Genomic DNA, 262,486 nt, shown 5'->3' with positions numbered 1-262,486 from the left:
AATATGTTACTTACAGCCCGAATAAATATTGAAACTTTTAAACCTTAAAATTAATCGTGAACTTCAGATAATCGACCTGGAAAGTTCATAGATCTCGAACATTACATTTAATAACATTTAATGTAAATTGTTATCATTTGGATAAATATGTTAGTTACAGCCCGAATAAATATTGAAACTTTTAAACCTTACACTCCAGCAATGTACTCATTATGAAAAAAAAAAAAACCTCGACAATTTTCATGTCACTTAAGTGCTAAAGACAAATAATTATTTATATGAATGGTATTTTGTGATAAAATATTACACAGCAATAAAGGATGTGATAGCAAAGTTTGAGTAAATAACTGTTATTACTTTTAAAAGCTACCTTTTCACATTTATCTGCAATCAACAACCTTTCATAAAATATGAACGTCGTACGACGATACAATGATGATACTATTCTACCTGGCGATGTTCTGTATATTCGTGTAAGTGCGAAAAATATTTTAAAACAAACTAAATAAACAGAACTTCATTATGATAATATGAAATGGTTAATTAACATCACGTGTATACTGACGTAAGTGTGTCAGGGAACATTACAGAGAAAAAGTACAGTTTTAATTTTATCAGCACCAACTGTTTTTAAATATTAGTTCTTAACATATTTGATTATCTCTCAAATGCCTGAATACCTAAGCAGTTTGTGAGGTGAATTTGTGATAAATGTGCTTAGTGAATATTTAATTATCTATGTATGGAGAAGTTGCACTGAAATAATGAAAACAAAATTACTCGTCAAACGAGATTTAGAATCATGCAGTACTAGTGGAATCAGATATGTAAATAAAATGATACTCATAATAATTCCTAAGACTAAATAATAAAAGTGGCGTTTTATTAACAATTCCCCACACTTCCCATACAAAACGTTAGTTACACGAAAAAAAGTCCTAAAGTTTTCATTTACATTTACATTCTACGATACACTGAACTTACACCTTAATATTTCATTTGAACAATAAATTCGTTGAACAAATAAACCAGGTTAACAATAACATTCAATAGTTGCACTATATATTCTTGAATTTTGTTTAAATATATAGTCTATGATTAGAAAAATAGCTGCCTTGAACAGATGTTGGCTTCCCACGCAAGCGACCAAGTCCGACTAAATCAGTATTTCTTATTTTTACCACCAGGGCGAGCATTTACACTTGCTTTGGTCGTGGCCGTTTCTGTCACATTTGGTGGATTCAAGCGCAACTAAAAATAGATTAAATAAATTACTTAATATTATATAAAAATCATCTAAAAATCAAATTTAAAAACGCTTTATTGTAGATTGAAATTATTAGTTTAATTGATTAAACAAGCTTTATCATATTAAAGAAACGAATAATTTAAACAAAATGATCATTACATATCATCCTATTTTTATTATAACTTTTTTTTTGTAATTCAGTTATCAGCTTTCATCAAACAACTGTTCAAAACATGTTGTAGCAAAAGCACACATTTTTTTATTTTATCAACAAGATAGTTTATGCAACAAAACTTAAATATATGTTGATGTATATATATATATTTCATATTAAGAATTTATGATATTATGAAATTGGTTTGCAGGAAATGTAATTCATCTCATCATCAGAGCAACAGACTACTCACTTTCTGTATTCTTACAAAAATTAGCACTTAGATATTTTTTATCGGGATATATTATTAATTTCCGCTTACTCACAAAAATTGCAATACGTTTAGACTTACCATAATGCGCCTTTTTTCTGCACATGCATACTCGGTTTCATCTACATCATTATAGCAATCTGAGTGATAATTTTTAGGGACGCCTTTCCCCCCAAACTCGCACAGTTTATCCAATGGCCGAGCCTTAACGAACATCTTTTCCATTCCCGTTGGCTTCTCCTGGGGGCAGTAGAACACTTTAGGGGTTTTGCTATCAAAAACTATACTCTTACGCATCATATCGGCACACACGATAGTGAACAACTGAAAAAAAAAAAAAAAAATCTAAAGGTAAATGAAGCAAGCTTACAGTTATCATAAATAAAATATTTATAAAATTTACAATAATAGAAAAATTACAATTAAATGTAGTGCGACATCATGCACTGTTTACTTTATTAACCCCCTCCCATACACATATTTTTGCATAACACTTTATTTACATATGCAATGTGAGTAAATCGTTTTTTTACAAAGAGTTATTAATATCATGGTTTGTGTGCAAGATAAGTGAAAAAAGAAAGGATATCTCACAATTTTAAAGGGATGTCTTAATGAGTGCCATATAGTAGGGACGCCATTACATTTCTTTTCCTATTCAAAGACATTTTTAACCTAGTTTATCAGTCATAAAAGAATAGGTATAACTAGTAAAACTGAAGAAAGAACGTGAAACGTTTGGTTTTCCTTGTGTTCTGACAATAAAACTTACTGAAGATGGTCAACTGGTTTCAGAAATCTTCTAGTCGTAGCTTGATTCCCGTAGAAAGTCACCCACTGGTACAGCGGTAAGTCTACGGATTTATAACGTTAACTCAGAGATTCGATTCCCCTTGGTGGACTCAACAGATAGCCCTATGTAGCTTTGTTATAAGAAAAACGCACACCCATAGAAGGTTTTATTAATATTGTGTTTTTATTGTTGTTAAGCACAAATCTACACAACGGGATATTTATGTTCTGCCCACCACGGGTATCGAAACCCGAATTTTAGCATTGTAAGCCTACAGAGGTACAGCTAAGCCATTTCCATCCCAAAATTCTGTACTTCCAACATGATGGGTAAGTGTCTTTCTAAGACGATAATATAATATTGGGCATCACACAGAGTCCACTCATCTTTCTTGGCCAGTACAAATAATGAATTGACACTCAATTTAGTTTCTTTGAGATAAAATAAAATTTCAAATCATTTTCTTTAATTTTGTTAGTTTTCAAAAACTTATAATAAGGTACTCAAGAGCTAACTGCGCTAGCTGTCCATAGATTTTAAATAATATGTTAAAAGGAAGGTGTCGACTCAACAGCACCGATCACCATAGGAACTCACAGAAATATTTTCAAGGGCAAAACATGTATGGAGGGAATCAGCTTTTACAGTATAAATGAACATAATAAATAAAAAATATATGTCATATGTGAATAAATACAAACACAAGTTTATAGTTTTCATAACAAATTACTAAAGTATTTAGTTTAACTACGATGTTAAATTTATATTATAACACGTGTGCAATTATTTGTGAAACGTAAGGGTAGACAAATGACCTCTCTTTCTCCTTTCTACGGACGCTCATGTCCATTTAGCCATCGCTTTTTAACGTACTCACAGCCCAATAGTGCAAAACACATATTTTTTTTTGTGTAGTAACAAAATGTTAACGACAGACCCAAAGTCCGGCACGCTAACAAGTAGGCCACATTCTGTCATGTAATATTCATCTTTCGACATATGTGAACCAGTTGCATACAAAAATCCTCAATTTATGTAAACAACCGAATAAGGTGTATTCCAGTATCTTGTGAATGTTATACCAACTTGAGTCCAAAATGTTATTGTGTAGACAAAAGTTGGTCCAACCAATGCTGAGTGGGATCTTGACAAATTGGCAATGTATATTTTGGACTCTATCACTGTGTTATTCCATATGGTAAAATTAGTTCACGCTGGGTTTCAAGCTAAAATATGATGCAATGAAAGGCTGAAGCAAATTTATTGAAGTAAGCCACTGAATAACTATTTTCAACTGTACATAAAGTTACAATAACCTCTTTGGACCTATACTGCTAGTTTGCAAACATAGTTTATTACACTGTAAAAAACTATCAAAGGATAAGTGAAATTTATGATAGTCTAACTATGCCAAGGCAACAACAATATTATTATACGAAAATCATTCATCTGATCATTCATTATGTGATGTAACATACAAATTATTGGTCATTCAGTCTACATTTGTAAATAAACAATTGACAGATAAGTTTTTCTATCTTTACATAAAGTATTATAACCACGAAAAATAAGGGCTGAATATGAGTAACATATGGACTTATCCAAGTGTTTGAACAACTATAACATTTGTATGAAAGCTGTTCCACGTCTGGTAAACGATATTTATAGCTACTTTTTAACAGTTCGGTATCATTGGTCGGTGTATATTTGTTCACTGCCTCTCCACATGAAACATCGAAATGTCTTCTCTGAGGACTAGCCATGGCTCATGATCTTTAATGGAGTAATTTAAACTATGTAATTCACTTCAAAGTGACACTTGTCACAAGACTGTGTTTGAACTATACCTAGCACAGACTTGACGGTTACTCATTTGTAATTTAGGTCACGACTGATCACCAAATGGCTGAGTTTATTGCATTGAATAGAGGGAATAATTTAACTTGTGTCATTAGAATGCTTATGCTTGGTAATATTATCAAATCCGATTACCCTTGAATTGTCTTAAGTAGAGCACACAGCCTGAGGTTTTCAATTATTAAATGCTTGAACTCTTTTGTCTGTGTATAAGTCTGCTTGGTGGCTCAGTACTGACCACAGCGCAGATAGCATATTTTGTAACCTTGCGCTTAAAAAACAAACAAAAACAAATATGAAGTGCCTTTGATTATAGAACGTTTATCAACATAAAGGTCTTGCACCTGACGTTACAAAACTCACTATTTTATCAACACCACCACATTGAACATCAAACAATCCCTTCTAGCAGTTTATGTTAATACAATTTCGGGAAGATTTATATACTGGACATTTTCAATAATTTTGCTGTACTCCTCGGCACATCATTCCAAATTATGCAAATAATCATCTTGTTCATAGAATTTATTTTCATCAAGTGAATTCGTTCTTTTCAAATTTATCAACACCAGTAAGTAGGCTTTGATTACAAAACAAAGCACGATAAAATTAACATTACTGTATTTAAGTTTTGAATTAAAAATAAATCATAATAGAAAAACTTCAAGTTGAATATAATAATGGTGTGACAAAAAGGCATCAAAAGGTTTTTAGAATAATTTTCCATATAAGTTTAACGTCCAATAAGCACAAGGGAACAAAATATATAGAGTAAGTCTTTGTTAAAGACAAAAATGGAACATTAATTCTGGGCCAGATATCTTTATATATCATATTTTTAAGAGTTAAGTCATAAATTCCATAATAAAGAGTAGCCCACGAGTTGGCGGTGGGTGGTAATGACTAATTGCTTTCCCTCTGGTCTTACACTGCTAAATTAGGGATGGCTAGCGCAGATAGTCCACGTGTAACTTTGTGCGAAATTCAAAACAAACAAAAACTCGTTTAAACTGATATTTCGTGATCTATGAAGAAAAAAAAGGTGGCTCGTTAAATAATCTTATGTAGAAACTAAAGTAAGCGAGAGAAACTGGTTCTAGAGAAACATATCATATGTCAACAATGTCATGATTTTCGTAATTGTTCCAACTCCAAATTTCCTTATGAACGCCTTACTGCTTTCTCTCTCTAAAAGAAAAAACAACAACAAATGTCTTTCGTATTTATACAATTAACTGAAAATATGCGATACATTTATTTGCGTGCTTCTTACTTTACTTTTGATATTTTACGTTTCTATATCCTGGATATCATCAGTAGAACTGTGCTCAGAGATATCTGAAAACAGGTTTTGTAACAGTTTTGTTTGTTGCTAGGAGAACCTGTTGCTTACAGATTATTTTATTTATTAATACTGTGTTTGAATAATTGTGGAATAATGCAGCATAATACAACAGAAAACTAATACATTTTCCACTTTCGTAATAAAATAAAATTTCCAGTAACTATGAACTAAGCTGATGCACAAACCTGTTTAAAGCATTATGTTTGTTTGTTTATTTTGGAATTTCGCACAAAGCCACTCGAGGGCTATCCGTGCTAGCCGTTCCTAATTTAGTAGTGTAAGACTAGAGGGAAGGCAGCTAGTCATCACCACCCACCGCCAACTCTTGGGCTACTCTTTTACCAACGAATAGTGGGATTAACCGTCACATTATAACGCCCCCAAGGCTAAAAGGGCGAGCATGTTTAGCGCGACCGGGAAACACAATATTTTGTTTCTTTTCCAACAGCACCTACCGCCAATTCGTATCTGATCGAAAAGTGAGTTCTGACCGCCATTATCACTCAGCACCCGAAAATCTTAAAGTGCGAAACGAATTTTTACGAGAACCAAACACGAACCGTGAAATCCGTTGATTCCCTCACAGGGTAGTCTAACTATAAAGCGACGCTCAGATTAAAAACTGAGTGAATGACGAACTAAAATTACAACATTCCATTCATTAGATGGACGTTTTGTGTTATTAAATATTAGCGTGTTATTATTTTTAAGGGGAAGGAAAAAGGTATCTATAACAACAAGAGTTTCTTGAGTAATTAAACACCATGGAGTTATAATGAATTAATGGGCAGTACATTTTTAATATAACTAACAAGCTAAAATTACACAGATACTGACAAGACTTAGTATATGTTTTGTATTTATGGCAAAATTGCTAATACTATTTGCTCTTGTCCCTAATTTTGGGCTCCTGATCAGACTGAAAGCAGATAACCAGCAACACTCTACTACTTACCACCCACGCTAAGGAATTATCTATCACTCTTATGACATTTTAACAGCTGACATTTGGATCAATATTTTGTTGTATCTCACGAATCCAAATGCGGCTTACCAGCTCTATCAGACTGCCAACTCACCTCCCACTCGTTATGAAATAAACTTATATATACATCTAAATTGTAAACATTTTGTATTTCATATGGTTAGAAGTTGGTGCACACAACCTACAAATGAATAGCTTTAAGGTTGTACTGGAAGAAGGAAGAAGCTGTAACAAATACAGGAAGCGACCTCTCATACTATTCAATATTCTCTTAATTTTCTCCGAATTAGTGAGTTATTCAAACGTTTTCACTTTGAATTATGCCCAGAAACTGAACATAGCTGCTTTTAAATAACAAATTTAGTGACGATTGAGTCTTTGACAAATAAATTAATCACTAGAATCGGATGGTGACGACTGTTGCATTTCTTTTATCATTGCTTTCAATAATAACTCACATGCCTGTTAATATATGAACAATTATAGATAAGGACGACAAGATAATATATATATATTACTGCATTATAAGCTGTTTATGATGAAACTTGTTAACAGACATGTTTTTCAATTGTGATGCATGGACTTCGATTAAATGCTAAAAATATGAACGATAAGTGGGAACAGTTTATTTGTAATCTAATAAAACTCGTTATTACAAATACACGGTAAAAAATCGACTATTATAAGTGGTTACCCATCATAAAAATTGTCATTCCTGGATATAAAATGAAATGTTTTGTTTTATTCGTCGTTTCTAATTAATCGACTATTTGGTACCCTTAATGTAGCTATACAAAGGTACTAAATATAAAAATTAGAATACTGCTGTCACACATATACGCACATACACACAAACATATATACAAGGTATATACTTACAAGCAAGAGAGCGCTGGTGATTGTACCCCATCGACCTGTTGAAAGAAAAATATTAATATATCGTCCAGGATTGAGTCCTTACCTCTAGTATAGGTAAAATAAACAATTAAATCTAAAATTAAATGGAATACTTTTTTCTTAATTTCTCTGTGCAAGAAATGAAAACAAACAAGAACTAGACTACACGAAAAGCTTCTTTGTAAGTGCAACTGCAAAAGTCAATAAGCCTTGATACATTATCATAATTAAAGCATAAGAGCAGTGGTTCGTCAATATGTTAATAAACATTAATAAATATTATGAAGTATCCACCTTGGAGAAAATTTTCTGATCTATCTCACTATGAAATTTTTCAAAAATTTAGCGTGTCATTGAATCTGTGTTTAGCCTACAGGAAGTTATCTTAATAATATTAATGAGGATGTGTTTATCGTGCATCTACTTATCGGTTTATTTATTTGTCCATCCACCAATTACTTTTTGTCCTTAGTTTTGTCTTTGCATTTACATACTTGTTCTTAAGTCTATTCTTTTTATGCTTAACAATTAAATATTAGGATATTAACTAATCGAATCCCTAGTTTATAAAACGGCGTTGTAGTTTCATATAATTTTTCAAAAGTTAATAAAATTTCGTTTAAACATGTTAATACTGCTGTTTTTTTAGATACAGACTACTATGTTTTCAAGTTTAAAGAAAGTCTATCTTGTCTGCGTATTGTAAAGTAAAACATTATCAATACCACGTATTTTGTACTTATTTTAATACTGTTGTCTCTGTTATTCATAATGATGAATTTATTTTAATAAATTCATTTAATTTATTTGCGTCTACGTATGGAATTATTAAGCTCATTATCTAGATTAACATAAATACATCAAATCGAGAGGTGATTTTTTGTTTCTTAATAAATACTTTTTCAAGTAATTAATATTTTATTAACAGATGGATGTAATAGCACCTACGCATTTTCGAAAGCTGCAAGATTCGTATTGCAGTAATGACAAATAATTCAGTGCGTGAATCTATTTGCAATATGATAATTATGTGCTAAATAATTAATTAATTAATGTTATTTGCTCAAAACAGTTTTAGTTTAAAATGTATGTATTGAGTAAATATTGTATCCAAGCTTACAAAGTAAGAACCAAGCTAAAAAATCTAAAAACGTACGTCTTATTTACACGCGTATTTTATTTTCACTTTGACCCATTTCTTAAACTTTCGTACTCGTTAGTGTTACAACGATTTTCACTATGTACGTGATTTTCATTTCTTTAAAAACAAAAAGTATACATGAAACTTCTCTAAAGTAACGTTACCAAGCAGTTTTTGCGTTTACAAACCAAATCCATCTATTTAGTTCAGTAATTTCTGCTTCACTGATTTTTGAAAGTTAAATGGTGTTTTGTCTCTGTTAGGCCTAGATATTTTAACCGTGCTATGAGTTCCTACAAGTGTATTAAATATCTACAGGGCGTATTAAAGTATGACATAAATACAAATTGTATAGATGTGCACAACTAGCTACACGAACACACTTTCGTATACTTAGACAACGTTAAATGTACGTAAGTACTCACCCATCTTGATAAAGTTTATGCTTTGTATAACGGTTATAAGTAACTGTTAAATGATTTCTTGAGGCACTAACGACTACGTTCTCTTGCGAAAAAAGGCAGTTTCACAAGGTTTCCATCTAAGGTATAGCAGCTTGGAATCTCAGGGACGTACTTGAGGTAGGAGTGTTATAAACGCCCAGGGGTATAGTGTGTCCTTTTACTGGATTAAGCGCGTGGGCGCTCAACCCCTGCAAAGCAGGTTCACTAACATTGTGGGTTGTAAAAACACACACACATATACAGTTATAAATCATGAAAAATGACGGAAGACTGTATTATTTTATGTTTTTGTGTTTGAAACTCAAATAATACTGTCAAATTGCAGTAATAGTCTTACAGTCATCAAATGGAAAAGTTATAAATACCATAAATATTATTAGATTAACACTCCTACGAAAAGTGGGGCCTAATAGGCCCCAGAGCAACTTGAAAGGTTATTAATATTAGGCTAATAATTTTGTATTTAAATGAAATTGCCATTTAAATCCATTAATGAATGGATTAACGAGATTCCCACTGTCCCTATCCACTATCTAGCGAAACCACAGCCAGGGGAACGGGCTTGGAGAAATCAGGACTAGAAACGTCTTTTCGTAGGAGTGTTAAATTAAAGTAGTAGTATTCTATTGTGACACGATAAAGAAGATAGTTTTTGTCTTGCAGTGTTTCCGTGACTGTACTCTCATCATGGAAAGTAATGTTTTCAATGCAATCACTATTGATTATTTGACAGACGAACAATAATTACACTAAACCAATTTAAAACTTTAGAAAAACATCAGCAAGTAAAAGACATAATTCAAAGTAATGGAAAGTAAGTATGTTAATGGATGTTTGTTTAAATGTACGTAACATACTGTTAAATCTGCATTGCAAAATTTCCGCCTATCCACTGAAGTCGTAAAATATTTTTTAACGTAAGAATTAACAATCTGCGTATGTAAACACTAGTGTATCGTATATATATATATACTGTTGTGTAGGCTGAAATTTATAGAAACTTTCCTCGTACCTATCAATGTGACTAATCTCGATGCTCCAAGAGACAATGTATATTATTGGTTTGCTACAGTTGGTATACTATAAATCTCGGAAGCTATAACGCGTATTAATCGTGAACTTCAGATAATCGACCTGGAAAGTTCATAGATCTCGAACATTACAAGCTATTTAACTTAAGCGGATTCACAGCAGACATTAATATTTTGACGAAGACATTATATTACTTCAGCGGTGAAGAACTCGACGTGTGATCAACTAAAAAGTCAGATCTAGCTGGCTTCCTGTTAAGTGGATTGATCTGCATCAACTCAATATTAATTTGCTCATCGTTAACCCTCGATGAGATACCATGAAACTTCCAGACCAGATAGAAGACTATATTATTTGTAAGTTTATAAAACTCTTGTAGATAAATCATTATTTGCAATCGCTGCTATTGTAAATTGTATTATTGTTTGTATATTAAAACCTGTTTGCTTTAAAAAGAAAACTGTGTGTATCAGTCTTGTTGCCAAGTCTTATAAATTTGATATATATCGATATTTATATAACTTTTAGATATAAATTACAACTTAACTCAGTTTTAGACTACTTAAAATTGCAATATGTAGCATGTATGTATAAAATAGGTTACTGTAAAGAAACGTAAAAAACAGTGCTATGGGAGGTCTCTAGGAAAGTAGATCATCATGTAGATCAGTGGTGCACAAAGTCCGGCTCGCGACGAGTCGCCGAGTGGCCCGCGATGTCCAACGGGAAAGTCAAATATGGAGAGTTTGTGCCTGCGCGAAGATTAAGCGCTATAAAAGAATATGCATTAGATTAGATACTAGATGGTTCCATATTTGTGTCGAGCAGTAAAGAAAATTTAATAAACAAATCTCATTAATACATAGGCATTTAATTATTGGCGCAGTGACGTAATATTTCCGTAATTACTAAATCTCACGCGTTCCAATTGTTCTTCGAGATTTACTTACGAGCCCTATTTTGATATTATTTTGCAACAAAAATGCCAGCTAATCGTAAAAGAAAAGTTGACGACGAAAACCGGCAGTTTCATGATGACTGGACTGCGCAATACTGTTTTGTTCAACAACAGAAGAACGTGATTTGTCTGCTGTGTCATTCGACAGTAGCAGTGATGAAGGTATCCAATATAAAGCATCATTATGAGTCGAAGCATAAAGATTCCACAACGTTGTCGGTGATGAACGAACAGCTCGAATTGAATCTCTGCAGCAGTCGCTGAATCACCAGTAGAACGTTTTCTCAAAGCAGTCAGCAGATTTAGGTGCAGCATGTGAGGTCAGTTACGATATTTCGTTGATGATAGCGAAATCTGGCCGACTGTTCACTGATGGTGATTTTGTCAAGCAATGTATGATTACTGCATCGGAAAAGTCGTGTCCAGAAACAGTTCACAAGTTCACAAGCTACAGATGGTGGCTTTGAATTGTATGACAGTTCAACGAAGAATTTCACACTTTTCAGCAGACGTGACAAGGCAGCTTACAAATAAATCAGCCAACTTTATCTACTTTTCTTTAGCGGCAGACGAGTCGACTGACATCAGTTCAACAGCACAGCTACTAGTGTTTGTTCGTGGTGTGTCGTCATCGTTTGATATCACAGAGGAAATAATCGGCATGGGTTCCATGAAGGGTCAGACAATAGGGTCTGCTCTATTCGAGGAGACAGTACGACTGTGTAGTAGTGTTTCATTGGATTTCACGAAACTGGTAAGTGTGACAACTGATGGAGCACCAGCCATGATCGGAGAAAGTAGCGGGCTGGTAGCACTGTTGATGAAGCATTGAGGAAAGCAGAACAGACAGTTGGTGAAGTTGCACTGTATTATTCACCAACAGAACCTGTGCAGTAAAGAACTTGGTTTTCAGGCACTGATGGCATTAGTGACGAAAACCATTAATTTCATCAAATCACGAATCACGAGGGCTCAATCACCGTCAGTTTCGAAGTTTTCTTGAAGAAATTGATTCAGACTATAGTGACCTTGTGTATCACTGTGAAGTACTCTGGCTGAGTCGAGGGAAGTGCTCAGAAGATTCTGGGAGTTATTTGATGAGGTGCTAGAATTCCTCAGAAGCAAGAACAAACACACAGAAGTGATTTCCATGACTGATCCAGCATGGCAAGCTGATTTGACCTTTCTGGTCGACATGACACAACACTTGAATGATCTGAATTTGAAGTTGCAAGGCAAATATCAGCTTGTCTGTCAGCTTGCAAATCACGTCTCAGCTTTCAGGACAAAGTTGCAGTTGTTCCAGCAGCAAGCAGCATCAGGCAACTTCGTGCACTTTCCCACTTTTCAGTCACAGCTACAGAAGAATCAGGACATTAACACACAAGTTTATGTTGGGAAGCTAGATACCTTGATTCAATCCTTCAACTCACGGTTTCATGACTTTGACTAATGCAGATTGTTGATGAAACTTTTTGCTGATCCGTTCAGTATGTTAGTGGATGACTTGTCAGCAGAATATCATCTCGAACTTACTGATCTCCAGGCATCTGATGAACTGCGTGCTACTTACCGAGAAAACAGTTTGCTTGACTTCTACAAAACGTTGCCTGATACATTTGCTAATCTGAAAGAAAACGCACTTGTCCACACCAGCATGTTTGGCAGCACGTACTGCTGCGAACAGGCTTTCTCGCATATGAAACTAAACAAAAGAACACTCACAATCAGCTGACTGATGATCATCTGGAAGCAGTCTTGCGTCTTTCAATGTCAAACATCAAGCCGGACATTTCTAAGCTCGTAGCTGACATGCAGCACCATCCATCGCACTGACTTTGTGACAGTTGAGGTATCACAACATTTCTTAGTATAATGTGCAAACTCTTTGATGTAATCGTTATTTGTGTGTTCTTAAATGTGATGTCCATCTTGTGTGAAACAACTGTGGGACGATTTTAATCTTCACTTTTTTGTGGCCCTCAACGGTTACGAGAAATCTGTTTGTAGCTCCTGACTAAAAACGTTTGTGCACCACTAACGTAGATTAAACAATGAAAGCCTGTCGAATATCAATTATGTTTTCATCTTTCCCGCATGTTGTGTGATACCTTAAAATACAATTTTTCGAGATATTTTATAAAATAAAAATATCCTTATCCGTAATATTTTTATTTTTGTAGCAAATTTTTTACTGTTTACATTTCTAGAAATTTTCAATGTTGTTCATCTACGAATAAGATTAACCAAAGTCCCTAGGTCGCTAAGACGGCCCATTCAATCTGAAAAGTGTAATCAGATTAACAGCAGTAGCAAGTTTCGTGCTACTTTGAAGGCTTTGTTTGTTTGTTTGTTTTTGAATTTCGCACAAAGCTACTCGAGGGCTATCTGTGCTAGCCGTCCCTAATTTAGCAGTGTAAGACTAGAGGGAAGGCAGCTAGTCATCACCACCCACCGCCAACTCTTGGGCTACTCTTTTACCAACGAATAGTGGGATTGACCGTCACATTATAACGCCCCCACGGCTGGGAGGGCGAGCATGTTTGTCGCGACTCGGGCGCGAACCCGCGACCCTCAGAGTACGAAGCGCACGCCTTAACGCGCTAGGCCATGCCAGGCCCCACTTTGAAGGCAACTGTATAAATAGTTTTCTCATACGCATCACACGACCGCCATTTACGTTAACAAAAGCTAATAAACTAAGTATCATCGTTTCCAAGTTTATGTATTTACTATATGTACTAATTATCAGTTGTAATAAGTTTTCCTAGTTTTGTGACCATTTCTTGTTTCTTTTAATATTTATAAATCTGAATCTTCCTGCACACTTTACTTTCCCAGCAGTTCATCACATCGGGAAAGTTGTTCATCAGGAGACAGCATATTTAAATTATAACATTGTAAAATATGCATATAGGGAACAAATACAAATACAGGGAACGTAATATTTCCTGTTGTATACTCAGTATCCAAGTGAAACTTGTGGTTTATGTTTATGAGAAGTGTGAAGTTCGTGCCTAATATAAAAATGTCATAAACATCATGCCATCCCAATAATTCTCTTTACTAACGTCAGGTTCCCTTAAAAACATCGGATTTTTATAATTTTTAAAGCTGTCCTGTTAAAGAACAAAATTATAAGTTTATTAAGTTAAAGCATTGGTGAAGTGCACTACAAACAGTAACTGTCAATTTTGTATCGTGTTAAATACTTTCTTATGCAGTTAATCCCGTATAGCTCACCTTATTCATTAGATCGTTTGTATTCACAAGTTCTGTATATTATGGTTAACAAACATGTCTTTATGTATCTATGTTTTATTAACTTTAATAATAATATCCAATCTACTATAGAATAATATATGAAGTGTTTCTTACGTGTTTATTACAAACAATATTAGGTATCTAGGTATACCGTAATACGGATTCACGTTGCGACTCCTGAACTTTTTATAACATTTACCGTTAAATGTGATCACTAGTTTGAACTAGTACATATTAAATGGTGAACAGTGCACCCATCAATACATATCAAAACAAAGAAAGAAGACAAAACTTTCCTAATTGTAAACTGTAAACATGATATAAAGTGTGATTATATAGACGGCTTGATAAGTGTTACCAAACTAATCGGGCCCGGCATGGCCAGGTTGTTAAGGCACTCCACTCGTAATCCGAGGGTCGCAGGTTCGAATCCCCGACACACTAAACATGCTCGCCCTTTCAGTCGTGAGGGCGTTATAATGTTATAATCAATCCCACTATTCGTTGGTAAAAGAGTAGCCCAAGAGTTGGCGGTGGGTGGTGATGACTCGCTGCCTTCCCTCTAGTCTTACACTGCTAAATTAGGGACGGTTAGCGTAAATAGCCCTCGTATAGCTTTGTGCGAAATTCAAAAACAAACAAACAATAGATCAAGTTAAGAAACCTTTAATAAAACGAATGTATATGTTGCTATAGGCCTACTTGAACTAACAAAATTTTTCTTACCGAAACCACTTCTGACAGGAGAATCGAAAAGCATTTATTCATTCTTGTTTGTTTGTTTTGGAATTTCGCACAAAGCTACTCGAGGGCTATCTGTGCTAGCTCTCCCTAATTTAGCAGTGTAAGACTAGAGGGAAGGCAGCTAGTCATCACCACCCACCGCCAACTCTTGGGCTACTCTTTTACCAACGAATAGTGGGATTGACCGTCACATTATACACCCCCACGGCTGGGAGGGCGAGCATGTTTAGCGCGACGCGGGCGCGAACCCGCGACCCTCGGATTACGAGTCGCACGCCTTACGCGCTTGGCCATGCCAGGCCTATATTTATTCATTCATGTCGTGTTTGTCTCGTTCATGGAACGTGGGCGCTGAGATTTATTTGCATTTGTAGAGACAGGAAATAGGCTGTCTCAGACTCTTTGATTTCACGTAACGCGCTTGGTCTAATTGTCTGGAATTGTTTCTCAAGTTTAGGAAACAATTCAAGCGAGTCAGATAATGAATAAGTTATCTACTTGATTAATGAGTAATTAGTGCATGATGTAGTTCAGTGACAGGCCAGCTAATCTGACAATATCAATTTGGTAGTTTGGAATATCGAGTTCGTTTTCGGTGAAGTGTTGGAGATACGAAATTAGGAACGGAGTTTGTATTATACGGTTACTTCGAGTAGGTTTTAGCACTGAACAGTATGTAGCAACGAAAAGTGTTTTCTCACTTTAATATATGTTTGCGGTCCAAATAACAGATGTTTGCTCAATTTTGATCAACTTGTTATAAACTAGAATTTGATCATCAGCTACAAATTACTTATAATTTTAGTTTGAAAACTGCAATTTAGCGATATAGCGGGAAAAAAGAATTTAGCAAAGCAACATTAAACCACCTGCTGTGTTTACCACGGGTGATGGCCCGGCATGGCCTAGCGCGTAAGGCGAGCGACTCGTAATCCGAGGGTCCCGGGTTCGTGCCCGCGTCGCGCTAAACATGCTCGCCCTCCCAGCCGTGGGGGTGTATAATGTGACGGTCAATCCCACTATTCGTTGGTAAAAGAGTAGCCCAAGAGTTGGCGGTGGGTGGTGATGACTAGCTGCCTTCCCTCTAGTCTTACACTGCTAAATTAGGGACGGCTAGCACAGATAGCCCTCGAGTAGCTTTGTGCGAAATTCCCAAACAAACAAAAAACAAACCACGGGTGATCTGATCCCGGATTTTAACAATGCCGAAGTTCGTAAACTTACCATTTCCCCACTGTGTAACAAATAAAATACCGAAGAAGTACATTAAGAATTGTGTGTGTGTAATATATAACAGAGAAAAAATGTTCTGAGATGAACTTATTTATATAAGTGAAGAACTGTGGACTATATTCACAAAGACGGCCCGGCATGGCCAGGTGGTTAAAGCACTCAACTCCTAATCTGAGGGTGGTGGGCTCGAATCCCCGTCGCACCAAACATGCTCGCCCTTTCAGCCGTGAGGGCATTATAATGTTACGGTCCAATCCCACTATTCGTTGGTAAAAGAGTAGCCCAAGAGTTGGCGGTGGGTGGTGATGACTAGCTGCTTTCCCTCTAGTCTTACACTGCTAAATTAGGGACGGTTAGCACAGATAGCCCTCGAGTAGCTTTGTGCGAAATTCCAAAACAAACAAACCCTCGAGTAGCTTTGTGCGATATTCAAAAACCAAAAAAATATTCACAAAGTAAATATTAATAACAGTGGTACCTTTAAGGTTTTCATGTACTAAACTTTATATTCAGTTTTATGAAGAGTTTGACAAGAGAAAAATTACGAACACATTACCTAAGATTTTAACTCGCCTAATCCTTGGGAAAGTACCAATAATTAACGAAGAAATGTGCTATTCACGCGTAAACTACTCAATAATTAAAGGGGTAGATGTTATAGTTAGATTGTTTTCCATTTAACTAAATAAATTTAATACAATTAGAGCATCCTTAAGGTTCACTGATTATGTCTGACTTTACTTGAAGAGAGAAATATTTTATCAGCTGTGACCTCTCTCCCTCACCACGTGGTTTGGCAGTAAGCTTGTGGGCTTATAACGTTAAACATCGGGTTCGATACTTTGGGTGAATACAGAACAAATAGTTAATTGTGTAGTTCAGAGCTTAGAGATAACTAGAGCAAATTATCAACTCCAGATACTCAAAAATAAGCATCTCTCCTGTTAGTGTGCATATCATTTCTACGTCTCAGGGGCATGCTTCTGATCAGCCATCAGGTGGGCTATGATAAATATTTGATATATTACTCAATCGCTCCAGCGAAGAACTTTTTGTTATCGAAGGGTAGATTACATCACACACAAACTTATCCAAGAAAGTCTCAATGGTGTGCAATACTTCTTCTCGGCCAACCCATGACGTCATGACTAATTGCAGATAGTTTGGTCCATGGTGTTTCGTGTTACATATCGATAGTAAACACAAAACGAAACTATTGATACTCTGTCTTTTCTAACTATTTTGATAACTTTGTCATTTCATATCGTACAATCGGGAAGTACATATACAACTGTGTTCTTTCAGTGCATACCATCTTAATGTGTGATAATCTAATCTAGATCTATACATTTGTGCACAGCTAGAAAACAGATATCTGTAATGACCGTCCTAAGCCTGAACTCACAGATTAGCGGCAAGGCAGCTAACTGGTCAACAAGAACACTGTCAGTTCGTGGACTACCCTTGTCAGGCCCAACTGTGGGATACGACAGACACAATACATTCACGATTTACAAAATGTAGAGCACAATTATTTCTGCTTTAAAGTGACGTAAAGCATGGATCCACAGCCCAGCAGGCCATGGCCGGGCCGCTGCTGAACAGAATGAATCTCAGAATATTACTTCTGAACTTTCTCGTGCAGTGGCTTTTAACCCATAGCTCGCAAACCCCTAGGTGTTCGTGAGCAACCAACGAAGGTCCGAAACAGTAAAAATTGACCCCCTCCCCGATGCCTCATAAGTTTGGGAGTTTATAATGCTAAAAATAGTTTCAATACCTGCAGTGGGCAAAGAACAGATATCCCACTGTCTTTTTGTATGGTCAATCAAAATATTGAATTTCTCAGAAAACAGAAATTATATTATTTTTCTTAAATGACAATAATCTTACATCAGCGCCATTTCTATACACTGTACAAGTTTAGCTTTCGAAGATAGGCAAATTCGAGTACAGCAGTATGAACTTAGTTCAAGTTGTCCACGAGAATAAAATGGTTGTTAACTACTGTTTCGGTGGTTGCCAATACCATTATAATTTTTTTTATTTGAATAAACTTGAAATGTTAATTTAGGTTTCAGATATTTTCACCCAGTGCATGTGTGCACAAGATGTGTGATAATACTTTTATAAAGCTTGCATGTTTGTTTAGTGTTAAACATAAAGCTAGACAAGCTATCTATGCTATGCCATCGCAGGTACAGATACCCGACTTTTAGCATCACGAGCACCCATTTACCACTTAACCACCGAGGGTCAAATTTTCCTATTCAAAGTATTAATCCTTACTCAATAGCACAATGATATGTCTCTAGAGTTACAATGCTAGAAACCGGGTTTCGATACCCGTGATGGGCACATCACAAATACTTTCGTGTAACCTTGTGCTTAATTTGAAACGAACCAACTTCAGTATTAAGCCTTCATTTTAAAATTAAAACGAAATGTATTATTACATGTTTCTTATAAAAATGCCATGTTTTTAAAAATTAATTCTGATACAATTAATTTCGAATGTTGAAATTCAAATTCATTTAGAAGGATGGTATAAAAGCATGATGGAATAGAAGTTTAAATAATATTTTTTTTCTACATATTTAACCACGCAGGTTTTCAAGAAAGTATAACGAACTTCATACATGAATTCATTTATAACAATTTATTTCGTATTTTTCAGTCTTGATCTCCAAGACAGAATCAGGAGACCAGACTTACATATTCAAGTTTTCTTTTTAAAGAGAAAAAATAATCAAAATAATATATAGGAAGATTAACTTAATTACGTATAACAATAAAAGTGAATTCAACAAAAACATTTCGGTACAAAAGCAAGGTAGAAACAAGCAATTAAAATAACTGTAAATATTTCCCATAATAAAAGTCCATCATTCAACCTTTGTATCAGATCTCAATAACACTTTTACGTTTAGTGCTTTTACAAAAAAAGCAACAAAAATGGATAAAGCTAGCCATTGATTCACGATCACACAGAATTAACCTATAAAGCACCATCTGAGGAATGTTAAATAGCTTTACTTCATTTATTTTGACTGTTTTTGTAAATATTAAACAAAGATATTTTATTCTTTGGATTTACAGTAAATATGAAGCAGGAAATTGGAACTTAACATTGCTTGGCCATTTAAATTAAACAATAGGATTGACTGGCATTTTTAATAAGATATCAAAAGAGCAAATACACCAACTACTAGACGACACTGTGTTCAGCTTTCAATGGAACTACATAAAAGAAAATTTGCCTACAGTGACGGAATAAATAAGCTCTCTTTGAAATACGAGCTTCTTCAAAGGATTCGTAAGCTAACAATTTAGTCAGAATAAATTTCAGCAATTGTAAACAATGAGATGATCGTGTAAATACCTAACCTATATAAAGCCCAGTGTGTGTTATATCACGCATTATTTCTCCAAACAGGAGTCCTTAAAGCCAAAATGCATCTACGATTTTAGTTACGAGGATGCAAGGGAAGTGCCTTGAAACCTTATACACTCTGTAGCCACTTTATTATGTACACCTGCTCTTTAACACAAGTAGCCAAACAATGAATGATGTGGCTGCAACTCAACATATAAAGCATACAGAACAAACATTGGAATGGGGAAGATGTGTGCTCTAAGTGACTTTGACTTTGAAACAATTGTTGGTGCCAGATGTGGTGATTCCAATATTTCAAACTGCTAAGCTCTTATGATCTTTTATGCACTACAGTCTTTAGTTTACAGAGAATGGTGCAAAAAATATCTAGTGAGTGACAGTTTTGTGGGCTAAGATACCTTATTAATGAGAGAGGTGAGAGGAAAATGGCCAGACTTGTTCAAGCTGACAGGAAAATGACAAATAACCACTCTTTACAACAGTTGCTTACAAAAGGACATCTCTGAATGCATAACACATCGAACCTTGAAGGGGATGGGTTACAGCAGCAGAAGACCATATCCGGTTCCACTCCTGTCAGCTATGAACAGGAAGATGAGGTTACAGTGACCATAGGATCACCAAAACTGAATGACTAAAGATTGGAAAAACATTGCCTGGTCTGATGAATCTTGATTTATGCTGCAACATGCAGATGGTAGGGTCAGAATTTGGCATAAAAAGTGTAAATTCATGGATTCATACTGCTGTGTGTCAGCAGTACAGGCTGCTGCTAGTGATTTAATGGTGCAGGGAATGTTTTCTTGATACATGTTACACCTGTAGTACCAAATGAGCATCACTTGAATGCCACAGTTGACCTCAGCATTGTTGCTGATCATGTGCATCTCTTTATAACTATGAAATATACCATTTTTGACAGACTATATGCTAGTTATACAATAAACGTGAGCTATATATTGCCACCATGCAAAGATACTCATATAAAACTAGTGAAATAATACTTAAATACTTGTGACTGAGCCAATATTACAAAAACAATGCAGATGATTGTCTTTAAAATAATTGCAGTGTCCTGTACTGAATTACATCTAAGCTATTTTGTAGTAACCCATGAGTTAGAGGTGGAACTATCAACAAATGTATCATTAACCAACTGAAAGTTCACGAATTCACTAACAGTAAAGTAGCAAAGTTATACACATTTAAACATTATCTAAATTTGTGTGTGTGTGTGTGTGTATGTATGTATGTATACTTAGAAGACCTTTATCAACATAACAGAATGACATAATCAACAGGTACATATCCAGTTATCTGTTTTATGAGGAACTTACTGTATACATGATCATAAGGTAACAGTTCTATGTGAAAGTGAAAACAAGATCTTAGATGTGTTAAGTTCCATCTCATCATTTAACAGCACTATTTTGTAAAATTTTATTTCAACTACACATTGCTATTTTCAGCACTGACAACTACACATCATGACCTTTAACATGAAGTTAAAGAGGGCTGATGGCAGAAATATAAAATAAGCTACATGAAAAAGGTTCAAGATGTTAAAAAGTCTGAATCTGAAGCTTCATCATCAACATTAGAAAAATTCTGAAAACACACCAACAAACATGAGGTGAAGTAGCTTTTCTTCACTTGGTCACAAGTTTTAAAAAACATGTATTTTAAATCCTAAGATATTTGTAAATAGAACTTTTTCTTTTTTTACAAAAACCCATCTTAAAATATTTATGCTTACAATAAAATTGCTTTAAAAATAACTTGTCAAAATATAAGAAATACAAAATTTGTTATAAAACCTTTGAGTATAATGCAATATTCTTGAATAACGACTTCAACATTTAACAGTTTTATCAATATTTCCATCTTTAAAGGCATGTCATCAGACCTCAGCAATTTACAAAAAAAGTTAAACTACACATTCAAAAAATTTATTCTGGTAGAAAGTTTAGTAAGTAGGAATTAATATAACATTAGTACAAATGTTATGTATGTAATACATACACACAGATATATACATATAAGACCAAGTTTAATAAAAACATCTATGCACATCTGTATGTTTAACCAAAACATTTCCAGATAAAATAAATTTCAGCCATTCTCTGATCAGATGAGTTTGATTCAGATATTTCAGTTCATATTTTTATTAAAATTATAGTGATGACTTCATACATTATTACTTCAGAACTCTTACTTGTTACTGTAACAAGAACTGGATTTCCAACAAATCTGTTTTCATGTACTAAAGAAATTCATGCTTGCTTCTCTCTTTAACTACAAACACTATACAAAAGATAAGTATACCCTCTAAAAAGTCAATGTTGTTTGAAAAAATACTATACACACAAACTTATGAATGAGTTCCAAGAGCTGAATTTAAAACATATATAAGAATTTTTTAAAACAAAAGTTTAACTTACAAAAATAGTTTTAAAAAATTGTAAAAATCCTTTCAAAAGCTAATACACTTGCACTTGATTAGGACGTCCTTTAAATTTGTCATAATAGCTCTTAGCTAAAGATATGGCTAATTGAACTATAAATATAAAGAAATGTCTAACAAAGTTTAAGGAAGGATACAAAAAATATCCATAAAGAATTCTTTAAAACTCTAAGTCAATTTGTTAAAAACAATTATGACAGACTTTAAATCTGTAATTTCATATACTTTTTAAACTATCAATACTCCTACAATCGTGCTAAACAAGTATTTACTGCATTTCAAGCACAAATTTTAGTTAATAAGAAACTAAATAATTCAGTAAACTTGGTAAATACTACAAGGCTAAGAACTAGACTACATATTTAAAAGATCTCAACTTAGATTCAATCTACTTTAAACACGTATACAAACAAACAATTTTACTGATTTCAAGAAATCATGTTATATCCCACCTCCTGCATCACATACATAATATCAACTTCATCTTTAAAGGCACAGCATCTCATTATGACAAGTTTTAACTCTTTTCACTACCACATTTATAGATAAACAACTCTTCAAGTGCCAGTTTATTTTTAGGTAGTATATATACGTTTTAATGTTTTCTTGTTTCTCTGAAACTTGAAAGTGGTAAATTTAGAAAGTTTGAAGGGAAAACTTGTTCTTTCTTCACAGTGATACAAAATTCCAAATTTTACACAGAAGTGGTCCAGATGAGGAGATATATGCACATGGCAGTGAAAGAATTAAACAAATTAACACACTGAATTTATTTTTTTTTCTTACTGGTATTTCATTTTACGATTCCATATAACATCTTATTCATCTAGAATTCTTTATGCAAAATCTGTCTTATCTCTAATAAGATATTCAGCAATATTCACAATTCCTTCATAGCATAAAGATCCTCGACTTAATTTTTAGTGACGGAATTTCAGACATCTTCTGGGCAAGTATACAAGAAACAAAATATTATAATTTTATATCTAATTCTATCAAAATTGTCACAAAAGTTCTTAAAGGTACAACAATTATCATTAATTTTAAACAATATTAAATTTTCAATACTTTATATGTATAACATACATATTTGCCTTACTGCTTTACTTTCTTATAAACTCTGTTAATTTTATGTAAAGTGGCTCCTGTGAAAAAACTAAATAAAATAAATAAAAAAAAATTAACATTTGCTACATCATTCACTTTACAGGAAATGCCATAACAAATCAAAATTTAAATTACAGATATTATAAGTCTTTATATTTTTAGAAATACATCTAATCAAGAGACACAATGAATATAAATTGCAGAATCTTAAAAAGGAAATAAACTTTGTGAAATATGAACATTATTTTAGTGGCATAAAAATAACAAATGCAAGGTTTTTCCATAAATGTTACTCAATACACAAAAACAGAATTGAAACCAAGTTTTGGTACCTATTATGGGTAGAGTCCAGACAGCCAAGTTGTGTAGCATAATTTATAATTAAGATATTAACTTATACTTTCTAAAATAAAACATAAGCATCTTTTGAGCAGATTTAAAATATACAGTAAAAATATGAGATAAGGAACCTGGTGGTTAAGGCACTTGATTTACAACCTCCAGGTTTGAATCCCTGTCACTGAACATGCTCACCTTTTAATGTTGTTGTCAGGACCAGACATCCAAGTATAAAAATTCTTGGCTAACAAAAGAAACCCAAGCAGCCAACCCCATCTCCAGATGAGATTAAGGTTAAATGAAGAAGTAGTAGGAAATTAGTTAGGTATATTAAAAAAAGTAAAAATATAAAGTAAAATATATAATTAAGTAAAAGACAACTTTATTCATTACCTTTTATGATTTACCATAAGCACTACCTACAACACAAGTAGTACTTAAATACAAACATCATATCTTAAGAGCAATATAAAAGACTTTGGGAACTATTTGATTTCAATATCAAATATATAATTTCTATCAATCTTGTACATGCAATAAATATTCAGATTTGAAGTATACGAATTCCTATACAAATGCCTGATGTAATGCAGTCAGTTTTCCATTATGAAATAGTTGTCAGGAGTCATGATGATTTTGTTCAACATTTATAAGTATATACTGTTCTATTTTTCTCATTTATCAAGGTTAGTTTTACATACTGCAATGCTAACAGGTAAAACAAATGTCAGATTTCTAGCTTATTCACATCAAATCCCAAACACACTTCTTTTATGTGCCTCACCTTAAAACCATACAAACTGTAAAACCACTGTTATTAGAATGATGTCTCTATGAAGATGTCTATGCATCAAGAATATATTATACATCTATAAGTATGTGTTAGCAAATATGAGATTTTCTATTCATTTACATGTTAGGGATTACTGGTGACATACAGTACCAATAATAATTATGGAAATGGAGGATAAAGCAAGTATACAATGCAAATTACATATGACATGATTATAGAATTCAAAACATGTGGTGAATATAATGGTTCCTGGGAAGAAAAAAACACTCAACAAGTGTACAGAAATGAAAGTTTTTAGCTGAAGAAGGATACTCTGATGGGTAAGCCATAGCCCAACTTCACATTTCACCCACCATTACATGCAAGAACCTGAAGAAGGAAAGCAAAAGTAGCAGTGTTGAGACTATATGTGGTCAACAAAGAAAATCAAAAGTTTTGCAAAAATGAGGAAATATTCCTTACTATAAATTCTTTGTAATGATCCAGTAAAGATATTTTGAAAATCTTTGCTGCAAGCTCAGGTGTTAACATTTCTTCAAGAATTCATTAGCCCAAAATGGGCTATCAATGGGCATGTTGCCAATCAGTAACCTTTACTGAGTGTACCAACAAAGCAAAAAACATAAATGGGCAACACAAGTGAAACAATGGGATGATCAAACCTTGAAAAAATTACTTTTTACAGACTGCAAGGTTCAGCTGTTAGACAATAATTAATGGCAATGTGTTTGAAGACAAACTGGGGGGTATAACATTCACGGTGCAGCAGTTACTGAATGAGGATGGATGAATACAACTTTGGAACTGTATTTAAGCCAAGGGTGTCAGAGGCTTACATAAAATAAAAGGTATTCTGGCTGCTGACAGACAGAGGATGGTTGTGATCCCTCACACAATTACCTCAAGAACACATCTTTGGGATTATGTGTATATTGTATAAAGGAAACAGCAATTAAACAACTTGAATGAGTTGTGGAAAGTGTTACACACTCTCACTAATAATACATATACGAGAATGAAAGTACAATGTCAAGCTCTTAATAAATATTAAGAAATATTAACATTCTGAAAAACGTGCTCATTTTTATGTAAATATTTTATATTAAAATGCATATTTGCTAAATATAATTTGCATTATGTATACGTATATCCACTGTCCTCTTTTTCCATATTTATTTCCAATACTGTATTTTATCTTGCACTTTTTTTTTTTGTTGTTTCAATACAACTAGGACACAAACCAAAATAACAAAAATAGCTGCTAGAACAAATATTAATTTAAAAAAATAAATAAACAACCTCATTTCAATAGATACATCAGCAAGTCATATATCTGTTCCTGTTTATTTACAAAACTTTAAAAACTGCTTCAACTGTAAGTGAATTTTTAGTGGTCAATAAGCAAGTTGAAAGCAAGTGTGTATGTGAAATTAAACTGGTATTTATGTTGGAGTGCTGGTCAATAATTAAGTGAAATACTGATCTGTATGTTACTCTACAACTAAACTATACAGAGTAAAATTATATCAAACCATGGATGACAAAATGGCATATTATGATATTCTTTATATAAGAAAATTTGTCTAGGGCTAAAGACAATTGATGAAGTGTTTTATCCAATAGCAAGGGTAAAAATAAGTGATCAAAGTCTAGAAACTATTTACCTTAAGTCATTTATTGTCATTCCAGTTTAAATACTGTTTACACTTCTTAGCACTATAACCATCCTCCCACCCAACCTTTACCCTGTTGGTGTCACTGGTTTATTATTCAAGTCAGAATTCAAGCAACTACAGCCTCCAGTTAGACTTTTTATCATTAGAGTAAACAGTTTACACCTCAGATCTAAGCAATAACTACTGATTAATTTTGATTAATCAGCTACTAAATCAACCAAAATATATGATTGTTTTCTACATCAGTTTGGTCAACCCAAATTTTCTATCACACAAAGAAAAATGCATTTTTCTTATAGCAGAGCCACATCAGGCAGTCTGCTGAGTCCACCAAAGGGAATCAAACCCCTGATCTTAGCATTGTAAATCTGTAAACTTACCACTGTACCAACAAAAAGGCATGCACGGCTTGGCAGACTGCTATTATTTTTCTTTTCAGAACAGCCTAGAATACAGCCATTGCTACTGAAGATGGCAAAAGGCAATGACTGGTCTCATATGAAATGTATGTTTTGACATGGAACAATCTATTATATGGTTGAATTATTCATTATTTCAACATGTCCAATACCAAGGGACCACTATGATGACCTTGGGAAGCATGTTAAGGTGTCAGCTACAGTTACAATGTGTCATTGCTCATTTGCATCCTTCTACAAGACCATAAATTTCCTCCACATGACACAAACAGTTGTTATGATGGTAACATGAAAAAACTGAATGTCCCTCTAACTTCCTTTGAAATTTTCTTGTAAGGAGGATGAAAATAAAATTTCTCTTTCAGAATATACATTGCTGGTTTAATTGGGCCTAATTCAAAAGATTTGTTTTTTATATATATTTTATTATGGATGTAATTTTCTCAATTTCCTTTCTGTTTTGGTTTCCTGTAATTGCAAAATAAATCCCAATGATGATTTAAGCCATCATTTTACTTTTGATACAGTATTCCAGCATTAATCAACAAATATTTATCAATAAGATGGGTAACACCATGAGAACATTTTGGAAAGGAAAATTTTAGATAAGAGGTAATTTGTCACTTTTCACTCTTAAATGAAACTATTCTAATCTACATGTTACTTGACTGGTCAACTTCTAACATAAATATTATAGGAAACTATTCTGGTCTATACATCACTGTACAAGTGGAAAAAAAAAAGGTGTAAGATATTATAAATTGTAAAGATCTATACGTTATTTTATTAATAAACAACTGTACAAATAACAGAAAATTATACTAATCCTACAGTTACTTCACTGGACAAAAGTAGCATACAAGCTCTATCAAACTCTACTGGTCAATAAGAAATGTAGAAACTATAGATATTTATATTGCTATGCTTGCCAACAGTTAATATACAAGCTCTATGAAATTACACTGATTTCTGTCTTACTTCACTGGTCAGTGAGTAATGTAAAAAAAAATAAAAAATATATATACTGTCACATACATTATTTTGGTGGACAACAAAGAAGATACATATTACACAAAATCATACACATAATAAACAGCATATTACTTTTCTGTTCTGAAATTGTAAAGAAATGCAAAAAATAGTCCCAATTTAATTATGGAACATATAAACAAGCAGATTGTGTGTAAATTGAAATCTTGTTCCTTCCCTCTTAAAATTAGATACCACAATAAAGAAATTAAAACTTGATAAAAAGGGGAAAAAAATTAAATTATAAGAACTGCTAGTTTAAAAACAATTGTTCCAAAACAAATTGCATGGTAAAAAAAAACACTAAAACAAAGAGCTGGGTTCAATAACAAGAAATGAGCATAGCATGTCTTACCAAAGACAAAGTTTATGGAAGAGTGCTGGGAATTTGTATTACATTTACAAAAAGCATAAGTAGAAGAAAGATAAATCTGTAAAATCATACACAGACTGGATATCATGAAGATGTTTAATAAGAAGTAGGAATTTCAAGAAGTGAAGATTACATAAACCTCTGGTCCAGCCACAGGAATATACATCTGAGCCACTATTTGTAGTTGTGTACTTTAGAATCCCAGTCTTCAGAGCTTCTTTCAAGTGGTTCATATCCATTTGAAAGTAATTATCAGCAAAAGGATCAAACTTTTTGAGAAAAGTGTTGTTTTTAAGGGGGTTGACTGGAGTAGATACTGGCTTATATTTACTTGATTCTTTGAGAATCTTATCAAGTGGTATTGTCCAAATTGAGAGCCATTTGTGTCACTAGGAGATTGAGAATGGTTTAAAGATGAAATTGACATGTTAGTTCTTCATGTGAAATATCAAATTCATTAAAAAAAAATTTTTTTTCCTTATCCAAAGATGTAGAGGTGTTTCCACTGGCTACCAAAGAGGAAGATAAATCTATCTGGTGACCTTGAAATGTTTGGGGAGAAAGTGACGAGGAAAGTAATAACTCATCTCTCTTGCTACTCATTGGGCCTACACAATTATCACTTCCATGCTGAAAATTTGAAGGTTGACTTCTTACAAAAGGATTTCTTACTACATTACCTGGTAATGTATATCCACTGTCTAGACTTAGAGCTTTCAATTTAGTAAGTGAATTTCCCACAGTACTGTTATGCCCAGAAGGCCCTATTCTTGAAACAGCACTTGTCTGATTTTCTTTTGTAAACCTAGTACCCAATTCAAAACTGTTGGAAGATTTAAAAGATAACTGATTATTTGTCTTTGTTTCTGCATACTGACTGTTGTTTTCAGGAAATTGTGTATATGGAGATGTACTGTAAGTAAAAAACATTGGTCCTCTGTTAGGAATTGGTATTGGTGGACTGACTAAATGATTGGAGTTGGACTTAAAAGTATCTTTTTCAGAATTATCTTTTGAAAATGAATTCCAATGGTCTTCTGATATGTCCTTAAAGTAATGTAAAGAGTTTTTTCTGGGTGATGACAAAACTGGCATTGCAGAGTTTTGATGAGAAAGATCAGAAAAAACAGAGGAATAAACATTAAAACTTGGTTCAGATGACCGTGCAGGAAGCTTTGGATGTGGTGTTGGTGATTCACATGCAAAAGGATTTGACACTCTTCTCAGAGGATAAGACAAATCACTTATGGAAGATTTGAAAGGATTACTGACAACTGGAGAACAACTGGAGACTTTGGAAGACAAGGAGCATGAAGGCACGGTCCCAGACACACTAATTAACTGCTCAATAGGATTTCCATAAACTCTAGTCACTTGACCTTCTGTCAGTGAATCAGAGTTAAATAAAATTGTCTCATGTGATGTTTCAGTGCTATCCTCAATTAAGTCTTTAAGAACCTTTTTGGGAGGATTTTTAAGTTCGTGAAAAAAGTCTTTCTTTTGAACAAAAGGCCGATCTTTTCCAAGAGGATCAAGCTCTGCAAAAAAAGACACATCTGTTAACTTAAAAGGTTTAGGAGGAGGATCAGCAATGACAAAAGTGCCTGTAGCAGTGTTAGAGTTTTCCTGATTAACAAATTTTGCAAAAGAGCTATCTAGTTGAGATGTTTCTTCAGATGAAAGACTTCTTTCATTAATGTCAGAATCAAATACGCTTGGTATGAAATCAATCTGAGAGAATGCTGCATATTTGTCAGCTTCACTTTTCTGTTCAGCTTGAGCCACAGAAAGTGCTGAGTACATGGGAGACGTATGCAGCAAGGGTGGTGGAATATCTACATCACTGGCTAAAGAAGTTATTCTTTTTTGCTGACCTAGGCTATTTAAGTGTGAAATGTTTAGCTCATCTTCTGTCTTACTAGCAAGGAAATCCACCTGCAGATAAGTAAAGTTTAGTTAATTCAATACAAATAAAAAAGAAATTATTTACAGTCCATCAAAAAACAAATCTAAATTAACCCTGAAGAATTGGCATAAAATAAGATAGAAAGTTGTTAAATTTATTTCTAAGTTTAAAATAATTCCTACAAACGTTTTGTCAAATAAAAATGGTTTTAACAGCTGAAATTATCCAATTTAATTATTAAAATAATTACTCTTATTCTTTAAAATGTTTTTTGTAAAAGATTTTCTTTTGCTACAAACAAAAGACCATAATTTTTCTGTCAATTTTCATATATATATATATATATATCCTTAAAATTCCAAAATTACACATACATACAAAAACAAAAAATTCCTAATGTAGTGTCAATCTTAATATTTGTACACAAACTTCAAATAAAAATATCGTGAAAAACAAAAAAATAGTGGCATTCAGTTTTGTCATCAAACAACATACAAAATATGATAAAGATGCATACTTTTTTTGGAGTTAGAATAAATTTCAAAGTAAATGGATCATTTTCTGGTACGTCTTCTACTGAATCATAAGCTGCAGAAACAGCTGCTATACTGTTATCCATCTGCTGAATACCCTGGTGACAAAAATTTATACATAAAGTAGAATATATCATATTTAACATACATGTTCAAGCAGCTTATAAAACCACAGCAGCTTTATAGAACAAAAATAAATAAACTCAAATGATACAAATAAAATTAAGTTAGAGAAGTTTTGTGAGAATGAGAGCTAACATTCAGTGATACTGACTTAGTTATATATTATATATATGTTTGTGTTCAATATCAAGATACACAGTAGTGTGGTCCTGCAATCAGAACAATCTGCAGGACAAACCTTATTATTAACATGAGAAATAGTTTAGATTTTCCACTGTGGATGTGCTTTACTTGATCCTTACTTCACATGTCACATTACAAGGAAATCCATTAAGAATTAATTTTCCATAATAATCCATTAATTTTTACCACTAACCTACTCTATGTAAAAGTTCCTTTTATGGATTTTTACTTATTATGAAAATCCTACAGTAAAAGTGCCAGTTACATTTTCACACTTAAATAAACTGGAGAGAGACAGAAAAAAAATGGATGTATATAACCATGCTACAAATACATGAAATTCTATTTCTGTTCAGTTTTTCTTCAAACTCACCTCATAACTTCACATGTTCTTGCTTTATTGTCCCCCTGGAGCAATTGTGTCATTGACACTTTATCATCTTTGCAATTATTATTTTTTTAAATTTAATTTTGTACTAACTTATTTTAACTTGGGTTAAATAATATTACTGACACCTATTGTGGAATTATTATTATTTTAATGCAAACTTATTTCTATACATCTAACAACAGTACATAGTATATAATAAAATTAAACAATTTAAACAATAACATATAGTACAATACATCAAGTATTACACAATTCAAAGTCTTTTGTTGTTTTTTACATTATCCATCACTGAAAAATTCATGAACCTAAAAACACCTACCAGTTGTAAAGAATTCATTTCAATCTGCAGACCTAACAAGTTGTCTACAGCAATAGAATCTTTGGCTAGTACTGCTTCTGGTTCAGATATAGCAGAACTTTCAATTTTTACAGACTCTGGTATTGATGGAGTCTTGATCTCCTATGTTATACACCAACAGATTAATATATAGTCTTGGAAATTGTCATACAATTGTATACACAAACACACACGTAGAAATAATAAATTTAGTATATGTAAACAAATATTACACAAATTGGTTGAATGACTTACTTCAACTACCTTTTTTATAATTATTATAATGCAAATTAAATTTGAACCAATTAAATTAAATCTGTATACACTAAACTGCATATGGATACATAATTCTGTAGGTTATAGTATCTAATAATATTAGTCATATAAATAATTAGAGATATATAATGAAAACTGCAATTCATTTCACTGATTACTGCTGAAGGGTGTCCCCAATACATTTTACATATAAAACTAATAATCCAATAAAATGTTTTTTTTCTTTTATTAGTTCTTTCCATTGAGTGTTACAATAGACAAAAATATATCAAATTATTTAATATAATGAAATATTACATTTTTTTTACCAATATGACTCCTCAAACTACATACATATACATGGCCTTCGAAATGAATATGAAAATACACAATTGATACACACACACACACGAGTAACAAAAAACAAGTATCTCTAGCTAAGTACTCAAACTATCCTTAGCACAATACATAATTACTGGAAAATAAGCAAATCAGCTGTATGTTGTACTAACATTTAAACAGTATACTTTGTTTTTATACTGCTAAAAAGTTTACTAATTTACAGTTGTTAATTATTGTTTCTAATATAATGTTAAAATTTGGATTATTTGGCATATTTTTATGCCAAGTTTAATCTTATACCATGACAAGAAAGTAGTTTTATTAAACTTTGAATGTAGTTCAGAAAAATCAAATGACATACACAGAAAAAGATGAACATAGCAAGTATTACTGTATAGTTTATACAAATGTTTCCACAACAGCATCCATAATTTTTGTCATATTTTCAACAATTAAGCTTTTTTTAAGTACATATTCTACAGCATTCAGTTAACAGTTCTATACATAGCTGTGAAAACTTGGCTAATAACATTTAAAATGGTACCAACATGCATTTTTTTACACTGTTTTTAGCTGTAGTATACTTGATTCATTCAAACAGAAAGAAAAAGAAAATAAGGAAAACCAGATAAATTGAACTATACTGTAAACAAATATATTTAAATTACATGTAAGGCATTCTAACATAATATTGACAGACGTATATATACAAGTATTCTATAAATATTATAATGTGAGCCAAATAAAAAAAAATCAAACATTGCTGATGTTTAACCTTAAATAATGTATAGTTGTAGTAACTTCTTTAACCCTTTTGTCACAGATCACGGGTCAAAGGCCATGTCATTTATTGATTTGCATTCAAACATTTATTGAACTAATACTATTTTATGATTTTATGTCAATAAATCTAAAATAATGCTGCAGATTATAATTCAAACTTTAATATTATATACAAGTTAATTTCTTAATTTAAAAGTAAATATTAAAAGAATACACACACACACGTACATTTTATTGAGTTCTATCATATGTTGAATGCAGCACTGCTTAAAATTAGATGTTTGTGGTGTCAAAATATTAAGTCTAATTTCTTACAAATTAGGAACTCAAATTACTAATATTGACAAACAAGAATATAAAATAAAATCCTCATATCTTTTTATTTTGCTAAGATATGGCTTATGTACTGAATCAAACACAGTGGCCTCATTCAGTTCTTTCCTTTGTTTGAAATGGTCCCCTATATACTCTCACTGTAGTATATGACATGTGAATAAAAAATCAACGGCTTAGAATGTCTCCAGAGTGGTTTTCACAGCCAGAGATGTACATATAATGTATAATAATTGAAATGTGACTATATTACAAAATACTAGTCCACTAAAACACAGTTAAGACAGAGAAGACTAAAGGTTAGTCTTATATTACTGGATATGTAACATGAATGCACATACACCTTGTTAATGCAAATTATGATATGTTAGCTAGGTATGACTGAAAGGTCAACATATATTATATATAGCAAAAAATATATATGTGAATATATAGCACTATGAGACTTAGGCTAAGTTTGTCTTTTCTTGTTATAATAAGTAGCCATTCTAGAATGAAAACAACAATTTATAATTATTTCACAAATTTTTGTATGGTGGTTACAACGTTGGTCAAGCAACAGACCCAACATACTTAGAGAGTATCAAAAATGAAATATAAAGTCTTACTGCAAATAAACATTTGAAATTTATTTAGAAGGTTTAGAGATTATGCAAATAATATGAGATTTTGGGGATGAAAATTAGTTTTTTAATTATAACATGAAATCACTTTGCACTCAGACTACTGACAAAACACTATTTTCACAAACTTTTGTAAAAATATTTCATTAAAAAGTCTGATTTTTGTATACAAATTACTTGCAATCTTTACTTAAAGTATATCACATTTTGTGAAGATACACATGCTGTATCAAAAACTGTACTATAAATACTTAACATCTGCAAATGTATAAACAAACTTGTGTATATTATACTAAGCCTTTCTCTTCAGAGTTAACCTAACAACCCTGAGGTCACCACATTAGAACTTCTGTAAAAGACAAATATGTTGGTAAAGATGGGAAAAACAAAACAAAATAATCATAACAGGAATTATCTGTCATTTTGACTGATCAGTAAGATTTATTGCATTCAAGTGCAATATTACCAGATGTCAGCATGAACCCTCTGAGGAAAAAAAGTTATTCATGAAACAAAGCAGAGATAAAATGATCACCTGACCATTATAATCACAACACACAGTAGTGTGTCATGTAGTCAACCTGTTACAGCACACGCGTTATTAGCAAGTGCAAGAGCTTAGAAACTTTCCACTTTCTGCATTTTGGACTTTGACAATCAAAACTATCATACATTTTCATGGATGTCCTCTATCAGATTCTTACTTCACATACAAATTTCAAAGCAATCTATTAATATTTGATTGAATTTCTTCATATTTTGTCTTTGCATCAAAAGTATGGAAACTGTAATTGATAGAAAACCATACTTAATATACATAGATCATTTTCAAACCTGGTACACTGACAGATATTTACAATCTACAATTTGGTGTCAAAGTTCGTCTAAACACGAAGCCACACATGCAAAGTTATTCAACAAGAAGATACTCAATTTTGACCAAAATTTTTATGCACGTCTATATAAAAAATTACGAGCTTTTGGTCTAAAAATTTTATTACACCTTCATCTAAGAGTAAATGTGAACCGTTTTTAGTTTTTGTCACTTGGATTAAAGATGGTTGATTTAAAGCAGCAAAACTATAAGGTAAAAGAATGTGCTGATACGCAAGTGTTGGTTAGACCAAGCAAACTGATCAGCAGTTTCTGGATCAAGTTTTCAAAAGAACCATACAAGCAAGTGGTTATTATCCATTATTCATTGCCATCTTTTAAGCTCAAATATGCTCAACTTTACAAAATTCTCCTAATTAAAAAGTGTTTAGTGTTACATGATATCAGCTTAATCAGTTAAATAATGAAGCTTGATATAGCTGTACTGAGTGCATGCAGGTGATAAGATACTATTAATCTAGATTTCATTGTATTACTATAAAGGCAGTTATAGACACTGTTTTAAAGAGGAAAAACACCATATATTTTAAAAAATCTGGTTGATTCTGTAAAGTAAGGTATGTTCCAAATAGTAGGCTTGCAATCCTATAGTGAGTGAATTACTATCAAGTGTCACTTTCTTACTTGCTGTCATTTACTGATGTGCATTAACAAAGTAATGATATCTAATCAAAAACAATACAATATATACCTGCTGTATACTTCTCAAAGCCATAAGTGTAGCTCCCAGTTTTTTTGTCAATTTCAATTTAATTTCTTTAAGGTGCACACTCAATGATGTTTTTGGCCATATCTTTTTTTGCACACCTGAGGTGTTTTTGATTAGATAATTAGTAGAAAAAGCTATCACATGTATACTTACTGCATAGATATTTTCCTCTTCAGCAGTACTGGATATAAGAACAGGTTCTTCACTTCCACCAAGATTCATTTCAACAATGTTGTTATTCTGGATATAAAAAAACACCACCACCATTTCCATGTAACTAACTAAATTTTTTTTTATTCATTTTAAGAAAGAAATTTGAAAGTTATCTGAAAAATTGTATTCAAATATTTCAATTCTACTAAGATACATGAAGTTCCACAAACATTTTGAAAATAATTACACATTTTTAGGTATTTCTATTTTTACTTCAATGTAATTAAAATATATATTTTTCTATTTATTAAACTACATAATCACCTTTTCTTCTGGTTCTTTACAGTCTTCCCATTCTTGTCTAATCTTGTTGATTTCTTTTTGCTTTGACTCAAGAATTACTTGAAACATATCTCTTAATGCAACCACAACTTGAGAAGCCTAAGTTCAGAAAAACCATTCACTTGTTTCACAAGAAATAAATTAATATAAAGTTATAAATTACATTCTATATAATTACCAAACTACGTGGCAAAAAGAGGTAATACATTGCTGTAATATAGTAAGAAATTGCATACATACATACTTGAATTTGTTTTTTTTGTTTTGTTTTTTCATTCAAAGTATTTTTCAAACTTAAAGAAAAAAATTGGTTAGCATTGAAGTAACAAGTATAAAAGCACACAAAAAGAAGTTTCATTCATGAGCACAAGGTTTAGAAGAAAAATCGAAATGAAACACAATTTTAAAGTAATTTACAAAAAATATATCATCAAACAATCCCTAAAATAACTAAACACTCTGTTGTTAAATCTGATTGGATCCTAAACCACAAACTTTAATATAGACTTATACACTGTATTCCAATTTACAAAGTTATCTTTCATGAACACCATCTAGTTAAAGAAAACAGTATATGATTTTTTTTAATCAAATATAATTCTTTTATGTGATTCCTAATAAATGGATAATTATGACATAATAAAGGGACCTGTTGGTAAATATAAGCTGTCTCATCCTCTAAATTAAAAAACTAAAAGTATTAAATAAATTAATTTAAAAAATTAAAGTCAGCCATTATCATTCATATATCTATCAAGCTTTCTTTTAAACTCACTCAAATTTACTGTCTCCACAACATTTGAAGGCAACCCATTCCACAGGGCAACCATACTGTTAGATAAATGAAACTGTCTTAATTGAAGATGACCCCATCTTTGTCAAATTGTATATTTGTGTCCCCTAGTCCTACTGTCGTCACCATTATGTATGAAAAAAGATGAGGCATCAACATTGTCAATTTCCTTTATCTTAAACAACTCAAATCAGATCCAATCTAACTCATCTTTTTTCAAAAGAAAAAAGATATCAGAGATCTTAACTTCCAGTTGTATGATAACCACTCCACCCCAGACACTATCCTAGTAGTCCACTTCTGAACCCTTTCCAACAATTCAACATTCCTTTTAAAATAAGGAGCCCAAGACTGAACAGAACACTCTAAATGTGGCTTCACCAGTGACATACACAATGAAATTATAACATCTTCATATTTGTATTAAATATTTCTGGAGGCATTACTTAAAATCCTATCTGCCCCTCCACTAGCAACAGCACACTGCTTGAATGACTTAAGAGACTGATCAATCATTACACCATGATCTCTTTCATCTACAACAATGCTAAGATTATTACCCCATGAAATTATACTCGTAATTCAAATTATGATAACCCACATGCATTATCTTGCATTAATTATAATTAAAACTCATCTGCCATTTATTTGCCTAACTCACTAAACCATCTAAATCCTTTTGTAAAATAAAAGCACTCTTCAGTTACTAACACCCAATACCTTAATATCATCAAAAAGTTAAGTTTTTATTAACCATTCCTTTATCTATATCATTAGTGTAAATCAAAAAGAGCTGAGACTAAGTCCTGAGGTACCTCACTTATGACATTAATCCAGTTTGATTGAGCTCCACTTATAACCCTTTGCTTTCTTCCAAAAAGCCACTTCACTCTTCTATCCAATTAGTTAACTTTCCCATATCTACAGATATAACTGTTTTTACAATTCTTTTTATGTGGCACCTTGTAAAATGCATTCTAAGAATACAGATACATCAAAACTACACCTTTATCATTATCTACATATTTTCAATGAAGGGAAAAGATTTGTTAGGCAAGAATTTCACTTATTCATACCATGTTGACTATTCAATAAAACTATAAACTTTGTTGATTTTGTTATTTGTTAAATAACAAAATGTTATTTGCAGTAAGACTTTAAAATTTATGTTATTTTTTATACTATCTGTGGGGGTATGTCACTCGACCAACCTTGTAACAATCATAAAAATATTAGTAAATAAATATAAATTGTTTTTTTCATGCTAAAATGACTAGACATTATAACACAAAAAATACAAATATTTAGTCTCAGTAGCTCAAATCTCATAACACTATATATGAACATATATATTATTATTTGTTATTATATTGACCTTCCAGTCATACCTAGGTAACATTACATGACTTGCAATGACACGTGAATTTGCACTTGGACTCAGGTCACATATCCAGTAATATAAAATTAACCTTTAACCTTCCCTGTCTTGGCTGTGTTTTAGTGGTCCAATACTTTGTAACACACACACACACACACACATTTCAATTATTATGCATTATATACATGTATATAGATTATTAATATTTAGAAATAAATTAAATTTATTTTTTAAAATATAAAACAATAAATCAAAAAGTAAAGCTAACAAAATTTTTTCTTATTGCTATGACCTTTGTACCCGGGTTGTTGCACATGAAGGATAAACATTTTTTTTAAGTTATATATACAGTTGAATAACCAAAAAAATAAAACATAACTACACTAATACCATAGAATTCCACTATGATTTTTAAAACATAGTAATTAAGATATTTTTAGATTTTATAAAATATGAAACTTTGAGAAGACTAAAGACACAACCAACCTCCTTGATAACTTGGATTGAAGGAACGTGTTAGCTTTTCAAAAGTTAAATGGCAAGCAAACCCACTCTAGGGACATTGTGAGCTGTTTATTGGTTATTCACATGTCATATACTGTAGTAAGAGTATATAAGGGACGATTTCAAAACATGAAAAGTTTAACAAGTCCACCATGTCTGATTTAGTACATACCCCATATCTCAGCAAAATAAAAAGATATGTGGTTGTTATTTTAAATTCTGGCTTGTCAATATTAGTAATTTGAGTTCCTAATTTGTAAGAAATTATAGACTTAGTATTTTGACATCACAAACAACTAATTTTAAACAGCACTACCAAGCATCTCACACTAAAATCTACATTTAAAATGTGTTCTTTTAATATTTACTTTTAAAAAACTCATATATGACATTCAAGTCTGAAGTATGATCTACAATTTCATTTCAGACTTATTGACACAAATTCATAAAACAGTAGTTCAATAAATTAGGGCTAATACCTTTAGCCATAATAATTCTCATTTTATCTTCCTGAAATATATCATTTCCTTACATCAAAAACAGATTTGTAATACATATTTACCTCCTTTCACATATAAAGCCTCTCTCAATCTTGGGCCACCCTCTAGCACATTAAAAATCATAATTCTTGCTTAATGCATTAACGTTTGTATTCCCCTCAGTTCCCGCTGCTCATTTATCATTCACAGGAGATGTGACAACTCTCCACCAATAGTAGAACAACATATACTTCCTGAAAAGCTGGTTCTCTCTGTATTACATTCTTTTGAAATTACACACAACAAAATAAACAAATATCATAAGTGGGGAGGAAGAGTGTGAAGCACATGAAAGGAGATACGTACCTATCAGAAATTATTTTGGAGAATAATAACTTTTGATATTATACATATCTCCAAACACATATACAGCTAGAATCCAACAGCGAGTATGCAGAGGGATGGCATATCAGAAAGTATAATAAATTCCCAAGGCAAAGCATCCCCAGAGAATCTTACAATTGTACATAGTAACTGTATGAAAGCACACTAGAGGATGACCACACCACTTCCAGAACTAGCATGTTCTTTGCCAGTGAGAAGAAGGGTCATGAAACAGGCAGTATTGAGGGCCTTACCAATGATGGAAAAGCCTCAGAAGACAAGGTAGTAAGACTGACCCCCCCAACCAAACAGACAATGTTCTATATCCCGTCCTCGGTATTACAAGGAGAAGAGGAGTGCTAAAGAATTGACAGAAAAGAAATATGATGTGGCAAAGGCAAGCAGACCATGAGTAATACACACACACACACCAACCTTAAATGGAAGTAAAAAAAGTGTCAAATTTCAATGAGGAAAGTAAGCACACAGTGAGAACCAGACAAACTTCCACATCAGCAGCTGGTGTCAAAAAATATGTCAAGCTCTGAATTATGGGATGGTGTTCAACTTTGAACTGAACTGTAAGAAGAGAAATGCATTCTGTAGCTGTTTTTACAAGTAGGCACAAAACAAGAACTACTCAACCTTGTTCTCAGGATTATGAGTAGGTTGCAGAATATCTGTTCAAACATAGGAACAGGGAACAAATGCTGCTCCAGACAAAGAGGTGGAAGAGGAACCCCAATTGCAGTGTTTCTTCTGTTCAACCACCATACAAAATCTTGCTGCATCAAAATTAAAAGGATGACTTGAAAATCTAATGGATCCAAGAGGAAGTTCCTTTGAACTTGCAGTTACCACCAAAGAATTTGCATGTGAGCATGTCTGAAAGAAATAAGTGCTTCCAACAGAGCATACATTCCAAAAAGAGATGAAACATCTCAAGCAGTCAAAGAAGGAAAGGATATACTCATTACATATTGAATACGAATGACAGATGGCTGTGCCTGACTGAGGCAGGAGTTGAATGAAATACTCTTTGGAGGAAAAAAACCGATTCTTCTAACCTGACCAACCAACCAACCTACCTTGCTGCCTTCTGGATGAGCAAACTAGTGTGTACTACAGAAGCTACACAGGTAAGAGCCAGAAGAAACTGGTCATCCATATAATGATGAGTCCCAAGACCTAACAAATGAAGATGGTGAGCAAAAGTTTGGACAAACTGACAAAAGACACAAGGTGCTGTGGCAATGGATCAAAGGAAACAACAGGAGGATGAAGATACTGGACATATAAAGATAAGAATCTGATACCTTAAATTTGGTAATCAACAAGCTTGGATTGAAAACCCCAAAGAAGAAAACAAAAAGGATTCCACGATAAAATGAGAGTTTAAAATAGCTGACTGAAATGGAACAGATCTATGACTGGTTTCCAATTGTTGGTATTCTTGGGGAACAACAAACAGATAAACATGAAAACATGGAAAACTGGAACTACTAGTTTGATAGCATCTTTGAGCAGAAAAGCTCTAATTTAGCCTCAAAAAGGTGAATGTGAAAAACTGGAAGTCTAACCGATGTTAACAGCAGAAGAAAACCATGTTCTCCAGAAAAATCATTGGGTGAATGGCAAAAAGCATCTGATAACAGTTGTAAAGAAGAAAGATAATGTAAAACTTGTATAAGAGAGATTAATCTTTGAGAATTGGATATGAAACAAAAGCCTCAGGTACCACAGAGATAAAAGGAGACTCAAATGTTAAAAACCCAAATTAAAACTGGGAGAATGATGAAAAGCCAAAGCATTTCATTCAGGAACAGAAGAGGAAGAGGCAGAGCAGAACCCCCAAAAACTGTGATAAAATTCTTTGAACATGAACCTCTATATCTGGGGAGCAGGTGGACAAAAACAAGAAGAGAACAAATCATAAGATAAAGAAGAAAGTTACAAGATATTTCAAACCTGATCAATTAACTGTAAGAATGGCACTGAAGGTTGAACATTCTCTATTATCGCCTGAAAAGAAGGCTGGTTGGTTTGTTGGTTGATTTAGTGTTTTATGGCACAAAGCAGCTAGGCTGTCTGAGCCAAATATTGAATAAAAAAGTAAAATTAAATTCAGTAAAATTCATAAAAAGAAGTTAAGGTAAAACAAAACAAAGTTAAAAAAATAAATAAATAGCATAAAACCAATGTTCACATCTATCCTACAATGTCAAGAGAAAAACTACAACAATTCAAGTTGTAAAGGACTTTCTGTAGCATGACAATAATAATTGTAACTCGCCAGGAAGACACAGGTAAGTACAAAAACCACCGTCAGTCACCTGACGTTGGCTTTTCCAGTCCTGGTTTCAAGTTACTTAATGTTACGGTCAGTTTCTAATTTAAAATTGAACTAGATGAACTGCGATTTTTAAAAAAAGAGTAACATTAGAAAGGTGTAAAGTATATATAAAAAACTTAAATGGCATTAAAAAGATTAATGGCCTTTAAAAAACTAAAAACATTACCAAGGTGGACAGTGTCACCATCACTAATAACACTAATGTTATGGACAAACCTTGGGATAGAACAAGCTTAAAATGGTGCCGTCATTGTGAATCATAATGATGACAAGAAAGTAAAATGTGGCTTATTGTGATCTGAGTGTCACACAAACTACACACTCATGCATCAGTTCCAGAAAAAAGAAAACGATGAGTTAAAAAACTGTGACCAATGCGTAGTCTAGTTAGAACAACTTCCTCTTTCCAATTCTTATGGGAACAAGATGATCAAAGTCCAATATAAGGTTTCATTTGGAAAAGGCTGTTTTCACGTTGCTCACTTCAAGTTGACTGCCAGCTGGCACGGAGCCGAGCCTTGAATACAGGACCATAGTCCATGTATGGGATAGGCACAGCGGTGATAGTGCCCGAAGCAGATAGACTTAGCTGCAGCATCAGCTAGCTTATTTCCGTGAATACCAACATGGGGCGGTATCCAGAAAAACTGGATAGAAGTAGATATTAAAGAGAAATGGGCCAGTTGGTTTTGAATATTGGCGAGAACAGGGTGTTAACCAATGTGAAGCGATTCCAGGGCCAGTAGAGAACTAAGCGAGTCAATGTAAATTGTGCAGTTCTACTATTGCTTAGCTTCTATGTGATCCAGAGCAAGAGAGAGAAATGGCATACAGTTCGGCAGTGAACACAGAAGCTGTAAAGAGGATTCCGCATGCAACCACAAAAAATCATGGCAGAGCCCACACAGTCACCTGATTTCGAATGTGTGGGATATCTACGAAAAGTATCCCAAGCTCGTTTTTGAGCCTTCCATGCCATGTGACAGGCAGGATCCTACCATGGATGAGGATATAGTGGAAAACGTGTCGAGGTTTTAGGAATACATTGAGCAGCTGCTCGTATAATAAGTCAGTTACTGCTGCCACACAGTCATCTATTGATGGCTTACAGAAAATGGCAGGATAAAGTGCTGTGAGGGCAGTGACAGAGGGCCAGTTTGCTTGATCCAGCTTCCACTGGGGCATGCGGGTTGGGTGGAATCGACCACAGCCAGTTTCTCTCAAGATTATAGGAAAATGATCACTGCCTCGTGGATTATTGTCAACCCTCCATGAAAAATTGGAAAATAATGAAGAGAAGCAAATTGAGAGATCAATAGCAGTAAAGGACTGACATGGAAATAAGTAGGAGAACCAGTATCGAAAAGAGAAAGGTTCTGGTCAGAGAGCATATGCTCTACAGAGTGACCCCTCCTATCAATACCAGCACTTTCCCAGAGGGGATGATGTCCATTAAAGTCCCCCCAGGATGAAAAAGGGAGATGGCAACTGTTCAATGAGAGCATCAAGGTCTGATTGATCATATGTCTCTCCAGGTGACAGATAGATAGAACAAACAGTGATGGTACAACCCAAGGAAACAAGAATGGCTATGGCCTCCAAGGGTGTGTCGAGTGGCAAAGACAGGGTGGACACATGCTGATCAACCGACAGTCCCACCCCTCCATGCACTCATCCATCACACAGTTTGTAATTTCTGTATAAAGAAAACTGCCGAAAGGTGATTGTATTGGCAGGTTTCTTCATTTGTCGTTTGCTTGTATCACCTCACATTGAAATAAACATAAACCAGGTCTCATTTAGGAAACTAACCTCTGCCAAACCAAAACCTGCTTCTCCATGGCCAATCCCATGACTTGTGTAATAGGGTTAAACATGTGTCCAGACAATCCAGGAGAAAACAGAGTAAACTGAATTCATAATTTGCTTAAAAAAAAACAACAACAAAGGAACATGTATAATAATCTCTGAACTGCAAGCAAACTGAAAAATAAATGAAGAAAAGAAAAAATGTATATTTGTATATGGAAACAATAAATTTCCACAAAAAAAAGTCAACAGCAAGGAAGAAATACATCCAACTAATAGTGTGCTACTCATAAAAGTGAGGCACACAGAATGTAATATAGAGGGAGCCTGTTGCTCAGAAAGCACATTTCGAGCCCTTATTGTAGATGGTTGTCACATATACCATGCATGCTAAATAAGCAGCAGGAACTAAGACATATAATAAGGCTAGTGCATCAAGCAAGAATTAAGATTTTTGATGTGTTAGAGGGCAGTCTAAAATGAATAGCAGTTTTACATGCGAGACGAGATATATGTCTTATCAGAAACAACTGTTAGCTAACGTATTCTTTGCACGTAAAAGTTTAACCCTTTTCAGATGGGTCACAGATCAAAGGCCGTGTCATCTCATTTGTTAAATCACATTCAAAATTTTACTGAATGATTTTATATCACAAGTTTAGTTTCAAATAGTAGATTATAATTCAAGTTTTCATATCACACATTAGTAGTTAATTTGTTATTTCAAAAGTAAAATGTTTAAAAAACACACCTAAATGTTGATTTTTGTGAGTTACATTGTGTATTAAAAGCAGCACACTAATTCAAATTAGTGTGTGATGTCAAACTACAAAGTCAATACTTTTGTATGAATTAGAATCTCAAATTACTAATACTAACAAGCTGCAATATAAAATAAGAACCTCCTATCTTTTCTCTTTGCTGTGATATTGGTAATGTACTGAATCAAACACAGTGGTCCATTCACCTCTTTCCATTTTTGAAAACTGTTCCTTATATATGCTAATTTCTATAAATGGCATGCAAATAATCAATCAAAAGCTCAGAATGCCCCTTTAGTGGTTTTCTGAGCTTTGTTCAAATATGAAAATGACATCTCTTTCGTTTTAGACAAACCTTCATGCAGGTAAGTCAAGTCTTTAGCTTGTTCTAAATTTGATATTCTTTTACATCCAAATACAGTAAACTTCTAAACTTGATAAAATATAATGACATTCTATGATATCAATATAGTATTTTACTATTTCCTGGTTATTCAGATGTAAATATAAACCCTAGAAAAATTAATATATTTCACATCCTTCACATGCAAAATTTCTTAAGGCTTAGTAAGCTCAGACAAACATCAACCAAGTACAAAGACTGTAAGAGGAAAAGATAATTTATTTACCACTGTTTTAATTTTCATGAAAATTAAGAACTTGTTTGTGACTAGCAATAATCAATATACATATATAATTTATAATAACTGAAAAGTGACTGTATTTTACAAAATACTAGTGCATTAAAACACAGCCAGGACAGACCATTTTGTAAAGGCTAAAGGTTAGTTTTATATGGATTTAGTAGCATGAGTACACATGCACTTCATCATTGTAGCTTCTGTACTATTAACCAGGCAAAATTAGGTTAACATGATAAAAATAAATTACAATGCATAAAGTTATGAAACTTAAGCTATTTAATCTAAACATTTGTTTTCACATTATAATTCATAGTTATTCCACAATAAAAAAGACAATTTATATTCATTTCTTCATTTTCTAAGGTGGTTACAAGATTGAACAAATTAATTGAGCCCATAGAAAGATTTGTTAGGGAAAATAACAGATCAAGTTTTTTCTTAAGAAACATTTAATAGCTATTTGGACATTGTATTTCAAATGTGAAATTTGGGAATTTTCTGATGCACAAAAGTATTTTTAATCTTAAAATGAAAATTACTTTGCATGTTGGATATGAAACATGTGAAAAGTAAAAAGCTATGAGAAAAATGATGCTTAACAAACCTCAAGACTTAATTTAAGAAAAAAATCAATATTTTACATATGAAAGCATGGTAATGTTCCATGATAATCTGAAAAATTTGATGAATGTAAACTTACCAGTTTAAAAGTTACAGCACAGAAACTATAACAAGCACAAAATGGTTACCATACCAGTGCTGAAAAACAGTTAAGTTCCTCTTGAAACTCTGCTACGATTTCCAACAGTTTCTCTTTCCCTTTATCTATTGTCTCTACTTTAATAAAAATTACATCCATCTTCTCCAACAAGAAAAAAAAAAAAAGAGTTAAGCTCCTCTTGCAATCCTGTTACCATTTCCCATAGTTTCCCCTTCTCTTTATCTATTGCTTTTACTTTAACCCCTTTTGCAGTAGGTCATGGGTTAAAGGAAATGTCATTGCCTTTGTTGACTTGCATTCAAAACTTATGGCATTACTATTTTATGAATTTATGTCAGTAAGTTTGGAATGAAATTGAAAATTATATTTCAAGCTTTAGTATTATATTAAAAAAAAAAGACACCTGAATACAGATTTTAGTGAGTTACATGGTGTATTGAATGCAGTATTGTTTAAAATTAGATGTTTGTAAAGTCAAAATACTAAATCTGTAGTTTTGTACAAACTGAGAACTCTAGTAATATTGACAAACTAGAATATAAAATAAGAACATTGTATCTTTCTATTTTGGTCAGATATGGCTTATGTACTGAATCAAACACAGTGGCCCTGTTAAACTCTTTCCATTTTTTGAGACAGTCCCTTATATACTCTTATCACAGTATATGATATGTGAACAATCAATCAACAGCTCAGAATGTCCTCAGAGTGATTTTCCCAGCCATTATAATCTTTAAAAAGCTACCACATGTTTTCCATGAGGTAGGCAAAGTTTTCAGTTTGCTAAAAGTTTCATATTTTTTTAAATCTAAATACATTTTAATTTCTAAGCTGAAAAGAAATATAGTGGAATTCTGTGGTGTTAGTGTAGTTATTTATGATGTTTTTTGTTTTTCAACTTTACATATAAAACCTAAACAAAAAATTTGCTATCCTCCATGTGCAAAATTTTAAAAGATTTATCAACAGTAACCAAGTACAAAGGTCACAATGAGAAGAGACTGTTTGCTCTACTTCAATTTATTTTTCTATATCTTAAGAAATATAAATTCAATTTATTTCTAAATAGCAATAATCTATATACATACGTATAATAATTTAAATGTGACTGTATATTACAAAATACTAGTCCACTAAAACACAGCCAAAACAGAAACGACAAGAGGTCAGTTTTAAATTATTGGATACACAAGTGCACATTCACCCCGTCAATGCAAGTTATCTAATGTTTCCTAGGCATGACTGGAAGGTCAGTATAATAATAAATACTACATATAAATGTAAATATATGTATACAGAGTTATGAGATTTAAATTACTAAAGATTTGTATTTTCATGTTATAATATTAAGTCATTCTAGCACGAAAAAAAAAACATTCGTAATTGTTTTTATGGTGGTTATGAGGTCAAGTGTCAGACAGTATAGAATATATAAAATAACAAAAAAAAGTCTTATTGAAAACAAATATTTGAAATGTATTTAGGTTTTAGAGATTATGTAAATAATATTTGAGATTTTTGGGATGAAGAACAGTTTTTATTTTTTAACCATAACATAAAATTACATATTTTACTCAGACTTATAACAAAACAAACTATTTTCACAAACAAATCTTTAGTAAACATATTTCATTTAAAAAAGCTTAATGTTTTTATACAAAATACTTGTAACTTTTGCCAAAAGTCTACCAAATTTTATGAAAATACACATGTTGTATCAAAATGTATAGTGCAAATACTTAACATGTGAAAATGTGTACACGAATTCCTGTACATTATACCAAGCCTGTAGCAAAAGGTTTAATTAACATAGCATCCATCTTCTCCACCATTCTACAAACTATACAAGCACATTGCTCATCTTCACTATTAACTTCCTTAGAATATAGTGAAATACATGAAGAAAATGATTATAAAAACTTTTAAACAATTTTAAATTGATGTGAAATAAGTTAACAATATTGTACATTATATTGTTTTAACCACAACTAATAAACAAAAGGTCCATACATAAAAGTGTATAAATATACAAATTGTCACATTAGTTATGAGTCTTGTTAACTTACTGATTTCTCTGTCTTGATGGCAATAAACCTGTGATATTCATCTTCAGTGTTAAAGATGTAACCAAAAGCTCTAGCATCACTGATGTCTTGAGAAATAAAAGAAATAGTATGCACTGGATGATGATACAACTCCTCCTGATGAAACAAGGTAAGGAATAATTATAAATACTGGTTCATCTACATCAAGTCTGAAGGTGTACTATTGATTAATTATGTTATATCTACAAATACCAAAAATACTTAGTAAAACTATGTACATATATTGTTACAGAGAAAGGAGAAAATTTTAAGTAGTAAAAACTATCTTTATTCATTAGAAAGGCAAAAGAGCAGAAAAGCAAAAACGCTTAGGGATTATAAATTAAGGTGGGGAAAAAAAACATTATAAAAGAAGACCATACCCTTAACTATGCATATTTCAATTAACTATAGTTTTTATATGTATTTTAAAGAAATGATATCCAGAAAAATATAAATTACTTGAAAAATTATATTAACAGTGGAATCATGCAAAATTTATGAATCAAATACTTCATAATACTATACAAACAGTATAGTCTTACATATATCAGTGTTCTAAAGCACCTATAGCAGACTCAAATACATTATCAGATTGTTCAAGTCCATGTTGCCACATCCAGTCATACACTGTCTGATGACTGTGCATCTTGACAACAGATAGCACTGCTGTGTAATTTCTACTGCAAAAGATTATGCATTAAGACTGTCATGTCTAAACTTCAACCCTCCTTCCAGTTGGCTTTTCAGTCATACAGAAATCCACAGAGAGACACAAGAAAAATGGTTGATAATGAAACAGCATGAACAGATGTTTCATTCTCCAGATGCCTGATGTATGTGAGAATTGAATGGATATAACATGGAAGCAGCTCATATATATGCAACTTGTATCACATTCCCATTGGAAATTCTTGATTATGTTACATACTGGTGAAATTCCAAATGATTTTTGTATTCATAGATTCCCTGTTGCTGCAAGACACTACACTTTGCTTAATGCTGCTGGATTTGACTTACTGCTAGTATCTTTCTGGATGGTCCTACTGCCTCAAGATGATTCATATTCCTCTGTTTTCAGTGTCACTAAATGCAAGGGATATCCCATTTTGGAAATTCTAAATCAACATAAAAATCCTTTATGATCTTTGACATCAGAAAAATGACTGTTACATGACATTTCCAAAAGTGATCAATTTTTGATGGCTTCTCAATACCTACGAAATATCAAATGATGTAAAGATGTAGATCTGATACATCTTATGCCACTATAAATTTATATCAATTGCCATATAACTTGGGAATTTGCATATCAAATATTGTTTTAATATAATTAATGTACTTTATCTCTCTGTACATACATATCCAGTACACACTGAAATGGTCAAACACTACCTGCTAAAGACCAAAATGCTTCATCTTGCTCTACCTCATACACATTCAGATGCCCTGAGTAATATAGATCCAAATGTTTAACATGCCCTACATTCTGCAAAATGAAATTCTTTACAATAACAAAATTTCTCCAGGCCCAAATATAGTTTATTATGCTGTAATTGCTACATTCTCAAATATTCATTACTAAAGGCAATTTGACGATCCAAAGGTTCTTCAGTTGTTTAAATATTTTTGATAATCACATGAATAATATACAAATTATCTCATTCTGTTATTATTCACTGAAGACTGAGGGTTGACTTCAACTTCACGTCAGGTTTCATGCATCTTCGAGTCTTATGTCTGTCTTATTCAGACCTCTAATTTTTTAGTTTCTGTCCTAAGTAATACTGTTATTGGCTAGCATACCAAGCAGTAAATTCAAAAAGTGAGGATTTGTATACCATTTCTACAAAAACACACTCCAAACTTTTAGGGGCTGCAGCTCCTTTATAGTTAAAGTAACTCAAGAATATTCAGTGGGTCATATTGATTAGTTGCCTTCCCTCTCGCTTATGAGTTTAAATTACAGATGGCTAGCACAAATGCACATTGTATAGGTTAATGTGAATATCTATAACTAAAAGTTCTTGAAAATTTTAGATTTCTTAAGTTGATATACAATACTCTATAACTAATATAATGAAGTTGTTTTTGAAACTTACATTAGTTTTCTCATCTTTAATTTTAATTCCTTCTAGAGAAACGTTCAGAGTAATTCGATGCTTGTGTTCACCAGAACTTCGAACAATAGCCTATAACATAATCACAATAAGGAAACAAAATCTAAAACATAACTTTGGCAGGGAATGAATAATAAATACATGTCTTAAGTTTTCTTTTCTCATACAATGTATTACACTAACTAATTTATTGTAAAGATTTAACACTATCTTTCTAGCTTCAAATTAAGGTAAAAGCCTTAATATTCGAAAATAAAGCAACACAAATAGCCCAAATTTAGATAGCATCTTTAAACATCTTTATTTCCTTTTGATATGTTTTTGATCTTAAAATAAAAATTTCTACCCACATTTCTTATTATGTTAACAAAAGATATAATTTTTTTGTACTGAAATGTATTTATGATAGGTACTTCCCTTTTCTCCTTAGATTAGCTATACTCATTCAGTGCTGCTCTCCATATGCAATTTTTTTATGCATGCCATAAGATTTCTGCTTCCCCCCTATTGAAATCAAATACTTTCAACTTGTCTGTCATGTAAAACATCACATGTCACTATTCCACCAACAGGTGTGTGACCTATCAGAATAACATTTTGGTTGGTTGGTTGACTTAGTGTTTTATGGCACAAAGCAACTAGGCTATCTGTACCAAACATCTGGTAAAAAGTTAAAATTAAAGTAGCTTTAGTAAAATTCATAAAAGGAAGTTAAGGTAAAACAAAACAAAGTTAAAAAAACACAAATAACATAAAACCAATGTTTACATCTAGTCTACAGTATTTAGAGAAAACCTAAAGTAACACAAGTTGCAAAGGACTTTCTGTAGCATAACTGTAATTATCATAACTCACCAGGAAGACTAACAGGTAAGTACAAAACCACCGTCAGTCACCTGAAGTTGATCTTTCCAGTCCTGGTTCAGAGTTACTTGACATTATGACCATTTTCAAAAAGTAAAGTAATAACAGTTTTAAAAGACTTGTAGCAAAATTTTAATAAATGACCAGGTTCACTAATGGGTAGTTCAAACAGCAGAGTTAGTCACCTGAAGTTGGCTTTTCTAGTCTTGGTTTCGAGTTATTTGACGTTACAGCAATTTTCTAACTTCAAATCAAACTAGATGGATTGTAACTCTTAAAAGGGAATCACATTAAAAAACACTTAAATAGCATTACAAAGATTAATGGCCTTTAAAGAACTAAAAACATTTCCAAGGTGGACAGTGTCACTATCACCAATAACACTGTCTAACATTATGGATAAACCTCCAGACAGAACATGTTTAAAATGGTGTTGTCATTGAGAGTCATAACAGTAGCAAGAAAGTAAAATGTGGTTTATTGTGGCCTGAGTGTTACACAGACTACACATTGGTGCATCAGTCCAGATAAAAGAAAATGATGAGTTAAAAAACTGTGACCAATACGTAGTCTAGTTAGAAAAAATTCCGCTTTCTGATCCTTACAGTAGCAAGATGGCCAAAGTCCAAGAGAGGGTTTTATTTGGAAAAGCTCGTTTTCATGTTGCTCACTCCAAGCCGACTGCCAACTGACATAGAGCCGAGCCTTGAATACAAAACCATAGTCCACATATGGAATAGGCACAGCAGTGACAGTTCCAGAGCAAACAGATTTAGCTGCAGTGTTGGTGAGCTCGTTCCCACGAATACCAACATGGCCCAGTATCCAGAAAAACTGGATAGAAGTAGATGTTAAAGAGAAATTGGTCAGTCAATTTGTGTACTGCTTAGCTTCTATGTGATCCAGTGCAAGAGGAATGGCATACAGTTTGGCAGTAAACACAGAAGCAGTAGAGGGGGATTATGCACACAACCACCAAACCACAACAAACCATTGCAGAGCTTATACAGTCACCTGATTCTGAACCATTTGTATAAATAAGAATGGAAGGATGTTTCAAAAGATCTTCAGCAAATAACAGACAGTATTTCCAATCAGAAGTGTTTGCTTTTCTCAGATAACTTAAAGATAGGTCACATTTGGGGACTATAAGAAGCCATGGTGGGATGAGCTGACCAGTGGATACAGACCCAATTCTTCCAACTGCACCTGGATACAAAGCCAAAGGAGCAAAAACAGATCATCTGTTCTGAAAAAGTATGGCCCACCGAGAAAGGAAAAACACAACCCCAGGTGGGATGCTTTGGTAAGGAACAAAGTTTCGAAGCATATAGTAAAGATAGTTGCAAATGCTGGAGGTGCAAAGGAAGTTCATACGCTCTGAACTGGAGAAGTGCAGAGCCCAGGTCCTTGATGATGAATGGGGTCCAGAATCTTTAAAGCCAAGGTCCTGGCAGAGCCATAGACCAGTGATCCATAGTCAAGTTTCAATCGAATAAGAGCACAATATATCTTTGGCAAAGAACATCGATCTGCTCCCCAAATGGTGGAAGAGAGGACAGAGAATGTTCAGTGCTCTTGTACATTTATCCTGTAGCTGCTTGATGTGTGTTATAAAGGTCAGCTAACGATCAAAGATAAGCCCCAAGAACTTTGTCTCAGGGACCACAGGCAGCACAACTTCACCAATATGGAGTTCAGAATCAGGATGAATATCCCATTGGCAGCAAAAGTGCATGCAAACAGTTTTAGAGTGAGAGAAGATGCAGTTCGAGAGTGTGGGATACCTATAAAAAGTATCCAGGCCCATTTTTGAGCCTTCTGTGCCATGTGGCAGGTAGGATTCCTCCATGGACGAGGTTTTTGTGGGAAACATGTCAATATTTTAGGAATACAATGAGCAGCTACTTGTATAATACAGTCAGTTACTGCTGCCACTCAGTCATCTATTAATGGCTTACAGATGATGGCAGGCTCAAGTTCTGTGAGAGCAGTAAAAGAGGGCCAGTTTGTATGATCCAACTTCTACTGAGCCACTCAGGTCAGGAGGTATCGACCACAGCCAGTCTCTCTCAAAATTATAGGAAAATGATCACTGCCTCATGGATTATCATCAACCCTCCATGAAAAGTGAGACAATTGTGAAGGGGAGCAAATTGAGAGATCAATAGCAGTAAAGGACTGACTAGATGCATGAAAATAAGTATAAAAACCAATACTGAAAAGAGGAAGGTTGTGATCAGTGAGCATATGCTCTACAGAGCAGCCTCTCCTATCAGTATCAGCACTTTCCCAGAGGGGGCGATGTCCATTAAAGTCCCCCAGGATTAGAAAAGGAGAAGGCAACTGTTCAATGAGCGCATCAAGGTCTGATTGGTCATAGGTCTCTCCAGGCAACAGATAGAGAGAACAGTGATGGTATGAAGGAAACACGGATGGCTACGGTCTCCAAAGGTGTGTAAAGTGGCAAAGACAGGGTAGGCACATACTGATCAACCAAGAGTGCCACCCCTTCATGCACTCATCCAACACACAGCCTACCATTTCTGTACAGAGAAAACTGCTGAAAGGTGACTGTATCAGCAGTTTTAAGAAATGTTTCCCATAAGGAAAGACAAACAGGATGGTTGGAAGCAATCAGTGTTTTGATTTCATCCAGATTAGAACCTAAACCTTGACAGTTCCATTGCATCAAGTTGGCCATTTTTATTTATATATATAGGCGAATTGGGTGGAGAACCCTTCAGTTTACGACCATGTCTTTTTTTTCTATACTAACTTTATTCGAGAGAGGTCTATAGACCTCCATGAATCCTGCCCTGGGTCGAATAGGCAGGTCTTTGCTGTTGGAAGGGGATTACAGTAACTGAGGACGTGAACAAATGATCATTTTGTATCTTGGGGTGGGAGAAGAAGATGTATTCGAGGAAATGCCTGTACCTAAAACCAAAGGAATTTGATTTTGGGGTTTGTTGGAATGTATGTAAGGGACAGAGATGGGTGATGAAGTTACTTCATCAACTTTTTAACCATGGAGGTCAAAAGACTTTCCATTTGTTTTCAGAACAATTCTTTTGAAGGCACAGAGAGATCTGTCTGCACTCCCATTGTAGTAGTGGAAAGAAGTGCAGCAGCATACGTCCGAGATGAAGTGGTGGACAGCAACTTTTGAGCATCAGGATAAGTAATGTTATGAATCGTTTTCAAATGCTGTACCTCTTTTTCCTCTAACCATTTAGGGCAAAAATAAAAGTAGGATGGGTGAGAGTCATTGCAGTTGATGCAATGAGGGTACATTTCACACTCATAGACATCATGGTCCTTGCAACTGCAACAAGCACACATCAAGGAATCACGACATGATATCTTCGAGTGACTGAACCGATGACACTGGAAACATCAGAGAGGGTTGGGAATGTATAGCTGTACCCTGCAATTAAGATAACCTGCCTTGATGGTGACAGGTGGACATGGTGATGTAAATGTCAGAAGGAGGACATTGGTTGGCATCATAATTCCGTCTTTGCGAGTGGAGATACACCTCACTGCAGAAACTCCTTGAGTGGAGAAACCAGCGAGAATCTCCGACTCTGAGATGTTCTTCAAATCTCTCTCAGCAATAGCTTCTCATGATTAATTCAAAATAGCATGAAGTGTAACCTCTATAGGTATATCCCCAACTGCTTTTGAATGCATGATGAGTTCACTGTGTTGAGATGTGGATGTTTCCACCAATGTCACCAGATCAAAGCTTCTTCACTGACCTTGGAGAGCCAGCAAGTCCCTCTAGTCCCTTCTGAATGAAAAAGGGAGACTTTTGCCTTAAAGGTGTGTCTGAAAGAGAATGTAGTATCAGAAAACGAGGTACAGGTGTTATAGGTGTTGAAGATTGCTACTCAGAATCTTCTAGACGTGGACGTTTACCTATGGACTGTTTTTCACTATTTTACTTTAAAATTTTATTTGGGGGATCTATAATAATAAAAAAGGAAATTTTAGTGCCCACTAACCCCACCCACCATGGAGCCCTATTAGGGGACCCACTACAATGTCAAACAAGGATATTGCAGCAATGCCAGGATTTCGTGAGCACTATACCCAAACACCAGCATCAGATATAAAGTCCACAACACCTGTTGAGAACATCCAACACTGGTACTTGGTTGACCCTAGCCCAAGAGGACCAGCCAACTGACCCAGGGGGCACCCCAAGGCCACCCATCTGCAGGAATTCAAGGCCAAAGTGGTGTGTTAGGATTAAACCCCTCAACCACCAGGATCCTCTTCTCCCCTTCATGGGTTGCCACACACTGCAAACATGTGGGGGGATGTTTAGATCCCAGAGGAGGTAAAGTGAAAGAACAAAACCTTTCCTGGGAGGTCCACTCACCACGTACAGGAATCCATACTGAGGAGAAACATTTTGGTATAGGAAAATCATAGCTTCCCTTCTCTCACAAGATTAGCTAGAATCCCACATTGGTTAGGTAGTAGGACATGACATGAAATGACATAGGTATACCTTGAAAGCATTCAAAAATACCTCTGGTAGTGAAAGTGTTAAATTCAAAAATCTGACGAGGGGAAATGCACCACTTCAGAATGAGGTATAATCTTCACCTATCCATGGGACAGAACTGTATTATGATAGTGATCCTAGCCAAGTAAATACATATGTAGCTTAATCTCACACAGTATAAAAGCAAGTTATACAAAGGATGTGTCCCTAAATGTAGAGTGACTAGGGTATAACAGACTGTATTTGGAAAGTCAACTACATACAAAACACATACTGCTCAGAACTGACATTTACACAAGAATAGGTTGAGGATCATATCATCTTCATCTTATGTTCAAGAAACTGGGGGATCTAAAACCACTCTTACTCCTAAGCATGATGTGTTAACTTTGAGTTATCAATATGGGGAGTGGGGGGTATAATAGCTCCCAACTGATGGAGTGAACTGCATTTTAACATCTGTCTGTGTGTGTGTGTGTGTTAGTTACATATTGGAAGATATCACGTGAAAAACATGTGCATAACACCACCATCCAATTCAGTACTACATGTCTATAGTCATCTTTGTACAGAATCCATTCGACAGCTTGGAAGTGTAAAATGGTAAAAACTCCCATGCTCTACTTGAAGAAATAGGGATGACCAGGTGTTGGAGAGTCCACAGGAATGTCATCATCTAAGATAGTACAATGGATGACCGTGAAACCATATTTTGAAAAGCAGTCCATATCAATTTATTCAATACAAGGCATGGCAGGGCTGTGCAACTATCCCCTTCTACTCTACCCATGCAGCCCATAGGTTGTTGAGTCTGGTATGGACAAGTTTATGAAGCAATTTCATCACATGGTTATTCACCTACAAGCAATCTTGTGAAACAACACATCCAAATAGTGAGCATTGCAAAGTCATGAAAGATAAAGTGAAAGTCAACATGGCAATGTAGTAAATATCTCAAGTTGATGAATACCTGGTCAAGCACCATTTGTCACAGAGTAGGATCCATATAATGAGTAAATAAAGCAATGGCTCCTGAAAGAAAAAGAAAATATGAATATTACCTTTCTCAGTTAAAGTCACACTGAAGCCTGAAGAAAGGCCAACAAAGAAGAAACTTCAATATATGGGGTAAATAGTGAAAAACAAACATACTAAGTGTAATCCACATTCTTGATTGTAGGATTTTTTCCAATGGTCAATGAAAATGAGATACTAGGGAAAAGGTTAGGTGTCAAATCTGATGAGAAAGCACCTGGAACAAATTTCAGGAGAAAAAATGGTTGGGCCAAACTGAGATGAGTATTAAAATGGACAACCAAGTGGATGAAATGCTACGTAGGTCAAAAGGTAGAATTTTTCCACACCTGATCACACCTGAGCAGCCAATAGAAGAGGCTGATGAGCAAGGCTTGTTGATTCCATTTCAGATTGAGACAGAAGTGGCCAGTCATCCATATAATGGTGAAATCACAACCTCAGAACATAAAATTGTGAGCAAAAGCCCTGACCATCCATTAGAAAACAGAAAGAGAAGAAGCAAGACCAAAGGGTAGGGTAAAAAGTTGATAAACCACCCCATGATGGATGACGTGAAAATACGGATGAGACTGTGGAGATACAAGAATATGTAGACAAGTACTGGCAATATCCATCTTGGTAATCTAAAAGCTCAACAAAATGCTCACTGTAGGGTGAAAAATGACTCAGTGGTAAAAAAAGCAATTAAAATTATGCAATGGAGGTGGAACAAACTGATAGCAGGCCTCTTGACAATGACAAAGAGACAGAAATGAAAACCTGGTAAAAGATGTTGGAAAAGTTTGATGGCTTACTGAGACAGTAGTTTTTGAGCCATCTTCAACAAATGCTGATTATTATTAGATCTCGAGACAGAGGGAAAGAAACTGGTATAAAAGACATGGGAGGAAAAAAAAAACAGAACCACAGATCCTTACAGTAAAATCTGAAAAGCCAAATGATGACAGCAATGAAATAAATCTGCAAGCCCAGCTGCCACAAAACCAGAAACCACTGGGTAATCTCCAATATTGTTGGCAATGCAACATGTATCACTGAAAAAACAATGAGACGAGACACCCCAAGAAGAAGGGACAGGTAAGGATTGGAAAATGGAATGGAAAACAGTAACAGGTATCAAGGTTTGAAAAGGTAGACTGTTGTTGTACCAATACAACTCATAATTTTAAAAAATCAGGGATCATGTCAAAAGTATGTCACTGCAGAACTGAGGCCATACATAAATCCCAAAGATTACAAATGGGCATGAGGTAAGGTTGCATAAGGACCTAGATGGTCCCATCAACAGAGATATTAAATAATTTTAAAGCCAGAGTCAAAGACAGCAAATGAACCAACCTGGGGAGGGGGAGAATGGAGAGGATGTCCCAAGAAAAACCCTCAAGATTTTGGGGGAAATCCTCAACGAGGAGATAAGTGGTTGATAGATACTATAAAATAATTTATGAAGGTAAGATAAAGGGAGGATAATTGGGCATGGATTAGACTTCCAAGAGGTTTGGGGGCAGCACCCCAACAGGCAAAATTGAAACTAACAATTGCAGATCCAGAAAAGAACAGTCTGTATGATGATATGCAAGAGCACACTAGTCTTAAGCCAATGGAGGTGAGGCATGCTAATCCCATCACTCAATTGTGAGACAAATTGGTCAGTATGTTCTCAAATATCCAGTGATGGGAAAAAAAAAAAAAAAAGAATGGGAAGACTGGTCAAGAGGTAAGAAAGAGCACAGTTCATAGAAAATAGGGAAAAGGGAAAAAATGTTAAACCTCTGAAAAATGAAATGTTTGGGAGGAAATGGGGCAAGAACTGGAGACAGAGGATGACTCCTGTAATGTTCAATCTCCCAGTGAATAACACTCACCATGTCACCCATACTGGAGGCCTGAGACTTAGCACTAGTTGCAGGTGTAACCCCCCCAAAAGTGGTAAAATGAATTTCAGAATTCATAATAAAGAAGAGTCAACAAATAGATAACAATGCAACTGTAATAAAGTGGTATTAGACTGAAGTTAAGAAACAATCTTAATAGAAACTAGAAATGAAAGTAAATGAAGACCAGTTCATAAATATGCTAAAGATGAAGGTGTAACTTTAAAAAAACAGAAAAAATACATCCAAGCATAAGCACTGCAAATGAGAAGTGACAGTTCAGTAGAGGTGTATAGAGGGAGTAATGTGAAGATGTCATGTTTCTATTGATGGAGTAGTGATAAATGATGATGGAATCATTCAATTCCAATATAGAAAGTATAAGGCATGTGGCATGCATAAATAAAAAAACTGCAAAAAAAGAGCAGCACTGGACAAGAATAATTAAACTTGTGAATGAAAAGAAGTTCATATCAGAAAAAATATATTTAGGTATTTACAGACCAATGTTCAACCACATTTACAAATTTATTTCTCAAGTGTTGACAAGTTAAACCTGAATAAGGCTTTCCTTTTAACAGTAAGTTATAATTATATCAAACAACCTTAAGTCGCTGCAGAGATTCTTGACACATCTTATCACCCTGTGCCTCGTTCACATCATCTTGACCAATAATCTTAGCCTTAAATTGTATTCCTTCTGCTTGAAACTTGGAGATGTCAGTTCTTTCTGAAAAAAACAAAAATCACATCCATAAACTTGCCTTAATTAATTACATTCAACTTGTACATATATTTATCTTGTTAAGCAATCTTCTGTGTAATTAGCCATATTTTAATAACTTAATAGAAGTTAAAAGTGAAACATTACTGGTGCACTTAATTGACCTGTAATGCTTCTACCACATACACTATGTTTTGAACAAAAATAAATGGCAATGGCTTATAACTAAGAAATGAAAACAAGTACAAACAACAACAAAAAAAAAACGTTAAAATAAATCAATGTACTGGTAAAAATGTATGAAAATATATTAACACTTTCTATGACCTCAAATCCCAAACAAGATTATAAACAGAAAATACTCAATTTTAGTACATTTTGATAGAACAGAATAATTAAACTTTTGTATATGAAACTTAGTAGCATTTTTCTTCTTCAAATCATTCACTGATACCACTAAAAAAAAAAACATAAAATTAATATTTACATATTTTAATTAAAACTACTTGCAAAGATAGTTTTAATATAACCTTAAATATAAAAACCTACAAGCATGACAAAAAGGTTCGAGACTTAACCCAGATTGGGCCAGAAATACAACGTGTAAACAATATCTTTCATTTATAGTATCTTACAGTTCATTATAAGCATTTTATTAGATTTATTTAAAGAAAATGTGACATACTTTATCAATTTAAAATAATGTGTGTGTTAACTTATACTTTGAATAAAAGGTGTTTCAAAAACTTTGATCATGGCCTAACTGTATTATCTTGTCAAACTACTTTGTTTCCTGGACAGTTATATACTTTATTACTTCCTATCCTCTATAATATTCAACCTCTTAGAAATTACAACTCTTGGACTGGTTGACTGAGGCTGTTTATAGTCCCCATCCATTTTTCAAACAAAAAACAGTAATCCTGATCCACATACAATGCTGATCCAAGGCTGAAGTTCTATCAACTGAGTTACATGTACTAGGACTAAACCACAGGCAAATAATCTCCATCCTTGCTGTCACAATAAAAAGGCTGCTTACCTATTTTAACATTTTACTAGATTTACAATGTTCACACAAATTTGGTATATACTTACACATGCACACTAATACAGTACATGTACACATTGATGAAGACAAAAATGTTTGGTTCTGGAACATCCACTAAATTTTAATGAATTTATAGTCCAGGAATGATATATGTACAAATAAAGTTACTAGCCATTTATCAGTTTGCTTTATACAATCAATATATCCAAGTCACTGATACAACTGATAAACTACTTGCAGTTTATACAACATTTATACAAGATGTGTTACTTGTGTTTAATTTTTTACATTATCATTTTAAGCACCCACATTTAACACTATAAAATGTTACACCTAGAATTAAACATTAAAAATAAGTACATGTATGTGTAAAATAATCATATCATAAAAAGTACAGAAATAGTTCTAGTTCATTTTGGACCCACTACATCACTATACGTATATGCCTAACAATTTAACATAACTCTAATACACACACAAATGAAAGTTCATACAAATCTTATAAACATTTGCACATGCAGCACAAGTTCTCAAGAATGGAGCATATTTACACATGAATATAACAAATTCTTACTCCTAGCTGGTACACAGTTATACATGCAAGTTCACACAATTCTACAATATGATTACATGTACAGGAATGTACCTAAATTCAGGACACCTTTACATAGATACATAACAAACATTTTTCACATTTACAAATGTAAAAGTTCAGATATTCCTCATGAAATAGTGCAAGATAAAGATCTCAGCTTTCAAAAAATCAACTTAAAAATAACCCTAGAACCTTTACAGGAGTTTGTTTAGTAAACTGTGCATGAATTTTGGTCCAGTATACTCAGTTGTTTTTGCTGTAGGCTTTGAAGAGAAATTTGACCAGTAGCTGTGAAAAGTCTGATAAAATCTCTCTTTCTCTTTCAAGAGTCAACATTTAAAAAAGTCCTATGTCTTGGTCACGAGTTCTTTTAGTAGGTATGCCTAGGTTTGAGTAAAATATTCATAGCTGTTTCTTCTGTAGGCTTGTGAAACCAGAATATGATAATAATATGAATAACAAACAGAAGAATCTTGAATTTTGTCTAACAATCAGAAAATCAACTTTTTAAGTTATTATCAATATTTTAACAGCCTTAGCCTTTGAAATGGGTCTTGAGTGTTGTTTCAGGAACAATTCTGCTTTTTAAGATTTTTACTCTTATGTTATATTATAATTATTGTGAAATTCTTGGATGATCACTATTATGAACCACTATCATGTGTCATAATGTGGATAAGAGGAAGCATAATTAAGTATTGGTTGATACAATTCTCTTCAGTCCTCAAGACAGCACTCTTTTGCAAGTATTAAAACTAACAAAAGTTAGATTTTATACACAGGAATAACCTAAATAGGGCAAAGTGTCATGTACAAGACTTGTAATAATAATAACAACTAGAGATAAATCAGTTAACTTGGTTGAAAGTTGGCTGAATGGAAGATAGTAAAAGCTTGTCAGTAATCAATTTCAGTATAACAAGATTAACATGTTACAAAATGATTTGCATGAGGCATTCTTGCTGAGAACATTACAATTCCTCATTCAGATTAATTTTACCTCATCTAAAGTATTATGTGCAATTTTAGCCTCCAATTTCAGAAATGACATTGAACTGTTACAAGAAACTAAAACTATGATTCTGTATGTAACAGCTAATGATAACATGTGTTCTTCAACTTGCTCTTTTTTTGAAAAAAGAGAGAATGGTCAGAGTGACATACTTCTATGTATTCAAAATTATTATGGAAACTGATAAGATTGACACACAATTCTTTTGTGTTGAATTTTGAAGGCAGTAAGATAAAATGGTCTAAAACCTTACACAAGTAAAGATAAGACTTTTTTTAATCTTCAGTTCAGGAGCTAACATATTAAGTAGTTATTGTCTAACTGAAGTTATATTAGATTAATGAACACTAGTCAAGAAGTAATTTTTTCCTTTTAGTATCTAAAAATTTCACTTGTTTAAAGAGTGAGATGAAGATTCATTTGCTTGGCAATCATGACTTGCAACTTAACAAACAAAGAAGCACTCAGATTTAAAAATTTAAAAAAGAAGCCTTCTTACATTTGAGTCAGAGATAAAAATACATTAATTCTCATTAAATTAAAAACCTTTGATGATATTCAAAAGATTTATTATTCAATTTTATTGCATTCATTCAAACTATGTGCAAGTTATTGAAAGATTAAGTTTGTTTTTTGTTGTTTTTTTTCACTTTTCCTTTTCATTGTGCAGTATTCAAGACATTTTAGGTTATGGTTAGTAACTCCAAAGAAGATACATGAAACTTAAAGATAATCATCACAAAAACTATCATAATGTCTCAAATTAAGATTTTCCTCAATTATCCCTTTTTAAAAACAATTGTGAAAATGTTTAAAATCAATACATTACTAGCACTACAAAGATCTAGTCACTCTACATAACTTTCAGCAACATGAATAATCAATACCCATATTTAAAGTAATAAAAATCATATAATTATTTAATAAAAACCAATATATCAAATTATGTGACAACCTTTTTTGACATGTTTTGCTTTATTTCCTGCCTTAAAATCCTTCCAGGTTTTAATTTCTTTTTTGGTCTTCTTTTCAGCAAGTTCTTTGATTTTCTTCGTGCTATCTTGACCTTTGATTTCATATCTTTTAACATTACTACAATCTTCCTTAACACTGCTATCATCAGAGGTATTCTTCAGAATACTTTCTTTCATCTTCTTACATCAAATCTAAGAGTAAACCACAATAATTTACAGAAACTGAAGGCTAAAACAATATGCAAGTACAATATTAATGTAAAAAATAAAAAGTTGTCTTAAAGTCTGCTATCAAATCTAGCTATGTAATCTGAACAGACTGATGTTTGATAAAAATTATACAGAACAGATACACATGTAGTACAAAGACTATATATCAAATATTTTTAATAGTGTGTGTGTGTGTGTGTGTAAATTCTTCATATATATTACTAGAAATAACTACCTCCACATTTACTTTTTATTAGCAGTATCACTGACACTTTCACAAGGTCAAAGACCAAAAAAGTGAAATAACTTTTGTGCATTATATTCATAAAACATTAAAAGTATTTGAAGCCAGCAAAAATGTATTACAGAAAACTGCAGTACTAGGTTTATTTATGTAAAGTGGTAGCGTACTTGTAAGTCATATTGTAATCTAGGTTACAATCTAATAACAGTCCTCTACAGAAATCTTTGCCATCTGTTGACACTGACAAGTTTGCATTCTGGAGCTGAACGGTTTCCTTTACTTGTTTAAGATTAGTTATTGCACTGTAAACTTTGTGTGTTCCCAAAGCCAATATGAGAACATATGCATTCACATATGCACACTAACTGGTACAGAACTTGCTAATAGTAAAAAAAAATTGCTAAGCATTTATCGATAGACCACTATTCATTTCTACTCAAAAGAACAGTCCACATTCTAAATCCATCTAAATTAACGAACCTTGTCCGCAGAAGTTATAATTTTCCTTCACTGAAAATGTAGTTCCAATAGATACTTACTTCCTCACACATAAATAATTATTCTTGTTCAGTGCTACCCTCTATATGCAAAATGTTTTTTTACGTATCACAAGTCTTGAAAATCCTCCCTTTGTTTGAATCGACCAATTCAAACGTGTCTCTCATGCAAATCATCATGGAACAACCCTCCACCAATAAGAGTATGACACACACTCTTGATGCATGACTTCCTCTATTCCATTCTACCAAACTATCACTTGGAGTTTTGGGCAGAAAATGGAAGTGAGAAGGAAGTGTGGGAAAGGTCAAAGAAGGTAAGTACCTATCAGAAATATATTTGTAGTATAGGAAAATTAACTTCAACATAGTACACTACCTCTCCTCACATAAATAGTTAGAATTCCATACTGAAAAAATGGTGGGGCCAGTGCAAGAGAGGAAAAAAAGCATCCTTCAAAAGAATCCAAGAGAAATTCTAAAAAAGTATATCCCTGTAGCAGAAGATCAACATAGGAGACTAATTCAAAGAACACTCTAAAGCATTATATTCTTCCAGTAGAAGATCATATGTTGGAGACATCACCACTTCTATACCATTTGCCCTTATGGAAAGATATTGCATATGTGGGGTGGAAGACAGAGGAACACTTAAGTGTGAAAAAACTATAGCAGGATATGTATCTGAACTATGCGATTTGTTTTTTTGAAATTGAGTTTCATACATAAGTGGGTAAAATTAAAAGGAATGCACCTAGGAGTAAAGTAGTTAGGGAGCAATGGGAATACATAGAAAGTCAACTATATCCAAAACCTATGTTGCTGGGAACAGATATCTAGGTGGGGGGTAGGATGACGATCATACCATTGGTATGTCAACTACAATCCAAAACCCAACATCATGGGAGATACATTCGACTATCAATGCATATAGATGAAGGGGAAAGGATGAAAATTCAGAGGAAAACCCAAAATAAAGACTTAGATAACAGAAAATTCCTGAAGGAGAATAGCTATTTATGTGAGAGGAGATAATACAATCAGAATCAGTCCTTTCCAACAATTTTGTGTTTTTGATAGATTTTAAAATATCATAAAAATTATAAATCTCTGATACAAATGATGGGAAATAAATGCACTATACCAGAACCAACTTCTGTTTTCCCCTACAAGTAATTTCTTTATTCACTTTTTCTTTTCAATTACACAACTTTTATCTTTCAGTCAAACTGTGATGCTTTACTTTTCACATTAGCAACCTTAAATGTTAGGTTACCCTCACCCTCTTCTCTAGTAATTTTTGCCAGATAAAATTCTTTCAAAAAGTTTGGAATAGATCAACAGAACTCAGGCTTACACTATTTGGAAGTGCCAAACTTCATCTCTCACTCTAAAGAAAAAAGAAAACTGATAGCAGTTCTTTCTTATCCCTACATTAGGTATATTTTGTTCCCTTCAAAATTATAAACATTAAAAACGTTGTTTAATACATCTGCTATATTCCTATATTCAAGAATACATGTTAGGTCCCCATTACAATTTCTTAAAGGTCCAGTATCATCCATAAATCTCCTCTTCAGTAAGCAAAAGCAAAAAGTCCTTTAAGTCAGATGTGTCACTTTAGTTGAGATTTATCCTAAAAAATAACTTTTTCATACTGTACATCAGAATCCTTCAATTTACCAGCAGGTTTCAAATGCCAAAAGTTTAGAATTTTTGACTTATCTTAAAATAATACTCCTATTTATTTAGAAATATATTTTCAGTTTAAGCCCTAGATAGTTTGATAAAACTGAAAAAAAACTTTATTGTTCAATTAATATCATCCACCCAATAATTCAATTGTGTCATATTCTACAATCTCTTAGTTTTCCTTATAGTCAAGGATACAAGACTTGTAAACACCAAAATAATAATAATGTAATGATTTCTAATACTTAATAGCTGTTGCACCACAGAATTTTAACAACACCCTTCTCAGTAACAAAGGTCTAGAAACATTTAGCATAGCAAAAAGTTTATAGCCTCCAAATTCCTCTGCATCAATTAACAAAAAGGACTGATTAAATTGTTTAATATTAAATACAAGATTATCTTATCTTACAAAAAAATAAGTTTTAAAGCAATCTTTATCAGTATCAATGACCTGATATGGAGAAACCTATAAAATGCCATTAATCAAGCAGACGTAACAGGTGGTATGTCTTACTTCACCTAATCTTGAACTAAATGCTTGTGTCTACAATGTAGGTAGAAACTTGTTACTATTAACCCTTTCATAATGGGTTAGGGTTCAAAGGCCTTGTCATCATGTTTGCTAACTTACATTCAAAATGTTATTGAACTTCTGTTTTATGAACTTATGTCAGTAAGTTTGAAATCAAATTGGAGATTATAATTTAAACTTTTTATTATACACAAGTTGGTTTCTTAATTTAAAAGAAAATAGCAAAAGAACACATTTAAATATAGATTTTAATGAGTCATATGTCAAATGCAGCACTGTTTAAAATTAGATGTTTGTGATGTCAAAATACCAAGTTTATAATTTCATATAAATTAGGAACTCAAATTACTAATATTGACAAGCCAGAATATAAAATAAAACCTCATATATTTTTATTTTGCTGAGATATGGCTTATGTACTGAATCAAACACAGTGGCCCTGTTAAACTCTTTCCATTTTTTGAAACAGTCCCTTATATACTCTTATTACAGTATATGATATGAATAACCAATCAACAGCTTAGAATGTCCTCAGTGGTAATAATAATAATTTCAGCCACTTTAATCTTTGAAAAAGCTATCTTGTTCTTCCGATCCAAGTTTTCAAGGAGGTAGGTTACTCAAAGTTTCATATTTTTAAAGTCTAAATACACCTTATCTTAATAAATTATAGTGGAATTTTATGGTATCAATGTAGATATTTATAATTTTTTGTTATTATACTGTATATAAAAAAAGCAAAGAAAAAAATTGTTTGATATCCTCCATGTGCGAAATTATAAAACGCTTAGCAACCCATGTTCAGCAACAACTGAGTACAAATGTCATAGAGAGAAGAGCTAATTGTTTGCTTTACTTCTTGATTTATTGGTATATATTTTAAGAAAAATAAGTTTAATAATTTATTTCTAAATTGTAATAATCTATATGCATATATATATAATGCATAATAACTAAAATATGACTGTGTGTTACAAAATATTAGAGCACTAAACACAGCCAAGATACTGAATACATGAGCCGAGTCCATGTGCACTGTGTCATTGTAAGTTATATAATGTTAGGTATGCATGACTGGAAGATCAGTATAATAATAATAAATATATATGCTTATATATAGCATTATGAGGCTTAAGCTACTTAGACTGAACTTTTGTATTTTTGTGTTATAATACGTGGTCATTCTAGCATGAAAAAAACTTTTATATTTCCTAATTTTTGTATGATGGTTGTGAGGTTGGTTAAGTGACAGACCTCATATAGTTATAGTATAGAAAGTAACATAAGATATAAATTCTTACTGAAAACAAAACATTTGAAATGTATTTAGGAGGTTTTAGAGATTACACAAATAATATTTGAGATTTTGGGACAAATAATAGTTTTTAAATCATAACATGAAATCACTTTGCACTCAGACTAGTATTGAAATAGACTATTTTCACAGACAAATCTTTAATAAAAATATTTCATTAAAAAATCTGATTTTTTGTATACAAAATACTTCTAATTTTTACTAAACATCTACTGATTTTTTTGAAGATACACTTGCTGTGTCAAAGTTATAGTGCAAATACTTGTGCAAATGTGTACATGAACTTGCATGTTATACTGAGCCTGTAGCAAAAGGGTAGAGTAGCTTAATAAATTGAAAGACATAACCTATACATACATAAACACAGTAGTGTGTTTTGCAGCCAAAACAACCTGAAGGACACATTGTGTATTATTAACAGGATTCATAATTTTGCAATTTTCTACCTTTTGTAGCTTGGATTATAGTAATATAAGCTATCACACATTTTCATTGGATATGATCTATTAGAACCTTACTTCATGTAATAAATTTAAAGACAATCCATTAAGCGATATGTGATATATAAAATTTCCAGTTTTTATTGAGATGTCTTTTCTTCATACTGAATGTTCCAAAATCTTGATCCAAAGAAAAATATACTTTTATAGATTTTTAAAAAATTTGCCACACAAATAGATATGTACAACTTACAATTAGGTGTAACATTTGGTTTAAATAAAGTCATGTATACAAAGTTATTCAACGAAACCTTTTCATATTTGCCTATGCAAAAGTTGTATAAGCTATCAGTCTGTAATTTTTATGACAGTTTAAGCTAAACGTGGATTGTTTTTAGTTTTTTGCCATTTCGCTTAAAGACAGCTGATTTAGAGCAGTTAAACTACATGGTATAGAATGTCCAGATACATATTATTATTAATTTCTAGTTTGAAGTTTTCAGAAGATGAATGGTTAGTATTTATTATTCATTGCCAACTTTTCAGCACAAATTTGATAAATTTTATGAAATTTTTGTAATTAACAAGCAGTTAGCATCACGTAATATTACCTTAAGCAATTAGTGTAAATTATGATTCTTGCAGTACTAAGTGCATTCTAGTGATGAAAAGAAACTATTAATCTAGGTTTCATGACATGAATATAAAGAAAGCAAATGACACTATTTTAGAGAGGAAAAACTACCACCATATATTTTTAAAAATCTTGTTGGTTCTATATAGTATAGAGGTGTTCTGAATAATAGGATGCGATCCTAAAGCTATGTTGGTTATTGTTGAGTGTCACTTTGTTACTGTAGTTTGCTGGTGTGTATTGGGAAAAAGTCAAGATATCTCGTCAGAAGTACCTTAGATGTCAAAAAAAAAAAGATCCAATCAAAAAAGAATTGAACATACAACTTGAAGAAATGTACTTGCAGTTGGTAGCCAAACTGGTAGCTATACATTGATAAGAATTTTATGTATTCAGCTAGGTAGAATATGCTGTTTTCACCCACCATCGTGCTCCAAGTTGAAAAAAAAAAGGAATTGTTATCATTCCTATCAACAAAGCACTTAACAGATCTATTTTCGTCTTTGAAGCATTATGTACTAAAATTTTATTCAAAGAACTGGGATTTTATATATATAATTGAAATGTGACTGTATATTACAAAATACTAGTCTACTAAAACACAGCTAAGACAGGGAAGACTGAAGGTCAGTTCTATATTACTATGTACATAACATGAGTGCAAGTGCATGGCATTAATGTAAGGTATGTAATGTTAGCGAGGCACGAACAGAAGGTCAACATAATAATAGATAATATATATTTATATAAATATATGTAATTATGAAACTTAAGCTACTTGGACTAAGCATTTGTATTTTCGTGTTATAATATGTAGCCATTCTACCATCAAAAAAGCTTAATTTATATTTATTTCCTTTTTTTTTTTATGGTGGTTATGAAGTTGGTCAAATGACAGATCCCAAATAGAGTATAGAAAATAACAATATATAAAGTCTTATTGAAAAATGTTTCAAATTAATTTAGCAAGTTTTAGAGATTACACTAGTAATATCTGAGATTTATGGGAATAAGAATAGTTTTTCAATAACATGAAACCACTTTGAACTCAGAACAGTAACAAAACAGACTATTTTCAAACAAATCTTTTGCAAAAACATTTCATAAAAAAAAAACAACAGATTTTTTGTATACAAAATACATGTTGTCTTTACTAAAAGTCTACCAAATTTTGTGAATATAACACATGCTGTATCAAACGTTATAGTGAAAATACTTAAATGTGTGCAAATGTGTAAATAAACTCATATATACTGAGCCTATTGGGAAAGGGTTAATTTGTAACAGACAAAAGGGTATATATAATAGCATACCTTAAATTTACATCTTTTATCTAACCTAAAGAAGAACAGTCAATACACTTTCTACATAGAAGTACCTATCAACACACTACAAGTTCTAGTTCTACAGGTTATTTGGTAATGCCAAAAAGGTGGTTCTTAAAAGTTCATTACAGCAAAATGGCTCCAAAAGAATACTTGTGTTATTCTTTCATTTGGCAGGACCTTTCAAATGAGCTGGGGAAAATAATAAGTCCAGTTCACACAATGATAATAACAAAGTCATACATCTTTATTCTTCAGATCTGTGAGGGTTCTTCCAATTTAGGACAAGCTTAAATGTCTGGTTCTATAATGGTGCAGTCACTAGATCTAAACTTATATTCAACAAGTCCAAGTATTTCACTTTCAAATGATACAATGACTGCTCTCCTTAGTGTAGCAAGAAGCTTAACACTGGATGTTTTAACACACATGTAATGCACATGGATTACCTGATAATAGAACTTGGAACTGTTTCAGTCCAGACTAGCATCTGATCCATATCTTTGCACAAAATCAATTCTTATTAGGTACTTTTTTTCAATGTAAATCATCAACATCTCATGAGATGTGGAAAATCTTCCTGTAATGGTAACTTCCAACTTCTCTGTTGTTGGATCCTTAAATCTACTTGCTGTTCACATCAATCCATCATCTTTCTTCACTGCTGTAGCCCAATTTACCTCTCGTTACTCAAATGAGTCAAATAATTGTTGCTAGAACACCACTGTTGAACATACTGCAAGGCTGACCATCCATAAACTTATGGACTCCTGTATGATTTTCCTAAAATAATGAACTCCTTAACTCTTTGCCCCCACAATCCAGCTATTTTCTGTCATTTCTCTTACTAATTAACTCTGTTGTTCCTTTGATATGTTTGGGCCTTTAAACACATTCTCAAGGTTTTACCTCTTTGACTTAACAGAATTGTTGATTCCTTACAGGTTCAGCTCTAATGATCATATTTTACACAATTATAACAGTTCTCTCTTTCTTGCATCTTATTATATAGATTTTAATTTATAGTTCCTCACAACATGTCCTTTCACGTTATACCTGAAATATTTGAGCTGATGTTTCAATATTACTTAATCTAACGATCCCATAATTTGTAGATGCTATCTAGAGTTGCTTATCTGAGACGTTAATGGATTTAAGTTCCACTGCCAACTGGAAAGCTTTCTTTAAAGATGTTCTCCCACTTTGCTTCAACTTATTTCTCCTATTGTTGTCTATTATGGTATTAATAAGTTGTTTATTTGCCAACAAATCAATAGCTTTGTGAAGGACGTTTAGATAGCATAACTAGGCAAATCTTTAAGTCTTCTGCATGTTTGGCTAAGCATACTCCTGATACTTTCTTTTAGTTTACCACAGTGGTCTTGTTTGATAAAATAACTATCAATGCTTGGCAGTTGTAACAGCTCTCAGCGGGAATGTTACTTAATGTTCTTAAAGCAGGCTCTTTGAAATGGCTAAAAGATTAATACTTTTTTTCTCACTATTCCACCCACTCATCCTGGAAATGATTTCAAACTTAGCTTGGGATGCCTTCCAGGGCACATAAATATATTCTATTGGTTTCTCAATTGACCCTAAACAATTAAATTCTGGAATCTGATTTGTTAGTGTCATGAATGAAGTAGTACAGGAGGGTCCTGCAGTAACAAATAGCACAAAAGTAATGGTAACAGTTGTAGATCAAAAATGTACTTTTCCATAATAGTAAATGGTTTTTGTGATTGGAATTCAAGGCCAGTTGCAGAAGGAGGTGTAACTGATTAGTACTTCACATTTAGCAATTCTTTTTCCAATGTTTTTTCTTCTTGAACTTGTTTGAGTTTGTTATTACAGATTTCATACATTTTCTGATGTCCTTTTATATTTCTTCAAAGATGTATAACAGCTTTGTGGATCTTGTTTCCAAACAGGTTTATTTTTGTTCATGATTCTTCTTTAACTATTGTGTTACATATCTAGATCTTTTCTTGATCTTCTTTTAGTTTTGTCTTGTTCATATTTCAACTGTTTCACCACTTCAAGTAAAGCTTGAACCTTACTGCTGGATCTGATTGTTGTGTTGAAATTAAAGTTATATTTTCTTTTTACCAACTTATTCTAACTTCTGATGCCAGTTGTTATGTTGTTCATTAGACTGGTTCACTTCGAATTAATTTAGTAGAAAAATAAGGCTTAGTACAATCTATTTAATGATAACAAATTAGTTTATCTATTCCTTAACCTACAGACCACTATAATCTTTACACAGTTATACTTGTGGGCTTAAGTTCATAAATGGTATTTTCATTTAAACAGATTTATCCAATAATAGTATTAAAACAAATAAAATTAAAGTTACCAGTACATACAGTTTTGTAGCTAATGAATCAAGTAACTGAATGTACACAATCATTAACACTGCCCCAAATACTTTTGTGAAATTAATTAAACTGAATGACTGGCATTTCTCCAACTGACATGTCACTCAATCCTTCACTTATTTTCATATTTATAATGTAGCCCTGTTATAGCTCCAAAAGGTCTTTTTATCACTAACATTCTAAAACTAGTATCATAAACTTGCTTTATCTTAATGTCATATGCCTTCTATATTAAAATAAAAACAGCTCATGACAGTATCATGTAACAAATAAACACAAGTTCTGCACATAAGGTTAAATCTACATTACCTACCTGCCTAGTAATAATAAATTAACACAAGTCCAGAATCAAGTTTATAACAACATATATTTTAAGAGAAAATGATATACTAAGTGACAAAGGTTATATAAAGTACTATAAATTGTAAAAAAGTGAAAATTGACATTTACACACAATTAACAAAGATAATTTAAATTAACGTAAAAAAGGAAAAAATTAAACTTGTTTTATGAAAAATTAAATAAGTACCCTGACTGTTTAAACCATCAAAGTAGCCAGCTTATTATTACAGTTTACCATGCTGTTTTGTATGTAATATTATACTTCGCTGTTTAAAACATTATGCATTACAAGGTCCATATCCTAGCTCAAAAATATTTTATTCATGCAGCCTAAGCTATTGGAATTATGTACTTATATTTAATTAAACAGGTACACCTGTAGTCCTTTACCTACACATTTGTACACAGATCATATGATACATGTCTCAAAGATTATAAATTATACAAATTAGGCCTCATAACACTGTGATTAAACTAATGTTAAACTAGAAGCAAAACATTCTGACACACTTTGTATCTCAACAAATTTATGTATGTGTTAATAATGAAATTGAAGCCTAATTTAGATGTCATGATTTCTATCAGTTGAACTAAAACCTGAAATAGAAAACCTTAAGTTTGCTATCTATACATCTTTGAGTGAGAGAAAACAACTATAATACTGAAATAAATAAAATTCTTTACCTTGCAATGATAAATATCATCTAAAAATTAGATTTGTAATATGTACAACAAGCTGGAAAACCTTCATGGAACATAAGCTTTTCTTGAGGAAAGGCCAGTAGTTGTACTTGTTTTCATTGATGCATAGAATAACTGTATGACTCATTTCTAAAATTATTCACACTAATGACTTTAATGAATAGCCTATCCACTTTTAATCTGAAAACAGGTCAGATGTATAAGCTTTGAAATCCTTATCAGAACAATTTATCTGGTGGTGTATGCTTAGTTGTTTACAATCTGAATTTTTTTTCTGTTGGAAAACGTGTGGATGTGGAAATTTACCTTTAGGTAAATTTCAATTCACTCTCTATTTAAGGGTTAGAAATGGCCCAATATCCTTTTATCATTTTTTGTAATCTTTAACAGCTGGCTATATTTCATTTAGCAATTCTCGACAATTATAACAAAAGAATTGAACAGGCATTTGAAAGACAGTAGGCTTTTGAAGCTAACAAATAAGATTCTTATTTGTTATAATTTGTTATATTCTTATACTCATAACTTATAAGGGGCAAGTAAACCTTTCTAGAAACAGAAATTTGTTCAACAAAAGTTATAGACATTCCAAGAACTACACATCAGCTGCACTAATAACAATCAATAATTTATAACATAGTTAATCTTGTCTGAAACAAGATTTTGTCTAATTTTTCAAAGTTTATAATTCTTAAATTTGATATTCATACTTAAGTCTTAAAAAGAAGAAGATAAAAATACATAAACAATAAAAAAAAGAACTTATTAGTTCCTTTTTCTAAATACAAATAATAAACAACCAAAAACTGTAAGGCTTTTGCCAGGAGATAAAGTATTTTTCTCAAGATAAATATTTAAAAAACAAATTATGATGAAAACTTGCATTGAAAGGAATACTGAAATAGTAATTTTATATACACATGCAGTAATTATACAATTATATTTCTGACAAATTAACTATGCATTGTAACATACGTACTTCAATTAATATATGTACAAAATCTGCAAGTAATTTATATTCATAAATAAAATGCTTACATGGAAAATAAGTAATATGTTTACTTGGCAATGGTCATTTAACCCATGTAGAAGTTTATCATTTTCAGTCAATATCCAATTAAACAGAAAAATCTATGTTTACAATGACCTTGTTTTCTTTATACATTGCAATCAACTGTGCCAGTTCTTGCATCATCTATGCAATGCCTTTCTTAACACAGTTTGGAGTTTCAAATGACACTAAAATATTTCCTGTTTGTTTCTGAACATGAGATTACCACATCAAAATAGTAAACACACATTGGTGTTTACTGTTGTTGTTTTTAACAAATACTGCTTATGCACAAAAATATTCTGTTTTTTTACCAGCTTAAATTTTATATATAGTTACTTTTACATATTACAAAAGAGATTTATGGATACAATTTATGTAATTAGTTCATATGATAAAAATTAACACCACAGATTACATATTGCAATGCAAAAAATCTTATCCAAAAGTCTCTACTGATAGTATTCTGAAATTCATTCTACACCTTTTGATTAAATTAGTGAAATAGAAGCTACTTTCAGACAAAATGAAATACATTATTTTTTTTAATCCTGGAAAGAAAAATCTGGCTTATATTTATCTTCATTGGGAACAGTTTTCATTAAAACTAAAATGCAGAGTATTTATTCAAAATTCAAAACCCTGACTGGTTCGAAACCAAATTACTGTTAAAGGAATTTTGGAAAATATAAAATGCTACCTTATGTATGCACTTTTGAATCAATTACCTTCCTATCTGTAATCACGATAATAAAAAAAAGACATTTAAGTCATGTTCTTGGAGGAACAAATTGGCAAATTAATTACAAAGATAACAGAAGAGTTTATTTACTACTAAAAATCATTTCTTTGTAAGAACTTACAAGTCAGAAAGTTGGAATTTTTCTTATGTCAAACACAAATAATGACATAGATATGTGCCCTTATATTACTGGTGTTTAAACTGGGACCTACACAACAGGATACCTGTTTTTTGCTAACTATGATTACTGAACCCCAGTTTTTAGTGTAATGAGCCCTCAAGCTTACTGCTAGGCCACTAAAGGGCACATTTTCTTAAACAGAGAAACCAATAAAATGATTGACCAGACTGTTGAATAATGTTCACATCCTTGATTCAGAATCAAACGAATTTCATTCCCAAGAAAGCTTGGTGTATAAAACAAGAATTACTTGGAAGAGCTTGAAACATAGACTTATGTTTAAAAATATTTATCTTATTTTAACCATGCTAATTAAAGCATGTGATAAGGCTGAAACCCTATCCTATCAAACATTATTTTAATATAGAAAATATGCACGTAAGAGTATGCACGTAAGAGTACCCGTGAATACCATACTACTATACAAGATATGCACGTAAGAGTACCCGAGAATACCATACTACTATACAAGATATGCACTTAAGAGTACCCATGAATGCCATACCCATACTGCTTTGCTACAGCAACATCAACAAAAACATCATTATGAAAAGGAATATATTTTAGTATGGTATCTAACATGGTACCCATTACAATTCTATACTGTCTGTAGGTAAAATTATTTGAAGGACACGAATTGCCACAGTAACTGTAGTTCGCAGCTCTACACAGTATTCCATCATAACTTTATACAATTACATTTTCATGCAAGACAAAGTTTCATGTAATTTTTAATGTAATAATGTAGGATGGGAATGCAAGTGGCCGATCAGTATCCTTAATAAGCTGAATGTCCATCTCTCACTATATTCATTTATTAATTGTAAGAAATAAGATTTTCCTGTTATAGCTGCTTTGAAGACAGAGAAAACAATAAACCTGCTGGCAAGTTCTGCTTTATTTTCTTCATCAGTTGTCACCTGGCATGTGTCAGCATAAATACAAAGTTTATAAACAAAACTAATATAGCAACAAAACTGATTAGAAAGTCATCTAACATTCTACCATGAAACAAGTCACTAATATAGTGTTATATACATAATTAATTCAAACTGTTTCCTAACCTGAATATGTATTTTCAATAATACTTAAATCTGTTAACAGTATAGCTATTTCTCAATCTCCAGGATTTCCAGTGTTTGCCCATCTAGGCATTGAGAACACTTGCTCCAGTCTTTTTTTTTTTTTTTAATAGTTGAACATCTGAGTTACCAAGATGCAAAGTTTTTTTTCTCCTGCTATGACGTCTCACAACCAACCAGTTTGGCATGAAGAAATATACCAGTTCAACCACTACTGTTTAGATTGGCATAAAATGGAAATCCTAGAGATTGAGAAATAGCTATACTGTCAGCAGATGGTATGTTGTGAAATAACATATTACTATTTTCATAAATTACAAAAAATAACCAAATATAATATAAAGCATTTACATATATAGACAATACAAACTGCAAGTCACACAATACTCTCACAGGCTAAGATATAAAAATATTAGCAATCATTACTGAACTGTGTGAACCTTGTCTTAAGATTCTATAATTACATAGTTGTTACTACCTTCTTTCTTTATTTTGTTTGGGATGCAATTAGCCCTTTTCTGCAAATTATAAAAATATTCATACATACTCACTCTGATTCCAGAGAACAAACCAAATGTTTGGATGTAAAAACTATAATCACTGTTCACAATTGTCGTAAGACAATTATACTTTTAATTCATCTTTATCTTATTAAAGTTAAATGTAAAAAACATGGAAATTTGTAAATTTTGGGCTAAGAAAACATGTAAACTAAAAGAAAAGAAATATTAATAAATAAAGTAATAAGTACTTCTACATTTTTAATAATGATTTGAATTACAGATAAACCTTTTATTTTTAATTCTTGTTCTATATTATAATGCATGTATTTATAATGGAATATCAGGGAACTTGGAAACCTTGTATGAAAAACTTATTTTATTTTGCATATAAATTTTTCTTCAACTCATAGTTTTTCTCTCATAATCTTCTATGAAAGAGCTATATCTCCAGCTCAGTTAATAACGATTATATAACATACTATCAAACTGTTCAAACAAAATCTAAAATGCAAACTTTTTTTTCATCCCATGAAGTAGTAGATATGCAAAATTTTATTACCTTAAATGTTAATACTGTTAGTGCTACTATTAGTAGTAACTATTATTAATAAACCAAAACAATTTGGGTGTATTAATTTGGATAAAATATAAACAGAAAGCCAACAACAATTTTAATTCTAATTGTTTGTTATTTCAAAACTGATTCTGTACCATGTAGATAAATACTTTCCTTTGATAATTAGGTTTAATAACAGGTCACTAAACAATGACTGAACAACACGTGATCATTAAGTACTTAGTTACAACTTTTTGAAATACTCTATATTTTAAAACTTATTACAAACTAAATCATCTTCATTTCAAATTTAATTATTAATTTTTCATTTCCAAACTGTACTGTATCACCTTTTAACTAAATTAGGTTTATATACCAATTAAATACTAAAACAGTACAAAGATATTATATTAATATGCACTATACCCTACTTAACATTATTAACAGTTTTAATTTAGTTTAGAGAAGGGGACAGTCGAAATGGACCAATAGGTCCTTGTCTACAAACATTGTTATATTTACAATGTTCACTTTGTTTGGAGTTGGATTCAAAAGAATTACCATCAACACAAAGGAGCACTGTACGATGTATCAGAGTATGGGATACATCCATGGCATAAACTCGAATCTCAATATTTTCTTGCTCAAAACCTTGGGAGAACACTTTTGTTTGCCACATCACTTTTCTCACTTTGATAAGTTGACATTAGTGTAAACTTTACAATAATCCCATTCATAAGCCTAGCGTTTATAATCTCCGCAGGTAATAAAATGAAATTTATTTTTTAATCCTACTTGTAACTTATTTAAGGAGTTTTGAAACTAAGTCTTAATTTTAAGCATTAAGCAAAAACCCTTTGGCCTAAAACTCTGTATATACTAGTATATCAGAAGGGTGTATAGTATAAATAAACAAACAATAACAAACTGTTATTGAAATTTCATTCCTTACAGTTTTGTTTTGACTTGTCGTTCGTGTATCTTCTTTGACTGCGAGATGTTTCGCAACGGAATTGGAGAAACTCGAAAGCTCAAAACAAGCTGGTTCGAAATAAAAAATTACTATAAAACGTTTTCTAAATTCTAGAGTATATTAATTATAAACTTCTTCACTTTGAAATCACTGAAAATATTTCCTAAATTTTCGCTAACATCCTATTAAAATTAGAACATGGTTTACATTAAAGTTTAAACATCCTGCTCACGAATTTTCGTGATAAACGTTGTGAACTCACAATTACTACATTATCCTACCAACAGTAATAGTATTAACAATAGTACATATACAACAGTACCTGTTCCTGGTTTCACTTTGGATATTTCAACCCGGATGCAAAATTTTAAATAATAATATGCTGACGCAGTTCTAAAATCATTTCCATTAATATTTAGTTTCTAGAATCACCATGTGAGTAGTATTAAAGTTAGTAATTGATACTTAATGAAAATAGAATAACTACTTATATGAAATTAAATGTAACAGTTATTTATCACTTCAAAAACTTAGAACGTTACTTTAAATTTTGCAATTCAGATCTGTTTATAATATTTCAAGTTCACGCCTCTTTCATCATCATATTTCAACCAATCCAAGCTGTCCATTTTTCTTCAATGACGCAACTTATGTGATTTGCTGATATAAAAAGCAAAGAAGAGTGGTACCTGATACGAGTGGTTACTCAAGAAGTATTGCTTCATTATTAGAATTATGTTTAGAGGCAAGTAATAAGATGTGTGTTTGTTTAGTTTCCTTGGAATTTCACGCAAAGCTATACGAGGACTATTTGCACTAGCCATCCCTAATTTAGCAGTGTAAGACTAGAGGGAAGGCAGCTAGTCATCACCACCCGTCGACAATTCTTGGACTACACTTTCACCAACGAATAGTAAGATTGATCGTAACATTATAACGCCACCACGGCTGAAAGGACGAACATATTTGGTGTGATGGGGATTCGAATCCGTGACCCTAGGATTACGAGTCGAGTGCCTGAACCACCTCGCCATTCGGGGCCTTAGTTATAGTCGAGCGTATTAATTATAGTTATGGATATTAGTCGAACATTGATCTCTAGTCATCGTTACTAAATATAGCTATGGTTGCTTGTTGTTTTTTTGCTATATGAAAACACACACTCACACCCTCTTGTAAATCTAAAGAAAAATGCTAAAATAAAACATCCCATTTAAGTTAAGATATTATTGCTAAATAAAACCTAAATATCCTAATGAAATCTTAGATCGTAGTTTGCTCAAAACACTTGAGATTGTGTGTAAGGTTTTGTGCAAATGCTATACTCTAAGCTGTTTTACGCTTAATATAAAAATATGCTAGATTTAATTGCTTAAGGCAATATAAACTTAAGAGTTGATGAATTCTTCCACTAGACTAAAACAAAAGTAATTAAAACATAACGGAAACATTTTCATTCATGTTTAATAATTACTGAATTGAGCAAATATACACATAAATAAAGAAAGCGTATTAAGAATTATTGCTACTGTAAACAAATGAAATACCATCAAACCCCTGCATGGTCTTTTTTTAAAAAGAAATTGGAGCTCTTTAGCACAAACATAAACTTGAATATGTCAATTATCTTACTTGAGACTAGTGACCTCACTTGGCTTGCAGAACGTGTGCAAACTAATAACATGACTTCTCACATATATTATTAATTTACCCACAAGAAGAGCTCAGTTTGCTAATTAAATACTAGTTTAATATTCCTGTAAGAAAAACATAAATAAACTTTTTCCCTACTTCGTAATCTTCTTGACACTTAGTGAAAGTTGAAGTATATAACAAACGTTTTCCAAAAAAGAAATTGTAAAATTAATGTGTGCTGGTGATTTTTTATAGCAACGCCACATCGCGCTATCTGCTGTATATATATAAAAAAAAAACATATCGAATTTTATTCAGATAGTGCTCAAAAAGATGAAACAACGTACTCTCCTCCCCACGTCGTTCGCATCCCCGTCGCGCCAAACATGCTCGCCCTTTCAGCCGTGGGGGCGTTATAAAGTGACAATCAATCCCCCTATTTGTTGGTAAAAGAGTAGCCCAAGAATTGGCGGTGGATGGTGATGACTAGTTGCCTTCCCTCTATTCTTACACTGCTAAATTAGGAACAGCTAGCGCAGATAGCTCTCGAGTAGCTTTGCGCGAAATTCAAAAAACCAAAAAAAAACAACCTTCCAACATCACTTGTTCACCAATATATAAAACTGAAATGTCAAGTAGGAAGCGAAACAAATGCATCACAATTTTCATCCACCTTCTTTAGGACAGGGTAGTCTAAAAATCACGCTTCCAAATAAATTATACTTTACTACAAAATATAAGAAAAATATCCTTTAAGGCCAAAACCTGAAATGAAATATTTTAACACACGTATTTCAAAACAACCCACTAACATATGATGGGATGCTATAATACATAATACACAACCCCCTTCCAACACGTGGTCAGCTATCGGTCAGTTACTTCTTTCTTTCTTTGTGAACCTGACGATGACCGATGAAGGTCTAAACGTTATTCGCTCCTCCGCATAAAAAAAATCCCAACACAAACCAGCCGTTTTTACATATAAATTAGCATCCAATTTACTCTCCTAGTTATGTACACTATTAACTTATGCCATATTGAATCGGGAAAGTGTGTCATTACTATAGTAATCAATATAGGCCACTTCCAGAAATTGTATTTTGATAGAAATGGTCTGATAATGTGGTGATATCTGTGAATGATGAACTCAACAGAATACCAATGATAAAAATGCTGATGTCCAAGTGAGTATGACAGATCTTGCATCAGAGTTGATGGTGTTTTCACTTTTTTGTAAAATTTATTGCCTACAGTATGTTTCATTGTGAAAACTGAAGTATTATTCTATCCACAAAGTGCTGTTTCTTAAAATAATGCTTGGTAGGCCTATAATCATAGCTAACTTCATAACTTTAGGTCTAAAAATTCTGATCAAATTCTCGTATTATCATTCAAAGTTTGTCTACTGGTTGTGTTCCCACTGATTGATTAACTTTACGTTGCACAATAAATATTCTCAAGCATTAGTAGCTTTTGACAGATCAACTTAGATATTTACTGTACATCATTGCCACAATAACCTATACAAACTACTTTGGTCGTTATGTTAAGTTAACATGCTCTTATCTATGGACAGTGAAATTCAACGGACTTTACCAGCCTTCTGTTATAAATAATTTATAGTAGAATTAAGCTGAACTAGACTATTTAACCAAAATTCGCTTAAACAATATTACCGTTCATTTTCACCACTTTATATATCAAAACACCTTCAAACAAATTAGAGTCAAATACAAGTTTCAACAATAATTGTGCGTTCACTGTTTGTGATATCCTCCAACCATGGACTGCTGAGATATTGTGTCGCCTCATACAAGTTAATCCATTTGTCACCACAATAAAGTAAACGTAGGTAACTTCAGAGAAATTTATCACCCAAGCCACTTTTTGCGCTTGTGAAGAATGTAGTTGGGCGCACAACTGCAGCTTATTGGGGAGAAGTGCCACTACTTTGATAAAGGAATGCGAGTTTTATATGGAGAATCATTCTAACACAAAGAAAGACTCGCGATACTCTTTAAGTTGTTGGTTTCTCGAACAATAAAATTTTTTATCTGTTATGCTAGTGATTATACAATGGAGTGGGTACATGGTTTCTTACATTACTATATGGAGGTAGGAAAGTAACGGTTGTTAAAACCCTTCAGTCACATTTGACATGACTAAACAATGTATTAGCTAATATGACGATTCGTTGTAGCCACAATAATCAGAAGGTGGTCATTGGCTTTTCAGTTCATCAAGAGATCTTTGCTGCACCACTTCATGCACTCTATCATCTGACCCATCAAACACAATCAGATAAATGCTCTATCATCTTTTTCCCGAAAGCTCTATAGGTCTTGATATTTGATTCCTAGCCAAGTCAGTGAACAAACCTTTACAGTGCATAACTCAGAGACTAACTGGCGTTGAAAGTAGTTCTTTGATACATGTGAATATATAAAGGAGTACTAAAACATGTTACTCATCGTTCTGCCAGCAAAAGAGAGAAGGACTTTGCTAAAGTGACTACCAGTAGATAAGGGAATACTTGGTAAAGTAATCAATGATGTCTAGTATGTACGATTTACCTACATTGGTCTCCAGGAGAAAATTGACAATACCCAAGGCTATTCTCTGGAAGAGAGAATAGACAGTTGTTTGGTGTTTAAACAGGCTTTATCTTTGCGCTACACATATCATGCAGTGTTTTCACCACCACTGTTAGTTAGTTGAATCATTATTTGATGTTGGAACATAGTCCTGAGAACATCCTGGTGATTCTAGTTCTTCTGTTATGCAGAGTCCGGAGAATTTGCTCCACAGTTTAATTCCTCTGCCTAATGGTACAAATGCCACAGACGTTATTCACATACATTCAATTACTCAGTCTGTGCTGGATACAATTTAATTTTCTGCAAGGCATGTAATGCCCCCCTTAATTATGTTTTTTTCAATAACTTTTCTCATAACTTTTTAGGGACTAGTTTTGGCATCCATTTTCCAGTGAAATCACCTATTTGGTGGCTCTGCATTGTGACATTTGAAATGAATTTTCTTCAACTTGGTGATTTGGAACAAGACATTCAATAAATGAATAAAATTTCATTGTGTTGAAAATTAGTCTGTCTGCATAATCGTGTTGTACCCTTCGACTATATGTTATAATCATGTCATATTCCTACAAGTTGTTATCTAACCTGCAATCATTACCTCTAAATTTTTTACATTCATAGCTACTCTGTAATCCACCAAGAAGGTGAACTTTCTGGTACGCAACTAAAATCCAGATCGTTTCACAAGTACTACAACTGCAATTTATATTTGATACAGGATGAAACATGACATAATATCAGCAAGTTCAAAGTATGAATTTAATGGCTCGTGTTTCCTAGCTTACTGCTACAAAAACGCGCTCCGATCTTTGAGACATTGGATTACTATAGGAATAGCTTGGTAGCAAATCCTATTTCATTCAGACAAGATTAGCTTAAGAGTTTGCAGTAGGATGATATTTACTTTGAAATGTCGCACGAAATTAGAAACGACTGTGTCCATGTAGCCCTTTTTGAGCTTTGCATGAAATTGAGAAAACAAAGTATCTGTTATCTTTAATTTAAAGTTTTACCTAAACATTTTATTCAGATACGTGCTTATAAAATAGGTTCCCTTACCCTCATAAATATACCCCTTTACACGTTATACCATGGTGTAATGACTTTGTTCGTAATTATTTAGTACATATAATCTTATATGTAAAAATATTATAAGTTATTATTATAGGACAGTTATTGCTGCTAAAAGACCACTGAAATTACTTGTCAATGTTCTTTCAACTCAAATATTTATTATTACACTTCGCGCGTTTATGATCTTTTGTGTATAAATACGAAGTGTAAATAAATAAATAAATTAATTTTGTTGAAATTATATATATAGTTACATATAGCTGTTTCAAAATAAATTCCTTCATCTATATGAATATATCAGCAAAAAATTAAAGTTAACCGTTGTGTGGCAGCACTTACCTTATTAAAAAACTTTAAGCTTCGTTGATTTACGAATTTAGGAGATAAAACTGTTGTTTAAATTTCGTGTTTAAATGTGAGTAATTTATATCTGTGTTAAAATAAAAATTTTGAAATGAGTAACATATACATCCAAGAACCCCCCACTAATGGAAAGGTAAGTACTGATTTCGTGTAAACTGTAAAACTAACAATGTGTAACTGACAACTACAACTTTACAAGTAAAATAGTAATTTTAATAATATTGAAGTCACAACTTTTGTTTTTCATATGAGAAAAAACACATTTATTAATAAGTTTTAAATTAAATCCTTTACTATTAAAATACAATTGAATTTAAATATTTATTTAGTTTTACACTACAGACACTGAGACATTGAACTGCAACATGTTTTTCTCTTGAAGAATGTAAATTTATATTATAAGGAGTTTATATACTAATTTATCACGTTTCATATTTAGTAGTAGTTAATGCAGGTACCATATTTACCAGTGTATATCAACACCTTGGAGTTATTGAGAAAGCTATATTTATATGTATAGTATAATCTCTATTGTCAAGTAAACCAAGGTTGTTACTTTTGTAAAGACATTCATAGAAATTATTCTTAAACTGTGCTAATATGCTTTATGGAGTAACCAGTGCAATAATAAGTGTGATTTATTTTATGTTCTTCAAACATTACTTTTTATTGATATAAACAATATTTAAGTATGATGGATGAGATCAATAAATTTCAAATAACAAATGCCTTGATTAATTGTGACTTGCTTGTGAGATAAATAACTTCTAATTATGAAGAATCGAGACAAATGATACATGACAAATATGTTATTGTAACACAAGTGGTGGCATGATGTCAATGCAGTTACTCAAGAAGACACACAAAAGTAAAAAGAACAACATAGTTTAAATTAAATTTGTTATTAACTGCAGAGTTGTTATGGGAACTCTAATCTATGAACCTGTGTATAAGACAAGGAGCAAAATCAGGCATTGTTTTGAGAGTAAAAAGTTGAAGCCCTGTTCTTTATTCATAAGACTTCAAGTCTTCCAGCTGAATGTCTCTGGTTGATGTTACATCTTTACCACAAAACCATGAATTACATCTTAAATCACTTTATTCTATAGTGATGTGAAAATTCTAATTCTCTTTCTATCCAGTTGTATTTTCTTTATAGCTGTTTCCAAAACTATATTTTATTAGTAAATTGTCAAATCAGGTGATGTGACATCGAATTTTGTTACTTGGAATACAGAGAAAATATGTCCCCTAGTGGGACAATGGTAAGTCTGTGGACTTGCAACACTGAAATCTAGAGTTTGATTCCTCTTGGTAAACACAGCATTTATCCAAAAGAAATCTTAAAAAAAATTGACTGGTACACTGTCTAAATGTGAGACTGCTTTGTATTGTACAGAAATGAAGATATGAACATTTAAAAAACATTCTCTCTGCAAATTACACCTCAGAGTTTTACCAAATATCAGAAATATTAAGCTAAACATTGCTGAAATAGAGTATGAATTGTTATAATTTTATGTGAATTTTGAAATTTGTCAACATATAAAATTGAATATGGCCAAACAAATAGATTCAGTTTGGAAAAGCTGTAGCAATAGAATATGAAAATTGGAAGAAATCCCATGTCTTCACTCTGAAAGTTATCTTATAATTTCAACAAGCTCAGTTTTTACTCTTAAGAATTTCTTTGATAATCTTTCATTTAACTTCAGATCTTGCTAAGTAATACAGCCCAATGGAGTCATGTGTCTATTTCTATCTCTAAACTTCTCAAGTAATACTTTATACTTTTCAAGCACTTCTTCCAATTTAAATCTTCGACTGCCACTTGTTCCTACATTCACTACCATAAATGTATGGTTCTTGGTACCAACTAAACTGTCAACATAATATATAATATCCACTTCATTAGTGTATATATAGCAAATTATAATCTCAGTATTTATACTTTCCATACTAAAAGCAACTCTGCCAGTGTACTTACTGAGAGTTTACCACTATGTATACCTCTTAAACATCTTCTTCCTCATAGGAAGCATCAAAACATTAATATCTATTGGTGCTTTAATGGTATTTGAACATGCTTCTGGAATATTAACTATTTATTACTGTACATTATTGTGAATATAACTGGTGGATTATTTGATATAACTTGTTACCTATGAGCACCAAGTAGTATCATTTAACTAGTTAATCAAAATTAAGATTAAATCTCTGAATGTCCTGAAAATATTCAACTAATGTTCCAGTCATGAGAATTTTATTTAAGATGACATGAAAGAAACTATTTCATATATGATAAACACAAGGTTTTAAAACTGTTAGATTACTCAAAATGTTTCAACAAATATTGTCCTATTTACAATGTATCATTCGAGACATCCTCACTCCAGGAACACATCAATACATAAAAAATGTTGTCATTACTGGCATTCACTCTCAGCCTGGCATGGCCATGTGGTTAAGACTCTCTATTCATAATCCGAGGGTTGTGGTTTCTAATCCCTGTCACACCAAACATGCTTGTCCTTTCAGCTGTGGGGGCATAATAATGTGATGGTCAATCCCACTATTTGTTGATAAAAGAGTAGCCCAAGATTTGGCAGTGGGTGGTGATGACTAGTTGTCTTCCATTTAGTCTTACACTGCAAAATTAGGGATGGCTAGTGCAAATAGCCCTCATGTAGCTTTGTGCAAAATTCAAAACAAACCAAACCATTCCCTCTCTTGTTTCTATCTTGGAACTCTCGCAGTTTAGGTTTATTTCTGACGAAGTACCTTACTTCAACTTGTATACAGTAGTTATTCTTTTTACGGTGCTGCTGTATATTTGCAAACAATTTTTGCATACCACAAGCCTTTTATTCCCATGCACCCATTGATTCACATGGTTTTTAACTGATTCTCACATGTAATTTATCATGTAACAAACCTTCACCAGTAAAAGCATCTGGGCTATTCTATCTAATTAACTCATTCTATTTTATAGTGCCTGTGCTCAGATGTTTTGTTTGTGCTGTTTTCAAGATATTTTTTTTTATCTTTGTATCAATTTACTTCTTATCAGGTTTATTATTTATTATCTAGTACTACTAAGTTGTAACTTGTTCTGCTGAAGTGGAATTAATTTACATTTCTACCCAGTTATGGAACTTAGTCATTAATCACAAACTTTTTTGTACTTTTTATATCTTTTTACCAACATAATTGTGTTTAGTTATTTATTTTGAATTATAAATTTTAAAGTTCAAGTTATCACTTCAGAGATTATACTTTCTACCAGCACATTTACACAGGCTTCAGGTGGAGAGACTGTGACTATGGAATTATCAGCAATTACTTCTTTAGAGATTGTATTCTTAAGATGGTTGGTATGTTTATTAAAACTGTAATTAAAAGAAAGTACAATGTTTGGACCTTCTAAGGTCATGTTGATACATTTTTAATTCAAGTGGGTTTCTCATCATGACAAATGTCAAGAGATTGTTACTTGAACCATCCTTCTTCTCTTGATGATGCCCATTTTCTTCCTGAAGAAACCAAACCAACTTGAGATGATGAAGCATTTGACAACCTTTATCCTTCACTTGAATTTGCTATGTCTTCCCAAGTTCATACTGTGGGATCAACTAGGCCTCATATAGCCTTTTTTGGAAATTATTTTACAAGTATCCTTCAATTTCCTATAATCCCTTCCCTTCCTTGTTTTATGATACTCCTTTCTCTCAGTATTTTGCTTCCCTCTTCCCCTGATATTTATGCTCATGCTGAGCATTTTGTATCTCAGTTATGTGAGAGTACTAGCATACCTTGCTATCCATAGGCTTGGATCAGTTTGCTTTAGCCTGCTATCAGGCTGATTTTCCATTTATTGATTCTCAGCATATAGAAGCAGTTTTACCTGTTTGGAGGGATGGACCCTGATTATCTTTTATGTTAATCCCAATGCCCAGTTTATTTGTCTTTGTCTTATCCTTATGTCTACCCTATAGTACATGTCCACCATCCATCTCTTCTCTGAGGTTTTCAGGGAATACATTCACTCTATTTACATCCATGTTGGACTTTGGCTCTTTCTTTGGTGCTAGTTTGCTTTATTATGGAGTTGTTTCTCTTCCTCTTGTAGGCTTTTTATCCAAGTTTTTGGATGACCAAGGTAGATATCTCAAATTTTTATTTCTATTTCTGTATCTTTTTTGATGAGATGCTATCTTTGGTTTGTTTATCATTGAGTAGTTTATCAATTCTGCTCTTCTTTTCAGTCTTTCTTTGACACTGTATGTCTTTTGTTGCATGGTCAAGGCTTTGGTCAAATATATGCACACTTGTGGATTGTGCTTACACCATTTTATGGATTACTGGTTACTGTAGTCCACCAAGCACACTCTGTGGGTGTTTTTTCACAATGCATTCTCCTTCTTGACTCCATTTGATAGAGCTGGCAAGTTTCAGTATGCTTAGTGCTTTTCCTAGCTCTTTTGGGATGTGGTCTTTTATGGTAACACTTATCCTTATGGTCATGCTTATAAGAGATTTCTTCAATAGACTCCATGACCAATGCAACCTTTCATGGGATCCCTTGAATATTCTTATTTCCTTTACTCCTTCCACCATAGATGATTTGCATTGATGGTTGGACAAGACTCATGTCAAGGAGTGTTCCACTTCCTCTCTCTTTGCCAAGATTTACATATTTTCATGGATGCTATGCTTCACAGCTGGGTACATGGATTGAACACCACATTATTTCAGATCAATGGTTTCTGACCAGACAGTCTTACTATATCAATATTCTTGCTATAGCAAGTAGTTTCATTTTTAGGATGTTCCATTTGCCATCCTCCATGGAGATTTATCAGTATAAATGGAACATTTTCACTGTTGGTCTTTTGGTTGGGGATTTTCCATTGTTCATCTCATATTTCTTATTATCATGGATTCCTTCACTTGGTATTTCTACTCAAGATGTATTCCTGTATGTGGTGAGGGGACCTCACAGAGAAGGATCTGTACTTTCAGTTTATCTCATCCAGGATCTAAACATCCACTTGTATGTTTCTTGTGTGTGACAACCCATGAAAGGGAGGAGAGGATCCTGGTGATTGAGGGGTCCAATACCAGTATGCCATATTGGCCTTGAATTCCTGTAGACTGGTGTTCTTGGAATGGTCCCCCAGGTTTAATCAGCTTGTTCTGTTGGGCTAGAGTCAACTGAGTACCAGTGTTGGGCATTCTCAACAAATGTTGTGGACATTGTGTCAGATGTTGATGTTTGAGTATGATGCTCATGAAACTCTGGCATTGCTGCAGTGTTTTTCTTTGGCAATGTAGTGCATTCCTTCATAGGGTTCCATGGTAGGTGGGGTCAGTGGGCACTGAAATTTCTTCTATTTATTATGAATATTCTAATCAATGAAATTAATAATAAAATGAAAGTATAACAATAAATGGAAGATGACCACACATAGATGACTCTGTTGCCCAGCTACCATCTCTGTGATTATAATCATCTATTTACTACAGTGGAACTCAAGTTTGCTCCTCATCAGTCTGGCAAGTACATCATTTGGACCTGATGATGTTTACTAAGAGATGCTGTGCCATTTCTCTCCTGCCACTATTGCTATTATTTTGATTGTTTTTAACTGGATCTGGCAGGAGAATGTTTTTGCTTGACACTGTGTATTGTCCTCCCTCTTTGTAAGTCTGGGAAGGATCCATAGATTCCTTCTAACTATCATCCAGTTACTTTGACAAACTGTCTCTGTAAGGTGTTAGAGAGAATGGTTAATGCTTATCTTATTTGGTTCCTTGAATCAAACAACCTTCTCTTGCCCACCCAGTGTGGGTTTTAATGACAGTGCTCCACTGTGAACCACCTAAATCAACTTGAAACATTGATCAGAGAAGCCTTTCTTGAGTGACAGCATCTTGTTTCTATATTCTTTGACCTTGAGAAGGCTTATGATACTATGTGGAGGTACGGCATTTTGTGAGACCTCCACTTGTATGTTTAACGGACTGGTGATTGCAAGTCTGTGTAGGTTTGACATCTTCCCTCAAGACTGTGTTGAGTGTTAGATTTTTCAATATGAAGATGAATGCTATCACTGCATAACTTTCTCCTACCATTGCAAATGGGTCCTATGTTGATGACTTCTAAATCTCATGTCAGTCATCAAGCATGAGGTTTATTGAGTTGGACCTTGTTCACCATCTGGTGCTTTCTTGGAGTTTGTACACCAAGTCTCATGAACTTCCTTTTCACCACTGTTGCTCACAACTTTTTTTACTTTACACTTAAAAACTTTGATCTTTACCACAGCATCCCACACTGAGGTTGTGTCTTCCCTTCTCAGTGGGCTGTTTTTTATAATAGATGGTCTGTCATTCTTCTTTTTGGCCTTTGTGTCCAGGCACAGATGGCAGAATTGAGACTGTCTTTGGATGATGATGCTGTTTCATCCAGTCAGGGATTATTATTATCCCCACCTGTGACCCTTTTTTAGTCATCTGAGGAAGGCAGATACTCTTAATTGGAAGTGCCATCTTCTATTTTCTTTTGAACCATTCCCATTATTTGGATGGTTTATAATGAGGTGACTCTGTAGGCTCTGCCAGTTTGTTGTGGTTCAGTGGTTGCATACAAGATACCTTCTACAGTCTCTTTGTTCAGTGCTGAGTTTTATGCCATTTCTATTGTCCTGGATCATCTGGAAACTATGCAGTACATCAACTATACTATTTATACTAACTCTTTTAGCTTTCCACTGACTCTGGAATTGTTTTACATTAGTTCTTGCACTATTCTTGTTGATATTCAAAAGTGACTGGCCTGTTTTCCTTGTTTTCTGTTTTTATCCAGTTTTTCTTGATACCAGGCCATGTGGATATTTGCAGGAATAAATTGGCTTTTGTCTGCTTTTTGAAATTGGGTTTTCTGGTCACCAATTGCATTGTTTTTAGTGTAAGTGTTCCTCTGGACCTTCCACCATATTTTCTCCCCATTTATTTTAGTAGAGCATGAGATCCCTTCCCTTTTTCCAGTTCTAAGCTACTGGGTGGTGAATGAGAAAGATACAATATAAACATAAGACTTCATTTAGTTGAGAGTGATGTAGTGGTATTCTGCTGGTGTATATGATGAGATTTCCAAATGGATGTTCCATCTTTGGTGGTTTTGTCTGAGGGGATGTAGCTTTGGAGAGAGCTGTCATAATGATTGGGATTCTTCATCCTATCACCACACAAAAGTAGATTCAGGGCAGTTGAGTTTTGGACTCCAATTTGTGCCAGTTGACATGATGTAATCACATATATAGTATGCCAACTTAAATGCAGTTCATCCCTTTGATTGAGATTCTTCATCCTACCCTAATATAGAAGTCAGTTTCAGTGGTTGAGTTGTGGATTTAAAGTTCAACTTATGCCAAGGATGTTACTGCATTTGGGAGAGGGGTGTACAGGCTGTGTTATTTGAGTGGGACATAACACATTATCATACCTTCTTTCATTTGTCCAGAATTTGTATTTGCAGTTCAATATATGTATATATGATATATCACTGTTCACATATGCCCTGTTCATGGATTGGTGGTGGGATTTCTCCCTCTGGATTTTCTGAACTTGATGTGAACAAGGTGTGATCCTTTATCCTACTTTTGAGTGGGTGTCAGTTTCAGTGGTTGAGTTTTGAAATGTAGTTGACTTACTTATGGTATGATCTTTGTCCTACCCATGTATGAACATTGGTTTCTGATGGTCAAGTTTTGGATGCATTTGACTTCCTTTGTATGGTCCATCCATTGCACCCTAGCCACTCCACATCTCAGAGCACATCCTTTAGTTTACTCACAGTTTGTTCATAAGGGGGATTGAAATTATTATATGTATGGGTTAAAGTCACTTTCCTACCTGTGTTCTCTACCACTAGGATATGCTTCTCACATTTTTCTGCTCAGATCTACCACACTTTTTCCACATCTGGGTTTGAAGCATACCTGGTACAGAAGTGTTGTGGTCTCCCATGTATAATCTTATTAGAGGCTTCTCTTATGAAAGTTTCCTTCAGATGCTTCTACTTTCTCACTTGTACCAGTCTCTCTTCCTATTCAATTACAGATTCTGGTTATGTATGTGAGTGGAAATAAGGTACCTTTGTGAAAATTATAACTTTCCTTTACTGAAGATTTATTTCCAACAGGTATTTACTTCTATTCATTTTCCTTCCTACTGTCAATTGGTGCTTAAGTTCCTCTCTAAACTCAAAGAAGTAGGTAGTATAGCATTAAGGGAGTCAGATGGGTGGGTGTCACTTTTGGTAGTGGAGGTCTGTTATATGATAGTTTGCATGCGAGAATCAGTTAAAACGTGAACTGGGGATTTGTAGGAATGAAAATATTGTCGGTTGTTGAGAAATTTGCTAATAGAAGGCATCATTGATAATGGATAGCTATGTAAGTGGCAGTAAGTACCTGTGAGAAATACTTTTTCAGTATAAGAAAATTAAAGCATACGAGTCATTTGCATCATTATAGATAAGTGGACAATCAGTTATTTCATCCTCAAAGAGCTCTTCCCACAGAATAGAGGTTTTATGTAAAAGTTTTTTTGATCTGTTCTTGTTCTATTAGGTTGAGGAATAATTCGTGAGCATTTTTAAATAATTTCATTCAAGCATTACATGCAAGACTATACAATACTTCAGTGCATGCACACATTACACCCAAAACATTTATTATGATACTTTATTTCATGTAATACCTAGGTATATAGTATGCATTGTTTTAAACGAAATTGCAAGAAATTAAATGCGAAAAGCAGATGGTGTCGAAAATGCTCAATTTTGTCCACTTGACATTCCGTTTAATGAGCTGAAAATGAAGGCAAAACTTAAAGACGTATGAAAATCAAACACACCATCTATTAGAGCAAAAAATTATCTACCAAATGACATGAAATATTTTGCGAAAGCGTTTCATTTATGAATATATTTTTTTTAACTTGAAAAAACGCTCATGAATTATTCCTCAAACCAATAGAATTTCTGAGATTGGTGTTCTCAACCAAAATTGGATGCATCTGTATCTTTATGCATTCCCTTCACTCTAACTGTTATTCATGGTTCTTGCACTGATTCACTCCTCATCCTATCAGGAATACCAACCACTTTCTATTTGTTCATTTCTTTTATATCAGCCTCGGTTGTATATTTTTTATCTGGTGCTCATGATTCTTTGGCTTTACACCTGGATTTTATGTGGCCTGTTGCACAACATCAGGGATTTATCTCTTGGATAACATCTTTTTGTTTTAATGTGGTCCATTTGGTATTTTTCATTGAGCATTTATCAAAGGAAATGGTTTTATTTTGGTCAGTGGTCTCTCAGACAGGTTTTGATTTCTTTTGTTTCACTGTGCTACATGTTTTTTCAATTACTGACATGATTATTTGACAAAGCTTTGGTGCTTCATCTGTTTCTTTGTATAAGGCAGCTTTATCAGCTACTTTTAATTTTTCTAGATGAAAAGTTTTTGAGTTCTTGGTTTTGTCTTTGTTTCTGATATTTTTTTGGTTTATTTATCCCTGATGTCCTTTCTATGTTCCTGATGAGGATATTGCAGTAGTCCTCCATGCCTTATCTTGCCCTTTCTTTGAAACTTTGGCATTATATTCCCTGTATCATCTTTCTTTTAAGAATTCTCCTTTTGTTGCATAGCAACCATTGACATTTGGATGTGTTTGAGATTCATGTTCACAAGAATCTTTACCATTCTACTTATGTTCTATCTAAAACTTCAGCAACTGGAGCAGTGAATAGGGCATTTTATTTTATTTATCTTCCTTTCATTTTTCATTGTTATGACCATTTGTATCTGGATTATCTTTTAAGTTCATATTAGCTCTCCAATGTAATGTTGTATGTACTAAATGATTTGGGGGTTTATATCACCAATTATTTTTCTATTGGAATCCTAAAGTTTCACCTGACTTATACTTTGCAGGCTGGATTTGTCAGTTTGTGTTGCTTACTCTGGGCTTTCATTGGAGGAGTGAGAATATATGTGGGTCTCATTTAATCACATTTACCATATCTCAGTGCCTCTGTTGGCTTGGTTATGTTACCTGCTAGAGAAGACTTTACAAGCTACTCCTAATACAATTACTTTTCATTATATATATGATTTGATGGTTACCTTCTTTTGAGCTACTCCTGTAGCTATTCTTATTGCCCTATCTAGATAGTAAGAGAAGTGAGTGAATTTATATATTATATTTATTTCTATTCATTTTCAGGAACACTGTCATTTGGATTCTACTCAATGGCAGGTATTTCCTGGTTAGGTGTGCTTCTTTTCAAATCTACACCACCAACCAGTCAAGAGATAAATTTTTTTAGAATCAATAAGACCACCATGTGCACTTTCTGGGTGTTAAACAATTATATACACTGCTGGACCACCACTCATGAACTATAATGAGTAAAGCTTCAGGGGATTTTGCCCATTGATCCCTGGATTGAATAAACTGGGATGAGTTTGCTTTTTAAAATAAGGAATGTGGTTCATCTATGGTGCTATCTCTGCAGCAACATTCAGTTTGCTTATAGTCCCCCTGAAGACCAAAGATTGTTGCTCCATCATTGTTCTGTCCTTACTGAACTGCTTCTCTAATTCATCATGAAGTTCTGTTTATATCTTAAATCAGCTTTCATTTCTGGTCCTTGGATGCTTACCTTCGTATTTTTATTTCCCCAACATGAAATGTTTCTCATTTTCTCCATTGGGGTTGTGTTTACCAACTCTGGGCTTGCTTTGGTTCCCTATGTTTTTGTCAGTGTTCAAAGCCTTTTTCTCATCTATTTCAGAGGCCTTCATTTTCACCATTACATGAATTACTGTCTGCTTTTATCTATCTATTTCACATGCCACCTCTTTCCTTCACACTTAGTTTCTTCTTTGGAAGTATGCATGGTAGGTTAGCTGGTCATGGTGAAATCTTTCTTTTTCTTACTCATTACCTTGTTCATTTTGGATTATTTTTCAATTCCTGTCTCAGCCAGGCTCCCCCTCTCCTTCATCTGTGATCTTTGAAGCTTCTAGATTGAAACATTTCCTTCTCTCCTTCTTCAACTTTGTGAGGGGTTTTATCTCTTTTGGGGTATGGGTTTCTTTATAAGCTCTCATTCTCCTTAGGTGAATCCACATTTAACTCCTTTAGTGGGCCTTACAAGATCAGTGGAATCCCTTGGATGCTTCTCTCTATCTTACTTTTTCCTATGCTTGTGGACTTCACCTAGTGATTGAACAGAGACAGCACAATAGATCCTCATCCAGTGGTGTACTCTTCACAGATACTTCTCTTTTGAGTTGCAGAATGTATCTGGTCATGCAATAAATTGTGAGTGATTAGTCTATTGCAGAGTCATTTCTGTATATCAGTCTCTTGATACTGCTCATTGTACACCAGGATTTGGTTCACTTTCTTCCCTCTCTTTGGAACCAGTTGGTTATGATTCATTTTGACAACTCAGTGGTTGTTTTGTACAACACCTAGCAAGAAGGTGCTCACTCGAGGTTTGTTTTGTTTCCACAAGTTGGACCTCCTATGTTTGGTCTGCAGTCATTGCATTCCATTGTAAGTATGATATATATATCACATGCAATGAATCTGGTTGTATATCATATATCACACCCTAACAAGCTTCTCCCCACAGAGTATTCCCTTGAGCTACAGCTGTTTGGTTGGTCATGTTCCCAGTGAAGTACTCCAGAACTAGATGTATTCATCACCAGTCTGCATTCCAAACTTTTCAGGTTCTGGTTTTTCTTTGGGTATAGCGATTGATGCCCTCTGTCAGGATTGGAGAAGCTCCTCCATCCATCCATCTTCTTCATGTCTTCTCAGTCATACAAATTTCTCTGTGGTATGTTTTGTTGGTACAGCTGTGGTTTCTGCTTCTGTATGTTCTTCTACTGACCTTTACTCTATCAGTCTCATCCACTATCTTCAGACAACCTCAGTCAGGTATACTACATCTTTTCATTGCCAGATAAATCAGACTTTTCCTGCAGGTTACTTCCATAATTTCCAGTTATGTATGTCCCTCATCCATGTCAAGTTACCAGTGTAGGTGGTATGTCTACCATTATTTGTTTTCTTGTCATGGTTTTCTTCCTTTTCACTTTACTCTCTTGCATCTGGCTTTTCAACAAGGGGCTCTCAATATCCACTGTTGCTGGTTCTCATGTGCCCTTGTTTTCCATTTTCTATTTCTCAATATTTTGCAGTCTTCACTCCCTGAGTTCTTATTCTATCTTTTGTTCCTTCTGCCTTTGCTGTCCCATGCATCCTATTGATTGTAACCCCAGTTTCACCTTCATACCCTCACACTTCTATCCCATGTCATCCTGCTCCTTATTTCATCTCTCCTTAGGCCTTTTTCATCCTCCTTTTGACATATGGAAGTCAATGTTCAGGTTTTTCATTCTTGATCTCTCTCACACATTATAGCACAGGACCTATATCATTCTCTATCCACATTGGTCTTTCATGCCCAAAACATCAACAATACTTAAGAGCATTTTTGCCTTCACTCCAATTTTTGTCCCTACCATCTAGCACCATTTCAATCCAGATCATCTTTTGTGTTCTTTATAGTCACTCCACTGTTACATGGCTTGCTCTGTTTTCTGTTGTTCCTATTCTTGTTTATTCGTTTATTGGAACCTTTCCATAAACTGTATTTCTCCTATTACATTTAAGGGCTTGATTCACCTGGCTTATTCTTCCTTTTCTCGTCAAATGATTATTGACTATTTTAAGTCTCTTCCCATCAAATCTGTCACTTTCTCATGCCCCTGTCTTTTTGCCTCCATTGTTTATTCAAGGATATAATCTGTGCTGGCACGTGGATCAGTTCCTGTACATTTGTTTCACATTATCTTCATCATCCAGCTCTTTTCTGTTATCATTGTGATTTCCATAGTTTCTCTGTGAGTAAATATGTAATCTTTTTCTGTTTATAATGGCCCCTTCTTGCATATACGGCTTCCACTCAGTGTTGTGTTACTTCACCTTCCCTTAAATCTGCACTGTATCATCACTTAGGTCAATAATACCCACTGTTAAGAGGAGCAATTCTCAGTTGAGGCTATTTTAATTTGGTTGTGAGATTTAGACATATATTTGGCCTGGGGGTGTTTTTCCTAGAGATTCTGATTCTGTTTTTTGTTACCTAAGATCTCCTAAGGCACGTTTAGACTTTTTGGACCAACCACCTCCAGCTCTCTTTTTTCAATTAATCACCCAGATTTGAAAGATTTTGGGCTTTTCTCAGTGACCTTTGACTCTACTCCTTCCTTAATGGCAACAACATGATGGAGGGCTATTTAGTTTTTTTCTCCTTTCCCTAATATTGCTATTTCAGCTTTATGTTTTGATAGATTAGATATATTTTGTACCTTCATTTCTCTATTTACCTGCTTTGGCTTACCATCACCAGGTAGACATGTATTTCAATTCCTTAAACCAGATCTGCTCTGGGATGTCTGGGGTTCCAGACTAGACCCATTGATCACTTTGAACAAATCACACTTTCATGTATTTGTTTAACTTCCAGCTTCTATTCCTCACTTCTGGATACTCAGAATAGATTCCATCCTTAATTTCAAACCTTTTTCACTCAGGCCAAATGTTGCCTGAGCAATTCTCAGGCATAGGTAGGTGAGATCTGTAGGAGTGTGGTTACACTTGATGGACATTTGATTTTCCTTCACCATGGATCCATGGGTACTTGAGATTTTGGCATCAGGATTGGTATTTCTGTTCATTTCTCCACCTCCATTATCTTCACAACTTCTATCCCCAAATGATCAGTGGAATGTGGATTTTTGTTCCAAGACTATCAGAGAATTATTGAATCATGGGGTGGAAGTGAGAGTCAATCCATTTCTGATAGTTTATTCCCACTTACTTACTTGTGCCAAAGATGATGGTAGGTTAGTAATATTGTTTATCTTTCTAGGCTTAACCATTCTTTAATACTACCAAATTCACAATGGAGTCCCTTTCTTAACCTACATAGCTATTCTTCACCAGGCCTGTAGATGACCAAATCCAGTGTTGCTGTTATATTTCTCCTCATTCAAATAGTGAATTCGTCTTGCCACTATTTATGTTTCATACACAGAGGTTAGGTTGTACAATTTGTGATTCTACCCTTAGGCCTACCAACTGTACAATATGTCTTCTGTTGGGCAGTACAAGGTTTTCAAGCTAGACTCAGCCAATCTCATCCAGCTCCAGGCTATGGAGCAGGTAGCATGGCTCTTACATGGGTGGTTCTGTTTCTTTTTTGGAGATGTGGGTGTCTCTTGAATTTCTTATTCCTTTGGAACATGGGCAAATGCTGTTGCTTTGGTGGTTACTGTCTAAACACTGGCTCTCATCCAGTTTCCTTCATTAGGAGTAACATGTTAGTTCTCAAATGATGGGTGGAATGGATCAACATTACCATCAGTGTATGTATAGACTAGACACTTACCACATGGTATTACTGTATTTTGCTGGATGCTACTCATAGACTGTCATGAGTAAAGTAAAAGGAGATCATGTTCACTCCTGTTGATCATTGGATAGAATAAATGAGATTTGCTATTAAAACTTTAGGAATCTTGATTCATCTATTGCAGTTTCCAGAGCACTGTTCCTCAGGGCTCCCCAACATGTATTATCCTCCAGATTCTACTAGTTTGGAAATAAGGAGTCTTTCACATCCAGTTTCCAGTTGCTGGGATGATGGACAGAGGCATTTCCTCCAGAGTGTTTGCATGTTCTCCTCCACTCTTGGAGAAGAGGGCAAAGTTGGATTTCTTGAAGTTATCCCAGATTCTGGTAGGAGAGTCACTAGCCTCTGTAGAAGTCTGTTCATAATACAGGTTCAGATTTGATGCTACCTGTCTGGGGTGTGAATGGCCCCACTTTTTATTAATATAAGATTAATATATTGTTCATGGAAGGAGGTCCACTATCTCATCCTAATTCCAAACTTGGAGTGATTCTATTTTAGATCCTTAGTTGAGTACAGTGTCCACATCCTCTCCATAATTCCATGGGCAAGTGGAATTTATCTAGTCCACATGGTTGGGGAGCAACGATGAATGTTCTTAGTTCTAGATTGGATTAGTTTTGTTCCTTTAATCATGTAGAGCAAACATGATCCTATTATTGCGAGCCTGAAGTGTTGCCTTTTTGGGCTTCTGGTGGAGGAGAAAGTTTGTTTGCTTTGGAGTTGTGTACTTTGTCATCATGATTCTGAGAGTTTGGAAAGGATAATTTTCTGGTTGCAGGTTGAGATTCAATCAAAAGTATATCTATATATAATGTTGTGCTCCAATTGCCCTAGTCACCAACTTGGGATATAGGGACTAAGCCTTAATTCCAACCTAGAGTTGTGGCACCTCTGGTATTGGTTGGGGTTGGCCTGTAATGATGATTACTCATATGCTGTTCCACCCAAAATACAGGAACTTGGTTCTGGGTGAAGGAGCATACCTGTTTTGGAAGTAGTGCAATTTCCCAACTTGTGTATCACTCTTATCTTGGTACACTCGTGATCTGTGTAGATGCTTCCTATATGGATCATGCTGTCACTGGCCCCTCCACTTTCTCATTGTGGAACTCTAGCTAAAGTGTCAACAAATAATGTTTTTGGAGTTTACATCTTCCTAAATTGAAAATGTATTTCCAATAATAGTTACCTCCACTGAGACTTTCCTCCCCACTAAAACTGGCGTTAGTGACCGGGATGGCATCAGTCTCAAAAAAGTGATTACATTATGTGAGTGAGGTACTTATATACAGTACGAGGATGGAGGATGCATCGACATGGATGAAGAGAGTCACAGTGCCAAGTACATTAAAGTGAGATATAAAGGATTGGAGGAAGCGTGATCAATGCTTAGATGGGTGAAGTGTAGGCCGAGGAATAGCTAAAGCTAAAGTATCAGCAGAAGTAAGTATTATTGGAAATACATTTTAAATTTAAAAAAATATTAAGCTAAAGCAACTTAATATTCATTATTTAGCAGAAAATTTTTATTGATGAAGAACATGCTTATTTGATTGCGTTTTCAAAAATTTCTGGACATGGATAAATAACAGCTTAACAGAAAGTAAAATTGTTTACTTATTTTCCTGTCTACAAGAATAGGACTCCTGTTTCATCAAGACTAATTCTGGTAATACAGGAAGCACTTTTAAAAAGGAAATGTTTGACTGTTATCAGAAACACTAAGTTATTTGATTGATTGTTAATTCTGTGTATGTATGGTTTCTACTGTTTTCACCAGCTTGTAATGCAAAATATTAAGTTCTTTGCAAACTTCCTTTTGCATCTGCACTTCTCAATTAAAAATTAAAAATGTTTTTATAATTGAAATGTTATTTTTTACATTTTTCACAATGAAGGTGGAATTGTAAAAAGATTTCAAGCACTTGGTAATTGCAGATTTTGTCATTGTCATGTTTTAATGTTTCTGATAATGCTTCAGTTTTCATCTTATGAATCATTATAATTTCTGCAAAAAGATCATCTTGCATCTTCATAAATTTTCTTTCCAAATAGTAAATGTTACCATATTGTGTTTTTTTATAATCTACAATAAAAATTAATTTGTTTTCACTGAATTATATATTATCTATCACGCACTCTGACAAGAATTTTAGTAGTTTTATCACATGAAGTATAAAAACAATTATTTTTAATCATGTATAAGTTTATTTAATTATAGTTTAGTAAATTAAGATGTCCAATTATCTATAAAAGTACCATGCACTTTTTTTTCACAAAAATTATTTTCAACAGACAAGCTTATTTGATATCAGTTATAAATATCTCAGTGTTCTCTGCAGCAATGTTATGCTCTTTACCTTAACAACAATTTTTATTAACAAAGAACAGGAGAGCATGGGATTACAACTCTAGGCCTTCCTTCCATGCACAGCATCAGGATTGAATTTATAATATTGCCATGTATCTGTCTCAGTTTTTGCTTAGTCTCAAGATGAATATTTTTCAACAGAAATGGTAAGCATATCAGCAGTGGTACACTTAAATGAGGTTGAATCCACTTTCATCAAAAGTGCCAACTGTAATTAGTTTTTTGATCTGGCTCTTTGGCAGGTGTTTTTGCATCTTCCACAATCACCCTGTTTAAGGTAGCCTTATTAATTACTGTTCAATTCTCGTGACTAAATATTCTTCAAGCCTCCAGGACTCTCCAGATTCCTCAAGTCACTTTGGGTCCATGGTCCAAAATGACCATTCATGTTACCTAACAGGTATATTAAGGTTACATTACATGCTCTTTCTCAACATCTGGTTTCTTATATGCCATGCATTTCCTTTATTTGGAAGTTTATTTTTTGTGGCTGCTGAACTACATACATCACTGGTCAGCATGATTTATGCTGTTTATTCACAGACTGCTTTCTTATTCTCTCTACTTCCTTAGACTGGTTTTTCTTACCCAAGATACTGTCAGCCAAGGAAGGGGATAAATCCTTTTTCACTGATTCATATGATCATTATTTCTTGCTTCTATGTTCAAATAGAATTCATTCACAGTCATGTTCAGTAAAGGTCTTATTGACTACACTAATAACTTTAGAAATGCTAGATAATAACTTTTTATCCTAGGACTTTCTTCAAAGGTGAGTAATTGTCTATGAGTTGCATCTAATCAGATTTGTCACATTTTTATGTCCTTCATAGCATTGTTGAATTGCCTACTGGGAAAATATTGTGCAGACTGATACATGAACTTCCCCAGTACTTTTAACACATTATTTGTATGATCTTGCAGTATCTTCATCTAAGCTATCTAAACCATTTCTACTGGATTATCCAGAGAGATTAGTATTTTCATTGCCCCTCTTGGTGTGGATTCCTGTAAGTGGTGAGAGGACCTCCCAGGGAAGGTTGTGTTCTTTCAGTTTACCTCCTCTGGGATCTAAACAACCACCCACATGTTTGCTGTGCATAGTGACCCATGAAGGGGAAGAGAGGATCCTGGTGGTTGAAAGGTCCAATCCTGATACACCACTTTGGCCTTGCATTCCTGTAGACAGGCAGCCTTGGGGTGGCCCCCTTGCTTCAGTCAGCTGGTCAACTAAGTACCAGTGTTGGATGTTTTCAACAGGTGTTATGAACATTGTATCTGATGCTGGTGTTTGGGTATAGTGCTCACATAATGCTGGCATTGCTGCAGTGATCTTGTTTGACATTGTAGTGCATCCCTTCTTGGGGCATCATGGTTGATGGATTCAGTGGGCACCAAAATATTCCTTTTTTATAATGGATCCACCAAATAAATAGTGAAAAACAGTCCATAGGTAAATGACTACATCTTGAAGATTCTGAGCAGCAAACTTCAACATCTGAAACACCTGTTGTACCTCATTTTTTTATATTACATTCTATTTCAGACAAACCTTTAGGGCAGATGTTTCCCTTTTTCATTCAGAAGGGCCTGGAGGGAATTGCTGGCTCTCCAAGGTCAGTGAAGAAGCTTCTATCTGGTGACATTGGTGGAAACATCCACATCTCAACACAGCGAAATCCTCATGCATTCAAAGGCAATTGGGGATATATCTATTGAGGTTACACCTCATGCTACTTTGAATTCATCATGAGGAGTTATTGCTCAGAGTGATTTGAAGAACATCCTCAAGTCAGAGATCCTTGCTGGTTTCTCCACCCAAGGAGTTTCAACAGTGAGGCATATCTCCACTCATAAAGATGGAATTATGATGCCAACCAATGTCCTCATTCTGACATTTGCACCACCACATCCACCTACTGCCATCAAGGCAGGTTATCTTAATTGCAGGGTATGGCCATACATTCCAAACCCTCTCAGATGTTTCCAGTGTCAGCAGTTTGGTCACTTGAAGATGTTATGTTGTGGTTCCTTGACGTGTGCTTATTGCAGTGGCAGGGACCACAATGCCTATAAGTGTGAAAAGTACCCTCATTGCATGGCTATCACCTATCCTACTTTTCTTCTTGCCCTAAATGGTTGGAAGGAAAAGAGGTGCAGTGTTTGAAAATGATTCACATCATCACTTACCTTTAGGCTCAAAAGGTGCTGTACTCCACTTCATCTTGAATGTATGCTGCTGCAATTCATTCTACTACTATAGTGGGAGTGCAGACAGATCTCTCTGTGCCTCCAAAAGAATCATTCTCAAAACAAATGAAAAGTCTTTTGACCTCCATGATTAAAAAAGTTCATGAATCAACTTCAACACCCATCTCTGTTTATTACATACATTCTAACAAATCCCAACATCCACTTCCTTCGGTTCTGGGTAAGGGTATTTCCTTGGATACATCTTATTCTCCCATTTCAAGATGGAAAATGATCATTTGTTGACATTCTCAGTTGCTGGAATCCTCTTCCAACAGCAAAGACCTGCCCAGTTGACCCAGGGCAGGATTCTTGGAGGTCAATCGACCTTCCTCAAATAAAGACAGTAAAGAGAAAAGACGTGGTCAAAAACAGAAGGGTTCTCCACCCAGTTCACCTACACATAAATAAAAATGGCCAACTTGATACGATGGAACTGTTGAGGTTTACTTCTAATCAGGATGACATCAAAGCACTGATTGCTTTCTACCATCCTGTATGTCTTTGATGTCTGGAATTTAATGGACATCCCAGCATGTTCCCAAAGGGCCATCTGTGTTCCTATGTGCTGATATTGATGAGCTCTCATTGGTAGTCTCCCATAGTCCTGGGGAGTGTATGATGAGAGGGGTCGCTCCATAGAGTGTATGCTCTCTGATCACAACTTTTCTCTATTCAGTAGTGGTTCTTGTACTTATTTTCATGCATCTAGTCAGTCCTTTACTGCTGTCAATGTCTAAATTTGCTCCCCTTCACTGTTCTCCCACTTATCATGGAGGATTGATGATAATCAATGAGGCAGTGATTATTTTCCTGTAATTTTGAGAGAGACTAGCTGTGGCCAAATGCCACCTGACCTGCATGCCCTGATGGAAACTGGATCAAGCAAATTGACTCTCTTTCACTGCTCTCACAGAACTTGATCCTGCCATCAACTGTATGCCATCAATAGATGGCTGTGTGGCAGCTATAACTGACAGTATTATACAGGTAGCTGCTCAATTTATTCCTGAAACCTAGACACATTTTCCAGGATATCCTTGTCCATGGTGGAATCCTGCTTGCCACATGGCATGGAAGGCTCAAAAATGGGCCTGTGATACTTTTGTAGGTATCCCACACCCTCACACCTCGCTTTCCAGCATGGACTGCCTGATTTGACTTGAAATGTCAGTCAGAGAAGTCTGTCTCAAGTAATAACACCTTGCATCAATATTCTTTGACATTTAGAAAGTGTATGATACAACATGGAAGTATGGCATTTTGCGAGACCTCCATATATATATATATAAATTGTATTAAAAATCTTTTAAAAGACTGGTGATTCCAGGTTTGTGTGGGTTCGACACTTTCCCGTTCTTTTCTACAGGAACTTGGAGTCCCTCAGGGCTGTGTTTTGAGTGCCACACTTTTCAGTATAAATATTAATGTCATTACTGAACAACTAACTCCCTCTTACTGTTGCAAACAGGCTCTAGTTTGACAACCTTCACATCTCATGTCAGTCATCGAACATGAGGTATATTGAGTGACAGTTACAGACTGCCCTCAATCGTTTACCGAAGTGGACCATGGCAAATGGCTTTAACTTCTCTCACTCTAAAACTGTTTGCATGCACTTTTGACGCCAGTGAGTTATTCATCCTGATACTGAACTCCATATCGTTGAAGTTGTGCTGCCTGTGGTCCCTCAGACAAAGTTCTTGGGGCTTATCTTTGACTGTAAGCTGACCTTGTAACCACACCTCAAGCAATGAAACATCATCTATGTCCTCTCTTCCACCACTTGGGGGAGCAGATTGATGTTCTATGCCAAAGCTATATTGTGCTTTTATTTGATCAAAACTCAACCATGGATCACTGGTCTATGGCTCTGCCAGAACCTTAGCCTTAAAGATGCTGGATTTCATTCATTATCAAGGACTTTGGCTCTGCACTGGGGCTTTCTGCACTTCTCCAGTTCAGAGCTTATATGTAGAGTCTCATGAACCTTCTTTGCACCTCTGGCATTTGCAACTGTCTTTACTATATGCTTTGAAACTTTGTTTCTATTCAAACCTGGGATTGTGTTTTCCTTCCTTGGTGGGCCATACTTTTTCAGAACAGATAATCTGCCATTGCTTCTTTTGGTGGTTGTGTGCAGAATCCCCTCTACAGCTTTTGTGTTTACTGCCAAACTGTATGCCATTCCTCTTGCACTGGATCACATAGAAGCTAAGCAGTACTCAAATTGCACTATTTATACTGATTTGCTTAATTTTTTACTGGCCCTGGAATTGCTTCACATTAGTTCACATGTGGTTCTCACCAATATTCAAAACCGACTAGCCAATTTCTCTTTAACATCTACTTCTATCCAGTTTTTGTGGATACTGGGCCACGTTGGTATTCGTGGGAACGAGCTCATCAACACTGCAGCTAAATCTGTTTGCTTTGGCAATATCACCATTGTGCCTGTTCCATACATAGACTATGGTCCTGTATTCAAGGCTCGTCTCAATGCCAATAGTGACTTGTAGTGAGCAACATGAAACAAGCTTTTTGAAATGAAACCCTGTATTGGACTTTGGCCATGTTGCTTCTGTAAGGATCGGAAAGAGGAAGTTGTTCTGACTAGACCATGCATTGGTCACAGTTTTTAACTCATTGTTTTTCTTTTATCTGGGACTGATGCACCAATGTATTGTCTGTGTAACACTCAGGTCACAATAAGCCACATTTTACTTTCTTGCTACTGTTATGACTCTCAATGACAGCACCATTTTAAACATATTCTGTCCAAAGGTTTATCCATAATGTTAGACAGTGTTATTGGTGATAGTGACACTGTTCACCTTGGAAATGTTTTTAGTTTTTTAAAGACCATTAATCTTTGTAATGCTATTTAAGTTTTTAAACTCATACATTAGACCTTTTTTAATGTAATTCCCTTCTAAGAATCAAAGTACATCTAGTTTGATTTGAAATTAGAAAATGGCTGTAACATCAAATAACTCGAAACCAGGACTGTAAAGGTCAACTTCATGTGACTAATAGTGGTTTTTGAATTTACCTGTTAGTATTCCTGGAAAGTTATAATAATTACAATTATGCTACAGAAAGTCCTTTACAACTTGTATTACTGTAGTTTTTGTCTTAACGTTGTAGACTAGATGTAAAAATTGGTGTTGATGCTATTTATGTTTTTGTTTAAACTTTGTTTTGTTTTCCCTTAATTTCCTTTAATGAATTTTATTATTTTACTTTTATTTAAACTTTTTACTGGATGTTTGGCACAGATAGCCTAGTTGCTTTATGTCATAAAACACCAAACCAACCACCCATTTTCATTGGCATCTTTCAGGGTCTCTGTTCCATACCTTCTTTTCATAGGATTTCACTCTATGGCAAATGTTGCCCAGGTAGGTGTGCTGTTATCAAATCAGTTCTGCATTAGCAACCACTAGTCCAATATACTTTATTCAGTTTGCAAGAGGCTCTGTAAAAATGAGATATTCAATTAGACAACTTCAGAGGCCAGCTGAATGGTATTACTGCATTATGCTGGACTGGCACTCATAGACTATTATATGCAAAGCATAAGGGGATCCTGTCCATTCGTACCAGTCTTTAGATTGAATAAATTGGGCTTGCTTTGCTTGTAAAAATTTAAAGAATTTGGTTCACCTGTTGCAAGAGCACTGTTCCTCAATATTCTGCAAAATACATTACCCCCCTCCCAGATTCTACCAGTGGATCTAGAGAGTCCTTACCACACCAAGTTTCCAGTCACTGTTGTGGTTGACAGAGTGAACTCCTCTACTCTTAAAGAGGAGGATGAAGTTGGAGACCCTCCTACTCGGATCTCTGCATGTTATTTTCACACAATGTCAATAGGAGTGGCCCTAGCCTATGAAAGGGCCTACTCGTAATACTGGTTCAAAATTAATGCTTGGCTATCCAGTTGGGTTGAGCATGGCCCTTCATTTTGATCTTTATTGGTTAAGTACATTGTTCATGGAAGACTGTCCACTGTCTCCTTGTAATTTTGAACACAGAGTGGTCCTATTGTGGGTCCTTTGTTGAGCACGGTTGTTCCACTTCCTCCCCATAATTTTGGGAGCAACTGAAATTTTCCTTACCCATATGGTTGGGGAGTGAGGATGAGTGTTCATAATTCCAGACTGGATAAGTTGTGTTTTCTCAAGTTAAGTATGGTATACATGATCCCACTTTTCTGAGCCTTGGGTGTTGCCTTTCAGACTACTTCAAGTTGAGAAGGTTTGTTCATTTCAGTGTTGTTTACTTTCTAGTTGTGATTCTGGTGGCTTTAAATGGGTAATGGTACGACTACCAGTGGGAATTCATTCATAAATATATTTTTATATAGCTTTAGTTCGAACACAGAGCAGTGGAATCTTGGCTATCAGGTTAGTACCTTGGCTTACAGTGCTGATAAATCAAGTAAAATTTCACACACATTATAGGAATTAAGTTCTTGGTAAAGACCATACCTGTTCTGGATGTAGTGCAGTTCCCCCCACACTTGTATCATTTTTTCCCATGTTACACCCATGTTATATACATACACTTTCTGTGTGGCTATAACTCTCACCTTATAAGTGTGTGGTTTTATAAGTGTGAGAGGAAGTGAGTATGTTTGTTTTGAAAGTTAACATTTTCTTAAATTGAAAATGTATTTTCTGTACTACTTACCTCCACTGACACATTCCCACCCTTCCTCTCCACTGAGAACCAGTGTTAGAGATTGAGATTGAGTCAGTTTTGAAGAAGTGATAACATTGTCAGAATGAGGTGTGTATATATAGTACCAAAATACAGGGTGTTCAGAAAGTCACTGTGCAGTTTTGAAAGAAGGGATAACAGCATTCATTCAGTTGATTTCAAGCCAGCAACTGATAGCAGTGTTTAGAAACAAAATAAGAAGGATCCAAGCCTGTATTGATGCCAACAGGGGTCATTTTCAACATTGTTTATAATTTTCATTCATATTTACCTCCTGTGTTCTATATTGAAACATGTCTGTTAATAAATATATAAGTGACTTTCTGAACACCCTGTAAAAAGCACATTGACATAGATGAAGAGTAGCATGAAATAATATTGTCAAAAACAGATGAGCATGGTATAAAATACTGGAACAAGTGTGAAAAATTCAGACTGTTGCTTAGATGGACAAAGAAAGAAACCTTGGCAGTCAATTAATAGCTTTAAGTGTGAGGTGAGGTAAGTATTATTGGACATACATTTTATATTTAAGAAAATGTTAACTTTAACAACATTGCACTCTTTTCTTTAACAATAATTATTTTTAACAATGACATTTATTTAATGATATCTACCATTTCTCTGTAGAAATGTGATAGTATCTTTTTTTTAATACAGAATGCTATGAACTAATTTTTTATTTTCAGCTTGTAATATATTTGTACTACCATATGTATATGATACATTTTCATGTACAACAGCTTAGGATTAAACAAGTAACTTAATATTAAAGTTCTATACTTGAAGTTGTCTATTACATTAAAGAAACTGTAGCTTTAAAAATATAAAAACAAGTTAGAAATAGGAATGTTAGTCCTAGGGTCATGTATAGAACTTCACTAAATATTTTAAATTTATAAAATTTGAAAGAAAAATGGATTTGGATAAATCACAGAAGAAATATTCAGTATCACTTTGTAGTTATGAAATATTTAGAAGTTGAGTGAATCATAATTTAGCTCACATTAAACATGGTAATTAGGCAATTATATATGTCCTTTGCAACATGAAGAGTACTTAATATAGTTTTCCTTATTGCTTCATTATTTCTTTTAGTCTTTTGATGAAATTGACTGCAAATTGCACATTGAAAGATTATCTTTCTATATATATGTATAGTTTATACACCTCTTTCACTTTTAGAAATATTTCAACTTGCCTTTAAAACTTTTAAGTATATTAATCTTGAAATTTCAGATATATAATTGCAGACTGTAAATTACTCACCCCATAGGCATTTGATACTATGTGTTTACTAAAAATCACAAATGTTTTCAAAAATTTGTATAGTATAATTTCATACACTATGTTACTACTTTCTATAGTATAATTTCATACACTATGTTACTACTTTCTAAAAGCAAATTAATTTGCATTAAATATCTAAATTTATCAGGCATGCTTGATTTTGTGTACTGTTGAGGTTTGCTACATTCACGTTCTCCTCGTGTGTATGGAGAAGTATTTCTGGAAATGGTTGAACTGTTAACAGTGATTGATATACACAACTCAAGGACTGTTCACAAGAGTGATCATAATATGGTGGATAGGAAGTATGATGATACTGTTTGCAGCATTCCTGACAGATTATGTTGACCTTATCATACAAGAATAATCAATTTATTGACTGTATTTGATTAGTAAGTCCTGTGACTAATAGAATAGCAAATTCCACTGTACTTGTAAACCCTGACATCACCTACTCATCTTCTTCCAAAGCAATTTTCCCATTATTCTCTTTTCTTCCTTGTTTACTGCTTCAGATCTGCTATTTATCTCAATTATAGCAAAATTTTCCCCAAACCTATTACTTAACTTATTTTCAAGCAAGCAAGCTGTGCATGTGTTGTATATATTATATCTTTGAGTCTTATAAAGGTTTATTGTCAAGCCAACAAATATCAAACATAACCCATTCTTGGAATTATGAATCTTCTTAAAAAGTTATTTTCACTGAATGAAAGTTACTAGAAAGATTTTCAATGATTAGAAGACAATTAATATGATCCTTAATTTTAAAAGAAAGATGTGTAATTAAAAATACTGAAAATTATATAATTGCTTTTCATCTTTATATGTAGGTTCTGCTCCAAACGACTGTTGGTGAACTTGACATTGAACTCTGGTCCAAGGAAGCCCCTAAAGCTTGTCGTAATTTTATACAGCTATGTCTAGAAGGCTACTATGATGGAACAATATTTCACAGACTTGTTAAAGGTTTCATAGTGCAGGGTGGAGATCCAACAGGGACAGGTACTGGTGGCGAATCTATTTATGGACATCCATTCAAAGTGAGGGATAAGTTACTTTAGTATCACTTCTCAATGTTTTTTATGTTTCATAACTGATTTACATTTCTTGTTGAAAATATGGAACAGTATTAATATACTTTAATATTAATAATATTATATATTAATAATATACAACATTAATAATGTAAATATTAGTTACTTAAACATTAATATCTTGCATTTTATATAAAGTAAAAAAGTGTTCAAAATGTTTCACTTTGGTGTGGATTCTTGTATGTGGTGAGGGGACCTCCCAGGGAAGGTTCTGTTCTTTCAGTTTACCTCCTCTGGGATCTAAACATCCACCCTTATGTGGCAACACATGAAGGGGAGGAGAGGATCCTGGTGCTTGAGGGGTCTGACCCTAACACACCACTTTGGCCTTGAATTCCTGGAGACGGGCAGCTTTGGGGTGGCCTCCCTTGGGTCAGTTGGCTAGTCCTCTTGAGCTAGGGTCAACCAAGTACCAGTGTTGGATGTTTTCAACAGGTGTTGTGGACATTATATCCGATGCTGGTGTTTGGGTATAGTGCTCACGAAATCCTGGCATTGCTGCAAAATCCTTGTTTGACATTGTAGTGGGTCCCCTCATAGGGCTCCATGGTGGGTGAGGTTAGTGGCCACTGATATTTCCATTTTTTTTATTATGGATCCTCCAAATGAAAACTTAAATAAAATAGTTAAAAACAGTCCATAGGTAAACAACCATGTCTTGAGGATTCTGAGCAGCAATCTTCAACATCTGTAACACCTGTTCTACCTCATTTTCTTATCCTACATTCTCTTTCAGACAAACCTTTAGGGCAAATGTCTCCCTTTTTCATACAGAAGAGACTAGAGGGACTTGCTGGCTCTCCAGAGTCAGTAAAGAAGCTTTTATCTGGTGACAGATTGGTAGAAACATCTACATCTCAACACAGTGAACTGCTCTTGCATTCAAAGGTGATTGGGGATATACATATTAAGGTTACACCTCATGCTACTTTGAGTTCATCACGAGGAGTTATTGTTAAGAGGGATTTGAAGAACATCCCTGAGTCAGAGATTTTTGCTGGTTTCTCCACCCAAGGAGTTTCTACAGTGAGGTGCATTTCCACTCGCAAAGATGGAATTACAACACCAACCAATATCCTCGTTCTGACATTTACATCACCACATTTTCCTGCTACCATCAAGGCAGGTTATTCTAATTGCAGGGTATGGCCATACATTCCAAATTCCCTTCAATGTTTCCAGTGTTAGTGGTTCGATCGCTCAAAGACATCATGTCATGGTTCCTTGACACGTACTCATTGTGGAGGCAAGGACAATGATGCCTATGAGTGTGAAACAGACCCTCATTTTGTCAATTGCAATGGCTTTCACCCGTTCTTCTTTCGTTCTTGCCCAAATGGTTGGAAGAAAAAGAGGAACAGTGTTTGAAAACATTTCATAAGATTACTTATCCTGAGGCTCGATTGTTGCTGTCCACCACTTCATCTCGGATGTATGATGCTGCACTTCATTCCACAACTACAGTGGGAATGCAGACAGATCTCTCTGTGCCTCCAAAAGAATCATTTTTAAAGCAAATAAGTATTTTGACTTCCATAATTAAAAATGTTGATGAATTAACTTCAACACCCATCTCTGTCTATTACATACATTCCAACAAATCCCATAATCTACTTTCTTTGGTTTTAGGTACAGGCATTTCCTCGAATACATCATCTTCTCCCACCCCAAGATAAAAAATGATCATTTGTTCATGTCCTCAGTCACTGGAATCCCCTTCCAACAGTCAACCCATGGTAGGAACCATGGAGGTTGATAGATCTCCCTCGAATAAGGACAGTAAGGAAAAATGACATGTTCATAAACAGAAGAGTTCTCCAGCCACTTTGCCTATGCATCATTAAAAATGGCCACCTTGATACAATGGAACTATCGAGGTTTACATTCTAATCTGGATGACATCAAAGCACTGATTGCTTTCTACTATCCTGTATGTCTTTCGTTACAGGAAACATTTCTGAAACTTGCCAATACAGTTACCTTTGTACAGAAAAGACAGGCTGTGTGATGGGTGAGTGCATGGAGAGGTGGCACTGTTGGTTGATCAGCATGTGCCCACCCTGTCTTTGCCACTCTACACACCCTTGGAGGCCGTAGCCATCCGTGTTTCCTTGGGTTGTACCATCACTGTTTCTTCTCTCTACCTGTCCCCTGGAGAGACATATGATCAATCACACCTTGATGCTCTCATTGAACAGTAGCCATTTCCCTTTTTAACCCTGGGGGACTAAAATGGACATCATCCCCTCTAGGGAAGTGCTGATATTGATAGGAGGGGTTGCTCTGTGGAGTGTCTGCTCTCTGATCAGAAGCTTTCTCTTTTCAATACTGGTTCTACTTATTTTGATGCACATAGTCAGTCCTTCACTGCTATTGCTCCCCTTCATTATTCTCCCATTTTTCATGGAGGGTTGATAATAATCCACGAGGCAGTGATCATTTTCCTATAATTTTGAGAGAGACTGGACATGATCGATGCCACCCAACCCGCATGCATCGGTGGAAGCTGGATCATGCAAACTGGTCCTCTTTCACTGCTCTCGCATTACTTGATCCTGCCATTGTCTATAAGCCATCAATAGACAAATGTGTGGCAGAAGTAACTGACTGTATTATACAAGCAATTGCTCAATGTATTCCTAAAACCTCGACATGTTTCCACTATATCTTCGTCTGTCGTGGAATCCTGCCTGCCATAAGGCCTGGAAGGCTTAAAAAGGGGTCTGGGATACTTTTCGTAGATATCCTACATTCTCACGCCACATCGCTTTCCAGCAGGCCCACACACATCCTCGATGGTTGAGATGTCAAAGTCAGAAGGAATCTTGGATTAAGTTCACAGCCAGCATACCTTGTACTACCTTTTCTGCCATCAGACTCAGGCAGAGCGATCACCTCTTTCCTTTCGAGCTGATTGTCTCTATGACTATAATTGTCCCTTTACACTGGTGGAACTCAAACTAGCCCCTCATCTTCTGGCAGCACATTTTTACATATAACTCAAAGAACCTTTTAGTGAAAAAGTTCATGAATTTTAGATTTTAGTTATTAATAGATGTTATGTTATTTATTTAATTGTACAATAATTATTATTTTTTTAGTTTTATTTATGTATTTTTAAGAAATTTTGTTTATTGAATGAACTTAATGAATGGTATCTATTCTTTTTCTATCAGGATGAGTTCCACTCTAGGTTACGTTTTGTTCGACGAGGCCTTGTTGCAATGGCTAATGGTGGGAAAGATGATAATGGAAGTCAATTTTTCTTTACTTTGGGTGCATGTCCTGAACTACAAAACAAGCATACAGTATTTGGAAAGGTGTGTTCATCATCTAACTTTTGTTTCCTTTCATTTAAAAGTGCTATTAATTAGAGGCATTCTTTCTCTTCTATTTTTAAAAACTGAAGTTTTTGTTGGCAATAGGTTGACAGATATTATTCTGAAAAGAGTTTTAGACTCTGTTTATGGTTGTTCATACATGAATTATGTTTGTTTACACCTATAAAGGTGAGTACATTATATTTAAGTCTCATCATGTCACTACTGTTCATTGTATTTGATGGTTATATCTTGAGAGTAACCTTGCAGTGTAATTTCTAATGAAAAAGGCTCCATCAGCCATGGTTGTCATGCAGTTTACTTGTATGCATGTTCAAAATTGTTTTAATATGATATATATGTATAATTCTCTTTTTTATGATGTCAGTAGGATATGCATTTCAAGAATTGGGACTGTGAGACTTGGGATGATAATTTAGAATAAAGATCTCTACTTCATGAGAGGGTTTGATAGTCAGAATTGTTACCACATAAGAATTTTGACAAACTGAAAAACTTGGTTAAGTTCATGTCTCCAAACATTTTGTTAGTTTCATGATGTGTTAAGGTCAGTTTTATCAATAAATTGTACATAAAAATCACATTTCATTCTGTTCAGTATTATGTTTTGTAAAGTTAGTTTTTATATCTATATTTCTTGGAAGTTAAACTTTGATTTTAAAATATTTTGATAAATAACCAAATTACCATTAATTGTATTGAACAATAAATTTACTTAATTTAGATTAATTTATAAAGATAAAGGTATTAACATAAGTAAAGTATATATATTAACCTTCCTAGTATGAAATAATAAATTCATGCAAATTCCATTTTATAAATCTTTGTAGAAAAGTTATTATAATTGAAAAGTAGAAAATAGATAAATTTAATTAACCTTTTTCCATATGTGGCATTAACATCATTTTAATGTTTATTGCTTTTACTGTATCTACAGTCATGTGAAAAAACACCCTATGAAAGCCTGTGTATTTTTGTAACATTTTTGGATATATAGATATTTAATCTCAATTTCAACAATACTGAGAGATTATAGGAATATAACTAAACAATTAAAACTGAAGAAAAGACTTTTCAAGATCTTCTGCAAATGTAATTCTACAAAAATGCATATTCTAACTGAAGAAAAAGTTAGGACACCCTACCTCCTAATAGCTAGTGTTACCCCCTTTGGCTGAAATAACTGCAGTGAGACACTTCTTGTAGCCATCTACCAGTTTCTGACATTGGTCTGAAGAAAGTTTGCCCCACTCCTCAATGCAGAATTCTTTCAGCTGTGAGATGTTTGAGGGGTTTCTTGGATGTACAGCCCGTTTCAAGTCACCCCACAGCATCTCATTGGGATTAAGATCTGGGCTTTGACTCTAGGACTCTCCATTTCAGTTTTCAGTCAGTCCTTGGTGGATTTACTGGTATATTTTGGGTCATTGTCATGTTGCAGAGTCCAGTTCTGCTTCAGCTTTAATTTTCATACAGATGGTCTCACATGATCCTCAAGCACCCTCTGATACACAGTAGAATTTATGGTGAATTCTATGATTGTGAGCTGTCCAGGTCTTGCTGTAGCAAAGCAGCCCCAAACCATGACACTTCTGCCTCCATGCTTCACAGTTGGTATGAGGTTCTTTTCCTGGAATGCTGTATTTGGTTTATGCCAAACATGTCCTCTGTTCTGGTGTCCAAGTAATTCAATTTTGGACTCATCTGTCCAAAGAACATTATTCCAGAAGTCCTGGTCTTTGTCTACATTCTATCTGGCAAACTTCGGTCTGGCCTTGATGTTTCTCTTAGAGAGCAAAGGTTTCCTCCTTACAGTCTCTTTCTGATTGTAGAGGCATGCACTTTCACATCAACAGTAGCCAGAGCCTGCTGTAGGTCCCATGATGACATGTTAGGGTGTTTGGAGACCTCGTTTAGCATCTTGTGGTCTGCTCTCGGGGTGAACTTGCTTGGACGACCAGACCTAGGCATGTTGGCAGTTGTTTTGAAAGCCCTCCACTTGTTGACTATTTTCCAGACAGTGGAATGGCTGATTCTAAATCTTTTGGGATTTTTTAAATCCCTTACCAGACTCATAAGCTGCTACAATTTTCTTTCTAAAGGCCTCAGACAGCTCTTTTGCTATCACCATGGTGCTCACTCTCACTTCAGTCAGGAGCACACCAAACTAAATGTCTGAGGTTTAAATAGAGCAAGCCTCATTCACAATGCTGAGTAATGATCTTCTAATCACATGCACCTGGTGTGATACACCTGTGTGTGAGTTGAGCCCTTTTGAGTGGGTATAAATGTGAGTGTGTCATAACATTTTCTTAGTTAGAATATGCATTTTTGTAGAATTACATTTTACAGAAGATCTTGAAAAGTCTTTCCTTCAGTTTTAATTGTTTAGTTATATTCCTATAATCTCTCAGTATTGTTGAAATTGAGATTAAAATACACAGGCTTTCACAGGGTGTCCTAACTTTTTCATATGACTATATATCATCTAGACATCATATTAGTTATTTTGACAGGTAACAGGGGATACATTGTATAACATGTTGAAACTAGAAGAATCTTTAGTTGATCAAGATGAGAGACCATTATATCCTCATAAAATTATTCAATCAAAGGTAAGTGACAAACTCTTTCTCTTGCCCAAAATAGTTAATATATATTTCCCAATGTGCCATAAAATTACACAAGTAATTTGGTTTTGTGGATATAATAATTTCTTGGAGAGTTAGAATTACAATCTTATATAGCATTTTTTGTGGTGTTTTTTTTTTTTTTTTTTAATACAAAGTTAAGACACCAATGATCATAGTAAAACAGATTTGAAACAAATGTTGCTCTTCCATAATTGTCATCATATTCACAAATGTACAAACATACTTTTTCAGACCCCTGCCCTCTGCATTGCATGCACAAAAAATATACAATTCAACATTTTTTGGTGTTTGACTGAAGGTCAGACATTGCATGTGAACTGGTAAAACCACAAGTTACAGCAGTATATTTCATAGCTTAATGAGGTTTATTTATATATAACCTTTGTAATACTACTGACATCAAATGGTATATAAAATATACTATAATTTCATATAAAAACATTCGTTATATCCGCTTTATAATTTTGACATGTCAGTTTATTTACAATACTATAATATCAAAAGTATAATAAATTGAACACCATGAATAATACAGAGTATAATAGGTCTCTTACATGGATTTCCAAGTATAGGGTAAACATAGTTCAGAAGTTGTATTTGTCAGTAATTTAAGATAAAGACTTACATACTTAACACCAAAATCCTATCATTCAGGGTGTCAGTTATTAATAAATTATTTTTTAGGCTTGTGTCATGTAGCAGCTACATGTCTGATTTTGTTACTGAAATCTGTAACCATCTGTTTCTCTAATAAAATATAAGATTCAATGAATCAAATGAAAATCTTAAAGGTTAGAAATAATTTCAGTTTTATCCTAGAAGGTTTATATATAGATTTGGCCACTTCCTCCCACTGTACAATTTGTATACTTGTGAAATTTTGTCAGTTATGAACAACTCTGTTACTGAGTGTTTAGTATTAACTTTACCAGTTCTAAAGTGTCTTTAGTCACAATTTTATTACATCTCCCTTAGTCTGATATGTGAATATATTTTTATGACTGATGAAATAAAAGTGGTTTATCAATCCAGTTTTAAAATAATTGATAGACTTTTAGTTTTTATCACATGATTTTTATTTATAAATATCAAATTTAATGCCATTTTTCTTCCTACATAATAATTTACAAGTACTTTGCATTTTATTGTTTAAAATTATCCTTTCATGATAGGTTCTGTTAAATCCTTTTCCTGATATTTTGCCAAGAAACAAAAACAAAGAGAACAAAACTTTTCAAGAAGAACCAAAGACAGAAAAGAAAACTCATTCTAAAGCAACAAAGTAAGTTTTATTTATCTATTGAATTTGAATAGAACTTTTTAACCACATATTACACAAATGCTAAAACTTAAATTATTTCTACCCTTCACAAATTAGAAAATAATTTAAATTTTTTTGTAATGTAAAAAAAAAACAACAACTTGGGTTTTTACATCTTGTAATTGTAAATTTTCATGGACATGATTGCTCTATTGCATTTGTCTTGTATAACCATCATAATAGCAAGTATATCAAAATGTTTCCAGCTATGAATTTTGATCATTTGCTTTATTGTATGTATATTTAAAAATTAATTTTTTTAGTATCATTATTGCATTAAATAAATTACAGAATAATGTTGTGCTGTTTTTAGATTTAATTTTTTAATACCTAGTGTATTTTTTTATGGAAAACATGCAGTTAAGTTTTCTTTGTTTTTGCTTTGTGGCATAACTTTGAGATAGATTTGATAACTTGATGTGAAACAGGAATTTCAGCCTACTGTCATTTGGAGAAGAAGCAGAAGAGGAGGAAGCAGAAGCTGATGCAGTTGTGAAGGTAAAGTGTGAATCTAAATTGAATTAAATGCAATTTATAGGAATGATGTTCTGGGTTACATCTTGAAACTACTTCCTTCATCATTAATTCTGCTCAGGCTGACTGTGTAGTTGGAGGACATTTAGGTTAGATGTGTGGGGTTCAACTTTATATCCAGTTACAAATAGATTTATTTTAAATGCAGGTATATGGTTGTGAGTGAATCACAGAAGTCACCAACTTAAGGAAATTTTCTGTTAGAATAAAGAACTGACCTGGAGACTGATATCAAAAATCTTATTCAATTTTTTATTACAATATATTCAAATATTCATCTGCCTTAACACCAACAAAAGTATCCTGATAAGATTTCACATCAAAAGAATCAAATGCTTCATCTAAGCAATAAATGTTTCAGTAATTAAGATCCTAACGATATTCATGAAATTACTTACCATAATCAACACGTTATCAATTAAAAAATGGTATGGAACGTGCTCAAACATAATTTACTTTATAAGTCCTGCTTAACACTGTACATTTTAAGTCAATTTCCTAACTATGCTATTTGACCCAGAGAAATAACAGTTACTTGTATTGAGTTTGAATACCAGGTTTTCTGGACTTGTTTGAGGACAATTGTCTTCATTTTGGGCATTGGATCTGACAACATGAGAGAACACACTATAATAGTAGGAATACTGGCTCTTGATGTTGCTGGAGTATTGATTTTTTACTTAAAAATATGGGTTTTTATATAACTTTATTTAGTATTTTTATGATTCTTCAAATAGTTTATACATCAACTCACATGTGGATCTGCCACTTTATTGGATTTAGTTTAAGTCATTGTAATTCTTGTAACTAGAACCAAACTAATTTAATAATTGATTATAATAAAAGATGGTGAGCTGGCAGCTTTTTTGCATGTTTCTCTTTGTCTCCTTCCAAATAAAGTTCCACTAAGAGTTTCTAGTTTCCTTTTTAGTGCTTTTCAAGCAACTTGACAGAAAAGGTTAAAAAAATCTTAAAATGCAAATGATGTGAGGTAAGAGTTCAAGATAAGTGTTGTCAGTTTATCTCAATATATCAAAGAAGTGCAATGTGTAGATAAAACACACACAATTTTCATTATGGTGAATAACAATACAATGTGTTAATTTGTTAAAATAAAACATTTCCCAAGTTACAAACAGGTACATTTATGTCTGTTTTCTGTGTTGATAATATGAAATGTAATAAAACATAAATGAAAAATGTATTTTTATGTATTTCAACCATTATTTTCATACTTTTCTAAATTTTCAAAACCTGTAAAAGGTAATTCTATGAAGGATCTAGATGCTTCAAGCATAAATCATGATAAACAGTAAATATTTATGAATTTAAATTAGATTTCTTTTCAGTGAATTTTTAATGGAAAGAAAATCCACTACATGAAATGATTATACACTATGTTGTTATGCCTGTAAATGTTAACTTGAATGTTTCATATATGCTTGTTCTGCAGTCTGTATAGACTTCATGGATTATCAAGATTCATTGCTATATCTCTGAGAACTATACATCATTTAGTGTTCCTTCTGTAATGGCCAAACAGTTCTAGATAGTTTCTTATGAGAAGCTTCACAAAATCGTTTAGTGAAATGTCATAAAATAAAGGTAATGTGGATTCACTACAGTAAGATCTTACCTTGCTAAGCTGTTCACTTTATTCAAGGATGCTACTTATTTTCTTGGACAACATGAATTGTGTGAACTTGATGTAACTAGATTTCCAGATGGTTTTTGTTAAGGTGATACATGAAAAATTATATAAGAAAATCTCATCAGAGAGGCTGGGAAAGCATGGCTGAGTGAGAGAAAGTATGAAGTTGTTATTAGTGGAGTGATAGATTTCTCCTGGTTACATCCCTGCCTTATTTTAGCATATAAAAAAACAAAACCATGTTATAGAGAGAATATATGAAGGCAGATGACCAAGGTTACTGAAAAGCTTGATAGTTTCAGTTGAAATTTACTTTCCTATAAAAGTGAAAATAAGATGGGTTCACTTAATAACAGGATATTTAAACAGGAAATATGGTAAAGTAATTCTGAATTTTTTGACATTAATGTGTCTGAAATAAAAAAAGACTGGATACAGTTATTGTGAAATTAAATTTCATGTCCAACACAAAACAGCTTGTGTGTATACTGCTTATGTACAAAGAATAATCACTATTATTAGAGAGTGATTTCTAACTTGTCTGTTCTCTTCTAAGTTTGTTTCAGACTATGTCATCTGTGAACCTTATTCCAGTAAGAAAAAGCATTACTTGTATACTTTAATTAAAACTATAATGTCATACACATTCAGAGCAACTAGCACTGTCCAAATGACTGGGCATTCTCATTAGAAGGTGTCTCAAGGTAACAACGTCCTTCATCACCTGACCTACCATTAAATAAATTTTCTACACAGTTTTAAATTTAAAACTGTTTTCACCACAGTCAGAAGAGATATTACTTCAAGTGAATGACATAGAACAATAGATGACTATAGTGAAAGGAACTTAATGTTTTTGGTTGATGTACATTAGAATAAAGAAAATATTTTAGAGAAACAATATGTATTAATACAAGAGTTAGCAAACACAATATTTATCATGCTGAAGTAATAATTAAAATTTCAATGTATGATTTAGCAAAATATATGTTTTTATAGATATATTTAAACTCCTGGCTTATTGGTTCAAATAATTTGAACTTCATTTGTGGAAAAATAAAGTAATTGGACAAGAAATTTGTTAAAAGATTCTGTACTTGGGAATTGATTTGGAACAATTTTTTCTTATTTGAGTCAGAAACATGGTACTTGAAAATGTTTTTCTGTATTTTCATAACACTTAGATTTCTATAAAGTTTATTTATCTGTATGTATGAAACTTTAAATATTAAAATTATTTTAGTATTTTTCTTTTTTTGTTTTTTAACACTAGGAGTATCGGGGGAAAGGGAAAAGTAGCCATGATTTAACAAATGATCCAAAACTTAGTTCTGAACCAGCTGTTTTGGCTGAAGACATAAAAAATAATTCACATTCTGAGAAGAAATTGCCTGTAGATCCAGAAACTATACAGAAGATACGAGATAAACTGAAAAAAGATACAACAGAAAATAAACAACCTGAACTTAAGAAGGAATCAGAAGAAAGCCTGAGTGACAGAGAGAAAAAAAGGAAAGAGGCTGCAGACAAAACGTTGGTTTCATGGGTTTTTTTTCACACATTTGTGACATTGTAATTCCATTAACTTCAGTATTTCAGATGAATGTTAAAACAAAGTTCAAAGTAACTTATTATTGTAACATTAATTTTTGCATCTGTTTCTCAGTAAATTTTTACTTTTTATAAACCACTACTATATAATTAGCAATTGTGTAACAGTTTATTTTAAAAGCTTCTTAGCATAATAATTAATGTTGGATAAATCAAATTCAAAGAAACCTTCACTTGTGAAAAAGACAAAACTACTTATCAAAAACATTAAGTTGTCTTGGAATTTGATTTACTGATGTGTGTTCCATAAACTGTAATATAATTTTATATAGCTTTCATTTTGTAATTCAAGAGAATGGGAGTACAAAAACTGATGAATAAACAGCAGGTTTTATTTTAGACATCACATCAGCATTACACTTATCAGAAGTATAATATTAATTTTAAACTGTGAGGTGAATCCTATATATTTTTAAGTTGTTTTTATGTGTACAAGCCCTGATATGCCTGGCTGACAAAAGTCAACCAGGTTCAAAGTAAACTTTAACTGATTTGTTTTATGTGTACAAGCCCCAATAAACCTAGCTTACAAAAGTCAACCAGGTTCAAAGTAAATTTTAACTGATTTGAGTTTTCTATTCAGTTAATTGCTACAATGGTAAGAGTGTGATAAGACATACTTAAGTATCTTTAATTATAGACTTTAAAATTGCTCCTATATTAGGATCAAATATTGTAGATTTAGTATGACAAAATTTAATATACATTTTATGGTTAACAGTAAGTGTGTTTAGAATGCTATGATTAAAATTTCAAATTATCAAAAAAGTGGTGTCAAAATTTTTTTTAATTATGTGAAAGTGTGTTACACTTTAACTGATACTTATCTAATGCAAATGGTCATATCATAAATAAAACATTTGGCTTAAATATGTAAATCTATTACATCAAACTCTCATTTCTTTACTTTGTAAACTGAAAATCAAACCATTAAATTATTTCCAAATATTATATACATTGGTTCTGAATTTGAAATACATTTTGCCAGAAGTTGCCAGGTGTAAAATGGTCATTTAGAATTGTTTTAAATGTGCAAAATTCAATAGCCAAATATTAATTTATGTAATCACTAACTTGGACACTTATATATTCTAACCTTTATGTGTGTATGTGTGAGAAGTTATTATCATTAATTGAAGAGAGAGATGATTTCTTATTTAAAATAATTGTTTTTTATTATTAAAAGTGAAAAGTGTGATAGAGCCTATTTAAAAATTTACTTTGTTAAACAGCAAACTTTATTGTCCCAGAAATGTTAGATTTTAAACTTTCCCATCGTTGAGGCTGAATATAAGGGTAATTGAGTAATATTTGTAACATATAGTTTGTTTGAATTTGTTTTAAATGTAACTGATAAATGCACAAATTTACTTTGTTTAAATTTAAACAATGGAATTAGGCACTCTCAACAAAGTGCTAGTGATTATGTGTAAGTAATGAATAACTTTTATGTTTTATTTAGTGAAGAAATAAGAAAAGAAATAAAGAAACTGAAAAAAGAAATAGCTAATGACAGAAAACCCAAAGAAGGAAATGGAGAAGATGAGAATAAGACTGAGAAATGTTAGTTTGTTACTTATTTTTATCTTTTTGGTTAATATAAGTTGGAACTTCTTTCAGAGTATCTTAATTGTCAACTTTCTTACTACTTTACTACTGAAGGCAAAGTTTAATTATGTATAGCAATGTGTCCCAAAGTATAGGTGCAAATAATGTCTTAAAGGGTGTGTGAGCAACTGAGCAGAGTTAGTAGTGCAATACTGAGAAATTTAGGATTTTAATATTTTTTATCAATGAAAATAAGTAATTACTAGGACATGTATATGATTTTAATATGTATCTCTGTATTGCATCATTTAACTCACTCTTTCAATCATTTAATTAAAAGAAAGAAGGAGGGATACAACAAAAGTTAGAAAATGTTGGTCTGTAGTATCCAAGTGTATATGCTATGATCCTTAGCCTTAGTTTTATGTAAATTATTTGTATATTCTGTGTATATTCATTGAATGCCAGACTGTGCTCAGAGTTGTTGCCACTTTGAGTTGTTGTTTTCTATGTGTATGGTAGTTTACATTTGCAAGTAGACTGTTGCTTGGATCCTTTGTAAACTTTCAGCTACGTCATATTAGCTATAAGTTTACGGTTTAGCACTTCTATTTTACAAGCTGCAAAGGACAAGTTTGGAAAATTCATACTCATAAGCTACTTATCTGATTAAAGTGTAGTTTCAGTTTTTTGATACAGATTATGAATGTTGAGTATTTTTTCTTGTTGTGAATTGTCAGGCAATGTATTTAGTTTTCTTAGCACAGTCATTTTAAAACTAAACAAACTATACATTTTAAACCTGTTAGTCCTTAAAAGGATGATATGTTATTTCTTTTGAATTTGCAACATGCTGTTGAATACATAAGTAAAACTGACATTATTGCTTGATAACACAATCCCTCAAATATAAACTTATAAAATATTTTGAAAATAATATTCATTTTTACTATTACATTGTTTTTTTACAAATGGGGAAGAAAATAATTTCATAGATCAAATTATTTATCTACCACAATGAACATATGTATCCTCATTCATCCTTTTTTTTTTTTTTAATCTATGTTTTGTAATCTCAAAACTGCATGTTATGGCCTTTTATGTACTGCATCTGAAGAATCTTATTTCAATAACCAACAGTAATCAACCATCATGCTAATGTTCTACTTTCCCTGATACCTCTTCCATTTCCTTGATGTCTGGGTGAAATCTTTCTTTTTGTTCTTAGCTGACAACACTGGCATGGGAAATAGTTAATATGCGAGCATAAGAAGTAAACTTTCAACTTCATATTACAACCCAACTCTTTGAATTTATCAAGAATATTAATGACAATATTTTCATAATTTGGGTCCTTATTGTTTCCTAATAAATTTATCTTTAAATGTAATTTATACCTCTTTATCAACTTTCCTTATTGTCTTATCAAACTGTTCATCCAATTTCCTAATCTGAGGCTCAACAAAAATCTCTTCTTTATGCTATTGCTGGAAATAGCTGGAAATTGCCCACATTTAGCTGAGTTTTATGTGAAGAAGAGGTAACAAGACTTTCTTTATTTCAATTAAACTTTCATGTTAATTTTTTTTCAGTCAAACTAACAACGAGAAAACTTTTTATAATGAGATTGTTAACCCAACAGCATGCAAAGAAAACTTAAATCTCTAGGAAAAAGCCAACCATGTTCTTTGTATTAGACCTTATTAAAAAAAAACTTGAGATTTTAGTACATTTCCTTCAAATAAACCAAATGAGCAATAGGAACAGATGTATATATATGTTATAGCTGTAAAGGAGAACATTTTTTCAACAGCTGCCACTTGCTTGGTTCATAGACTGCAGCTCCTAACATTGGTAGCAATTCAACAATATTATTACAATAAATCAGTGAACCTTCTTGCTAAAAGTATGGTATAAACTCTTTCTCACAATTTGTGTACCAGTAAAATGATGTCCATGTAAACAGTAAATTTTTATCCTGAAGTCTGGACCCCAGAATCTTTGAAGAATATTTTGAAAAACCCAAATCTCTCACCAAATCATTAGGTTTGCCATGTGTGACAGGTTGTGGTTCACTAGACATTTCAGGTTAAAAACAATCTCAATCATCATTTCTATTGACATCAGAATTGGATGAAACTGTATCAAGAGTCTCCAGCAGATTTTGGTGTAGGTATCAGGTTGCTCATCAGGTCCATGAGCAACAGGTCTTATAACAGATTGAAGAATAGCATGAAAAAATTCCTTTTTATTTCAAGTGCTTTGCACATTACATGAGCCAAAATAGCAGTCATCTTTATGATTTCTAGGCTCATGCAAGATCAAGTTCCAAAAGGCAAAGACTTTTTTATTCCCTTAGTCCATTGCTTCAACATTTCAGTACAAATGGTGCAAACTTTGGTGGATCCCATGATTTGTTTGGGTCTCTAAGTTTTGTTCCAGAATATCTGTTATATGTTTTGGCAAATTCTGTAATGTTTTGCTTTTGTTTCTTTACAACAAATTTACCACAAATATAATGGAATATGTTTTAGTTCATTTACACAACTTCTTGTTGCCACAGCTACAAATAAATGGTATTGAAAAGAATGAAATAATGTCAAAGTACAAGCACAAAAAAATACTATCCGCAAATGACACATCATATGACTTATTAACCATTTATTTACTGGCAGTGTGTTTTTCATGTATTTTAGAATGGTTGATAAAACTCATGCCACTATTAGTCTATAGCTAGCAGTTGTAAACGTTTTAAGCGTAAAAAACTTGACTCAATTTAAAAGAAAATCATTCACTTAATTTAAAAGTACATTTTATTTTTTATGAAAAATCTGTACATGATAGAAAGAAATGTATATTATTTTCAGATTTAACATACAGGAATTACTGTGGGCAATACAAAAATTTGAAGAAAGTAAAACTGTCACAGGCCTGTGTTACCAAAATTTAGCTATAATGATATGGCAGTTGTTTTCTTTCTTTCATCATAACTATTGTATGAATAGAACCAATATAATAAAATTTACAGTTGTAAGATAAATGACTGATATTTTAATTCAGTGATCAAAAACTTATTTTTAATTTTTGTCCTTAGGCATAAGATGGTAGGCTTGCTTTCCATAACAAAGCATTGGTTTTGTTTTGAAATAAAAGTTTTATTTCACAGGCATCATATTATGAGATGTGTACCACAAAATGCAGAACCAAGCATTTCAGCAACTTAATATTAAAATATCTATACTAGGAGTATGTACAAGTTTTCTAAAAACAAATAAAGTTTAAATGCAACAGTTATTTTAGGTGAAAAGTTAAAAACAGTTTTTAAGTTATTGAAATGAATAATGTAGAAATATAGAGCCAGTAATTAAGTAAAATATTATAAAATGAAAAACATACTTGGTTAAATTATAAATAACTTTTCTAATTGTTTTCCATTTCAGTCATGAACTGTGAGCACAAAGTTTTTAATTTTTTCAACTCTTAAGATTTACACAACAGGTTATGTGCACCATTATTAATATTATTATTGTCATCTTTTCTTTTTGTAACGTTTGTGGTACTATATGTAAATATCAGTTTACATCAAATGAACTTTTGCTATTGACCACCAGCTATATCTTCTGAAAAGGACAGACATACACTTCTCATATCTTTAACTATTACATGTAGTTATTATGATAACCTTTGTGAACTGTATCATTCTGAACAAGTTTTGTATAATGTATAAATATTCTTAATGAAAGCTACTACAACAAAGGATTTGTACTCTGTACCTCGCATGATTCCTGCACAATATTGAACTCTTCCATCTACTGTGTTTACTGTACAACATTGAACTCTTCCATCCACTGTGTTTACTGTACAACATTGAACTCTTCCATCCACTGTGTTTATTGCACAACATTGAACTCTTCCATCCACTGTGTTTACTGCACAACATTGAACTCTTCCGTTCACTGTGTTTACTGCACAACATTGAACTCTTCCATCCACTGTGTTTACTGCACAACATTGAACTCTTCCCTCCTCTGTGTTTACTGCACAACATTGAACTCTTCCCTCCTCTGTGTTTACTGCACAACATTGAACTCTTCCATCCACTGTGTTTACTGCACAACATTGAACTCTTCCCTCCTCTGTGTTTACTGCACAACATTGAACTCTTCCCTCCTCTGTGTTTACTGCACAACATTGAACTCTTCCCTCCTCTGTGTTTACTGCACAACATTGAACTCTTCCCTCCTCTGTGTTTACTGCACAACATTGAACTCTTCCCTCCTCTGTGTTTACTGCAAAACATTGAACCCTTCCCTCCTCTGTGTTTACTGCAAAACATTGAACCCTTCCCTCCTCTGTGTTTACTGCAAAACATTGAACCCTTCCCTCCTCTGTGTTTACTGCAAAACATTGAACTCTTCCCTCCTCTGTGTTTACTGCACAACATTGAACTCTTCCCTCCTCTGTGTTTACTGCACAACATTGAACTCTTCCCTCCTCTGTGTTTACTGCACAACATTGAACCCTTCCCTCCTCTGTGTTTACTGCAAAACATTGAACTCTTCCCTCCTCTGTGTTTACTGCAAAACATTGAACTCTTCCCTCCTCTGTGTTTACTGCAAAACATTGAACTCTTCCATTCTCTGTGTTCAGTACTTTATGAATACCCTTTCTTCTTCTAATCCATGAAGATAGTAATAAAAGTCATTAAAATTCCAAAGAAAAAATAACAGGTCTATAAATATAAAATGTTTAAGTAATGGCAAATAACTATACTCAGCTACTAGTGGCTTTTCAAGGCTGCAAATCAGTCTACATTTACACAGGTGCAGTACTCATAAACTTCTATGTTAATAGACATAACGTATTTAGAGGAATCCTCCACCCCCAAGTGGTAATGATAGGTTTATATAATGATGTAGAAACAGTATATACTACATTCTAACAATAACTCACTGTATGTTTTGTCTAGTGACTGATTCACAAATGAATTGAGATCTTGTGGATTAATCTTCCATTCAAGATTTATAAAGAAAATTGATAGTTTTTGTGTAGGATATTAAGAGAAAGATTTTTGTTTTACTAATTTATGTCATGGGTAAGTCATTTTTTTGTATATAACATAAAAGTGTTCAGTGTTTGTACATTTCTTTTGGAATGACAATGTATGATAGTGTGTATAATTCAAAAACTTACACCAAACTCTTTTTGATGTATGTTTTTGTCTTGTACTATCAGTATTAGGTTTAAGTTTCAAGTCAACAAGAAGCAACCTATATCAATCAGATCCTGTGCAAAAACTCAAAGTTTTTCTGTATTCCTAAGTATCTTTTTCTTTTTTTAATGAAAATCAGCTGAAACAAATATCAAAGAAGAAAAAGAAAATAGTGTACTAACAGAGTTTCGGATGGAAATTGCAAAATATAACGAGCAGAAGAAGAAACTTCCAAAAAAAGGAGGGGGCCGAGAGGAACAGGTATGCTGTGTCTGTCTTACTTTATTTTACTTTTACTACACATGGTAGACTGTGTAAAAGTAAATGCACTGGTAGTTACAAAGCTTGTCTAAAAGCTTTAAAGATAACATCAGACAATGGAAAGTTTCAGATAACTTGCATTTTTCATGCCATTACTTACAGGTATGACGTTTGTATCTGTCATGTACATTCTAGGAACATTTTTTTTTACAGACTATTATTTATTCAGAAATTTCAAATAAAATGAAAATGTGCAGGTGATTTTATTGTTAACACAAGATAGTAGAGTAATTACCTGTAATTAGTGATAACACATTCATCAGTGTATTTATTGTTAACACAAGATAGTAGAGTAATTACCTGTAATTAGTGATAACACATTCATCAGTGTATTTATTGTTAACACAAGATAGTAGAGTAATTACCTGTAATTAATGATAACACATTCATCAGTGTATTTATTGTTAACACAAGATAGTAGAGTAATTACCTGTAATTAGTTATAACACATTCATCAGTGTATTTATTGTTAACACAAGATAGTAGAGTAATTACCTGTAATTAGCGATAACACATTCATCAGTGTATTTATTGTTAACACAAGATAGTAGAGTAATTACCTGTAATTAGTGATAACACATTCATCAGTGTATTTATTGTTAACACAAGATAGTAGAGTAATTACCTGTAATTAGTGATAACACATTCATCAGTGTGTTTATTGGTGTTTGTCAACAACACATTATACTGCATAGATCTGTTTACCTTTATATTTATAGAATACACTTTAGACTAACAGTTTGAAAACTGTTATCTGCAAGATTTTATCAGTTACCTGTACTAAAGGTATGTCTATGCAGTATATGAACATAATTTATACATTGCAGAAAAAATTGATGGATCATATTTTCTGGAGAAAATTTTGATCAATTAATCCAGTCTTTCAACAAATTAATGCGCGTAAGGCGTGCGACTCGTAATCCGAGGGTCGCGGGTTCAAGCCCGCGTCGCGCTAAACATGCTCGCCCTCCCAGCCGTGGGGGCATATAATGTGACGGTCAATCCCACTATTCGTTGGTAAAAGAGTAGCCCAAGAGTTGGTGGTGGGTGGTGGTGACTAGCTGCCTTCCCTCTAGTCTTATACTGCTAAATTAGGGACGGCTAGCACAGATAGCCCTCGAGTAGCTTTGTGCGAAATTCAAAAACAATCAACAAATTAAATAACTTTTTATAAAGTTTTGTCATGTTAATGGTGCTACTTGTAGCAAATATCCTTGGTTAATGACCACTTTTGTTGACTTAAATTTAGTTTTATTTTAATGTTGTTTATCTTGAAATCCAGAAGGATTTGCATTTTGAAAAAGAAAACAAGCTATAATGAACAGTGTTTCAAGCTAAGAGACAGCACTTTTTGTCATTCATGTGTTATACTATTGACAAAGTGCATGGAGCATTCACATACACTGATGTCTAGCAAAGTCAAATTATGCAATCTATAGGTTTTGTAAACGTTATGCAGTGTAACATTTTAAAATGGGAAACAAAGGAAAACACAAATATACACTTGTAAAAAAAAATCTTTTTCTTATAAATAGTGAGTTTTTCTCTTTTATGCAAACTTGGGGTTCTAGTGTGGTATCTTAGTCCTTTTGATTACCATTATCAATTATTATTACAAATAATCATGCATACAAAGGGGAGAATTCATACCAACTTGCACAAGTTTTCTGCATCATCTTTCAAAAAGGGCTTGACCACCTCAAGGATGAAGTACACTCAAAGTGAACCTGGTATAAACCTTTTTTAGGATGGACATTGTGGTATGTAACCATACCTGAACAAGAATATTATCAAAAGTTTAAGTCCCTCATACATCTAGTTTATCAGGAAGATGGTAACCACATGTTGATATGTATACAAAAAGTAATCTTCTTAGATTAAATTCTATTTGTACATCATTTTATACCTCTATTTTGTTTCTAATAGCAAACTATTGGTTCTGATGAATGTAGTTTTTATGTTACTAGACCTTGAATATGCTATCCAAGTTTCAGTCACTACTTCAGTCAGCCAAAGATAACTCGCCCACAGAAGAGACTCTTGATAATGAAGATGGTGATGATGATAAAGGCTGGTAAGTGATATAAATTTTTTCATTGTTTTTTAATTGATTTTTATTATATAAAACAGTACACTCAATAAAAGAACAGCAATAAATATTTCATTGCATTGACAAGATTAAATATGAGCTTTGAGTTGTTGAGGTATGAGGTTCAAAAGTAAAATCCATTGTTTTTTATCAAAATGTGTCTCAGAATTTGAAAATTCAATACACATTCTGTGTTTACCAAACATTTTCATGTTAGTTTGTTATAATTGAGAAGAATATTGTTAGATTTGCACTTTAGGGATACATTTTTCATTAAATATAAAACTGTTCAAGGTTATATGTATATATTTAATGCTGTTTAATTAGAAAACTACACTAACTACAAATTCTCAACTGATTACAGGCTTACCCATGTATTTCATTTTGAAGATAATGGACCAGTCTTGGCTAATGATGCTAATATAAGAAGTACAGAGTCTTTTGAGATATTTGATCCAAGAAATCCTTTAAATCAGAGACGAAGAGAATCTAGCAAACAGAGGGAGAGGAGAAAGCTGTAATGATAATCAGTTCTGTCTGTATAGATTTGTTTTTACATTAACTTGTTGCATGTGTCTGTTCTAAATTGTCATAAAAACTGCTGTATTATATTGAAGTATATTCTGTCTTGATGTTTCAACTGTAATTTGTTTTTGCAAACAAAATTTACCATTATGTTCAGCAATATGAATAACTGGTATATTTCAAGTGATTTTGTACGTACCAAATTTGTAAAACAAGTCCTTAAGAGCAATGGATATTGTGGTACCTGTTCAAAATTATTTATGAGTAATCACCATATTTGTAGTGAAGAAAGTTTTTTGGTAAAATAGTTTTCCAATGTGAATAAAGTTATGAGACCTACAACCTTTAATAAAAACATTTATCAAAGACAAAAACAAATGTGGGGTTTGGTATAATATATATCCAATTGTGTTGGAACTTTTTGAATCATAAATTAAACAGTTCTTCTCTAAGTAAAAAAACCAAAAAAAACAGCTTCCCCCACCAAAAAAAAAAAGAGAGAGAAAAAAAAGAGAGAGAGAGACAAGTGGCAAGAATTGCAACAAATTATTTGTTTCATTTGAACATATTTAGTGTTTATGTTTGGAGAGTTTAAACAGTGTCATAAGATACAAAGCCAATAAAGTAATAAATACATGAACACCCAGTGAAAGGAAGGGTAAAGTAGATATTTAAAATTTAACATTAGAAACACTACTTTAAGCAAAATAAAGTGTTTTTTTCTTGCACATGCTAGTGTTCATGTGGGTTTTACAACATTCATCTGGTGCTGTTTTACTGCCAGCAAAAGGATGCAACAATTAATTGTTTCATTTTAAGGTTTTCTGGATGTACAGAAATTATATCAGAATATTATGAAAGCAACCATTATATTTCAAAAAACTTTGAACATGAAAATGGCCTCATAAAATTTGTACCTGTGCAAATATAAATAATAGTGCATATATTTGCTATGTAGTAATGGCCTTTTTTTTTTACCAGCAAATTATTTAATTACTTTTATTCAGTTTTATTTTTAGTCAAGTTTAGTGTGATAGTTTATTAGTTCACTGAAATTTTTGAGAATAAAGTAATTACTGTGCTTGGAAGTGTTTTAAGAACATAATTGCTTGCTATCTATGAGCTATTGATCATTGTTTTAATTTTTTAGAATGAAGTCGTTTACTGTGATAAGAAATTTTTAATTTAAGAGCATGCTAATTTACTATATTCGTAAAATGTGCCAGAAGTCATCTGCTACGGTATTAAAATGTTGTGATACCTTTCACTTGGCATTCAATGATCCAAAGATGCTGGTACATATTTCTTGTTATTTCAACTCTAAAGACTTCAGAACACAGAATCTTCATGAGTGGATATGTGAGTGTTTAAAGGAAATACAGTTTACATTGATTTTAATGAGGCTCATTTTAATTTACAATAAAGAAACAAGCTATAATGCAAGCTTTATTGTATCAGTAAAGATATAAAAGTAGCATATCCACAACATATCTGCTTGGTGTAATTGTGAGCTTCACCATAACTTTTATCTGAATTTTTCATTTTTTCCAAACCTAGTGTTGAATTTCCATTTGGTTGTAAATTAAGAAGTAGATAATGCTTTTAATTTAATCAGTACAGATTTAGAATTTTGATGGAGCATTTAAACATGCAACGTTACATAGTCAAACTATCATACAGATTGTGTCTAATTTAGAAATTGCTAATTCTTAGCCCATGCCTATAACTTCAGTCAATGTGAAAGGCATAGTGATGTTAATTGAAGTGAGAGGTGGTTTTATTTTTAAAGCAATTTTTTCACAAAAAATTAAAATGCCTTAAATACTCCTTATGGAAAAAAATGTGTTAAATAACAATATTTAGTGTCTTCTGAAAATTTCCCATCTATGAAACTACGTATAAGTATAATAGTTTTAACACTGTTTATCTGAAGAAGAAAAAAGTTTAATGTAATTTTAAGCTTTATTGAAAAATGCATGGAACTAGTTCTAAAATATTTTTAATACTCCTCAGTGGTAAGTCTTAAGGCCTGTAAGACCTGTTTTTGACAGTTGTAGTTGAGACAGCACTATAACCTATTGTGTAGTTTTGTATTTTACAATTAATGAATAAATAAACAACAGGATGAAACACTCATCTGATGTTCTGTGAATGTTAGATTTGTAAGGAAATGCTACTTTATTGTGTATTATCAATGAATTACCTTTATATTTTATTAAGTGAAAAAATGTAAAAAAATAAACAGTAAAAATGGAAAAGCTAGTAGAAGAAATCAAAGGAGTAAATTGGAAGCTGTTTTATATTTTGGGTTGATATAAGTTGGAATGCATTTTGTATTGTCTTTGAGAGTATATGGTATAAAAGTAAAGAAAAGCATAATGAATTTAAGATTGTAGATTTCTGTTATGATGGGAGATTTATAAGTTGAAGAAAGTCAGTCAGTCAGGAAACAAGGGCATCAGAAAGGATGTATGGAAGAAGATTGACTGAAAATGTAGAAACTAACAGTAAGGATTTCTTTAAATATATAAAGGGAAAAAAGTATCTCAGGATTGGGAGAAAAACCTTTGAGGATGATAAAAGAAAGGCTTGTATATCATGGTTATGATATGACTGGGCTATTAAACTCTGCTTTTTCTTCAGTTTCTACTAATGAAGATTTAAGCAGTGTTACTTATTTTGAATGGTTTGTAGATTTAAATTAGATGATTACTTAATGTTTAGCTTGTGAAGAAAACATTTGGTAGTTGAAGAATGATAGGGCTTCTGGACCAGAGAGTATATCCAAAAGTGTTAATATGCAGATCATTTGCTACTATTTTTTGTAAGTCCTTGAATAATGGACAAGTGCCAGATAATTAAAAATTGATTAATGTTACTTCTCTTTTCAAGGTAAGTGACAAAAATCTTCTGAATAATTATGGGCCCATATGTCTTACATCATTTGCACAAAAAATTTGAAAAGTGATAAAAGATGCTGTGCAAAGTAGCTGAACAAAGTTTAGAAGAGTCAACATGGTTTCACTGTTGGAAACTTTTGCATTAGAAATCTTTTGACATTTATTGCAAAGGTTACTGTTTATGCAGGTGAGGGTATTTGAGTAGATATGACAAGGTGCCACATAAAAGGCTTGTAAAAATGTGTAGGGCATAATATAGTCAATTGGATAGAAGAATTATAATAAATGGAGTTCAGTCAAACTGGATTAATGTCACAAGTGAGGTAACTCGGGGCTTGGTCTTAGGATCTTTGCTCTTTTTAATATACATCAATGACATGAATGAAGGAATGATCAATAAATTCCTTATATTTGCTAAATATATTAAAGTCTTAGGTGTTGCTGGACATGAGAAGGGTAATGGTGCTCTTCAAAAGGATTTAGATGATTTAGTGAGTTGGGCAAATAAATGGCAGATTGGTTTTAATAATAACAATTGCAAGATAATACATGTGGGTTATCATACTTTGAATTATAAGTATAATTTGCTTGGGAATAGCATTAACAGTGTTATGAATGTAAGAGATCTTGATGTAGTGGTTGATCAGTTTCTTCAACCATCCAAACAGTGTTTTGTTGTTAGTGATAGGGCAAAATGTATTTTAGGTTAGTTCTAGAAACATATTGAGTACAAGGTTAAAGAGGTTATAATTTCATTGTATAGATCACTGGTTTATCCATATTTAGAGTATTTAGTTCAGTCTTGGGCTCTTTACCTTTGAAAGCATATAAAATTCATAGAATGGCACTTAGGATGGAGGGGTTGTCAAATGAGGAGAGATTAACATATTTGAAATTTTTTTCTCTTGAAGCAAAGTAAGGTTAGAGGAATCTGATTGGGGCATTTAGGATGCATTGTCTTTCGTTTTGTACTTAGTGGTGAGAATGGCAGGACTAGAGAACACAACTATAAATTTTGGGAAGGAAGGATTCATCATCAAATAAGACAATTTTATTTTACTAACAGGTATAGTTGGCCTTTGGAATTGGTTGCCTTTCAATGTTATGGAGGGAGTAAATTTATGGGAGTTTAAGAGAAAGCTTCATAACTATATCATTGATAAGGGCTGGCTTTAGGGTTTTATTTTTTGGTTATACCTGAGTTTAGAGGATGGGATAGCCAAGAAAAATCAATAGGTCTTTCATTGTTCCAGAAGTTATGTTAATGTTTAACACTATTACTAAATTTTTTTTTACTATTCAAGACAAACTATAAAGCATCCACCATTCAAATGTTGATGCAATGTTATTTTTTGAGTTTCTCTTATAATATTTGCTACATATAGGATAGCTTGCATATCCAAGTAGACTGTTGCTTCTTCCACTGTAAATTTTCAGCTGTGTCAGGATAGCTACTAGTTTTAAATTTAGCACCTCTATTTCATATGCTTGATGGGAAAAAAAGTTAAAAGAATCCATACTTAACAACAATTTCTCTGTTTTTCCTTGTTTCTTTAACAAGTACTTATGCTCTAATCATGTGAGAGCACATTATGATATCTTCATATTTATAAACTAATTGGAATGAATTTTCAGTTTTCTGACAGAAATTTTAACAATTAATTTATGCATGTCATCCCTTGGATGTTTTATCATGAACTTAGAGTTTCTACTACTTTTCTTGCAACTTTTTCAACTTAAGGTGGAATATTTCATTTTGCTGGAATTGTGAAACAAAGAAAATGTTTATTTCTCTGAGTGCAACATTTTTGAAATTAAACAAATTTTGGGGTAAATTCATAGTAGTTAGTGTTACAGAGAATTTTATTGACATGAGAGGCATTTTCTTCACTATTATAATTCGCATTAATAAAATGTTTTACAGACTCACAGGTATACTTATGTATCTAGGTTTATTTCATGAAAGTTTTCTTTTGAGTACACATAATGATTTTGTGTAATAAAAATGCTTGAAATTCTTGGCAATAATTTTCTTCCAATGTGATCCTTATTTGTGAAAGTATTGTATATTTGAAGTATTTGTGTAATGCAAATACTAAGTACATGTATATTTAAAGGGTTTTTTAAGAAATAAATGTTATTATTTTTTAGCATATATATCAAATTAGACATGGAGAAAACAGCAAATAAAAAAAATACTATAAGAAAAATGTGGACACTGATGGACCACAATACCAAATAAGGAAGATATAAGCTTGAAGCCCATAGCAGAAGTTGACCCAGGACATTCTAGTCATGACCTCAGAGGTGCCAAGAATTCACTATTATGAATTATTGTGCTTAACATATGTGGTGCATTTGAGATGGAATCCTAATAGTTTAAATAAAGCCATTATGGAATTAACCAATGTCACCCAAATGAAAAAAAACACACAGTTAATGGGACAGTGATGAAAGAGAAGGGTGAAATACTTGTAGTGAAGAGACTGTAGTTACATGGTTTGCCTCTATACACCCTATGTTAAATGTCTTTAATTATTTTGCTCAAGATGTTGGATAATTGACAAAAATAAATTCTAAGAAAACCAGTAAGAAAGTTGATTTTGATTACAGTCTGATGGAATAGTCCACTTGTAGCTGGAAGATCCCATTTGTAAGAATAGAATTAAAAGGACTACTTTTGAAAGATCTACTAAAATTCTTGAGCAATGACAAAAACACAAAATATTGTGTATATGGTTCTGTATTTCTGACTTTAAACATCAACCTATTGACTTCTCTGCACTTATCAAGTTGACGAAGGACCTGACGGCCCAGCATGGGCAGGTGGTTAAGGCACTCGACTCGTAAGCTGAGGGTCACAGGCTCAAATCCCCATCACGCCAAACATGCTCTCCCTTTCGGCCGTGGGAGCATTATAAAGTGACGGTCAATCCCACTATTCGTTGGTAAAAGAATAATCCAAGAGTTGGCAGTGGGTGCTGCCTTCCCTCTTGGTCTTACACTGCTAAATTAGGGAAGGTTAGCCCAGATATCTCTCGTGTAGCTTTTGCAAAATTCAAAACAAACCAAACCAAGGACCTGAACCAACTGTAGAAAAAAGATGGCAGTAATCCAGAATCTACAAAACGTTCACTGCACAGACTTCATAGACGCTAAGGATATTGGCAAGTTACGACTGATGCGAAAAGCTTATGACACTATATAAAATATAGCTTGGAGAAAGCAGGAAATAAAAAATGTCATAAGAAAAACAAGGGCGCTAGTGAACCACAACACCATTGTGTAAATACCAGATGGAATGTTAATATAAGACACATATATTAATGCTTCTAAATTGATTTAGATGACAGTTATATTCTTGCGTAAAGAGTAACTTCAGGCTACAGTTTTCTTCTATTGGACAAGGTTTTATTTGGTTAACATAAAATGTTTTGAATTCTGAAATATACTATATTAGTAAATATAGCAACTGGGATCATGGCTTACTAGATTGTTAAACGAGTAAAACCTGACCCAAGGAAACTTGAAGGTTGTAAAAATTACCCGGTTCCATTTTTAATATTTATGAGAATTTACAGAAGACGTATCTCACATTTTGCGAGTCTTGCAAGACCCTTAATTAACCCTCTTGCACCTGGTGGCAGATAAAAGGCAATGTCATGGCATTTGTTAACTTGCATTCAAAATTTCATTGAACTGCTATTTCATGAATTCATATCAATATGTTTGAAATCAAATTGTAGATTATAATCCAAACTTTAATATTTTAATACAGTCTTAACTGTCAGCACATGTGTAAGAAAAACCAATATTCATTAAGATGCAAGAACAACTTCTTTAACTATTGGTGAAAGTAGTAATAAAATGTTAAGTTCTAGACTTTTATCTAAGAAAATGGCCTATAACTATGAAATGTGTCTTAAGTAACAGCAAATAACTTTATTTTTGACTAATGGATTTTCAAGGCTGCAGATCAACCCATTTTCTCACTGGTTGAGAATAGAGAGCTTCTCTTTTACATTCTTGCTCTTGGACGTTAAAAGTACTTTTCTAATGAATTTTCTCACCTCGAGTGGTAATGCTAGATGGATATACTAACGTTGAAACTTTCTGTTGTTTTTTTGTGCAGTAACAAAACCACAAGATATTAAATGAAAGTGTTTTATGAATGTTTTTTGTTGATAATTAATTATATGTAACATAAAGATATGCAGTGTAACAACGTGTATAATTTATAAACCTACGCCAAACTCTTATAGAAACATAATTTTGTCAATCAGAGAAAAGAAGAGGCATCTCATATCATTTTTACTCCTACTTAGATAAACTTAGACTTTTTTTTTCTTTGTTTGTTTATGAATTTCTCACAAAGCTACTCGAGGGCTATCTGTGCTAGCCGTCCCTAATTTAGCAGTGTAAGACTAGAGGGAAGGCAGCTAGTCATCGCTCGGCCGACTTAAAGACAAAGCATAGTAAAACAGTGTAAAATGTAAATATAATGATACCAAGAAGAAACGCTTTAAAAAAACCCTCAAATTACAAAAACAAAACAAACAGCAGAGTAGAACAGTGTAAAATGTAAATATAATGATAATTTTTTGTTTCATGTCAGCATTACTTTGTATTATCTTGCTTTAATAACACAAGATAGGCCATATGAAATTCAAATGGATTGGCAGTTACAAAGTTTGTGCAAGAGTATTAAAAATAACATCATACAGTAGAAAGTTTCATATAACTTACAATATTTTGATCATTAATTATAAATCTGAGAATCACGTATTATTTGTACATTCTAAACACGTTTGTTTCACACGTTATTTAGAAGCATCAAATAGAATAAAGGTACATGGTTAATTTTATTAGCAGAACAGAACTGTGTGTTTATAGGGTTAGCATTTTGAAGAACAGAATTAAGAATCTGCAAAATGTACAGATAAGAATCTAGCTCATAAGAAAAAGAGAAATACGATACACGTAGGAATAGTGACAACTTTTTTTTTTCAATGCAGACTGAAGCACTAGTGTGTTAGTTCACAGTCCTTCATCAACAATTATTCCAAGTAAGAGAATTCCGCAAGTCATAAAAGAAAATTTGTGTCACTCGTTGAAAAAGAATAAATGTAGTATCAACATGGTATAAGCTATTATGGGTTGGAGATTACAGCATGTTACCTTTACCTAAGCAAGAGGATTAGTACGTTTGTTTGTTTGTTTGTTTTGGAATTTCGCACAAAGCTACTCGAGGGCTATCTGTGCTAGCCGTCCCTAATTTAGCAGTGTAAGACTAGAGGGAAGGCAGCTAGTCATCACCACCCACCGCCAACTCTTGGGCTACTCTTTTACCAACGAATAGTGGGATTGACCGTCACGTTATACGCCCACACGGCTGGGAGGGCGAGCATGTTTAGCGCGACGCGGGCGCGAACCCGCGACCCTCGGATTACGAGTCGCACGCCTTACGCGCTTGGCCATGTCAGGCCAGGATTAGTACGCATTCCTGGAAGTTTGATGAAAATTGAAGCAAACTTGTGTACATGTTACGGAAAGGTAAAGCGTGATGATATGAATATCCTCAGAAATATACAAACTAAGAAAAAGTCATCACGATTTTGTTATTAGATTACAATATATTTGATACCTCAATATTTATAATTTGCATTATAAGTTGTGAAATGATTACAATCCAGGTGTTAGTATTAATTCGTAGCAACACTGAAAACATTTAAGTGATACTATTAATAAATGGAAATGTTTCTAATTCTTACTTCTGATTTCATTTACAGGGGATAGCGCGAACGCAGTCCCCCACACCAAAAAATTCCACGCTTCATCTGTCCCAGTTTGGGATAAAACCAATCTTAGAGATTTTTTATTAATGAGCATGTGTGTTTGTTTTATATCTTCAGTGTCCACCGAGGGGAATCGATTGACTAATAAAGTGAGGTTGGAATACTATTATTATAAATTATTCTTATTACTGAAAATCTTTAAGGGGCCAGGTAAATTTGTTTGTTTGTTTTGAATTTCGCGCAAAGCTACTCGAGGGCTATCTGTGCTTGTCGTCCCTAATTTAGCAGTGTAAGACTAGAGGGAAGGCAGCTAGTCATCACCACCCACCGCCAACTCTTGGGCTACTCTTTTACCTACGAATAGTGTTTGGTGCGACCGGGATTCAAACCCGCAACCCTCGGATTACGAGTCGAATGCCTTAACACAATTGGCCATGACGGGCCGGCTAGATAAATAATCCAGTGTTAAAAATATAATAGGTCCAATAGCAATGTGTTCTGATGAGTATGATTAATTCAAAATATACGATTTCTTTAAAAATTGAACAATAAAGGATTAAATATCAGTTTTTCTAGGAATCTTAAAAGGTTAAATCAACTTTTTTATCAAATCCATACTCTTGGTAACTCAACAAACATTGCAGTAACTGAACAACCCATAACGAATGCCAAAGTTTTCGATTATTTTGTGTCGAGAGAACACTATACTACAACAACTTTTAGGATACAAAATTCATTTACCTACCACACCAGATACGGTAGGTTTAACTGTTTTTTAATATATTTGTAAACAAAATCATTATTTACCAAGAAATCTTGTAAGGTTTATGTATATATAAGGAAAACAACAAACAAATTGACACGAAATAAACAATGAATGATTTACACCCACTTTATACTTTCACATATCTATTTAAACGGTTGTTACGTCACCACAGTTGGTTGTGCTATTGTATTAAATCATAATACTTTACTTAGAGGATATTCTTTAGTATTCTGTACCTTATAATTATTCAAATACGCTTTTGAAGAAAAGTTATTGTAACAATTAACGTAAGGGAGTGGACAAAATCAATTTCGACATTTCAGATTCCTCTGTGAATTCACGAAGTCCAAGTAAAACGTCTGGAAATATAAAATTGTACAAATGAAACAGCTAGAACATTCTAAAACATATGAAGATCTTTATAGATTATAACACGGAAACTATATCTAAAAATACATGAAACATTTCTAATACTTAACTAACAACAACAAAAACCCTACAAAAGACACGTGTTTAATTTTAGTTTATTATCTTTAAGAGGTGAACTTGAGTGATGATATTTATTTGTATTAAACATGCTACTTTTATTCATTGTAAAATCTAAACATAAATAAGCTATTCGTTAAATAGTTGACGTTTGTACCTTCAACTGTCTGGCTGATTTCTTTTGGAACCTTAGGAGGCATTTTGAATCCAGATTTCAGTGCAGTCTTCCAAACTGGATAGAAAAGAAAATGATAAAACAATATGGATTTTATTAACTTGAAATAAATTTTTAAGAAATCCACATATATCATGAACGTCACAGTGTGGTGTGAATTGTTAATAACCGTAGAACTACCAATTAAGAACCCATCGACTTTTTAAGTACATTTAGTTAAATGGTTTTAGTATCATACGAGACAAAAATAATAATAATTGATCAAAAGTACCACTAATTACCGCTGAGGTCTTCCACATATTTCCCACAATTTTGTTTGTTCAGTTGTTTGCACCAATTATTGTCATAGGTAAAAACATAAAATTACTCGATACGGTGTAATAGTTGGTCCACACAGTTAATGATATGAACAACGAGTCGATAATTTGAAGGTTAATATACGCTTGTGATTTAGTTTGTAGATATGAAAAGTTTCATTTGGTTTGGATTGCTAATCTTGCTCGTTGCAAGACAATGTGTATATGTATGTATGTGGGGGTGGAAGGACAAGTTATCCATTGAATTATTATTGACTTCAGCCTTAAATAAAGTGATAAGTATTAAAAAATGACAGGAAATGTATTAGCTATTCTAATAAATGAAGTAATGTGTTTGTTTCATTTCAGTTTCAAACCCTTGAATAAATATCAAGTAGATGAGTTCAAGTATTTGAAACCAAATAAAATTACGTTAAAATTCAACATGTGTCACTTACGCTCGTTAGAAAATATCAAAAGTATAACTTTTTTTTCTTCTTCCTTGGCTTACCAAGAGGACAAATTTCTCATGGTATGGTAGCTAAGACACTCAACTTGCGAGATCGAAACCCGCACCCTAACATGTTTGTCTTTTCAGCCGTTGGAACATTATAATTTTACAGCCAATCTCATTATTCATTGGTAAGTAGTATCACAAGTGTTTGCAGTAGATGACGTCATCTAGTTGTCTTTCCTCTAGTATATTACTTTACAATTAGGGAAGACTAGCACAAATAGTCTTCAAGTAGTTTTACTCGAAAGTCAGTAAAGCAAATCTCGATAATACATTGGAACTATTAATGAGCGAACTAATGAAGAAATTTAAAAGAAAAGATTATCTTCTATACCTTACATTATAATAATGATGTGACTGTGTGACATGCAGAAACACCATTCATTTTTCTGTCTCTTTGTTTAAGAACAGAAAATTTTCAAATATTTTCATTTACTCTAGCTTTGTGCAGTGGTTGAAGATGAAGTTTTGTATAGCAAAAATACTTAATGGACTATCTGTGCTCTGTCAATCCAGGAGAATAAATTCTCAAATTCTAACGTTGTAATTCCGGAAATTTACCGCTGACCCACCGAGGAACAACATGTGATGGGGAAAGTCATTAAGATGATTTCTTTGTAACTACCTCTGTTCTTTCTCCTTCACTTGGAGCTAACGCTTGGTCTACCAATAAGAAACTGCACATTGAGTATGAAGGTCGACACCAGATTTCTCCAATGTTAGGTCAGGGATATTTCGATGTTTAAACTTTTGTTATATTTTAATCGGGGAAACAAGTTACATAAGCGGCAGTAGTCGCTCTGCACAAACATAAGGTTATGGATTAAAGTAATCAATGTGAGATTTAAACAGTCTAGAATAATGTTTCCTAATTGCCGGAACGCAGCATGGTATAGGAGTGCAGTGAAATATCCAAAATATCTACCGGAGCGCAGTAGCTTTTGGGTTGGGAAACACTGCTCTAGAACATTGTCTTCAATGTATTGATCAATTTGGAAATAAGCCTTGAGGAAGTTTAGCCAGCCTGGTCAATACATAACTCCGGTAAAGGTGACTGTCCAGAGTCCAACGCAAGTACACACAATGTATTTGTGAAATTAATAAATATTATGTCCAACGTACATCACACTCTTATGCCAAACCCCTTTACTCTGAAGTACAGAATCGGTTAGTTTTCACTATTACTTGGAAACATGCCCTGCAGAGCCTCCCGTTTTATATTGGTTTTTACCTAATTTACTCTTTCGAGAAATCAACTTATCTGGAAACACCACAACGCAACAACATACCCAGTTGATGTTGAGTCGGTACAAACTGATTTTACGTGTGAATCTTACGGGCCATTGCTACTTTCGGTTCATAAAGATGAACATCAATCACACACACGTTCTCGACGCTCTAGTCAGTAAATACGTTTCATTTACTGCTAAGCATATACAAGAATCACAACTAAAATAGCCGTACAAATAGTGATAAGTTGCTCTTAATCCGTACTAAATTCAGTCTATTTATTTTTCTAGAAGGCTAAGACCAATCAAGAACCGAACAACAAACAGTTAAACAAAATTTTAAAATATATGAACAACTTTGCTAGGTAAATGAAACTATCTAGAAATTCTAAATATTCTTCATCACCAAATAAAACAGATAAGGTATGGTTGATCTATTGTTACATATTCTACTTTACTTTCACTATTAAGCTCTTACAATACCTACAACAATAAAAGTTTAAGAACTCCAGCTTAGTTTACATACTCTGATGAGGAAAAAGTGTGTTTGTTTGTTTTTTTGAATTTCGCACAAAGCTACTCAAGGGCTATCTGTGCTAGCCGTCCCTAATTTTGCAGTGTAAGACTAGAGGGAAGACAGCTAGTCATCACCACCCACCGCCAACTCGTGGGCTACTCTTTTACTAACGAATAGTGGGATTGACCGTAACATTATAACGCCCCCACGGCTGAGAGGGCGAGCATGTTTAGCACGACGGGGATGCGAACCCGCGACCCTCGGATTACGAGTCGCACGCCTTAACTCGCTTGGCCATGCCGGGCCGAGAGAAAGTGAAAACACAAGAAAAAGATTATTAAAGGATTAATGTGATACAAAAAATAACTTAATTACGTAGGGCGTGAAATCGACGTTATTACAAGAGTTATAAAGTTTGAATAAGATTTTCCTTTGAATATAGAATATTAATTAGTCTGGTCTACCTATATCTCAGGTTTTCTTAAATACTTCGAATGTTAGTTTAGTATTATTAATTATTGTTGTTTGTTTGTTATTAAGCACAAAACTACATAAACGACTCTCTCTGTTCTGCCCACCTCCGGTATCGAAACCCGGTTTCTAGCAGTATAAGTCGGCGGACATGCCGTTATACCACAGGGGGGTGTTTTAAACTGGTTTCAAAGATTGTTAAATTATGTTGATATTTTAAGTGTTTTAGTAATTACAAGAGTTTTCCCTGGTACTTTCTGATTTTAGTTTTTAAGCTATTTTAATTGGTTCAATTATTCGAAATCTTACTTTTTAAATTGATTATTCAAAAATTCTTTTGAAATTGTTTTAACTTTAATCTTTATTTTGATTATTTTAATTTTTGTCTTTCCATAATGTCCCATGGTAGGACAAAGGTAAGTACTCGGACTTACAACACTAGAATCAGCAGTTCGATTCCCCTAGGTGGACACAATAGATAGCCTGATGTGGCTTTTCTGTAAAACAGTCACCCGTCTTTATTTTAAAATTTAACCGTTTTAAATACAAATGGCATTTATTTCAAAATTATTCTCAGAATAAGGTTATAAAGTAGGTCTACATAAGATTAGATAAAATAAAAGGAATAAAGTACAAATGAAAGACAATAGAGCTGCCTTGTTAAAGAGATGACAACTAAGAATTGTGTGAATATCTTATAAATAAGGTTAATTACCAGTAGGTAGTGTATCACCATGAATTCCACACAGGAATAATCCATAATTAATGCAATAAGCTCGTGACGACCACAATATAATTGTTCTAACTTTCTGTGAAGCACCTTTATATAACGAGGGGAAAGACAATTCAAACTTCCTGTTCCAAATCATTCCTTACAGACAGAGAGACAAAGCATGAAACTGCCAAGAATGCGATCATATTCGATTATTTTAACTGTGCTTTAACACTAGGCAGATGGAAGGTGCTAAAATTTGACCTGCCTAAACTGAAACGATCATGTAAAGAAACGAGTACGGAAAGCTCTACAATTGATTATCTGTATTGTACCCACCACGTGCACCGAAATGGAATTCGTGCGTCTTGAAAGATGAATAGTTATTAGATGCACCATTTTTCAGTATGTGAATGTTCAAGGTATTTCAAGTTGCCTGTTTGATTAAATTCGACTCCACTGTGAGTAAGGTGTCGAGAAAAAAAAAAGTCTCTACTTCCTGCTTGCTTAGATAGACATTGTCATATTAACCATGGAGATTTATTAGTGATGTGGACTTGTTTTAGATAATTTACATTTCGTTAATAATTATATTAAGTGAGAAGTGAATGTTTTCCACACTGCAATATTCTGTATAATGCCATACTGCCTGTATTGATGAAATTCTATAAAAAGTTTTGTCACACTAAAAACTAAGTACAGCAGTGTTTTTAGTTTAAAAAATTTCAGTACTGACTTCGTCTAGCCCAAATAATCGATTTCAATCCACCTGAACCATTGTGAGAATCTGGAACACCGCCCGTTAAATCTCAATACACTTGAAGCTGTTTTGTAAGAAAAATACCAGTGATATGTTCCACTGAATGCGAATAAAAGTGTTAATAAGAGCCTAATGGATGTCTGATATTTATAGAACTAGTATGAAACATAACTGCGTTTGAAAAGAGCAATCAATAGGAAATAACTTATTTTCGACTGAAATAATGAAATTAAGTATTATATTGAAAAACAAATGTAGATCAAACTTGTAAAATTGGTTTAAAAAATAAAACATTTGCTACCTTGATATTGTTGAGTGAATCTCTAATCTTACCTAACTGATGTCCGTCTTTTTGATATGGGTCTAAGACGTCAAGACTATCTTCATCCTTGTTCATCAAGTTAGACATCCCATACAACATAAGATTCTTCTGACAATCTATAAACCAGAATAAAAGATTTGAAAGTATATTATTTAAACTTGCGTTTTCAGCTGTTACGAAGTATCAGCTAAACCAGTTGTGAGATATGTTATGTATTAAACTTACACACTCAATAACATGTGAGACTTAACCTTTTTTAATGTAAAATTTAATTATTACAATACTTTCTATCAGGTTTTAAAAAAACGCTTTGGCTGCACGTGTATAAAATATTAAGGGTACACTTTAAAAATATGTATTTTTATATCTAATAATCTGAGATTAAATGGTAACTTTTCTTTAGGGAAAGACAAATTGAACATTGTTTATTTGTCAAACTTTGCAAAAAGCTACTCGAGGGCTATCTGCACTAGCCATCCTTAACTTAGAAGTCATAAATTAGAGGGAAAGCAGATAGTTAACCCCACTGGTCACCTTGTAGTAGAATGTGATCTCTCGATTACAATAAATGCACAACCGCAAAGTAAGAAGCATTATATGTTTTTCTTAGTGGTAACGGGTCGGGAACTTCAGACCAACAGTTTGACACGTTAACCACCAGGGCGCAAAATTGTTCATTAGGAAATGTCTTTGTATGTTTCAATGTATATGTTTGAATTGAAGAAAGATATGAAATTACCTACTGTTCCATTATAATCCTGTTTGAAATGGACAGCTAATTTGCGCGCTTGACCAGGAATCTGCGGGTTTGAATTCCCGTCTCATCAAGCATACTCGTCCTTTCAATCGTGGAGGAGTTATATATAATGTTACATTACTCGTTGGTAAAAGAGTAGTTCAAGAGTTGGAATTGGGTGATGATGACTAGCTGCCTTCCCTCTGGTCTTTCACTGATAAATGAGGAACAGCTAGCAAAGATGGTTCTCGTCTAGCTTTGCGCAAACTTCCAAACAAACCAGTTGACAAATATTTTCTTTAGAATTATTGATTTATTTTCTTACAAGTGAGAAACATGTTTAAATTTGTTTGAAGTTAAGCACAAAGCTATACAATGGGCTATCTTGACTCTGCTCACCACGGGTATCAAAACTCGTTTTATAGCATTGTAAGTCCGTAGACATGCCGCTGAGCCACTAGAGGGGGCATATATTTAATACAAAATTTAAATGTTTAAATGTCTTCCCCTTTTTTTATGCGCTTTTTCATACAAAGCGACATGATCTTACGCATCATTCATTCATTGTGTTATTATCCTGTATGTATAACATCTGTGTGTCTATGTGTGCGCGTGCACCATAATATTATGGTGTATGCAAATAATAGTGTATGGTGGCACTCTGAAAGTCTTCTATGTTTCCTCTTATTATTGAAACAAAAGAGACCGTTTTCCATTAGGATATTGCGGCCAGAAGTTTTGGCTTCTTCATTTTCTTGATTAAAAATATCGCACTGTAACCAATCATTCTCAAATAACTTCTTTTATTGTAAATCATACTATAAGAGAACGCTTGCTTATATGATACGGGAAAAACGTTTTCATTACGTGATGTGCAACCCATAACTTCGCGAAATGTTTATCTTTTTGCATGTATAATTGCAATAGGATCATGATTTTCCCGTTTCGCCTCCGTTTCCCGTCATGGAGAACTTTATTTTTCTCCATTCTCAGGGTGCAGATATGAAGTCACGAATACGTCACACACTGATCTAATGCACTGGCGCCATGGAAAATGGGCTAGTGTTTCATAATAAAACGATTAAAAATTAGATTTTGTAACTATCTTTACCACGAATTTTAGTAATAGAACAATGAATACATGGCAGATTTGCTTCGAAAGCACTAATATTGAACAAAATAATTTTATATTTTCTATTATTAATTATTGGTTATACTTCATTAAAAATAATTGAGGATTTGGAAATAATTAAGCGGAGTTGCTTTATATCGAATATTATATAGGAAGGGTAAACAAACAAACAAACAAACACAAGACTTAAATTGTGAAATCGCTAAGTTAAGAAGAATAAACAGGTTACCGATTTTGTATCTATTCTACTTTTAAACGTTACTATGATCGAGTGGAATTTTATACTTATGTTAAATGTTTATGTTACGCCTGCACGTACATATACTAACCTAAAGCACTCTATAGACATGAGAAGTATATTTAACCTCACCATCTTTAAAGGTCAGCGATGACAGATAAGGTTTTAGGTACATTATTGTTAGATTTGTTTTTGAATTTCGTGCAAAGCTACACGAGGGCTAGCGCAGATAGCCCTCATTAATTTAGCAGTATAAGGCTAGAGGGAAGACAGCTAGCCATCATCACCCACCGCCAAGCCAACTCTTGAGCTACTCTTTTACCAACGAATAGTGGGATTCACCGTAACATTATAACACTCTCATGGCTGAAAGGGCGAACATGTTTGGTGCGACGGGAATTCGAACCCGTGACCCTCGGATTACGAGTTGACTGCCTTAATCACCTGGCCATGCCGAGCCCATTATTGTTAGAACCTAAAACGTAAACATGTTCTTATTTCTGTTTAAAACACAGTTTGTCTAATAAAAGATTCACCCCCCGCTAGTACAGCGGTATGTCTACGGATTTACAACACTAAAATTTAGGGTTCAATTCCCCTCAGTGGGTTCAGCAGATAGCCCGATGTGGTTTTGCCGTAACAAAACAATCACTAATAAGAGTTTACACTACAGTGAAAGTCCTATAATGGGTCCGGCATGGTCAGTTACTTAGGGCGCTCAACTTTTAATCTTAGGGTCGCGGGTTCGAACCTCCGTCACAATAAACATGTTTGCCCTTTCAGTTGTGGGGGCGTTATAAAGTAATGACCAATCATCCACTATTTGTTGGTAAAAGAGTAGCCCAAGAGTTGGCAGTGGGTGGTTATTAGTAAATTATAAATTTTGGAGAGCTAATGCAGATATTTCTCATATAGGTTTGCGCGTAATTCGAAACAAAGGTTCTATAACATATTTATGCGTGTTTGATTATGTTAAACTGAGGATGATATGTAGGCCTTTGAAATAAGAGTTAAATAGTTAATCAGCATAAAAACATTCAACCGCACTCTTATTAATAATTACTACTTTGATATATACAAAGGGTAAACGGATTACACTTACTTTATTCTGTATTTGTGCAGTAGTAATTACATTATTTTCAGAAAAATTATTTTTGTTAGGAATATTTAACTTTTTAAACGTTCACACATATAACCGTCTACTTGAAGACGATTAAACATAATTCAAGTTCATTGCAAATCCAGCTTGTATGCCCTTACTACAAATCTATAAACGTAGACATAGCAAAGTAGTTGCCCACGCATTATGGTAATTTGGTCTTAATTAAACACCCATATTTAGAATACGTTGAAATACAACGAGTACACCCAATACCAGGATGAAGAAAGAGGAAATAGTTACCTGTTGCCATGGGTAGTTAGTTAGGGGTAACCTTGAAAATACTGAAATTAAAACGAAGATATAAAAGTCAATGAATTTTCTAGTTGCAGCTTTGAAAAAAGCTGGTATACAGTTAACAACACAAATGAGGACCACGAAACTGATCTGCTATTAAGTGAGCAAAGAAAATTGTACACACAGCTTAATACAACTTGATGCGGAACAGCATCAAGTTGTAAAAATAAACACGAGTAATTTAGTAATTTAAACACTATTTTTATACATGAGGATGCGAAAGAGAAATGTTAAGAACAAAAGACGAAATTTAATAATTGAACTCAAGCTTTTCGCGCCTACAACGTAGCCGTATATTTTTCTTGTTTCTTGTGTTGTTAGACACGATTTTTGAAGATTATTTACAGAGATCGAAATTTTATGTTTCCAATAAATATTAAAACTTATATATATATGTGGACAGGGAAATAATATATCACATTAAATTTACTGTTAACATTATTTAGTGTATCTCTTACCAGTCTGTAGCCAGTAGATTCATGAGTAGTCTTGTCACGAAGAAGCAATATACAGTCATGTGAAGACGTTAGGACACCCTATGAAAGCCTGTGCATTTTTATAACATTTTTGGATAAATGGATATTTAATCTCAATTGTAACAATACTGAGAAATTAAAGTAATATAACTAAACAAGTAAAACTGAAGAAAAGACTTTTCAAGATCTTCTGTAAAATGTAATTCTACAGAAATGCATATTCTAATTGAAGAAAACGTTAGGACACACCCACATTTATACCCACTCAAAAGGGCTCAACTCACACACAGGTGTATCACACCAGGTGCATGTGATTAAAAGATCGTTACTCAGCATTGTGAATGAGGCCTGCACTATTTAAACCTCATACATTTAGTTTGGTGTGCTCCTGACTGTTGAAGTGAGAGTGAGCACCATGGTGAGAGCCTTCAGAAAGAAAATTGTAGCAGCTTATGAGTCTGGTAAGGGAGTTAAAAAGATCCCAAAAGATTTTGAAATCAGCCATTCCACTGTCCGGAAAATAGTCAACAAGTGGAGGGCTTTCAAAACAACTGCCATCATGCCCAGGTCTGGTCGTCCAAGCAAGTTCACCCCGAGAGCAGACCGCAAGATGCTAAAAGAGGTCTCCAAACACCCTAGCATGTCATCACGGGATCTACAGCAGACTCTGGCTACTGTTGATGTGAAAGTGCACGCCTCTACAATCAGAAAGAGATTGCACAAGTTTAACTTGCATGGGAGGTATGCAAGGAGGAAACCTTTGATCTCTAAGAGAAACATCAAGGCCAGACTGAAGTTTGCCAGAGAGAATTTAGACAAAGGCTAGGACTTCTGGAATAATGTTCTTTGGACAGATGAGTCCAGAATTGAATTATTTGGACACCAGAACAGAGGACATGTTTGGCGTAAATCAAATACAGCATTACAGGAAAAGAACCTCATACCGACTGTGAAGCACGGTGGTGGAAGTGTCGTGATTTGAGGCTGCTTTGCTGCAGCAGGACCTGGACAGCTCACAATCATAGAATTCACCATGAATTCTACTATGTATTAGAGGGTGCTTGAGGATCATGTGAGACTATTTGTACGAAAATTAAAGCTGAAGCGGAACTGGGCCCTGCAACACGACAATGACCCAAAACATACCAGTAAATCCACCAAGGACTGGCTGAAAACTAAAAATGGATAGTCCTGAAATGGCTGAGTCAAAGCCCAGATCTTAATCCCAATGAGATGTTATAAGGTGACTTGAAACGGGCTGTAATGCAAAAAAACCCTCAAACATCTCACAGCTGAACGAATTCTGCATTGAGGAGTGGGGCAAACTTTCTTCAGACCGATGTAAGAGACTGGTAGATGGCTACAAGAAGTGTCTCACTGCAGTTATTTCAGCCAAAGGGGGTAACACTAGCTATTAGGAGGTAGGGTGTCCTAACTTTTTCCTCAGTTAGAATATGCATTTTTGTAGAACTACATTTACAGAAGATCTTGAAAAGTCTTTTTTCAGTTTTAATTGTTTACTTATATTCCTATAATTTCTCAGTGTTGTTGAAATTGAGATTAAATATCTATATATCTAAAAATGTTACAAAAATACACAGGCTTTCATAGGGTGTTCTAACTTTCTCATTGACTGTACATAGAAAACTACCAAGAAAATCCACCATGTAGTTACTTACCAGTTTTTTTATTTTTAAGAAGACGAAACCTCATGTCTAATCCTGCTGTTTACTGTCAAAGTTTGCTGGGTCAGTAGTTGTCTGTGCTAAGTCAACATTTTGAATCACCTGAAGAATCGTCACCTCATCAAACTTTGGGGTGACGATAGATATTTCAGGTGGAACAGCCTGGAGTGCTTATTCTTAAGGTGGTTCTAAGTAAAGACTGAAATATTCTAGGAATATTTTGTGTTTTGAAAATTTAGGAAAACGTTCTCAGGATAATTTTAGAAAATTTCAGACTTTTTTCACATGAATATCTTTTAACGATTTAACGTTAGTAGTCGAATTTCCAGATTGAAATAACGTTTGTTTCACGCAGGAATGATCACAAATGTTGTAACTATGCCTTTTCTTAGATCGTTTTCGAATGTCCGTCGCAAAGAAGCAAAAAAGCAGAAATCTACGAGGGAAACAATGATTAAGTATTTTGTTCAGATACTGTTTTTGAAACTTTGTGTTCTCATTTCGCATTATAATAAATATAGTGTATTTTTAAATGTTTTCTTTATAAATTTGGAACTTCTGTTAATTACGTGTCACGAATTATTGTGTTATCGATCTTTCATTTCCTGTAAACCTATTAATAAAATTTACGAAACACAATATTTAATATTTTGGAATTTTTTGTTACTCTAATTATACAGTTTATATTAATTGTGAGGCAGGGTGATGATTCTACAAGTGAAGTGTGCTGGTGTGACGACTCTTCAAGTGATCCAACATTTTGTTTTGATTCCTCGAGGTGCATCAAGAAACATCAATAATTTTTCATCTTTTAGAGATAATGTGATCGCGACGACCAAAGCCCCAGAAGAGGAGATCATTTGTCAAATACAGTTAAGAAATATTGCTCTATTACGACAATGTACATCCTCACTCTTTTTGTTCAACCTTTTCACCAAAATAACTCAAATATTCCACTTGTTCAGTACGATGAAAGAAATTATGACGTGACAAACATTTTGATATTTAGTATTTTCAACTTGAATGGTACTTTGTACAACACTATGAGATAAATGGCCAGGTTTGAGACTCCAAGGCTCATGAATAGCCATCACAAATTTGTAACTGTTGACCAGAAAGAGGAAAATTAGTTAGCAGCACTTACCAACTATACAAATATCCTTAAACGTTTGAAATTAACTCTAATGACTATAATGTCTCCAAGGCTGAAAATGCGAAGCGTGTTTAGCAGCATATCGAGGTTTGAACCTTAGACCTTCCCATCAGCTACTTGGGGTGCTAACCACTAGGCCACGTCTTCACACATGTTGAAACAAATGAAAATGTTCAGGATGCCGTGGGTGAGTCGCTGAGGAGACGAAAAAACACCATGCACCAAATATGCCGAACTTACTCTGACCATATGACCACAAGTTGTTGGAAACTCGCGTGAAGAAGTGGTATAGATTCCATTCTCCATTTGATATTGTTTCGTTTTTCAGTAATTTCATTGTTGCGCTTTTCATTGAAATATACATCAGCGTTTCCCAAACTTTTGTCCTTCACGTCCTATTATGTCCTGAATAAGTGAAAGAGTAAGTTAAATGACGAGATGTAAAACACGAACACACATTCCCTGAGAGAGGTGCTCACATTTTCGGAAAACCTGAAGTCTATAATTTCATATAAAAAGGGAGAGTAAAATTACCCACGTGCAATCTCTTATATTCAGCTTATTTTGTTGAATTTCAAGCAAAGCTACTCGAGGATTATGTGTGCTAGCTGTCCTTAATCTTGACGTGAGATAGACACGAGAGAAATAAACTATTCAACACAACTCACCGCTTACTCGTGGGTTACCTTGTAGAGGTTTTATAAATCACTTTATTTTAATGAGATAGAAGAGGAAGTAATTGTACATCACAAGGATATAAAAATCAAAACTAGTTTCTTCTTTCCAACGTAACATCAGTACGTCAAATATACACCTTAAAAACGTGGCCAATGTTTTAAGGACATGCTATATTGTATATTTCAAAATTTAAGAGATTCTGTATCTTTTAATTATCACTAATACAGGTCAATGAAAAATAACTTTTTAAACTTTTTCTCAACTTACCTGGAATATGCGAATCTTTACAGTATTGACCAACTAGGTGAACCAATATATAGGCTAGCCGACCCATCTAGTAGGCAAAAGAAAACCATTACTGAATTTTTATTATAGAATTGCATGCACTATTTTTATGTGGTATGCTGGACTGAAATATTTTGGATTAGATTTTAATATTTGATATAATTTCATAATAATGCGAAATGATTATATAAACTACTCCATGCTAAAATTAATATTCAGGAAATGTTGTGTAGTAATCAAGCGAATATATACAAGCAGAAGACATCGTATATATTTAATTGCCAATATAACTGGTTGGTTTAAGTTTCGCGTAAAACTGTATGAGGTCTATCTGCGTTAGCCGTCTCTAATTTAGAAGCGAAAGAGGGAAGGCAGCTAGTCATCACCACCCACCGCCAACTCTTGGGTTACTCTTTTACCAACGACTAGTGGGATTAACCGTAACATTATAATGTCATCCACGGCTAAAAGGCACTATGTTTGGTATATGACGGGGATTCGAACCTTCGACCCTCATATTGCAAGTCAACCTTTCTAACCACCTGGTCATGCCGAGCCCTGTTACAATAAATAGTTTAATTGATGTTACAATGTTATTTATTTGTGATTAGATTTCTTTTGTTACTGGAAGGTCTACGCTTACAAATTAATAAATAAATACAATACAGTTTCAAAATTCCGCAAGGCCTAGGATGGCCAGGTGGGTTAAGGCGTTCGACTCATAATCCGAAAGTCGCGGGTTCGAATCCTCGTCGAACCAAATATGCTCACCCTTTCAGCCGTGGGGGCGTTATAATGTGACGGTCAATCCCACTATTCGTTGATAAAAGAGTAGCCCAAGAGTTGGCGGTGGGTGGTGATAACTAGCTGCCTTCCACTGTCTTACACTGCTAAATTAGAAACGGCTAGCGCAGATAGCTCTTGAGTAGCGTTGCGTGAAATTCAAAACAAACCAAAGCTCCGCTTAAAATATTTTAATTACGTTTACAATAAGGTGAACCACCATCCAAAAATTTGTTTCTATAACTCGCAAAATCGAATCAAGAAGCGCAAGTGAGTAATCTAAACGTAACAGAATATGCGTAATGACTGCGAAAAGGAATCAAAGTTTGCGAAATTTAACTATGTTGTATATTAGTGTCTTCCAGACTACTAACCGCGAAACGGTCTTAGGTGAACCTCAGCGCATATATAAATATTAATTTCGTGACACCAGACAAAGGAATATTTTCAGGAAGAACTGTGTTTATTGCCGTAAATATGACTACACAACGTTGTTTATGAGCTGGAGATTATTTTGTCAGACTACAACTTGTTATGAAACTAAGGTTATTTGCAAGCGACTATTGTTCAAAATGTCTATTAAATCATTAGGTGTCTAAGGTCTTTGTAGGTATAAAGCTAAACATTTTGGGAACCCTTGATGACTCCTGATGAAGATACTTCATTGTATGCCATTGGAACCTGAAACTAATTAAAATTTATGTGGGTCAGCGGTATGTCTGCGGACTTATAACGCTAAAAACCGGGTTTCGATACCCGTGGTGGGCAGAGCACATATAGCCCATTGTGTAGCTTTGTGCCTAATTCAAAAACAACTAAAATTTATCTAATATATTTAAAGCCAGAGTTTTAACGATCAGAAACACAAGTGGAAAACTAATATTGCATGATACAGGGATTGCTAACTCCTATTACGTAATCTAATGGTTGTAAATATGAATGTTCGCAGATCAATATTTTTTATTCTGATTTTCTGTCTCTATTTTTGCAGGAACGACATAACTCCGTTTCGTAAATTAAACAGGTCTTCAACGTAACAAATAGAAAAGACTATTTGAAAAGGAAACGCTAACTCGTTTCACGTCAGGAAACTACCGGTTAGTTAACCCTAACGACATTGTTTCTAACCTTTGCCAGAATATTACCGAAAAAAACGCTTTTATTACTCATGCCCAAGACAACCTAAATCTTAATAGTGTCTGTAAAAAGAGGTCGCCCGTTGACTGAAAAAACGACGCGGAACACTGTATTTGTGTTCTGCCATGGTTGAAAGTGATTGGTGTTTCGTATACTACTAGTTTGTTTGCTTTCTTTTAGTTTTATGAGAGGGAGGTGGAAAGAAATGTAAAGAAAAAATATACGAATAATGCAATCCTGGATAATACAATTATTCGCGAGATATAGGTTAAATTATATCCCGAATCCAGTAGGTCATCTTCATCTAACTTATGTCTGGTGACACCTATATGGAAGTTAATCCGCATGTTAATCCCAAATAAACCTATATTTGGCTTTGGGTCATTAGGTTATCATCTTGGGTCATCGCCTCATTCCGGAAACTATGACCTCCTTTTATAAAATAAAAAGCTTGGTTGTGGCTGGACGTCGTACTTTTTTTTTCTTTGTCAGCATAAGGGATGAAGTTTACTTTCATTGAATGGAAAAAAATGGGTAAAAGGCAGAAACATGTAAATTCGAGTAAAAAACAAACAATACAACATAATAATGAAAAAAATTAAACGGAAGTCTCAAACACAACTAAAAAATATAGCATTACACAAGTTACGTTTCGAAGTGATTGTTAACAAATTACGTTTTGTTACCTTTTACCAAATTTTAGATGATCTAACCTAAATAATGCCTGAATACATTTATCAAAAGAAATGTAATCGTACAAATTAAGTCAAACGATTTCTTCGCTATCGAAAGTTAGAAATGACCACATACGATGGACAACACAACGGAAGATAGTACTCAATGAGACAAAATTTAGATATAGTAAAAACAAAAAATTTGATTTTCTAAGTTAAAATTAAAATCCTCATTTTCTGTATAATTGTTTTTGATATTAAATAATATTCTAAATGACAGTTTATATAAAGTATAAGAAATTTAGTGTGTGCTAACTTACTGCTAGCATTAAAAAACAAGTTAAACATATTTCTACTAGGTGGCGCGAGATACTATATTATGTGTAGACTGAAAGCATGATGCATATAATTAATTGTAGAAACCTTAGCAGACTAATATCCACAGTATATGTAAGCGCACCTTATTATAACTGTTACTAAGTAGTTTTATGCAATAATTTAATTAATGTGTATTGTTTCAGTTGCTACCAAGAAGGGCGGTTTAGAATGCAACATATGCAAATATTTAAAGGGAAGGATAGAACACGATGAAACCATGCAAGAATGCAATCATCACGATTCCACGAGAGGTAACGTTAACCGTTTTCCTGTAAATTTCGAATACCGTGTATGCGTAATTATCAAGTTTATAATTGCTGCGAATGTCATAAATAAGAACTTTGCACCTTGCAAAGTGAAAATAATGGGTTGAGCAGGTAATATTAACGATATGATTGTACAAGGGCGTGAAACAAAGTGGAAAAAGTGACAACAAATCATAGGTCTTGCACTGTTAATTCTGGATCACAGTGTAATAAGCGTGTTCTTTTTCACTAAAATTGAACGACACTCTCGGTGACTGGTTTGACCATGACTTTACACGGAAACGTGAAATGTGTATTATAGTAATTTGTTACAGAAAACAATGTGTAGTATAGCAATTCCTCATAGAAAGGCCCGGCATGACCAAGTGGTTAATTAAGGCTCTGGACTCGCAATTCGAAGGTCGTGGATTCGAATTCTCATTTCACCAAACATCATTGCGCTTTCAGCCGTGAGAGAGTTATAGAGTGACGGTCAATCCCACTATTTGTTGGTAAAAGAGTAGCCCATGAGTTGGTGGTGGGTTGTAATAACTAGCTCCCTTCCCTCTTTCACTTCTAAATTAGAGACGGTTAGCGCAGGGAGCCTTTGTATAGCTTTGCGCGAAATTAAAAAAACAACAATAAAAACTCATAAAAATTGCATAAAACTAATTCTTATGATAAAACAATGTGTATTATTGTAATACCTTGCAAAAACTGCGTATTATAGTAATTCTTCACAAAAGATAATAAGCAAACGTTTCAACATCAATGCGATGGTTATGTTTACCTGAGATTTTTTTTCTTTTTTCAATTTTATAAACTGAAAAGAACTTTGAAATAAGTTTGTTGTTTGGCAAAGGATTTATTTTAATTTGACCTGACGATTATTTAGTAATTTTTGCCAGCAATTCGTCTAAACTCCTACAATTTTCGACAAAACGCAACAGCGTTTTGAAACAATATCAACTTTTTAAATATGATGCCTAGATATTTTGGTTATATGTCCATAAAAACTGAGATATGTTGTAACAGAGCAATGGAGTTACTTTGGCTTTATATTGGAGGGAAGGAAAACATGAGGGAGGCAAAAAGCTAAATTGCGACGTAAAAAAAAACGTGACAATGGAAGTCGCAATGTAGGGAATTTAAAACTTAAAAAAAAAAGATCGTCTCAGATGAAATCTTACTGGGACAAAACTCTCCAAAGGTTCATCTACTGCCTCACATCATCCTGGTGTACACACCTGTGTGAAACCATGTATTTCAGTTTCTGCTAATACATTATTTAGCTAATTTGGTTTTATGACGTGAGAACTCAGATCTGCAATAAATATTGTTTGAAACAATCTAATTTAGTTTCTGCTCATATATAACTTACATAATTTGTATTATATGACCGTAAGTACTGAGATTTGTAGTATGCTGTTTCTCTTTTTTTAAAATTTCGCGCAAAGTTACTTGAGGGCTATCTGCGCTAGCCGTTCCTAATTTAGCAGTGTAAGACTAGAGGGAAGGCAGCTAGTCATCACCACCCACCTCCAACTCTTGGGCTAGTCTTTTACCAACGAATAGTGGGATTGATGGTCACATTATAACGCCCCTACGGCTGAAAGGGCGAGATCTGTAGTAAAACGGTATTTCACACAATCTAATCGATTTCTATGATCTGCAACAAGGGACGAGCAGTTTTTGAATTTATTATTTTAAGTGTAACCCAAAGTATCATTACTATTATTAGTCTTATGTAACGCGTTTTTTGTTTTGCTTTAGTTGTTGTTGTTTTTATTTTTAATTATTTGAATGCGACTTGGCATCATCGACCAGTATAAAAAAATATTGTTATAAGATAATTAATTTCGCTCACTTAACACCCAATCAACTTATCAAAGGGACAACTTTTTCACAGTCTGAAAAATACATATATCTGTGACATAACTATGATCTAAAACTATACATTTTGACCAAAGTTAAACAATCGATAATGCAGAGCCCATATATACTTATCTGCACAATTACATATCTCTCTTCTTCGACGAGTACTGTTTGTGGTGACACTAAAACTACGTAAGGGGCAAAATTAACTTCTTTTCTATATCTATACATATTTGTTCTTATGAAAGTAATAAGAATATTTTTCTTAAGGTAAAATACCTAAACAAAATACGTACATCAAAAATACAAACGAATGTTAATCAGTTTACCTTTTCTTCGTAATTCAGAAGATCCCATATGGGTATCGCACTTCCGGAGATCACTTCCAACATCAGTCCGAAAATCAATATTTTGGTTTGTAAAGCTACCATTTTAGAGTTATTTATTTATTATTTAGTTATTTAGTTGCTTGTTTTTCTCGTTGCCGAAACTTAATGCAAACGTAGTCAATATTTACAGGTCATACTACAACCTATTTGTAAATAATTTATTAAAATTGCTTCAGCAACTTTAAGATACGATGAAACTAAGACAAAAACAGATAAGAAGTTTAGAGATATTTTACAATAGGTATCTAGGACGTAGGCTTCACGTTATTGCTACGTATTTTTGTAAGACCAACCGATACTGAAACTAGTAAGTTTTGAATAATAAAAACTTCAAGCATATATAATTTAAATTCAGCTCATCAGCAAAATGACTACTGCGGTTACGTGTTCATTTGTACTTTAACAGCTGGTTATTAGTTGGATTGTAGCTACTGCATGTATTTATATTTGAAACGTGATGGCACGACACTATACAGGAAACAATTCAGATTGGATACCGAAGTTAAAGGGCGGATGGGGAGGTACTCGTGGGATACGAATACAACTTTGCATATCTTACTTCAATAACCACTGGGAAATACCGGTTTTTTTTAATACTCCTGTATAATAAAGCGGATTGGTAATCATCTAGTAACCTTTTATATAGAGAAACAGGTTCTTACGTGTAAATTGAACGCATGTTTTTGTTGCCGTTTTTTACACACATACTAACTTGCTTAGATGAACATAATCTGATGTTGAGAGGATCCATCAGAATAGTTTGTGTACGGAAACTACAGTAACATCTTTATATCAAATGGGTAGAAGAAAAGGCACTATTGACACAAATTCCTCATGCTATCTATGCAGTACAAACAGTTTCTTGGTTGCCTACTATTCTTCACAATTTTAGAAAACTGTTTCAAAATAGTAGTTGAATAAATACACACATAAACACAAATAAACAAAGAGAATAGACAGACAGATAGCTGGCAGGTTTTACGGTGACAAATACTTTGATGCATACAAGAGATGGCAGAGAGATAGAAGATGAAAATAAATAGATACAAAATCAAATAGACATACAAGTTTGATACATATGTATGTATACATGCATAGGCAGATAAAGATGGTAATAGGGTTAGCTCTCTGGTAGATCTCAGGATTTTTGAGCTGGCGAACTACATTCGATTCATACATTTAAGCTTTGGGCGCGTTTTGAAAGTGATAGTCAATTTCTTAGTGTGAATAGTGGATAATAGGGTGGTACCAATTGGTTTCCTTTCAACAGGTCGTTAGCTCATAATTAGAGACAGCGGAAGATAGCTTTAGTAACTTTGCTGTAAATACAAATATGAGTAATGATAGTTAAAGCAGATTTATGAGATAATTACTTCATTGTTGTGTCCATTTATTACATAAATGTACAGCTGAAATGAATTTTTACGTAACCAGAGGAGTTTAAAATACAATAAAACAAAAAAATTATATTACCAGAAGTGTTGCATCAATACTCAAACTAAAGAAAACAAAATCCAAATAAAATTTACATCTGATAATGACGAGCATACTCCATAAAACTTAAAGTAACACATTAAATTATACATAAATTTAATGGTAATATAAATTTCTTTTAAACATATGTAATAACTTATACTTGTATTCAGGGTTTCATTGTTAATTAATTAGTTGTTAAGATGTGGATCAAAAGTGATTTTTATGTTGTATTTTTTTACATAGTTGACAATAACAGGACCAAGATATCACTAACGGTTAATATTATAAAACAAATAATCACATTAATTGCTGGAAATCTAGAACTATTAATTTTTAATTTATTTAAAACATGCATTTTACTTTGCATTTTTTAAATTGTTTTTCCACCGAGAACTAAAAGATACAGTGAGAAAACAAGATGTGTGTGTGTGTGTGACAGAAATTAGCAAGTAAATAAATATTATCTTAAGTCTTCTAACAATCTAAATCTTGATATATCAGTAAGTGTTACAACATAATGGAATTCCTAAAGCTACGTTTAGGAGCAGAAAAAAAGAAAAGATGAGATCTAAGCCTAACCTGATGCGGAAAGACTATTCTGTTTATCTGATCCAGATGCATACATGAAAGGATGGGTTCGTTGACATGTGACTAATTCAAAGATGAAGATATGCAAGTTAAGCTAAAGCAAAGTATGTTTAATTTTTGAAGGAAGTTGTTTAGCAATAAAATTTGTATACATTAACGTTACAGATAAACAACTAAAAGCAACATCCGCAAACTATGAAATAAACAGATTTAAATAGTGCAGAAACATTATATACCTATGATAGAAACCTAGAATAAATCAAAGATTAATTAGATAACTGTTAACCCAGAATGGAGAAAGTTTGACACAAAACAGTAAACGTCTCAACTGTAAATTAAAAGGACATATTGCAGGGAACTGCAAGAAAAACTCTTGAATTTCTCAAGTGTTTAGTTAGAATGGCACAAAACACCCTCAGGATAGTTGTTTCAATTGCAACTTAGACGAATATACTGTCAGGAAAGAAGTTGTCATGAAGTTCCAGAGTGTTAGAAATAACCCTTAATATATTAATGTCTACCAATGAGAATTAGTTAAGCTAACAGAATAAGTTGTATTAGCAGAAATAAAACCTTTTTTATTACGTTTAACTGAATTTGTAATTTAATATTATTTACTGAATAATCCAAAGGAGTCTGTCTATTAATAGAAATCTTTACAGTAATATTTTGATTGCTTGAATTAATATTAAACTATTTACAAGTGTATAAGAAAACACATGATTCAAATAGTGGACATATTTTCATATACGTACTTAGCTCTTTTAAAAATAAATATAGATGTCATCATGGTTAATATTAATAATATTAATAGACGTTGGAGAAATTGATATCGGACAACACAGTGCCATTTGTTGACAGTATCTCATTTATTTGCAGCAGATCAAGAGGACATTAACCTCCAAGAAACAGGAGAGGCTGTCAGGGGTGCATGATTTAATTTTACAAATATTGTATTTAAAGGTAGACAAATTTTTGTCAAAGTGCATTTCGACCGTTTTGTATACATTTTTGTTCTAGTATAAAGCTGCGCAATGAGTCATGTGCATTGTGCTGACCGTGAAAAACCCCGATTATAGTCACAACCTTTAAGCATATACCAAGGGACGAAACTTTACATAATGAGCAACCTAATTCAAAAATGTGCTACTATAGATAAAAGTTGAATAACGTGTTAAATAATACGATCATTAAACCAAGTCGGCAAACAACCTGTAAGCATCTACCCACTGAAAACTTTTCCCTTAAAATTTAGGTCGAAACTCTGGTGACCAAGTCTGTTTTCTTTACTGTCACAGCTTTTTCACAGATATTTGTGTTTATATATTTTGATCACGTTGCAGACGCCTTGTCAATTGTGTCACCAACTTGGCAACTTATTAATTAAAATATACAAGAATTAAAAATATCCAAGAACCATGTAACCTATACACAATTAGTGGAATTTGAACTAGGAAATAGATTTTAAAAAGGCTAAAACAAAAAAGAGAAAAACAAGGTATTTTAAATGGACAGTATTTATTGTTTGCCATTTCCTAAACGCCTCTACGCTGAAGGACAAAGCAATCACGAGAAGAGTGTATACATCGTTTATGGATAGACAATTTATGACGTCATGGTGCTCAGTGGTGGCGTTGCCTATAGTCCTAAACTATCAGCTGCAAGTTGGTGCCTAGGTCACAAGTAAACCAGCAAGAACACGTGGCAATAGAGACAATAAATACTGGGTTGCGTAATAACCTCCATATTTATGTCCTGTTATCACATTAATAGTTAAATAAATTGTAAAATATTATTCTGATTTGCCTTCAGTATGTTTAATATTTTTGGGTAAACTAAATAATGTTCAAATTGGTTGGATTATTCCTAGTCAGGTAAACCAGTTTATGATTATGTGTTAAACACCACAATTTTCTAACATGCTAAACCGGCAAATATAACACACACACGTTCTCTCTTTCGTAAATATTTATGTGTTTTCCATGAACGACAAGAAATAAAACCAAATATTCTAATACAACATTAGCACGTTTTTTTTTATTATGTACAAACTAAGAATAAAGTGTTTGTTTTTTTAATTTCGCGCAAAGCTACATGAGGGTTATCTGAGCTAACCGTCCTTAATTTAGCAATCTAAGACTAGAGGGAAGGCAACTAGTCATCACCACCCACCGCCAACTCTTGGGGTACTCTTTTACCAACAAATAGTGGGAGTGACAGTCACATAATATCGCCCCCACGGCTGAAAAGGCGAGCATGTTTGGTGCGACAGGGATTCGAACCCGCCACCCTCAGATTACGAGTCGAACGCCTTAACCCACCTGGCCATGCCGGGCATAAAAATAAATGACTTTGTACAAAACTACGTTGTATTATTGATAGCCGAAAGCCATTAAATACTCGATATATTTATTTAATATTGTTTTTGCAGGGGATGAACATTATAAAACGTTAACTTTTTATGTATCTTTTTCACGTGCTTGATTGTTTATTGTTTTTTTTTTGTTATAAAAGAACACAAACTTGTTTAACTGTTTTAACTTACAAATAAATTTCAACGAATTTCTACAGTTTGCGTTTTTAAAAATCTTACCAAATCACTTTATATACAGAAAAGAAGTGACTATTTTAATTTCGGATCTAGAATATTTAAAACATTTCTTAGTTTTCAAAGACAATAATTTGAAATTTAATTATACTTGCATAAAAAGCGTGAAAATATCAACTCCATATAGTAATACGCGGTGTGAGTACTAATTAGCAAGGCGATCTACGAAGAGTAACTTCTTTTCCTTAGACTTAGTTTCTATTCATCTGATGAGAAGGTTTATTTATTTAGTTAGTTTATTTCTAAGTACAAAACTACACAATGCCCCGTCTGTGTTCTTTCCACCTAGACTTTGCGTTTTAAGTTTGTATATTTACCGCTGACCTACCGCGGGACAGGTTTCTGTACTTCTCCAGTTTATAATCGACATCAGAATGGCAATGAGTGCATTTTGTTTCAGAGAACAGCCTCAATTGGCTATCTGTGTTTACTGAGAGGAATGGAACCCCGGATTTTAGCGTTGTAAGCTCGTAAACTTATCGCTGAGACAACGAGACATTCAAGTAAACGTTCTTGCTGCCAGTGTTGTTTTATTAATGCAAAACCTACAGAGTGGACTATCTTCACTCTCCCTTCAACGGGGAATTGAACACTTAATTTTAGAGTTGTAAATCCATAAATTTATTGCTGACTCACCAGGGGAGCTCAAGCAAAAGCAGCCACAGCTAGTTGAGAAACTTTGTTTTCAAATATTAAACTTAGCAACGCTCCAACAAACAAAGACAGAATAATGTATTACATTTTTACACAGGGATTAAAGTTACGATGACGTTGAAAGTTGGAACACGGGACTGCGTTTTCTTCTCTTTAGCAGAAGGTATAAATGATACATTTTGTGAACAAACGTATTACATATCATACACTACAACTGCGTCGCTAAAATTGTAAATTTCTCCAAATCCAACCTTTGAAATACATTATAACACTAAACATCCTATAGAAACAGAAGGGGTTAGTTATACCAACCAATTTCTTGTCTCAACTGTGTATAGTTTCTGTCATATTATTTTATATTCTATCACTTGCATTACGCTATGTAACACAAACTTTGTTCCTGGATAGTATGTGTTATTTCTTAATTTGCTTATGTTGTAAAAGTATAGAAAGTGGCCGTTATTCCCTTCAAACCTCGCTTTTGTGACCTGGATAATGAAATTTAGAAATTAACCTATTCTATGTAAAAACGGGCAAATTTGCTTATATTTTCATTTACATAAGTTCTGAATAAAACAACATATGAATCAAGATTTACATGTATTTATACTAAAGTTATACAAAAAATGGACAGAAATGTTTAGAAGTGAGTAGTTTTTTGTAAATCGCTTTCACGTATCAGCCCCAAATATAGTCTCCCATCATGTTTTCGTTATATGCTCTCAAGTCACAAAAGCAAAGTTTGAAGAGAAAAATAGGTCTTTTCCATTTACTTTGGGCATAAGCAATTGGAAAATAACACTTTCTGCCCAGGAACAAGAAAAAGTAAAAGTTTTGTTACATAGTGTAACACAACAATCGTCCCCTCGTTCTCAGAACAAACTGCAAGTTAAAACAATTCAAACTCTTGTTTCTACTATAATTTTATCGTTTCTTTAAATACTTCCACTTAATGATCATCATATTACATACTTCCACTTAATGATCATCATATTACATACTTCCACTTAATGATCATCATATTACATACTTCCACTTAATGATCATCATATTACATACTTCCACTTAATGATCATCATATTACATACTTCCACTTAATGATTATCATATTACTTCCATGATTTCATATTACATACTTCCACTTAATGATCATCATATTACATACTTCCACTTAATGATTATCATATTACATACTTCCACTTAATGATCATCATATTACATACTTCCACTTAATGATCATCATATTACATACTTCCACTTAATGATCATCATATTACATACTTCCACTTAATGATCATCATATTACATACTTCCACTTAATGATTATCATATTACATACTTCCACTTAATGATCATCATATTACATACTTCCACTTAATGATCATCATATTACATACTTCCATTTAATGATCATCATATTACATACTTCCATTTAATGATCATCATATTACATACTTCCATTTAATGATCATCATATTACATACTTCCACTTAATGATCATCATATTACATACTTCCACTTATTACATATTCCACTTATTATCATATTACATACTTCCACTTAATGATCATCATATTACATACTTCCACTTAATGATCATCATATTACATACTTCCACTTAATGATCATCATATTACATACTTCCACTTAATGATCATCATATTACATACTTCCACTTAATGATCATCATATTACATACTTCCACTTAATGATCATCATATCCTGTTCTTCACTTTAGAGCATAAAAAATTATTTAGTTTTAAGTTCTATCAGTTTATTGCAAATCACAAAAGTTTCAACGTGAACAAACACTTGCTTGTTGCTGTTTACATTGCACATCCACTATATTAGTAGGTGTGAAACAGCAGAACTAAAAACAATAAATGCGGAAGATTAACGTCTTTGGTTGTTGTTTTTTTTTATATGGTGAATACAACAACTTTATGGCTGAAATTACATTTCGTAAGAATGTTTCTAAAATGTAAGTTGAAACTAGTTAAATGAATTACTGAATGTACTAACAGAGCTTAACTTTATTTTTCATGCATAAGTTCTATAAAAAAGAGAAAAGAGTTTGAAAGTGATTTCTTCTTCGGAAAACACTCTTAACATATCAGCCATTCTCTGTTTTGCGATTGCTACGCTATTGTTATTGTAACTTACTATTTTACGATATTTATCAAACTCATCTACACCCAAACGTATAAATTATAAATTCTGACCTGGGCTTGTTTTTCTCACCCGAGGTTTATCATGAACAATTTTGCTACTTTCGTGGCGTTTGTGGGTTAGTAGGTAGGGGTAACCGAATGTCCTACATTGTAACTAGTAAAAGATTTAAGTTAGAAAAACAAAACTTAGTTGAGGGAATAATTTCACTGTAAAGATCCATTATCTGCATGTTAGCATCCGTCACCTGGCCTGTTTACCGTAATTTTTGGTAAGAGTATGAAAAACACTTTGAAATGGAGCACATTTCCTTTCTTTAAAACTAATATACTTTTGGCTCTGAATCTCAAGAGACAAATAAATTAAATGAGTCAATTATTACGCTCTACGAAGCTTCGTTTGCAGTTAGCATCTAATAAGATCGTTAGAGATTTAATACAAATAATTAATTTACTTTTACTTTCTTCATATGAGTAACCTCAGCTAGTGTTTGTTCACTTACTAGCAATGTGTGTTGTAAAAGCAAAAAAAAAATTACGTAATACAATGAAATACGTGTGAATCCCGCTGATAACGAACAGTTACAAATAACTCATTAATTTTAGGATTAATGGTAAAAGAAAGTTACAAATTCGTTACCAGAAATAAACTAACACTGATGATGTATCATGAACAATAATAGTGTTTCACAGTAAGGATCGCAAGGAATTGCAAAAAGCCCTAATAATGGAATGTTCATGGAAAAAAAAAAGCACCTTAAACAGTAAAGATTTAGTTCAAATAACACTTTAAAACCTTTACTATCGACTGTTGAGACTGTACCCATATAGAAAGTACGCATGTTGGACTTATAAGGAAAAGAAAGTCCGCTCAAAACGGCCTGTTTGTAATTTTTCTTCCTCTCTTCCCAACCTACAACAAAAATAGCTTGGTGTTTCACGCCCAAATTTTTATGTACAATACTAAATAAGGTACTGCGAAGGTTGTGAGGGTATTGAAAAATTGATTTGTTTCTTCTATATTTTACGTAAGATAAAAACATAATAAATCTAAGGTAAACTATGTTATTACTCATTAAAGTCAGTTTTCTTACAAGCAAACAATGTTCCTTTAAAACACTAAAGCACGAGGTGAAATAGGAATTATCAGCCAATAATAGAATAATATTAGATGACTGTAACATGTAGATACTCAATGCTTTGTACACTCTACAATCGGTGTCTTTAGGGAGCCAACCCCTATATTAACGTATGAAGTGAAGGATTAAAAAAAATCAGTACACGTAATATAATATTATACACATTCATAGTAAAATTACTTTAAAAAACACGAAGATCTATCTAATGTGATGTTTTAGATGTACGTTTTATTTGACAAAGCTGCTTTTCTACTGCTAAAGGTTTACTGGGTGTTGTAATTTATTCTAGGCAAAAATTTGCTCATTAGATATAAATACTTACTATATTCTCAAACAAATCTCTATGAAAATCTCAGGCTGCAGCTTAACATTTTACATACCGATCTAATACGATCAAATAGTTAAGAGCTACAGTAAATCATTTATAAATCACATCAGCTAGTTACTGTGTTTATTATTAATGTTACAATGTATAAAGGTAAGACCACGTCACGTAATATTTTGCCCATAGTTAAACATAAAAAACGGCAGCAAACAATATAAATAAAAGAATCTGTAATTTAAAAACCTGCAAATAGTTACTGTAAAAAGTTAAGGAAACAAGATGAAGTAATTCTTGATGACGAGAAACGCAATTGAAATAAAAATGTAATTCAGAGCGACTGAAGATGACCTAGGAAGGTCGGAACTTGTTTTCTCCTTATCAATAAAAGTGTTAATACCCATACCAACCGTTCTGAGATACGTAAAGAAACAAGAGTTGAAATACTGTAAATTCAAACCAGAGATCTCTGTTTTAACTTCACAAAATAGGAGTTAGAGCAAATAATGTTTACATTATCTCAAGTCTTGTTTCGTTACTTTTTACGATCCTTATTTGCAGGTTTATAAATTCCCAGTTTTTATTTATCTTATAAAGTTATGATTGGTTAGCCGTCTTAAATCTTTATTGAAGACTTTTTCAAATTGAAAAAAAGACAAAAACAATTCCCTTAATTAACTGAGATAATGAGATAATAGTTCTTCGAATTTTTCTTTCTGCAATGCATTATGACAGCGCGTGTTTCTTTACTCCAATTTCAAGCACTGGTAGGTACAGTGTAATATTAAAATGTAAATGGTATAATTAAAATCACCCACTAAGGAAAAAGTTAATTATTATTATTGTTGACATCTATGTTTATATATCGGTCCTCTTCAAATTAAACTTTGTACTATTCTTTCCAACAACAATTACCTAACACTTTGTGGCTTTCTCTTAAAAAAAAAAAAGCCTATTTATAATCATTTGTTTTGCAGCAGATAAATATCGACTCGTCTTTTAATTATATTTTTTAGGACTGTCACTTCTTATTTCCACCTGGTACGTAATATACCTAAATCTAAATTTTAAACATTAGTGAAATATAATGAACTCGATGAGAAATGAAAAGAGATCCCTTGCTTCTAAGCCTTTTTTTTTCTTCTTCTAAACCAACGTGCACTAATTTTAAATTAATATACTTTCCATAGTGTACGACCTACATATTTTTCCATAAGTCGTGACACAAGATACATGTAATTAGCATTTCAATACATCCAATTGTTATGGGTAAGAGTCTTTACGTCCTTCTGAGAAGCAATAATCGAATATCAAGAAATAGGCTGTTTTGGGCTCCGTGATAACTGTCGTGCATGTCTTGTTTTTGTCAAAATCAGTCGAAAACTGGAATGTAGTCATCCGTGATTTTCTCTTTTGTTAATGATGATATCTTGACACGTGATCTTACCAACAGCTCAAAGCGTAAAATAAAATTCAAAAGTGAGAGATTATAACCATATCTTAATCTTAAAACCTGTTATACTTTTGAAAGCTAGAGACTTGGTTTAGCAAACAGAGAAAAATAGAAATAACGGACAGCGTACGTGAGGATTGCGTAGGAGTTACACGTGTTAACCAACTAGAGCCCCCTGGAGGAGATCCGGTAAATTCACTTAGGGATGTTGTTGGGGGTTAAAGATCAACCTTTTCATTCCAAGAATTTCGTGACTCACATTTTCACTGGGAAAAAACGTCTGCACCTAACGAGATGTTCAGTCAGTCATCTTTGAGATTGTAGATATACATGTATGGATATTTTCCTGTATTGTTTTTTTCAGTGTTAGATTTATTGTGTAATAAATCATGGGGAGGGGTATTTTGCGATTGTTGGCACAGACACACGACATTTATGCTATATATCTACGAATGATGTCATGTGCAGGAAATTCCCAATCCTAAGCAGTAATCATGCAAATAAAACATAAGAAAAAAAAAGAGTTAAAGTCTGAAACACTATACTCGTTATGAAGAAATGACAAAACACAGTACAATAACTTGTTAGTTTTTACCCATGTTATCCAACTTACAACACAAATAGGTGTGTATGAACACTCTAACAGATTCGTCCTGACGATCTTCTCAAAAAACCTAGAGCTGTAGAAATATGTGTACATTAATCACTAACTGACGATCTTCTAAAAAACCTAGAGCTGTAGAAACATGTGTACATTAATCACTAACTGACGATATTCTAAAAAACCTAGAGCTGTAGAAACATGTGTACATTAATCACTAACTGACGATATTCTAAAAAACTTAGAGCTGTAGAAACATGTGTACATTAATCACTAACTGATGACCTTCTAAAAAACCTAGAGCTGTAGAAACATGTGTACATTAATCACTAACTGACGATCTTCTAAAAAGAAACATGTGTACATTAATCACTATCTGATGACCTTCTAAAAAACCTAGAGCTGTAGAAACATGTGTACATTAATCACTAACTGACGATCTTTTAAAAAACCTAGAGCTGTAGGAACATGTGTACATTAATCACTAACTGATGACCTTCTAAAAAACCTAGAGCTGTAGAAACATGTGTACATTAATCACTAACTGACGATCTTTTAAAAAAAACATAGAGCTGTAGGAACATGTGTACATTAATCACTAACTAACGATCTTTTAAAAAAACATGTGTACATTAATAACTAACTGATGATCTTCTAAAAAACCTAGAGCTGTAGGAACATGTGTACATTAATCACTAACTGATGACCTTCTAAAAAACATAGAGCTGTAGGAACATGTGTACATTAATCACTAACTGATGACCTTCTAAAAAACCTAGAGCTGTAGGAACATGTGTACATTAATCACTAACTGATGACCTTCTAAAAAACCGAGGGCTACAAAAACATGTGTACATTAATCATCAAATTACTTCGAATTTAATACGACCTCTAATTTAAGAAGATCCCCACTTTTAAAAAGGGATTTTCAAGGAAAAACATTTGCGTGATAATTAGAGGAGTAAACATATTTTTAAAGAGTTTATTAACAAATCAAAAATGTTAATAATGTATTTGAAATGAAATATAATAAAAATGTATATAAAATATACAGGAAGTTAAAATTTTCATTACAGTAATGTTTCTTCCTGCTTTCTTTATTTAATTAGAATGTTACTCCGATGTTTCATCTGACTCACTGTTATATTTTAAAGTTTAAGCACCTTCATCGCTTGATTCACTACTGTCCCAAAGAATATCATCTGGTGTTCTATTTTCCGCATCTTCAAAATCTGATGCAATTTTTGACTAATTGTTGTCCTTCGCCGTGATTATAAACCTTCTCTTTTCATAAATTTTTCACACCAGCAACGACTAGTCTTGAAAGAAATATCACTATCTCGTGCACATTCTTTTGCTTTTAACATTAAGACTTCTCTCGTTACAGACACTCCTTTGTTTCGTAACTCTGTATGTGTGTGTGTTTTATTATAGCCAAGTCACATCGGGCTATCTGTTGAGTCCACCGAGGGGAATCGAACCCCCGATTTTAGCGTTGTAAATGCATACACTTACCGCTGTACCAGAGGAGGACCTGATTCTCTGAAATATGCTAAAACGACGGCATCAATATCATGATGTCTTCCTTTTCTTGGGCCAGAAAAATGACCCTTTTTACTTTTCTTGCAAGAAAACAACTTGATTTTCATACCACGCCAACGACATATATTTGCTTTTCTCACTGTATACTTTTATCAGCTGCACGATTCCCAATCAATTCGGCGCACAAAATAATTTTTCTTTTAAATTCAGTATCGTACGTAAAGCTCTTTTCCATGGGTAAAAAATGCAATAAAATTAAAAAGCACAATAAATAGCGTCTAAACAATAGGAAAGTCGGACAAAGACTGAGGATGGTAATACCTAACTACAACGCTAGAGGCGCTGACATCGGCAAATTTGACGTTTTGTACGTGTTTTTTTTTGTCTTTTTAAGCTAAGTTTTTTTTTAAAATACAGTACAATCTGTTTGTTAATGCAGGATTTTTCGAAAAATCTTTGTTGTTAGAGGGAAATGATGTTTTCGAGACTTTCGAAGAGCGAAACATAATACCTCGAATTTAAGGCGCACCCTAATTTTCTGTTCGGAAAAGTGTGAAAAAAGGTGACCTTAAATCGGAAGTAATACGGTGCTAATAAAAAAGTCACGTGATCCACTCTAATCGTAATCCTCAATTTTTAAATAATTTTATTTTAGTTTCTAAGATTTCGCAATTCAGTGATTATATTGCGTAGGTCGCCTCTAAGTGGATATTTAATACAGATCCTAAATAATAAGCAGCAATAGTTGAACAGAGTTTATAGAATAATAACTTTTGTCTAAAGTGCCTCCACACCCCAGTGACTGAGTTGTAAGTCTGAAAGCTTGTAAATATGTTTCTGGTACCCTTGGTGAGCACAAGGACATTATTTGTCCTTACATAAAGTGAGAGAAATATTTACAAGAGTCATTCTTTTTCTCACATAATTTAACACAAAATATCGTGAAATATCACCATACTTAACAGCATGGGATTAAAAATCTTCCGAAATCCTTTCTTCTAACATCGTGTCAATAGTGTTTACCAAAGTGTGAATATCTAATTAATGGGCCTCATTCGAAGGCCGAAGTTGTACAACTTACTGGCCAGATGCATTCCAAACACTATTAAACTAATCTGTTTTAGTTGGAACATACCAGCTTTTATACTCATAAATACAGTGTGTCCAAAAATGAAGATACCAAAAATAAAATTCAATAACTTTAGTGTTAATTGAGATAACAAAAAAACTGAAAATAAATACAAGTAGCAGCTTATAAGTTTTGTTTTGTTCTTAATCCGTGATGACGAGAAAACCTACTTATAAAGAAAATTATATATGTAAAAAACAGCTGGTATGTGTAGAGTAAGCACTATGTAGAGGAGCGAACAACGTTTCAACCTTCATTGATCGTAATATTCACAAAGAAAGAAAGAGGTAACTGACCGATAGCTGACCACATGTTTGAAGGCGGTTGTGTAATTGAGTGTAGGAATGTAGAGGGTGTGCTTAATGATGGATATATATATTAATATAGGTATAAAGGTGTTCCTTTGTATGAAGGTCGAAACGTTGTTCGCTCCTCTACATAGTGATTTCTCTACCATACCAGCTGTTTTTTACATATATAATTTGTTTTGTTCTTGTTTTTTTGATGAGAAAACCCACTTGTAGAGAAAAATATACATGTTAAAACGGCTGGTATGGGTAGAAAAATATTTTTATGTTCGCTCCTTTACATAAAAAAATTTTCTCTATCCATAAAAGCCGTTTTTACATATATATTCGACATCTTTTGAGTTTTCTTATATCAGTTGTATAGATCGGACAGTCATCTATCTATCTTCCTGTTTATCTTTCTACAGTGTGTGATATCGTTTGATATATTTGAAGTTACACTTCAAGTTTATTTCTACACTTAAACACTCTCTGCCTTTCTCATGTGTGCTTGTTTTTTATAATTGTATGTATTTGTCAAGCTTCACAACAGCGCATTCTTTATAATTTACTGTGTAGCTAGAATTGAGTAGATTCGTAGCACACATTAATAAGTATGAAAAAGAACGAACATTCATCACCTTACAAGCACACACACAAAACCATTCACGACACAAGTAACAAAATAAATCACATACCTTCAGTTTTGTCGCGATCTTCGTTCTTTCGTCTCGCATGCTACCTTTAATAACTACTAAAAGCCACAAAAAGATTACAATTTTAATAACGTATGTCTTTTTTTTTTAATTTCGGGAAAACCTAAAGTGTAATATTTAATGAAATTTCTATTGTTAGGAATTTTGTATACGATAGTGTAAAATTCAAAATCATAAGAAAGGATAAATTAATATGTAATTAGTTCGAATTACAGTGTAACATGGCATAAACATAAAATTAATATGTAATACATATAAACTTAATACGTGATATGTAAACAAAATAAACATACAATTTGTATACATTTAGAGAGTAATACAATGATGCAAAATTACCACATACACCTATGTGATATGTAGATATGTAATCCCAATAGGTTAACAAACAGTATTTAATTCATTTAAAATGTTAAATGTAGACGATTTTAACTGAAAATGTTTATTGTTAGATAATGAAAAACATTATCTAAAGATACGTAGTCAATATTCATGATAAATACTTAATGTCTGAGAAAAAAAATGTTCTAACAATTTAGTTATCTTTAGTATCGTAGTCAGAAATTTCTTCCAATATGTTATTTTTGTGCCTAATAGATTTATTCTATTGAAATCTGAAGTGTTCTCTAAATTACGTAATCATGATACTTTTGATGGTTTGACTAATCTCTCCAAATTTTCTTCTTATCACATGATTGTGTTTCTGATTTTAAGTTATATTTTAGTTTTTCATCTCTAGAATTAACTGCATTAGAACCTTACGAACTCTTCAATTTAAAACGTACAGAACCCGAGGGCATTAAACATAAAACAAAAAGTAAGGAACCTATTGAATATTCACATTAAATGATTATTAACTATAAGCTGCTATTGTATATATACATATACTCTTTTATGTATTTATGTTTGCAACTTGTATTATCAGAAGTGTAGCGAGGTAAACCTTCCTTAATTGGAAAATAAACAGGAAAGGTGGACGTAAAATAGCTCCAATATTTTGGTTTTTATCTTTTATATAATTCTTTAATTTCAGATTCCTTGTTAACGCGAATTTTATTGTTTTATTGCTGCTGTTTTTATGTTTTCGCTGGTTTTGTCCAGAGGCAGTTGCCTCCATTGCACACTACGCCCCTGGTTATGTTTCCTGGCCCAGTAACAATTGCGTACAGACGTACTGCACTGCATTTATATTTCTATAAGATATAATTTAAGAGGTTTTACTAACCTTTTGTTTGGTTAAAAGACTGCTCAAAAAATTGACAGAAGAAAATATAACTGTTGGAACAAATAGCATCGCCTAACTGAAAGGCCCACCTAGGCCCCAACATAGCACCACAATTCTCTTCTTTCTCTCCATTTGGTTCATTTTCTAACCACAAGGTGGCAAATTCGTCTGCTGTTACTGAAGAACTGTCCGAGTGAATCCAGTTTCCTTCTTTTTGCCGATCGTCCATACCAATCCATATGAAGCTATTGATATTTTGATTCTCAGCTATGGATTTTAGTGCTTGGTTAACAGAAAGGTTATTCACTACAGCAAGTTGACCACCTTCCATTGCACAACTGGCTTCTGCTGCTGAGTATGGGATCTGGCTCTCATAAAGTTGATAATACAATTTCTTGTGAGGACTGTGACCACTGCTACATGCTAGAAGAGTAGAAGCACTTAGTCACAAGTCATTTGTTAAACTATACTAAACGAACAGAAACAATTTATGTAAAATACTAAATTACAGTAAATGGATTTTACCATTTAAAACCATAGACTTGAGTGTACTCTACAGATTAATAGTGTCTTAATTTAAGAATTATACATGCTAATACAGATACCATCTTTGACGCTGCAGCGACATATTTTGCACCAATATATTTAGTTCTCGGTAAATTCCTGATCACTCTATATTACAATACTTTCACTGGATCATCACTAAAACCTTTTTCAAAGCGAAGTAATCACAGAACGAGATTATCAAATAATGTGAAGCCAAAGTATACAATATTTTAATGAAGAAAGCTTTCAGTATTCATCCACAGTAAAGCGTTTAGAACAAAGTCAATTTCCAGAAAGTACCTCAAGGCAAACTGGCAACTTCAACACCAAAATAAACATTATGCTGGTGAAAGAGAATCCTTTTTACCCTCGTAAAAAATACAAAAACGCATTATGCTGGAAATAACCACTGTTACACTTACTAGATAATAAACGAAGAGTTTAAAATGGAAAAGGGTGAAATTTACAAGTTTTCAACACCTTGAAACCAGTGGCTGTTTTCATAAGAAAGATAGTCAAGTTAAATTGAAACTACAGCGGTTACATACAGCTACATACTTGTGAAGCTCACCAATGACGGCCACATTAAGTTTTGTGATGTTGGTTTACTTGAACGTAGTATTGGAAGCTAACTTTCATGTATAAGATAGGATCTGTGGAACGTTTGTCAAAATGGCCGGCTGAAATCAACCTTGCCATCCTTCGCAGAAGCTTTTTGAGATTGAAACTGGGGTGTAAAACAGTTATGTATAATCAGAGCTATCAGACTGAGCATAATTGACTACGGAGAAAGTAGTTTCAGTAGATTTCGGAATCTGGACCATTGTTTATAAAAAGTGTGATTAATTGCAATAAACAGACTGAAATAGATTTGCAGTTTCATTGTTACTGTAAATGGAAGAAAAATGCCTAAATCAGGGATATTCTGTTATTCAGTAGACAAAGAAGATAATGAAAATTAACTTTTTTTAATGGTAAATAATGCTATTAATTTTTTAAGTACATTAGCAAATACAGACATCAGGAGAGTCAAATAAGATGAAAAGAAAGTTTTTTTTGTAATATCTTTATAAATAAAATAAGGGGATTTTAATTTCTGTATGTAAATCATATGAAATTAAAATTCACTAAAAATATCGATAGTGCTCAGGAACCAGAAATCACTCCCTAAAATAATAACCACTAAGTACTATGTATTTGCTCAACCATTGGTTGAGTCTCATCATGGTAGTCCAATGAAATAGTGTTGTGACATTACGAATTCAATTACGTATAGGTACTATAAGAGCTTCGGTTGTTTGGAACAATTGTCCAGAGATACAGTCTTTCAGACCACCAAACATATAAAGTCACATGGTGACAATATATATGATATGAAGAAAGAGCAATACAAGCGGTATAACATTATCATACTGTATTCAAACAATATTGTAGCGGTCCAATACTAAACTATTAACATGGTCACTCATTGGTAAAAACTGATTCACCTTTAGAATATCGATAAAAAAATCACATTTATTTGTAAACACCAACTTTAGGTATTGTAATAAAAATGTTAATTTCTTTCAGTTACAATGGAAGCTATAAAGTATAAACGCATTGGAAAATGTAACATTATATAAAATGTTATAACTTACGACTTGCAAAGTTGAGTAGAAAAGTGAGAAGAACCAGCAAGAAATTTGTCACACACAGTGATGTTTTCATCCTGCGATATAAAAGAGAATTGGAACAGAAAAAAATATATAATTTTTCAGGTAAAAAAATATATTCGGTTACTCATACATATTACGTCATGAAATATAAAATGTTTCATAAAAATAAAAATTTAAGAACAAGAAGATCATTTAAACATTTATAATTAGTTTAATTGCATATGCTGATACATGATGAAGTCTGCTGAAAATATAAAATAAACTCCTTAAGTTTGACTTGGCATGAACAGTTAATTAAAACGCTTGAGTAGCAATTTGTGGATCGCGGGTTTGAATCCCTGTTCTACCAATCATTCTTGTCCTTTAATTTGACTGTTAACCACGCTGTTCTTTGTTAATAGAGCAGCTCAAGAGTCGGAGATGTGTGTTGTTGATTAGCGACCTTTTCGGCCTGGCATGGCCTAGCGCGTTAAGGCGTGCACTTCGTAATCCTCGGGTCGCGGGTTCGCGTCCGAGTCGCGCCAAACATGCTCGTCCTCCCAGCCGTGGGGGAGTTATAATGTGACGATCAATCCCACTTTTCGTTGGTAAAAGAGTAGCCCAAGAGTTGGCGGTGGGTGGTGATGACTAGCTGCCTTCCCTCTAGTCTTACACTGCTAAATTAGGGACGGCTAGCACAGATAGCCCTCGAGTAGCTTTGTGCGAAATTCAAAAAACAAACAAAACAAAAACAGCGACCTTTTCTCTAATCTTTCACTGATAGATTACAGACAGCTCGTGGAAATAACCTTCATGTTACTTTAGGCAAAATTCGAAACAAACCCTACTTTCTTCGCTTAGAATTGCATATGTTTGGAAAATAAATTAATTCAAGATTAGTTCTTTATGCTTAAGAAACATCGCAATAAACTTGAATACTTCTGTTCGACCGAGAGTTTGAGGCTTGCTTTTTCTAGTAACATAAGTCTGGCAGAATGTTTAGTCTCGTTTTCTACTTTTTTTGTTATATAACAGTAAGAACTTGGCAACGTTAATTAAATATGAAGCCTGACACAGCAATGAAACGTTATACATGTATGTATAAACTCTAATTTCAAGGTGATTTAACTTCCAGATGAATATGTGTTTTTAAATAATATAAAAGGACTTGAATCCTGTTTTTTTATAAAATTCTTTATTAAACCGGTTTCGTAAACATAAACTTGGTTTTTCAGGTTGTATTTTCATCGTTTTTTGTTACGGTTTTAGTAACTTAGTAACTGTTAGAACTTATATATATATCTTTTGGTTTATTTGAAATTAAGCACAAAAGCTGTACAGCGGATTATGTGTACTATACCACCACAGGTATTGAAACCCGTTTTATAGAGTTATAAGTCCGTAGACATGCTGATGTGCCACTGGAGCCTTATATGAACTTATTGAAATTAACAAGATATACTCGACGAATACGCTTCACGTATATTAATACATATTAATATACATATCAATAAAACACAGATAGATATTATCACATATCTATAAAACGTATAAATAACTAGCATTATCTATAAGAGTGAAATAAAAGGTTACCTCAAACAGCAAAGACCTTTGGAGAAATTTATTCCAACAATTTTAGAATGTTTATATATGTGTCTATAATTTGTATTTTTTGCTTGGGAAAGTTTTGTCTTGGTGAAACCTAATCAATAAACATATACTGATTACGTACTAGACCTTTCTACACAAGGGAATCAAAAAAGAAAAAAATCTTCAATACCTCAATTCTACTTATAATTATTACTCTTATTCGTAGGTTAGTATTTAAAGATTTATTTATTTTTTATTTTACCCAAGCTTTAAGCAGAATATTATGCAAGTTGAATCGAAAATGAAAACATTAAACATATGAAATAAAGTCGTTTCAGGCCATATCATAAATGCATTGTCTTTTAGTTTTAGATAAGACCATTTCGTTAATACGAATTAATGTACTACACTGGATTAAAGTAAAACTTAAAACGGCTGCATTGGTATGGATTTTAATGCAAGAGAAGAACAACAAGCTAGGACAATCAGCTTAATGTTTCTAAAAAATCATGTACATTTATTTTAATTTGGTATCCTTTAATATTTTTGATAGTTCGATTTTTCTCCCCAAGTTTCTTTCTTTAATGCGCGTACAATAAAACACTGAAAACTGACCTTAGAGAAGACATAGGACACGAAAAAATACAAATATGGTTCGCAAAACCTTTCAAACATTCTATAGCATCAACAACAATGGACAGATTACAATTCCTGTAACCCATTAAACCGTAGACATTTGAAAGGTATAGGTTTTTGTTTTTTTTCAGAGGTAGAAACCTTGGATTACCGTGTTTCATTAACTGGGATATAACTTTTATAGAATATTGATATAATAAAAACGTTCACAGCTACGCAGACCCACGAAATCAAAAATATACTTGGTAGTTCAAAACTACAATTAATTTTGTTGGTTCTGTTAAGTATAATTTAGATTACTAGCAGATCACACCCACGCTCAATTCCAGGGTTCAAAGGTCATTTCATGTTCCGATCAAGCTTCTCCATTATACCCAGTTACTTCTATATCTATTTTAAAAGGCCGTGGCACCTGAGCACGTGTATCAACACAGTTTTAAACACAATGCATTTCTGTACCATAGTGGTATGTCTGCGGACTTGTAATTCTAGAAACCGGATTTCGATACCCGTGGTAGGTAGAGCACAGATAGCCCGTTGTGTAGCTTTGTGCTGAACTTCAAATAAACAAACACCAAAAATGGTTCTCCCAGGACTCTCAGGGGAAACGAGACTCTGGTTCAGCAACCTTGAAACCTATTCTTATTCCTCATCATGCCACCTTTCGGGCACATTTTAAACCCATTTGGTACCCTGTTGGCAGGGGGCTACGCTATATAACAAGGATATTTCCTGACCACCTCGAGTCCCTCTGTCAAGTGTGATTCTGCTAGATCCAGAATTACGATTGGAGAAAGGAAGAGATATACATACACTTTATGTCAAGGTACAAACTGAATTAACATAGGATTAATAATATATTTTCAAAGTAATTTGATATGTATATGTTTTAAGGATAAGTTTGAAACTGTTAATGTTGCTTATTCCTTTGGTGTTAACCGCAAAGCTACATAATAAGTTACCTGTACCATGGCCGCCGCAGGATCAAACCCTTAATTTTTGCGTTATTGATATTTCAAACTTACAACTGAGCTACTATAAAATAAAACAACTATTTCGAGTACGTAGCTTACTGGTCTGTTTTTGTTTGTTTTGGAATTTCGCGCAAAGCTACACTAGGGCTATTTGCGCTAGCCGTCCCTAAGTTAGCAGTGTAAGACCAGAGGGGAGGCAGCTAGTCATCACCACCCACCGCCAACTCTTGGGCTACTCTTTTACCAACGAATAGTGGGATTGACTGTTACATTTTAACGCTCCAACGGCTGATAGGGCGAGCATGTTTGATGCGACGGGGATTCAAGTCCACGACCTCCAGATTACGAGTTGAACGCCTTAACCACCTGGCCATGCCGGGCCGGTCTGTTTTTCATACGTGTTATAGCACTCACGTTTGTCGGTTTAAAAATAGTGTACTTATTACAGTATTTCTTGCAGAAATAAAAAAAAGCACTTTTAATAAAGATTCTGTCAAGCATTTTTGATTTTTTCCCCTTTCTTTGGCACTTTGCGCAAAGCTATAAAATGGTTATTTGAATATAGACTTTACTAATTCTGGACTGAAAGACTAGAAGAAAGATAGCTAGTTAACAGAATCCATTGCCAGTTCTTGAGCTACTCTTATTTGATCGAATAATAAAATTTGACGGTCACTCTTATAGCACACCCAAGACTCCATGAACCCTTCGGTTCTGACTTCGAGCCACAGTGTGTTAAGAAATTATGTGATACATTTTGTTCAGCGCACGGCATGGCCAAGCGTGTTAAGATGTGCGACTCGTAATCTGAGGATCGCGGGTTCGCATCCCCGTCGCGCCAAACATGCTCGCCCTTTCAGCCGTGGGGGCGTTATAATGTGACTGTCAATCTCATTATTCGTTGGTAAACGAGTAGCCCAAGAGTTGGTGGTGGATGGTGAAGACTAGCTGCCTTCTCTCTAGTCTTACACTGCTAAATTAAGGACGGCTAGTACAGATAGCCCTCGAGTAGCTTTGTGCGAAATTCAAAACAAATAAACAAAACAAGCAAGTTGACAATATTCTTAGAAATAAAGAATGTTGTTGTTTGGTATATGAATGAAATTAAAAAAACACACTTAATTTTATATAGATACTAGTTAAATCTCCCATCTGACAATGGCCCTGTTTTGTTTTGTTTTCGTTCTTGGGGATTAATACATGTGCAGATTCTGAGGTTTTAACACGTCATTAATTTTTTTTATTTTAGATATTTAAAAATGAACTATTGTGATGCATTCTTTTATACCCTAATTGATTTGAAATATGTTATCTAGTACTTCGAGTTGAGAAGACACGTTTGTCTAAGACAAATTTTTCGGAAGTTGAAATCATTTACTAAGATTTCTTAGCCGGCTTAACCTGAGGGCTAGTATGCTGGGCTGGGAGTGAAAATATCCAAAGCTGACATGCGTGATATGCATGCAAATATGCGCCGCGTTTCTAGCTATGAGCACATTATAGAATTGGCAATCAATCCTACTATTCAATTAAAAATAGTCGTGTAGGCAGCGGATGATGTTAAACGGTTGCTCACCTTCTGTTTAGGAGCTATAAAGTAGGGAGAACTATGCCTGAACCTCATGATTCAGGTTGAAAATACCAAATAAGATTTGTAAGAGCGACTTATATGCCGGAAGTATTATTAGACATCATTTCATAACGTGCGCGTTTCGTGACGATTCCAGGAACTCTGCCAATAGCAAGTTCTTTGTCACTCCTAATATAGTAAAAATTAAATTAAGTTTAAGTGAAATGAAGTTGTAGTGATGGTTATTATTTCACAATGCAATGGTATTCCAGCATGCACTTGGTCAAGAAATAACCTGACACATTTGCACTTTCGTGCTTCAAGCGGTATCATGAGCTAACGTAAAGCAAAATTAAACTTCCTTACCAAATTTTCAGTTTTATTTACTAAGAAAAGATCTGTTTGGACATGAAAATTTCATTTGCTTATGTGAAGATAAAATGCGTGGAGAAATCCTATCGAACAATAGTTTTTAAACAGGAATTGTTTTAGGAGAGATATTATCGAACGATGGTTTAAAACAAAAAATATTATAGGGGAGATGTTATCGAACAACGGTTTAAAACAAAAATTATTAAAGGAGATGCTATCGAACAATGATTCAAAATAGAAATTATTATAGGGGAGACGTTATCGAACAATGATTCAAAACAGAAGTTTGTTGACAAGGAACCCACATCGACATTAATAAAGTTTGGAGGCTGCTTGAATGGGTAACGAAGAAAACTTTTACAATTTTAATACAGTAACAAATGTACAACGTTTCGATAAAGTTTTATCATCATCAGATAAAAAACCTTGGCGAATCGTTGTACATTTGTTATTAGTAAACCTTGTAATAGTTTCCTTCGTTACCCATTCAAGCCGTCTCTAAACTTTAGAGTTTATAAAGAGAGATCTTATCGATTAATCGTTTTTCTCTGTGATGTGAACTTGACTTGGCTGTATTAATTTTAAAGAATTTTCACAATGAATATGTCTTCTTAACCGACAATCCAAGGCCGTTAAATAATGATAAGCACACTGGCGTAATTTTCATCCTTACGATAGCAACATGATTTCCTGATCCCAGATTTATATGGTATTTCGATTAACATTTAAGAGAAATAATATTCAATATAAAACAAAATCGAAATGCTTTCCACTTTCAACTTGAAAAACATTTTAATTTGATAAGAAATGTACACAGCAGTTAACTCTTAACACTAGAACACACGTAGTCAATAAAATTATCGGGTAACAGTGAAATAATTCTTTTTCGGTTACGTGGTAAAGAAGATGCTCTATCTTTCAGCTATGGGAACGTTCCACCATTTGTGGATGAAAGAGTAGCCTAAAAGTTGGCGGTGAGTGATTCCAGGTAGTTGTCTCCTCTCTGGCCTCTAATAGAAAAATAGGAACAGTAGTAGATAGACCGTAATATCTTATCCATAAACAAAAACAAGTAGAAGTTTTGAATCAGTTCATTTTTTGGCTAAGTCCTTTCTGATCACCATACTTTAAAACAACACAATAAATGAAATATGCATTATTAGCTTATTCTTTGAGCGCCTAACTCTCTAAACAGTTATTACTTTATAGATGAACTAATTAGAATGTATAATATAGAACGTATTAGAGTATAATCAGGAAATCAACCTTCCTTGTTACCCAAATCCACAACTAACTCATTCCACGTACTACAATACTGGCTATAATTGTCGTTGCTTGTAGTTAAGCACAAAGATAAGCAAAGGGCTATCTGTGCTCTGCTCACCACGTGTATCGAAATCTGGCTTATATCGGTATAAGGCCTCAGACATGCCGCTGTGCCACCGGGAACATTAACTATCGCAAGAAGACAAGCACACAACCGTATTAATTAACTGCATGAAGTATACTTGCTTGTATATCTTTCAATGAACACTAACTATTTTAGCAATGCATTTCAGAGAGTACGTGATGTTTTAAAACCAAACTATCTACTCTCTTCATCCCCATCCCACCAAACATGCTCACCCTTTCAGACGTGGAGGTCTATAAATGATGATCAATCCCACTATTTATTGGTAAGAGGGTAACCCAAGAGTTAGCGGTGGGTACTTATGACTAGCTGCCCTCCCTTTATTCTTTCATTATTAAATTAGAGACGGCTAATGCAGATAGCTTTCGTGTAGTTTTGCGCGAAGTTCATAACGAAGCAAACCTCTTAACTTTACCAGTGAGTTTTAATACAACACGACATCTCCAAAAGGAAGTGTTTATACTGCTAAAATTTCACTCGTAGTATGGAACGAGAAAAGAATTATTTGTTTTGGACCAAAGCTACAATAGGTTATCTGTTGTGTTTACTGATGGGAATCAGATACTGGATTTTGACAGTTTATAGACTTACCGCTGTCTCACAGAGGGATCAAGAGAAAGAATAAAACAAGTCCACAAAGAATAGTTTGACCTACCAATGTGGCGCCATCTTTTATAACACTATCAGTAGTTAAAATTATAAATTATATGATTGTTTTTAAACTTGACATTGTACCCTTTCTATGTATTACTACTACTGATTCTGACTACTGGGGTAGAATACTTAATTTCCAAAATTAGCCTCTGACCGAAAAAAAAACACGAAATATTACAAGTCGTGCTACCTAAATGTGTCCTTTAACGATATACTAAATTTTATGAAATTTAATCTATTAGTTTTCCAATTAATAAGGATTTTCCTAGTTTTAACGTTAAGTTTGTAGTTTGAGTTGTTTAAAACTGTATTAATAGCAAGCGCTAGAGAATTAACATTTTATCTCAGTTGGGAAATCATGCGCCTCTGCTCAGAAATTTCTCGGGTTCGAATCAAGCCAAGAAAATAATAAATAAAACTAAAATTACCATGAGAAAATATACTTATTTTATCAATGCTCCAATTTTAGTCCTATAATCTCTAAGAAAGTAGATCTCAGGACAGAAACTATGTAGCTCGCTTTGACCTCCATATTTAAGTTAGTTGTTTAAAACCTTATCCATTTCGTGTATTTTCTATTCATTCACCCCGTTACACCAAACATGTTCGCCTTTTCAGCTGTAATGTCACGATCAATCCCACTATTCGTTGGTAAAAGAGTAGCCCAAAAGTTGGCGATGGGAGGAGTTAACTAGCTGCCTTTCTCGAGATTGTCACTGCTAAGTTAGGAACTACGAGTGCAGATATCCCTCGTGTAACTTTTCGCGAAATTCAAAACAAACGAAACCAAGGACCTGAACCGAATGCAGACAAAGATGGTAGTGATCCAGAACCTACAAAACGTTCACTGCAGCTTTGCGACATATTCAAAATAAACCAAAGTAATCTAGCCACTTACCTATCACAGACGGATTCACACTTGTAATAGAAATATCTAAACAAGACCTTATACCTGTCATTTCACGTATCATAAACACGTTATTGAGTTCAAACACCACACGATCAATTAACAAAACATTTGAAAACAAGTAAAAATAAAAGTCACCTCCCATTTCAAACTTTACCAACACCGATCCTACGACAACATTCCCTGGAAGGGAAGGGGTGAATATAAAATAAAGTACAAGACTATAAACCTCAATTAAAATAACAGTCAAGGATGAAAGAAAAGGTCAAATATACACTTGACCATCTCAGGCCCACAAAGACTTCACCTGTATTAATCAGGAAATCTTTTGTGGTTTCAAGACTTTTAAAAGCCCGGCATGGCCAAGCGTGTTAAGGCGTTCGAGTCGTAATCCGAGGGTCGCGGGTTCGAATCCCAGTCGCACCAAACATGCTCGCCCTCCCAGCCGTGGGGGCGTTATAATGTGACAGTCAATCCTACTATTCGTTGGTTAAAGAGAAGCCCAAGAGTTGGCGGTGGGTGGTGATGACTAGCTGCCTTCCCTCTAGTCTTACCCTGCTAAATTAGGGACGGCTAGCGCAGATAGCCCTCGAGTAGCTTTGTGCGAAATTCAAAAAACAAAAAAAAAGAACTTTTAAGGACTCATCACTTTCGGTACCAATAAACAAACACAAACATCTTATATCACGATAAGTTCTAACATTTTGTTCACACTGGGGAGTAACTTAATGTTTTCCAGATTAAATATACATAACTGTAACAATGTAGACTTTTGAGACTGGGAGATCTTTTGAAACAAACAAGTATGAATAATAGCAACGCAATCAACTGAAGTTCGAACGATGAAACTTGTAAAGCAGTTTAATTCACTTTAATAGAAAGAGAGTGAAAAAAGGTGAAGTGGTGAAACGTCGTGTTTGAAATTACCGATTTAAATATAAATGCAATATACGTTCAATAACAAAAATACATGCACTCTAATTCAGTTCGTCTGACTTATAAAATGAGATAAGATAACTTACAAGAACAAAAGCTTACCTATTTTGGATTCACAAGCTACAGACATAAAGTTAAAACTCTTTCAAAGTGCAGTACTGAACTCGGGTTTTACTTTTTACAGACTGATCCAGCCAGTTTTCTGCGTGGCTATTCCTAATCAGAGGAAAGAGAATCAGAGTAAGTATTTCCTTTATAATACGCCCTTCCATCGATCGTTTCGAGCTTTTCCAGTTATTATCATTAATATTGTCGAACCTAACGAAAAATTAATTATATGTGTACAGTTCATGTACCGCAAACCTATTATTTAGGATCACGCAGTTGTCTTTGTGTGTGTGTGATTATTTTACTGGATTATTTAGTTGTTTAAAGTACATTGGACTTTTTTATGAAAGTTAAAACGACTAACCACAAGCGAAACTTCAACAACGTTACAAATAGAACTTACTGTAAGGCCCGGCATGGCCAGGTGGTTAAGGCACTCAACTCTTAATCCGAGGATCACTGGTTCGAATCCGCGTCACACTAAACACGTTCGCCCTTTTAGCAGGGAAAGTGTTATACTGTGATGACCGATTCCATTATGCGTTGGTAAAAGAGACAGCACAGATATATCTTGTGCAACTTTGTCCAAAATTCAAAAAACAAACACAATGTAGTGCATTTCTATTTGTTATTTTTAGTAGCTACAGTGTCTGTTTGTTGAACAGGTGAAATAAAAACTTGTTTGTAATAAAGGATAGGAAATTCTGCTTCTATTTTTATTTTGTTAACATAATAAACAATAAAAGTGCAATACAAACACATAAAAATATCAATACTGAAAACAAAGATATACTATTTTTCAAGAATTCTTTCAACATGAAATTTGATGGCGAGTCCACCCACTCATGAACTTCCTCATCCTGTATCACTGTGTCAAGTTTAATGCTGATTGATCAAGAAATATGAAAAAGTATAAGGAACTGATACACGCGCAATTACTGAAGTTCATTTACATAGAGTCCGGCATGGTCAAGTGTGTTAAGACGTGCGACTCGTAATCTGAGGGTCGGAGGTTTGCATCCTTGTCACGCCAAACATGCTCGCCCTTCCAGCCCTGGGGGCGTTATAATGTGACGGTCAATATCACTATTCGTTGGTAAAAGAGTACCTCAAGAGTTGGTGGTGGGTGGTGATGACTAGCTGTCTTCCCTCTAGTCTTACACTGCTAAATTAGGGATGGCTAGCGTAGATAGCCCTCGAGTAGCTTTGTGCGAAATTCAAAAAACAACACAAACAAACAATTATTTACATAAAGTATTCATATCTATTATCTATTAATGCTGTGTTCACTGCGGTCATCGAAAAAGTTCTTTGCGTTACAAGCCCTCATATGTTTCGCTTAGCCTTTGTTTTGTTTTTGTCGAGTGCTAGTGCTGTCGTAAAAGAAAATTTCAAACAAAGTAGTTTATCACAGTTTTTTAACAGAAGGATAATATCCACACCAACACAACTTTGCGCGAAAAACGCCTTGCATACTTGACATCTCTCATACATGTGAATATACATCGTTTCATGTAATAAACAATAAATCGTTACAACGATCTCGAATGTCTGTCGGCCATTTTCACAGTATGATAAAGGATGGAGTCTCCAAGATTCATTCTTACATCATTAAAGTGACAGTTCGGTGTTTATTAATTATGAACTATTTGCAAACAATGCACTTAACAACAAAATATATTGGGAATATAGGGTGATGATGACATTTTTAAAAATATGGCCCGGCATGGCCAACCGTATTAAGGTGTGCGACTCGTAATCTGAGAGTCGCGGGTTCGCATTCCCGTCGCGCCAAACATGCTCGCCTTTTCAGCCGTGGGGGCGTTATAATGTGACCATCAATCCCACTATTCGTTGGTAAAAGAGTAGCCCAAGAGTTGGCGGTGGGTGGTGATGACTAGCTGCCTTGCCTCTAGTCTTACACTGCTAAATTAGGGACGGCTAGTACAGATAGCCCTCGAGTAGCTCTGTGCGAAATTCCAAAAAACAAACAAACATCTACAGTGACAAATGGTAAATACTAAAATATTTTTTAACTTGACATAATAACATATTTCTCAGTAACAATCACTAAGCCTAACCTTCAAACTTAGCGTGATGAATAGCCTACTTAATAGTAACAGAAGTATTGCTAATACTATCCTGAATACATATTAGTATTCAGCTATTATTAAGTTATTTTAACGAAAATAGCTAATGTTATAACACGATCATTATGATCAAATACATTAAATTTGTACAATTAGTCAAGATCCAAACCGAAAATGTTAGTTTTACCAGCATTATTTTGAAAATACTAACGTTTATAAACTCGTGTTGCTAGTGTATTCGTGCTATCTTTAATGGTTAAAGGGCGTGCTGTAGGTCTGTGTGTATGTGACTACCATAGCTACAAGAGGAAATACCCCAGAAGCGAGAAATTTTGCACCCGTACTAAGTGGAATTTGATGGTGTGCACTTGAATATGACTTGCGTACGTGCATATGCATGCGCATCTTTTTAATGAGGCAAACTAGGAAAAAAACACATAAAAAAGAAGTAGTTCTTTATATAATAACTTCTAATATATAGAAAAGTCAGTGCATTTTGGTAACAATATTCTCACAACGACCTTTACGTTATGTTGCCTAGCAACAAGAGTACGTAGGTTATACTTTCATGCTGAAAGTGGTTCAGAATATATACACTTACATCGTCAATTAGAATAAATCAGCCTTATAGCCCGAGAGAAGCCGGATACTTTCGCTTGTCGACAATGATAAAAGAGTGTGTCTGTTAATCTGTGTATATTTGTACGTGTGATCGACATAGCTCCAAGAGGAAGGAACCTATAAACATGAAAGTGTGCACCATACTAATTGGACCTCGAGGGTGTGAACCTGGGAGTTATTACGTACCTTATCCACGAGCGTGTGTATCTTTTTAATGAGGCAAACTAGCAAAAACAACATAGAAAAGAAGTGGTTCCTTATATTATAAATATAAGTCACAGAGAGACAGTAACGCATGTGTTTGCGTGCGCGCGTGCGTGTATGTGTGACTGCTATAGTTTCCAAGAAGAAAAAACTGCAAATTTTAAAATATGCTAAGAGGATTTTCATGGTTTGTGCTTTTCTACATGCATGTACATTTTGTTAATGAGGTAGGCTGGCAAAAGAACACATAGAAAAGAAGTGGTTATTTATATAATGCTCCCCCCCTCACGTAGCAAAAGCGATATTTCTGTGGACTCACACCGCTAGAAACCAGGTTTCGATATCCGTGATGGGCAGAACACAGATAACTGATTGTGTAGTTTTGTACTTAATTCCACACAAAGAAACAAGCCTTTTACAATAGTTTCTATCATTTAGAAAAGCCAGGGCCTTTTGGTAACAATGACTTTTATGTTATGTTGCTTAGCAACAGAAGTATATCATTATCAGCCTAATAACCCGAGCAAATCCAGATACTTTCGCTGGTATAGCAGTAACGTAATAATATCAAAATTATGATAAAATCTAACTTAAAAATAAAATTGTAATATTTCAAGCTATGAAACTTCAGAGTATCAAAGAAGTACATACTGATAAAGGAGCAAATATTAACAGCCTGATATTTATTTAATACTAGGTAAATGTTCAGAATTTGCTAGTTTCAGAATACTGAATGTGATGAAAACTCGTACTTCAATAGTTTCGCTCAACGAGTCAGCCAAAACGTAAATTGTATGCCTTTCAAGTTTGTAAGTTGGAATAATAATTACTAGCTATCATTCGACACATGTAGTGACGACGCACCATCAAACCGAGAATCCGTTCGCCAGCTTTTGGCTGAAAAAACTGTTCAAACCAAAAGCAACTGTACAAAAATGTGATCTACAACTGCAGCCAGCTGAACAGTTTTCATAAGGTTATACCAACTGACTGTGATCCATGTTAATTACGCACTTCAAAGCTTTCGCCATCAGATGGAAAGATGATTGTAAAGCAGAAAAGAGTATATATATGAAAACCTGGTGAAATGCGAGAGAGAGAAGATTGGATGTAGCTTTAGTACAGTTGAAATTTTGAATGTGTGCAGTAGATGAAAATTTGGATAGAATAGAAGTAGGAAAGAAAACAACAAATATAGAAGTAACAGTGAGAAGTCTTTACATCGCCTACTGATAGGGCCTAACCAATTTAGATTTTCATCTGGAAAGATATACTGTTTAACAAGGTAAATTATTGAGTATTCATGCGCACGGATAGCAGCACTAGAAATATGAATTCATGTGAAAAAGACACACCTGTGAGCTAAGGCGTTCAACTCGTAATATGAGGGTCGCGGGTTCGAATCCCCGTCGCACCAAACGTGCTCGCCCTTTTAGCCGTGGGAGCGTTATGATGTGACGGTAAATCTTACTATTCGGTGGTGAAATAGTAGTCTAAGAGTTGGCAATGGGTGGTGATGACAAGCTGCCTTCTCTCTAGTCTTACACTGCTAAATTGGGGACGGCTAGCGCAGATAGCCCTCGAGTAGCTTTGCTGGAAATTCAAAAACAAACAAACACATACCTGTTTGCCAGTGTCCAACTAATGAAAATATATGTTTTCATTACTGACTTATTACTGTGTTTAACTCTTATTAGGATTAAAATTCATGTGTAATTTCATGAACAGATAAAAATAAATGCTTATTTTTATAGCATCGAGGAAACTAGCTGTACTGCAGCTATCAACTTGGGAAAGCCCTCTTCCATAATTGGAGGTAAAGGAAAACTAATTCAGTTTTTGAAGGTTAAAAAATTAGGCTTTTTTTCAGAAGATGTCAGGGTAAACAATTATAAGTAGTACCTTTCCGCTTTTATTTGTCCTATGTAATCATTATATAAATCCTCTAATATAACACTGGACTCAGCAGATAGCCCGATGTGGCTTTACTCTAATATAACACTGGACTCAGCACATCGCCCGATGTGGCTTTACTCTAATATAACACTGAACTCAGCAGATAGCGTGATATGACTTTATTCTAATATAACACTGGACTCAGCAGATAGCCCGATGTGGCTTTACTCTAATATAACACTGGACTCAGCAGATAGCGTGATATGACTATATTCTAATATAACACTGAACTCAGCAGATAGCCCGATGTGGCTTTACTCTAATATAACACTGAACTCAGCAGATAGCGTGATATGACTTTATTCTAATATAACACTGGACTCAGTAGATAGCGCGATGTGGCTTTACTGTAATATAACACTGGACTCAGCACATAGCTCAATGTGGTTTTGCTTTAAGGAAACACTGGACTCAGCAGATAGCCCGATGTGGCTTTGCTCTGAGAACACACACACCAGTACAAAGCGAGCACTCACACCTGAAGCTAAATGAAATAGAAAGTTTAGATGTTAAATGAAATCAAGACTGTGAATTCAAAATTAAACATAATCTCGCTAAATACTAAGCAAATTTCCACCTGAATACGTTAAATCTGCTCAAAGTCCCAATTCGCTCAGCGGCAAATCTGAAGACATAACGCTAAATACCAGGTTTTAGTAACCGTGGAGGGTGTAGCACAGATAAACTCTTGTTGTTGTTGTTGTCTTGAATTAAATACAAAGCTACACACTGTGCTATCCGTATTCTGACCACCACGGGTATTGAAACCCGGTTTTTAGCGTTGTAAGTCCAGAGACATAACGCTGTGCTACTGGGGGTGTCTATTGTGTAGCTTTGCGCTTAACAGCAAACAAAGTTTAAGAAATCTAACAAACGAATATAAATCAAAAGACTTTTAAAACAAATTCAAACAGAACGCTTTAGTCTTGCACATGTAGGATTATTTGGTGGGGCAAACGGGTGTGTGTGTGTTTTCTTACAGTAAAGCCACATCGGGCTATCTGCGGAGTCCACCGAACGGAATTGAACCCCTGATTTTATCGTTGTAAATCCGTGGACATACCGCTCTACTAGCGAGGGGAAAACAGGGCAAACGTTACGGTCCCCATTAAATGAAGCTCTCCTCAACTAAGATAAAAATATCAAAAACCTGATATCTCATTGAAGACAAAGAGCATTTTTGACTTTGCTTATGTTAGTATCCGTTTCGTATAAATATATTATTTTAGTAATTATTCTTTAACATATTGTTACAATTTCTTGTTTCACAAATATTAAATCTACGGTTTAAAAAGACATTCGTTGCCATTAATATATTATTATTATGCCTCTCGATTCCATGAAGGAACATAGGCCCACAATCGCTTGCGGATTCATTAACAGGCTGGTTTTTTAAGTGAGCAGATTGTTAGCCTACTGCACAACCCCCAACCAGGAGGAGAAACCTGAGCCGTCCCTAATTTTGCAGTGTAAGACTAGAGAGAAGGCAGCTAGTCATCACCACCCACCGCTACTCTTGTACCAACGAATAGTGGGATTGACCGTCAAATTATAACGCCCCCACGGCTGAAAGGGCGAGCATGTTTAGCGCGACTGGGATGCGAACCCGCGACCCTCGGATTACGAGTCGCACGTCTAACGCGTTCGGCCATGCCGGGCCCATTAATATATATATCACAAATATCAACATCAGTATTTTGTATATTATCTACATATATTAACAAAGTTAAAATCATTATTTTATATTTTATCTACGTATATTAACAAAGTTAAAACCGTTACCAAACAGCTTATTTCCACTCTGAAACAGTTTGTGATTTTACTCTCAATTATAAAGATCTCTAAACAATGGTTTTTCATTGAAAACAATAAATTTTTAATACCACTGAGTTAAATAAACGAAATATTTTAAAAATCGTTGTAATTATTTTCTCTCTCATTTTCTTCAGCAGTGATTAATACTTAGAAACTGATAAATTGCCAAGTTACATGACGTCAGAATATCTGCAAATTATCTAACCTTTGAAAGTAGTGTTGTCTATTGAGATTTCTATACAACTTATTTATGGATATAATCTACAGAATTCAAAAGAAGTTAAACACTTATTTTCTTGAAGTTATTTTTGGGAAAGGATGGAAGTATCTCCAATTTTTTATGGTATTTCTGTTAACGACAACTAAAATAAAATGTTATTGTTACATATTGTGAAATTTTAAACTTCTTAACACTTCTTTAATGTGGCAATAAAAACATATGTTTATATTTAATTTAGTCCAATACTTATATATTTAACCATTAGAACAAAATCGTAAGAGTTCTGAGCTATAAATATGTATTATGGATTAACTTAAAAAGCGATAAGCTAAGTTCATTAATATATTTTTAGGTGTTTTTTGTTTTAATTTTTCTCGAGTGATTAGTTTTTAAAGATTGTCAATTTTTTACTTCTTCCTTAACGTTGGCTATAGCTACGTTCACTTGTTCAAAAAGAAAAATAATTGTGAAGAAATCATAAGATTAATGGAACTTACCTTAAACATAATAAGTCTTGATCGTTAAACAAATAATTAACTCACTGATTAACTTAAGAGCAAAATCTATGTGACAACCTTCACTTCTAAAATTGAATAACTTCTCTGATACTGAACTGAATAATTCTCTAACTTTTTAACAGCTCATTAATTACTCATAGATTCACTGCTTCACGTTAATTGTATTTATACTATACCATTCTAGAGAATGGAGTAACTTACTAGATCATAAAATCAGAAGTTTACAACACTGCACCCTTCCTGGATTACGAAGTCCTTTGGAAAATCCTAATACAGAAATAAAACAGTACAATAAGTTATCTACTCATCACGTTTTTTAACGAGAATAGCCTCTTATACATTCTTATCTTATCATAGGGGAAGGTTTCTTTGGTTAGCTGGTTGAGTAAATCACTGGTGGTTCTCTCCTTTGTGATTCTCTGGAAAGAGACTTTTCTGTAGGCAAGCTATTTTCTGAAATTGCCCCTCAGCGGCATGTCTTCGGACTTACAACGTAGATATCAGATCTCAATACCCGTGATGGAAAGAACACAAATAACCCATTATGTAGCTTTGTGCTTAATTTCAAAACAAAGCAAACAATTTTCTCAAATTATTGAGTTGGCCATTTTATCAGTAACGCACGTTCAAAGACAATAACAATATATGACCTACAGTTTTGACTGTCTAACTTTCTGGATTCTGTAAACAACATCATTGACTCTTTCCAGTACAATATTCTTTGTTGTGGCAGAGATTCTACAGCCATACCATGTCACCATGACGGAATCAAAATTAACAACATAGTGACTTTTTATTTTATCAGTGGCTACTTTAATTCGTTTCCATGTAAAGTTCAGTATGATCTCATTTGTGTTTTTTAGTATCTGATAAGTGCTGAGTGTAAGTACAAAAGGTCCACTGGAAGTTCTCTTCCAAAAATGAGTGATAATAGTGTGGTGCCAGTAGCTTCACGTATTAATATTTCGATAAGTCATAAGTGGCAGTGGAAGATCTTGGTCCCATATTTTCCGATGTTCATGAACATAAATGACTAATTGATTATTAGTGTATGGTTGCATCTCTCCATCATGTTATTAGAAGATGGTTGAAAATTGTTGCCTTTGTCTTTTATTCCAAAGATTTGATACGTTTCCATGAAGAAGGCTGATTCAAAGTTTCATTCCTTACCTGAGTGAAATCCCCAAGACATCCTAGACCTTGAAAGGAATTCGTTGACGAATTTTCTTGATGAGATTACTATTTCTTGATTAGGAATAGAATATGTTTTAACCATTTGAAGAAATACTCCACCATAATCACAGTGTAATTATTCCCACTGGGAAAGGATAAAGCACATTGGTAGTAACTTTCAGAAGTAATTACATTTCAACACAGTAGTATTATAGCTACCCATGCAATTCATTTTATGATCTTTTCACTCACAGCATAATTTACATCAATGCTTTACAGATTACTAGCACACAACTCTATAGAAACACTATTATTCTCTCTTGTCTCTTCCTAACCCTTAAGTATCCAACTACTTAAAGATTTTAGAGATGAAATGCTTTAGAAGATACGAATGGAATGTTAAGCATCAATTGTATCCGTTGCTTCCATCCATTAGTATCTTCCCATTCCCTATGTAGGAGATCCTGTTGCAGACATAATTAATCTCACTATGCCAAAAACAACTTAGTATTTATAACGTATGGAATATGTGTTTTTCAATAGGGTTTTTCTACACTATCATTGATTCATTCAATAATGAGCTTCATACTCATATCTTTTTCTAAGCGATTTTTCATTTGAGTATTAGACCCATTAGTTCTTCATTATCACTAGTAGATATCACATTTTGTATTATATTTCATTGTACTTTAGGTTGATTGTCTTTACCATCTTGTTCTTCCCACTTTTATAGTGTTTACAGTCTTCATTAACAGAATAATACACCAGCACTTCCAAAAATCGTCCAGAGTTTTGCACAATGTTAAAATCGCACTCTTGACATTTTAAGTCATCTTTTTATCTGGGCTTATGAACTATGAAGATTCCCCATCCATTTCCGTGCTGTATGATCTGTCTAGAGAATAAACTTTTATTTAAATAATGATTTAATAATAATGATTTTTAATAATGATTATGTAAATAATGATGGAAATCACTTGGGGCTCAAACAACACTAATAGCTATTTCTGTAGCATTCATTGTTTTGCCTTACTATTGTAGATAATGACACATTCTTATTCATATTGCACTTCTAATAATATTGTTTTCACTGGTAAATCACTGACATCTGTATCTAATACAAGTAGATCTTCAACAGTTGGGTATACTAGTACAGAAATGGTGGTTAATTATTTATTCAATTTGCCAAATGCTTTCCAGAAATCCTCTTACTTCGTTTAAATTCTATGGTGTTGGCCTGTTCTGAATATATTAAATCTTAGATGGATCCATAGGCACTTTTTACCTACTGACTATATGTCTAAGGAAATTCACCTGTTGATGGAACAGTTTGCACTTTTTAGAATACTGCTTAAAGTTTTCTTTCCTCAACTGACCTAGAATTTTCCTTAGTTCGTCAAACTTTTTGTCAAACATCTTCCAATGTGTGATTATGCCATCCAAGTAGATAGTTATGACGTTCCAGAGTAGTTCAGAGGAAGCACACTCCTTTTGTCACTGACACATAGCAGGTGTATTAAATAAGGCAAATTGCTACAGTCCTTTTTCTGCAGTTAAGTTTGATTTTATTTCTACCTGCTTAATTAAGTTGCAGTTTTTAATATATTCTCATAAGATCCAATGCTGAAAATGTTATGATCCAGATAGAACATCCAAAGTACACTCAATCCTTGGCAGTGGGTAGACATCCTTCTCTGAAACTTCTGTCCCCTTCTGGTGCTACACACATTATGGATCGATGCATCTTCTTCTCAAGTACAATAAGTGATGCCGAAGAACTAGTACTCGATTCTATAGTTGATTTTGTTTGATGTTTTTATCTTTTAAAACATTAGCCTATTTTGCAAGGGATATTTGTTTGACTAATTGTCTTTTGGGCTGCATTTCAGTTCCAATGTTATGAAGTGATATATTTTTGGCATAAGTCATAATTTCCGCTGGAGAAGGTAAATTGGTATTCTATAAGTAAATTATATAATCTATAACGAAGATCCGCTGTAAGACCACTATAACTCTAGTTGTACAACTCTTATAAAGTGAAATGGTAAGTTGTTCTTATGTGACGATTTTATATCAGACTTCCTACATGTTACCTCAAAGGTAATTACTTCTGATGTGAAACCGTTACTTATAAAGTCATAAAGTCTTGCAAGTTCCCATCCAAACATGATTCAAATTTTATGGTTTGTTGAATTCATGATGCTTATGATGACATCAGATCTTCGATAGTTCTTACAACCATTAATCACATGGAGCATGCTGGAATGTTTGCTTCTGCTATTCTCCAATCATCATAAATATATTTATTACAAATAAGTTTTGAACAATTACTCTTCTCCTTAATATCACTGGAAGTTTTTTCTTTTGTGAAGTAACTGTCATGTAGTAAACCGGAATTTAACGGTAATAGGCTGTGAAGCCATTTAAAACTAGACTAACCTCACATCGATGTATCTACACGAAATCAAATTTCAATGTACTTATTCTTAATGTCAATTATTCTTACATCATGAGATATACAGAAACATTCTTGCTGAATTTTTATGCTCACTTACTATTCACACCTATAAATTTTCTTTCTTCATATCTAGAGGCATTTTTGCCCTTTTCATTACCAGTTTGGGTCCAACTATTGTAGTTGTAAAACCAGTGTTGATCAACGTACTCCAAGATTTACTATCAATAAACTTATTGGCTCATGAAATTGTTTCTTTCATTGATAAATATCTTATCTCATTTTGAGTACGAGGAATATTCTCAACCAAATTTTTACCTGTAATTTCAACTAATTCCCGTTTTTCTATCTGTTTGAGCTCTGAAATTCATTCTTTGAGTATTGCTTCCCTTAACTGCTATCAATTCTTGATTTCTCACAATCTTGGCTGTAATGGCTATGTTTTCCACACTTATAACGATTTTTTCTAATTATTTAAGACCATTTTTATGGTTTATTTCAAATGCTTTATGCAACTAGTTCTCTAACTAATACTTTGTTTCTTTAAGGCTATCATTAATGGGAGTTCATGTTTCATATTACTTGATATGATGATTCTATAACTTCTTGATGGTGTATTTAATTATTTACCTGTACTTTCATGCATTTGAGTTTCACTGGCAAATGAAATACGTTCTTTAGAGATGCAAAACAACTTCACATAAACCTAATTCACATATGGGTCAGGCTTTCTTAAGTGTCCATTCTTCAACTGGGGAATGCTCAAAAATGTTATCCTTTCAATATGATTTATACAAGTTCTTCCAAACATAATTACTGAAAAACGTTGTGTCAAAAATATAGCACTTAGGCTACATTCTGTCATATTTTTACATTTTGATGAAAATGACCACTGTTTTCCACATGTGTTCTTTTTTACCAGATTACTTGTACCTAGAAAAAAAAAGGCAAAAAGCAAACAAAATAATTATAAGAAGGTTTCTCTTCTGCTGCCTTTTTCTGTAATAATATTTCAGGTGCTGACTTTGTATGCCATTCATTCTAAAAATAAAAATATGAAACCCATCACTGAAATGCATATCACCTCTGTATATGAACAAAAACAGACGTAGAAATTAATGTGAACTCCTTTACATTTTTACAGTACATTTAGTTATAGTAGGCTAATAGTAATAGTAATTTTGTATTAGACTGCTTCCACAAATCATAAAAGTAAGTTTTTGTTATAAGGTTGTATTATACTAAGAAGTGCAAAGTGTATATAACTTGTTGAATTAAAATGGAGATTTCCATTAACCAATGTGTAAACTCTTCACATGCATATTACCACGTTCCCACTTATCTGTTTATATAAATAGTGTTAGCTTTGTAATCTATCAGTCGTTTTAACCTGAAGCTACCACAACTCACACCATTTCAATGTTAGTTATACAATTAAAGAGATACTCACTTGTTATGTTGTATTGGTACATACTCAGAGGAATTTGTACCAGAACACTGGCGACATCAAAATGGACAATTAAGGAAACTTGGCCCATATCCTTATTTGTTGTGGTATCTATAAACTGGTCACATTGCAATGAATCCTTCATTTTACGTGGAGCATCTAGATAAGATAAATGGGTAAGTTTTCCAAATTATCTATAAAATTCATCAAAGGGTTTATCTTTCTTTTTATCCATCTCCTGTATTTAACTCTGAATACTTCCTTCTGGTATGCCACTATAAACCTTTTGAATAAATCAGCAACCAAATCTGAATAATTTTTCTGACTTTACGCTGCAAGGTTGCTTAGTATAATTAAAATTGGTTCTTTTAATCGTCACGGCCTTGTGTTGTTGAAGTGATTTGCTTAATTCTGGAACTTGAATTGGAAGTGTCATAACTGTAGTAGCCAACAGTTTGCACAGTAATAATGGTAACAGGTGTAGACCAAATGGGTTTTCATAATATATATATATTTAATAAAATATGGTGTTTGAGGTTGAAATTCTTGGTCAGATTCAGAAAGAGTTCTTGTTGGTTTGATGTTTACAGCTACCATTTTTTTTACAAATGTTTTATCATGTCATTTCTTTATTTTTTCAATTTCGTTATTATAATCTTTCTTTACTTCTTCAAGTTTGCTCTTATAATTCCTCTATGCGTCTCCAATACTTTATTGTTCTTGTCTTCCATAGGTTATTTTAACATGCAATTGTGCACAGACTGTGCAGCTTTGAAACTTATTTGTGTACACATAACATTTTATCGGTACAAAATACCCAAGGAAAAAAAAAGATTTTAATACTTCTCAGTGCATGTAAACTAATTTATGTCAATTGTTATTAAGAAATAAAAAACTTCATACTATTTGTAAATTTCCAAACTCATAACAATGTTCAAAGTTTAATTTATCAAAACTGCTTAAAGTTTTACATTTCATTATAAAACATAATAATTAAAAATTCTATCATGTAACTCGTTTATTCCACTGAGTGGACCATCGTGGTATGTTTGAAACAATAAACTTTTCTTAGATATCTAGTATCGTCTTCAATCAGACTTATTTTTGTTTTAAATTCTTCTTCAGATATTATACCTCTTTTTAAACTCCTGTTTCTTGACTCAGATTCTTCTTCTATTTTCCTTTCATTCTCTCCTTGTTATTTTTTTCATTTTGTTTATTCTCTTACTTTTCTATATTTTTATTCTTGCTGCGAACTTTTACTTTCAGAAAGCGGGTTTTGAAGACCGTGGTGAGCAGAACAGATTAGCCGCTGTTTGACTTTGTGCTTAATAGCAAAACAACAACAACTTTTCTTCTTCTTATTATTATTTTTTACTTTTCTGTATATTTCCTCCTAGCCTGCTTTTAATTATTTTGTCATTTCTAGAAACGTTTTGATCTTGCTTCATGATAGGGTTACTTTCTCGAAATTTTGTCACTTTTTTTATTTTCACCAAAATATTCTTATTTCTGTAAAATGTGTTGTAACATTTTCTATCATTGAGCGGGCTCTTTTTGAACATTTGTGAAAATAATACTAAGATAAGCCCAAAAACCATAACGAATTTATGCCATTTATAACCTTTGTTACAGACCACATTCACTTTTACGTATGTTGTATGCCAAAGTTTAAAAATACTATTGCAGAAGAAATTCTGAGACCAATGCCAACACAAAACTTACAAAATAAACTTAGTAAAAACTTATTTCCTTTCAGTTGGAGTAAATGAGTAGATGCAATAAATATAACTTTATTACTTAACTTTTTTTTTTTTTTTGTCACTAAAATCATAAATTTGATGTATATTCTCTGTAAAGGTTCTCTTTCTTTGGCCTGGCATGGCCAAGCGCGTCGCGCTAAACATGCTCGCCCTCCCAGCCGTGGGGGTGTATAATGTGACGGTCAATCCCACTATTCGTTGGTAAAAGAGTAGCCCAAGAGTTGGCGGTGGGTGGTGATGACTAGCTGCCTTCCCTCTAGTCTTACACTGCTAAATTAGGGACGGCTAGCACAGATAGCCCTCGAGTAGCTTCGTGCGAAATTCCAAAACAAACAAATCTCTTTCTTTTTTAGATCATACTCCCCTTCCACCCACTACATGAATTTTTCAGATCGTAAAGTTATGCGCTCTCTAAAAACCATCTAAATTAAAATGTTGAAAATATTGTTTCCAAAGATAACATTGTGATAAGACACAATCATACTCGAATTGTGTTTTATACTTCTATGCATTTTTGCTCCATAATATTTTAATATTATATTTTAAATAATATTTTATTTTAAATCTGATAAGTTATTTTGAAAACCACATTGATAAGAAGAGCCAGAAATGTTACTTTGGTGTGAGTTTTTTGTTTGTTCAGACGTGGGTTCGCATCCACGTCGCGCCAAACATGCTCGCCCTTTCAGACGTCGGGGCGTTATATAGTGACGGTCAATCCCGCTCTTCGTTGGTAAAAGAGTAGCCCAAAAGTTGGCGGTGGGTGGTGATGACTAGCTGCCTTCCCTCTAGTCTTACACTGCTAAATTAGGGACGGCTAGCACAGTAGCTTTGTGCGAAATTCTAAAAAAAAAAAAAATTGTTCAGACGTGCACGATGAAAGTCAATTTTTGACGTCTTGAGCCCAATGAATTGCAGTTGAGCCACCTTGCTGACATATGTGTATCTACGTGTAAAATATTCAATTGCGTGTAAGTTGTAACACCGCGTGAGGGCTGAAAGCTGGTATTGCACTTGATGCTGGATGTGTCATGGCTTTTTTTGTGGCCAAGGGTGGACGAGCGTTAATAAAAACATTTGTGGAGAATTTTGTAAATGGGTGTACTAACTTCAGATTTTATTTATCTTTATCAAAGGTAAGAAAATGGGACACGAAGTGAGATTAATGGATTATAATGCTATAAAGTATCTATTTTCAGAACTCATTCATGGGACTGGGTAATGGTTGTAAACTTGTAAGAGGGTAAAATATATATTTCTCTTTTTCTTCTGTTATTAGTAAGTTATAATACTTTCAATGAAAGTTTCAGTGTAAACATAAAATATCTGCGCTCCGTTACATATCATTCACAGTGGTCCTAGTGTATTGACAAGTCTCCATTACCCCCAGTTACTATAGTAGCTAATATGAAAGCGCATCTGCCAGCTATAATCATCGCTCTAATTCGACGCAGCTAAAGTGCAGTTGCGAACTCAGTTTCCAAAATGGCACCATGATTTTCGCGTGTGTATGAAGGGCAAAAGTAAAAATTCTGATGCTAGATTCCAAGTACATGGGTGTGAGTGACCATCTGAGAACATTTTATTTTATACCTCTTTTGTAGCTTAAAATAAAAAAAAGGGGGGGAAGGTGCCCAAGGCCACTCTAAGTCAGTCTGGCCCTGTTAGCTTCAAAAATGTAAAAGGAATTTATTGAAAAACAGATTAATATAAATTAAGATAGTAAAGATATGTATTATGCCTTAGAGTGGATGTGCTTTACTGGATATCTTACACATTTTAATGGCATGATACCTAATAATCAATAACATTGGATGTGGAAAATATGCATAATTTAAAGAATCTGTGAAAGAAATTTGTACAATATTTAGTTAATGTGCATAATTCTCACTGGATAATATTCATGTGACTTGTTAATTTGAGAAACTTCATTAGAAAACAAGAAATATACACACATTCACCAAACCCTGCTTAATGTTGATAATAGCTGGTAGATATCTGTTTCTTAAATATACACATTTACTGGAACATGTATATTTTTAACATGAATAATGGGGTTTGCCCTGAAATTAAGCATATGGAATTGAAAAAAATAGGTTGTTGTTGTAATACCTGGAATGTGAAACCTATTGAGCTCACAAGTTAATCCATAAAGTATGTACAGTTTTTCCTGCAAAAGTTTTGTCTTCAACAGTTATTTTTCTCCTTCAGACTCCAGCCCAAATTATAAGAGAGCAAAAACATTTTCATATTAATTTTAAAGTAAATCTTAGGAGAGAAATGAGAAACAAAGTAGCAACAACTTTATAAGCCACAAAGCAGAGTGTATAACAATTTTTTCCCATCTATAAATTCTCAAAAAAGCACAAGTGAAAACCAAATATTATGATATATTAAATACACTACATCTGTAGCTAGTGCTGATGATGTCTTTTTATCCGATACCAGTGTTCATTAAGTTGGCTGTTTAACATTGCAGTTAGCAACCTTCCGTAACATTAAAGCATATAGGACTGTTTTCTTGATTAGCTATTCTATTTATATTACTACCTTATATACTGTAGATAATATTGATATAGTTGTTGAGATTTGGAATATTTCACTGGTGGAATTTTGTTTTTGACATTTTTAATACTATTCTACTGTCAAACTATATACTAAGGAATTTTAATTTCAAGATTAAAGTATGTATTCAAAACACTACAAAATTAAATTTGTTATTTATTTTACAGTAAGCAGTTATTTTTAAAGCATTGTGACCTAAGGTACATAAACTTTTGAAGTATTTTTTGTGATATTGGCATTTTTTACTGATAAAATGCAGTAAACTATACTGTGAGGGTCGTAAAAGCTGATGAGTGATAGCAACATTAATGTATAAAAGAACCTTTGTTAAGGATCACTCAAACTAGACATTAGCTGTTTAGTAATTTTTTTTTTCATTTAAGATTTTGTAATCTGTAACAATGAACTTTTACAGATAGGTACTAAATATTATAGGTTATTTTGTTGTTTAAATTTACAATACTGTTATCAAAGATAAACTCTGAATACTCACAAAAACGTTTTTCAGAAGAAAGGGTATAAATGGTATAAAAGACTCCAGACTTTAGAATCTCAATATCACTTTTACTGCTCATCACAAAAAATTTTTTAGTTTTGATTCAGAATGTTGAGAAGTATTACTTTAGTAAGTCTGTTTAATCAAAATTATGGCATGAATGAAGATGCATTTAGATTAATGGTTTTTATCAGAGAAAAATTTCTAGTCAAAGGCCTGAATAAAGTATTTGAATTTATAGGTCTTTGAAATGGAGTTGCAACAGTCCCATTGAAACCTTTCTTCAAAGCATCCTTTCATTTTTGTTTCAAAAAATTAAGTTTTCATTGTACTACTAAAGTAGTTAGAATGAATATTAAACAAATAAAACTGACTTTTGAATTATCCATAATCCAACATTATGAAGAAAACATGGTTAAAATGTAAATGTATGGTTTAGAGTTCTGTTGGATGTTTTTCTACAAGTGCTGGGAGAAAAGTGGAATTCTACAACAACCCACAGGATGCAATTAAAGACATATCTGATGGAGCAAAGCTTCTTGTTGGAGGTATATTTGTAGGTTTTGTGCTGCTTGTGTTGCATGGTATTATTTTTATTCAAGGTTTCAGTTAACTGAAATATATGTTGGATAATGAATTTGAAAATCACTTTAATATACTAAGGTGTTATGTATGAAGTTCTGAGTATTACGTTTATTTGATACCAGTAACATCATAAATACTTAATAAAGAATAAGTAAAAACATTTGCATAAAGGTACCATTAGTATATAATTCTGTATTAATGTGCAATGAAAGCATTTTAAAGATCTCTGTGTTGTCAGTCATAAGGTAAGTTTATTCTATTACACTGTACTTGGAGAAACTGAAACAAATTTACAGTATTGAAAGTGATGGCCTGGAAATGATGACATCTTCATTCAGTTTTACAAAATTTTAAAAATCTTGGATATGAAAAACTTCTATATTGCTTTATTGTCTAAGCCATCATCTAAGACTGTAAAATCTACATTCATTTTGTTCCAGAGATATGAATCATTTTGTAATCTTCACTTATTATCAATATTCAAATATTTTTTGTTGTTTTTGCCCTCATCTCTGACTTATTTGATTAATCTATGGCTAACAGAACCATGTTGATTTCATCAACATAATTTTAAACAGTTATCTATGTATACTTCGTATAAAAAAAAAACCTTTTGGTTTAGGATGTTAACTATCCCATCAGTTGATAAATTATTAAAAAGAAAAATAATTGCTGGAACAAATGCAGTGTATGCTTTTGTGAATGTGTACAAGCTATAAATTATTTTTTTTGCACAGTTGTGTTGATGAACTTTTTTCTCCATTAATATTATAGATTAGAATTGTTTTTGTTTTGTTTTTTGGCAGCATTATTAGGATAAAAGTTGAATAACACAAATGTTGAATATGGAGTGCCAGCTGTATCCATGTTAAAAAATTTTAAAACAAACATATTTTGTTCTGCAGGTACATATGTTCAAAATGCATATTTGTTGTGTGTAATAAGTATGCTATCGAGTAATGTAACTTGTTTTAAGCGTAACTTATTTTATAGAAATGTAATTAAAGCCCACAGAATAGTTGCTTCTAATGATAAGCCTCACTTATGTCTCAAGATATTTTCTTTCACTTTCAATTGCTTTACTTTGAATGCATTAGAAATAATATTTAACTAAAATTATTTATAAATAACAGTCATTCTTGTGTACATCATGTTATCTTGCAAGTTATTTGAAATTTTCAAAAGAAACTAAGAAAAAAATATAAAATAGTAGTTAATTTTCTAAACAAGATGTATTTTGGCTTTCAGAAAAATAAACTTGTATACCAGATGTTAAATATCTTTAAGGTTGTTAATGTTTTTCAACAGTTTTAAAAATGTAAATAACTATGTTCTAAGCTGGAACTTCCTTTAATTTTTATCATAAATAAAACTTAAACTAATTGATGTCTGCAGTAATAACTTCATTGTTTCTCTCTTATTTTTGCTTATAGTCTACTATTATTATTCTTTTAGGATTTGGCCTGTGTGGGATACCAGAGAACTTGATTAATGCTCTTCAAGCAAATGGAGCAAAAGACTTTGTAATTGTGAGCAACAATGCGGGTATTGATACCTTCGGCTTGGGTATACTTCTTCAGACTAGACAGGTACTAGCTCAAAATGTGTAGATAACAGCTAGCTATTTCTGTGATTTATTCATTATGATAAAGTTCAAAACTAGCTGGTTTTCTATCCTGTTCGTATGCTGTGATCTTGGTTATGAATAATATTTAGAATTAGGTGTGAAAGAAATTATTCTAGTAAATGATACTCTAAAGTTAACTTTTTGAATATTCTTGCTTCATTTAAATCTTTAAATTAGTGAATTAGGATATGATTTAAATTCCATCGATTTCTTTTTATACCATTCACCACTGATAGCTTCATACAGTGCATAGTGTTGAATAATTTTTTGTTTTGTTTTAGGATATTGGATGTAAAGTAATGAATTGATCAAGAGACTGGGCAGTATCACTTATTTTCTATTTAAAATGTATAAAAATATTCGAAAAGTAATGAGTATAGTTAATTATTTACCTCATTGACTGTATTTGTTTACATTTTTTTGTGTAACATGTATTGTTAAGGACCATGTAACCAAAAAGGACATGGGCCCAGAAGCCTGTACAGATAATTTTAATAAACCAATAGGGTCCACATGGAAACCTAGGGGCAAGTCTAGAGTAGAATTAATTTCATTAATATTTGAAGTGTGTGTTTAATTATTCACTGATGTGTTATAAAACTCACTTCAAAATCTGTGGTAACATGTTGTACCTAAATAAAACTAACATTTTTAAATGCCTTTGTTAAGAGTAAGCTTAGATGCTAGTGATAAGCAAAGTAATCATGATCATTGACTAATGTTGAAATGTATAAAGGTAAAAATGTGCATATCTGTTTACCTATGACAATATGATATCTATGTATATAATGTTTTTACGAGAGAGTTGTTAATTATGTTGAAAAAAAATTTCTTGGACTTTCAAATGTTAAATGCATTTGGCACTTTGCTTTGTTAAAAAATAAGAGTATTACAAATAAACCTTGCCCTTGGAGTTATCTTTTAATTACTTTTTACTGGTGCAAGTAAAAATATTTTCAAACATTAGATGCATGAGAAAGTCTAACCATACTGTTGCCATTGTTCACCAAATTAAAAATCAACCTAGTCTGTAAAGCTATGATGTATTTTCAACACATACAGGTGAAAAGGATGATCTCCTCTTATGTTGGTGAAAATGCAGAGTTTGCTCGCCAGTATTTAGCTGGAGAGCTGGAATTGGAATTTGTTCCTCAAGTATGTTTCTTTTCAGGTTTTACTCAAAATTGTTTTTTTTCTCAGATTAGATATTCCTAGTGAAGTACAATGAGTTATTATTTTGAACCACATACTTTAATGCACAAATTTATTAGAAATTATAAAAGATGAAAAACATTTCTCATTATTCTTATACTGTTCTAATACAAAATAGGTAATTAATAACTTGTGAACAATTATCTTTTTGTGTGAACTACTATAGTGTCATTTTGTTACAATTTTGAAAATTGGTGAAGCCAAAGAAGTTAAATATCCTTGCTGTAATATTTGAAAAGTCTGTTTCTTTATTTTTATAAAGATTTGTTCATAAATTTTATTTCCTACACAAATACGTGTTTTATGGTACACTTGTGTTCTACTGCTATGTATTGCTGATAACATTAAAAAAACATTTTTATAACAATTAAAGACAAAGTTTATTACTATGTAGGCCAAATTTAAACTTCATAAATGTTTTTATTTTGTTTTATGTATCTTTCATAATTTATCTATCCAGACTTTGAAATTATTTTTTATTTTTATATCACAGAAGAATTTTTTTTTTCAAATTGGGAAAAACACTCTTGGATGAGATTATTTTCTTTACCACAATGCAAATTTTTATTATATTTATTAGCAAAAATATAAACAAACTGAAGAAAAGGGAAAAACATAGATGTAAAACAAATGTTTTTTTAGTCTTAAAATTGAATGTTATGGTCTTTATTTTATATATTGCATATGGAACACCTCATTTTAATGATCACCACTAGTCTGTCATAATGCTGATGTTCCACCTTCTCTAATTCATCCTCACCATTTCATTGATGTCTTGATGAAACCTTTCCCCTTGTTATTAACTAATGACATCAAAATTTTCAGGGAATTAGTCAATATTCAAGTGTCAGAAATGAACTTTCAAGTTCATATTACAACCCAACTCTTGGGATTTATTGAGCATGTTATTGACAATATTTTCATAGTATGGGTCCTTATTATTTCCTAAAAATGTGTCAGTATTACCATTAAAGACAGTTCTTTCTTCTTTTACAACTTTCCTTATTGCCTTTTGAACTGTTTATTCAAAGTCAGTTTTGTAATCTGAGGCCCAATAAAAATCTCTTAAGTTGTACTTCTGAAAGAGCTGGTAATTGTCCACATAGATACTTGAAAAAGTCATCATTTTTGTCTAAAGCCCTTACAGACTGCTTTATCAAGCCCAGTTTCATGTAAAGTGGAAGTAATAGGACTTTCTTTGTGTCATCCAAACTTTTACATTCAGTGTTTTTTAACCTGGTATCAGGCTGACTGTATGTGGCCATTGCTTCTTTATTCAGTGTTTTATGCTGTTCTATTCACACAAAAAACATGAAAACTTTGTATAACTGCACTGTTGGCCCAATAACTTACAAAGGAGTTTTAAGTCTCCACAAATTAACAAATCATGTTCTTTGTAAATGACTTTATTAAGATACTCCTCTTGAGAGTAATAGGAACACATGCATATATGTTACCATTGTAAAGAAGAATGTCTTTTAAACATCTTTTGGAGGATTTTATGAATAATTCTTGATGATGAGAAACCCACTTGAAATAAAAAATGTATCTCAGAATGGCTGGTATGGGTATTAACACTTTTACTGATAAGGAGAGAATAACATTTTGACAATTTTGTTCTCTCCTTATCAGTAAAAGTGTGAATACCCATACCAGCTGTTCTGAGATACATTTCTATGAATAATTGTCACTCACTTAGTTCATAGACTGTAGGTCCTACCACTGGTATTAATTCAGCAATATTGTTGCAATAAATCAGTGAACCTTTTTGTGAAAAGTATTGTCTAAACTCTTGCTCACAATTTCTGTACCAGTAAAATGGAGAATGTAAATTCTTAACCCAAAGTCTGAGTGCCAAGATCTCTGAAGAATCCTTTTGAAGACCCAAATCTCTCACAAAATCATTAAGTTCACCTAGTGTTAAAAGTTGTGGTTAACCAGATGTTTCATGTTGAAAGTAATCTTTATCATTTCTATTGCCATTAGATTCAGAATCAGATGATACTGTATCAGGAGTCTTCAGTGGAGTTGATACAGGTACATCAGGTCCATGAGCAACAGGCATTATAGCAGACTGAAAGTTTGGAAAAGAAATTTATTTCCTTCTTACTTTCAATGTTGTAGTCTTGCACCTTATATGAGCAAGAACAGCAGTCATCTCCATGGTTTCTAGGCAAAGACTTTTTTTTTGGGTCTAGTTCGTCATTTTAACTCTTTGGCACAAACGGTGCAAACTTTGTGTGGAACTTATGATTTGTTTTGGTTCATAAATTTTATTCCAAAATATGTGTAATACATTTTATTGTGGTTTTTTTTTGCCAAATTCCATAATGCTTTTACCTTTCTTTCTTTACAACAAATTTACCACAAATGTAATAAAATATGTTTGGGTCATTCACACAACCTCCTATTGCCATAGTAATGAATAAGTAATATTGAGAAGAAAAAAAAGTGTTAAAGGACACACAAACAAATACTATTAAGAAGTGACACATCATACAGCCTGTTAACCATTTATATATTAGTAATGTCTCTTATGGGTTCTAGAATGATCAGTAAGACTCTCATGTCATGATCGGTTTGGAGAAATTATAGAGCTAATTATTGTTAATATTGTAAGTATAAAAAATGACCTTATTTCAATGAAAATGATTTGCTTATTTAAAAGTGCATATGCTGTTTTGTGAAAAAATTTTAAGTTATGGGGAAAAAAATGGACATCATTTTCGGATTCAGCAAACAGCAATTATTCTAGAACTCACAAATATTTCACAGCAATAAAATGATTGCAGATCTGTGTTATTAGTATTTTCCACAGTAGGTTTATATAGGATTGAGTTTTAATGAAAACACTGGTATATGTTCTAGGGTACCCTTGCAGAACGGATCAGAGCTGGAGGTGCTGGTATTCCAGCTTTTTACACATCAACAGGCTATGGCACTATGATCCATGAAGGTGGAGCTCCAGTAAAACACAACCCAGATGGAACAATAGCCATTCCTAGTGAAAAAAAAGAGGTACTTTCATCAGAAAAACTGATAAACAGCCAAGTATATTTTGTTTTCTATTCTTAGTAAGATACAATTTGATAATATAACTTGTTTATAAAAGAGTGAAAACCTAGTGAAATTAAGGAATTATAAAGCTAGTACTGAAAGAGAATTGTAAGTTTGTACTGAAAGAGAATTGTAAGTTTGTACTGGGTATTTCTTCTAAAGGATTTTTATAGTATTTTATAGTTTCAGTATGTAATTCTACATTTTTAAATAAATAGCTGTTTTTGCATGCCTTAAATAGATGTCATTACAGAATCAACATGTAATTCATCTTCAGTATTGTTTAAGCTTATACGATCTTTGTATGTACTTTATTTGTTGCTTTATAAACTCGCTTATCCTCTATTAATTTCCTTACTAATAATTTCCTTATTATTTAACATATTTCACTTTAGAAACTTAAGTGAGGTTTTTTAGTGATTTGGATAAATAAGCCACAGAGACTTGGGAGTTATTGATGTGTTTAGGTAGGCTTAAGTGATATTAAACTTTATAAATTGATGTACATCTTCCTGTGACAAAGGAATTTGGAGCCTTTACTTTTTTTCCTGTATATACCGACTTGAAGGCAGGTATGTACTTTTATTTTCAGGAAAGGATTTTCAATGGACGTTACTATGTAATGGAAGAAGCCATCACTGGAGATTTTGCTTTGATAAAGGCTTGGAAAGCAGACAAAGCTGGCAATCTTCTTTTTAGGTGAGTAATCATTATTTTAATGTAACATTAAATATAATTTTATTCTGCTAAATAAGAGTCTAAATTGACTTAACAAAGCCTTGTAGTTGTTAATTATCATTTTAATTAACCTTTTGGCACCTGCTAAGGTGTGTAGGTTGTTCAGGGGCAAAATTGAAACATTATGCCAAAAATTATAGACATAAACACTTTATTATTCTTCCACACAGATTTTTAAACATTTAAGGTTGAAATTTAGTCAATAATAAGTTTTTATTTAATTTTAATCTTAAAATTGTTTAAAAAACACAATTTTGATTTTACATTTCTTTCAAGTTCTCTAGATCAAAACTATTTTTTGAGCATAATGCTTGAGGGAGAAAAGTCAAAATAGATTTGAGCAAAATGACACCAGTCTGCACTTCATAGCTTCAATACTTATGTAATTTTATTGATTTTTACACAGTTACTGTTTATCAACTTCTTTTCATGGTGTCATGTAAATTGCATATATTTTAGTTTCAAGAAATCATAGGCTTACTGATCTAGACTTGTAATGAAAGCATTTTTATGTTTTTCATTTCATAAAATCAGTATGACTTCCAGTTCCAAAGAGACTTGTATGAAACTCAGAAAAAAGTGTTAAAAGCTCAGCTTGGTGAAATGCTCCTAAAAAAACAAACTTGAGAATAATTTCTACAACTACAGTCCTGATTTTTAAAGCTAGCAAGAAATTTGCTTTATCAGTTTATATTTTATTTGAATTGTGATATTACAGTATAGTTGGAAAAAATCAGGTTTATAATTGTTGGGCTTAGTTACATCATTTTGTACACAACTGCAACAAGTTTCCTTTCACTGACAAAGCTGCTGTTTGTTAATTCATACTTACACTGGGCTTTATGAGCCTAAGTAACTGTTAGGATGAGCAAAAAAATCACTAAAAAGAAAGTGTAAAATATATTCACTTCTGTGAATATTAAAGAATTTTAAGACCTTTTAATGAAGCATTCTGATTAACAATTAAAAAAGTAAATGTGCTTGTAATTTTGTTGTGATAAAGATATTTTTGTTGTATTTCAGTGATAATAAGCATTTGAAATTGAATGTGGTGTTTTATGAATTAAAACAAATACAAATTCTACTATTTTTTTTTTAAATAAAACCTTTATTGGAAAACTTTACAAGAATGTATGAATACATAAAATTCAATAATAAAAACTATTAAAAAACCTGTTTTCAGTTGCATCTTAAGATATTTTGTAAAGTTGTAAAGAAATCTGTGTGAATTTACAGAGGTCAGAATTCATAAAAGTACCATTTTACTATATATAAGCTCTATAATCTAGATAGTTTATCTCAAGTGTCCCAGAACTTCATTCAGTAATTCTGTTTGCATTACAGTAAAACAATCTGTGACAAATGCATTGAATTGATACATGTTTAAGCTATGAAACAAAGCAATTACACAAAAATATTAAAGAAAGGTTGACAGAATATTTCTAACATGTTAGATATAGGCTGCAATTTACTAGTTTTTTGTGCTTACATGTGTGTGCTGTTATTCTTTTGCTTTGTGACATTTCAATAAAAAGAAGACACAAATATTTATACATATGCATACGTTTTGTATTTATGTATTATATATTGGTATTGTTAAATCGTTTGATGCATCTAATTTAACTGTTATACTGAATTTCTTGTATCTGATATTATCTCTCAATCATACCAAGCTACCTGCTTAGAGCAATATGTAATTGGTAGTGACTATAGCTAATTAACTGTACTTTTCTTCCATTATTATTTACAATGGTTATAACGATTTGTTTCATTAGTTGGATATTAACCTATGTTTCTTTTTCAGGAAATCAGCATCAAACTTTAACCCTCCTATGTGTAAAGCAGCAAAGATTACAATAGCTGAAGTAAGATTTATGATTCTTTATATATCTGTATTTGGAGCTTGTTCCAAGAGCAATGAATACTTACATAGTCTAATCTGTTTGTACACATAACTTTTATATCCATACCAGATATTGAAACTGTTTTTATAATTAAACTCCAAGCATTCAAAGTAAATGTTGCTGATTATCAGAAGAAATTTTTAGTTGCTTCTTGGTTTTTATTCAAAATTAAATAAATGTTAGTTTGAGAAAAATCTCAAACTGTGTGTAATATCTAGATAGTTAAAGCTACAAAACTTTATCCTATGTTTTGTATATGTATATTTAGTTTTACTGGGTTTTTTTTTTCTGAATCTTGTTTAAACCATCAGTGTCATTGACAGTTTTTATATTTTTTCCAAACCTGTTCAGTATTGATCATTCTTTCAGGTTGAAGAGGTGGTAGAAATGGGAGAGATTCCTCCTGAAGAAGTTCACATACCACATATTTATGTACACAGAATCTACAAAGGGGAAAAATTTGAAAAGAAAATTGAGGTATAGTAGTTGTTTTAGACATTAATTTTAGGTTATTTGGTGTAATGTGCACATCTTTAGAAGCTGTTATTCTTTTGTTATCATTCTATAACAAACCTTAAGAAGTGACTTGTATAAAATAATTGCTCATATGCTATTTTTTTGTGTATAAATATTATGTAACATTTTTTAACATAGTTAAACACTGTCTTCTGGTGGCTCAGCAATAAGCTTGCCAGTTTATAAAGCCAAAATCTGAGGCTTAATTATCAAGATGGACACATTGCAGGTAGATCATTGTGTTGCTTTGTGTTAAAATAAAAATAAATAAAACACTAATTACAAATATAATATTTCACTACTGTACATTACCTCTTCTCACATAAATAGCTATTCTCATTCAATACTGCCCTCTGTATGCAAAACTCTTTTTCTTGGTACACTCCATCAGTGTTGAAACTCTAGTTGGCTGATCCACTTGGACTAGGGTCAACCAAGTATCAGTGTTAGACATTCTCAATGGTCTTTGTGAACATTTTGTCTGATACAGATGTTCAGGTGTAGTGCTCACAAAACCCTGTCCTTGCTGCAATGTCCTTGATTAGCATTGTGTTCCTTTGTAGGGGTCCATGGTGAGTGGGGTCAGTGGACACTGAAATGTATTGCTTTTATTATGGATATCCCCCCATTCATAAAAACAAAATGAAAAGAAAAGAAAAAATACTATCAAAAATGGAAACTCTGTTGTACAGTCAGGTTCTGTACCACAATTTCTAATTATGCATATTTTATTCGGTAATTCTTTAGGGCAGATGTCTTCTTCTTTTATTCAAAATGGATTAGAGGGTCTTGCTGGCTGCCCCAAGTCAGTAAAGAAGCTATGCTCTGGAGACATTTTAGTGGAAACATCTTCACCACAACATACCAGACTCCTCTTGAAATCAAAGGCCATTGAGAATATACCCATCAAGGTTACTCCCCATGCAACTTTCATTTCCTACAGAGGGAGAGGGATTTAAAGAACATTCCAGAGTTGGAGATCCTTGCTGCTTTCTCCAGCCAAGATGTTTCTGTGGTGCAAAGATGATGCCTACTTATGTTCTAATATTGAGGCTTATGTCACCATGTTGTTCTTCCACAGTCAAAGCAGGTTGTCTGAAATGTATGGTCATCCATTCCCAACCCTCTCAGATGTGTGTCAGCAGTTTAGTTACTCAAAGACATCATGTTGTGGTTATTTAACATCTGCTCATTGTGGTGGCAAAGACCACAATGCCTATGAGTGTGAACTGGAACCACACTGTGCTATCTGTAGTGGTTCACATCCCTTTTACTCTTTTTCTCACCCTAAGTGTGTGAGGAGCCATTGATAGACAGCTGCGTGGCAGCAGTGACTGACTGTATTGTCCAGACAGCTGCTACAAGACACTGTGCCAATTCTATCCTACCTCTCTTGCTATTATTCTGTTGTTGTTGTTTTTTAACCGTATCTGAGAGGAGAATGTTTTCCTGATGCTTTGTGCCATTCTATTGTCCTTCCAATTACTATGATGAGCAGTCTCTGAAAAATCTTAGAGAGGATAGTTAATGCTTGTCTTGTTTGGTTCCTTAATTCAAACAACCTCCTCTTGCCCAGCCAGTGTGGTTTCCGACAACAGCACTTTACCGTAGACCACCTGATTTGACTCAACATCAATCAGGGAGGTCCTTATCAAGTGACAACATCTTGTTTCTGTATTTTTTTTACCTTAAGAAAGGTTATGATACTATGCAGAAGTATGGCATCCTGCGAGACCTACATTCATATGGGTTGCTTAGCCATTTGCTCATTTTTCTTAAACTCTATTTATTTAATGGGCTGGTGAATCCAAGTCTATGTAGGTTTGACACTTTCCCGTTCTTTCCCACAGGAATTTGGAGTCCCTCGGGACTGTGTCTCAAGTATCACAATTTTCATTATAAAGATTAATGCCATCAGTGGACAACTCCCCCTATAGTTGCAAATGGTCTCCATGTCCATGACTTTTACATATCGTGTCAGTCATTGAGCATGAGGATTATTGAATTGTAGCTATAGACTGCCCTCAGTCATTTATTGAAGTGGACCACAGCAAATGGTTTTACCTTTTCTCACTGTTAAACCTTTTGCATGCACTTCTGCCACCAATGGATATTCATCCTGATCCTCAGCTCCGTCTCAGAAAAGTTGTGCTTTCCATGATCATGAGGCAAAGTTCTTGGGGCATATCTTTGACCATAAGCTGACCCTTTTCCACACATAATACAGCTATGAATAAAGTGTATTAGCTCACTGAACATCCTCCATGTCCTCTCTTCCACCTCTTTGGGAATGTATCGATGTTTTATGGTAAAAAATTTATTGTGCGTTCATTCAATTGAAACTGAACTATGAATCTCTGGTCTATGGCTCTGCTAGGAGCTTTGCCTTGAAAATGTAGGACTCAATTCACCATCAGGGACTTTAGCTCTGCACAGGAGTTTTCTGCACTTCTCCAGTCCAGAGTTTGTATGTTGACTTTCATGAACCTCCATCGTTTGAAACTCTCTTTACTGTATTCTTCAAAACTTCAATCCTTACCACATCATCTCACCTGGGGTTGTGTTTTCCTTTCTCAGTGGGCCATGCTTTTTCATAACAGATGATCTGCCATTGTTCCTTTTGGCTTTCATATCCAGGCACAGTTGGATGAATTGGGTTTGTCCTTGGATAACATTGTAATATTGCTGTATCTGCTGGTCAGATATGTGAAAAACAAACAAACTTACCAATAAGAAACACGAAAATATAATTTATTAAATTCTGTGTTCCTACAGTGAAACACACATTGGAGAAATGGGAAGAACACTTGACAAGAATAAATGATCATAAAGACAGTACAAAACTCAGGAAAACATGAAATTCAGCAGAACACTGTCAACTGAGAAAAAAACTAGAATCATTGACACAGACAAATTTTAGAAGACTAGAAAAATGAAAAAATCCTTGTACATTAACACATTTAAAACCACTAAACAGATGTTGTGGATTATAAATGAGTAACCTGTGGTTACCTTTGGTTGAATCTGCAGAAAGTCTCTCCACCAATCAGAAATACTCTTCTCAGTCCACAAGAATACTTCAAGATATAAGGTGGAAGACTCAAATTGTGTTTTCTACAGTTGTCTTTTTGCAACAGACAGTTACCCACCATTCAAATAAGCTTCATCATTGATACTGTGCTTAAATAATCTATCATGGAATTTTCCTTCTACTTTTTCATCTGGTTATCAAGTGCCATACTTGTTTGATGTATATGTATGCAGTTGTCAGTGTTGTTACTGATCATATTGAAGGTTGAATAAGTGAATTGCTTGTTTCTATGGGCTCATCATATTTGATCTTATTTCTGTAACATACTTACAAAACATAAATAAATATCAATTATATATACCCCTCGGTGTCGATTCCTGTACGTTGTGAGGGGACCTCCCAGGGAAGGGACTGTTTTTTCTGGTTATCTCCTCTGAGATCTAAACATCCACCTGCGTGTTTGCCGTGTGAGGTGACCCGTGAAGGGGAGGAGAGGATCCTGGTGGTTCAGGGGTCCAACCCTCACACACCACTTTGGCCTTGAATTCCTGTAGACAGGCTGCCTTTGGGTGGCCCCCTTGGGTCAATCGGCTGGTCCACTTGGGCTAGAGTCAACCAAGTACCAGTGTTGGAAGTTCTCAACGGGTGTTATGGACATTGTGTCAATGCTGGTGTTTGGGTATAGTGCTCATGAAACCCTGACGTTGCTGCAATGTTCTTGCATGACATTGCAGTGTGTCCCCTAGTAGGGCTCCATGGTGGGTGGGGTCAGTGGGTACCGAAGTTTTCCTTTTCTCCAATGGATCCTCCTATGAAAAATTTAAATAAAATAGTGAAAAAACAGTCAATAGGTAAACAACCACGTCTTGAAGACTCTGAGCAACAATCTTCAACATCTGTAACACATGTACCTCATTTTCTAATATTACACTCTCTTTCAGAAAAAAAACCTTTAAGGCAAATGTCCCCCTTTTTTTATTCAGAAGGGCTAGAGGACTTGCTGGCTCTCTAAAGTCAGTAAAGAAGCTTCGATCTGGAGACATATTGGTTGAAATATCCACATCCCAACACAGTGAACTTCTCTTGAATTCAAAGACAATTGGGAATGTACCTGTTGAGGTTACCCCTCATGCTAACTTGAATTCTTCATGAGGAGTTATTGTTGAGAGGGATTTGATGAACGTTCCTGAGTCAGAGATTCTCACTGGTTTCTCTACTCAAGGAGTTTCTGCAGTGAGGTGCATCTCCACTCACAAAGATGGAGTTACTCTGCCGACACATATCCTCATTTTGACATTTGCATCACCACGTGCACCTGCCACCATCAAGGCAGGTAATCTAAATTGCAAGGTACGGCTGTACATTCCAAACCCTCTCTGATGTTACCAATGTCAGAGGTTCGGCCACTCAAAGACGTCATGTCGTGATTCCCTGACATGTGCTCGTTGTGGTGGCAAGGACCACGATGCTTATGAGTGTGACATGGACCCACATTGTGTCAACTGCAATGGTTCTCACCCTTCCTACTTTCATTCTTGCCCAAAATGGTTGGAGGTGCAGCCTTTGAAAACGACTCATAACATTAGTTATTCTGAGGCTCAGAAATTGCCGTCTGCCACTTCATCTTGGACATATGCTGCTGCACTTCATTCCACAACTACAGTGGGAGTACAGACAGATCTCTCTGTGCCTCAAAGAGAATCATTTTCAAAACATATGAAAAGCCTTTTGCCCTCCATGGTTAAAAAGGTTGATGAATCAACTTCTACACCCATCTCTGTTCCTCCCATACATTCCAACAAACCCCAAGATCCACATCCTTTGGTTTCAGATACAGGCATTTCTTCAGATACATCTTTTTCTCCCACCCCAAGATGCAAAACAATCATTCGTTCGCATCCTCAGTCACTGGAATTCCCTTCCAATAACAAAGACCTGCCCAATCAACCCAGGGCAGGATCCATGGAGGTCGATAGACCTCCTCCGAATAATGACAGTAAGGAAAAAAGATGTGGTGATAAACATAAGGGTTCTCCAGCCACTTTGCCTACCCGTCATTAAAAATGGCCACCTTCATACAATAGAACTGTCAAGGTTTACGTTCTAATCTGGATGATACCAAAACACTGATTGCTTCCTACCATCCTGTATGTCTTTCCTTACAAGAAACATTTTTAAAACCTGCTGTTACAGTTACCATTCAGCAGTTTTCTCTGTACAGAAATGACAGGCTGTGTGATGAACGAGTACATGGAGGGGTAGCACTATTGGTTGATCAGCATGTGCCTACCCTGTCTTTGTCACTCAACACACCCTTGGAGACCATAGCGATCCATGTTTCCTTGGATCATACCATCACTGTTTGTTCCCTCTACCTGTCCCCTGGAGAGACATATGATCAATCAGACTTTGATGCTCTCGTTGAACAGTTGCCATCTCCCTTTCTAATCCTGGGGGACTTTAATGGACATCATCCCCTCTGGGGAAGCACTGTTATTGATAGGAGGGGTCGCTTTGTAGAGTGTAGCTCTCTGATCACAATCTTTCTCTTTTCAATACTGGTTCTTCCACTTATTTTCATACACCTAGTCAGTCCTTTATCGCTATTGATCTCTCGGTTTGCTCCCCTTCATTATTCTCCCATTTTTCATGGAGGGTTGACAATAACCCACTAGGCAGTGATCATTTTCCTATACTTTTGAGAGAGACTGGCCATGGTCGATGCCACCCTACCCACGTGCCGAGTTGGAAGCTGGATCAGGCAGACTGGTCCACTTTCACTGCTCTCGCAGAACTTGATCCTGCCATTGTGAGTCAGCCATCAACAGACGACTGTGTGGCAGCGGTAACTGACTGTATTATACAAGCAGCTGCTTAGTGTATTCCTAAAACCTCAACACGTTTTTCATGATATCCTCATCTGTGGTGGAATCCTGCCTGCCACATAATATGGAAGGCTCAAAAACGGGTCTGGGATACTTTTCGTTGATATCCCACACTTTCAAACCGCATCACTTTCCAACGGGCCTGTGCACATGCTAGGTGGGTAAGACGTCAAAGCCAGAAGGAATCTTGGATTAACTTCACAACTAGCATATCTTCTACCATCAGTTCCAAGGTCATATGGAACACAATTCGAAAGGTCAGGGGGCACTACAATTCTGTCCCCCTCTCGATCTTACTCTCTGATGGCCAAGAGGTAGTTGATGTCCGGAGCATTGACGATACTCTAGGTGAAAGCTTTTGCCAGGTATTTAGCACTTCTGCTTGTTCGTCCACCATCTTGGCCATCAAGACTCGGGCAGAGCGTTCACCTCTTTTCTTTCGAACTGACTGTCTCTTTGACTATAATCATCCCTTTACACTGGTGGAACTGAAAATGGCCCTTCATCGATCTGTTGGACCTGATGATGTACACTATGACATGCTGCGCTATCTCTCTTCTGCCTCTCTTGATATTTTTCTAATTGTTTTTAACCGGATCTGGCAGGAGAATGTTTTTCCTAATGTCTGGTGCCAGGCTATTATCTTACCTTTCTCTAAGCCTGGGAAGGATCTCAAGATTCCTTCAAACTACCGTCCAATTGCATTGACGAGCTGTCTCTGTAAGACCTTAGAGAGGATGATTAATGCTCGTCTTGTTTGGTTCCTCTAATCGAACAACCTCCTCTCACCCACCCAATGTGGGTTCTGACTAAACATCAATCAGAGAAGCCTTTCTCAAATGACAACATCTTGTATCAATATTCTTTGATATTGAGAAGGCTTATGACACAACATGGAGGTATGGCATTTTGCGAGACCTCTATATATATGGGTCATGTGGCCATTTACCCATGTTTATTGAAAAATTTTTAATGGACAGGAGATTCCAAGTTCGTGTGGGTTCGACACTTTCCCGTTCTTTTCTGCAGGAACTTGGGGTCCCTCAAGGCTGTGTTGTGAGTGTCACACTTTTCAGTGTAAAGATAAATGCCATCACTGAACAACTCCCTCTCACTGTTGCAAAAGGACTCTATGTCGACGACTTTCACATCTCGTATCAGTCATCGAGCATGAGGTATATAGAGCGGCATTTACAGAGAGCTCTCAATCATTTACTGAAGTAGACCACGGCAAATAGCTTTAACTTCTTTCACTCTAAAACTGTTTGCATGCACCTTTGCTGCCAATGCAGTATTTACTCTGATCCTGAACTCCATATCAGTGATGTTTCACTGCCAGTGGTCCCCGAGACCAAGTTCTTGGGGCTTATCTTTGAGAGTAAGCTGACCTTTATACCACACTTAAAGCAGCTACGGGTGAAGTGCACAAGAGCACTGAACATCTTCCGTATCCTCTCTACTACCAGTTGCGGAGTGGATCGATGTTCTATGTTAAAGATATATCGTGCTCTTATTCGATCAAAACTCGACTATGGATCAATGGTCTATGACTCTGCCAGACCCTCGGCTTTAAAGATGCTGGATCCTATTCATCATCAAGGACTTCGACTCTGCACTGGGGATATCTGCACCTTCGCTGTTTGCAACTTCTTTACTATATTCTTCGAAACTTTGTTCCTTACCAAAGCATCTCACCTGGGGATGTGTTTTCCTTCCTCAGTGGGCCATACTTTTTCAGAACAGACGATCTGCCATTGCTCCTTTTGGCCTTTGCATCCAGGCGCAATTGGATGAATTGGGTCTGTCCTTGGATAACATTGCAAAATCCACTGGTCAGCCCATCCCACCATGGCTTATTACAGTCCTCAAATGTGATCTTTCTTTAAGTCATCTGAAAAAGGCAGATGAATTTGGAACAAGCCAGAACATTAAATAATTCGACAGCAGGACTGGAGAGGCCAACTTCAGGTGACTAACGCTGCTGTTTGAACTACCCGTTAGTCATCCTGGCAAGTTATTATTACAATTTTGCTGCATGTCTTTTGACACTTTTATTATTTTATCTTTTGGTACTGGCCATAATAACACATAACCCAGAACCAGGACTGGAAAGACCAACTTCAGGTAACTGATGGTGGTTCTCATACTTATCTGTTAGTCTTTCTGGCGGGTTATGATCATTACCATTATGCTAGAGAAAGTCCTTTACAACTTCTTTTACTCTGCTTTCTCTCTTAACATTGTAGACTAGGTGCAAACATTGATTTTATGCTTTTTCTGTTTTTCAGTGCTGTTTTGTTTTACCTTCATTTCCTTTTATGTATTTTACTACATTTAATTTATTTTTACCTTTTTACTGGGTATTTGGCACAGATAGCCTAGCTGCTTTGTGCCATAAAATATGAAATCAACCAACCAATTATATATACATTTTTGTAATTACTTGTTGGACTAACTGAAATATTTGCTGGACTTCTTGTTTCTGTACTGCTGTACTTTTAGGATGACGTGAAAAAAAATCATCAGATATCTTTAATGCATTCTATGTGAAATGTAATCAACTGTTTCATAGTAATATGGTAAAGTAGTATCAATATATGTAATTAGTATCATTTCAAAGAATGAGGCTGGGTATGGTGCAATGATTAGCATGTTTAAAAGTCCAAAGATTGTGCCTGAATGTCTCTCAACATACTCCATAGTTTCTGCTTTGGGAATATTATAATCCTGTGGACTGTTCCTCTGGTTGGTTGAGCATCTTCATATAAAAGACTCGTGCATTACTTGTAGATTTGACCTTACATTTTGCTTCACTTCTTATTTCTGTCTTCAGATATGATATATATTATGGTCAACACTTTGAAATTAGGGATGACTGTGCCTGAATTTTAGGTGTTTCTGATGCAGCCATTTAACCCACATATTGCATTAAATGCTGTTTAATTTGAAAGTAATTTTCTCATGGATGTTTCCACATCAGTTATAAATACACAAAATTGGAGATACTAATTGCATAACAATTGCTGGATTGTGCTTTTAAAGCTGAAAAAGTCTTGCCAAAATGAGCTCCATTTCTGAAGAAATTATGTATTAAAAGTGAGAAATATTATATAAGATCTTTAAAAAAATGTCATTATCATTTAAAGTTACTGTGTAAAATCATATAATACCCATATTTTAGAAAAAGTAAACTCAAATTGTTTTTCCTTAGTCAACTAATGTAATGAATTGGTATTGTATGGTTGTGTATACAAAATATATTTGTACATAAACAGTGTTTAACATGGTGGCTTTAATCGTTATTTCAAAGACTCGCAGTTGGTTTATAAAATAGAAAAGAAATGACATCCTTATTTCTTTGTCAAAACAAACATAGTAATTAATCAGAATTTTTATTGTATACATTTAGATTAAATATTGCATTTTTATTGCGCATGCTCATTAGTGCATCTCTTTTAAATCTTTTATTTTATGTGTTTGTAACATTCAACTATAATTCCAACAGAGAAGGAAAGTAAGAAAAGCAAAGGCTGACATTAAACACTCCACTAATCCTGCAGAAGAAATCCGAGAACGTATAATTCGCAGAGCAGCATTAGAGTTCCAGAATGGAATGTACAGTATCCTATCATTGTGTTTGTATATAGGTCATTGGTCAGTTGAAATTAGTAAATCAATGTTCTGGTGTAATTCTAGAAAAATATCTTCAATAATTATTCAAGCTATTTATTAAAGTTAGGGACTTTTTTTGTATTATATCTGTTACTAGATTGTAAAATGTCATCATTGAACAAAAAAAGAATAATCATACTCAAAATGATTAAAACTGTCATAATATTCTTTTCATTGCTCTTTTTAAAGATTTAATTAATTTTCAATTTTAATTTTTAATTAACATTTATGGGTAATATAAGTAACATGGGTAAATCAGTAATTAAGAATGCATTATGATGAATATAATAATATATTTAGAAACAACGAAAGGCTTGTTGATCCATCTTGGCTGTCCCATTTCTTAAGACAAGCTAAAGCTATTTAAAAAAAAAAATCAAAGCCAGCCCTTATCTATCAAGGTTTCATTTAAATTCACTCAAATTTACTGCCTTTACAACATTCGAAAGCAACCCATTCCATAGGTCAACTGTTGACCCCAGTTCTGTAATTCTCACTGTTAAATGTGAAAACTGTTGATGCATTAACGTTATCAATTCCTTTTACAATCTTTAAAACTTCAATCAGATCCCCCCCAACTCTTTTTTATTTAAGAGAAGACAATTTCAAAGATTTAAACCACATATTATATGTCAACCCCTTCATCTTAGGCACCATTCTAGAAACCCTTTTCTGAACCCTTTCCAACAATTCAACATCTTTCCTAAGGTAAAAAACTGATGACTGAAGATGATATTCCAAAAGTGGTACGTATACAATGAAATTATAAACCCTTTAGACTTGGATTTGACATTTATGTAGATACAACTGATAATTCTTTTTGCCCTCCTACTAGCAACATCACAATTATGTGGATGGTTTAAAAGACTGATAACCATCACTCCAAGTTCCCTTTCTTTCATGATACTGTTAAGATTACTCCCATACAAATTATACTAATAACTCAAATTATGATAACCCACATGTAATATCCTGCATTTAAATAATTTATTGACCATTCTTTCATCTATATCATTAATGTAAATCCAAAAGTACAATGGTCCTAAGACTAAATCATGAAGTGCACTATTTGCATCATTAATCAAATTTGCCTGAACTCCATTTATATCAATCCTATGTTTTCTTTCATCAAGCCACTCTTCTCTCCAATCAATTGGCTTATCCCCCCCATATCTATAGAGAAGTTTTTTTATATGCTTTTATGTGGGGCTTTGTCAGATGCTTTCTGAAAAATCCAAATATGTCAAATCTACACCCTTACCCTCATTTATGTGTAGTGACATTTCCAAAACATGTCAAGAGATTTGTAAGGCAAGCTTTTCCCTTAGTGAAATCATGTTGCTGATCTGATAAAATTTTGAACTTTGTTAAATGGCTTTGCAAAATATCTTATCAGACTTTCAAAAACCTTTCCCACAACTGATGTAAAACTAGTAGGCCTATAATTACTGGGACAACTATTACCTACGTTGAAGATAAAGAGTGACATTAACTAATTTCAAATCACTTGGTGCTTGTCTACTGTTCGAGGACTTTTAGTGTATGAATAAATGTTTTATCTCTGAAAATAGATTTAGTAAATATACAAATGGTTAACAAAAAAGTGTCCCTCCTTGAAAATGCTGTTAATTTGTATACCTTTTATTAGATAATTCCAAAATACATAAAACTATTTGTTAAAATGCACTTGATGAGATCTGTTTAAATATGGTCTCCAATCCTAATTTTAATACTGGCTTTCATAAACACCCAAACTTTTCATGATTTTAGTTACGTTTTCTCATAAAAAGTGTTGTGCACCTGCTGTAGTTTTTTAGATCTTCTTTTTCCAGTTATCCAATAAAAATGATCAAGCTTCTCTGCAGTTGTGGAGTCATTAAAAGATAGCTTAGAAATAAGATAATTAATGTTATGGAATGGCCAGATCAATAACCTGATATAAATCCAAATGAAAACTTATTGGCTGAGTTAAACCAACTTACAAAAGTTTGAAGTAGTCAAAGAAGAATGGCAATCAGTCACTCGGGAATACCTGCGCAAACTCATTGAAAGCACGCAGTGTCAATGTGAAGCAGAACTAAAATCCAAGAGAATGCTGGGTAAACATTAACTTGTGAACCTGGTTTGTGTTATTTTGAGTTTCATTTTTACATTCAATCATTTTATGAGAATATGTAACTAAATTCAATGAAAGTTCAGATATTTACGAAAGCCAGTGTTAAAATTTGGATTTGAGTTCATATTTGAACAGATTATATTGAGTGTATTCTGTATTTTTCTGTTATTTAATAAAAGATGTAATAATTCAACAACATTTTCAAAGGGGGCCACATTTTAATTTGTCTTTCCCTTGTATATTTCAGTGTTTTCAGTTGTACTTATAATAAGTGGAATTGGACTTGTTTTAAGAAGTTGCTTTGGAATTTTAAGAGCTGTAGTTTGCAATTTCCTGGGCTTCTTTTATTCTGAAGTCTTTTGTTTTATGTTGTTTTTTTTTTAAGTAAGAGCTGACTTCAACACAGTAAAAACATTGTAGGAGTGATATCAGTAATTAACCAGGTCAATGAATAACCTACACATCATTACAATGTTAGAATCATCCTATCTCTACTCCTTTTCAGTTAAACACACCCAAGTTGATACATTTTGTATTCCAGTAAAGCCATGCAAATTGATATGTTTAGGGTGAGCCATACAGAAATGCTTTTTGAAATGTACTGCTTATTTTTCTAGTGAGACTTGATAATACTGATAACTTCACAGATTTTACATGCATTTATTTTAATGCAAGGTTTATTCATTCAAAGGCATCTTGGTGACAGTGATCAGATGTAAAAAAAATCTGGGATTTATCTGTTTGTGATGACAGTTAAACAGGGTGTAGCATACTATGGAATATGATGATTGCAAATTACACTTTCCAAATCAAACGGAACATGACTGACTGACTGGTTGTCCAAATCATCAACGGAAGCCCCATAGTTAACAACAGTACTTCTTATTGTGTAATCAACAAGCCTACTTTATGAGCCTTCTTTTCTTTCCCATTGTTGTATTTGATTTTGAGACCAAAGCCCTTTAGATCTTAAACACATGACTCCAACATCCCACTGACCATGACTGGAAATTTGCTACTCTTTGACTCATCTTTGTGAATTACTGTTATTCCCTCAAGTACCTGTATATGCAAGGTTCCCATATGTTCACGATGGGCTTTTTTACAGCTCTTTTTGAGGCAAGTCTATCTATCAAACATAGAGATCCTGTAGCAGCATTCAAAAATAAGTTTGATACTGATAAGGACAATAATAATGGTAGTAGTATTAATTCCAGCAGATCAGAAAATGAACAAACTCTCCAATCTTAAGTGGATAATGAAGAAAAGTCATGTAATTTGATTTAAGAATAAAGAAAGGGATGAACAATTCTAGCATGTGACCATTACCAGTAAGGTGGTGCAGCTACTCTGAAACACTATTTGATGGCTTGTAAGTCCTAACCAAAATGTGCTACTATTATACAGATTGTGTGTTTGAATGCAGTATATTTCTGACTATCAAACAGCATATGAAAAACCTCTAAGAATAATTACCAGAGTTTCATTTTCTTGCTGGTCCACCCAAAAACACTTCATCTGGTTGAGGGAAAGATCCCATGTTAAATAGTAACCAGGACCTAACAGTTTGTCATTATAATCTATTATAGGAATTATGTATATTACTTAAATGGTGTGAGTGATAGATTTTATATATATATTAAACTACTGAGCAGATATTCATGAAGCTTTATCCTTGTTATCAGAGGAAAGGGAGCTAATTTTGGTAGGGTTTATAACTATGTGTATAAAATTTAAGTACCTTTTTTTTTTTGAGAAATCATTTTCACTTTACATTTTGACTTTGGGAGATTAATTTTCTGTCAGTTTCTAGTTTGGCTTTAACAGGTTGTTTAGTAAATTTGGGTATCGGCATGCCAATGTTAGCCAGTAACTACATTCCACCTTCTGTGAAAGTTACCCTTCACAGTGAAAATGGCATTTTGGGACTGGTAAGATCAAATTTCCTTTGTTTTTGATATATGATATTTTATTTTGTAACTTTTCAAATTAAGAATTGTGAATGTTTTTAAAACATGCAGTTTTTCTTTAGTTTAGAAAACTAAAAATAATCATCATAGAAATTATTTATGTATAATTTGGTTTTAAAGGAATTATTGAATAACCTCAAAAGAGTTGCTAAACATCTTTTAATAATAATTACTCTTGACTATGAGAGTTACACAAAGTGTTCCACTCTACTTTAGGTCATCAGTTGGGTTTTCTTTATTCTCATATCATAATCATTAAAGGATGTTTTGCTGATCTCTTATAGGACATTCTCACTGTCTTTAGCAGGGATTTAACTATTTGCCCAATAGATTAGTTAAATTGAATTTATATCAGCAAAACATGTGTCTATTAGCCAATACAAAATATTTAATGTGGTAATCAAGGATAATGTGTAATTATTTACAATAATTTATGTATTATTTAAATGCTGAGAGGAAGTAAATAATCCTTTGTTTTTAATTATTACAAACTGGTACTTTACATAAAATAACAGTACAATTGAATGATGCACATCTAGTTCACATTGGTGTACTAACATTTTTATGGTATCCTCACTTTTTTTTAACATGCATTTTGTTGTACTCCCCACACCTCGTATAACCTATTTGAATATATTTTGGCAATAAGAAAGAAAATAACCATTTGTTATTCCGATAATAATTATTATTAAAATTAATTATTATTGTAAACAAACATGTTTCCACTGATGTTTCATCATTGTGGGTTTATTTTGGCTAGTGTGCATTATTTTTTAATTTATGTTTTTCAGGTATACATTATATGCTCATATAGTGATATTAACCCCTACCAACCCTCCCTGAACCACAAAGGAGGCACACCCCCTCAGTTTACACACTGCAGCTCTAAATTACCCAAGAACTATCTTAATGCTAAACAATGTTATTATGTGGTGTACAGAACAAATCTCAATCCCAAAAAAAATTTTGTTTACTGAATTATATAATTTCGAATTTGGTAATTAAGAAATTTTCACATTGCTTAGAAGTTGATAAATTATTTAATGCATTATCAACTTAACCAAAACTTTAAACTGTTTTATTTCATTGCTGATAATACATGTTAAACAGTTTATAAAGAAATGATTGATAAATTTAAAACCAAATTATGTGTTAAATTGTATTTAACATTTGTAAACATTTTAAGTAATGATAATAGTAACTATTTCAAGGAGTGTGTTTTTGTGGTTAGATACCAATTCTTTAAAATACATACAACCACACCTGTACACACACAAAAGTAAATCATAAATTTCTATTACTTCACTACATAACCATATGTGGGTGTGCAGTTTCTATGAAAACAGGTACTTTGTAGTCATAAACGTAACACTTCTGGCAAAATTATTTGTTTTAAAAAAGAAGTCAAATCAGTTTTCTTTTAATTAAGTATTTGGATTTTTCAATCATTTTTTTTATTATCAAAAACCAATATCTTTAAATATTGGCCTGGAAGTATCTTTCATTTATAGAGACTAATGGTGCATTTTTCTTTTGATCTTGCAGGAATTTTATTGGTCATGCAAATCATGTTTGGGCAAATATTACACAACTTTTATTGATTTGCTTGTTTGTGTAAAAGTACTGACAAGTTTATTGCTCTATTCATTAAATATCTTTAATCACCAGAATTTTAGAAAGTTTAATACTTATTTGCAAAATTGATTGTAAGATCACCAAATGCAAACTGGTGAGAGGCTAGGGTTACCTCTGCCTTAGTCAAACCTAGTTTTTATTTATGTAGATATAAACATGAAGATATATTTAAGACTGGGTTGTATATCTTTTGTTTGTAACAAAAGATATACACATGATTTAAATTAAAATGTTATTAAACCAGGTTTACTGGAATACATTAGATTTGTGGTACCCTCTTTTTTTTCCACCACATTTAAAACTGTTATATTCAATTTTGATTAGGGCCCTTACCCATTAGAAAGTGAAGTTGATGCTGACTTGATTAATGCAGGGAAAGAGACTGTTACAGTGGTGCAAGGTTCTTCTTTTTTCCCCAGTGATGAATCTTTTGCTATGATTCGAGGGTAAGATACTTATTGCAGTGTAAAAAAAATAGCAGTTCCAGTTTCAGAATCTTGTGTTATATCTCACAAAAGTAGACTTTAGTAGTGACTTTCAATGTCACCTCAATCAGTTACAAATATGTGTTGTCCAAGTGTGTACAAATGAAACAAGTAAAACTCTTCACTCTCTATAAAAGAGAATAATCTGTGGTAAGATTCACAATAAGACATTTCCTTTGTCTAAGTGTGTAAAAGGTTTGTGATAATGTTTAACTTTGTTTCATGAAAGCAATGGAAATATCAGTTTATTTTGTAAAGATATATCTTTTTATAGAAATAAGAATGATACCTTTTTTAGAAATTTATTTTATATCTATGTCCTGAAATAGGGTGTTTGTCAAACTTTAAGACTTAATGTATTTTTTATAAGCATTTAGAAACCAGTTATATCTACCAAAAACTTAGACTCAAATTGCATGAAATATACTTTGATATATCTTTATTTGATTATTTTTCATTACATTTTTAATGAACTTAACGTGTTGCAATATGCTACAAGTTTCTTGTATATGTACAGGAATTGATTGTAATATTTTAATTCTATGAATTGTATTTCACACAAAATATAACTAAGCATAGCTTTGTGTTCTCTGTTAAGGATTTAATATTAAAAATTTAACCGCTTATTATTTCTGACAACTCCAAAACATTTTAGTGAGACATCATTTCAGAGATGTTATTTTTAGGGCTGATGGCTTCAGTTAAATTCAGTTTGGTGTGTACTTAATGAATAAAAAACTAACTTATTGAATCTTTACATTATTAGTTACTTTGAAGGTAATTAAGTGTATATAAGTATTGTTTGTTTCTGAATTATGTGCAAAGCTACGTGAGGGCTATCTACACTAGCCATCCCTAATTTAGCAGTGTAAGACTAGAGAGAAGGCAGCTAGTTGTTACCACCCACTGCAAACTCTTGAGCTACTCCATTACCAACAAATAGTGGGATTGAGCATACATTATAATGCCCTCATGGTTGAGAGGGTGAGCATGTGTGGTGCAATGGAGATTTGAACCCTCAGATTGCAAGTCGAGCACCTTAACCACCTAGCCATGCCAAGCTGTATATATGTATTAAAATATTTTGTTAATGATTTTGAAGGAGATTGCTGCAAGCATTTTTAAATTCAGTTTCTAACTAGACTTGTAATCAATAATTAATGTGGATTATTTTAAAATAAAATATATATGAATAAGAATTAAAATATGATATTAAATTTGTTATTTTCATTGGCATTTCATTTATATATTGGTTGTCTTTGCATTTTTAGTTTCTTGCATGTTTCAGAAACCAAGTTTAGACTGAACTTGGTATGTTAGTAAATATAAATAATTAAATATGGTAATTTATTCTTTTACTGTTACACAGTATTTTATTAAAATAGTGATTGATTCCTTTTAAACATACATAGAGGACATATCCACCTAACAATGTTGGGAGCTATGCAGGTTTCACAGTATGGAGACTTGGCTAACTGGCTTATACCAGTAAGTTATAGGTTTTCCATATTTCTCTACCTGCATAAGAAAATACAGTTTTGATAATATTCTATCTACATTTTACAGTTTAACTTTGAAAAAAACAACAGGAATGTTTCTATAAGTACTTGATAGCAATAAAGTTGCAAGTTTAAAGATAACAATCATGATTTGTTTGTTTTCTAAAGAGTACTTATTAACATTTTTAAGCATGTTTGTTTTATAATAAACATTTTACGAACTTTTGCATTTTAAAAGATTATATTTAAGTTCCACATTTTAAAATAAGTTAAAGGATACCTGGAAACTTCACATTTTTGTTTTTATATTTAAATATTGGAAAACTTTTCTATTGAAAAAGAAAAAAAATACTTAGCAGTGCTTCTATTATTGTACTGCAACTCCAGGGCAAGCTTGTAAAAGGTATGGGTGGAGCAATGGATTTAGTGTCTAGCCACACAGCAGGAACAAAGGTAGTTGTCACCATGACCCATACTGAGAAGGAAGGAAGTGCCAAAATCATGGAGACATGCTCTTTACCTTTGACTGGAAAGAACTGTGTGGATTTAATCATAACTGAATTAGTAAGTAATACAGTTACATGAACTATAAGAGTTTAAACTGTCTCTCACCAAATACAATAAAAACTTTAGGAAATATGTTTCATTACTACTGTGTGAAAACATTAATAACAATGAGTATATTTCAGTCACAGCATTGATTTGGAAGAAGGTATGTTTACATGTATACTCATCAAAACAACACATTACACCTATCTCAAGGTGGAACTACTTGTGGATTCCAACAAATAATGTTGTGAGAAAAAAATTCCAAACATAAAACATTGTGACCATGGCTGTAATACAAGGAAGGATGTCTTTACATGTATGTATTTAAATAATGATACACTGCTAGAATTCAAATGGTCTTCTTTTATATTAATTTAGTTTAGTTTTCTCATCATTTTATCAAAATGGCATAACTTGATTACTGTACAAAGGGTTGATATGCTATATTAAACATTGTTGAACCTCACCACATCTACATAGGCAGTTTTGCCTACTTCAGTCATGATCTACCTAATGATTATGCATCTTGAAAATAGGCCTGTATTACATTTTCCACTGCAAAAGACTTTGTCCAAAGAGCACCATTCATCCCTCTCTGCCTTCCTTAGTCCATTTAGTACATGCATATGATGGTTTTCCAACAGTTTTATCACACAGAATCCCATGGTCACTGCATATGGCAAGTTGACAATCATTTTGCATATAGGAAGTATGTCTTCCTATAAAGGAGCATGAACACACATTTCTTTCTTGATCTTTATATCCACTCTCCTGATCTCTAACTTGCTCCTGCACAAAATACAACATTGATCCTGAATCCCTTCAAGAATGTTGTGAGACATCCTGTGGACCACCTTTCTAAATATATTCACCTGTTTATCAGTAAATAATGGTATGAGACGTGTTTCATGAATGCCCACACAATCTTTGTTGAGTATTCACTGCTAGAGCTGAGCAATTTAATTGATAAAATGATTAATATTGTGTAAATAATCAATAAAAATTAGTTCTGGTGTCTTACAATTTCTGATTATTCCAACAACTAATTAATTGAAATTATGACTAAACCAATTGTCATTAAAATAATCAACTGTTCAAAATTTATAGTTTCCAGTTATTTAAAGTTTTCAATTATCTAACTATCTAAGCAACTGAAATACTGCCATTACATTTATTTATTGTTAAGCACAAAACTACATAATGATGCGAGGGCCTTAGATTCAATTTCCACTGGCATTAAAGTTGCTCAGTTTATCTTTGTTATTGTAAAGTTAAGGTTATTTGTCCCTATTACTAGTTTGAACTGCTGACTAAAGGGAAGACAACTGGCTGCTATTGCCCACCATGTACTGTCTGGCTACTTAACTGTAATTTTTACTGTTTTCTTCACATTGTAAAACATTTTTGATTTATAATTGTGTGTGTTCATTATTAATGTTGTATACACAGACAGGAGATCAAGGGAACCAGCTCCTTTAATTTTTTTTTAACAATTAATAACCAAAATTGTAAATGTCCTATACACAGGTGTGGATCTATAGTAAATCTAGGTGAACTGATCCACCTGCAGGTGTGGATCTATAGTAGATCTAGGTGATCTGATCCACCTTACTTATTTTTTTGTCTAGAGAGTAACAGTTGTATTATTTAATGTTGTATAAATAAGCACAGATCAAGGATGGAGCATCTAATTTTTTTTTCCAGAAGTTAGTGAAAACAGCAATATGTCCTTACACTACAGTGTATTATCAGAAAGAAACATAAGATGTCAGTGTTTATTGATCTGAGCTATTAATTACTATAATAGCTTTTTTAGTTGTTTTTTTTATTGATTTCTTGTTTCTTATCTTGTAACCTAGTTTTTTAAAATAAAATATACTAAGAATGCATATAACTACAATTTTAAACACAAGTATCATAATTTACTGGTGGCCAGTTTCTTGCTTATTTGATTGCTTAACTGGTCACATTTGACCACTGATGAATTGATTTACTTGATATAACTCATTATAACTGTGATACATAGTTTTACATTTACTGTTTTAAAACTATTTGATCAGTTATCCAAACTTTATGTATTACTAGTTGAAAGATCCCATTTTGTAATGCATGTAATAATGTTATCAAACATTGCATTGCAAAACGTGTGAAATAATACCATATTATCTTTCCTAGTATTTCTTAGTCAAATACATTACAGCAACAAAAAATTCTTAGTAAGTAAAACCAGTGAATTTTCTCCTGATGACATCAAGACAGACACACTATACCATATTCCAATTGTTCAAAAGGTACACACAAAAACAGATGTAACTGATGTGTATATTTAATGTGAACACTGTTAAGGCTGTGGGCTAAAAATATTGAACTAACAAGAAGAAAAATTGTAACTATATATGTTATTAACAGAAGCATAATGTTTAATACTATTTTACAAGAAGCATATATGTGTAAGTTTTTAGAGATTCATAGAAAATTATGAAAATATTGCATTTTGAAAGTTTTATTGCAGTCATGAACATCATATGATAAAGTCCATGATGGCTTTACTGTGTGTTTTTGTTACCAGGTTTTTTGTGTTGATAATATTGTCACACCAATCATTTTATCGTCAGAAGTATCAGGACTTTTTTCACTTGTTGGCTGTGTGCTTACCATTGAAAAAAAAGTGTTTAAACTTCAGTGTTATACATTATATCCAACAAAGCTAAAAACTGAAATGATTTTTGCAGCTGTATACATTGTACAGCTTGCAAATTTTAGGCTGATCTTTGTTGTAAACTAGGCCGAAAAGGAAGAATTTGATGAGAGTTTGAAACTTGGAGAGGAGCATAAATCATTGGAAAATTATATAACTGGTAAAAATTTTGATGTTTAAGACAAACAAAAAATTATCAATTTAGGTATAATGAAAAAAAACTCAGGCTTGATTGATAATTCCTACACCAAAATTAACCAAATTAATAAACTTTTCAAACCAGACTTGAACTTAACTATAAAATAAACAAGAATTAGTTTCATTTTATTACCTTTTAGTAGTCACTTTATAATTAACAAGATTTATTCATGAACATGTACTGTAATGTTGTTTTTTTTTCTTATCAAACAATTACTAATTAATAGTTGTGTTGTATTGCATCTTGTATTTCTGATGATATATAAACTATATATAACCACATAAGATAGTGCTTAAAGTGAATATTTATACATGTTAATATGTGAGTTTAATCTTGCTCTTAGGACTTGATGATGTGAAATTTGTTATACTTATTTAAAAGTGCAAATTAGGTTTATTTTAAATGCTAGCAATTAATAGATTTTTATCTATAACATATCATTTGCTTAGTTACTAAACAAATTTTCACTTATTAACTTATGATAATCACTCTGTAAATTTAATAAGCAATATATATGAGAATATTTTATCTTGTGAATAATATATTTAGAAATGATAAATATGTGCTCTTGAATGTACGAGTATTTTACCTTGCACCAACACACAGGTTTGTAATTGTGGAATTTTATTTTTGTTGGTTACACTTGTAGGTTATCTTTATTCAGATTGTATATATTTCACTTTGTGTGGATTTACTTTGGTTTTACCTTTTACAGGGTGTATTTACTGTTGATGCAGAGAAAGGATTAACTTTAATGGAAATAGCTGAAGGTGTTGATGTCCAACAAATTGTAGATAACACTGCTTGCTCGTTTGAGGTAGGATTTAAGGATGCAGTGTCATTGTTGTTTTATGCATCCTGGTTATAATGTGACTGAGGAAAATATTTGTAAAATAGCTACAAAACATAAAATAGTAATTTCACAAAGTGGGTGTCTTTTTGATTTACCTTAAAAGTGAAATAATGTTGTGGTCAGGACTGAAACAGGCAGTTTTCTTTGGAGGTAATCATTTGGGCTTGATTTAGCACCTGTTATAAATATTTATTTGGTACTAGGATATGCAGTTGTTGGTAAGTATACAAGCCATCAGTTTGAGGCTTATATTTGGAATAATAAAATTCAGTCGACTGTTTTGCACACAACACATTTTTAATACACAGTGCTGATATAGTTGTTTACATCCAAACTTTCATAATTATTGTGAAATAAATCAGTGTTAAAATTATCGTACTCTTCATTGAGAATATCATTCTGTTGGTTAGTTATCCATATATTATATACATTAACGTATCTATCACAATGAACAAGTTATCTATTACATTCACGAAAGCAACTCCTTCAGTCATGGGTTTTCTTATATAACTGTGATAGCAAATTTTCTAATGTATCTCTTAGCCATTCTGTAATAAATTTTACTAACCTTGCCAAATCTTCAATACAGTTAATGTTTTTCATTTTTCTCTCCTCAGATGTTAAAGTATTCATATCATGTATTTGCAAAAACGTTTGTGTGACTTAAGTAGACAATGCTGTGAAGAATGGCCATTTTTGCACAGAAATTTCCCTGGACAGGTTCAGATCAGTTGCAGAACCCTTATTTAACTGAGAAATGTAGCATTTTATATTAATTTATCTCCTTTTGACATCTTAACAATTTCAAGGCACCTACTTGCAAAAGTAGCCTTTTAAGTTTGATTGGTACGTCTGCAATCTTTTCTCAGATTGAAACTGTAATTACTTGTTAATTAGTTTGGATGGAACTACCCTTGACTGCTGTTTATTAACATTGGCATAAATCTCTGAGTATATTAAATCCAAATATCCAAATCGAAACATATCACTATATGCTAATTGATGGTGATTTTTTCATATATACACTTCCAGTTGTCACTTCCCTTCAAGGTATAGTAATATGTTTTTTTATAAAGTCACTTCTAACGTCATAGGCACTTACTGACTTCTCAAATGGTCCTGTGTTTGTCTGGTGTCATTCACCCTTTCACTATGGACTTGGAATAATATACACGAGTTCGTCTACACATTTGCACATGTTAAGTATTTGTACTATACATTTTGATACAACATGTGTATGTTCACAAAATTTGGTAGACTTTTTTAGTAAAGATTAGAAATATTGTGTATACAAAAAATCAGATTTTTAATGAACATTTTTTATTAAAGATTTGTTTGTGAAAATAGTTTTTGTTACTAATCTGATCCAAAGTTATGATTAAGAATACTACTCTTTGTCCCAAAAATCTCAAGTTTTATTTACATAATCTCTAAGACTTCATAAATACCTTTCAAATGCTTGTTTTCAGTAAGACTTTATTTTCTTTACTTTAACCAAGCTTGTAACCATTACAAAAAAAATATAAATTGAGCTTTTTTCCTGCTAGAATGATCACATATAATGCAAAAATACAAATGTTTAGTCTATGTATCTTATATGTGAACGTTATATCCTAACTTTTTTATTATTATTATTATATTGACCTCCCAGTCATGCCTAGCTAACATTGCGTAACTTTCACTCAGGTCACGTATTCAGTAATATAAAACTGACTTTTAGTTTTCCCTGTCTTGGCTGAGTTTTAGTGGACTAGTATTATGTAATATACAGTCACATTTCAGTTGTTATGTATCAGTATATATGTACATATATTATTATTATTATTTAGAAATAAATTGCTAAACTTATTTTTTTTAAATATAAAACGATAAATCAAGAAGTAAAACATGACCTTTGTACTCCGTTGTTGCTAGACATAGGCAGCTTAACCTTTTAATATTTTGCACGTGGAAAATGTTGAACAACATTTTTTTAGAATTTATTTTAGAATAACCAAGAAAATCATAAATAACTACACTGATACCATAGAATTCCACTATAATTTATTAAGCTTAGTAACTAAGATTTATTTAGATTTTGAAAACTATGAAAGTTCAAGCAGACTAAAGATACAACCTACCTCCTTGGAAATCTGGATTGAAAGGATGTGGATTTTTCACAGATTAAAAAAAATGACTGAAAAAAAACATTCTGGAGACATTCTGAGCTGTTGATTTGTTATTCACATGTCATATACTGTAGTTATAGTATATAAGGGACAATTTCAAAAAATGGAAACAGTTGGACAGGACCACTGCAAAATAAAAAGATGCAAGGTTTTTATTTTATATGCTGGCTTGTCAGTACAACTAATTTGAGTGTTCTTAATTTGTACAAAAGTATAGATTTAGTATTTTGACATCACAAACATCTAATTTTAAACAGTGCTGCATTCAGCATACCACATGACTCATTAAAAAATCTGTATTTAGATGTGTTCTTCTAACATTTACTTTTAATTAAGAAATTAACTGGTATATAATGTTACATTTTGAATTATAATCTACAATTTTATTCCAAGTTTATTGGGATAAATTCATAAAATAGTAGTTCAATAAAATTTTGAATGCAAGTCAACAAATGGGATGATATGCCCTTTAACTTGTGATTTGTTGTGAAAGAGTTAAGTGTAACTGCTAGTTCCTTAGGTCAAAGTCTGGAATGTGTTTATAGCTATTTCGAGTAATATTGTTTGAGTCTGAATCACCATTATTTCATAAGCACACTTATTAGTAAGCCTCAGCATTTTATATAATCTTTCTTGGTCTCTAGTTTTTCCCTCAAACTTCTTTTATTTTGTTCCTTACCCAGATTTTCATTCCTTTTTATTTTGTTCCTTACCTAATAATGCCTTTCACTCAATAGTCACTTGCTTTTTTTCACTTGAGAGGTTCGTAACATTGAATATATGTTTACTTTTTGTAGAAATTTTCAAACTCTCCTTTTACAGATTTTATCTGATTTTTTTATTTACTTTTAATAGTGACTAAACAATGATTTAAATGTTCCTGAAAGTTTTGCTACCAAAAGCAATGAATATGAAAATGGTCCAACTTATTTAAGGATACTTAATTCTCACGAGTTTGTGATTAATTTATTGAGTTCAGCTATTTTAGATGTATTTTAAATATTTTATGGATAGAAAAATCTGTTTTCTGATAAAATTAATTTACATCTTGTAGTTTTTCAAACCTTTAAATCACATATCTAATTATTGCATATAAGATTTTTATTTCAAAAGTTAAGCATGCATGAAAATTAAATTTGCATACTGTAACTATGACCTACAGAAATAAGTTACATTTAAGCATTATGATAGTTTTTCATTATTACATCAGGTGTCTCCAGACCTCAAAACAATGGGTCAAATTGATGTTCCAGACCATTACTGAACAGGTGAAAAAGTTTAGATTTGGTAAATAAAATATTCTCATATCTGTATGTAATTTTTATTTACATATTGAATGTTACATTTCTAATTAATTTGTAACTAATCATATGTATCATCCTCTTTCTTCTGACATGTATATATTTTTTCTTCATCAAAATTTAAATGTTTTTTAGAATATTAATATTTAATCTGTACTAAAATGTGTATAAGATTATTTGAGATCATGTCTTGTTTGAATATTTCATTTTTAAATTAGTATTTTATTATTGGTCGTTTGCATACTAGTTTGTTGGTTTTTTTTGTATTTCTATAATGATAGCATAAAATACTTTGCTACAATGATTGGGATGTCATTGTATGAAATATTGTGTCATTATTAATTTTTTTTTCTTTATTGTCCATTTTAAAGAACGATTAACCGAAAAACATTTGCAAGTCTGGTTGCTCAAGCCGCAAGATACTGGGAATACAGCCATCACATGTACTCTCTTTAATGCCTTAACAATTATCAACACTGAATTTTGTGCCAGCAAAATGTTAGTTTGAAATAATTTTGTGGGATTTTCTAGTTTCTCACAGTAATTATGTTGCCAGTTATTATACAAATATTTGTTATTTTATTCAAGTTTTTTTAGGTTGTAATTAATAGTCATTTATTACCAAATATACTGTGAGAAGTTAGATTGGTATGGTACATGAAAGATGTTAAGTTTCAGGAAATGTTTTAAGCTTAGATTCATAAGTTTAAGTAGCCATAAATTGTTGATGTGCTTTATGTTTAAGTTTATTACAGAGTTGTGATGTGGACACTGCTTTTTATAATGAGTTAGTTGACCATTAAATGCAGCTTACTTCATAAATTGATTGATGGTGTAACTGTATAACCTGCTAGTCCTCAAATCCATGACATTTTTGGTATTTATTTTTTTCAAAGCATATACATTTTTTTGAATTACATAAAACACTCATGCTTATCTCTGGTTGCTAATTTTACCTCAGAATGTTGCAATATCCCTAACTTCAATTAGTAAAATAACTACTTAGGCAAGGAAGTAACAAAATACAAAAGTGAATATGAAATAATGGTGGAAAACACACTAAACTGAAATAATTTTTATCAATATAATAAGAAAACATCGTTTTGGACAATAATCCTTCATCTTTGTCAATGGTAAACTGATGAATGGCTGTTGCTCGAAATGTTGTTGTCTTGTTTTATTGATAAAAGTATTTTATTTTGGTGAGTTTTTTACCACTAATTTATATCTATAACTTCATCAGGAATACAAGTAATTAGGTTTATGGAATTGTTTTGTCTTGTAAGCAGTATTGTTAATATAAATAATACAAGTTAATTTATTAAAGTTCAAAGTACGACATTACCTATTTCTTTGTGCAGTAACCGCACAACTAAAACTGTTAAAACCTTAACTGAATAGCATGGTTTACTAAACACTGTAAAATCTAAGAAAAAAATATTGTGCACAAAAAATTATCTTTTTATAACATACTTGTACTTTTGGAAAAAACATTATTGACATTGAAAGTGGTAAACTTAACAGAGCTTTCAGATATGATCCATTTATAATGCAGACAAAATAAAAAATCGAGGCTTTTATTCCCCTTTTCATTTACCCTAACCATACAAAATATATTTGTTTCTCTTCCCACTCTGTATACTTTATACAATGGTAAAACAATATAAAATTATAACTATGGTTTATTTTATCGCTAGATGGCAGCACTATTCCTTAATGCACAGATATCTGACATAAGTTTAATTTAAACATTTACTTAGTAACTACCAAACTGTATGTACAAAGTCTATTTATTAAAAAAAAATATTAATTTGAAAGAATACCTACATTTTTATTAATCCTGTAATGTGCTAATATGTTGTTCAGTGTCTTCCTATCTGTAGCTAATACTAATTGGTTAGTCGTAGGTTTTGAGTATTTTTTTAAATTAAAACCACTGGATGATATCAACTGCTAGTATTGTAATGACCCATGTCGTGTATCATAAAAATGTCTTATTCAATGAAACTTTTGTTTTAATAACAAATGTAATATTTCAGATATATTGTCATAATTATTCCTTGATGAATTGGACATTTGTTTTATAATTCTAAACCTTAAGGCTATTTATAAAGAACCTAACTCATCACATAGTAAACAATTTTGCTTTTAGTATTTAAACACAAATATGCCATTAGGCTTGATAATTTGACTACGTCATTAATTCCAAATAAACGAACCTTTTATTTAAGCTGATATCCCTATAATTTATCAAAAGTACTAAACTGAGAACTTCTTTGTGTTACTTAAAGGAAAATGAAGATTTGATTAGTGTGATAGAACCTGTAATTATAAATTTGTTTGTTATATATCTTATGGTAAACAAGGATATCTTCATTAAGTTGCACTGGCTATACACTCATTTTTGTATCTGTATATCTTTTTATAAAGTTTTGCACAATTTTAAAGGTTATTTTGATTAGTCAAAGTGCTACATAATTTTAAATTCTGTACACAGATTTTACAAGGATAGTTTAAAAGAAATTAGTTCAATAGTCATGTCTGTCATTGTAAAGTAATGGAAATTATAAATTGTGTTTTTGTAAGCTTTTGAAAAGTGGATATTTCTTCCTCAGGATTAAACTGTAGTTTATTGTATTCATGTGATGAACCCTGGAATTGATGTTAAATTTTTTGCTCCTTTGATTTAACTTAGTAAGGAAGTTTCAGTTTTGAATTAATAATAATATGTCTAATACTGATGTTTTTTGCCATTTGAAACATTGAAAGTCATCTTTATAGTTTGATATTGCACATGAAATACTTATTTTATTAAATTGTTCATCTTTTTTGTGGACATTAAACCTAGTTTGCAGTCTGTAAAGGTATATAAAACGTTTTACTTCACCTTTTGGAAGTGAAAAAAATCTTTATAATTAATGTTATTTTTAGTGTTGAAGTAACTACTTAGATTTCTTAAGAAGCTAAATGAATATCTTATAAGCTTTAACATTAAAGTTGTTTCAGCACTCTTTCTCCTGAGAACTATATCCACATCTGAAAATTAGATAACTTTATATCAATAAACCAAAGCTATTATTTGATGATTTTTTTGTGATGTACAAAAACGTTTAATACAACAGTATGGTATATCATTTTGAACTGAAACCAGTCATCATCTAGTTGTGATATGAATAAATTTTGTCAGTTTTTTTTGTCATTGTATATTGTAGGCAGAAACAGTGTACTGATATACATTATATACAGTTATAGATGTTTAGTTATAAACGTGTATTAACAGTTATTACCTCTTTATTGACTCATCTATAATGATTTGTATTGAAAAAAAAAGCTTAAAATAATTCTTATTTTAGAATAACAAAAAGAACCTTTAGGAGTTAATATTTTTATCCAGCAACATGTTTTGTGATAAATTGGTATAATTGCTTTGTATTAAAGGAAATTCTTAAGTGAACAACTTTATATATAAAGATAAAGCCTTTGTGAAATTTTTATAGTTATTCCAAAAGTAAAGTTTGTAGTCTAAGAAGTAGTTGGTTGGCCAACACATAGATCTCTCTGAGAATGCCATAAGTTATTGTAGTGATTGATATTGTTCCAAAGAAGAAGAAAAAAAGTTAAGTTTAGTTGTTTTAAATTATTTTTGTTTGTATCTGTTTTTACATTTTGTATTAACAAACTTTCAAATAATAAAGATGTAATGATGTGGAGTTGTTCTTATGTTGTTATGAACTGCTGAAACATTACAGTACACTTTTTATTTCCTTGTGAGAAATAGGTCATTCATGACCCAACATGCTGGGCTGCAGATCAAAAGGCCAAAGTTCGATCATATTATATGCCATTGAATATACTCTATTCTTGCAGTCTATTGACTACATTATAAGAATAATAATCAAACATTCCGTCAGGAGTAGGTGGCAGGTGTTGCCTTCCCTCTAGTCAGAAACTTAAATTGGAAATGGTTGTGTTAGAATCTAGGAATCTCTGACTTGGGTTTTTATCTATTGTGTTACGTAAGGTAGTCTTCGTGTTGAAAATATCAAATAATTAATTATGATAATTTAATGCTCTGAGATAATGAAACTCAATTATATCTTACCCGTTTTGGTTCAAACAGTATTTTAAGAAAGATCTATAATTGATAGAAAACTTATTTTCATTTCCTGGAATTTTTACTTTCATGTTTAAGATCTTTAAGTTTAGAAAGAAAGCTTTTTTTTGTATATGTTACTGTGAGACAGTCCATTCAGATAGGAGAATTAGTAAAATGTATAAATAACTTGTAGCACGGAGTGTGAAAACATCGGTTATTCAAATCGTAATGACGCCAGTGACCCGTACTAATACCAGCTTAACGTCTAAGGATGTTACGTAAACAATTCTTTAAAGGATTGTTATGGAAACTAGTTATTTGCAACACAGTTTCTAGTCTTTAGAAACAAAAAACATGTTTCTTTAAGTAGGTGAATGAGACTATTCAACGTATTTTACAAGTGTTATTAAGCGACGTTCTATTTGTTACTTCCTGCATTAGTAATGGATTTTGGTGTAATTAACTTTATACGTATCTTTTATTTCAAATAAACAAAATAGACGGAGCTCATCAGATTATGAGCCTAAATTATTATAGGCTGGGTTAGTTTATTTATACGTGTTAGTTTGTGAGTTATACAAATCCATACAAAATATAAAGTTTATTGTATATAATATTTGTTCATTACTCGGTACGTTACTTTTATTGCAAGTGTTTGATGAACAGAAAACCTTACGGCGAAAAACAATTTTCCCATAACACAAACCATGTGTGTAAATTATCTCCAGTACGATGTGTAATCCCAGGCTGGAAAGCACAATATTTCTCGGTGTATTTTCATTTTAAAAATTGCGTTTGCACATGACGAATATTATTATTTTCTTACACTTGTAAGAAATACTTCTTGTAAAATATATATGAAATATTAAGAGAAATAACCTACGAAAGAAAAAAAAACATGTTTCGAACAACCACTTACATAATCTTTTCAACTGAAGTAAATTCATGTAACAAATCTTGAGATTCACTCACACCCTACTAAATGTTACATTAACGACCACAGTGTGAAAATTTCAAAAAATTGAATGTAAATGTGTATTCTGACCATTACGAACCAGTTTTCATAATATCGATATATCCACTCCTGTGAGTTCTACAAAAGCTATTTGATTTATGTACTGGTAGATAAAATGAAAACAAACTGAATTTAGATTGCTTCTTATGTATGTTAATACCTCTTTCTTTTTTTTTTAGTGAACCCTAAGAACTCAAAATCTCTTCAATGGCATTTTTTGGAGCCTAATCACGATCCTTTTCAAGTTTTTTTTAACTTTTATTTATAGTATCTTACTATTAAAACTTTACTTATAAAATTGGTATTGATTTATTAAAATTGTGAAAGGAATTCAAAATTTATTAAGTGTCACGTTCTTTACCAACACTGTACCTACTCTTGTGCCGTGCGTCACGCACAAGATTGTGGTATTCATTAACCCCAACAGTTCATCTTTCATGTAACAATTATATTTACTCTCTTCCTGTTCAGGTAATTGGGACACATTGCGTCTGCCATAAATAAGTGAGCTTTCGAACACCTGGAGAGAATCTTGAAATTCCAAGTTCTCCTTATAGGGAAAAGTGAGACGGAATAACATTAAAGTTCAGAGTACTTTTAAATAAAAAAAAATAAAAGTTTATGTGAAAGAGATACAAAATAACTAGAAGTAGGCGAATAAGAATCACTGAGGAATAAACTTGAATAGAAAGAGCTGAATACAAAACCTTTTGTCAAATGATTGTGATTTGTGCACATTTCTAATATGATAAAGAACTTTCTAAGGAAAAGACTGGTTTATTTCAGTTACGCGGTAGCATTCTATTTGTCTTTGGACACTATCTCCGTATTAAAAGTTTGATTCCCATTTGTTCAGTAAGTTTAGTCCTAGACCTAGAAAGCTGCCAACGCATTCAGGTTAATCATAACATATGTCATCCTGATGTTTCCTCTACTTTGCTACATATCCAAGATATCTGAAGACATGTCCAAGGTGTTTAGTTATTGTTTTGGTCTCGGTGATAAAAGTTTAAAACACGCTCTCTGAACTGTTTCACAGATGAACATACTACTCCCCAACTGAAGTGAAGAGAGTCCTTGTTTTAGCTGCTACTAAATTCCTCTGGTGTATAAATACATAAAGTATAACAGAGTGTTACAATAATAACAAGACAGTTGAGCTTTGTCAGTTAGGATTAGGCTTTTTTAAAACTATTACACGATTCTTTTATCTTAAATCGGTGCTCATTACATCTCTATCTGTGATCTTAATCCTAACCGAAGTTAACAATATGTGTAATAAATCAGTAGAATGGTTAAGGTTTAAGGTGCATTATTTATCATTAAATATTTTAGTCATGCCCTTGTCTGATGTTGTTGTTGTTTTGAATCAAGCGCAAAACTACACAATGGGCTATCTGTGCTCTTCCCACCACGGGTATCGAAGCCCGATTTTAGCGTTGTAAGTCCGCAGACATACCCCTGAGTCACCGGGGTGCCCCTTATTTGAGTTTAGTATTAACTTCCTTCATATGTTACTGGCTTATGGTTTGTTTGCAGTAGCAGCACCCAGGGGGGTTTGAGCCCCCAAAATGATCCAAGCCCCCCTCAGCTCCCCAATATTGTTACCTACATATATTCATAAAATATGGAAAACACAATCGTCGTTGTTGCTTAACAATTAACTTCAAAGAGACATAGATCTGTACAACGCAACGTCTTCATTAAGACGGAAGTATGTGTCATGTGTCTCATAGCAACGTAATGAATGCACTGAAACTCATGCGCTGTATTGCCGCTTCCTGTCTAATGCAATTCTATCTTGAGCTTTGACGAAGATTAGACAACCACGTTGATTCCAAGTTACAACAGATCATCAGGGATTTTACTTGATAAACCAAAGGTTTCACACCCATTAATTTGATTCATCTTTTATTGAAAAGTAAAACATAGTATGCATATACAAGTGTGTTGTGTATAGGTCAAAACTATAAAGCATTTAGCCGGTGTTGTGTCCTCTGTGAGATCATTCTGCATTGTGTATCAACCATCCAAAATTGTACTGATGATTGTGGCATACACTTAAAATTGTGACTTACAATCCAATTAATGTTATACTTATGATTAGATAATAACCTTACATGTTAACTGACCAGGAGGGCAAAACAACTCGATATTGATACTGTTATAAACACATTTGCTGCCAATCACCAGAACAGGCACATTGTTTTGAAGTAATATTGACTATAAACACAACATGATGAATGATAGTTAGCCTGATAGTGACCTTACTTTTCCTCGTGTATTAACTTCACATGGGATAATTCGTTTCTGCTATGTAAAACTATGTCTTTATGTTATATTTCTTTTGATTTGTAGCTTTACTCTTAATGGTATATTAAATGTTCAATCTTAGCTAATCTTGATTTTCTTTATTATTATGTATTACCTTGGGTGGAATTTAGATGAGCTTCCTCTTTTACATGTACGCATATTTTTATAAACATATTATTTCTAATTTGTAATGATGAATTATTAATCAGAGTAGGAGTTTCCAATGAAAACTGCATTGAAAACGCAGTTCAAAATAGCACACCTTTCTGAAATGTACCTTGGTATTTACATTATTACAATTTACCATATATACTTCATATTGATGGCATTTTGGGAAGCCCCTTCACAGTTTACCTCAGCCCTCCCAACGAAAATATCCTGGCGCCGCCACTGTTTGTTTATTTGTTTGTTTTGAATTTCGCGCAAAGCTACACGAGGGCTATTTGCGCTAGCCGTCCCTAATTGAGCAGTGTAAGACTAGTCATCACCACCAACTGCCAACTCTTGGGAAACTCTTTTACCAACGAATAGTGGGATTGACCGTCACATTATAACTCCCCCATGACTGAAAAGGCGAGTATGTTTGGTGAGACGGGGATTCGAACCCACGACACTCTGATTACGAGGCCTTCGTGGCTGTCCCAGTACAGGTAGCTTATTTGTAATAAACATACGAATCGTTAAAATATTACTAAAGAGTGTTCAGCGAGGCCAACAGTTTCTAAAATTGGAGCTTGTACACTGTTTTCTAATGACTTATTGAGCCAATTGGTGAAAAGAAAGGAAGAGAAAACTTTTGTTAAAATTCAAAGTCACGTTAGTTATTGAATCTTTATAGAAAAACAATAACTAACTTGTGCTATAAATACTTTATTCTATTTGTTTAAATTAATGTTCGTTGCTACGAAAGAGCCACGTTTTCCTTTCATTGCCGGAACCTATGGCATGATTGATATAGTTAATATTGAGTCAAAGTTAGCAACAAAAATGCCTGACTTATACTGATGTTTTCTTGAAAACTGTGGCTAAGTGAATGCCCTGATACTTTATGTTGATCAAGATATTATAAATTTTTATTGATTATACTAATTTTAAAAAAATTCTCAACCCATATCAGTCGTTTTTACATGTATATTTTTTTCTCTACAAGTGGGTTTTCTCGTCGTCACGGATTTGTCAAGAACTGTATACATTACAGTAATTGAGAGGTATTACTAATAGTAGTAGTTTTACTAGCAAGTATAATAAAAATGTATTTTCAAATTAATCATCAGAATCAAACGTCTTTTTAAAAAAAAAACTGAAACCGTGTACCGAAAAGTAGACTTTTGTCATTTGTTCAAAAGTTTACATCTCCATGATGTGGTAAGGAAAACATTATGTGTATTTCAGTATGTATAAAACAACAACTAGTGTGGATGTTTAACAACATTGCACATCACGTATCAGCAGCTTGTAACATTGATGTTAGTTCCAGTTATTTCAAAAAGTAGAACTCAAAAGCATCAACTCTAAAATGCCTTGCCTAAACCAATAGGATTCAGCTGTTTTAGTGTTGTTACAATTGGAATGTAATAGGCTGTGTGTGTTTTATTAGTGTGTTACCCAATGATTGCAGAAGTTGACCATTATCACTGCTAGTTATGTCCCGATTCCTCCGACGTTAAATACACCACTGGACAGATGTGCGTTGTCCCAATTTCTTCGACGTTAAATACAACACCGGACAGAAGTAATTGTTTACTTTCTCACTTTGAAATACAGTTGAGTTTTGCACGAATGTAAACAACATGTTTACAAAATGACGAAGGCATATATAATAACAGAACAAATTCGTAATTTACATATTTGACTGATTGTTAATGACGGCATCAAAAATTATTTGACAAAATGTGAATGTGTTTGTGTGTTTTCATACAGCAAAGCTACATTTTAGCGTTGTAAAAAGTCACATTCAAATTTTTATTTATTAATTAAAAACCGTGAAACTTTCCTTAATTGTTAAACAGTATAATTAGGATGTATGTGGAATCGAAGAAGAAATGAGAATTCCTGACGAAATTCATTTGATATTTGATATATTTCAATCATATTTATCAAATACAACAATGGTCGTAAGCGCTGTTTATAGCAAGCAGAACTAGTATCAATGTCTGTCCACAGATAAATCACCCGTACTGGATTATACATTCCCTGGGACTCAACTCATGAAACAAAACAAAAAACTCAACAAACCAAATAAACACAGCCACAAAACTATGCTCACCCGATAACATTAACGATGAAATCAACAAAATAAAATGACACTTCATCAACATCAACAAATTTCTTTGAAAAGCGTTGAAGAAATTATACGCACGCACTTAGACCAACAACAAACTACAAAACTTTATACTGCTGCATACCATATGCTCCCGACATCAGCGAAAAAATAACCAATATTTGAAAAAAAACTTATAACAAAACACAATGTTCCAGTAAACACCAAATTTATTCAAGAAACAGGTACAAAACTAAAGTTCTTACTATGTAAAAACTACCCTGACAAACACAACACTAACATAATTTATAAAATACAATGCAACAATCAATGCAACTTTTATATTGGAGAAACAAGCAGAGAAATGGAAACTAGATTCAAAGAACACAAATAAACACATTCAGACGTTTTTGAACACTGCAAAACAAATAAACACAATATAACCATAGAAAACACCCAGATATTAAGTAGGGAAACAAATATAAACAAACACAAAATCAAAAAAGCCCTACTTGTACAGCGACTAAAACCAAAATTAGACCATTATAAAAGGAACACCTTTATACCTATGCTATTTAATAACCTTAGATTCACGTGCAACCCCTCCTATAATCCCTTACCGTTTATACTTTCGTCTCTGAGGCATGTGTCCGTCCGTCAACGGTCACGTTCAAACTCTCTCTTTCTTAACCTGAAAATGACCTAGAAAGGTCGGAACATTGTTCTCTCCTTATCAGTAAAAGTGTTAATACCCATACATGCCGTTCTAAAATACACCTTTAAGTTTTAGTTTCATTTTTCCTTCATTATACAGATATTGTCACGCATGCTCTCAACCTCGTAACGAACGTATACTCGATTAAATTAGGTTGTGAGCGGTCGCCTTTTCGTTTAGAGTATAGCTTTAGAGATACAGACAAATAATCACTGAATACATAGAAAAAGTACAACAGATATACTAAAACATGAATCGCATTTTTTTCTCTCACATAATGCTATAAATGTAATATTTTCTCTCTTTGTTCTCATAACTTTAATTTTGAAAAAAGAATCACTTATGTACATATATCACTGATATTATGAATCTATACCAATATCTTTATTTGTATACACGTATAAGCTACACCTACTCCACATACATAATTTTAATATTATTATATCAGCATCCAGTTGCTGTCAAAATCTTTATTCTTTTATACACCAATTATTTTATTTAATGTAGGCACGGCATGGTCACGTGGGTTAAGGCGATCGAATCGAAGTCGGGTTCGCGACTTCCCTCTAGTCTTACACTGCTAAATTAGGGACAGCTAGCATAGATAGCCCTCGAGTAGCTTTGTGCGAAATTCAAACAAAGCATAATAAAAAAAAAAGTGTACTTACGTTAGTAAACTTAACATAATTCTTAAAAAACGTGTAAAGGATGTTACATAGAGTGGGTTCTTTTAAAAAACGTGTAAAGGATGTTACATAGAGTAGGTTCTTTTAAAAAACGTGTAAAGGATGTTACTTTTCTTTTAAAAAACGTGTAAAGGATGTTACATAGAGTGGGTTCTTTTAAAAAACGTGTAAAGGATGTTACATAGAGTGGATTCTTTTAAAAAACGTGTAAAGGATGTTACATAGAGTGGGTTCTTTTAAAAAACGTGTAAAGGATGTTACATAGAGTGGGTTCTTTTAAAAAACGTGTAAAGGATGTTACATAGAGTGGGTTCTTTTAAAAAACGTGTAAAGGATGTTACATAGAGTGGGTTCTTTTAAAAAACGTGTAAAGGATGTTACATAGAGTGGATTCTTTGCTGATCGTCACATATATATATATAATCTTCTGTCTTACAACATTTATAGCTTTGAAACTTCAGTATCATATTACTATTACATCAGCGGTGTTTAGAACAACAGCTTATTATTAACTTTTGTTGTAACATAACGTTGGTAACAAGCTGCTCTATCGTGGGAACGAGAGATCGTCATACGGAGCAACAAGATACCATTTATAACAGATTCATTTGAAAACCCAGGTATGGAGTCAGCAGTGGGTGCACAAGTGAACCAACTCCAAAAGTTACAGTTTTACACCAAAAGATATATACTTTATGAACATAAAGATATGAAGACTTTAATGAATTATAAACAATAACATATATTACATAAAACTTTAGAGTTTTAGTAATTTATATTAGATCCATAATGTTTATAACCATATAAACATTACTTATTTATCTTTAACCGTTTTTACATTATGCATCGTATTTCCGCCTGGCAATATTATTAATGAAGAAGTAGTAGGAATTACATCTTACATGGAGTTAGTGTAGTACAAGTCTTGCATGTATAGAGAAATTACCATTATCTATCTGTGTGTCTCGAGAACTTAGCTAAGAGAGCTGGAGCAACTGAAAAGCCTGTAACCTTATAGGGTTACCTCGAGAACGAGAACTAACACGTTTTTGGTCCGGACTTCCATTTTTATACGGTTTTACCGCATAATACAATCACACTTCACTTCGAATGATTGGTCCAGCAAATTTAGAGTGAACTCGGCTTCCATTACTAATTGGTGCCCGGTGATTGAGGGCTTGATGTCAAATAACGTAAAAGGTCGCGCGAAAGTTTATCTTTGTATACAGTTTCTCATTCTCTATAGTTTGTCTTGAGTAAACATCTTCCAACTAAGTGGTATTACATTACATTTCTCCACCCCTGAACACAATTGTTTAAACTATATATCCATTTAGTTAGAATCGCTTTACGAGAAAATTCTCTCATTAACATTGATATGCAGACAATGCCAGTTGTTCTTCATAGGTTGTATTCAGTGTTTGTCTTTTGTCAGTATTTCACAACTATTATATTATATTTTGCAACACATTCCAAGTCCATAGTTTAGTTTGATAAAGTGCGTGTTTACTGTAAAGTGTCAGTTCAGCTGATGAGAAAGATTTGTTTAATATTTCACAACATGGTCATAAGCTCAAAAACTATAGTTAGTCCATGAGAAAGTCCAGTTGAAATATTTGATTATATTAGGATGCTTCGGTTGGGCATATCATTTTGGATTATCTGGTAAAAATAATGCGAAGTTTAATTTATGTAACGATAAGTAATAATGTTTGGTGAAGGCTATGTATATGTTGATACAAGTTGAAGACCTAAGTCATAAGTTCACAAAAAAACGTTTTCAAAAAATTCTCAAACTACTGTAGGTCTAATACACTAAAACATAAAACATAAATTCATTCAGTTTATAACAAACCTGCCTAACTTATTGAGTAACTGCACATGAATTAGTCCTCTCTGGAGCAACAGCTACTCAACATTTCACATCGTGAATACTTTACTCCATAACTTCTGATTCACTACTCAGTGGTACAGTGGTATACAACATTAGAAACTGGATTTTGATACCCATGGAAGGCAGAGCAATGATAGCTCATTGTGTGTGTTTGTGCTTAACTTTAAACAAACAAACATTACTCAAAGAAACTGCTTACTTTATGTATAGTTAATACACCCATGTCCAGGTACTAGTTGAATTTACTAGATTATGACCTTATCATGAACTTTTATTCAAGGAGTACTTGACCTATTTGACTTTAATGTCATGTAATCTCTAACAAACAATAAAAATGTAGCTCATTACCCATTGTTTTCCTGAGTAAATACTAATCTGACGTGGCCTCTCAGTGGAGAATGAAGGATGATCATTATACTATTATAGCACCTAATAATAAATAGTCATTTTGATCAATAGTAGCCATGAATTTATTTAGCAGTTTTTTGTCCAATAATGATTTTTCAATTTGCCCTTCCTCCTTTACGGTAAGTTCATGGATTTATAGCATTAAATATCGTGTTTTGAAATTGACACAACACAGATAAAATATTATGAATATATATTAGATAAATAATATATATTCAACAACAAATAAATCACCTAGTTTTATAGTATAATTATGTAATTTTTACAGCAGTTAATTTTGATAGGAGAGTATTTAACCATTGATTTACTCATTACCAATGTAAGACTAAACAATTACAACGATATAGATATATTTTTTCCATTATGCTGTTTTAACTTGTCATACCAGTACCTAGAAAACAGTAGGAAATTACTTGTGAACTTTACACGATATCTTGAGAAAGATCATGTTTTTGAAGAGGTCTTTGTTTTCTAGTTTTTCAGGAATTTATTTTATTTACATTTTAAGGAAGTTTTGCACCAATCATGGAGTCCCGTCGCAGCATATTTGTCAGTGCGAAGTCCATGTAACATGATGAGGTACGTAATTCTTAACTACTGACCATATAGTAGCCTTGCAAGGAACATATTTACTTTTATTGTTACCTACTGTGTGCAATGTTTCTTATACATGTAGATAGGTAGTATTTATTTACGTGTAACAATCAGATGCTCGATGTGATAAGATCATGAGATCACTATTATTTCTACCACCCTTGATATTGGTTTTCCTTCTTCTAGCAATCTACTGAATGTTCTTCTAGTAACAATTTCAATTGAATTTGATTTAAAAGTAACTGTTCTTTCAGTAGCTTATCATAAATTTAACTTATGTCGTAGGGCAGAAGAAAAGTGTGAAATCTAAAAAAAAACTTAATTAACTTACCTTATAACAACGCATAATTTTCATTGTCTCTGTTAGTCTAATAGAACGAAATATTTCGTAATTACATACTTACAACATTAACACTATTCAACTTCATTTTAAGGGGTCCTCCACAAAAGAGAAGTGCCAAAATGCGTTATTTCATTCCAACAATAGTCAAAAATTGGCTCAAAATAACATAGTTCTATTAGTTTTTTAAAGAAAAATTAAAACAGTAAGTTAACGTGACATGGACATTGCAACTTAGACCTTGTTTAAGAAGAACAAAAGTTCATTGGTTTGAATACATCAGCTAACAATGACTTTCAGTAAGTTGAAGAGAGCACTATTAGAGCTAAAAGTGGTGAATTTAATTTTAATGAGCCTACCCTATTGAGCAACAAATTTTTAGCCCCTGGCTGCTTCAGACAAGGAACTGTTGGAGGGAAGGAAAACAAAAGTGCCAAAAAAGGATGTGGATGACAAGCAAGCTAAAGTTATAAGTGGTTCCTTTACAAGGCATGTAATAGAATAGTCTTTGGGGTAAATACTGAAAAAAAATCAGATTATACTACTCAGGTAAAAAGGTGGAGGATATAACTGATAGAGCAGATGATATAATAAATGGGGTTAGCATATATGCAGTTTCAGTGGTGCATGTAGGATTTAATGATGTAGGAAAAGGTAAATCAGAGGAATTAATTAATAAGTAAAAGAAATTGAGAAAAGGCCATAACATAATTTTTTTCGGGATACTTCTGAGAATTAACTGGGAGGATGAAGTTATAAGACAGCCACTAAGGCTAAATGCCACGCCTAGGTTAGTTTGTAAGGATAAGCAGATTGGCTTCTTGAATTTGTGGGATCCGTTTAGTGGAATAAAGGAGTTTTTTTTAATGAATGGCTTACACTTGAATAATATAGGGGCTGGCTTGTTTGCTATGGCTTTTAACTCAGCTGTAAAGGAACTTTTAATCTTGGACTAAAGAGTGGTGAGGGCCATGAAAACTAAATAGGATTGATTATTACTATTTTAATGCTAGGAATATAAGAAATAAAAAAGATGACTTTAGAGCACTGGCAGGAATGGAAGATTTCGATGTGATAGGAATAACTGAAACATGGTTAAACGTAGATTGTTTTGATGCCAGAAATTTCTTTACAATACAGAGTTACAGGCTACTTAATGGTAATAGAGCGTTAAAGCAGAAGATTTTATGTATAGAGCATGAGTTACATCCTGTGGAATTTTAGGATATTAAAACTAATAGCACCGAAACTGAATCTATTTGGGTGTCTAGTATTGGATATAATGGGAAAACACTTTCAGTGGGAATTTATTACAGATCACTAAATGATACTAATTAAATTAATGAAAATATTTAGAATGAGAGTAAGATTTCAGCTATTAATAAGATCATAATGATGAGTGATTTTAATTTCAGGCATAAGGATTGGAAAACGCTTGAGTCAAGCCAAGAGGGAGAAAGGATTTTAGAAATTGTTCAAGATGTCTTTCTTTGCCAGTTAGCCAAGGAATCTACTAGAAACAGAGCTATTTTAAATTTATTGTTAACTTCAAATATAGAATGATCGAGAGGGTGAAAACTGGGGACAATCCAAGTGCAAGGAATCACTGTTCTGTTCAGTATGATGTTTTGCTGCAAAGGAGATAAAAAATCATGATATTTTGGGTACAAACTTCAAAAAGCAAATTTTAAAAAGATGTGAAAATTATCTGTTGTGAATTGGGTAGCTAAATTATTGAGAGATACTGATCTGATGTGGAAAATTTTTAAAGATTGTAGGTAAATATATTCTTTATAGAACAAATGGGCACTGCAAATAAAACTAGGTTGGCTTACAAAGAGCATAAGAGATAAAATTAAAGAGCAGCATCATAAATTTAAATTGATTTGTTTGACAGGAGATTTAGAAGAGTACAGAACATCAAGAAAGTTGGTAAAACGGAGAATTAGGGCATCAAAAATGATGTATGAGAAAAAGTTGCCTGAAAATGTAAAAAATATAAAAATTAAAGTAACAATTCTATTTAAGTACATTAAATGTACATAAAATGTTAGGATGGGAATAGGACCCTTGAGGGGTGATGAAAGAAGGCTCGTATCTGATGATTATGAGATAGCTGGGCAATTAAGTTTGCATTTTTTGTTTTACTAACGAAGATTTAACTACTATTCCATATGTTAAACAGTTAATAAATGGAAAAAGATCGAACGAGATGACTGTATTAATTCGGAGCTGTTTACGAAAAACTTGGAAGTTTTTTTTTAAAAAAAAAGGTTCCTGGGCAAGATAATACAATGTAACACAAATTTTGTTTCTGGATAGTATGTGTTATTTCTTAATTTCTTATGTTGTAAAAGTACAGAAAATGGCCTTATTCCCTTCAAACTTTGCTTTTGTGACCTGGATAATGAAATTTAGAAATTAACCTATTTTATATGTAAAAACAGGCAAATTTACACATTTTCATTTATATAAGGTCTAAATAAAACAACATATGAATCAAGATTTACATGTATTTACACTAAATTTATACAAAAATTAATAAAAGTGTTTAGAAGTGAGTAGTTTTTCGAGAGTTGCGACTGTAATGTAAATCACTTTCACGTATCAGCCCCCAAATATAGTCTCCCATCATGTTTTCGTTGTACGCTCCTTGGTAGCGGCGTTCAAAGTCCAGTATATCTTGGTGGAAGCGCTTGCCTTGCTCCTCTGAATAGGCCCCCATGTTCTCCACGTATTTATCAAGATGAGCATCAAGGATACGGATTTCAGAAACATCCTGCAACCCATTTTGCCTTAGTTCTTCACCAAAGCCTCAACCACTTCCACATAAGTTTCGGCCCTATGATTGCCCAAAAAGCTCCAAACCACTGCGATAAAGCTGCTCCAAGCTTTTTTTCCTTTCCTACTGAGCTTCTTGGGGAATTCTGTGCACTCCAGGATCTTCTTTATTTGTAGTCCAACGATGATGGAAGGTACGGATACATGATAGCAGATGCATTCTTGCCAGCCAGACGTTTTGAAGGGCCACCATGCAGAAGTAGCAATTGCGTGAGTGGTCAGTGGGTTCACATCAAATTCATGGAATAGCAAACTTCATGACTCTCTTTCCCCTCTGTACCATCCTGCAAAAGAGCAAAATAAAATTGTTATTATGAAGAATAAATTTATTTTATCCACAACTAATGTGTAAGAGGTTCATGCAAAATATTTTGTATGTGATATTTTTTTATACTATTGAAAATTAAACAAAATAAATTAAAAGATATTTAAATTTTAAAAGGTCTAAAATTTGTATAATATAAAATTTTACTATTCAAGCAAGCGAAAATTGTCCGTCTTATCTTCTAGAGTTTTTTGTTGTTTTTTTTTTTTTTGCAGTGCTCGCAGGTAAAATGAGGTGCCCAGGGTTTGTCTTGATCCCCAACATGCCGAAGTATGTCTTGTAGTCTTCATACATTTTAGCAGATGCTGTCACAGAGTACGTTTCCGCTTTTGTTTTGATAAATTGGCTACATACACAGCAGAATGCGTCTGGAGAATGCTTGCAGCTTCTTGATGCCATCTCTGATAAAATCATATAAATCTATGTGTTCACTTAGGCAGCTAGAACTAAACTAAAGTGGTGAGTGGTGAGCCCCTGTACATATATTACTATGGAAAGTTCTAGAAAATTCTAAAAGGTTCTTGAAAACTTTCGTAAGTTCTTCAATATTCTAGAAAGTTCTTGAAAATTCTTGTAAATTCGAGAAAATTCTCTATCAACTACTCAGTACTGAATCTACCTGAAATGTTCTGGAAAATGGGTAAATTTGAGAAATTCATTACCCAGGTTACAAAATCAAGGTTTAAAGAGAAACATATGTCTTTTTCATTTATTTTAGGCATAAGCAATTGGGAAATAACACTTTCTGTCCAGGAACAAGAAAAAGTATAAATTTTGTTACATAGTGTAATATTTTCTCAAGGGTTTTGAAGGAGGTTAAAAATTGTATATATGAGCCACTTGTTCTATTTTTGTCAATCTTTGAATAATGGGCAAGTACCAGAGGACTGAATTTTAGCTAATGTAATTCCTCTTTTTAAGGGAGGTGATAAAACAGTCCCAGTATTTATAGACTTATTAATCCATCAAGTGTGTAAAAAAAGTTTTGAAAAATCTGAAAAAAAGATACCTTGGAAAATCATTTAATAAAGTTTGGAATTGTATTAGACAATCAACATGGTTTTACTAAGAGAAAATCTTGCCTTACAAGATATAAATAAAAAGGTAGATGTGGGTAAGGGTGCAGATTTGGTGTATCTGGATTTTCAGAAAGCATTTGTCAAAGTGCCACATAAAATCTTATAAAACCTATCTCTCTAGGTGTGGCGGATAACTTAGTAAATTAGATAGAAGAGTGGCTAGATGGAAGAAAACGTTGGATTGTTAAAAAATGGAGTTCAGCCAAATTGGATTAATGTCCCAAGCAAGATACCTCTGGGTTCATTCTTAAGGGGTTGTTGTTTCATTGTATAACTGGGTCACTGGTTAGGCCACATTTGAAATATTACACATTATGGGGTTCCTCACCTTCAGAAGGCATTGAATAGTTGAAAATTTTCAGAGAAGGGTTACTAAAATGGTGTTTGGTATGGAGGGATTGTCATATGAGGTTGAAATCTCTAAAATTGTTGTTTCGTGCAAGAAAAAAGAGTTATGGGTTATCTGACTGAGATATTTAACATTCTGACTGAGATATTTAACATTCTGACTGAGATATTTAAGATTCTGACTGAGATATTTAAGATTCTGACTGAGATATTTAAGATTTTGACTGAGATATTTAAGATTGCAAAGGAATTGATAGTGTTGAAGCACCACCCTTTTATGCGTAACAGTGAAAATAGAGGGATCAGGAGAGAGAAGTATAAATTTTAATAGTGTAATAGTCATTTTCAGCTAAAGCAGTCTTATTTTTCTAACAGGGTGGCTAACCTTTCATATGAGTTATTTTCGGATTTTATGGAAGCGGCAGAATTAAGTAAGTGAGAATGTTTGATAAGTATATGAATAATAATGGTTGACTTTAAGATTTTCTTTTGGTTTTTTATTTATTAATAGATTTAGTTTAGTTTAAGTCTCATGTTCTTCCAAAACGTTATGTTATTTCATAGTACATAACATAGCTTTCATTCTATAGATGAATTAATTGATCTGAAATGGGTTGGAAAGTGGTTTTGTTCTAAAGATTGTTGTTCTAAATGCTCTGCTGTAAAAGAACTTCATACTTTGAAATGTTTATGTTATTTAGTTCTTTTTCATTTAATAATATTTCTGTTGGAAAACATTTTATATTCTTCTAATCATGATTTGTTAAAACAAATTCTCCGTGAACTGAATATTTAGGTGCTGAACAAATCACTCCAATGGAACCATACCTTATACTTCTAGCAATACCATTAGGTAAGTGTACATAAATTGGTAAAATATCAGCTTTTTAGCCTATTACTTTTAAATTAGGGTCAGCAATTGCAAATAGTTCATAAGTAGCTTTGCGTGAATACAACAAATAAACATGTTTAAATATATATAAAGGTAAAACGGACACTACATTTTTTAGCCAGTACAGTGAATCTATGACTCCCGGTGGCTTAGCAGTAAGCCGAGGGCTTTTAATGCTAAAAGTAAGGTTTCAATACCTGTGATGGGAATAGCATGGATGCTCAATATTTATATAGATTACTTTAACAACAAAAAACAAGCATTAAATATAGGTGTTTGTAATAATAACAGTTGTGTTAGTGATTTCAAGTGTAAATAATTACTATATTTTACTGAGACAACTTTGTGTCTTAAAGTAATACAAACATTTAATAAGTCAATAAAAGTCGAACAGACTAACTGTTTCACGTTGGGTTCTGCAATACTGCAGCGCCATCTCACCGGTGTTTTATGATTTACGAAAATTATTGGTTTATAGCAGACATTTGGTTTAATATTTTCCCATCAACTGCTCATAAAAACAGCAGGTCACTAAATCGTTACTTCACTTTACAAATTTATAAACTAGATTTTTACCAAAAATATTCACCTGACAAAGTTGCCGACAAGGGAATAAGTATCTTGACATTGAAGTTGTCGAGTGTTCTGTAAACTGTTCTTAACTGTAGTGTCAATGACCTTACCAACCACACACCGTTAAGTGCTGCTATCTGGATACACAGTTTTTCATTGTCTGGTTATTGCTCTCTTCTGAAGTCGCCGAAAAGGGTTCCGAAATTTTAGTTGGATGTAGTTTGGCGAACTGTTTTGTGGTTTACAACTCCAACCTTTACACAAGAAATCTCTGATTTAACCGAGTGTAATTCGTCATTAGTTATCATTCAACATCTGGACATTCAAGATATTTTTTCATAGGCCTGTGTTCAGTGTGTTGACATCAGATTTATAAAACACATAGATGTGTTGCTAACGCACAGGTAAGATTATCTTTGTTAACGGCATTAAACTCGTAAAGATATTCATTACTTAGTGGCGTGATGAAATAACTGCGAGCGAGTTTTTATTTCGAAAATGGTAATATTCCTGCGGGACATATCATTAAAACAACAGTAACTGCATGGTAAGGTTACTTAGAGATGATATCTAACAATCTACTTGTCAGTAAAATCTTTTAAGCAGCGTTAAGAGATACTACATATGAAAAACAACAGACAGCAAATTAGTGAGTAATTAATACTCTTTGAATAGCCAGAAAGTACTAACCCTACATTAGATTGTCCATAACTGTACACTGTAAATCTGGCTTAAAATTTACCTGGATACACAAACTAAAGTAAATTGTTTTAAACAAAGGTGCTCTAGTCTTAAAAAATAGTTAAGTACGATAATCCTATTTATACATTTATGTATTTGGCAAAAATATAACATGATATGATAATAATAGATATTATTGCAGATGATACCTCGATGGATAAATATCCTTTTCTTATCACATGTATTAACAAACAGTTTTTTCTGAACTGTTTTAATGATTCACTTATTTTATTAGCAAATGTCATTTTCCTATTCTGAAAGAAAATATTTATGTTCATTATTGTTCGTACTCAACTGCTATCTCATTGTGACATCATGCATGTTTTATAGCAGCGATAAAGAAACCAATGGGGTTTCATTCGAATTATTGTCAGTCAAAGGATATTTTAACATGTGTATATTTAACTTAAGAAATATCTTCCGTATATACCAGCTCTTGACACAAACAGGATACTATAAAAAAAAACAATTTCCCTATTTTAGGTATCGTTGTATAAGCAATTTTCTCTGCTTCCGGTTATCCCATTCAAATGTAAAATATTTTTACTAAGCCTAAAAAAATACCGCAGAAGGAAAATCAAAATTACACCCTTTAATACAGAAGTCTCAGAGTTCTTGACTCAGTTGACAAACACACATTTGAAAAAGTCTGAAAAAGATGTTGATAAAAGGATGAAGATCCATTTATTTCTACTGAGTAGACTTAAGTTGGTGTAGTTAGCAATATTAACCCTCAAATTACCGACAAACAACTGTTACTTGGTGTTCGTATGTTACATAAGGTTGAATCATTACATGTTTTTACGTGTTACAGTATTCAATATAAAGAACAGACTAAAATGTGTTAAATCACTCATTTTCTGTGCAAAATACATATTAAAGTGAGCACTTGCTAACGGATTTAACTGCAATATTGGCAGTACTTTTGTTGTTGTTTTTTTGCGCGGCTAATAATATTATGGACCTTGTAACCAAGAAAATCAAGAACCTACAAGAAATCTACTGCATAAATAGTTTAAAAGTCTGAATAGCTGTGTAATTTAAGGATAAAGAAGTTTGAGGTAGTGGCCATTATTAACATTCTGATTCTTAATTTACGACAACCAACGTTGTCGTAAGGAGTATTTCCATGATTATTACGCGAAAAAAAACAAACGCCCGAGTTTCCCAGAAGTTAAGTTTGTTTTTTTTTATTACTCGGTATTTCGCCTTTGTGCGCTCTTCAGAATTGGTTAACAGCATTCACCATTCGAAATCGGTACAATGTATCATGCTCGTGCACGCTTCCTAGCCAATTAGAAAACGATATGAAAAACAATCGTAGGAGGAATTCTGGTTTAAAAACGTTTAATGCCGAAAAAAAAAAGGACCTGAATGAACCTGGAGCGGTTATAAGCTGTCCTTTCTCTTCATCTTTGTTGTGTATTATAAACCGAACACTAACTTGAATTTACGAACGTTTCTCAAACAACTTTCATGAAACGAGTTCTAAAACGAGGTACACTGGATACTGGTTCTAAAGAAGCTGTAAAGGCCATAAATCACAGCAACTGAATACCTTTTTTTTAGAGAACTTAAGTCATTCCTATTGTCTGTTACCAACGATACTTTTAATTATATCAATTTATATATATAATTTTTCCGTACTTTATTTTCTTGTTCGCATTGGTCCTGAATCATCTCGGTGAATTTGAAATTCAGAAGGAAAAAACAAACAAACAGAAAAAAACATGTCACTATTCCTTACAGTGTATTCGTATTAAATGAAAAATAAGAAAGATCCAATACAGGTTATAATATGAGAAGCAGAAGAAAGTGTGTGTATGTTTTCTTATAGCAAAGCCACATCCGGCTATCTGCTGAGTCCACCGAGTGGAAACGACCTTCTGATTTTAACGTTGTAAATCCGAAGACTTACTGCTGTACTAGCGGGAGACGGAGAAGAAAGGTGAGTGACTCAGTGCACTGTGTATTCAAAGTATGATTATCGACCACAACTTTCAGTTACACTGTACGTTAATAGGAGTCATACAAGCACGAGACTAAGAACTAAGAAAACAGTACCAAGCATCATGACTAGTCCTGATACTTGTTGTGTATTACAAACCAGACCGAACACAAAATTAAATTTACGGACGCTACTCAAACATTTTTTCTCCTATTGTGTAGATCTCGCGAGTTCTAAATATGAGCAACTCAATAAAATGTTTCATTTATAGGTTAAAAAAATTAGAAACTGAATTATCCTCTTTCAGAGAGAAAGATAGAGAGAAACTACACTGGACCTGCACAATAGGTTAAAGCATTAATTACAATAACAGTGGCTATATTCTGATATTGTTAAACAAAGGTATAATATTTAATGTAATTTTGAGTACCAATAAAACTCAGAATAACCAGTCACTTGCAAGCACCGAGATGACTGTTACATCTATTAAGAAGTTATGTAAGATAAACTTGTTTTTCCTCTACTTGCTGTGCCGGTTCACTTATTCTGTAACAACAACAGAAAAGAAACCAAATAACTTAGGGAAGTCAATTATATGAGCACTACAAAAAATAAGTGGAAACTGCAGCGTGACTGTTACATTAGAATAAAATGTTGAAGTTAACGAGACGTAATATTTGTGAAGAAGAATATATGTGCCTACTCTTTATGAACTTTCAATTATCATGTTTATCATTAAGAACAGTGCTCGGACTGTGCGGCCTCTCTGTATCCACGTGCAATCTCGGTACTCAGTATTGAGAACTGCAGTCAAACTTTGCATCTTCTCTGAATAAGTGTAGCATTTTTTAGATATTAAATATTGAAAAAGCATCAATACGTGTTATGCTCTGTGGTACACATAAAATGGCATTATTTATGTTACACATAATTACGTAAATTAACTTACAGCAGACTTATATGCACAAACCTTAAAATCATTTTCTTCGCACCGACGTTCCTAAACGATAATATCAAATAGTAGCCCTAATTTTTGGCACATTCTTAACCTTTAATGGTCAAAGATCAACAAAAACAAAACGAGATTTTCTAATTAGATTCTTTAATCTAAACTGTATGATAGG

The 262,486-nt window shown here is 33.2% G+C and overlaps 5 protein-coding genes and 2 long non-coding RNA genes across 13 annotated transcripts in view; 3 read left to right on the top strand and 4 right to left on the bottom strand.

The window, feature by feature from the left end:
* The window catches only part of LOC143223288 (uncharacterized), a 9,625-nt gene extending 349 nt beyond the window's left edge, over window positions 1–9,276 (bottom strand). Inside the window, exons 1-4 of one of the 2 annotated variants that reach the window (XM_076451083.1) lie at window positions 9,118–9,276; window positions 7,534–7,568; window positions 1,756–1,998; window positions 1,115–1,251 (exon numbers count right to left, since the gene is read on the bottom strand). In XM_076451083.1, the coding sequence (XP_076307198.1) occupies window positions 1,162–1,251; window positions 1,756–1,998; window positions 7,534–7,568; window positions 9,118–9,121 (372 nt within the window). In that variant the 5' untranslated portion in view covers window positions 9,122–9,276 and the 3' untranslated portion in view covers window positions 1,115–1,161. Of the gene's footprint in view, window positions 1–862; window positions 1,252–1,755; window positions 1,999–7,533; window positions 7,569–9,117 lie in introns of those variants that run through there. The other variant, XM_076451082.1, reaches the window with a different exon arrangement.
* Window positions 9,277–19,031: 9,755 nt separating this feature from the next.
* On the bottom strand, window positions 19,032–78,553 carry LOC143223287 (protein disabled-like). Of its 4 annotated transcripts, XM_076451079.1 has the most exons (11): window positions 78,300–78,552; window positions 77,957–78,045; window positions 62,554–62,764; window positions 58,822–58,946; window positions 49,904–49,993; window positions 47,784–47,918; window positions 35,874–35,990; window positions 35,550–35,636; window positions 31,440–31,580; window positions 30,408–30,521; window positions 19,032–29,919 (listed from the first exon to the last, which is right to left on the bottom strand). In XM_076451079.1, the coding sequence occupies exons 3-11, from the start codon at window positions 62,747–62,749 to the stop codon at window positions 28,393–28,395; spliced, it is 2,532 nt and encodes an 843-aa protein (XP_076307194.1). In that variant the 5' UTR covers window positions 62,750–62,764; window positions 77,957–78,045; window positions 78,300–78,552; the 3' UTR covers window positions 19,032–28,392. The 4 variants fall into 4 exon arrangements, with proteins under 4 accessions (XP_076307194.1, XP_076307193.1, XP_076307196.1 ...); XM_076451078.1 differs by lacking the exon at window positions 77,957–78,045; XM_076451081.1 differs by lacking the exons at window positions 62,554–62,764; window positions 77,957–78,045 and having other exon boundaries at window positions 78,300–78,553.
* A 5,057-nt stretch (window positions 78,554–83,610) lies between these two features.
* LOC143223286 (spliceosome-associated protein CWC27 homolog) lies at window positions 83,611–135,690 on the top strand. Its single transcript, XM_076451077.1, has 11 exons — window positions 83,611–83,782; window positions 109,695–109,904; window positions 113,135–113,278; window positions 115,816–115,914; window positions 117,126–117,235; window positions 117,703–117,772; window positions 120,733–120,992; window positions 122,533–122,633; window positions 127,970–128,091; window positions 130,119–130,225; window positions 130,605–135,690. The coding sequence occupies exons 1-11, from the start codon at window positions 83,741–83,743 to the stop codon at window positions 130,759–130,761; spliced, it is 1,422 nt and encodes a 473-aa protein (XP_076307192.1). The 5' UTR covers window positions 83,611–83,740; the 3' UTR covers window positions 130,762–135,690.
* A 2,575-nt stretch (window positions 135,691–138,265) lies between these two features.
* On the bottom strand, window positions 138,266–173,742 carry Reg-5 (Rhythmically expressed gene 5). 2 transcript variants are annotated; one of them, XM_076451076.1, is made up of 5 exons: window positions 173,694–173,742; window positions 153,530–153,596; window positions 145,720–145,824; window positions 140,870–140,944; window positions 138,266–140,585 (listed from the first exon to the last, which is right to left on the bottom strand). In XM_076451076.1, the coding sequence occupies exons 1-5, from the start codon at window positions 173,730–173,732 to the stop codon at window positions 140,509–140,511; spliced, it is 363 nt and encodes a 120-aa protein (XP_076307191.1). In that variant the 5' UTR covers window positions 173,733–173,742; the 3' UTR covers window positions 138,266–140,508. The 2 variants fall into 2 exon arrangements, with proteins under 2 accessions (XP_076307191.1, XP_076307189.1); XM_076451074.1 differs by lacking the exon at window positions 173,694–173,742 and adding an exon at window positions 158,969–159,468.
* Window positions 155,944–162,886, top strand: LOC143223285 (uncharacterized). The gene is made up of 3 exons (XR_013012795.1): window positions 155,944–156,018; window positions 156,663–156,770; window positions 161,972–162,886. It is a non-coding gene; the product is annotated as an uncharacterized LOC143223285 (long non-coding RNA).
* A 9,373-nt stretch (window positions 173,743–183,115) lies between the features above and the next one.
* Window positions 183,116–193,848, bottom strand: LOC143224264 (uncharacterized). Its single transcript, XR_013013297.1, has 3 exons — window positions 193,675–193,848; window positions 186,266–186,379; window positions 183,116–183,265 (listed from the first exon to the last, which is right to left on the bottom strand). It is a non-coding gene; the product is annotated as an uncharacterized LOC143224264 (long non-coding RNA).
* Window positions 193,849–201,511: 7,663 nt separating this feature from the next.
* SCOT (Succinyl-CoA:3-ketoacid CoA transferase) lies at window positions 201,512–242,004 on the top strand. 2 transcript variants are annotated; one of them, XM_076451073.1, is made up of 16 exons: window positions 201,512–201,669; window positions 204,034–204,142; window positions 205,635–205,768; window positions 206,869–206,961; window positions 209,887–210,036; window positions 210,668–210,774; window positions 212,618–212,678; window positions 213,087–213,194; window positions 222,655–222,769; window positions 226,774–226,868; window positions 228,867–228,988; window positions 230,440–230,515; window positions 230,914–231,090; window positions 234,688–234,789; window positions 238,204–238,261; window positions 238,666–242,004. In XM_076451073.1, the coding sequence occupies exons 1-15, from the start codon at window positions 201,565–201,567 to the stop codon at window positions 238,255–238,257; spliced, it is 1,608 nt and encodes a 535-aa protein (XP_076307188.1). In that variant the 5' UTR covers window positions 201,512–201,564; the 3' UTR covers window positions 238,258–238,261; window positions 238,666–242,004. The 2 variants fall into 2 exon arrangements, with proteins under 2 accessions (XP_076307188.1, XP_076307187.1); XM_076451072.1 differs by having other exon boundaries at window positions 238,204–238,280.
* The last annotated feature ends 20,482 nt before the right edge of the window (window positions 242,005–262,486 follow it).

Source organism: Tachypleus tridentatus, chromosome 8 (genome assembly GCF_004210375.1).
Source record: "Tachypleus tridentatus isolate NWPU-2018 chromosome 8, ASM421037v1, whole genome shotgun sequence".
Classification (NCBI taxonomy): domain Eukaryota; kingdom Metazoa; phylum Arthropoda; class Merostomata; order Xiphosura; family Limulidae; genus Tachypleus; species Tachypleus tridentatus.
The sequence above is the reverse complement of the archived record's forward strand: the minus strand, read 5'-3'. Positions and strand labels throughout refer to the sequence as shown.

What these genes read in the sequence shown, in the direction of transcription:
- LOC143223287 (XM_076451079.1), bottom strand. Translation starts at nt 62,749, where the DNA reads ATGAAAGAAAGTATTCTGAAGAATACCTCTGATGATAGCAGTGTTAAG. An exon ending in TTAAAGATGAGAAAACTAAT is followed by an intron (nt 47,919 to 49,903) that starts GTAAGTTTCAAA and finishes TTGTTTCATCAG; the next exon opens with GAGGAGTTGTATCATCATCC. An exon ending in GTAAAGAACCAGAAGAAAAG is followed by an intron (nt 35,637 to 35,873) that starts GTGATTATGTAG and finishes TTTTATATCCAG; the next exon opens with AATAACAACATTGTTGAAAT.
- LOC143223286 (XM_076451077.1), top strand. Translation starts at nt 83,741, where the DNA reads ATGAGTAACATATACATCCAAGAACCCCCCACTAATGGAAAG. An exon ending in AAGCTGATGCAGTTGTGAAG is followed by an intron (nt 117,773 to 120,732) that starts GTAAAGTGTGAA and finishes TTTTAACACTAG; the next exon opens with GAGTATCGGGGGAAAGGGAA. An exon ending in GGTGATGATGATAAAGGCTG is followed by an intron (nt 130,226 to 130,604) that starts GTAAGTGATATA and finishes AACTGATTACAG; the next exon opens with GCTTACCCATGTATTTCATT.
- Reg-5 (XM_076451074.1), bottom strand. Translation starts at nt 159,070, where the DNA reads ATGGTAGCTTTACAAACCAAAATATTGATTTTCGGACTGATGTTGGAA. An exon ending in TTCTGAATTACGAAGAAAAG is followed by an intron (nt 153,597 to 158,968) that starts GTAAACTGATTA and finishes TTTGCCTACTAG; the next exon opens with ATGGGTCGGCTAGCCTATAT. An exon ending in AAAAGACGGACATCAGTTAG is followed by an intron (nt 140,945 to 145,719) that starts GTAAGATTAGAG and finishes TTTTCTATCCAG; the next exon opens with TTTGGAAGACTGCACTGAAA.
- SCOT (XM_076451073.1), top strand. Translation starts at nt 201,565, where the DNA reads ATGGCTTTTTTTGTGGCCAAGGGTGGACGAGCGTTAATAAAAACATTT. An exon ending in CAAAGATTACAATAGCTGAA is followed by an intron (nt 212,679 to 213,086) that starts GTAAGATTTATG and finishes TCATTCTTTCAG; the next exon opens with GTTGAAGAGGTGGTAGAAAT. An exon ending in AAAATGGCATTTTGGGACTG is followed by an intron (nt 226,869 to 228,866) that starts GTAAGATCAAAT and finishes AATTTTGATTAG; the next exon opens with GGCCCTTACCCATTAGAAAG.